Here is a 288358-nt window from a genome sequence, read left to right on the forward strand (position 1 = left end):
TATCCTTAATTATCCTCTTGCTCTTCATTTATTTATAAAACATCTTTGTGATTTCTTTGATTTAATGGTAATATTATTTTCCGGCCATTTCTTTGCTCTCCTAATTTGATTTTTAATTTCACCCTTGTACTTTCTCCACTCATCTCGGCCTCTGTGGTATTGAGCTCTCGGTATCCGACATAAGCTTCCCTCTTGTGCCTTATCGTACCCGGTTTGATCCTTGACATCCAAGGGGCTCTAGATTTCGGAGTACCACCCTGTTTGTCTTTGTGTGAACATATTTGACATATACCCACAAAACAGGACTGGGCAGATAATGGGGATTGTTACTGAGGTTGTGTTTGGGGATTTTTACTGACATCAGTGTGGATTTTAAAGTGTGTCTCCCCTTCCCTCACATCTAAAGTCTCTCAGTGTTGTTGTTGTGTGTTGACAGCTTTTCCAGTGTCCAGTCCCTTTCAACTTTTAATAAAATCTGTGGAACACAAAGAAATGTAAAGTTTCTCCCACAAGCTGTTTTGTCCTCCCTCTTTCACTGTCTTTCTCTGTCACTGCCCTATCTCTCTCTCTGTCTCTCTACAGGACTGGGCAGACACTGGGGATTGTTACTGAGGTTCTGTTGGTCATTTTTACTGACATCAGTGTGGATTGTAAAATCTGTGTGTGTGTGTGTGTGTGTGTGTCTGTGTGTGTGTGTGTGTGTGTGTGTGTGTGTGTGTGTGTCTCTGTCTGTCCCTTTATGTATGTGTCTGTGTGTGTCTGGATGTGTGTGTGTGTGAGAGAGAGAATATCAGGGTCACCTCGCTCCATCTCTATCTCTCCTTCTCTCTCTGTTTCTCCTTCTCTCTCCCTCTCTCAATCCGCCTCTCTCATAGAAACATAGAAAATAGGAGCAGGAACAGGCCATTCGGCCCTTTGGGCCTGCTCCGTCATTCAATAAAGATCATGACCGATGGTCTAATTCAGTACCCTGTTCCCACTTTCTCCCCATACCCCTTGATCCCTTTGACATTAAGAAATATATCTCTCTCCTCCATGAATATATTTAATGACTTGGCCTCCACTGCCTTCTGCGGTAGAGAATTCCACAGGTTCACCACCCTCTACCCCATCCATCTCTCCCCCTCTATCTCCGTCTCCACCCTCTATCTCCGTCTCCACCCTCTATCTCCGTCTCCACCCTCTATCTCCCTCTCCCCCTCTATCTCCCTCTCCCCTCTATCTCCCAATCCCCCTCTATCTCCCAATCCCGCTCTCTCTCCCTCAACCCCCTCTATCTCCCTCAACCCCCTCTATCTCCCTCTCCCCCTCCATCTCCCTCTCCCCCTCTATCCCCCTCTCCCCCTCTATCCCCCTCTCCCCCTCTATCTCCCTCTTCCCCTCTATCTCCCTCACCCCCCTCTATCTCCCTCACCCCCGTCTATCTCCCAATCCCCCTCTATCTCCCTCGCCACCCTCTATCTCCCTCACCCACTCTATCTCCCTCTCCACCCTCTATCTCCATCTCCCCCTCTATCTCCCTCTCCCACTCTATTTCACACATCCCCTCGATCTCACACTTCCCCTCTATCTCACTCTCCCCCTCTATCTCACTCTCTCCCTATATCTCGCTCTCTCCCTCTATCTCCCTCTCCCCCTCTATCTCCCTCTCCCCCTCTATCTCCCTCTCCCCCTCTATCTCCCTCTGCCCCTCTACCTCCCTCTCCCTCCCTCTCCCCCTCTATCACACACACCCCCTCTATCACACACACCCCCTCTATCACACACACCCCCTCTATCACACACACCCCCTCTATCTCACACACCCCCTCTATCTCACACACCCCCTCTATCTCACACACCCCCTCTATCACACACACCCCCTCTATCACACACACCCCCTCTATCTCACACACCCCCTCTATCTCCCTCTCTCCCTCTCCCGCTCTCTCTCCCTCTCCCCCTCTATCTCCCTCTCCCCACTCTAACTCCCTCTCCCCACTCTATCCCATCCTTCCCCCACTATCTCACTCTCCCCATTGATGTGTCTCTCGCCCTCTATCTCACTCTCTCCCACTCCCCCCCTCTCTCCCTCTCCCCCCTCTCTCTCCCTCTCCCCCCTCTCTCTCCCTCTCCACCCTCCATCTCCCTCTGCCCCTCTATCTCCCTCTGCCCCTCTATCTGCCTCTGCCCCTCTCTCTCCCTCTCCCCCTCCATCTCCCTCTGCCCCTCTATCTCCCTCTCCCCCTCTATCTCACTCTCCCCCTCTATCTCACTCTCCCCCTCTATCTGTCTGTCTCTCCCTCTATCTGTCTCTCCCCCTCTATCTCCCTCTCCCACTCCTCATGACACTCCCTCTCTCTCCTTCTATCTCTGTCTCTGCCATTCTCTCTGTCTCTCCCCCTCTCTCCTTCTATCTGTGTGTGTCTCTCTCTCTGTCTCTCCATCTGTCTTTCCCTTTCTGTCTCTCCCTCTCTCTCCGTCTCTCTCTGTCTCTGCCTCTCTCTCTGTCTCTCCCTCTCTCTCCTTCTCTCTCTGTCCCTCCATCTATCTTTCCCTTTTTGTCTCTCCCTCTCTCTCCTTCTCTCTCTGTCTCTGCCTCTCTCTCTGTCTCTCCCTCTCTCTCCTTCTATCTGTGTGTCTCTCTCTCTCTGTCTCTCCATCTGTCTTTCCCTTTCTGTCTCTCCCGCTCTCTCCTTCTCTCCCTGTCTCTGCCTCTCTCTCTGTCTCTCCCTCTCTCTCCTTCTCTCTCTGTCCCTCCATCTGTCTTTCCCTTTCTGTCTCTGCCTCTCTCTCTGTCTCTCTCTCTGTCCCTCCATCTGTCTTTCCCTCTCGGTCACTCCCTCTCTCTCCTTCTATCTCTGTCTCGATCTCTGTTCCTCCACCTGTCTTTCCCTCTCTGCCAATCCCTCTCTCCTTCTCTCTGTCTCTCCCTCTCTCTCCTCTCTCTCTCGTTCCCTCCATCTGTATCCGCCCCCCTACCACCTGTCACTCCTTCTCTCTCCTTCTATCTATGTCTCTCGTTCTCTATCCCTCCATCTATCCTTCCCTCTCTGTCACTCCATCTCTCTCCTTCTCTCCCTTTCTCTCTCTCTCTGTCTTTCCATCTGTCTTTCTCTCCCTGTCACTCCCTCTCTCTCCGTCCATCTCTGCCTCTCTCTATCTCTGTCTCTCCATCTGTCTTTCCCTCTCTCTGTCTGTCCTTCTATCGCTCACTCTCTCTGTCCCTCCATCTGTCCTTCCCTCCCTGTCACTCCATCTCTGTCCGATCTCTGTCTTTCTCTCTGTCTTTCCATCTGTGTTTCCCTCCCTATAACTCCCTCTCACTCGTTCCATCTCTGCCTCTCTCCCTGTCCCTCCATCTGTCTTCCCACACCCCACCCATCACTCCATCTCTCTCCTTCTATCTCTGTCTCTCTCTCTCTATCCCTCCATCTGTCCTTCCCTCCCTGTCACTCCATTTCTCTCTCTGTCACTCTCTCTCTCTGTCCCTCCATCTGTCTTTCCCTCCCTGACACTCCCTCTCTCTCCTTCTCTCTCTGTCTCTCTCTCTGTCCCTCCATCTGTCTTTCCCTCTCTGTCTCTCCCGCTCACTCCTTCCATCTCTGTCTCTCTCTCTCTCTCTCTGTCCATCCATCTGTCTTTACCTCTCTGTCTCTCCCTCTCTCTCCATCTATCTCTGTCTCTCTCTCTGTCTTTCCAGATGTCTTTCACTTCCTGTCACTCCCTCTCTCTCCTTCCATCTCTGCCTCTCTCTCTCTCTGTCTCTCCAACTGCCTTTCCCTCTCTGTCTCATCCACACTCTCCTTCTCTCTCTCTCTCTACCTCTCTCTCTACCTCTCTCTCTACCTCTCTCTCTGCCTCTCTCTCTCTGCCTCTCTCTCTCTGTCTCACTCTCTCTGTCTCTCTGTCTCTCTCTCTCTCTCTGTCCCTCCATCTGTCTTTCCCTCCCAGTCACTCCTTCTCTCTCCTTCTATCTCTGTCTCTCTCTCTGTTCCACCATTTGTCTTTCCCTCTCTGTCACTCCCACTCTCCTTCTCTCTGTCTCTCCCTCTCCCTCCCCTCGATCTCACTGTTCTCCTCAATCTCACTCTCTCCCTCTATCTCACTCTCTCCCTCTATCTCACTCTCTCCCTCTATCTCCCTCTCCCCTCTATCTCTCTCTCCCCCTCTATCTCCCTCTCCCCCTCTATCTCCCTCTCCCCCTCTATCTTCCTCTCCCCCTCTATCTTCCTCTCCCCCTCTATCTTCCTCTCCCCCTCTAACTCACACACCCCCTCTATCTCACACACCCCCTCTATCTCACACACCCCCTCTATCTCACACTCCCCCTCTATCTCACACTACCCCTCTATCTCACTCTCCCCATCTATCTCACTCTCCCTCTCTCTCTGTCTCTCTCACTGACTCTCTCTCTATCTCTTCCTGTCTCTCTCTCTCTGTTTCACTCTCTCTTTGTGTCTCTCTGTCTGTTGCTCTCTCTCTCTGTCTCTCCTCTCACTCTCTGTCCATGACTCTGTTTGTGTCTCTCTCACACCATTTCTCTCTCTCTGCCTCTCCCTGTCTCTATCTCTCTCTGTGTCTCACCAACAGCTTGTTCCACTGCCCTATTTATCGGTGTGTTTTCCCCTTCTGATGATGTTGAATTTGTTAGTGGCTTTTCTCCTACTGAAGTTGTTGTATTTGTTAGGTTTTTTTAGTCCTCGGGAAGCTGTTCTTTTCCTGTTGAAATTGTTGCATTTGTTGGTGTTTTTTTCTCCTGTTGAAGTTGTTGTTGCATTTGTTGGTGGGTTTTTTCTCATGTTGAAGTTGTTGTTGCATTTGTTGGTGGTTTTTCTCCTGTTGAGGTTGTTGCGGAATTGATTTGAAAAACACGTTTGCTAACACTTTTCGGGATGAGAAGCTACATTCAACTGAACCCCAGGACCCGTTTCTCTGTCACGTTTATAGCACTAACCTTGCATTAGTGAGGAGTCAGTCTCTGAAATAAATGTCCCAGTGCTGCTGTAACATAAAATGGCCACCGTGAACAAACCTAAAATGGCTGACTGATGTTCTGAGAGAGGAGGGAACGAGAGACAGACAGACAGAAAGAAAGACAATCTGTAACCTCATGGCCCGGCATATCCCCCACTCTACCATTACCATCAAGCCAGGAGACCAACCCCGGGTCAGTGAAGTGTGCAGGAGGGCATGCCAGGAGCAGCACCAGGCATACCTCAAAATGAGGTGTCAACCTGGTGAAGCTACAACCCAGGACTATCTGCGTGCCAAACTGCGTAAGCAGCATGCGATAGACAGAGCTAAGCGATCCCATAACCAACGGATCAGATCTAAGCTCTGCAATCCTGCCACATCCAGAGAAAAGGAGTGATCAGCATGAAGAGACTGCTGGAGATTTATGTTCCTGGTAATCTCTCCATCTCTATCTCTCCTTCCTCTGTCTTTTACTCTCTCAAGCCCTGTCTCACCTCTCTGTTCCTCTTTATCCATGTGTTACGAACACTGGACTTTGTCTTTCTCCCATCTTCACTCTTCATCTCAACTTCTCCATCCGTTACCCTCTGAATCCCAGTCTCTCCCTCTCCGTTACCCTCTGAATCCCAGTCTCGCCCTCTCTGTTACCCTCTGAATCCCAGTCTCTCCCTCTCTGTCTCTCTCTCCCTCCCTCTCTGTTTCTTTCTCTCTCTATCTCTCTCTCCTTCTTTTACTTTATCTCCCCCTATCTCTCTTTCTCACCCTCTGTCCATGACTCTGTTTTCATCTCTCTCTCTCTCTCTCTCTCTTTCCATGACTCCATTTGTGCCTCCCTTACACCATCTCTCCCACTCACTCTGTCTCACCCTCTCTTTCTCTGTATCTCCCTCTCCCTCTCTGTCTCTCCCTCTCCCTCTCTGGATCTGCTTTCTCTCTCTGTCTCTCCCTCTCTCTGCCTCTCTCTCTCTCTCTCTCTCTCTCTCCTTCTTCTACTTTGTCTCTCCCTGTCTCTCGTTCTCACCCTCTGTCCATGACTCTGTTTACATCTCTCTCATTCTCTGTCTCTGCCCATCTCTCTCTCTCTCTGTCTCTCTCTCTCTGTCCCTCCATCTGTCTTTCCCTCTCTGTCACTCACTCTCTCTCCAACTATCTCTCTCTCTCTCTCTTTCCATGACTCCATTTGTGCCTCCTTGCACCATCTCTCCCACTCTCTCTGTCTCTCTCTGTCTCTGTCTCTCTCTCTCAGTCTCTCTCTCTCTGTCTTTCCCTCTCTGTCACTCCTCCTCTCTCCTTCTATCTCTGTCTCTCTCTCTCTATCCCACCATCTTTCGTTCCCTCCCTGTCACTCCATCTCTCTCCTTCTCTCTCTGTCTCTCCCTTTGTCCCTCCATCTGGCTTTCCCTTCCTGACATTCCCTCTCACTCCTTCTCTCTCTGTCTCTGCCACTCTCTCTGTCTCCCTCTCTGTCCCTCCATCTGTCTTTCACTCTCTGTCACTCCCTCTCTCTCCTTCCAAATCTGTCTCTGTCTCTCTGTCTGTCCCTCCATCTGCCTTTCCCTCTCTGTCACTCCCTCACTCTCCTATCTCTGTCTCTCTCTCTCTATCCCTCCATCTGTCCTTCCCTCCCTGTCACTCCATCTCTCTCCTTCTCTCTGACTCTCACTCTGTCCTTCCATCTGTCTTCCCCACTCTGACACACCCTCTCTCTCCTTCTCTCTCTGTCTCTGCCACTCTCTCTTTCTCTCTCTCTGTCCCTCCATCGGTCTTTCCCTCTCTGTCACTCCCTCTCTCCTTCTCTCTGTCTCTCCCTCTCTCTCTCTCTGTCCCTCCATCTGTCTTCCCCCCGCCCCGTCACTCCTTCTCTCTCCGTCTCTCTCTCTATCCCTCCATCTGACATTCCCTCCCTGTCACTCCATCTCTCTCCTTCTCTTTCCGTCTCTCACTTTGTCCCTCCATCTGTCTTTCCCTCTCTGTCTCTCCCTCTCACTCCTTCTACCTCTGTCACTCACTGTGTCCCTCCATCTGTCTTTCCCTCTCTGTCTCTCCCTCTCTCTCCTTCTATCTCTGTCTGTCCATCTGTCTTTCCCTCTCTGTCTCTCCGTCTCTCTCCTTCTCTCTGTCTCTCTCACTGTCCCTCCATCTGTCTTTCCCTCTCTTGCACTCCCTCTCTCTCCTTCTCTCTCTCTCTGTCTCTCTCTCTGTCCCTTCATCTGTCTTTCCCTCTCTGTCACTCCTCCTCTCACCTTCTATCTCTGTCTCTCTCTCTCTATCCCTCCATCTTTCGTTCCCTCCCAGTCACTCCATCTCTCTCCTTCTCTCTCTGTCTCTCACTTTGTCCCTCCATCTGTCTTTCCCTTCCTGACACTCCCTCTCACTCCTTCTCTCTCTGTCTCTGCCACTCTCTCTGTCTCCCTCTCTGTCCCTCCATCTGTCTTTCCCTCTCTGTCTCTCCGTCTCACTCCTTCTATCTCTGTCACTCCCGCTCTCTGTCTCTCTCTGTCCCTCCATCTGTCTTTCCTTCTCTGTCTCTCCCTCTCTCTACTTCTATCTCTGTCCCTCCATCTGTCTTTCACTCTCTGTCACTCCCTCTCTCTCCATCTTTCTCTGTCTCTCTCTCTTTCCCTCCATCTGTCTTTCCGCCCCTGTCACTCCCTCACTCTCCTATCTCTGTCTCTCTCTCTCTATCCCTCCATCTGTCCTTCCCTCCCTCCCTGACACTCCCTCTCACTCCTTCTCTCTCTGTCTCTCTCTCTGCTATCACTGACACCAGGAGAGCGACAGAGGGAGGGAGGGTTAGATATGACGGCATAGAGAGGGCTGTAGTGAGGGACAAATGTGGAGAGAGAGAGATTGTTGAGGTGGATGAAGAGGATAATGTAAGATATATTAATGTGATGAAATCCTTCACTGCTGTGTACACAAACATATTTGAGATAGGTATGGAGAGAAAACAAACATCGGTCGAGGGAGGAATGCAGATGAAGTTGGGGCCCAGGCAGACACTTTTGATGATCCAGAAGGAATAGCCTCCATTTTAAATATTCAGTAAGCTATTCCACTGTGGTAGCCATCACAACCCCATGATATTGTTTGTGGAAATTTCATGCTGGCTTATTGGTCAATTTTTAAACCTGTGATTGATAGATTCTTGTTAACCAAAGGTATTAAGAGATAAGGGGCAAAAGTGGGATATATGGTGTAAGTTTGATCACAGATCAGCCATGATCTCATTGAATGCCAGGACGAAGGTGTGGGGTTAAATTGCATCCTCCTCTTCCAATATCCCCTGTTAAATATCCTTCTTTCTCTGTCAGTCACCCTGTCAGTCTATGTCTCTCTGTTTCTCTCTTTCTGTCTCTCTCTCTGTCTCTATCGGACAGTGTAGAGTGAGATTCACTCTGTATCCACCCCATGATGTTCCTGTCCTGGGAGTGTTGGACGGGACAGTGTAGAAGGAGCATTACTCTGTATCTAATCCATGCTGTACCTGTCTGGGGAATGTTGTTGGGAGAGTGGAAACAGAGAGATCTGGGACCAGGGTGCTCATGGGGAGGACTTAATGGTGCCTCCTAATTGACCAGTTAGCAATATTGGTGCTCCAGGGATGAAAGGGACATTGGCTGAGTGGATACGACATTGGCTGAGAGAGTGGACAATGGTTGTTTCAGACTGGAGGGAGGTATACAGTGGAGGTTTATATTAGGACCACTGATCTTTTTGATATATACTAATGACTTGGACTTGTGTTTACAGGGCATAACTTCAATGTTTGCCAATGTTTGTGACATCTGCAATGTAATAAAAGGGAAGGGACTAGTAGCAGACTTCAGGAGGATAGAGGCAGTCTGGTGAAATGGAACACACAAGAACAGATGAATTAGGAGCAGGAGTAGGCCATTCGGCCCTTCGAGCCTGCTCTGCCATTCAATGGCTGATCTGATAGTGAACTCAACTCCACTTTCCTGTCTGTGTCCCATAACCCTTGACTCCCTCATTGATCAAAAATCTATCGAACTCAGCCTTGAATATATTCAATGATCCAGCCTCCACTGGTCTCTGGGGAAGAGAATTCCACAGACTGACCCCCCTCTGAGAGAAACACATTTCTCCTCATCTCAGTTTTAAATGGGACGTCCCTAATTTTTAAACTGTGTCCCCTCGTTCTAGTCTCCCCAACAAGGGGAAACATCCTCTCAGCATCCACCCTGTCCAGTCCCCTCGGGACCTGAGATGTTTCACTCAGATCACCTCTCATTCTTCTAAACTCCAGTGGGTATAGACCCAACCTGTTCAACCTTTCCTCATAAGATAACCCCTTCATCCCAGGAATCAGCCCAGTGAACCTTCTCTGAACTACTTCGAATGCAATTATATAATTTCTTCAGTAAGGAGACCAAAAGTGTCCACAATCCTGCAGACGTCGTCTAACTTATGCCCTGTACAGCTGTAACAACACTTCCCTACTTTGATATTCTATTCACCTTGCAATAAACAACAATATTCCATTTGCCTTCCTAATCACTCGCTGTAGCTACACGGTAACATTTTGTGATTCATGTACCAGGACACCCAGATCCCTCTGTACCGTACAGTTCTGCAGTCTCTCTCCATTTCAATAATATACTGATTTTTATTCTTCCTGCTAAAGTGGACAAGCTCACATTTTTCCACATTGTGCTCCATCTGCCAATGTTTTGCTCACTCACTTAACCTATGGAAATCTCTTTGTAGACACTTTATGTCCTCTTGACAGCTTACTATCCAACCTATCATTGGACAGACACAGGGCAGGTTAACTTCAATGCTGAGAAATGTGAAGTGATGCATTTTGGAAGGAAGACTGAGTGATATAAACTAAATGGTACAATGTTAGAATGGGTGACAGGACAGAGAGATCTGGGATTTCATCAATGTTCCCTGTTCTACCCAAAAGCTCAATTTGGGGCTTGGAATCTGTGAGTTGAATTTAGCTTCATCCTGAAAAGTCTTAGCAAACGTGTTGGGAAATGTGTCAAAAGCTGTTCCCATTCAGACATTCCTGCATTGTGGAAGTGTGAGCTATCTTTGCAGAGACAGGAAATAGAGTTGTTTGAATGGACCTGCAGGTTTTAGTTGATGCAATAAGGTGAGAATTTGAATTGTGTCCCTTCCAGATACACAGAATTGAAGGTATTTACAGAACACCACATGAAGTAGTTTACCAATGTCTGACAAACTTCAAAGACTTCAAACACATGGAAGAAGAGGAGAAGGGAACAATATACAAAACCTCAGTCAGTCAGACAACAGCAGGAGGAAAATGAATCTCTTTTTATGGGTTTTAATTTGAAGGCCTGAGCTGATGATTGAAAAAGTAGGAGTTCAAATCCCACGCTGGGCTGTTGTGAATTTGAATTTTGTTTTTTCTAAAAAGAAACATAAATCTGGAATTAAAAAACCTCTAGGTTGGAATGATTCACTCCTGTCTACTAGTGCAAAGCCCGTGTGTGTCTCAGTTTTGCTGTATTTATTAGCGATTTAAGATGATGTGGTAGAATGCAACATACCCAAGTTTACCAATGACACAAAAATAGGCAGCATTGTAAGCAGTGTAGCTGGAAGCAGAACAATGCAAAGAGATATCTGAAGTGAATGGTTAAAACTGTGGTAGATAGATTTCCATGTCAGTAAAAAAGACTAGAACAGAGTACTTTATAAATGGTGTAAAGATAGAAACACTGGAGGTCCAAAGAGATTTGAGGGGTCCATGTCCATTTGAGTGCAGTGTAGATTTACCAGAATGATAACTGGACTCCAAGGGTTAAATTACGAGGTGATATTACACAAACTAGGGATTTATTCCCTGGAATTTAGGAGGTTCAAGGTGATTTGATCAAAGTTGTTGAGATATTAAGGGGAACTGATGGGGTAGTTTGAGAGAAACTATTTCTGCAGCTTGGGAACATAGGAACAGGAGTAGGCCATTCAGCCCATCTAGCCTGCTCCGCCATTCAATACGATCATGGCTGATCATCCACTTCAATGTGTTTTTCCCAGACTATCCTCATATCCCTTTATGTCATTGGTATTCAGCAATCTGTCAATCTCTGCTTTAAACATATTCAATGACTGAGCTTCCACAGCCCTCTGGGATAGAGAATTCCTAAGATTCACAACCCTCTGAGTAATGACATTTCTCCTCATCTCTGTCCCAAGTGGCTTCCCCCTTATTTTGAAATTGTGTCCCCTGGTTCTAGACTCCTCAACCAGGCGAAACATCTTACCTACATCTACCCTGTCTATCTGTAATGCTCCCCCAGGGTCTCCACACAGCCTGTCTCCCCGTCCCCCTGCTTCTAAAGTGTCTCAGGGTCTACTGGCACTTTCCATCTCTCTGCTTCTGTCTCTATCCCTCACTATCTCTCTGTTCTCTCTCCATTTCTATCTCTCCCTATCTCTCTGTTACTCTACCTCTGTTCCTCTCTCTCTCTGTCTATCACTCTCTTCCACCATGTTGGTTATCATTGGGGGTTGAGTTAAATCACAGACAAAATAAACACTTCACCTCTCTGCCCCGGAATAAATAGCAAAATTTGTGGATATTTTATGTCTGTATTCAGACAATATAGACAGGAGTGCATATTAAATGATGGGATGCTGCAAATCGATTTACACTAGTACAGTCGGAAAAACAACTTAAAAAGAATTATTCACAAATCTAGTCCAATTTAACGACAGATTTGACCCGATAAGGTAATAAATGCCAAAAGTCTGGAGTTTTTTGGAGTACGTTAAGCTTTACTCTTTCTGGCTTTCAGAAATTAAACATTACACATGCACTGCAAGATTAAAGATTATACATAGGTTAGGTTATATAGAATATTGGAAGGACTAACAAGGCTAGGGAATATCCAATGAATGGTAGGACCATAGGAAGTACCGAGTGTCAGAGGGATCTTGGTGTACTTGTCCATAGATCACTGCAGGATGCAGCGCAGGTAGACAAGTTGGTTAGGAAGGTATATGGGATACTTGCCTTTATTAGTTGAGGCATAGAATATAAGAACAGGGAGGTTATGATGGAGCTATATAAAACACTGGTTAGGCCACAGCTGGAGTACTGTGTACAGTTCTGGGCACCACACTATAGGAAGGATGTGATTGCACTGGAGAGGATGCAGAGGAGATTGACCAGGATGTTGCCTGGGCTGGAGCATTTCAGCTATGAAGAGAGACTGAAAAGGCTGGAGTTGTTTTCCTTGGAGCAGAGAAGGCTGAGGGGGGACCTGATTGAGGTCTACAAAATTATGAGGGGCATTGATAGGTTAGATAGGAAGAAACTTTTTCCCTCAGTGGAGGGGTCAATAACCAGGGGGCATAGATTGAAGGTAAGGGGCAGGAGGTTTAGAAGGGATTTGAGGAAAAGATTCTTCTCCTGGAATGTTATTGGGTGATTTGATGAAGGTTTACAAAATAATAAGGGAAACTGATAGGGTGGACTGAGAGTAAATATTCCCTTTGGCTGCAGAGTCAGGAACTTGGGGCATAGTCTAAAAATATAAACAGTGGCCACTTTGACTTCATCCCATCGTGTCGTATGTACATTCTCACATATAGCAGGTATAGCAGCACATATATAACAGGATAGCAGGTATAACTGTAGTTATAGTATTCAGCTGAAAATTGATCAGTTACATTGTTATTTCAGTCCATATTTACAGTACACACGGTACCTTAGTGTTGTAATAAAGTCATATAGTGTCTATTCATCCCACTGGGGCAAAATGTCACTGGCTCAACATTCTCACCAAATACTAAAGCATTCCACAATGCAAGACTCACAAATTCAACACAAGTTTCCTTTTCTGAGTCTCGCTGGTCTGTTCTGATTCTCTGAGGGATTACTGATGCTTATCCTCCACATGAGGAATCGTCCTGATCCCGTGTGCCTGTCCTGCTCCCAAACCCGGCATCCGCTTACATAAAGGCAAGTGATACAGGAGCGTCTCAGTGACTGAGGCAGGTGAGTCTTGAGGCTGAGCCGGGCACAGTGAGTGACCCGGGTTAATCCGACACTCGAGGGACAGTTTAAACGGAGCTTTACTCTGTATCTAACCTGTGCTGTACCTTCTCTGAGATTGTTTGATGGGGCAGTGCAGATGAGGAGAGTTATTCCTTACCCATTTTAAATATAGAGAAGTGAATATCCAAGAGATTGTTTTAAGTGAGATGAGGGTTTCTGCCTCTACCATCCTTTAGAGTCATAGAGAGATGCAGCACTTATACAGGCCCTTCGGCCCGCCCAGTCTGTGCCGGCCATCAACCACCCATTTTATACTAATCCTTTCAGGCAGTGAGTTCCAGACACCCACCAGCCACTGGGTGAAAAAACTATTGATGTGTTTCGTTCTGTTAAGTTTGATGTCAATGTTTCCCCAGGATGTTGACGCTGGGTGATTCAGTGATGGGATAATGCTTTGAATGCCAAGGGGAGGTGGTTGGATTCTCTCTTGTTGCAGATGGTCATTGCCTGGCACTTGTGTGACGTGAATGTTACTTGCCACTGGTCGGCCCAAGCCTGAATGTTGTCTGGGTCTTGGTGCATGTGGCTATGGATTGCTTCATTATCTGAGGCAAAATACTGTGGATGCTGGAAATCTGGAAAGCATCGAGCTGAATCACTAACTCTGTTTCTCTCTCCACAGATGCTGCTTGACCTGCTCAGTATTTAAAGCACTTTCTGCTGGGATCTCAGCTGAAGATGGTTGGGCTGAGGACACTACCCTGATAAACTCCTGCAATGAAGGCCTGGGACTGAGATGATTGACTTCCAACAACCAAAACCATCTTCCTTTGTGCTCGGTATGATTCCAACCAGTGGAGAGATTTCCCACGATTCCCACTGACTTCAGTTTTACTCGGGCTCCTCGATACCACACTCGGTCAAACACTGCCTTCATGTGAAGGTCAGTCTCTCTTCCCAGTAGCAGACAGGAGTGAATCATTCCCTTTGACCCGTTGTGTACTGAAAATGCTCTGCTTCTTCACAGCCTGATACAGGACTGTACACGGCCGATTAATGTAGCCCATCAAACACTCCCAGAGCAGCTTCAGCACAGCTTAGGAACAGAGTACAGTTCCTTCAACATTCTCTCTCTGTCTCTCCCTCCTGCTATGTCTGACACTAGGAGAGAGACAGAGGGAGAGAGGGTTAGTTATGAAGGCAGAGAGAGGGCTGTAGAGAGGGACAAAGTTGGAGAGAGAGAGGTTGTTGAGGTGGATGAAAAGGATAATGTAAGATATATTAATTTGATGTAATCCTTCACTGCTGTGTACACACACATATGAGAGATAGATATGGAGAGAAAAAAAACATCAAGAGAGGGGGAAATGCAGACAATGTTGGGGCCCAGGCGTATACGTTTGATGATCCAGAAGGAATAGCCTCCATTTTAAACATCCAGCAAGCTATTCCACTGTGGGAGCCATCACACCCAAACAGGCATAGACACAAACACAAACACACAGGAATACCCACACAATGATATTGTTTGTGCAAATTTCATGCTGGCTTATTGGTTAATTTTTAAATCTGTGATTGATAGATTCTTGTTAACCAAAGGTATTAAGAGATAAGGGGCAAAGGCAGGATATATGGTGTAAGTTACATCACAGATCAGCCAAGATCACATTGGATGCCGGAACAGGATTGTGGGGTTAAATTGCATCTTCCTCTTCCAATATCCCCTGTTAAATATCCTTCTTTCTCTTTTAGTCACCCTGTCAGTCTATGTCTCTCTGTTTCTCTCTCTCTGTCTCTATCGGACAGTGCAGAGTGAGATTCACTCTGTATCCACCCCATGATGTTCCTGCCCTGGGAGTGTGTGATGGGACAGTGTAGAGGGAAATTTACTCTGTGTCAAACCCAACCTTGTGCTTGGCTTGGGAATGTTTAATGGGACAGTGTAGCTGGAGATTTACTCTGTATCCCTGGAATTTTGAAGGCTCAGGTGTGATTTGATGATTGTTTTCAAGGTAATAAGGGAAACTGATGGGGTAGACAGAGAGTAACAATTCCCACTGGCTGCAGAGTCTAGAACATGGGGGCATAGTCTAAAAATATAAACCTAGTCTAAAAACCTTTCAGGAGTGAAATGAAGAAACACTGCAACACACCAGGTGTGGTATCAGTTTGGAACTCTCTTCCACAAACAGCAATTGATGCTGAGACACTTGTTAATTTTTAAATCTGAGTTTGATAGATTTTTGTTAACCAAAGGTATTAAGGGGCAAAGATAGGTACATGGAGTTAGATCACACATCAGCCATGAGCTCATTGAATGACAGAACAGGGTTGAGGGGCCAAATGGCCTCCTCCTCTTCCTCTGTCCTTCGCCCAATATCCTGCGATCACGCTCTGTGTCTTGGTCTCTGTCTCCCTCTTTGTCTCTCTTTCTGTCTGTCTGTCTCTCTCTCTCTCCTCTCATCTGTGGAAATCCACACACATCAGTCAGCCATTTTAGGTTCATTTTCAGTGGCCATTTTATGTTCCCACAACACTGGGACATTTATCGCTGTCTATCCCAAACCATCTCTCTTTGTAGTTTATTTGTGTCCTCCTCACAGCTTATTGTCCCACCTAACCTAGTATCTCTCTCCTTTGCTCCGTCTCACTCACGCACTCTCCCCCCTCTCTCTCCCCCCCCCATTTCTCTCTCCCCCCATTTCTCTCTTTCCCCCCCACCCCCCCGCAATCTCTCTTTAAGTGTCCTGTTATCACATCCTTTATTATAGATTCAACCATTTTCCCTATGACTGATGTTAGACGGACAGGTCTTCAGTTCCCTATTTTCTCCCTCCTTCCTTTTGTAGATAGTGGGGTTACATTTGCTACCTTCTAATCTGCCTCTCTCACACTGCCTCTCTCACACTGCCTCTGTCCCTCGCTATCTGTCTTACCCCCTCTCACTCTCGCTATCTATCCCTCTCTGTCTTTTTCTCTCTCTCGCTCTATCTCTCCCTCTCTCTCTCTTCCTCTGTCCATGTCTCAATTTGTGCCTCCCTCACACCATCTCTCCCTCTCTCTCTGTCTCTCTCTAGCTCCCTGTCTGCCTCTCTATGTCTGCCTCTCTGTGTCTCCTTCTCTCTCTGTGCCTCTCTCACTCTCTATCTGTCTCTCCCCCAGCTCTCTCTCTCTGTCTCTCCCTCTCTCTCTTTCTCAACCTCTGTCCATGTCTCAATTTGTGCCTCCCTCACACCATCGCTCCCTCTCTCTCTGTCTCTCTCTATCTCTCTCTTCAGCCTCTCCCTCTCTATCTCTCCCTCTCTCTCGCTGCCTCTGTCCACGTCTCAGTTTGTGTCTCCCCCACACGATCTCTCCCTCCCTCTCTCCCTCCCTCTCTCCCTCCCTCTCTCACTCCCTCTCTCCCTCCCTCTCTCCCTCCCTCTCTCCCTCCCTCTCTCCCTCCCTCTCTCCCTCCCTCTCTCCCTCCCTCTCTCTCTCTCTTTCTCCCTCTCTCCCTCCCTCTCTCTCTCTGTCTCTGTCTCAGAGTTACAGCTCAGATGATTAACCTCTTTATCCATGTGTTATGAACACGGGACTTTGTCTCTCTCCCATTTTCCAGGATGTTGCCAGGACTGGAGAATTGTAGCTGTGAGGATAGGCAGGGGTTGTTGTCCTTGGAAAAGAGAAGGCTGAGGGGAGATCTGATTGAAATGTACAAAATGTTGAGGGTCCTGGATAGAGTGGAGGTGAAGGGCAGAGAACCATAGCAGAAAGGTCAGTGACGAGGGGGCATAGATTTAAAGTGATTGGCAGAAAAATTAGAGGGGAGTTGAGGAAAATCTTTTTCACCCAGAGGGTCGCGATGGTCTGGAACTCACTGCCTGAAAGGGTAGTTGAGGCAGAGACCCTCAACTCATTCAGAAGGAGTCTGGATAGATACCTCAAGTGCGGTAAGCTGCAGAGCTCAGACCAAGTGCTGGAAGGTGGGATTAGAATAGGTTGATCGTTTTTCGGCTGGCACAGAGAGGATGGGCCAAGTGGCCGCTTTCTGTGCCTTAAACTTTCTATGTTGCCCTCGCCAACTCTATTTTTCCCTCTGTTACCCTCTGAATCCCAGTCTCTCCCTCTCTGTTACTCTCTGAATCCCAGTCTCTCCCTCTCTGTTACCCTCTGAATCCCAGACTCTCCCTCTCCGTTACCCTCTGAATCCCAGTCTCTCCCTCTCTGTTCCCCTCTGAATCCCAGTCTCTCCCTCTCTGTTCCCCTCTGAATCCCAGTCTCTCCCTCTCTGTTACCCTCTGAATTCCAGTCTCTCCCTCTCCGTTACCCTCTGAATCCCAGTCTCTCCCTCTCTGTTACTCTCTGAATCCCAGTCTCTCCCTCTCTGTTACCCTCTGAATCCCAGACTCTCCCTCTCTGTTACCCTCTGAATTCCAGTCTCTCCCTCTCTGTTACCCTCTGAATCCCAGTCTCTCCCTCTCTGTTACCCTCTGAATTCCAGTCTCTCCCTCTCTGTTACCCTCTGAATCCCAGTCTCTCGCTCTCTGTTACCCTCTGCATTCTAGTCTCTCCCTCTCTGTTGCCCTCTGAATCCCAGTCTCACCCTCTCTGTTACCCTCTGAATCCCAGTCTCTCCCTCTCTGTTACCCTCTGAATCCCAGTCTCTCCCTCTCCGTTACCCTCTGAATCCCATTCTCTCCCCCTCTGTTACTCTCTGAATCCTAGTCTCTCCCTCCATGTTTCCCTCAGAATCCCAGAATCTCCCTCTCTGTTACCCTGTGAATCCCAGTCTCTCCCTCTCTCTTACCCTCTGAGTCCCAGACTCTCCCTCTCTGTTACCCTGTGAATCCCAGACTCTCCCTCTCTGTTACCGTCTGAATCCCAGTCTCTCCCTCTCTGTTTCCCTCTGAATCCCAGACTCTCCCTCTCTGTTACCATCTGAATCCCAGACTCTCCCTCTCCGTTACCCTCTGAATCCCAGTCTCTCCCTCTCTCTTACCCTCTGAATCCCAGACTCTCCCTCTCCGTTACCCTCTGAATCCCAGTCTCTCCCTCTCTGTTACCTGACCAGAGCTTTATAAATGTTCAGCACACCCTCTCGGCTTTTGTACTCACTGTATACAGTGTAAATTGTGGTATTCCCCAGGGGTTTTGATTAGGACCACTGATCTTATTGATATATGAATGACTTAGACTGGGGTAAACAGGGCATAACTTCAACATTGTGCCATCTGCAATGTAATAAACAGTGAAGGGAATAGGAGTAGACTTCAGGAGGATAGAGGCAGTCTGGTGAAATGGTCAGACACATAGCAGGTTAACTTCAATGCTGAGAAATGTCAAATGATGCATTTAGGAAGGAAGACTGAGGAGAAGCGATATAAACTAAATGGTACAATGTTAAAATGGGTGCAGGGACAGAGAGATCTGGGATTTCATTTGTGTCACTTTTTACATCTAAAAGATTCAATTTGGGGCTTGCAATCTCTAAGTTGAATTTAGCTTCATCCTGAAAAGTGTCAGCAAACGTGTTGGGAAATGTGTCAAAAGCTGTTTCCATTCAGACATTCCTGCATTGTGGAAGTGTGAGCTCTCTTTGCAGAGACAGGAAATAGAGTTGTTTGAATGGACCTGCAGGTTTTAGTTGATGCAATAAGGTGAGAATTTGAATTGTGTCCCTTCCAGATACACAGAATTGAAGGTATTTACAGAACACCACATGAAGTAGTTTACCAATGTCTGACAAACTTCAAAGACTTCAAACACATGGAAGAAGAGGAGAAGGGAACAATATACAAAACCTCAGTCAGTCAGAAATCAGCAGGAGGAAAATGAATCTCTTTTTATGGGTTTTAATTTGAAGGCCTGAGCTGATGATTGAAAAAGTAGGAGTTCAAATCCCACACTGGGCTGTTGTGAATTTGAATTCTATTTTTTCTTTAAAAAAACATAAATCTGGAGTTAAAAAGCCTCTAGGTTGGAATGATTCACTCCTGTCTACTAGTGCAAAGCCCGTGTGTGTCTCAGTTTTGCTGTATTTATTAATGATTTAAGATGATGTGGTAGAATGCAACATACCCAAGTTTACCAATGACACAAAAATAGGCAGCATTGTAAGCAGTGTAGCTGGAAGCAGAACATTGCAAAGAGATATTAATATCTTAAAGAGATGGGCAAAACTGTGGCAGTTAGATTTCCATGTCAGCAAAAAAAGACTAGAACAGAGTACTTTATAAATGGTGTAAAGCTAGAAATACTGGAGGTTGAAAGAGACTTTGGGGGGTCCATGTCCATTTGAGTGCAGTGTAGATTTACCAGAATGATAACTGGACTCCAAGGGTTAAATTACGAGGTGACATTACACAAACTAGGGATTTATTGCCTGGAATTTAGGAGGATCAAGGTAATTTGTTCAAAGCTGTTGAGATATTAAGGGGAACTGATGGGGTAGTTTGGGAGAAACTATTTCAGCAGCTTGGGAACATAGGAACAGGAGTAGGCCATTCAGCCCATCGAGCCTGCTCCGCCATTCAATACGATCATGGTTGATCATCCACTTCAATGCCTTTTTCCCAGACTGAGTTTCCACAGTCCACTGGGGTAGAGAATTCCAAAGATTCACAACCCTCTGAGTAAAAATCCGCCACTCCAGGCTAAAGGTGGTAGTAGTTTGGAACGTGTCTTCTGCACGCAAACATTGATGCAAAATCAATTGTCATTTTTAAATCGAAGGTTGATCTCATCAAATTCCTTTTGAAAATTGAAATATTCTTCTTTCGCTCTCTGTCCCTGAGTCACTCTGTTTCTGTGTGTGTGTGTGTGTTTCTGTGTGTGTTTCTGTGTGTGTTTCTGTGTGTGTTTCTGTGTGTGTTTCTGTGTGTGTGTTTCTGTGTGTGTGTGTTTCTGTGTGTGTGTTTCTGTGTGTGTGTTTCTGTGTGTGTGTGTTTCTGTGTCTGTGTGTTTCTGTGTGTGTGTGTTTCTGTGTCTGTGTGTTTCTGTGTGTGTGTTTCTGTGTGTGTGTGTTTCTGTGTGTGTGTTTCTGTGTGTGTGTGTGTTTCTGTGTGTGTGTCTCTGTGTGTGTGTGTTTCTGTGTGTGTGTGTGTTTCTGTGTGTGTGTGTGTCTATGTCTGTTTCTCTCTCCTCTCTCAGACCCTTTGTAAAGCTCCACATACATCAGTTTGCCATTTGAATTCAGCTGCTTTTGGTTTCACCGCATCTGCAGAGGTTACACTTCCTTATGCAGGCTGGTAAGAAACCTGTATTCCGCAGTTGGCTCCAATGTTCCCGTGAAAATTTAGATGTTGTGCGTGCCCAGTTTTTTTAATGTGAGCTCTCCCTTGAAATCTTTGAAGACGTGTGCTATTTATTGTGGAACAGGATCTGCGTGGGACATTTGAGGCTGCTGCACGCAGATTTGCAGGAACATTGACCAACACTCTCCATCCCAATCTCTTCCTCTTTCTCTCTGGTACTCTCTCCCCATTGCAATCCTTCCCTCTCTCTCTTATTCTCCATATCTATCCCTGTTCTTTCTCACTGTTACTCTCTCCATCTGGATGGAGGAGGAGAAAGAGAGGCATATACAGAGGCAGCTTTACTCTGTATCAAACCCCACAGTGTACCTGCCCCCTAGATCTAGACTTCCCCACAAGGGGAACATCCTCCCAGCATCCGCCCTGTAAAGTCCCCTCAGAATCTTGTATGTTTCAATAAGATCACCTCTCATTCTTCTAAACTCCAATGAGTATAGGCCCAACCTGTTCAACCATTCCTCAAAGATAACCCCTTCATCCCAGGAATCAGCCGAGTGAACCTTCTCTGAACTGATTCCAATGCATCCAGGCCTGACCATTTATCCACTTTCAAAGCTGCCAAACACCTTCATATTTCCCCTCTCACTCTGTTTATCCCATCCAATATTTCACACTCCTCCTCTTTAACTACAATATCTGTATCGTTCCCACTCTTTTATAAAGACGGACACAGAGAATTCATTAAGAACCATGCCCACATCTCCCACCTCCACAGGTAGGAAGGAGGAGGAGAGGCAATCTAAACTAAAGGATATAGTTATAAAGGGGCTAACATTCTCTGCCTCTTCCTTTGCTCTAATATAATCCTTGATTTCTATCATTAACAATGGTTGGAACAATTAACTGAGGTTCTGTCAAGGCTTACTCACATTCTTTATCTGTGTCTCTCTGTCCCAGAGAGATGGTGAAGAAACTATTGATGTGTTTCGTTCAGTTAAGTTTGATGTCAATTTTTCCCCAGAATGTTGACGCTGGGGGATTCAGCGATGGGATAATGCTTTGAATGCCAAGGGGAGGTGGTTGGATTCTCTCTTGTTGCAGATGGTCATTGCCTGGCACTTGTGTGACGTGAATGTTACTTGCCACTGGTCGGCCCAAACCTGAATGTTGTCTGGGTCTTGGTGCATGTGGCTCTGGATTGCTTCATTATCTGAGGCAAAATACTGTGGATGCTGGAAATCTGGAAAGCATCGAGCTGAATCACTAACTCTTTTTCTCTCTCCACAGATGCTGCTTGACCTACTCAGTATTTCCAGCACTTCCTGCTGGGATTTCATTATCTGAGGAGGTGTGAATGGAACTGAACACTGTGCAATCAACAGTGAACATCCCTACTTCTGACCTTACGATGGAGGGCAGGTCATTGAGGAAGCAGCTGAAGATGGTTGAGCCTCGGACACTACCCTGAGGAACTCCTGCAGTGATGTCCTGGGACTGAGATGATTGACCTCCAACAACCACAACCATCTTCCTTTGTGCTCGGTATGAGTCCAACCAGCAGATTCCCACTGACTTCAGTTTTACTCGGGCTCCTCGATGTCACACTCGGTCAAACGCTGCCTTGATGTTAAGGTCAGTCTCTCTTCCCAGTAGCAGACAGGAGTGAATCGTTCCCTTTGACCCGTTGTACACTGAACAAGCTGTGCTTCTTCACAGCCTGATACAGGACTGTACACGGCCGATTAATGTAGCCCATCAAACACTCCCAGAGCAGGTTCAGCACAGCTTAGGAACAGAGTACAGTTCCTTCAACATTCTCACTCTGTCTCTCCCTCCTGCTATCTCTGACACTAGGAGAGAGACAGAGGGAGAGAGGGTTAGATATACAGACAGAGAGAGTGCTGTGGAGAGAGACAAGGTTGGAGAGACAGAGAATGCAGGGTCGATTGAAAGGGAGAATGTAAGAGAAATTAACTTGATGTAATCCTTCACAAACATTTAAGAGCTAGGTATGGAGACAGAAACATCGGGAGAGATCTCTGTCTCTCTCTCTGTCTCTCCATCTGTCTTTCCCTCCCTGTCACTCCCTCTCTCTGCTTCTATCTCTGTCTCTGCCACTCTCTCTGTCTCTCTCTCTGTCTCTGCATCTGTCTTTCCCTCCCTGTCACTCCCTCTCTCTCCTTCTATCTCTGTCTCTCTCCCTCTGTCCTCCATCTGTCTTTCCCTCCCTGTCACTCCCTTTCTCTCCTTCTATCTCTGTCTCTCACTCTCTGTCTCTCCATCTGTCTTTCCCTCCCTGTCACTCCCTCTCTCTCCTTCTATCTCTGTCTCTCTCCCTCTGTCCTCCATCTGTCTTTCCCTCTCTGTCACTCCCTCTCTCTCCTTCTATCTGTCTCTCTATCTCTCTGTCCCTCCATCTGTCTTTCCCTCTCTGACACGTCCTCTCTCTCCTTCTATCTGTATCTCTGCCTCTCTCTCTCGCTTTCCGCCATCTGTCTTTCCCTCTCTGTCACTCCCTCTCTCTCCTTCCAACTCTGTCTCTCTCTCTCTGTCTCTCCATCTGTCTTTCCCTCTCTGTCCTTCTCTCTCTCTCTGTCTCTCCATCTGTCTTCACCCACCCCTCACTCCCTCTCTGATCTTCTATCTCTGTCTCTGCCTCTCACTCTGTCTTTCTCTCTGTCCCTCCATCTGTATGTCCCTCTCTGTCACTCACTCTCTCATTCTGTCCCTGTCTCTCTCTCTCTCTATCCCTCCATCCATCCTTCCCTCCCTGTCAATCCATCTCTCTCCTAATATCTCTGTCTCTCTCTCTCAGTCTTTCCATCTGTCTTTCCCTCCCTGTCAGTCCCTCTCTCTCCTTCTATCTCTCTCTCTCCCACTGTCTCTCCATCTGTCTTTCCCTCCCTATCACTCCCTCTCTCTCCTTCTCTCTCTGTCTTACTCTCTGCCCCTCCATCTGTCTTTCTCTCACTCTCTCTCTCTCTCTCTCTTTCCATCTGTCATTCCCTCTCTGACACTCCCACTCTCTCCTTCTCTCTCTGTCTCTCTCTCTGTCTCTCCATCTGTCTTTCCCTCTCTGTCTCTCCCTCTCTCTCCTTCTCTCTCTGTCTCCCACTCTGTCCCTCCATCTGTCTTTCCCTCCCTGACACTCCCTCTCTCTCCTTCTCTCTCTGTCTCTGCCACTCTCTCTGTCTCCCTCTCTGTCCCTCCATCTGTCTTTCCCTCTCTGTCTCTCCGTCTCACTCCTTCTATCTCTGTCACTCCCGCTCTCTCTCTGTCTCTCTCTCTGTCCCTCCATCTGTCTTTCCTTCTCTGTCTCTCCCTCTCTCTACTTCTATCTCTGTCCCTCCATCTGTCTTTCACTCTCTGTCACTCCCTCTCTCTCCATCTTTCTCTGTCTCTCTCTCTTTCCCTCCATCTGTCTTTCCGCCCCTGTCACTCCCTCACTCTCCTATCTCTGTCTCTCTCTCTCTATCCCTCCATCTGTCCTTCCCTCCCTGTAACAGCATCTCTCTCCCTGTCTCTCTCTCTCTGTCCCTCCATCTGTCTTTCCCTCCCTCCCTGACACTCCCTCTCACTCCTTCTCTCTCTGTCTCTCTCTCTGCTATCACTGACACCAGGAGAGCGACAGAGGGAGGGAGGGTTAGATATGACGGCATAGAGAGGGCTGTAGTGAGGGACAAATGTGGAGAGAGAGAGATTGTTGAGGTGGATGAAGAGGATAATGTAAGATATATTAATTTGATGAAATCCTTCACTGCTGTGTACACAAACATATAAGAGATAGGTATGGAGAGAAAACAAACATCGGGAGAGGGAGGAATGCAGATGAAGATGGGTCCAGGCAGACACTTTTGATGATCCAGAAAGAATAGCCTCCATTTTAAATATTCTGTTAGCTATTCCACTGTGGTAGCCATCACACCCTCGTGACATTGTTTGTGGAAATTTCATGCTGGCTTATTGGTTAATTTTTAAACCTGTGATTGATAGATTCTTGTTAACCAAATGTATTAAGAGATAAGGGGCAAAGGTGGGATATATGGTGTAAGTTTGATCACAGATCAGCCATGATCTCATTGAATGCCGGGACGGAGGTGTGGGGTTAAATTGCATCCTCCTCTTCCAATATCCCCTGTGAAATATCCTTCTTTCTCTCTCAGTCACCCTGTCAGTCCATGTCTCTCTGTTTCTCTCTTTCTGTCTCTCTCTTTGTCTCTATCGGACAGTGTAGAGTGAGATTCACTCTGTATCCACCCCATGATGTTCCTGTCCTGGGAGTGTTGGACGGGACAGTGTAGAAGGAGCATTACTCTGTATCTAATCCATGCTGTACCTGTCTGGGGAATGTTGTTGGGAGAGTGCAAACAGAGAGGTCTGGGACCAGGGTCCTCATGGGGAGGACTTAATGGTGCCTCCTAATTGACCAGTTAGCAATATTGGTGCTCCAGGGATGAAAGGGACATTGGCTGAGTGGATACGACATTGGCTGAGAGAGTGGACAATGGTTGTTTCAGACTGGAGGGAGGTATACAGTGGAGGTTTATATTAGGACCACTGATCTTTTTGATATATACTAATGACTTGGACTTGTGTTTACAGGGCATAACTTCAATGTTTGCCAATGTTTGTGTCATCTGCAATGTAATAAACCGGGAAGGGACTAGTAGCAGACTTCAGGAGGATAGAGGCAGTCTGGTGAAATGGAACACACAAGAACAAATGAATTAGGAGCAGGAGTAGGCCATTCGGCCCCTCGAGCCTGCTCTGCCATTCAATGGCTGATCTGATTGTGAACTCAACTCCACTTTCCTGTCTGTGTCCCATAACCCTTGACTCCCTAATTGATCAAAAATCTATCTAACTCAGCCTTGAATATATTCAATGATCCAGCCTCCACTGCTCTCTGGGGAAGAGAATTCCACAGACTAACCACCCTCTGAGAGAAAAACATTTCTCCTCATTTCAGTCTTAAATGGGAGAGCCCTCATTTTAAACTGTGTCCCCTCGTTCTAGACTCCCCGACAAGGGGAAACATCCTCTCAGCATCCACCCTGTCCAGTCCCCTCGGGACCTGAGATGTTTCAATAAGATCACCTCTCATTCTTCTAAACTCCAGTGGGTATAGACCCAACCTGTTCAACCTTTCCTCAGAAGATAACCCCTTCATCCCAGGAATCAGCCCAGTGAACCTTCTCTGAACTACTTCGAATGCAATTATATAATTTCTTCAGTAAGGAGACCAAAAGTGTCCACAATCCTGCAGACGTCGTCTAACTTATGCCCTGTACAGCTGTAACAACACTTCCCTACTTTGATATTCTATTCACCTTGCAATAAACAACAACATTCCATTTGCCTTCCTAATCACTCGCTGTAGCTACACGGTAACATTTTGTGATTCATGTACCAGGACACCCAGATCCCTCTGTACCGTACAGTTCTGCAGTCTCTCTCCATTTCAATAATATACTGATTTTTATTCTTCCTGCTAAAGTGGACAAGCTCACATTTTCCCACATTGTACTCCATCTGCCAATTTTTTGCTCACTCACTTAAACTATGGAAATCTCTTTGTAGACCCTTTATGTCCTCTTGACAGCTTACTATCCAACCTATCATTGGACAGACACAGGGCAGGTTAACTTCAATGCTGAGAAATGTGAAGTGATGCATTTTGGAAGGAAGACTGAGTGATATAAACTAAATGGTACAATGTTAGAATGGGTGACAGGACAGAGAGATCTGGGATTTCATCAATGTTCCCTGTTCTACCCAAAAGATCAATTTGGGGCTTGGAATCTGTGAGTTGAATTTAGCTTCATCCTGAAAAGTGTTAGCAAACGTGTTGGGAAATGTGTCAAAAGCTGTTTCCATTCAGACATTCCTGCATTGTGGAAGTGTGAGCGATCTTTGCAGAGACAGGAAATAGAGTTGTTTGAATGGACCTGCAGGTTTTAGTTGATGCAATAAGGTGGGAATTTGAATTGTGTCCCTTCCAGATACACAGAATTGAAGGTATTTACAGAACACCACATGAAGTAGTTTACCAATGTCTGACAAACTTCAAAGACTTCAAACACATGGAAGAAGAGGAGAAGGGAACAATATACAAAACCTGAGACCGTCAGACAACAGCAGTAGGAAAATGAATCTCATTTTATGGGTTTTAATTTGAAGGCCTGAGCTGATGACTGAAAAAGCAGGAGTTCAAATCCCACACAGGGCTGTTGTGAATTTGAATTTTTTTTTAAACATTAATGTGGAGTTAAAAAGCCTCGAGGTTGGAATGATTCACTCCTGTCTTCTAGTGCAAAGCCCGTGTGTGTCTCAGTTTTGCTGTATTTATTAATGATTTAAGATGATGAAGATAGATGAAGTAGGGCGGCACAGTGGCGCAGTGGTTAGCACCGCAGCCTCACAGCTCCAGGGACCCGGCTTCGATTCCAGGTACTGCCTGTGTGGAGTTTGCAAGTTCTCCCTGTGTCTGCGTGGGTTTTCTCCGGGTGCTCCGGTTTCCTCCCACAAGCCAAAAGACTTGCAGGTTGATAGGTAAATTGGCCATTATAAATTGTCACTAGTGTAGGTAGCTGGTAGGGAAATATAGGGAAAGGTGGGGATGTTTGGTAGGAATATGGGATTAGCGTAGGATTAGTATAAATGGGTGGTTGATGTTCGGCAACGACTCGGTGGGCCGAAGGGCCTGTTTCAGTGCTGTATCTCTAATCTAAGAATGTAACATACCCAAGTTTACCAATGACACAAAAATAGGCAGCATTGTAAGCAGTGTAACCGGAAGCAGAACATTACAAAGAGATATTAATATCTTAAATAAATGGGCAAAACTGTGGTAGTTAGATTTCCATGTCAGTAAAAAAAGACTAGAACAGAGTACTTGATAAATGGTGAAAAGATAGAAACACTGGAGGTCCAAAGAGACTTTGGGGGGGTCCGTGTCCATTTGAGTGCAGTGTAGATTTACCAGAATGATAACTGGACTCCAAGGGTTAAATTACGAGGTGATATTACACAAACTGGGAATAATTCCCTGGAATTTAGGAGGATCAAGGTGATTTGTTCGAAGATGTTGAGATATTTAGGGGAACTGATGGGGTAGTTTGGGAGAAACTATTTCAGCAGCTTGGGAACATAGGAACAGGAGTAGGCCATTCAGCCCATCGAGCCTGCTCTGCCATTCAATACGATCCTGGCTGATCATCCACTTCAATGCTTTTTTCCCAGACTGAGTTTCCACAGCCCACTGGGATAGAGAATTCCAAAGATTCACAACCCTCTGAGCAAAGACATTTCTCCCCATCTCTGACCTAAGTGGCTTCCCCCTGATTTTGAAATTGTGTCCCCTGGTTCTCGACTCCCGAACCAAAGGAGACATCTTACCTGCATCTAACCTGTCTATCCCTTTAAGTATTTAGTATGTTTCAATCAGATCACCTCTCATTCTTCTAAACTCCAATGAGTATAGGCCCAACCTGTTCAACCATTCCTCATAAGACAACCCCTTCATCCCAGGAATCAGCCGAGTGAACCTTCTCTGAACTGGTTCCAATGCATCCAGGCCTGACCATTTATCCACTTTGAAAGTTGCCGAACACCTTAATATTTCCCTCTCACTCTGTTTATCCCATCCAATATTTCACACTCCTCCTCTTTAACTACAATATCTGCATTGTTCCCCCTCTTTTATAAAGATGGAGACAAAGTATTCATTAAGAACCATGCCCACATCTCCCACCTCCACACACACATTCCCTTTTTGGTCCCTAATACTCTATCCTTAATTATCCTCTTGCTCTTCATTTATTTATAAAACATCTTTGTGATTTCTTTGATTTAATGGTAATATAATTTTCCGGCCATTTCTTTGCTCTCCTAATTTGATTTTTAATTTCACCCTTGTACTTTCTCCACTCATCTCGGCCTCTGTGGTATTGAGCTCTCGGTATCCGACATAAGCTTCCCTCTTGTGCCTTATCGTACCCGGTTTGATCCTTGACATCCAAGGGGATCTAGATTTGGGAGTACCACCCTGTTTGTCTTTGTGTGAACATATTTGATATCAACCCTCAGTAACTCTCACTGCTCTGATACTGATTGACCTTCAAGTAGCTGTTTCCAGTCCACTTTGTTAAAATCCCCCATCCCTGGATCCACCATCCCCTCTGCTCCCTACAATGGACTCTCACATCCTTCTGAAAGTGTGGTCACCAGAATTGGATGCAGTATTCTGGTCGAGGCCTAACCAGAGGTTTATAAACATTCAGCATAACTTTCATGCTTTTGTATTCAAAATCTCTATTTATGAAGACCAAGATCCCATATGCTTTGCTGCCTACTTTCTCAATATGTCCTGCCACCTTCAAAGATGTATGTACATGTATCCCCAGGTCTCTCTGTCCCTGCACACTCCCTAGAACTGGGCCATTAAGTCTATATTCCCTCTCCCTATCCCTTCTGCCCATCTCACATTTCCCTGTATTAAATTCCTTCTGACATTTGTCTGCCCATCCCACTCCCCTATCTATGTCCTGTTGCAGTCGATTGGTGTCACCTTCACTGTTTGCATCTCCTCCAAGTTTGTTAACGGCAAATATTAAAATTTTACAAGAAGCACTGACTTTTGGGGAACACTGCTGTCTACCATCTTCCAGTCTGAAAAACAATCATTTACCACAACTCCCTGTTTTCTGTCCTTTCACCAATTTTTGATCCAAGCTGACACTGGCCCTCCTATCCCATGAGCCTCAGTTTTGTTAACCAGAATTTTATGTGCCACTTTGTCAAACGCTTTCTTCAAATCCATATAAAATCCATTGCATTCCCTTCATCAACCTTCTCTGTTACTTCATCAAATTCTTGCTGGCTTTCCCTAATGAACTCAAACCTCTCCAAGTGCCTGTTGATTTTTTTCTCTTTCAATGATTTCTCCAATTCTCCTTTTGAAAGTTACTATTGAATCTGTCTCCACCACTATCAGACATTGCATTTCAAATCTGAAGCACTTGTGTGGAAAAAAAATCCTTTCCCTCATGTCACCAATGTTTGTTTTTGCCGATCACCTTCAATCTGTGCTCTCTGGTTATCAATCCTTCAGCCATTGGAAACACTTTCTCTTTATTTCCTCCATCTAAAGCTTTCATGATTTTATACACCCCGATCAAATCTCCTTTTAATCTTCTCTGCTCTAAGGAGTACAAGCCCAGTTTCTCCAGTCTATCAGTGTAACTGTAATAATCTCATCCAGGAACCGTTCTAGTAAATCTCTTCTGTACATTCACCAAAGCCTCCATGTCTTTCCTAAAGTGTGGTTCCAGAATTGGACACAATACTGCAGCTGAGGACAAACTATTATTTTATAAATGTTTAGCATCACTTCCTGACTTTTACACTCTATACCTGTTTATAAAGCTCAGGATCCCATCGGCTTTATTAACCCATCAACAAAGGGGGAAATTCTACCAGAACAATTGATCAGTTCCCTTAGACATGAATCCGTGAGTCGTTCCGAGGCTGTTGGGAGGGTTTAGAGAGAACCCCAAACTGGTCATTTTTTGAAGCAGAAAACCATCAATGCATTGGCAGGGATATTAATAAAGCCCTTCGGAAGACAGGAGGAGGCCATTCGTTCCCTCGAGACTGTCCTGCCCATTCATTCAGGTCATGGCTGATTTGCTCCTTATCCACATTGAGCTGTCTTGGCTCCGAAAACATTAATACCCTTTCCGAACAAATCTCGACCGACAATCAGGAATTAATGTCACTGCCTGTTAATACTGGGGAATTCCTTCCCTAAACCTCTCCGTCTCTCTATCTCTCATTCCGGCTTAAAGACGTTCCTTAAAACTAACCTCTTTGACCAAACATTTGGTCATCACACTTAATCTCAACTTCTGTGGGTTTGGTGTCAGATTTTGTTTTAGAATGCACCCTGTGCAACGTCTTTGGGACTTTTTATTCCTCACCTTCTCCTTCACTCCGTCTCTCTCTCTCTCTCTCTCTCTCCCCCTTCCCCCCCCCCCCATCTCCCCCTCTCGCTCTCTCTTCATCCCCCCACCCCCCTCTCTCTTTTTCTCCCCCTCACCCCCTCTTTCCCTCTCTCTCTCTTTATACCCCCTGCCCCTCTCTCTCTCTCTCTCTTTCTCCCCCTCACCCCCTGTCTCTCTCTCTATCTCTTTGAAAAATTCAGCGATGGGATAATGCTTTGAATGCCAAGGGGAGGTGGTTGGATTCTCTCTTGTTGCAGATGGTCATTGCCTGGCACTTGTGTGACGTGAATGTTACTTGTCACTGGTCGGTCCAAACCTGAATGTTGTCCGGGTCTCGGTGCATGTGGCTCTGGATTGCTTCATTATCTGAGGCAATATACTGTGGATGCTGGAAATCTGGAAAGCATCGAGCTGAATCACTAACTCTGTTTCTCTCTCCACAGATGCTGCTTGACCTGCTCAGTATTTAAAGCACTTTCTGCTGGGATCTCAGTTGAAGATGGCTGGGCTGAGGACACTACCCTGAGGAACTCCTGCAGTGATGTCCTGGGACTGAGATGATTGACCTCCAACAACCAAAACCATCTTCCTTTGTGCTCGGTATGATTCCAACCAGTGGAGAGATTTCCCCCGATTCCCACTGACTTCAGTTTTACTCGGGCTCCTCGATGTCACACTCGGTCAAACACTGCCTTGATGTTAAGGTCAGTCTCTCTTCCCAGTAGCAGACAGGAGTGAATCATTCCCTTTGACCCGTTGTACACTGAACAAGCTGTGTTTCTTCACAGCCTGATACAGGACTGTACACGGCCGATTAATGTAGCCCATCAAACACTCCCAGAACAGCTTCAGCTCAGCTAAGGAACAGAGTACAGTTCCTTCAACATTCTCTCTCTGTCTCTCCCTCCTGCTATCTCTGACATTAGGAGAGAGACAGAGGGAGAGAGGGTTGGATATGAAGGCAGAGAGAGGGCTGCAGAGAGGGACAAAATTGGAGAGAGAGAGATTGTTGAGGTGGATGAAAAGGATAATGTAAGATATATTAATTTGATGTAATCCTTCACTGCTGTGTACACAAACATATAAGAGTTAGATATGGAGAGAAAAAAACATCGGGAGATGGGGAAATGTAGTTGAAGTTGGGGCCCAGGCAGATACGTTTGATGATCCAGAAGGAACAGTCTCCATTTTAAACATCCAGCAAGCTATTCCAGTGTGGCAGCCATCACACCCTCATGATAATGGTTGCGCAAATTTCTTGCTGGCATATTGGTTACTTTTTAAATCTGTGATTGATAGATTCTTGTTAACCAAAGGTATTAAGAGATAAGGGGCAAAGGCAGGATATATGGTGTAAGTTACATCACAGATCAGCCAAGATCTCATTGGATGCCGGAACAGGATTGTGGGGTTAAATTGCATCTTCCTCTTCCAATATCCCCTGTTAAATATCCTTCTTTCTCTTTTAGTCACCCTGTCAGTCTATGTCTCTCTGTTTCTCTCTTTCTGTCTCTCTGTCTGTCTCTATCGGACAGTGCAGAGTGAGATTCACTCTGTATCCACCCCATGATGTTCCTGCCCTGGGAGTGTGTGATGGGACAGTGCAGAGGGAAATTTACTCTGTGTCAAACCCAACCTTGTGCTTGGCTTGGGAATATTTAATGGGACAGTGTCGCTGGAGATTTACTCTGTATCCCTGGAATTTTGAAGGCTCAGGTGTGATTTGATGATTGTTTTCAAGATAATAAGGGAAACTGATGGGGTGGACAGAGAGTAACAATTCCCACTGGCTGCAGAGTCTAGAACATGGGGGCATAGTCTAAAAATATAAACCTAGTCTAAAAACCTTTCAGGAGTGAAATGAAGAAACACTTCAACACACCAGGTGTGGTATCAGTTTGAAACTCTCTTCCACAAACAGCAATTGATGCTGAGACACTTGTTAATTTTTAAATCTGTGTTTGATAGATTTTTGTTAACCAAAGGTATTAAGGGACAAAGATAGGTACATGGAGTGAGATCACACATCAGCCATGAGCTCATTGAATGACAGAACAGGGTTGAGGGGCCAAATGGCCTCCTCCTCTTCCTCTGTCCTACGCCCAATATCCTGCGATCACTCTCTGTGTCTTGGTCTCTGTCTCCCTCTTTGTCTCTCTTTCTGTCTGTCTGTCTGTCTCTCTCTCTCTCCTCTCATCTGTGGAAATCCACACACATCAGTCAGCCATTTTAGGTTCATTTTCAGTGGCCATTTTATGTTCCCACAACACTGGGACATTTATCGCTGTCTATCCCAAACCATCTCTCTTTGTAGTCTATTTGTGTTCTCCTCACTGCTTAATGTCCCACCTAACCTAGTATCTCTCTCCTTTGCTCCGTCTCACTCACGCACTCTCCCCCCTTTCTCTTTCCCCCCATTTCTCTCCCCCCCCCACCCCCCCCCGCAATCTCTCTTTAAGTGTCCTGTTATCACATCCTTTATTATAGATTCGACCATTTTCCCGATGACTGATGTTAGACGAACAGGTCTTTAGTTCCCTATTTTCTCCCTCCTTCCTTTTGTAAATAGTGGGGTTACATTTGCTACCTTCTAATCTGACTCTCTCACTCTGCCTCTCTCACAATGCCTCTGTCCCTCGCTATCTGTCTTTCCCCCCTCTCTCTCGCTCTATCTCTCCCTCTCTCTCTCTCTACCTCTGTCCATGTCTCAATTTGTGCCTCCCTCAGACCAGCACTCCCTCTCTCTCTGTCTCTCTCTATCTTTCTGTCTGCCTCTCTCTCTCTCTGCCTCTCTCTCTCTCTGCCTCTCTCTCTCTCTCTGCCTCTCTCTCTCTCTCTGTCACTCCCTCTCTCTCTTTCGCTGCCTCTGTCCACGTCTGAGTTTGTGTCGACTCCACACCATCTCTCCCTCCCTCTCTCCCTCCCTCTCTCTCTCTCTTTCTCCCTCTCTCCCTCCCTCTCTCCCTCCCTCTCTCCCTCCCTCTCTCTCTCTCTTTCTCCCTCTCTCCCTCCCTCTCTCTCTCTGTCTCTATCTCAGAGTTACAGCTCAGATGATTAACCTCTTTATCCATGTGTTATGAACACGGGACTTTGTCTCTCTCCCATTTTCCAGGATGTTGCCAGGACTGGAGAATTGTAGCTATGAGGATAGGCAGGGGTTGTTGTCCTTGGAACAGAGAAGGCTGAGGGGAGATCTGATTGAAATGTACAAAATGTTGAGGGTCCTGGATAGAGTGGAGGTGAAGGGCAGAGAACCATAGCAGAAAGGTCAGTGACGAGGGGGCAGAGATTTAAAGTGATTGGGAGAAAAATTAGAGGGGAGTTGAGGAAAATCTTTTTCACCCAGAGGGTCGCAATGGTCTGGAACTCACTGCCTGAAAGGGTAGTTGAGGCAGAGACCCTCAACTCATTCAGAAGGAGTCTGGATAGACACCTCAAGTGCGGTAAGCTGCAGGGCTCCGACCAAATGCTGGAAGGTGGGATGATCGTTTTTCGGCTGGCACAGAGAGGATGGGCCAAGTGGCCTCTTTCTGTGCCTTAAAATTTCTATGTTGCCCTCGCCAACTCTATTTTTCCCTCTGTTACCCTCTGAATCCCAGTCTCTCCCTCTCTGTTACTCTCTGAATCCCAGACTCTTCCTCTCTGTTACCCTCTGAATCCCAGTCTCTCCCTCTCTGTTACCCTCTGAATCCCAGACTCTTCCTCTCTGTTACCCTCTGAATCCCAGTCTCTCCCCCTCTGTTACCCTCTGAATCCCAGTCTCTCCCTCTCTGTTACACTCTGAATCCCAGTCTCTCCCTCTCTGTTACCCTCTGAATCCCAGACTCTCCCTCTCTGTTACCCTCTGAATCCCAGTCTCTCCCTCTCTGTTACCCTCTGAATCCCAGTCTTTCCTGCTCTGTTACCCTCTGAATCCCAGACTCTCCCTCTCTGTTACCCTCTGAATCCCAGTCTCTCCCTCTTCGTTACCCTCTGAATCCCAGTCTCTCCCTCTCCGTTACCCTCTGAATCCCAGTCTCTCCCTCTCTGTTACCCTCTGAATCCCAGTCTCTCCCTCTCTGTTACCCTCTGAATCCAAGTCTCTCCCGCTCTGTTACCCCCTGAATCCCAGTCTCTCCCTCTCTGTCTCTCTCTCCCTCCCTCTCTGTTTCTTTCTCTCTCGCTGTCTCTCTCTGTCTCTCAGTGTCTCTCCCTCTCTCTCTCTCTGCCTCTGTCCACACCTCTGTCTCTCTCACACCATCTCGCCCTCCCTCTCTCTGTCTCTCCCTCTCTCTGCCTCTCCATCTCTCTCTCTCTCTCCTTTTATTTTGTCTCTCCCTATCTCCCTTTCTCACCCTCTGTCCATGACTCTGTTTACATCTCTCTCATTCTCTGTCTCTGCCTATCTCTCTCTCTCTCTCTCTCTCTCTCTGTCCATGACTCCATTTGTGCCTCCCTTACACCATCTCTCCCACTCTCTCTGTCTCTCTCTCTGTCCCTCCATCTGTCTTTCCCTCTCTGTCACTCCTCCTCTCTCCTTCTATCTCTGTCTCTCTCTCTCTATTCCTCCATCTTTCCTTCCCTCTCTGTCACTCCATCTCTCTCCTTCTCTCTCTGTCTCTCACTTTGTCCCTGTATCTGGCTTTCCCTTCCTGACACTCCCTCTCTCTCCTCCGCTTTCTGTCTCTGCCACTCTCTCTGTCTCCCTCTCTGTCTCTCCGTCTCACTCCTTCTATCTCTGTCACTCCCGCTCTCTCTCTGTCTCTCTCTCTGTCCAACCATCTGCCTTTCCTTCTCTGTCTCTCCCTCTCTCTCCTTCCATCTGTCTCTCCATCTGTCTTTCCCTCTCTGTCTCTCCCTCTCTCTCCTTCTCTCTCTGCCTCTCTCTCTGTCTCTCTCTCTGTCCCTCCATCTGTCTTTCACTCTCTGTCACTCCCTCTCTCTCCTTCCATCTCTGTCTCTCTCTCTGTCCCTCCATCTGTCTTTCACTCTCTGTCACTCCCTCTCTCTCCTTCCGTCTCTGTCTCTCTCTCTGTCCCTCCATCTGTCTTTCCCCCCCCCCTGTCACTCCCTCTCTCTCCTTCTATCTCTGTCTCTGTCTCTCTGTCTGTCCCTCAGTCTGTCTTTCCCTCTCTGTCACTCCCTCACTCTCCTATCTCTGTCTCTCTCTCTCTATCCCTCCATCTGTCCTTCCCTCCCTGTGACTCCATTTCTCTCCCTGTCTCTCTCTCTGTCCCTCCATCTGTCTTTCCCTCCACACTCTCCTTCTATCTCTGTCTCTCTCACTCTCTGTCTTTCCCTCCCTGTCACTCCCTCTCTCTCCTTCCATCGCTGCCTCTCTCTCTCTCTGTCTCTCCAACTGCGTTTCCCTCTCTGTCTCTCCCACCCTCTCCTTCTCTCTCTCTCTCTGTCCCTCCATCTGTCTTCCACCCCCCATCACTCCCTCTCTCTCCGTCTCTCTCTCTCTATCCCTCCATCTGACCTTCCCTCCCTGTCACTCCATCTCTCTCCTTCTCTCTCCGTCTCTCACTTTGTCCCTCCATCTGTCTTTCCCTCTCTGTCTCTCCCTCTCTGTACTTCTCTCTGTCTCTGCCTCTCTCTCTGTCTCTCTCTCTGCCCCTCCAACGGTCTTTCCCTCTCTGTCTCTCCTTCTATCTCTGTCTGTCCATCTGTCTTTCCCTCTCTGTCTCTCCCTCTCTCTACTTCTCCTTGTCTCTGCCTCTCTCTCTGCCCATCCATCGGTCTTTCCCTCTCTGTCACTCCCTCTCTCCTTCTCTCTGTCTCTCCCTCTCTCTCCTTCTCTCTCTGTCCCTCCATCTGTCTTCCCCCCCGTCACTCCCTCTCTCTCCGTCTCTCTCTCTCTATCCCTCCATCTGACCTTCCCTCCCTGTCAATCCATCTCTCTCCTTCTCTCGATGTCTCTCACTTTGTCCCTCCATCTGTCTTTCCCTCTCTGTCTCTCCCTCTCTCTCCTTCTATCTCTGTCTGTCCATCTGTCTTTCCCTCTCTGTCTCTCGCTCTCTCTCCTACTCTCTGTCTCTGCCTCTCTCTCTGTCTCTCTCTGTCTCTGTCCCTCCATCTGTGTTTCCCTCACTTGCACTCCCTCTCTCTCGCTCCTTCTCTCTTTGTCTCTCTCTCTGTCCCTCCATCTGTCTTTCCCTCCCTGTCACTCCCTCTCTCTCTCCTTCTATCTCTGTCTCTCTCTTTGTCCCTCCATCTGTCTTTCCCTCTCTGTCACCCTCTCTCTCCTTCTCTCTCTCTCTGTCCCTCCATCTGTCTTTCGCTCCCTGTCAATCCCTCTCTCTCCTTACATCTCTGCCTCACTCTCTCTGTCCCTCCATCTGTCTTTCCCTCCCTGTCACTCTATCTCGCTCCTTCTCTCTTTGTCTCTCTCTCTGTCCCTCCATCTGTCTTTCCCTCCCTGTCACTCCCTCTCTCTCTGTCTCTCTCTTTGTCCCTCCATCTGTCTTGCCCTCCCTGGCACTCCCTCTCACTCCTTCTCTCTCTGTCTCTCTCTCTGCTATCACTGACACTAGGAGAGAGACAGAGGGACGGAGGTTTGGATATGAAGGCAAAGAGAGGGCCGTAGAGAGGGACAAACTTGGAGAGAGAGAGAGATTGTTGAGTTGGATGAAGAGGATAATGTAAGATATATTAACTTGATTTAATCCTTCACTGCTGTGTACACAAACATATTTGAGATAGGTATGGAGTGAAAAAAAACATCGGGAGAGGGAGGAATGCAGATGAAGTTGGGGCCCAGGCAGACACTTTTGATGATCCAGAAGGAATAGCCTCCATTTTAAATATTCAGCCAGCTATTCCACTGTGGGAACCATCACACCCTCATGATATTGTTTGTGGAAATTTCATGCTGGCTTATTGGTCAATTTTTAAACCTGTGATTGATAGATTCTTGTTAACCAAAGGTATTAAGAGATAAGGGGCAAAGGTGGGATATATGGTGTTAGTTAGATCACAGATCAGCCCTGATCTCACTGAATGCTGGAACAGGGTCGAGGGGTTAAATTGCCTCCTCATCTTCCTATGTCTGATGTTTTATATCCTTCTTTCACTCTCAGACACCCTGTCTGTCTGTGTCTCCCTCTATTTCTCTCATTCTCTCTCTCTCTCTGTCTCTATCGGACAGTGCAGAGTGAGATTCACTCTGTATCCACCCCATGATGTTCCTGTCCTGGGACTGTTGGATGGGACAGTGTAGAAGGAGCATTACTCTGTATCTAATCCATGCTGTACCTGTCTGGGGAATGTTGATGGGAGAGTGCAAACAGAGAGGTCTGGGACCAGGGTCCTCATGGGGAGGACTTAATGGTGCCTCCTAATTGACCAGTTAGCAATATTGGTGCTCCAGGGATGAAAGGGACATTGGCTGAGTGGATATGACATTGGCTGAGAGAGTGGACAATGGTTGTTTCAGACTGGAGGGAGGTATACAGTGGAGGTTTATATTAGGACCACTGATCTTTTTGATATATACTAATGACTTGGACTTGTGTTTACAGGGCATAACTTCAATGTTTGCCAATGTTTGTGTCATCTGCAATGGAATAAAAGGGAAGGGACTAGTAGCAGACTTCAGGAGGAGAGAGGCAGTCTGGTGAAATGGAACACACAAGAACAAATGAATTAGGAGCAGGAGTAGGCCATTCGGCCCCTCGAGCCTGCTCTGCCATTCAATGGCTGATCTGATTGTGAACTCAACTCCACTTTCCTGTCTGTGTCCCATAACCCTTGACTCCCTAATTGATCAAAAATCTATCGAACTCAGCCTTGAATATATTCAATGATCCAGCCTCCACTGCTCTCTGGGGAAGAGAATTCCACAGACTGACCCCCCTCTGAGAGAAACACATTTCTCCTCATCTCAGTTTTAAATGGAACGACCCTAATTTTTAAACTGTGTCCCCTAGTTCTCGTCTCCCCAACAAGGGGAAACATCCTCTCAGCATCCACCCTGTCCAGTCCCCTCGGGACCTGAGATGTTTCACTCAGATCACCTCTCATTCTTCTAAACTCCAGTGGGTATAGACCCAACCTGTTCAACCTTTCCTCATAAGATAACCCCTTCATCCCAGGAATCAGCCCAGTGAACCTTCTCTGAACTACTTCGAATGCAATTATATAATTTCTTCAGTAAGGAAACCAAAAGTGTCCACAATCCTGCAGACGTCGTCTAACTTATGCCCTGTACAGCTGTAACAACACTTCCCTACTTTGATATTCTATTCACCTTGCAATAAACAACAATATTCCATTTGCCTTCCAAATCACTCGCTGTAGCTACACGGTAACATTTTGTGATTCATGTACCAGGACACCCAGATCCCTCTGTACCGTCCAGTTCTGCAGTCTCTCTCCATTTCAATAATATACTGATTTTTATTCTTCCTGCTAAAGTGGACAAGCTCACATTTTCCCACATTGTACTCCATCTCCCAATGTTTTGCTCACTCACTTAACCTATGGAAATCTCTTTGTAGACACTTTATGTCCTCTTGACAGCTTACTATCCAACCTATCATTGGACAGACACAGGGCAGGTTAACTTCAATGCTGAGAAATGTGAAGTGATGCATTTTGGAAGGAAGACTGAGTGATATAAACTAAATGGTACAATGTTAGAATGGGTGACAGGACAGAGAGATCTGGGATTTCATCAATGTTACCTGTTCTACCCAAAAGCTCAATTTGGGGCTTGGAATCTGAGAGTTGAATTTAGCTTCATCCTGAAAAGTGTTAGCAAACGTGTTGGGAAATGTGTCAAAAGCTGTTTCCATTCAGACATTCCTGCATTGTGGAAGTGTGAGCTATCTTTGCAGAGACAGGAAATAGAGTTGTTTGAATGGACCTGCAGGTTTTAGTTGATGCAATAAGGTGAGAATTTGAATTGTGTCCCTTCCAGATACACAGAATTGAAGGTATTTACAGAACACCACATGAAGTAGTTTACCAATGTCTGACAAACTTCAAAGACTTCAAACACATGGAAGAAGAGGAGAAGGGAACAATATACAAAACCTCAGTCAGTCAGACAACAGCAGGAGGAAAATGAATCTCTTTTTATGGGTTTTAATTTGAAGGCCTGAGCTGATGATTGAAAAAGTAGGAGTTCAAATCCCACGCTGGGCTGTTGTGAATTTGAATTTTGTTTTTTCTAAATATAAACATAAATCTGGAATTAAAAAACCTCTGGGATGGAATGATTCACTCCTGTCTACTAGTGCAAAGCCCGTGTGTGTCTCAGTTTTGCTGTATTTATTAACGATTTAAGATGATGTGGTAGAATGCAACATACCCAAGTTTACCAATGACACAAAAATAGGCAGCATTGTAAGCAGTGTAGCTGGAAGCAGAACAATGCAAAGAGATATCTGAAGTGAATGGTTAAAACTGTGGTAGATAGATTTCCATGTCAGTAAAAAAGACCAGAACAGAGTACTTTATAAATGGTGAAAAGATAGAAACACTGGCGGTCCAAAGAGACTTGAGGGGTCCATGTCCATTTGAGTGCAGTGTAGATTTACCAGAATGATAACTGGACTCCAAGGGTTAAATTACAAGGTGATATTACACAAACTGGGAATAATTCCCTGGAATTTAGGAGGATCAAGGTGATTTGATCTAAGTTGTTGAGATATTAAGGGGAACTGATGAGGTAGTTTGAGAGAAACTATTTCGGCAGCTTTGGAATATAGGAACAGAAGTAGGCTATTCAGCCCATCTAGCCTGCCCCGCCATTCAAGACGATCATGGCTGATCATCCACTTCAATGTGTTTTTCCCAGACTATCCTCATTCCCTTTATGTCATTGGTATTCAGCAATCTGTCAATCTCTGCTTTAAACATACTCAATGACTGAGCTTCCACAGCCCTCTGGGGTAGAGAATTCCTAAGATTCACAACCCTCTGAGTAATGACATTTCTCCTCATCTCTGTCCCAAGTGGCTTCCCCCTTATTTTGAAATTGTGTCCCCTGGTTCTAGACTCCTCAACCAGGAGAAACATCTAACCTGCATCTACCCTGTCTATCTATAATGTTACCCCAGGGTCCCCACACAGCCTGTCTCCCCGTCCCCCTGCTTCTAAAGTGTCTCGGGGTCTCCTGGCACTTTCTATCTCTCTGCTTCTGTCTCTATCCCTCACTATCTCTCTGTTCTCTCTCCATTTCTATCTCTCCCTATCTGTCTGATATTCTACCTCTGTTCCTCTCTCTCTCTGTCTATCACTCTCTCCCACCATGTTGGTTATCATTGGGGGTTGAGTTAAATCACAGACAAAATAAACACTTCACCTGTCTGCCCCGGAATAAATAGCAAAATGTGTGGATATTTTATGTCTGTATTCAGACAATATAGACAGGAGTGTATATTATATGATGGGATGCTGCAAATCGATTTACACTAGTACGGTCGGAAAAACAACTTAAAAAGAATTATTCACAAGTCTAGTCCAACTTAACGACAGATTTGACCCGATAAGGTAATAAATGCCAAAAGTCTGGAGTTTTTTGGAGTACGTTAAGCTTTACTCTGTCTGGCTTTCAGAAATTAAACATTACACATGCACTGCAAGATTAAAGATTAAAGATTATACATAGGTTAGGTTACATAGAATTTTGGAAGGACTAACAAGGCTAGGGAATATCCAATGAATGGTAGGACCATAGGAAGTACCGAGTGTCAGAGGGATCTTGGTGTACTTGTCCATAGATCACTGAAGGCTGCAGCGCGGGTAGACAAGGTGGTTAGGAAGGTATATGGGATACTTGCCTTTATTAGTTGAGGCATAGAATATAAGAACAGGGAGGTTATGATGGATCTGTATAAAACACTGGTTAGGCCACAGCTGGAGTACTGTGTACAGTTCTGGGCACCACACTATAGGAAGGATGTGATTGCACTGGAGAGGATGCAGAGGAGATTGACCAGGATGTTGCCTGGGCTGGAGCATTTCAGCTATGAAGAGAGACTGAAAAGGCTGGAGTTGTTTTCCGAAGAGCAGAGAAGGCTGAGGGGGGACCTGATTGAGGTGTACAAAATTATGAGGGGCTTTGATAGGTTAGTTCGTAGGAAACTTATTCCCTCAGCAGAGGGGTCAATAACCAGGGGGCATAGATTGAAGGTAAGGGGCAGGAGGTTTAGAGGGGATTTGAGGAAAAGATTTTTCACCCAGAAGGTTATTGGATGATTTGATGAAGGTTTACAAAATAATAAGGGAAACTGATAGGGTGGACTGAGAGTAAATATTCCCTTTGGCTGCAGAGTCAGGAACTTGGGGCATAGTCAAAAAATATAAACAGTGGCCACTTTGACTTCATCCCATCGTGTCGTATGTACATTCTCACATATAGCAGGTATAGCAGCACATATATAACAGGATAACAGGTATAACTGTAGTTATAGTATTCAGCTGAAAATTGATCAGTTACATTGTTATTTCAGTCCATATTTACAGTACACACGGTACCTTACTGTTGTAATAAAGTCATATAGTGTCTATTCATCCCAGCACAGCAATGCTTTCAGACATCTCTTAGTTCATTTTAAACCTTTAATTCTTTCCCTGCAGTTTCAAAATATCAAACACTGATCCAAACCTCCCCCCTCAAACCCTCACACTAAACCCACAAAAAAGACAGAGGCGCAAGGGAAGAGCCAACTGTGTAACAGCCCCGACAATCACATTTCTCTGCAGCACCTGTGGAAGAAGAGCTTGTCACTCTCGAATTGGCCTTTATAGCCACTCCAGGCGCTGCTCCACACACCACTGATCCACCTCCAGGCACTTACCCAGGCCAAAGAAGAAACCCACAAAACAGGACTGGGCAGATAATGGGGATTGTTTCTGAGGTTGTGTTTGGGGATTTTTACTGACATCAGTGTGGATTTTAAAGTGTGTCTCCCCTTCCCTCACATCTAAAGTCTCTCAGTGTTGTTGTTGTGTGTTGACAGCTTTTCCAGTGTCTAGTCCCTTTCAACTTTTAATAAAATCTGTGGAACACAAAGAAATGTAAAGTTTCTCCTACAAGCTGTTTTGTCCTCCCTCTTTCACTGTCTCTCTCTGTCACTGCCCTATCTCTCTCTCTGTCTCTCTCAGGACTGGGCAGACACTGGGGATTGTTACTGAGGTTCTGTTGGTCATTTTTACTGACATCAGTGTGGATTGTAAAATCTGTCTGGGTGTGTGTGTGTGTGTGTGTGTGTGTGTGTGTGTGTGTGTGTGTGTGTGTGTGTGTGTGTGTGTGTGTGTGTGTGTGTGTGTGTGTGTGTGTGTGTGTGTGTCTCTCTGTCCCTTTATGTAGTTGTCTGTGTGTGTCTGGATGTGTGTGTGTGAGAGAGAGAGAATATTAGGGTCACCTCGCTCCATCTCTATCTCTCCTTCTCTCTCTGTTTCTCCTTCTCTCTCCCTCTCAATCCGCCTCTCTCATAGAAACAGAGAAAATAGGAGCAGGAGCAGGCCATTCGGCCCTTTGGGCCTGCTCTGTCTTTCAATAAAGATCATGACCGATGGTCTAATTCAGTACCCTGATCCCACTTTCTCCCCATACCCCTTGATCCCTTTGAAATTAAGATATATATCTCTCTCCTCCATGAATATATTTAATGACTTGGCCTCCACTGCCTTCTGCGGTAGAGAATTCCACAGGTTCACCACCCTCTACCCCATCCATCTCTCCCCCTCTATCTCCGTCTCCCCCCTCGATCTCCGTCTCCACCCTCTATCTCCGTCTCCACCCTCTATCTCCCTCTCCCCCTCTATCTCCCAATTCCCCTCTATCTCCCTCTCCCCCCTCTACTTCCCTCTCCCCCTCTATCTCCCAATCCCCCTCTATCTCCCTCTCCCGCTCACTCTCCCTCACCCCCTCTATCTCCCTCTCCCCCTCTATCTCCCTCTGCCCCTCTATCTCCCTCTCCCTCTCTATCTCACACATCCCCTCGATCTCACACATCCCCTCGATCTCACTCTTCCCCTCTATCTCACTCTTCCCCTCTATCTCACTCTTCCCCTCGATCTCACTCTCTCCCTCTATCTCACTCTCTCCCTCTATCTGTCTCTCCCCCCTCTATCTCCCTCTCCCCCTCTATCTCCCTCTCCCCCTCTATCTCCCTCTCCCCCTCTATCTCCCACACCCCCTCTATCTCCCACACCCCCTCTATCTCACACACAGCCTCTATCTCACACACCCCCTCTATCTCACACACCCCCTCCATCTCACTCTTCCCCTCTATCTCACTCTTCCCCTCTATCTCACTCTCCCCCTCTATCTCACTCTCGCCCTCTATCTCACTCACTCCCTCTATCTGTCTCTCCCCCTCTATCTCCCTCTCTCCCTCTCCCGCTCTCTCTCCCTCTCCCCCCCTATCTCCCTCTCCCCCTCTATCTCCCACTCCCCCTCGATCTGTCTCTCGCCCTCTATCTCACACACCCCCTATATCTCCCTCTCCCCCTATATCTCCCTCTCCCCCTCTCTCTCCCTCTGCCCCCCTATATCTCCCTCTCCCCGTCTCTCTCCCTCTGCCCCTCTCTCCCTCTGCCCGTCTCTCTCCCTCTCCCCATCTCTCTCCCTCTGCCCCTCTCTCTCCCTCTGCCCCTCTCTCTCCCTCTGCCCCTTTATCTCACTCTGCCCCTCTATCTCACTCTCCCCCTCTATCTCACTCTCCCCCTCTATCTCACTCTCCCCCTCTATCTGTCTGTCTCTCCCTCTATCTCACTCTCCCCCTCTCTCTGTCTGTCTCTCTCCCTCTATCTGTCTCTCTCCATCTATCTGTCTCTCCCCCCTCTATCTCCCTCTCCCCCTCCTCCTGACACTCACTCTCTCTTCATCTACCTCTGTCTCTGCCACTCTCTCTGTCTCTCTCTCTGTCCCTCCTTCTGTCTTTCCGTCTCTATCTCTATGTATTTCTCCTTCTATCTCTCTCTCTGTCGCTCTATCTTAATCTCTCTCTCTCTGCCCCTCCATCTGCCTTTTCCTCTCTGTCTCTCCCTCTCTCTCCTTCTATCTGTGTCTCTCTCTCTCTCTGTCTCTCCTTCTGTCTCTCCCTCTCTCTCCATCTCTCTGTCTCTGCCTCTCTCTCTGTCTCTCCATCTGTCTTTCCCTCCCTGTCACTCCCTCTCTCTCCTTCTATCTCTGTCTCTCTCTCTGTCCCTCCTTCTGTCTTTCTGTCTCTATCTCTATGTATTTCTCCTTCTATCTCTCTCTCTGTCGCTCTATCTTAATCTCTCTCTCTCTGCCCCTCCATCTGCCTTTTCCTCTCTGTCTCTCCCTCTCTCTCCTTCTATCTGTGTCTCTCTCTCTCTCTGTCTCTCCATCTGTCTTTCCCTTTCTGTCTCTCCCTCTCTCTCCATCTCTCTCTGTCACTGCCTCTCTCTCTGTTCCTCCATCTGTCTTTGCCTCTCGGTCACTCCCTCTCTCTCCTTCTATCTCTGTCTCACTCTCTGTTCCTCCAAATGTCTTTCCCTCTCTGTCAATCCCTCTCTCCTTCTCTCTGTCTATCCCTCTCTCTCCTTCTCTCTCTCTCGGTCCCTCCATCTGTATCCAACCCCCCCCACCACCTGTCACTCCCTCTCTCTCCTTCTATCTATGTCTCTCTCTCTGTCACTCCATCTCTCTCCTTCTCTCCCTTTCTCTCCCTTACTCTCTCTCTCTGTCTTTCCATCTGTCTTTCTCTCTCTGTCACTCCCTCTCTCTCCGTCCATCTCTGCCTCTCTCTATCTCTGTCTCTCCATCTGTCTTTCCCTCTCTATGTCTGTCCATCGATCTCCTCTCTCTCTCTGTCCCTCCATTTGTCGTTCCCTCTCTGTCACTTCCTCTCTCTCCTTCTATCTCTGCCTCTCACTCTCTGTCCCTCCATCTGTCTTTCCCTCTCTGTCTCTCCATCTCTCTCCTTCTATCTCTGTCTCTCTCTCTCTCCATCTGTCTTTCCCTTTCTATCACTCCCTCTCTCTCTCCTTCCACCTCTGCCTCTCTCTGTCTCTCCATCTGTCTTTCCCTTTCTGTCACTCCCTCTAAGTCCTTCTATCTCTCTCTCTCTCTCTCTCTCTCTATCCCTCCATCAGTCCTTCCCTCCCTGTCACTCCATCACTCTCTCTGTCTGTCAGTCTGTCCCTCTATCTGTCTTAGCCTCCCTGACACTCCCTCTCTCTCCTTCCATCTCTGTCTCTCCATCTGTTTTTTCCTCTGTCAACCCCTCTCTCCTTCTCTGTCACTCCCTCTCTCTCCTTCTCTCTCACTCTGTCCCTCCATCCGTCTTTCCCTCCCTGTCACTCCCACTCTCTCCTATCTCTGTCTTTCTCTCTGTCTTTCCATTTGAATTTCCCTCCCTATCACTCCCTCTCACTCGTTCTATCCCTGCCTCTCTCCCTGTCCCTCCATCTGTCTTTCCACACCCCACCCATCACTCCATCTCGCTCCTTCTATCTCTGTCTCTATCTCTCTATCCCTCCATCTGTCCTTCCCTCCCTGTGACTCCATTTCTCTCCCTTTCTCTCTCTCTCTGTCCCTCCATCTGTCTTTCCCTCTCTGTCTCTCCCGCTCTCTCCCCCTCTCTGTCTCTCCCTCTCTCTCCTTCCATCTCTGCCTCTCTGTCTCTCTGTCCATCCATCTGTCTTTACCTCTCTGTCTCTCCCTCTCTCTCCATCTATCTCTGTCTCTCTCTCTCTGTCTTTCCCTTCCTGTCACTCCCTCTCTCTCCTTCCATCTCTGCCTCTCTCTCTCTGTCTCTCCAACTGCCTTTCCCTCTCTGTCTCACCCACACTCTCCTTCTCTCTCTGTCTCTGCCTCTCTCTCTGTCTCTCTCCCTCTGTCCCTCCATCTGCCTTTCCCTCCCAGTCACTCCTTCTCTCTCCTTCTATCTCTGTCTCTATCTCTGTCCCTCCATCTGTCATTCCCTCTCTGTTGCTCCCTCTCTCTCCTTCTATCTCTGTCTCTCTCTCTGTTCCACCATTTGTCTTTCCCTCTCTGTCACTCCCACACTCTTTCTCTCTGTCCCTCCATCTGTCTTTCCCCCCATGTCACTCCGTCTCTCTCCTTCTATCTCAGTCTCTGCCTCTTCCTCTCTCTCTCTCTCTCTGTCCCTCCATCTGTCTTTCCCTTTCTGTCACTCCCTCTCTCTCCTTCTCTCTCTGTCCCTCACTTTGTCCCTCCATCTGTCCTTCCCTCCCTGTCACGCCATCTCTCTCCTTCGCTCTCTCGCCCTCACTTTGTCCCTCCATCAGTCTTTCCCTCTCTGTTGCTCCCTCGCTCTCCTTCTATCTCTGTCTCTCTCTCTGTTCCACCATTTGTCTTTCCCTCTCTGTCACTCCCACTCTCTTTCTCTCTGTCTCTCCCTCTCCCTCCTTCACTTTCTCGCTGTCCCTCCATCTGTCTTTCCCATCATGTCACTCCCTCTCGCTCCTTCTATCTCAGTCTCTCTCTCAATCACTCCATCTGTCTTTCCTTGCTGTCACTCCCTCTCTCTCCTTCTATCTCTGACCCTCTCTCTCTCTGTCCATCTGTCCTTCCCTCTCTGTCTCTCCCTCTTTCTCCTTCTCTCTCTGTCTCTCACTTTGTCCCTCCGTCTGTCTTTCCCTCCCTGTCACTCCCTCTCTCTCCTTCTATCTCTGTCTTTCTCTCTGTCTCTCCATCTGTCTTTCCCTCCCATCACTCCCTCTCTCTCTCCTTCCATCTCTGCCTCTCTCTCTGTCTTTCCCTCCCAGTCACTCCTTCTCTCTCCTTCCATCTCTGCCTCTGCCTCTGTCTTTCCCTCCCAGTTACTCCTTCTCTCACCTTCCATCTCTGTCTCTCTCTCTGTCCTTCCATCTGTCTTTCCCTCTCTGTTGCTCCATCTCTCTCCTTCTATCTCTGTCTCTCTCTGTCTGTCCCTCCATCTGCCTTTCCCTCTCTGTTGCTCCCTCTCTCTCCTTCTATCTCTGTCTCTCTGTCTGTTCCACCATTTGTCCTTCCCTCTCTGTCACTCCCACTCTCTTTCTCTCTGTCTCTCCCTCTCCCTCCTTCTCTCTCTGTCTCTCACTTTGTCCCTCCGTCTGTCTTTGCCTCCCTGTCACTCCCTCTCTCTCCTTCCATCTCTGCCTCTCTCTGTCTTTCCCTCCCAGTCACTCCCTGCCTCTCCTTCTATCTCTGTCTCTGACTCTTCCTCTGTCTCTCTCTCTCTTGCTGTCCCTCCATCTGTCTTTCCCTTTCTGTCACTCCCTCTCTCTCCTTCTATCTCTGTCTCTCTCTCTCTCTATCCCTCCATCTGTCCTTCCCTCCCTGTCACTCCATCTCTCTCCTTCGCTCTCTGTCCCTCACTTTGTCCCTCCATCAGTCTTTCCCTCTCTGACACTCCCTCTCTCTCCTTCTATCTCTGTATCTCTCTCTGTCCCTCCATCTGTTTTTCCCTCTGTCAGCCCCATTCTCCTTCTCTGTCTCTCCCTCTCTCTCACCCTGTCCCTCCATCCGTCTTTCCCTCCCTGTCACTCCCTCGCTCTCCTATCTCTTTCTTTCTCTCTGTCTTTCCATCTGTATTTCCCTCCCTATCACTCCCTCTCACTCGTTCCATCTCTGCCTCTCTCCCTGTCCCTCCATCAGTCTTCCCACACCCCACCCATCACCCCATCTCTCTCCTTCTATCTCTGTCTCTATCTCTCTATCCCTCCATCTGTCCTTCCCTCCCTGTCTCTCCCGCTCTCTCCCCCTCTCTGACGCTCCCGCTCTTCTCTTCCATCTCTGCCTCTCTCTCTCTCTCTGTCTTTCCATATGTCTTTCCCTCTCTGTCTCTCCCTTTCTCTCCTTCCATCTCTGCCTCTCTCTCTCTGTCCCTCCAACTGCCTTTCCCTCTCTGTCTCATCCTCACTCTCCTTGTCTCTCTGTCTCTGCCTCTCTCTCTGTCTCTCTCTCTCTGTCCCTCCATCTGCCTTTCCCTCCCAGTCACTCCCTCTCTCTCCTTCCATCTCTGCCTCTTTCTCTCTCTGTCCCTCCATTTGTCTTTCCCTCTCTGTTGCTCCCTCTCTCTCCTTCTATCTCTGTCTCTCTCTCTGTTCCACCATTTGTCTTTCCCTCTCTGTCACTCCCACTCTCCTTCTCTCTATCTCTCCCTCTCCCTCCTTCACTTTCTCGCCGTCCCTCCATCTGTCTTTCCCCCCATGTCACTCCCTCTCGCTCCTTCTATCTCAGTCTCTCTCTCTGTCCCTCCATTTGCCTTTCCCTCTCTGTTGCTCCCTCTCTCTCCTTCTATCTCTGTCTCTCTCTCTGTTCCACCATTTGTCTTACCCTCTCTGTCACTCCCACTCTCCTTCTCTCCATCTATCCCTCTCCTTCACTTTCTCACCGTCCCTCCATCCGTCTTTCCCCCATGTCACTCCCTCTCTCTCCTTCTATCTCTGACCCTCTCTCTCTCTCCGTCCGTCTGTCCTTCCCTCCCTGTCTCTCCATCTCTCTCCTTTTATCTCTATCTCTCCATCTGTCTGTCCCTCTCTGTCTCTCCCTCTCTCTCCTTCTCTCTCTGTCTCTCACTTTGTCCCTCCGTCTGTCTTTCCCTCCCTGTCACTCCCTCTCTCTCCTTCTATCTCTGTCTTTCTCTCTGTCTCTCCATCTGTCTTTCCCTCCCCATCACTCCCTCTCTCTCCTTCCATCTCTGTCTCTCCATCTGTCTTTCCCTCCCTGTCACTCCCTCTCTCTCCTTCTATCTCTGTCTCTCTCTCTGTCCCTCCTTCTGTCTTTCCGTCTCTATCTCTATGTATTTCTCCTTCTATCTCTCTCTCTGTCGCGCTATCTTAATCTCTCTCTCTCTGCCCCTCCATCTGCCTTTTCCTCTCTGTCTCTCCCTCTCTCTCCTTCTATCTGTGTCTCTCTCTCTCTCTGTCTCTCCATCTGTCTTTCCCTTTCTGTCTCTCCCTCTCTCTCCATCTCTCTCTGTCACTGCCTCTCTCTCTGTTCCTCCATCTGTCTTTGCCTCTCGGTCACTCCCTCTCTCTCCTTCTATCTCTGTCTCACTCTCTGTTCCTCCAAATGCCTTTCCCTCTCGGTCACTCCCTCTCTCCTTCTCTCTGTCTATCCCTCTCTCTCCTTCTCTCTCTCTCGGTCCCTCCATCTGTATCCAACCCCCCCCCACCACCTGTCACTCCCTCTCTCTCCTTCTATCTATGTCTCTCTCTCTGTCACTCCATCTCTCTCCTTCTCTCCCTTTCTCTCCCTTACTCTCTCTCTCTGTCTTTCCATCTGTCTTTCTCTCTCTGTCACTCCCTCTCTCTCCGTCCATCTCTGCCTCTCTCTATCTCTGTCTCTCCATCTGTCTTTCCCTCTCTATGTCTGTCCATCGATCTCCTCTCTCTCTCTGTCCCTCCATTTGTCGTTCCCTCTCTGTCACTTCCTCTCTCTCCTTCTATCACTGCCTCTCACTCTCTGTCCCTCCATCTGTCTTTCCCTCTCTGTCTCTCCATCTCTCTCCTTCTATCTCTGTCTCTCTCTCTCTCCATCTGTCTTTCCCTTTCTATCACTCCCTCTCTCTCTCCTTCCACCTCTGCCTCTCTCTGTCTCTCCATCTGTCTTTCCCTTTCTGTCACTCCCTCTAAGTCCTTCTATCTCTCTCTCTCTCTCTCTCTATCCCTCCATCAGTCCTTCCCTCTCTGTCACTCCATCACTCTCTCTGTCTGTCAGTCTGTCCCTCTATCTGTCTTAGCCTCCCTGACACTCCCTCTCTCTCCTTCCATCTCTGTCTCTCCATCTGTTTTTTCCTCTGTCAACCCCTCTCTCCTTCTCTGTCACTCCCTCTCTCTCCTTCTCTCTCACTCTGTCCCTCCATCCGTCTTTCCCTCCCTGTCACTCCCACTCTCTCCTATCTCTGTCTTTCTCTCTGTCTTTCCATTTGAATTTCCCTCCCTATCACTCCCTCTCACTCGTTCTATCCCTGCCTCTCTCCCTGTCCCTCCATCTGTCTTCCCACACCCCACCCATCACTCCATCTCTCTCCTTCTATCTCTGTCTCTATCTCTCTATCCCTCCATCTGTCCTTCCCTCCCTGTGACTCCATTTCTCTCCCTTTCTCTCTCTCTGTCCCTCCATCTGTCTTTCCCTCCCTGACACTCTCTCTCTCTCTCTCTCTCTCTCTCTCTCTCTGTCCCGACATCTGTCTTTCCCTCTCTGTCTCTCCCGCTCTCTCCCCTCTCTGTCTCTCCCTCTCTCTCCTTCCATCTCTGCCTCTCTATCTCTCTGTCCATCCATCTGTCTTTACCTCTCTGTCTCTCCCTCTCTCTCCATCTATCTCTGTCTCTCTCTCTCTGTCTTTCCATATGTCTTTCCCTTCCTGTCACTCCCTCTCTCTCCTTCCATCTCTGCCTCTCTCTCTCTCTGTCTCTCCAACTGCCTTTCCCTCTCTGTCTCTCTCTCTCTCCCTGCATCTGTCTTTCCCTCTCTGTCTCTCCCACATTCTCCATCTCTCTCTGTCTCTCCATCTGTCTTTCCCTTTCTGTCACTCCCTCTCTCTCCTTCTCTCTCTGTCCCTCACTTTGTCCCTCCATCTGTCCTTCCCTCCCTGTCACGCCATCTCTCTCCCTCACTTTGTCCCTCCATCAGTCTTTCCCTCTCTGTTGCTCCCTCGCTCTCCTTCTATCTCTGTCTCTCTCTCTGTTCCACCATTAGTCTTTCCCTCTCTGTCACTCCCACTCTCCTTCTCTCTGTCTCTCCCTCTCCCTCCTTCACTTTCTCGCCGTCCCTCCATCTGTCTTCCCCATCATGTCACTCCCTCTCGCTCCTTCTATCTCAGTCTCTCTCTCTGTCCCTCCATCTGTCTTTCCTTGCTGTGACTCCCTCTCTCTCCTTCTATCTCTGACCCGCTCTCTCTATGTCCATCTGTCCTTCCCTGTCTGTCTCTCCCTCTCTCTCCTTCTCTCTCTGTCTTTCTCTCTGTCTCTCCATCTGTCTTTCCCTCCCCATCACTCCCTCTCTCTCCTTCCATCTCTGCCTTTCTCTCTGTCTTTCCCTCCCAGTCACTCCTTCTCTCACCTTCCATCTCTGTCTCTCTCTCTGTCCCTCCATCTGTCTTTCCCTCTCTGTTGCGCCCTCTCTCTCCTTCTATCTCTGTCTCTCTCTGTCTGTCCCTCCATCTGTCTTTCCCTCTCTGTTGCTCCCTCTCTCTCCTTCTATCTCTGTCTCTCTGTCTGTTCCACCATTTGTCTTTCCCTCTCTGTCACTCCCACTCTCTTTCTCTCTGTCTCTCCCTCTCCCTCCTTCTCTCTCTGTCTCTCACTTTGTCCCTCCGTCTGTCTTTCCCTCCCTGTCACTCCCTCTCTCTCCTTCCATCTCTGCCTCTCTCTCTGTCTTTCCCTCCCAGTCACTCCTTCTCTCTCCTTCTATCTCTGTCTCTGTCTGTCCCTCCATCTGTCTTTCCCTCTCTGTTGCTCCCTCACTTTCCTTCTATCTCTGTCTCTCCGTCTGTCCCTCCATCTGTCTTTCCCCCAATGTCACTCCCTCTCTCTCCTTCTATCTCTGTCTCTGCCTCTTCCTCTGTCTCTCTCTCTCGCTGTCCCTCCATCTGTCTTTCCCTTTCTGTCACTCCCTCTCTCTCCTTCTATCTCTGTCTCTCTCTCTCTATCCCTCCATCTGTCCTTCCCTCCCTGTCACTCCATCTCTCTCCTTCGCTCTTTGTCCCTCACTTTGTCCCTCCATCAGTCTTTCCCTTTCTGACACTCCCTCTCTCTCCTTCTATCTCTGTATCTCTCTCTGTCCCTCCATCTGTTTTTCCCTCTGTCAGCCCCATTCTCCTTCTCTGTCTCTCCCTCTCTCTCACCCTGTCCCTCCATCCGTCTTTCCCTCCCTGTCACTCCCTCGCTCTCCTATCTCTTTCTTTCTCTCTGTCTTTCCATCTGTATTTCCCTCCCTATCACTCCCTCTCACTCGTTCCATCTCTGCCTCTCTCCCTGTCCCTCCATCTGTCTTCCCACACCCCACCCATCACCCCATCTCTCTCGTTCTATCTCTGTCTCTATCTCTCTATCCCTCCATCTGCCCTTCCCTCCCTGTCACTCCATTTCACTCCCTGTCTCTCTCTCTCTGTCCCTCCATCTGTCTTTCCCTCCCTGACACTCCCTCTCTCTCCGTCTATCTCTGTCTCTCTCTCTGTCCCTCCATCTATCTTTCCCTCTCTGTCTCTCCCGCTCTCTCCCCCTCTCTGACGCTCCCGCTCTTCTCTTCCATCTCTGCCTCTCTTTCTCTACATCTGTCTTTCCCTCTCTGTCTCTCCCTTTCTCTCCTTCCATCTCTGCCTCTCTCTCTCTCTCTGCCCATCCATCTGTCTTTACCTCTATGTCTCTCCCTCTCTCTCCATCTATCTCTGTCTCTCTCTGTCTTTCCATATGTCTTTCCCTTCCTGTCACTCCCTCTCTCTCCTTCCATCTCTGCCTCTCTCTCTCTGTCCCTCCAACTGCCTTTCCCTCTCTGTCTCATCCACACTCTCCTTCTCTGTCTGTCTCTGCCTCTCTCTCTGTCTCTCTCTCTCTCTCTCTCTGTCCCTCCATCTGCCTTTCCCTCCCAGTCACTCCCTCTCTCTCCTTCTATCTCTTTCTCTCTCTCTGTCCCTCCATTTGTCTTTCTCTCTCTGTTGCTCCCTCTCTCTCCTTCTATCTCTGTCTCTCTCTCTGTCCCTCCATTTGTCTTTCTCTCTCTGTTGCTCCCTCTCTCTCCTTCCATCTCTGTCTCTCCATCTGTTTTTTCCTCTGTCAACCCCTCTCTCCTTCTCTGTCACTCCCTCTCTCTCCTTCTCTCTCACTCTGTCCCTCCATCCGTCTTTCCCTCCCTGTCACTCCCACTCTCTCCTATCTCTGTCTTTCTCTCTGTCTTTCCATTTGAATTTCCCTCCCTATCACTCCCTCTCACTCGTTCTATCCCTGCCTCTCTCCCTGTCCCTCCATCTGTCTTCCCACACCCCACCCATCACTCCATCTCTCTCCTTCTATCTCTGTCTCTATCTCTCTATCCCTCCATCTGTCCTTCCCTCCCTGTGACTCCATTTCTCTCCCTTTCTCTCTCTCTGTCCCTCCATCTGTCTTTCCCTCCCTGACACTCTCTCTCTCTCTCTCTCTCTCTCTCTCTCTCTGTCCCGACATCTGTCTTTCCCTCTCTGTCTCTCCCGCTCTCTCCCCTCTCTGTCTCTCCCTCTCTCTCCTTCCATCTCTGCCTCTCTATCTCTCTGTCCATCCATCTGTCTTTACCTCTCTGTCTCTCCCTCTCTCTCCATCTATCTCTGTCTCTCTCTCTCTGTCTTTCCATATGTCTTTCCCTTCCTGTCACTCCCTCTCTCTCCTTCCATCTCTGCCTCTCTCTCTCTCTGTCTCTCCAACTGCCTTTCCCTCTCTGTCTCTCTCTCTCTCCCTGCATCTGTCTTTCCCTCTCTGTCTCTCCCACATTCTCCATCTCTCTCTGTCTCTCCATCTGTCTTTCCCTTTCTGTCACTCCCTCTCTCTCCTTCTCTCTCTGTCCCTCACTTTGTCCCTCCATCTGTCCTTCCCTCCCTGTCACGCCATCTCTCTCCCTCACTTTGTCCCTCCATCAGTCTTTCCCTCTCTGTTGCTCCCTCGCTCTCCTTCTATCTCTGTCTCTCTCTCTGTTCCACCATTAGTCTTTCCCTCTCTGTCACTCCCACTCTCCTTCTCTCTGTCTCTCCCTCTCCCTCCTTCACTTTCTCGCCGTCCCTCCATCTGTCTTCCCCATCATGTCACTCCCTCTCGCTCCTTCTATCTCAGTCTCTCTCTCTGTCCCTCCATCTGTCTTTCCTTGCTGTGACTCCCTCTCTCTCCTTCTATCTCTGACCCGCTCTCTCTATGTCCATCTGTCCTTCCCTGTCTGTCTCTCCCTCTCTCTCCTTCTCTCTCTGTCTTTCTCTCTGTCTCTCCATCTGTCTTTCCCTCCCCATCACTCCCTCTCTCTCCTTCCATCTCTGCCTTTCTCTCTGTCTTTCCCTCCCAGTCACTCCTTCTCTCACCTTCCATCTCTGTCTCTCTCTCTGTCCCTCCATCTGTCTTTCCCTCTCTGTTGCGCCCTCTCTCTCCTTCTATCTCTGTCTCTCTCTGTCTGTCCCTCCATCTGTCTTTCCCTCTCTGTTGCTCCCTCTCTCTCCTTCTATCTCTGTCTCTCTGTCTGTTCCACCATTTGTCTTTCCCTCTCTGTCACTCCCACTCTCTTTCTCTCTGTCTCTCCCTCTCCCTCCTTCTCTCTCTGTCTCTCACTTTGTCCCTCCGTCTGTCTTTCCCTCCCTGTCACTCCCTCTCTCTCCTTCCATCTCTGCCTCTCTCTCTGTCTTTCCCTCCCAGTCACTCCTTCTCTCTCCTTCTATCTCTGTCTCTGTCTGTCCCTCCATCTGTCTTTCCCTCTCTGTTGCTCCCTCACTTTCCTTCTATCTCTGTCTCTCCGTCTGTCCCTCCATCTGTCTTTCCCCCAATGTCACTCCCTCTCTCTCCTTCTATCTCTGTCTCTGCCTCTTCCTCTGTCTCTCTCTCTCGCTGTCCCTCCATCTGTCTTTCCCTTTCTGTCACTCCCTCTCTCTCCTTCTATCTCTGTCTCTCTCTCTCTATCCCTCCATCTGTCCTTCCCTCCCTGTCACTCCATCTCTCTCCTTCGCTCTTTGTCCCTCACTTTGTCCCTCCATCAGTCTTTCCCTTTCTGACACTCCCTCTCTCTCCTTCTATCTCTGTATCTCTCTCTGTCCCTCCATCTGTTTTTCCCTCTGTCAGCCCCATTCTCCTTCTCTGTCTCTCCCTCTCTCTCACCCTGTCCCTCCATCCGTCTTTCCCTCCCTGTCACTCCCTCGCTCTCCTATCTCTTTCTTTCTCTCTGTCTTTCCATCTGTATTTCCCTCCCTATCACTCCCTCTCACTCGTTCCATCTCTGCCTCTCTCCCTGTCCCTCCATCTGTCTTCCCACACCCCACCCATCACCCCATCTCTCTCGTTCTATCTCTGTCTCTATCTCTCTATCCCTCCATCTGCCCTTCCCTCCCTGTCACTCCATTTCACTCCCTGTCTCTCTCTCTCTGTCCCTCCATCTGTCTTTCCCTCCCTGACACTCCCTCTCTCTCCGTCTATCTCTGTCTCTCTCTCTGTCCCTCCATCTATCTTTCCCTCTCTGTCTCTCCCGCTCTCTCCCCCTCTCTGACACTCCCGCTCTTCTCTTCCATCTCTGCCTCTCTTTCTCTACATCTGTCTTTCCCTCTCTGTCTCTCCCTTTCTCTCCTTCCATCTCTGCCTCTCTCTCTCTCTCTGCCCATCCATCTGTCTTTACCTCTATGTCTCTCCCTCTCTCTCCATCTATCTCTGTCTCTCTCTGTCTTTCCATATGTCTTTCCCTTCCTGTCACTCCCTCTCTCTCCTTCCATCTCTGCCTCTCTCTCTCTGTCCCTCCAACTGCCTTTCCCTCTCTGTCTCATCCACACTCTCCTTCTCTGTCTGTCTCTGCCTCTCTCTCTGTCTCTCTCTCTCTCTCTCTCTGTCCCTCCATCTGCCTTTCCCTCCCAGTCACTCCCTCTCTCTCCTTCTATCTCTTTCTCTCTCTCTGTCCCTCCATTTGTCTTTCTCTCTCTGTTGCTCCCTCTCTCTCCTTCTATCTCTGTCTCTCTCTCTGTTCCACCATTTGTCTTTCCCTCTCTGTCACTCCCACTCTCCTTCTCTCTATCTCTCCCTCTCCCTCCTTCACTTTCTCACCGTCCCTCCATCTGTCTTTCCCCCCATGTCACTCCCTCTCTCTCCTTCTATCTCTGACCCTCTCTCCGTCCGTCTGTCCTTCCCTCCCTGTCTCTCCATCTCTCTCCTTTTATCTCTATCTCTCCATCTGTCTGTCCCTCTCTGTCTCTCCCTCTCTCTCCTTCTCTCTCTGTCTCTCACTTTGTCCCTCCGTCTGTCTTTCCCTCCCTGTCACTCCCTCTCTCTCCTTCTATCTCTGTCTTTCTCTCTGTCTCTCCATCTGTCTTTCCCTCCCCATCACTCCCTCTCTCTCCTTCCATCTCTGTCTCTCCATCTGTCTTTCCCTCCCCATCACTCCCTCTCTCTCCTTCCATCTCTGTCTCTCCATCTGCCTTTCCCTCTCTGTTTCTCCCAATCTCTCCTTCTCTCTCTGTCTCTGCCTCTCTCTCTGTCCCTCCATCTGTCTTTCCCTCTCTGTCTCACCCTCTCTCTCCTTCTATCTCTGTCTCTCTCTCTCAATCCCTCCATCTGTCCATCTGTCCTTCCCTCCCTGACACTCCCTCTCTCTCCTTCTCTCTCTGTCCCTCCATCTGTCTTTCCCTCCCAGTCTCTCCCTCTCTCTCCTTCTATCACTGTCTCTCTCTCTCTGTCTTTCCATCTGTCTTTCCCTTCCTGACATTCCCTCTCCCTCCTTCCATCTCTGCCACTCTCTCTCTCGTTCTGTCTCTCCAACTGCCTTTCCCTCTCTGTCTCTCCCAATCTCTCCTTCTCTCTTTGTCTCTGCCTCTCTCTCTGTCTCTCTCTCTGTCCCTCCATCTGTCTTTCCCTCTCTGTCTCTCCCTCTCTCTCCTTCCATGTCTGTCTCTCTCCCTCTTTCTCTCCATCTCTCTTTCCCTCCCAGTCACTCCCTCTCTCTCTTTCAATCTCTGTCTCCCCCTCTCATCTCCTTCTATCACTGTCTCTCTCACTGTCTTTCCATCTGTCCTTCCCTCCCTGTCACTGCCTCTCTCTCCTTCCATCTCTGCCTCTCTCTCTCTCTGTCTCTCCAACTGCCTTTCCCTCTCTGTCTCTCCCAATCTCTCCTTCTCTCTCTGTCTCTGTCACTGTCTGTCAATCCCTCCATCTGTCCATCCGTCCTTCCCTGCCTGACACTCCCTCTCTCTCCTTCTCTCTCTGTCTCTCTCTCACTGTCTTTCCATCTGTCCTTCCCTCCCCGTCACTCCCTCTCTCTCCTTCCATCTCTGCCCCTCTCTCTCTCTCTGTCTCCAACTGCCTTTCCCTCTCTGTCTCTCCCTCTCTCTCCTTCCATCTCTGTATCTCTCTCTCTATCTTTCCATCTCTCTTTCCCTCCCAGTCACTCCCTCTCACTCTTTCAATCTCTGTCTCCCCCTCTCTCTCCTTCTATCACTGTCTCTCTCACTGTCTTTCCATCTGTCCTTCCCTCCCTGTCACTGCCTCTCTCTCCTTCCATCTCTACCTCTCTCACTTTTTCTGTCTCTCCAACTGCCTTTCCCTCTCTGTCTCTCCCTCTCTCTCCTTCTCTCACTGTCTCTCTCACTGTCTTTCCATCTGTCCTTCCCTCTCTGTCTCTCCCTCTCTCTCCTTCTATCTCTTTCTCTCTCTGTCAATCCCTCCATCTGTCCATCCGTCCTTCCCTCCCTGTCTCTCCCTCTCTCTCCTTCTACCACTGTCTCCCACTCTCCGTCTTTCCATCTGTCATTCCCTCCCTGTCACTCCCTCTCTCTCCTTCCATCTCTGCCTCTCTCTCTCTGTCTCCAACTGCCTTTCCCTCTCTGTCTCTCCCAATCTCTCCTTCTCTCTCTGTCTCTGCCTCTCTCTGTCTCTCTCTCTATCCCTCCATCTGTCTTTCCCTCTCTGTCTCTCTCTCTCTATCTCTCCATCTCTCTTTCCCTCCCAGTCACTCCCTCTCTCTCCTTCAATCTCTGTCTCTCCCTCTCTCTCCTTCTATCACTGTCTCTCCATCTGTCTCTCCATCTGTCTTTCCCTCCCCATCACTCCCTCTCTCTCCTTCCATCTCTGCCTCTCTCTCTCTCTCTGTCCCTCCATCTGCCTTTCCCTCTCTGTCTCTCCCAATCTCTCCTTCTCTCTCGTTCTCTGCCTATCTGTCTCTCTCTCTGTCCCTCCATCTGCCTTTCCCTCTCTGTCTCTCCCTCTCTCTCCTTCTATCTCTGTCTCTCTCTCTCAATCCCTCCAGCTGTCCATCCGTCCTTCCCTCCCTGACACTCCCTCTCTCTCCTTCTCTCTCTGTCTCTCCAAATGCCTTTCCCTCTCTGTCTCTCCCAAACTCTCCTTCTCTCTCTCTCTGCCTCTCTCTCTGTCTCTCTCTGTCCCTCCATCTGTCTTTGCCTCTCTGTCTCTCCCTCTCTCTCCTTCTCTCTCTGTCTCTCTCTCTCTATCTCTCCATCTCTCTTTCCCTCCCAGTCACTCCCTCTCTCTCCTTCAATCTCTGTCTCTCCCTCTCTCTCCTTCTATCACTGTCTCTCCCTCTCTGTCTTTCCATCTGTCTTTCCCTCCTTGTCACTCCCCCTCTCTCCTTCCATCTCTGCCCCTCTCTCTTTCTCTCTGTCTCTCCAACTGCCTTTCCCTCTCTGTCTCTCCCAATCTCTCCTTCTCTCTCTCTCTCTCTCTCTGTCTCTCTCTCTGTCCCTCCATCTGTCTTTCCCTCTCTGTCTCTCCCTCTCTCTCCTTCTGTCTCTTTCTCTCTCTCTCTCCATCCCTCCATCTGTCCATCGGTCCTTCCCTTCCTGTCACTCCATCTCTCTCCTCTCTCTGTCTCTCTCTTGGTCTCTCCATCTGTCTTCCCACATACCCCCATCACTCCATCTCTCTCCTTCTCTCTCTGTCTCTCTCTCTCTCTATCCCTCCATCTGTCCTTCCTTCACTGTCACTCCATCTCTCTCCTCTCTCTGTCTCTCACTCTGTCCCTCCATCTGTCTTTCCCTCTCTGTCACTCCCTCCCTCTCCTTCTATCTCTGTCACTCTCTCTGCTATCACTGACACTGGGAGAGAGACAGAGGGACGGAGGGTTAGATATGAAGGCATAGAGAGGTCCCTAGAGAGGGACAAACTTGGAGAGAGAGCGAGATTGTTGAGTTGGATGAACAGGATAATGTAAGATTTATTAACTTGATTTAATCCTTCACTGCTGTGTACACAAATATATTTGAGATAGGTATGGAGAAAAAAAAAACATCGGGAGAGGGAGGAATGCAGATGAAGTTGGGGCCCAGGCAGACACTTTTGATGATCCAGAAGGAATAGCCTCCATTTTAAATATTAAGCCAGCTATTCCACTGTGGGAACCATCACACCCTCATGATATTGTTTGTGGAAATTTCATGCTGGCTTATTGGTCAATTTTTAAACCGGGGATTGATAGATTCTTGTTAACCAAAGGTATTAAGAGACAAGGGGCAAAGGTGGGATATATGGTGTTAGTTAGATCACAGATCAGCCCTGATCTCACTGAATGCTGGAACAGGGTCGAGGTGTTAAATTGCCTCCTCCTCTTCCTATGTCTGATGTTAAATATCCTTCTTTCACTCTCAGACACCCTGAATGTCTGTGTCTCCCTCTATTTCTCTCATTCTCTCTCTCTCTCTGTCTGTTTCAGACAGTGTCGAGTGAGATTCACTCTGTATCCACCCCATGATGTTCCTGTCCTGGGAGTGTTGGATGGGACAGTGTAGAAGGAGCATTACTCTGTATCTAATCCATGCTGTCCCTGTCTGAGGAATGTTGATGGGAGAGTGGAAACAGAGAGGTCTGGGACCAGGGTCCTCATGGGGAGGACTTAATGGTGCCTCCCAATTGACCAGTTAGCAATGTTGGTGCTCCAGGGATGAAAGGGACATTGGCTGAGTGGATACGACATTGGCTGAGAGAGTGGACAATGGTTGTTTCAGACTGGAGGGAGGTATACAGTGGAGGTTTATATTAGGACCACTGATCTTTTTGATATATACTAATGACTTGGACTTGTGTTTACAGGGCATAACTTCAATGTTTGCCAATGTTTGTGTCATCTGCAATGTAATAAACCGGGAAGGGACTAGTAGCAGACATCAGGAGGAGAGAGGCAATCTGGTGAAATGGAACACACAAGAACAAATGAATAAGGAGCAGGAGTAGGCCATTCGGCCCCTCGAGCCTGCTCTGCCATTCAATGGCTGATCTGATTGTGAACTCAACTCCACTTTACCGTCTGCGTCCCATAACCCTTGACTCACTAATTGATCAAAAATCTATCGAACTCAGCCTTGAATATATTCAATGATCCAGCCTCCACTGCTCTCTGGGGAAGAGAATTCCACAGACTGACCCCCCCTCTGAGAGAAACACATTTCTCCTCATCTCAGTTTTAAATGGGATGTCCCTAATTTTTAAACTGTGTCCCCTAGTTCTAGTCTCCCCAACAAGGGGAAACATCCTCTCAGCATCCACCCTGTCCAGTCCCCTCGGGACCTGAGATGTTTCACTCTGATCACCTCTCATTCTTCTAAACTCCAGTGGGTACAGACCCAACCTGTTCAACCTTTCCTCATAAGATAACCCCTTCATCCCAGGAATCAGCCCAGTGAACCTTCTCTGAACTACTTCGAATGCAATTATAGAATTTCTTCAGTAAGGAGACCAAAAGTGTCCACAATCCTGCAGACGTCGTCTAACTTATGCCCTGTACAGCTGTAACAACACTTCCCTACTTTGATATTCTATTCACCTTGCAATAAACAACAACATTCCATTTGCATTCCTAATCACTCGCTGTAGCTACACGGTAACATTTTGTGATTCATGTACCAGGACACCCAGATCCCTCTGTACCGTACAGTTCTGCAGTCTCTCTCCATTTCAATAATATACTGATTTTTATTCTTCCTGCTAAAGTGGACAAGCTCACATTTTCCCACATTGTACTCCATCTGCCAATTTTTTGCTCTCTCACTTAAACTATGGAAATCTCTTTGTACACTTTATGTCCTCTTGACAGCTGGTGAAATGGTCAGACACAGGGCAGGTTAACTTCAATGCTGAGAAATGTGAAGTGATGCATTTTGGAAGGAAGGCTGAGGAGAAGCGATATAAACTAAATGGTACAATGTTAAAATGGGTGCAGGGGCAGAGAGATCTGGGATTTCATTTGTGTCACTTTTTACACCTAAAAGATTCAATTTGGGGCTTGCCATCTTGTCAGTTGAATTTAGCTTCATCCTGAAAAGTGTTAGCAAACGTGTTGAGAAATGTGTCAAAAGCTGTTTCCATTCAGACATTCCTGCATTGTGGAAGTGTGAGCTGTCTTTGCAGAGACAGGAAATAGAGTTGTTTGAATGGACCTGCAGGTTTTAGTTGATGCAATAAGGTGAGAATTTGAATTGTGTCCCTTCCAGATACACAGAATTGAAGGTATTTACAGAACACCACATGAAGTAGTTTACCAATGTCTGACAAACTTCAAAGACTTCAAACACATGGAAGAAGAGGCGAAGGGAACAATATACAAAACCTCAGTCAGTCAGACAACAGCAGTAGGAAAATGAATCTCATTTTATGGGTTTTAATTTGAAGGCCTGAGCTGATGATTGAAAAAGCAGGAGTTCAAATCCCACACAGGGCTGTTGTGAATTTGAATTTTTTTTTAAACATTAATGTGGAGTTAAAAAGCCTCGAGGTTGGAATGATTCACTCCTGTCTTCTAGTGCAAAGCCCGTGTGTGTCTCAGTTTTGCTGTATTTATTAATGATTTAAGATGATGAAGATAGATGAAGTAGGGCGGCACAGTGGCGCAGTGGTTAGCACCGCAGCCTCACAGCTCCAGGGACCCGGCTTCGATTCCAGGTACTGCCTGTGTGGAGTTTGCAAGTTCTCCCTGTGTCTGCGTGGGTTTTCTCCGGGTGCTCCGGTTTCCTTCCACAAGCCAAAAGACTTGCAGGTTGATAGGTAAATTGGCCATTATAAATTGTCACTAGTGTAGGTAGGTGGTAGGGAAATATAGGGACAGGTGGGGATGTTTGGTAGGAATATGGGATTAGCGTAGGATTAGTATAAATGGGTGGTTGATGTTCGGCACAGACTCGGTGGGCCGAAGGGCCTGTTTCAGTGCTGTATCTCTAATCTAAGAATGTAACATACCCAAGTTTACCAATGACACAAAAATAGGCAGCATTGTAAGCAGTGTAACCGGAAGCAGAACATGACAAAGAGATATTAATATCTTAAATAAATGGGCAAAACTGTGGTAGTTAGATTTCCATGTCAGTAAAAAAAGACTAGAACAGAGTACTTTATAAATGGTGAAAAGATAGAAACACTGGAGGTTCAAAGAGACTTGAGGGGTCTGTGTCCATTTGAGTGCAGTGTAGATTTACCAGAATGATAACTGGACTCCAAGGGTTAAATTACGAGGTGATATTACACAAACTAGGGATTTATTGCCTGGAATTTAGGAGGATCAAGGTGATTTGTTCGAAGATGTTGAGATATTTAGGGGAACTGATGGGGTAGTTTGAGAGAAACTATTTCAGCAGCTTGGGAACAAAGGAACAGGAGTAGGCCATTCAGCCCATCGAGCCTGCTCCGCCATTCAATACGATCATGGCTGATCATCCACTTCAATGCTTTTTTCCCAGACTGAGTTTCCACAGCCCTCTGGGATAGAGAATTCCAAAGATTCACAACCCTCTGAGCAAAGACATTTCTCCCCATCTCTGACCTAAGTGGCTTCCCCCTTATTTTGAAATTGTGTCCCCTGGTTCTAGACTCCCGAACCAAAGGAGACATCTTACCTGCATCGAACCTGTCTATCCCTTTAAGTATTTAGTATGTTTCAATAAGATCACCTCTCATTCTTCTAAACTCCAATGAGTTTAGGCCCAACCTGTTCAACCATTCCTCATAAGACAACCCCTTCTTCCCAGGAATCAGCCGAGTGAACCTTCTCTGAACTGGTTCCAATGCATCCAGGCCTGACCATTTATCCACTTTGAAAGTTGCTAAACACCTTAATATTTCCCTCTCACTCTGTTTATCCCATCCAATATTTCACACTCCTCCTCTTGATGTGTTTCGTTCTGTTAAGTTTGATGTCAATGTTTCCCCAGGATGTTGATGCTGGGTGATTCAGTGATGGGATAATGCTTTGAATGCCAAGGGGAGGTGGTTGGATTCTCTCTTGTTGCAGATGGTCATTGCCTGGCACTTGTGTGACGTGAATGTTCCTTCCCACCGGTCGGCCCAAACCTGAATGTTGTCTGGGTCTTGGTGCATGTGGCTCTGGATTGCTTCATTATCTGAGGCAAAATACTGTGGATGCTGGAAATCTGGAAAGCATCGAGCTGAATCACTAACTCTGTTTGTCTCTCCACAGATGCTGCTTGACCTGCTCAGTATTTCCAGTATTTCCTCCTGGGATCTCAGATGAAGATGGTTGAGCCTCGGACACTACCCTGAGGAACTCCTGCACTGATTTCCTGGGACTGAGATGACTGACCTCCAACAACCACAACCATCTTCCTTTGTGCTCGGTATGAGTCCAACCAGTGGATTCCCACTGACTTCAGTTTTACTCGGGCTCCTCGATGTCACACTCGGTCAAACGCTGGCTTGATGTTAAGGTCAGTCTCTCTTCCCAGTAGCAGACAGGAGTGAATCATTCCCTTTGACCCGTTGCACACTGAACAAGCTGTGCTTCTTCACAGCCTGATACAGGACTGTACACGGCCGATCAATGTAGCCCATCAAACACTCCCAGAGCAGGTTGAGCACAGCTTTGGAACAGAGTATAGTTCCTTCAACATTCTCTCTCTGTCTCTCCCTCCTGCTATCTCTGACACTAGGAGAGAGACAGAGGGAGAGAGGGTTAGATATGAAGGCAGAGAGAGGGCTGTAGAGAGGGACAAAGTTGGAGAGAGAGAGATTGTTGAGGTGGATGAAAAGGATAATGTAAGATATATTAATTTGATGTAATCCTTCACTGCTGTGTACACAAACATATAAGAGATAGATATGGAGAGAAAAAAACATCGGCAGAGGGGGAAATGTGGATGAAGTTGGGGCACAGGCAGATACATTTGATGATCCAGAAGGAACAGCCTCCATTTTAAACATCCAGCAAGCTATTCCACTGTGGGAGCCATCACACCCTCATGTTATTTGTTGTGCAAATTTCTTGCTGGCATATTGGTTAATTTTTAAAGCTGTGATCGATAGATTCTTGTTTACCAAAGGTATTAAGAGATAAGGGGCAAAGGCAGGATATATGGTGTAAGTTACATCACAGATCAGCCCTGATTTCATTTGATGCAGGAACAGGATTGTGGGGTTAAATTGCAGCCTCCTCTTCCAGTATCCCCTGTGAAGTATCCTTCTTTCTCTGTCAGTCACCCTGTCAGTCTATGTCTCTCTGTTTCTCTCTTTCTGTCTCTCTCTCTGTCTCTATCAGACAGTGTAGAGTGAGATTCACTCTGTATCCACCCCATGATGTTCCTGCCCTGGGAGTGTGTGATGGGACAGTGTAGAGGGACAGTTACTCTGTGTCAAACCCAACATTGTGCTTGGCTTGGGAATGTTTAATGGGACAGTGTAGCTGGAGATTTACTCTGTATCCCTGGAATTTTGAAGGCTCAGGTGTGATTTGATGATTGTTTTCAAGATAATAAGGGAAACTGATGGGGTAGACAGAGAGTAACAATTCCCACTGGCTGCAGAGTCTAGAACATGGGGGCACAGTCTAAAAATATAAACCGAGTCTAAAAACCTTTCAGGAGTGAAATGAAGAAACACTTCAACACACCAGGTGTGGTATCAGTTTGGAACTCTCTTCCACAAACAGCAATTGATGCTGAGACACTTGTTAAATTTTAAATCTGAGTTTGACAGATTTTTGTTAACCAAAGGTATTAAGGGGCAAAGATAGGTACATGGAGTGAGATCACACATCAGCCATGAGCTCTTTGAATGACAGAACAGGGTTGAGGGGCCAAATGGCCTCCTCCTCTTCCTCTGTCCTCCGACAAATATCCTGCGATCACGCTCTGTGTCTTGGTCTCTGTCTCCCTCTTTGTCTCTCTTTCTGTCTGTCTGTCTGTCTCTCTCTCTCTCCTCTCATCTGTGGAAATCCACACACATCAGTCAGCCATTTTAGGTTCATTTTCAGTGGCCATTTTATGTTACCACAACACTGGGACATTTATCGCTGTCTATCCCAAACCATCTCTCTTTGTAGTCTATTTGTGTCCTCCTCACAGCTTATTGTCCCACCTAACCTAGTATCTCTCTCCTTTGCTCCGTCTCACTCACGCACTCTCCCCCCTCTCTCTCCCCCCCCATTTCTCTCTCCCCCCATTTCTCTCTTTCCCCCCCGCCCCCCCCGCAATCTCTCTTTAAGTGTCCTGTTATCACATCCTTTATTATAGATTCGAGCATTTTCCCTATGACTGATGTTAGACGAACAGGTCTTTAGTTCCCTATTTTCTCCCTCCTTCCTTTTGTAAATAGTGGAGTTACATTTGCTACCTTCTAATCTGCCTCTCTCACACTGCCTCTCTCACACTGCCTCTGTCCCTCGCTATCTGTCTTACCCCCTCTCTCTCTCGCTATCTATCCCTCTCTGTCTTTTTCTCTCTCTCGCTCTATCTCTCCCTCTCTCTCTCTACCTCTGTCCATGTCTCAATTTGTGCCTCCCTCACACCATCGCTCCCTCTCTCTCTGTCTCTCTCTATCTCTCTCTCTGCCTCTCTCTCTTCAGCCTCTCCCTCTCTATCTCTCCCTCTCTCTCGCTGCCTCTGTCCACGTCTCAGTTTGTGTCTCCCCCACACTATCTCTCCCTCCCTCTCTCCCTCCCTCTCTCCCTCCCTCTCTCACTCCCTCTCTCCCTCCCTCTCTTTCTCCATCTCTCCCTCCCTCACTCTCTCCCTCTCTCTCTCTCTTTCTCCCTCTCTCCCTCCCCCTCTCTCTCTCTTTCTCCATCTCTCCCTCTCTCTCTTTCGCTGCCTCTGTCCACGTCTCAGTTTGTGTCTCCCCCACACCATCTCTCCCTCCCTCTCTCCCTCCCTCTCTCTCTCTCTTTCTCCCTCTCTCCCTCCCTCTCCCTCTCTGTCTCTGTCTCAGAGTTACAGCTCAGATGATTAACCTCTTTATCCATGTGTTATGAACACGGGACTTTGTCTCTCTCCCATTTTCCAGGATGTTGCCAGGACTGGAGAATTGTAGCTATGAGGATAGGCAGGGGTTGTTGTCCTTGGAACAGAGAAGGCTGAGGGGAGATCTGATTGAAATGTACAAAATGTTGAGGGTCCTGGATGGAGTGGAGGTGAAGGGCAGAGAACCATAGCAGAAAGGTCAGTGACGAGGGGGCATAGATTTAAAGTGATTGGCAGAAAAATTAGAGGGGAGTTGAGGAAAATCTTTTTCACCCAGAGGGTCGCGATGGTCTGGAACTCACTGCCTGAAAGGGTAGTTGAGGCAGAGACCCTCAGCTCATTCAGAAGGAGTCTGGATAGATACCTCAAGTGCGGTAAGCTGCAGGGCTCCAACCAAATGCTGGAAGGTGGGATTAGAATAGGTTGATCGTTTTTCGGCTGGCACAGAGAGGATGGGCCAAGTGGCCGCTTTCTGTGCCTTAAAATTTCTATGTTGCCCTCGCCAACTCTATTTTTCCCTCTGTTACCCTCTGAATCCCAGTCTCTCCCTCTCTGTTACCCTCTGAATCCCAGTCTCTCCCTCTCTGTTACCCTCTGAATTCCAGTCTCTCCCTCTCTGTTACCCTCTGAATCCCAGTCTCTCCCTCTCCGTTACCCTCTGAATCCCAGTCTCTCCCTCTCTGTTACTCTCTGAATCCCAGTCTCTCCCTCTCTGTTACCCTCTGAATCCCAGTCTCTCCCTCTCTGTTACCCTCTAAATTCCAGTCTCTCCCTCTCTGTTACCCTCTGAATCCCAGTCTCTCGCTCTCTGTTACCCTCTGAGTCCCAGTCTCTCCCTCTCTGTTACCCTTTGAATCCCAGTCTCTCCCTCTCCGTTACCCTCTGAATCCCAGTCTCTCCCTCTCTCTTACCCTCTGAGTCCCAGTCTCTCCCTCTCCGTTACCCTCTGAATCCCAGTCTCTCCCTCTCTGTTTCCCTCTGAATCGCAGACTCTCCCTCTCTGTTACCCTCTGAATCCCAGTCTTTCCTGCTCTGTTACCCTCTGAATCCCAGTCTCTCCCTCTATGTTTCCCTCTGAATCCCAGTCTCTCCCTCTCCGTTACCCTCTGAATCCCAGCCTCTCCCTCTCTGTTACCCTCTGAATCCAAGACTCTCCCTCTCTGTTACCCTCTGAATTCCAGTCTCTCCCTCTCTGTCTCTCTCTCCCTCCCTCTCTGTTTCTTTCACTCTCGCTGTCTCTCTCTGTCTCTCAGTGTCTCTCCCTCTCTCTCTCTCTGCCTCTGTCCACACCTCTGTCTCTCTCACACCATCTCACCCTCCCTCTCTCTGTCTCTCCCTCTCTCTGCCTCTCCATCTCTCTCTCTCCTTTTACTTTGTCTCTCCCTATCTCCCTTTCTCACCCTCTGTCCATGACTCTGTTTACATCTCTCTCATTCTCTGTCTCTGCCTATCTCCCTCTCTCTCTCTCTCTGTCTCTGTCCATGACTCCATTTGTGCCTCCCTTACACCATCTCTCCCACTCTCTCTGTCTCTCTCTCTGTCCCTCCATCTGTCTTTCCCTCTCTGTCACTCCTCCTCTCTCCTTCTATCTCTGTCTCTCTCTCTCTATCCCTCCATCTTTCCTTCCCTCCCTGTCACTCCATCTCTCTCCTTCTCTCTCTGTCTCTCACTTTGTCCCTGTATCTGGCTTTCCCTTCCTGACACTCCCTCTCTCTCCTTCGCTTTCTGTCTCTGCCACTCTCTCTGTCTCCCTCTCTGTCTCTCCGTCTCACTCCTTCTATCTCTGTCACTCCCATTCTCTCTCTGTCTCTCTCTCTGTCCAACCATCTGTCTTTCCTTCTCTGTCTCTCCCTCTCTCTCCTTCTCTCTCTGTCTCTCTCTCTGTCCCTCCATCTGTCTTCCCCCCCCCTGTCACTCCCTCTCTCTCCTTCTCTCTCTCTCTGTCCCTCCATCTGTCTTCCCCCCCGTCACTCCCTCTCTCTCCGTCTCTCTCTCTCTATCCCTCCATCTGACCTTCCCTCCCTGTCACTCCATCTCTCTCCTTCTCTCTCTGTCTCTCACTTTGTCCCTCCATCTGTCTTTCCCTCTCTGCCTCTCCCTCTCACTCCTACTCTCTCTGTCTCTCACTGTGTCCCTCCATCTGTCTTTCACTCTCTGTCACTCCCTCTCTCTCCTTCCATCTCTCTCTCTCTCTCTCTGTCCCTCCATCTGTCTTCCCCCCCCTGTCACTCCCTCTCTCTCCGTCTCTCTCTCTCTATCCCTCCATCTGACCTTCCCTCCCTGTCACTCCCTCTCTCTCCTTCCATCTCTGTCTCTCTCTCTGTCCCTCCATCTGTCTTTCCCCCCCCTGTCACTCCCTCTCTCTCCTTCTATCTCTGTCTCTGTCTCTCTGTCTGTCCCTCAGTCTGTCTTTCCCTCTCTGTCACTCCCTCACTCTCCTATCTCTGTCTCTCTCTCTCTATCCCTCCATCTGTCCTTCCCTCCCTGTGACTCCATTTCTCTCCCTGTCTCTCTCTCTGTCCCTCCATCTGTCTTTCCCTCTCTGTCTCTCCGCACTCTCCTTCTATCTCTGTCTCTCTCACTCTCTGTCTTTCCATCTGTCTTTCCCTCCCTGTCACTCCCTCTCTCTCCTTCCATCGCTGCCTCTCTCTCTCTCTGTCTCTCCAACTGCCTTTCCCTCTCTGTCTCTCCCACCCTCTCCTTCTCTCTCAGTCTCTGCCTCTCTCTATCCCTCCATCTGTCCTTCCCTCCCTGTCACTCCATCTCTCTCCGTCTCTCTCTCTCTCTGTCCCTCCATCTGTCTTCCACCCCCCATCACTCCCTCTCTCTCCTTCTCTCTCTCTCTATCCCTCCATCTGACCTTCCCTCCCTGTCACTCCATCTCTCTCCTTCTCTCTCCGTCTCTCACTTTGTCCCTCCATCTATCTTTCCCTCTCTGTCTCTCCCTCTCACTCCTTCTATCTCTGTCTCTCAATGTGTTCCTCCATCTGTCTTTCCCTCTCTGTCTCTCCCTCTCTCTACTTCTCTCTGTCTCTGCCTCTCTCTCTGTCTCTCTCTCTGCCCCTCCATCGGTCTTTCCCTCTCTGTCTCTCCTTCTATCTCTGTCTGTCCATCTGTCTTTCCCTCTCTGTCTCTCCCTCTCTCGACTTCTCTCTGTCTCTGCCTCTCTCTCTGTCTCTCTCTCTGCCCCTCCATCGGTCTTTCCCTCTCTGTCACTCCCTCTCTCCTTCTCTCTGTCTCACCCTCTCTCTCCTTCTCTCTCTCTCTGTTCCTCCATCTGTCTTCCCCCCCGTCACTCCCTCTCTCTCCGTCTCTCTCTCTCTATCCCTCCATCTGACCTTCCCTCCCTGTCACTCCATCTCTCTCCTTCTCTCTCTGTCTCTCACTTTGTCCCTCCATCTGTCTTTCCCTCTCTCTCTCTCCCTCTCACTCCTACTCTCTCTGTCTCTCACTGTGTCCCTCCATCTGCCTTTCCCTCTCTGTCTCTCCCTCTCTCTCCTTCTGTCTCTGTCTGTCCATCTGTCTTTCCCTCTCTGTCTCTCCCTCTCTCTCCTACTCTCTGTCTCTGCCTCTCTCTCTGTCTCTCTCTCTGTCTCTGTCCCTCCATCTGTCTTTCCCTCACTTGCACTCCCTGTCTCTCTCCTTCTATCTCTGTCTCTCTCTCTGTCCCTCCATCTGTCTTTCCCTCTCTGTCTCTCCATCTCTCTCCTTCTATCTCTGTCTGTCTCTCTCTCTCTCTCCATCTGTCTTTCCCATTCTCTCACTCCCTCTCTCTCCTTCCATCTCTGCCTTTCTCTGTCTCTCCATCTGTCTTTGCCTCTCTGTCACTCCCTCTATGTCCTTCCATCTCTCTCTCTCTCTCTATCCCTCTATCTGTCCTTCCCTCCCTGTCAATCCATCTCTCTCCTTCTCTCTCTGTCTCTCTGTCTGTCCCTCTATCTGTCTTTGCCTCCCTGACACGCCCTCTCTCTCCTTCTATCTCTGTATCTCTCTCTGTCTCTCCATCTGTTTTTCCCTCTGTCACCCCCTCTCTCCTTCTCTGTCTCTCCCTCTCTCTCCTTCTCTCTCACTCTGTCCCTCCATCCGTCTTTCCCTCCCTGTCACTTCCTCTCTCTCCTATCTCTGTCTTTCTCTCTGTCTTTCCATCTGTATTTCCCTCCCTATCACTCCCTCTCACTCGTTCCATCTCTGCCTCTCTCCCTGTCCCTCCATCTTTCTTCCCACCCACCACCCATCACTCCATCTCTCTCCTTCTCTCTCTGTCTCTCTCTCTCTATCCCTCCATCTGTCCTTCCCTCCCTGTCACTCCATTTCTCTTCCTTTCTCTCTCTCTCTGTCCCTCCATCTGTCTTTCCCTCTCTGTCTCTCCCGCTCTCTCCCCCTCTCTGTCTCTGCCGCTCTCTCCTTCCATCTCTGCCTCTCTCTCTCTGTCTCTCCATCTGTCATTACCTCTCTGTCTCTCCCTCTCTCTCCATCTATCTCTGTCTCTCTCTCTCTGTCTTTCCATATGTCTTGCCCTCTCTGTCTCACCCACACTCTCCTTCTCTCTCTCTCTCTGCCTCTCCCTCTGCCTCTCTCTCTGTCTCTCTCTCTGTCTCTCTGTCTCTCTCTCTCTCTGTCCCTCCATCTGTCTTTCCCTCCCAGTCACTCCTTCTCTCTCCTTCTATCTCTGTCTCTCTCTCTGTCCCTCCATCTGTCTTTCCCTCTCTGTTGCTCCCTCTCTCTCCTTCTACCTGTCTCTCCCTCTCCCTCCCCTCGACCTCACTGTTCCCCTCGATCTCACTCTCGCCCTCTGTCTCCCTCTCGCCCTCTGTCTCCCTCTCGCCCTCTGTCTCCCTCTCCCCCTCTATCTCACTCTCTCCCTCTTTCTCCCTCTCCCCCTCTATCTCACACACCCCCTCTATCTGCCTCTCCCCCTCTATCTGCCTCTCCCCCTCTATCTCACACACCCCCTCGATCTCACTCTCCCCCTCCATCTCACACACCCCCTCTATCTGCCTCTCCCCCTCTATCTGCCTCTCCCCCTCTATCTCACACTCCCCCTCTATCTCACACTCCCCCTCTATCTCACACATCCCCTCGATCTCACTCTCCCTCTCTATCTCACACTCTCCCTCTATCTCACACTCCCCCTCTATCTCACTCTCCCCCTCTATCTCCCTCTCCCTCTCTCTCTGTCTCTCTCACTGCCTCTCTCTCTACCTCTTCCTGTCTCTCTCTCTCTGTTTCTCTCTCTCTATTTGTGTCTCTCTGTCTGTTGCTCTCTCTCTCTCTCTCCTCTCTCTCTCTCTCCATGACTCTGTTTGTGTCTCTCTCACACCATTTCTCTCTCTCTGCCTCTGTCTCTCTGCCTCTCACTGTCTCTATCTCTCTCTCTGTGTCTCAGTTTCCCCAATCTCTCACCATAAGACAGTCCCGTCATCCCGGGAACAAGTCTGGTGAACCTTCATTGCACTCCCTCTCTGGCAATAATATCCTTCCTAAGGTAAGGGGACCAAAACTGCACACAGTACTCCAGGTGTGGTCTAACCAAGGTTCTATGTGATTGAAGCAAGACTTCACTACTCCTGTACTCAAATCCTCTTGTGATAAAGACTAACATCCCATTAGCCTTCTGAATTGCATTCTGCACCTGCATGTTAGTTTTCAGTGACTTATTGACGGGGACACCCAGGTCGCTTTGTACATCTACGCTTTCTAATCTCTTACCATTTAATAAATACTCAATTCCACCATCCCGGGTGTGATCAGATACTCTGTCCCTTCGTAAACCATTTCCTGTCCCTCCAACAGCTTGTGCCACTGCCCTATTTATCGGTGTGTTTTCCCCTTCTGATGATGTTGAATTTGTTCGTGGCTTTTCTCCGACTGAAGTTGTTGTATTTGTTAGGTTTTTTTATCCTTGGGAAGCTGTTCTTTTCCTGTTGAAATTGTTGCATTTGTTGGTGTTTTTTTCTCCTGTTGAGGTTGTTGTTGCATTTGTTGGTGTTTTTTTCTCCTGTTGAGGTTGTTGTTGCATTTGTTGGTGGTTTTTTCTCGTGTTGAAGTTGTTGTTGCATTTGTTGGTGTTTTTTCTCATGTTGAGGTTGTTGTTGTATTTGTTGGTGTTTTTCCTCCTGTTGAGGTTGTTGTTGCATTTGTTGGGGTTTTTTCTCCTGTTGAGGTTGTTGTTGCATTTGTTGGTGGTTTTTTCTCATGTTGAGGTTGTTGTTGCATTTGTTGGTGTTTTTCCTTCTGTTGAGGTTGTTGCGGAATTGATTTGAAAAACACGTTTGCTAACACTTTTCGGGATGAGAAGCTACATTCAACTGAACCCCAGGACCCGTTTCTCTGTCACGTTTAAAGCACTAACCTTGCATTAGTGAGGAGTCAGTCTCTGAAATAAATGTCCCAGTGCTGCTGCAACATAAAATGGCCACCGTGAACAAAACTAAAATGGCTGACTGATGTTCTGAGAGAGGAGGGAACGAGAGACAGACAGACAGACAGAAAGAAAGACAATCTGTAACCTCATGGCCCGGCATATCCCCCACTCTACCATTACCATCAAGCCAGGAGACCAACCCCGGTGCAGTGAAGTGTGCAGGAGGGCATGCCAGGAGCAGCACCAGGCATAACTCAAAATGAGGTGTCAACCTGGTGAAGCCACAACCCAGGACTATCTGCGTGCCAAACTGCGTAAGCAGCATGCGATAGACAGAGCTAAGCGATCCCATAACCAACGGATCAGATCTAAGCTCTGCAATCCTGCCACATCCAGAGAAAAGGAGTGATCAGCATGAAGAGACTGCTGGAGATTTATGTTCCCGGTAATCTCTCCATCTCTATCTCTCCTTCCTCTGTCTTTTACTCTCTCAAGCCCTGTCTCACCTCTCGGTTCCTCTTTATCCATGTGTTACGAACACTGGACTTTGTCTTTCTCCCATCTTCACTCTTCATCTCAACTTCTCCCTCTGTTACCCTCTGAATCACAGTCTCTCCCTCTCTGTTACACTCTGAATCACAGTCTCTCCCTCTCTGTTACCCTCTGAATCACAGACTCTCCCTCTCTGTTACCCTCTGAATCTCAGTCTCTCCCTCTCTGTTACACTCTGAATCCCAGTCTCTCCCTCTCCGTTACCCTCTGAATCTCAGTCTCTCCCTCTCTGTTACTCTCTGAATCCCAGTCTCTCCCTCTCTGTTACCCTCTGAATTCCAGTCTCTCCCTCTCTGTTACACTCTGAATCCCAGTCTCTCCCTCTCCGTTACCCTCTGAATCTCAGTCTCTCCCTCTCTGTTACCCTCTGAATCCCAGTCTCTCCCTCTCTGTTACTCTCTGAATCCCAGTCTCTCCCTCTCTGTTACCCTCTGAATCCCAGTCTCTCCCTCTCCATTACCCTCTGAATCCCAGTCTCTCCCTCTCTGTTACCCTCTGAATCACAGTCTCTCCCTCTCCGTTACCCTCTGAATCCCAGTCTCTCCCTCTCTGTTACCCTCTGAATCCCAGTCTCTCCCTCTCTGTTACCCTCTGAATCCCAGTCTCTCCCGCTCTGTTACCCTCTGAATCCCAGTCTCTCCCTCTCTGTTCCCCTCTGAATCCCAGTCTCTCCCTCTCTGTTACTCTCTGAATCCCAGTCTCTCCCTCTCCATTACCCTCTGTATCCCAGTCTCTCCCTCTCTGTTACCCTCTGAATCCCAGTCTCTCCCTCTCTGTCTCTCTCTCCCTCCCTCTCTGTTTCTTTCTCTCTCTATCTCTCTCTCCTTCTTTTACTTTATCTCCCCCTATCTCTCTCTCTCTCTCTCTCTCTCTCTCTCTCTCTCTCTCTCTTTCCATGACTCCATTTGTGCCTCCCTTGCACCATCTCTCCCACTCACTCTGTCTCACCCTCTCTTTCTCTGTATCTCCCTCTCCCTCTCTGTCTCTCCCTCTCCCTCTCTGGATCTGCTTTCTCTCTCTGTCTCTCCCTCTCTCTGCCTCTCTCTCTCTCTCTCTCCTTCTTCTACTTTGTCTCTCCCTGTCTCTCGTTCTCACCCTCTGTCCATGACTCTGTTTACATCTCTCTCATTCTCTGTCTCTGCCCATCTCTCTCTCTCTCTGTCTCTCTCTCTCTGTCGCTCCATCTGTCTTTCCCTCTCTGTCACTCACTCTCTCTCCAACTATCTCTCTCTCTCTCTCTTTCCATGACTCCATTTGTGCCTCCTTGCACCATCTCTCCCACTCTCTCTGTCTCTCTCTCTCTCTGTCTCTCTCTCTCAGTCTCTCTCTCTCTGTCTTTCCCTCTCTGTCACTCCTCCTCTCTCCTTCTATCTCTGTCTCTCTCTCTCTATCCCACCATCTTTCGTTCCCTCCCTGTCACTCCATCTCTCTCCGTCTCTCTCTCTATCCCTCCATCTGACATTCCCTCCCTGTCACTCCATCTCTCTCCTTCTCTGTCCGTCTCTCACTTTGTCCCTCCATCTGTCTTTCCCTCTCTGTCTCTCCCTCTCACTCCTTCTACCTCTGTCACTCACTGTGTCCCTCCATCTGTCTTTCCCTCTCTGTCTCTCCCTCTCTCTCCTTCTATCTCTGTCTGTCCATCTGTCTTTCCCTCTCTGTCTCTCCGTCTCTCTCCTTCTCTCTGTCTCTCTCACTGTCCCTCCATCTGTCTTTCCCTCTCTTGCACTCCCTCTCTCTCCTTCTCTCTCTCTCTCTGTCTCTCTCTCTCTATCCCTCCATCTTTCGTTCCCTCCCAGTCACTCCATCTCTCTCCTTCTCTCTCTGTCTCTCACTTTGTCCCTCCATCTGTCTTTCCCTTCCTGACACTCCCTCTCACTCCTTCTCTCTCTGTCTCTGCCACTCTCTCTGTCTCCCTCTCTGTCCCTCCATCTGTCTTTCCTTCTCTGTCTCTCCGTCTCACTCCTTCTATCTCTGTCACTCCCGCTCTCTCTCTGTCTCTCTCTCTGTCCCTCCATCTGTCTTTCCTTCTCTGTCTCTCCCTCTCTCTACTTCTATCTCTGTCCCTCCATCTGTCTTTCACTCTCTGTCACTCCCTCTCTCTCCATCTTTCTCTGTCTCTCTCTCTTTCCCTCCATCTGTCTTTCCGCCCCTGTCACTCCCTCACTCTCCTATCTCTGTCTCTCTCTCTCTATCCCTCCATCTGTCCTTCCCTCCCTGTAACTGCATCTCTCTCCCTGTCTCTCTCTGTCTGTCCCTCCATCTGTCCTTCCCTCCCTGTAACTGCATCTCTCTCCCTGTCTCTCTCTCTCTGTCCCTCCATCTGTCTTTCCCTCTCTGTCTGTCCACAATCTCCTTCTCTCTCTCTCTCTCTCTCTGCTATCACTGACACCAGGAGAGCGACAGAGGGAGGGAGGGTTAGATATGACGGCATAGAGAGGGCTGTAGTGAGGGACAAATTTGGAGAGAGAGAGATTGTTGAGGTGGATGAAGAGGATAATGTAAGATATATTAATTTGATGAAATCCTTCACTGCTGTGTTCACAAACATATAAGAGATAGGTATGGAGAGAAAACGAAGATCGGTAGAGGGAGGAATGCAGATGAAGTTGGGGCCCAGACGGACACTTTTGATGATCCAGAAGGGATAGCCTCCATTTTAAATATTCAGTAAGCTATTCCACTGTGGTAGCCATCACAACTCCATGATATTGTTGGTGGAAATTTCATGCTGGCTGATTGGTCAATTTGTAAACCTGTGAGTGATAGATTCTTGTTAACCAAATGTATTAAGAGATAAGGAGCAAAGGCAGGATATATGGTGTAAGTGTATTCACAGATCAGCCCTGATCTCATTGAATGCCGGGACGGAGGTGTGGGGTTAAATTGCATCCTCATCTTCCTATGTCTGATGTTAAATATCCTTCTTTCACTCTCAGACACCCTGTCTGTCTGTGTCTCCCTCTATTTCTCTCATTCTCTCTCTCTCTCTGTCTGTTTCGGACAGTGTAGAGTGAGATTCACTCTGTATCCAACCCCATGATGTTCCTGTCCTGGGACTGTTGGATGGGACAGTGTAGAAGGAGCATTACTCTGTATCTAATCCATGCTGTACCTGTCTGGGGAATGTTGTTGGGAGAGTGGAAACAGAGAGGTCTGGGACCAGGGTCCTCATGGGGAGGACTTAATGGTGCCTCCTAATTGACCAGTTAGCAATATTGGTGCTCCAGGGATGAAAGGGACATTGGCTGAGTGGATACGACATTGGCTGAGAGAGTGGACAATGGTTGTTTCAGACTGGAGGGAGGTATACAGTGGAGGTTTATATTAGGACCAATGATCTTTTTGATATATACTAATGACTTGGGCTTGTGTTTACAGGGCATAACTTCAATGTTTGCCAATGTTTGTGACATCTGCAATGTAATAAACCGGGAAGGGACTAGTAGCAGACTTCAGGAGGATAGAGGCAGTCTGGTGAAATGGAACACACAAGAACAAATGAATTAGGAGCAGGAGTAGGCCATTCGGCCCCTCGAGCCTGCTCTGCCATTCAATGGCTGATCTGATTGTGAGCTCAACTCCACTTTCCTGTCTGTGTCCCATAACCCTTGACTCCCTAATTGATCAAAAATCTATCGAACTCAGCCTTGAATATATTCAATGATCCAGCCTCCACTGCTCTCTGGGGAAGAGAATTCCACAGACTGACCCCCCTCTGAGAGAAACACATTTCTCCTCAGCTCAGTATTAAATGGAACGACCCTAATTTTTAAACTGTGTCCCCTAGTTCTAGTCTCCCCAACAAGGGGAAACATCCTCTCAGCATCCACCCTGTCCAGTCCCCTCGGGACCTGAGATGTTTCACTCAGATCACCTCTCATTCTTCTAAACTCCAGTGGGTATAGACCCAACCTGTTCAACCTTTCCTCATAAGATAACCCCTTCATCCCAGGAATCAGCCCAGTGAACCTTCTCTGAACGACTTCGAATGCAATTATATAATTTCTTCAGTAAGGAGACCAAAAGTGTCCACAATCCTGCAGACGTCGTCTAACTTATGCCCTGTACAGCTGTAACAACACTTCCCTACTTTGATATTCTATTCACCTTGCAATAAACAACAATATTCCATTTGCCTTCCTAATCACTCGCTGTAGCTACACGGTAACATTTTGTGATTCATGTACCAGGACACCCAGATCCCTCTGTACCGTACAGTTCTGCAGTCTCTCTCCATTTCAATAATATACTGATTTTTATTCTTCCTGCTAAAGTGGACAAGCTCACATTTTCCCACATTGTACTCCATCTCCCAATTTTTTGCTCACTCACTTAACCTCTGGAAATCTCTTTGTCGACACTTTATGTCCTCTTGACAGCTTACTATCCAACCTATCATTGGACAGACACAGGGCAGGTTAACTTCAATGCTGAGAAATGTGAAGTGATGCATTTTGGAAGGAAGACTGAGTGATATAAACTAAATGGTACAATGTTAGAATGGGTGACAGGACAGAGAGATCTGGGATTTCATCAATGTTACCTGTTCTACCCAAAAGATCAATTTGGGGCTTGGAATCTGTGAGTTGAATTTAGCTTCATCCTGAAAAGTGTTAGCAAACGTGTTGGGAAATGTGTCAAAAGCTGTTTCCATTCAGACATTCCTGCATTGTGGAAGTGTGAGCTATCTTTGCAGAGACAGGAAATAGAGTTGTTTGAATGGACCTGCAGGTTTTGGTTGATGCAATAAGGTGAGAATTTGAATTGTGTCCCTTCCAGATACACAGAATTGAAGGTATTTACAGAACACCACATGAAGTAGTTTACCAATGTCTGACAAACTTCAAAGACTTCAAACACATGGAAGAAGAGGAGAAGGGAACAATATACAAAACCTCAGTCAGTCAGACAACAGCAGGAGGAAAATGAATCTCTTTTTATGGGTTTTAATTTGAAGGCCTGAGCTGATGATTGAAAAAGTAGGAGTTCAAATCCCACGCTGGGCTGTTGTGAATTTGAATTTTGTTTTTTCTAAAAATAAACATAAATCTGGAATTAAAAAACCTCTGGGATGGAATGATTCACTCCTGTCTACTAGTGCAAAGCCCGTGTGTGTCTCAGTTTTGCTGTATTTATTAACGATTTAAGATGATGGGGTAGAATGCAACATACCCAAGTTTACCAATGACACAAAAATAGGCAGCATTGTCAGCAGTGTAGCTGGAAGCAGAACAATGCAAAGAGATATCTGAAGTGAATGGGCAAAACTGTGGTGATAGATTTCAATGTCAGTTAAAAAGACGAGAACAGAGTACTTTATAAATGGTGAAACGATGGAAACACTGGAGGTCCAAAGAGAGTTGAGGGGTCCGTGTCCATTTGAGTGCAGTGTAGATTTACCAGAATGATAACTGGACTCCAAGGGTTAAATTACAAGGTGATATTACACAAACTGGGAATAATTCCCTGGAATTTAGGAGGATCAAGGTGATTTGATCAAAGATCTTGAGATAGTAAGGGGAAATGATGGGGTAGTTTGCGAGAAACTATTTCTGCAGCTTTGGAATATATGAACAGGAGTAGGCCATTCAGCCCATCGAGCCTGCTCCGCCATTCAATACTATCATGGCTGATCATCCACTTGAATGTGTTTTTCCCAGACTATCCTCATATCCCTTTATGTCATTGGTATTCAGCAATCTGTCAATCTCTGCTTTAAACATACTCAATGACTGAGATTCCACAGCCCTCTGGGATAGAGAATTCCTAAGATTCACAACCCTCTGAGTAATGACATTTCTCCTCATCTCTGTCCCAAGTGGCTTCCGCCTTGTTTTGAAATTGTGTCCCCTGGTTCTAGACTCCTCAACCAGGAGAAACATCTTACCTACATCTACCCTGTCTATCTATAACGTTACCCCAGGGTCTCCACACAGCCTGTCTCCCCGTCCCCCTGCTTCTAAAGTGTCTCAGGGTCTCCTGGCACTTTCTATCTCTCTGCTTCTTTCTCTATCCCTCACTATCTCTCTGTTCTCTCTCCATTTCTATCTCTCCCTATCTCTCTGTTACTCTACCTCTGTTCCTCTCTCTCTGTCTATCACTCTCTCCCACCATGTTGGTTATCATTGGGGGTTGAGTTAAATCACAGACAAAATAAACACTTCACCTGTCTGCCCCGGAATAAATAGCAAAATTTGTGGATATTTTATGTCTGTATTCAGACAATATAGACAGGAGTGTATATTATATGATGGGATGTTGCAAATTGATTTACACTAGTACTGTCGGAAAAACAACTTCAAAAGAATTATTCACAAGTCTAGTCCAATTTAACGACAGAAAAGATCCGATAAGGTAATAAATACCAAAAGTCTGGAGTTTTTTGGAGTACGTTAAGCTTTACTCTGTCTGGCTTTCAGAAATTAAACATTACACATGCACTGCAAGATTAAAGATTATACATAGGTTAGGTTACATAGAATTTTGGAAGGACTAACAAGGCTAGGGAATATCCAATGAATGGTAGGATCATAGGAAATACCGAGCGTCAGAGGGATCTTGGTGTACTTGTCCATAGATCACTGAAGGCTGCAGCGCTGGTAGACAAGGTGGTTCGGAAGGTATATGGGATTCTTGCCTTTATTGGTTGAGGCATAGAATATAAGAACAGGGAGGTTATGATGGAGCTGTATAAAACACTGGTTAGGCCACAGCTGGAGTACTGTGTACAGTTCTGGGCACCACACTATAGGAAGGATGTGATTGCACTGGAGAGGATGCAGAGGAGATTCACCAGGATGTTGCCTGGGCTGGAGCATTTCAGCTATGAAGAGAGACTGAAAAGGCTGGAGTTGTTTTCCTTAGAGCAGAGAAGGCTGAGGGGGGACCTGATTGAGGTGTACAAAATTATGAGGGGCATTGATAGGTTAGATAGGAAGAAACTTTTTCCCTCAGCGGAGGGGTCAATAACCAGGGGGCATAGATTGAAGGCAAGGGGCAGGAGGTTTAGAGGGGATTTGAGGAAAAGATTTTTCTCCCGGAAGGTTGTTGGATGATTTGATGAAGGTTTACAAAATAATAAGGGAAACTGATAGGGTGGACTGAGAGTAAATATTCCCTTTGGCTGCAGAGTCAGGAACTTGGGGCATAGTCTAAAAATATAAACAGTGGCCACTTTGATTTCATCCCATCGTGTCTTATGTACATTCTCACATATAGCAGGTATAGCAGCACATATATAACAGGATAACAGGTATAACTGTAGTTATAGTATTCAGCTGAAAATTGATCAGTTACATTGTTATTTCAGTCCATATTTACAGTACACACGGTACCTTACTGTTGTAATAAAGTCATATAGTGTCTATTCATCCCACTGGGGCAAAATGTCACTGGCTCAACATTCTCACCAAATACTAAAGCATTCCACAATGCAAGACTCACAAATTCAACACAAGTTTCCTTTTCTGAGTCTCGCTGGTCTGTTCTGATTCTCTGAGGGATTACTGATGCTTATCCTCCACATGAGCAGTCGTCCTAATCCCGTGTGCCTGTCCTGCTCCCAAACCCGGCATCCGCTTACATTAAGGCAAGTGATACAGGAGCGTCTCAGTGACTGAGGCAGGTGAGTCTTGAGGCTGAGCCGGGCACAGTGAGTGACCCGGGTTAATCCGACACTCCAGGGACAGTTTAAACTGAACTGTACTCTGTATCGAACCTGTGCTGAACCTTCTCTGAGATTGTTTGATGGGGCAGTGCAGACGAGGAGAGTTATTCCTTACCCATTTTAAATATAGAGAAGTGAATATCCAAGAGATTGTTTTAAGTGTGATGAGGGTTTCTGCCTCTACCATCCTTTAGAGTCATATAGAGATACAGCACTTATACAGGCCCTTCGGCCTGCCCAGTCTGTGCCGGCCATCAACCACCCATTTTATACTAATCCTTTCAGGCAGTGAGTTCCAGACACCCACCAGCCACTGGGTGAAGAAACTATTGACGTGTTTCGTTCAGTTAAGTTTGATGTCAATATTTCCCCAGGATGTTGACGCTGGGGGATTCAGCGATGGGATAATGCTTTGAATGCCAAGGGGAGGTGGTTGGATTCTCTCTTGTTGCAGATGGTCATTGCCTGGCACTTGTGTGACGTGAATGTTACTTGCCACTGGTCGGCCCAAGCCTGAATGTTGTCCGGGTCTTGGTGCATGTTGCTATGGATTGCTTCATTATCTGAGGCAAATTACTGTGTCACTAACTCTGTTTCTCTCTCCACAGATGCTGCTTGACCTGCTCAGTATTTCCAGTATTTCCTCCTGTGATCTCAGCTGAAGATGGTTGAGCCTCGGACACTACCCTGAGGAACTCCTGCAGTGATGTCCTGGGACTGAGATGATTGACCTCCAACAACCACAACCATCTTCCTTTGTGCTCGGTATGAGTCCAACCAGCGGATTCCCACTGACTTCAATTTTACTCGGGCTCCTCGATGTCACACTCGGTCAAACGCTGCCTTGATGTTAAGGTCAGTCTCTCTTCCCAGTAGCAGACAGGAGTGAATCGTTCCCTTTGACCCGTTGCACACTGAGCAAGCTGTGTTTCTTCACAGCCTGATACAGGACTGTACACGGCCGATTAATGTAGCCCATCAAACACTCCCAGAGCAGGTTCAGCACAGCTTAGGAACAGAGGATAGTTCCTTCAACATTCTCTATCTGTCTCTCCCTCCTGCTATCTCTGACACTAGGAGAGAGACAGAGGGAGAGAGGGTTAGATATGCAGACAGAGAGAGTGTTGTGAAGTTGGAGAGAGAGAGATTGTTGAGTGGATGAAAAGGATAATGTAAGATATATTAATTTGATGTAATCCTTCACTGCTGTGTACACAAACAGAAAGAGATGGATATGGAGAGAAAAAATCATCGGCAGAGGGGCAAATGCAGATGAAGTCGGGGCACAGGCAGATACGTTCGATGATCCAGAAGGAACAGCCTCCATTTTAAACATCCAGCCAGCTATTCCACTGTGGGAGCCATCACACCCTCATGATATTTGTTGTGCAAATTTCTTGTTGGCATATTGGTTAATTTTTAAAGCTGTAATTGATAGATTCTTGTTAACCAAAGGTATTAAGAGATAAGGGGCAAAGGCAGGATATATGGTGTAAGTTACATCACAGATCAGCCAAGATCACATTGGATGCCGGAACAGGATTGTGGGGTTAAATTGCATCCTCCTCTTCCAGTATCCCCTGTTAAATATCCTTCTTTCTCTTTTAGTCACCCTGTCAGTCTATGTCTCTCTGTTTCTCTCTTTCTGTCTCTATCGGACAGTGCAGAGTGAGATTCACTCTGTATCCACCCCATGATGTTCCTGCCCTGGGAGTGTGTGATGGGACAGTGCAGAGGGAAATTTACTCTGTGTCAAACACAACATTGTGCTTAGCTTGGGAATATTTAATGGGACAGTGTAGCTGGAGATTTACTCTGTATCCCTGGAATTTTGAAGGCTCAGGTGTGATTTGATGATTGTTTTCAAGATAATAAGGGAAACTGATGGGGTAGACAGAGAGTAACAATTCCCACTGGCTGCAGAGTCTAGAACATGGGGGCATAGTCTAAAAATATAAACCTAGTCTAAAAACCTTTCAGGAGTGAAATGAAGAAACACTTCAACACACCAGGTGTGGTATCAGTTTGGAACTCTCTTCCACAAACAGCAATTGATGCTGAGACACTTGTTAATTTTTAAATCTGAGTTTGATAGATTTTTGTTAACCAAAGGTATTAAGGGGCAAAGATAGGTACATGGAGTTAGATCACACATCAGCCATGAGCTCCTTGAATGACAGAACAGGGTTGAGGGGCCAAATGGCCTCCTCCTCTTCCTCTGTCCTACGACAAATATCCTGCGATCACTCTCTGTGTCTTGGTCTCTGTCTCCCTCTTTGTCTCTCTTTCTGTCTGTCTGTCTGTCTCTCTCTCTCTCCTCTCATCTGTGGAAATCCACACACATCAGTCAGCCATTTTAGGTTCATTTTCAGTGGCCATTTTATGTTACCACAACACTGGGACATTTATCGCTGTCTATCCCAAACCATCTCTCTTTGTAGTCTATTTGTGTCCTCCTCACAGCTTACTGTCCCACCTAACCTAGTATCTCTCTCCTTTGCTCCGTCTCACTCACGAACTCTCCCCCCTCTCTCTCCCCCCCCATTTCTCTCTCCCCCCATTTCTCTCTTCCCCCCCCCACCCCCCCCGCAATCTCTCTTTAAGTGTCCTGTTATCACATCCTTTATTATAGATTCGACCATTTTCCCTATGACTGATGTTAGACGAACAGGTCTTTAGTTCCCTATTTTCTCCCTCCTTCCTTTTGTAAATAGTGGGGTTACATTTGCTACCTTCTAATCTGCCTCTCTCACTCTGCCTCTCTCACACTGCCTCTGTCCCTCGCTATCTGACTTTCCCCCCTCTCTCTCTCTCTATCTCTCCCTCTCTGTCTTTTTCTCTCTCTCGCTCTATCTCTCCCTCTCTCTCTCTCTACCTCTGTCCACGTCTCAATTTGTGCCTCCCTCACACCATCACTCCCTCTCTCTCTGTCTCTCTCTATCTTTCTGTCTGCCTCTCTCTCTCTCTCTGCCTCTCTCTCTCTCTGCCTCTCTCTCTCTCTGCCTCTCTCTCTCTCTCTCTGTCACTCGCTCTCTCTCTTTCGCTGCCTCTGTCCACGTCTGAGTTTGTGTCGACTCCACACCATCTCTCCCTCCCTCTCTCCCTCTCTCTCTCTCTACCTCTGTCCACGTCTCAATTTGTGCCTCCCTCACATCATCTCTCCCTCTCTCTGTCTCTCTCTATCTTTCTGTCTGCCTCTCTCTCTCTGCCTCTCTCTCTCTCTGCCTCTCTCTCTCTCTCTCTGTCACTCCCTCTCTCTCTTTCGCTGCCTCTGTCCACGTCTGAGTTTGTGTCGACTCCACACCATCTTTCCCTCCCTCTCTCCCTCCCTCTCTCTCTCTCTTTCTCCCTCTCTCCCTCCCTCTCTCTCTCTGTCTCTATCTCAGAGTTACAGCTCAGATGATTAACCTCTTTATCCATGTGTTATGAACACGGGACTTTGTCTCTCTCCCATTTTCCAGGATGTTGCCAGGACTGGAGAATTGTAGCTATGAGGATAGGCAGGGGTTGTTGTCCTTGGAAAAGAGAAGGCTGAGGGGAGATCTGATTGAAATGTACAAAATGTTGAGGGTCCTGGATAGAGTGGAGGTGAAGGGCAGAGAACCATAGCAGAAAGGTCAGTGACGAGGGGGCATAGATTTAAAGTGATTGGGAGAAAAATTAGAGGGGAGTTGAGGAAAATCTTTTTCACCCAGAGGGTCGTGATGGTCTGGAACTCACTGCCTGAAAGGGTAGTTGAGGCAGAGACCCTCAACTCATTCAGAAGGAGTCTGGATAGGCACCTCAAGTGCGGTAAGCTGCAGGGCTCCGACCAAATGCTGGAAGGTGGGATTAGAATAGGTTGATCGTTTTTCGGCTGGCACAGAGAGAATGGGTGAAGTGGCCGCTTTCAGTGCCTTAAAATTTCTATGTTGCCCTCGCCAACTCGATTTTACCCTCTGTTACCCTCTGAATCTCAGTCTCTCCCTCTCTGTTACCCTCTGAATCCCAGTCTCTCCCTCTCTGTTACCCTCTGAATCCCAGTCTCTCCCTCTCTGTTACCCTCTGAATTCCAGTCTCTCCCTCTCTGTTACCCTCTGAATCCCAGTCTCTCCCTCTCTGTTACCCTCTGAATTCCAGTCTCTCCCTCTCTGTTAACCTCTGAATCCCAGTCTCTCCCCCTCTGTTACCCTCTGAATCCCAGTCTCTCCCTCTATGTTGCCCTGTGAATCCCAGTCTCTCCCTCTCCGTTACTCTCTGAATCCAAGTCTCTCCCCCTCTGTTACTCTCTGAATCCCAGTCTCTCCCTCTCTGTTAACCTCTGAATCCCAGTCTCTCCCCCTCTGTTACACTCTGAATCCCAGACTCTCCCTCTCTGTTACCCTCTGAATCCCAGTCTCTCCCTCTCCGTTACCCTCTGAATCCCAGACTCTCCCTCTCTGTTACCCTCTGAATCCCAGTCTCTCCCTCTCCGTTACCCTCTGAATCCCAGTCTCTCCCTCTCTCTTACCCTCTGAATCCCAGACTCTCCCTCTCCGTTACCCTCTGAATCCCAGTCTCTCCCTCTCTGTTACCTGACCAGAGCTTTATAAATGTTCAGCACACCCTCTCGGCTTTTGTACTCACTGTATACAGTGTAAATTGTGGTATTCCCCAGGGGTTTTGATTAGGACCACTGATCTTATTGATATATGAATGACTCAGACTGGGGTAAACAGGGCATAACTTCAACATTGTGCCATTTGCAATGTCATAAACAGTGAAGGGAATAGGAGTTGACTTCAGGAGGATAGAGGCAGTCTGGTGAAATGGTCAGACACATAGCAGGTTAACTTCAATGCTGAGATATGTAAAATGATGCATTTTGGAAGGAAAGCTGAGGAGAAGCGATATAAACTAAATGGTACAATGTTAGAATGGGTGACAGGACAGAGAGATCTGGGATTTCATCAATGTTCCCTGTTCTACCCAAAAGCTCAATTTGGGGCTTGCAATCTCTGAGTTGAATTTATCTTCATCCTGAAAAGTGTTGGGAAATGTGTCAAAAGCTGTTTCCATTCAGACATTCCTGCATTGTGGAAGTGTGAGCTGTCTTTGCAGAGACAGGAAATAGAGTTGTTTGAATGGACCTGCAGGTTTTAGTTGATGCAAGAAGGTGAGAATTTGAATTGTGTCCCTTCCAGATACACAGAATTGAAGGTATTTACAGAACACCACATGAAGTAGTTTACCAATGTCTGACAAACTTCAAAGACTTCAAACACATGGAAGAAGAGGAGAAGGGAACAATATACAAAACCTCAGTCAGTCACACAACAGCAGGAGGAAAATGAATCTCTTTTTATGGGTTTTAATTTGAAGGCCTGAGCTGATGATTGAAAAAGTAGGAGTTCAAATCCCACATTGGGCTCTTGTGAATTTGAATTTCTCTGAAAATAAAAATAACTCTGGAGTAATAAATCCTCCAGGATGAAATGATTCAATCTTACTGCTCTGACACTGATTTACCTTCAAGTAGCGTTTTCCAGTCCACCTTTTTTAAATCGCCTTCCACTGGCCCAGCTTCATTCCCTAAAACTAAGTGTCAAACTGACCCATCTCTTGTTCACCTTGCTACGTACTGGCCTAAAAAACTTCCCCTGAATGTATATTTAGAATTCTGTATCCTTGATACCTTTTACACTAGTCTCAGTTATCAATGCACTAGTTAGGTCTGCACTAGACCCTGTCTCTGTTTATATTACACATGGACCTGTCTCTGCTATAAAAATGGTTTAAAAAGTGGAGAGCAAACCCTCCAATTTATACACTAGATCTGAAGAAATAGGAGCAGGAGTAGGCCATTCAGCCTCTTGAGCCTGTTCTGTCAGTCAATATGATCATGATTGATCTGATAGTGACTTTAACTCCATTTTCCTGCCTGCCCCCCCATAACCCTTGACTCCCTTGTAAATTCATTGACCCAACCTCCACTGCTCTCTGGGGAAGAGAATTCCAAAGCCTAACCAACCTCTGGGAGAAAGAAGTCTTCCTTAGCTCAGTCTTAAATGGCAGACCCTTTATTTTTCAACGGTGCCCCCTCGTTCAAGACTCCTCCACAAGGGAAACATCCTCCCAACATCCGCCCTGTCAAGTCCCCTCAGAATCTTGTATGTTTCAAAAAGATCACCTCTCATTCTTCTAAACTCCAATGAGTATCGGCCCAACCTGTTCAACTATTCCTCATAAGATAACCCCTTCATCCCAGGAATCAGCCTAGTGAACCTTCTCTGAACTGATTCCAATGCATCCAGGCCTGACCATTTATTCACTTTCAAAGATGCTAAACACCTTAATATTTCCCTCTCACCCTGTTTATCCCATCCAATATTTCACACTCCTCCTCTTTAACTACAATGTCTGCATTGTTCCCCCTCTTTTATAAAGATGGAGACAAAGTATTCATTAAGAACCGTGCCCACATCTCCCACCTCCACACACACATTCCCTTTTTGGTCCCTAATACTCTATCCTTAGTTATCCTCTTGCTCTTCATGTATTTATAAAACATCTTTGTGCTTTCCTTGATTTTACTTGGTAATATTATTTTCCGACTATCTTTTTGCTTTCCTAATTTTCTTTTTAATTTCACCCCTGCACTTTCTTCACTCCTCTCGGCTTTCTGTGGTATTGAGCTCTCGGTATCTGACATAAGAATTAGAATTAGAATATTACAGCGCAGTACAGGCCCTTCGGCCCTCGATGTTGCGCCGAGCTGTGAAACCATCTGACCTACACTATTCCATTTTCATCCATGTGTCTATCCAATGTCCACTTAAATGCCCTTAAAGTTGGCGAATCTACTACTGCTGCAGGCAGGGCGTTCCACGCCCTTACTACTCTCTGAGTAAAGAAACTACCTCTCACATCTGTCCTATATCTATCACCCCTCAACTTAAAGCTATGTCCCCTCGTGTTTGCCATCACCATCCGAGGAAAAAGACTCTCACTATCCACCCTATCTAACCCTCTGATTATCTTATATGTCTCTATTAAGTCACCTCTCCTCCTCCTTCTCTCCAACGAAAACAACCTCAGGTCCCTCAGCCTTTCCTCGTAAGACCTTCCCTCCATACCAGGCAACATCCTAGTAAATCTCCTCTGCACCCTTTCCATAGCTTCCACATCCTTTCTATAATGCGGTGACCAGAACTGCACGCAATACTCCAGGTGCGGTCTCACCAGAGTCTTGTACAGCTGCAGCATGACCTCGTGGCTCCGAAACTCGACCCCCCTACTAATAAAAGCTAACACACCATATGCCTTCTTGACAGCCCTATTAACCTGGTTAGCAACCTTCAGGGATTTATGCACCTGGACACCAAGATCTCTCTGTTCATCTACACTAACAAGAATCTTCCCAGTAGCCCAGTACTCTGCATTCCTGTTACTCCTTCCAAAGTGAATCACCTCACACTTTTCCGCATTAAACTCCATTTGCCATCTCTCAGCCCAGCTCTGCAGCCTATCTATGTCTCTCTGTACCCTACAACATCCTTCGGCACTATCCACAACTCCACCGACCTTAGTGTCATCTGCAAATTTACTAACCCACCCTTCTACACCCTCTTCCAGGTCATTTATAAAAATGACAAACAGCAATGGCCCCAAAACAGATCCTTGCGGTAGACCACTAGTAACTAAACTCCAGGATGAACATTTGCCATCAACCACCACCCTCTGTCTTCTTTCAGCTAGCCAATTTCTGATCCAAAGCTCTAAATCACCTTCAACCCCATACTTCCGTATTTTCTGCAATAGCCTACCGTGGGGAACCTTATCAAACGCCTTACTGAAATAAGCTTGCCTTTTGTGCCTTATTCTACCTGGTTTGATTCTTGCTATCTCAGGGGCTCTAGATTTGGGAGTCTCACCCTGTTTGTCTTTGTGGGAAAATATTTGTTCTCAACCCTCTCAGGGAGTCGAGGGTTCTGCAGAGCAGGCCTGAAAGAGGAGTTGAGTGTTGATACAGATCAGTCATGATCTTATTGAATGGCAGGGCAGGCTCGAGGGGCAGAATGGCCTACTCCTGCTCCTACGTCTTGTGTTCTTGTGTCCAGTTCAATATCTCCTTTAGTGACTTGGTGCCAAATTGTTATTATGTTTTATTCATTTGTTGGATGTGTTCATTACTGGCGATGCCAGCATTTTATTGCCCATCACCAATTGCCGTTGAACCTTCTTGAACCGCTGCAGTCCATGTGGGGTAGGTACACCCACAGTGCTGTTAGGAAGGGAGATCCAGGATTTTGACCCAGTCACAGTGAAGGAGCAGCGATATAGTTCCAAGTCAGGATGGTGTGAGACTGGAAGGGAAACTTGCAGGTGGTGGTGTTCCCATATGTGTTTCCTGTTTGTTTGCTCTCTCTCCCCCTCATTATTTCTGGACCTCCCTGTCCTCCTGTCCCTCTCTGTCATGGGAACCTAAGAACAGAAGGAAGTGGGTGCAGGAACAGAGAGACCTGGGGATGTCTGTGCACAAATTGAAGGTGGCAGAGCTCGTCGAGAAAGTGGTTAAAAGGCATATGGGATCCTCGGCTTTGTAAATGGAGGCTGAGAGTATAAAAGCAAGGAGTTTATGATGAAGTTTTATCAAACACTGCTTCATCCTCAACTAGTATTGTGTCCAATTCTGGACACCGTACTTTCGGAAGGATGTGGGGGCTTTAGAGAGGATGCTGAAAAGATTCACGAGCAAGGTTCCAGGGATGAGGGACTTCAGTTACGTGGATAGATTGGAGAAACTGGTGTTGTTCTCCATAGAGAAGAGAAACTTGAGATTAGATTTGATAGAGGTGTTCAAAATCATGAGGGGTCCTGACAGAGTAGATGTAGGAGTAGGAATGCAGCACATAGGACATTCCAGACCCATTTCTGTTCAGTGTTTACTTAAACAAGTGAATTGACCATTTAATATTTTTAACTTACTTAACCCTTGTGTTCCCACAAAGATCAAGCGAGCAAATTCAACAGTGGTCACTTTGACTTCATCCCATCGTGTCTTATGTACATTCTGACAGGATTGCAGGTATAACTGTAGTCATAAAATTCAGCTGAAAATTGATCATTTACATTGTTATTTCAGTCCATATTTACAGTACACACGGTACCTTACTGTTGTAATCAAGTCATATAGTGTCTATTCATCCCACTGGGGCAAAATGTCACTGGCTCAACATTCTCACCAAATACTAAAGCATTCCACAATGCAAGACTCACAAATTCAACACAAGTTTCCTTTTCTGAGTCTCGCTGGTCTGTTCTGATTCTCTGAGGGATTACTGATGCTTATCCTCCACATGAGCAGTCGTCCTAATCCCGTGTGCCTGTCCTGCTCCCAAACCCGGCATCCGCTTACATTAAGGCAAGTGATACAGGAGCGTCTCAGTGACTGAGGCAGGTGAGTCTTGAGGATGAGCCGGGCACAGTGAGTGACCCGGGTTAATCCGACACTCCAGGGAATGTTAAAACTTAACTGTACTCTGTATCTAACCTGTGCTGTACCTTCTCTGAGAGTGTTTGATGGGGCAGTGCAGACGAGGAGAGTTATTCCTTACCCATTTTAAACATGGAGAAGTGAAGATCCAAGAGATTGTTTTAAGTGTGATGAGGGTTTCTGCCTCTACCATCCATTAGAGTCATCGAGAGATACAGCACTTATACAGGTCCTTCGGCCCGCCCAGTCTGTGCCGGCCATCAACCACCCATTTTATACTAATCCTTTCAGGCAGTGAGTTCCAGACACCCACCAGCCACTGGGTGAAGAAACTATTGATGTGTTTCGTTCTGTTAAGTTTGATGTCAATGTTTCCCCAGGATGTTGACGCTGGGTGATTCAGCGATGGGATAATGCTTTGAATGCCAAGGGGAGGTGGTTGGATTCTCTCTTGTTGCAGATGGTCATTGTCTGGCACTTGTGTGACGTGAATGTTAATTCCCACTGGTCGGCCCAAGCCTGAATGTTGTCCGGGTCTTGGTGCATGTGGCTATGGATTGCTTTATTATCTGAGGCAAAATACTGTGGATGCTGGAAATCTGGAAAGCATCGAGCTGAATCACTAACTCTGTTTCTCTCTCCACAGATGCTGCTTGACCTGCTCAGTATTTCCAGTATTTTCTCCTGGGATCTCAGCTGAAGATGGTTGAGCCTCGGACACTACCCTGAGGAACTCCTGCAGTGATGTCCTGGGACTGAGATGATTGACCTCCAACAACCACAACCATCTTCCTTTGTGCTCGGTATGACTCCAACCAGCGGATTCCCACTGACTTCAGTTTTACTCGGGCTCCTCGATGTCACACTCGGTCAAACGCTGCCTTGATGTTAAGGTCAGTCTCTCTTCCCAGTAGCAGACAGGAGTGAATCGTTACCTTTGACCCGTTGTACACTGAACAAGCTGTGTTTCTTCACAGCCTGATACAGGACTGTACACGGCCGATTAATGTAGCCCATCAAACACTCCCAGAGCAGGTTCAGCACAGCTTAGGAATAGAGGATAGTTCCTTCAACTTTCTTTCTCTGTCTTCCTCTCTCTGTCTCTCACTCCTGCGATCTCTGACACGAGGAGAGAGACAGAGGGAGAGAGGGTTAGATATGCAGAAAGAGGGAGTGCTGCGGAGAGGAACAAGGTTGGAGAGAGAGAGATTGCGGGGTCGATTGAAAGGGAGAATGTAAGAGAAATTAATTTGATGTAATCCTTCACTGCTGTGTGCACAAACATTTCAGAGATAGGTATGGAGACAGAAACATCGGGAGAGATCTCTGTCTTTCTCTCTGTCTCTCCATTTGTCTTTCCCTCTCTGTCTCTCCCACTCTCTCCATCTCTCTCTGACTCTCTCTCTCCCTCCATCTCTCTTTCCCTCTCTGTCTCTCCCACACTCTTCATCTCTCTCTGTGTCTCCATCTGTCTTTCCCTCTCTGTGTCTCCCACTCTCTGCTTCACTCTCTGTCTCTCTCTCTGTCCCTCCATCTGTCTTTCCCTCCCTGACACTCGCTTTCTCTCCTTCTATCTCTGTTTCTCTCTCTCTGTCCCTCCATCTGTCTTTCCCTCCCTGTCACTCCCTGTCTCATCTTCTATCTCTGTCTCTCGCTCTCTGTGCCTCCATCTGTCTATACCCCCCTGTCTCTACCTCTCTCTCCTTCCATCTCTGCCCTCTCTCTCTCTGTCTATCCATCTGTCTTTCCCTCTCTGTGTCTCCCACTCTCTGCTTCTCTCTCTGTCACTCTCTCTCTGTCCCTCCATCTGTCTTTCCCTCCCTGACACTCCCTCTCTCTCCTTCTATCTCTGTCTCTCTCTCTCTGTCCCTCCATCTGTCTTTCCCTCCCTGTCACTCCCTGTCTCTCCTTCTATCTCTGTCTCTCTCTCTCTGTCCCTCCATCTGTCTTTCCCTTCCTGACACTCCCTCTCACTACATCTATCTCTGTCTCTGCCACTCTCTCTGTCTTTCTCGGTTGTCCCTCCATCTGTCTTTCCCTCTCTGTCACTCCCTCTCTCTCCTTCTATCTCTGTCTCTCCATCTGTCTTTCCCTGTCTGTCTTTCCCTCTCTCTCCTTCTGTCTCTGTCGCTCTCTCTGTATCGCTCCATCTGTATTTCCCTCCCTGTCACTCCATGTCTCTCCCTGTCTCACTCTCTCTGTCCCTCCATCTGTCTTTCCCTTCCTGACACTCCCTCTCACTACTTCTATCTCTGTCTCTGCCACTCTCTCTGTCATTCTCTCTTGTCGCTCCATTTGTCTTTCCCTGTCTGTCTCGCATTTCTCTCTCCTTCTCTCTCTCCTTCTCTCTCTCTCGCTGCCTCTCTCTCTGTCTCTCTCTCTCTGTCCCTCCATCTGTCTTTCCCTCCCTATCACTACCTCTCTCTTCTACTATCTCTGTCTCTCTCTGTCCCTCCATCTGTCTCTCCTCCCCACCGTCACTCCATCTCTCTCCTTCTGTCTCTGTCTCTCTCTCTCTATCGCTCCATCTGTCTTTCCCTCCCTGTCACTCCATCTCTCTCCCTGTCTCACTCTCTCTGTCCCTCCATCTGTGTTTCCCTTCCTGACACTCCCTCTCACTACGTCTATCTCTGTCTCTGCCACTCTCTCCGTCTTTCTCTCTTGTCGCTCCATTTGTCTTTCCCACTCAGTCTCTGCATCTCTCTCCTTCCCTCTCTCCTTCTCTCTCTCGCTGCCTCTCTCTCTGTCCCTCCATCTGTCTTTCCCTCTCTGTCTCTCCCTCTGTCTCCTTCTATCTCTGTCTCTTTCTCTCTATCGCTCCATCTTTCCTACCCTCCCTGTCACTCCATCTTTCTCCTTCTCTCTCTGTCTCTCACTTTGTCCCTCCATCTGTCTTTCCCTCTCTGTCAATCCCTCTCTCTCTGCCTCTCTCTCTGTCTCTCTCTCTGTCTCTCTCTCTCTGTCCCTCTCACTCTGTCTCTCTCTCTCTCTCTCTCTGTCTCTCCCTCTCTCTCCTTCTATCTCTGTCTCGCCATCTGTCTTTCCCTCTCTGCCAATCCCTCTCTCTCCTTCTCTCTCTGTCTCTGTCTCTCTCTCTGTCCCTCCATCTGTCCATCAGGCTCCTCGATGTCACACTCGGTCAAACGCTGCCTTGATGTTAAGGTCAGTCTCTCTTCCCAGTAGCAGACAGGAGTGAATCGTTCCCTTTGACCCGTTGTACACTGAACAAGCTCTGTTTCTTCACAGCCTGATACAGGACTGTACACGGCCGATTAATGTAGCCCATCAAACACTCCCAGAGCAGGTTCAGCACAGCTTAGGAACAGAGTACAGTTCCTTCAACATTCTCTCTCTGTCTCTCCCTCCTGCTATCTCTGACATTAGGAGAGAGACAGAGGGAGAGAGGGTTAGTTATGAAGGCAGAGAGAGGGCTGTAGAGAGGGACAAAGTTGGAGAGAGAGAGATTGTTGAGGTGGATGAAAAGGATAATGTAAGATATATTAATTTGATTTAATCCTTCACTGCTGTGTGCACAAACATATTTGGGATAGGTATGGAGAAAAAAAGCATCGGTAGAGGGAGAAATGTGGATGAAGTTGGGGCCCAGGCGGACACTTCTGATGATCAAGAAGGAATATCCTCCATTTTAAACATCCAGAAAGCTGTTCCACTGTGGGAGCCATCACACCCTCATGATATTGGTTGTGGAAATTTCATGCTGGCTTATTGGTTAATTTTTAAACGTGTGATTGATAGATTCTTGTTCGCCAAAGGTATTAAGAGATAAGGGGCAAACGAGGGATATATGGTGTTAGTTAGATCACAGATCAGCCCTGGTCTCATTGAATGCTGGAACAGGTTAGAGGGGTTAAATTGCCTCCTCCTCTTCCTGTGTCTGATATTAAATATCCTTCTTTCACTCTCAGTCACACTGTCAGTCTGTGTCTCTCTGTTTCTCTCGTTCTGTCTCTCTCTCTGTCCGTTTTGGACAGTGGTGAGCGAGATTCACTCTGTATCCACCCCATGATCTTCCTGCCCTGGGACTGTTTGATGGATCAGTGCAGAAGGAGCTTTACTCTGTATATTAATGACTTGACTTGGGTTTAGGGGGAAGAATGTCAAAGTTTGTAGATGACACAAATCTTTGGAAATGTAGCAGAGAGAGAAGAGAATCGTAGCAGACTTCAGGAGGCTGTTTGCAGTCTGGTAATTTGGACAGACACATGGCAGGTTAACTTCAATGCTGAGAAATGTGAAGTGATGGATTTTGGAAGGAAGACTGTGGGAGAGGCAATCTAAACTAAATGGTACAATGTTAAAATGGGTGAAGGAACAGAGAACCCTTCCACATACAGGAGCTGACAGTCTCTCTCTCTCTCTCTCTCTCTCCCCATTTCACTCTCTCTCTTTCTCTTTCAATCCTGATCCTGACTTTTCTCGGAATCCTTCTTGGCTGAATAGTACCCTGAAATGTTTCAGTCTCACTGTTACCAGGAACAAGTCACATTTCTGTGGTATTTTCGATATCTTAATGATTCAATTTGGAGCTTGGGTTGTGTCAGGTAAATGTGGTTTCTCATTCAGACATTTCTGCATTGTGGAACTGTCAGTTATCTGTGCAGGGACAGGATATCGGGGTGTCTGAATGGAGTTGAAGATTTTGGTTGCTTGAATAGGGTGTGAATTAGATTGTGGATTGTGTCCCTGAAGGTATTTAAGCCGATGTCCTGAGAGAATGAAGTGGTTTACCAATGTCTGAATAACATCAAAGTCTTCAAACACATGAAAGAACAAGATTGGAGACAATACACAAAAGCTGAGACAGTCAGGTCACAACAGGAGGAAGGTGAATGTCTTTTACAGTTTGTAATCTGAAAGCCTGAGCTAATGACTGAAAAAGTCGGAGTTCAAATCCCACATTGGGCTCTTGTGAATTTGAATTTCCCTGAAAATAAAAAATAACTCTGGAATTATAAATCCTCCAAGATGAAATGATTCAATCTCACTGCTCTGACACTGATTTACCTTCAAGTAGCGTTTTCCAGTCCACCTTTTCTAAATCACCTTCCACCGGCCCAGCTTCATTCCCTAAAACGAAGTGTCAAACTGACCCATCTCTTGTTGACCTTGCTACGTACTGGCCTAAAAAACTTCCCCTGAATGTATATTTAGAATTCTGTATCCTTGATACCTTTTACACTAGTCTCAGTTATCAATGCACTAGTTAGGTCTGCACTAGACCCTGTCTGTGTTTATATTACACATGGCCCTGTCTCTGCTATAAAAATGGTTTAAAAAGTGGAGAGAAAACCCTCCAATTTATACAGTAGATCCGAAGAAATAGGAGCAGGAGTAGGCCATTCAGCCCCTTGAGCCTGTTCTGCCAGTCAATACGATCATGATTGATCTGATAGTGACTTTAACTCCACTTTCCTGCCTGCCCCCCATAACCCTTGACTCCCTTGTATATATTCATTGACCCAACCTCCACTGCTTTCTGGGGAAGAGAATTCCAAAGCCTAACCAACCACTAGCTCAGTCTTAAATGGCAGAACCTTTATTTTTAAACGGTGCCCCCTCGTTCAAGACTCCTCCACAAGGGGAACATCCTCCCAACATCCGCCCTGTCAAGTCCCCTCAGAATCTTGTATGTTTCAATAAGATCACCTCTCATTCTTCTAAACTCCAATGAGTATAGGCCCAACCTGTTCAACTATTCCTCATAAGATAACCCCTTCATCCCAGGAATCAGCCTAGTGAACCTTCTCTGAACTGATTCCAATGCATCCAGGCCTGACCATTTATCCACTTTCAAAGATGCTAAACACCTTAATATTTCCCTCTCACTCTGTTTATCCCATCCAATATTTCACACTCCTCCTCTTTAACTACAATATTTGCATCGCTCCCACTCTTTTATGAAGACAGACACAAAGTATTCATTAAGAACCGTGCCCACATCTCCCACCTCCACACACAAATTCCCTTTTTGGACCCTAATACTCTATCTTCAGTTATCCTCTTGCTCTTCGTGTATTTATGAAACATCTTTGCGCTTTCCTTGATTTTACTTGGTAATATTATTTTCCGACTATCTTTTTGCTTTCCTAATTTGCTTTTTAATTTCATCCCTGCACTTTCTTCACTCCTCTCGGCTTGCTGTGGTATTGAGCTCTCGGTATCTGACATAAACTTCCCTTTTGTGCCTTATCCCACCCGGTTTGATCCTTGCTATCTCAGGGACTCTAGGTTTGGGAGTCTCACCCTGTTTGTCTTTGTGGGAAAATATTTGTTCTCAACCCTCACTAACTCTCACTGCTCTGACACTCATTTACCTTCAGGTAGCTGTTTCCAGTCCACTTTGCTAAGCCCTCCCCTCCCTGAAACTACCATCTCCTCTGATCCCCCTGAAAGACCCTCACATCCTTCCTGATGTGTGGTGACCAGAACTGGATGCAATATTCTAGTTGTGGACCAACCAGAGCTTAGTAAAGGTTCAGCAAAACTTCCACGCATTTGTACCCACAACTATTTATGAAGCCTAAGATGCCACATGCTTTACTGACTGCTCTCTCAATATGTCCTGCCACCTTCAAAGATGTATGTACATGTACCCCCAGGTCCCTCTGTCCCTGCACACTCCCGAGAACTGGGCTACTAAGTCTATATTGCCTCTCCCTATCCCTTCTGCCAAAATACATCACCTCACATTTCCCTGTATTAAATTCCTTCTGACACTTGTCTGTCCATTCTGCTCAACTATCAATGTCCTGTTGTAGTCGATTGGTGTCATCCTCACTCTTTACATCTCCTCCAGGTTTGTTATCATCGGCAAATATTAAAAATTTACTCAAACACTAAAATATTACAGAAAGCGAAGCCCACAAATATTAGACAAGTTTCCTTTTCTGACTCTCTCTGGTCTGTTCTGATTTTCTGTTGGGTAGCATCTGTCTAGATTTTGTGTTCTGACCTGAACCCACAAACGTATAACTCAGAGGCAGGATTATTACCCACAGAGCCACAGCTGGCTCCAATGTTCCCAGAAATTTTAGTTGTTGTGCAGGGCCAGTTATTCTTTTTGTGCGCTGTCCCTTTAAATATTTGAAGAATCTTTGCAGATGTGTGTTTTTTATCACAGAACAGGACCTGCGTGGTACCTTCCAGGCTGCTGCACACAGCTTTGCAGGAACACTGACCGACACTCTCCATCCCAATCTCTTCCTCTCTGGTAATCTCTCCCCATTGCTATCCTTCCCTCTCTCTGTTATTCTCTCTCTATATCTATCCCTGTCTTTCTCACTGTTACTCTCTCCATCTGGATGGAGGAGGAGAAAGAGAAGCAAATATAGAGGTAGCTTTACTCTGTATCTAACCCCACACTGTACTTGCCCTGGGAGTGTTTGATAGAACAGAGAAGACAGAGATTTACTCTGTAGATAACTTGGCTTGGCAGCATTTGATGGGACAGTGTAGACAGAGCTTTACTCTGTATCCCTGGAATTAAGAAGGGGAAGGGGTGATTTGATCAAAGTTTATAAGATAATCCTGGAAGCTGATGGGGTAGATAGAGAGAAAATCTTCTCACAGGTTGGGGAATCTCGGACGAGGGACACAGTCTAAAAATAGAAAATTAATCTCAAATTCTTTCAAGCTGAAATCTATTCACACTTCTACACACAAAGGATGGTGGAATTTTGGAATTCCCTTCCACAAATGACCCCTCCCTATCTCTGCAATCTCCTCCAGCTCCACAATCCACCAATATCTCTGATCCTCTAATTCTGGCCTCTTGAACATCCCCAATTTGAATCGTTCCACCATTGGTGGCCGTACCTTCAAGCTGCCAAGGCCCGAACTCTGGAATTCCTTTCCTGAACCTCTCCGTCTCACTAACTCTCTTTCCTATTTGAAGACGCTCCCTAAATCCAACCTCTTTGACCAAGTATTTGGTCGTCTAGTCTAATATCTCTTTAAGTGTCTCGGTGCTGAATTTTTATTTTTTTAAATTGATTCGAGTGACGTGCGTGTCACTGTCAAGGCCAGTATTTATTGTCCATCCCTAATTTCCCTTGAGAAGGTGGTGGTGAACCATGTTCTTGAACCACTGCAGTCCGTGTGGGTTAGGTAGACCCACAGTGCTGTTAGGAAGGGAGTTCCAGGATTGTGACCCAGTGCAATATCGTTCCAAGTCAGGATGGTGTGTGACTTTAGTTGTTGTGTGTGGCCATCTTTTTCAGTGCACTGTCCCTTTAAATTTGTGATATTTTTTAACGCAGTTAGATGTAAAAGTTCTACAATCTGCCCGTCTCTGCCCATCTCTCCCTCCCTCTTTCTACCCGTCACTCCCTCCCTCTCTCTCTGTGTCTCTCTGAAGACCAAGATCGCATATGTTTTGCTAATTACTCTCTTACTATGTCCTACCGCCTTCAAAGATCACTGCTCGTGAACCTCCAGCTCCCTCTGTACCTGCACACTCTTGAGAAATATGTCATTGTGTCATCAAACAAAGTCAACATGGTTTCACGAAAGGGAAATCTCCTTTTAATCTTCTCTGTTGTAAGGGGAACAAGCCCAGCTTCTCCAGTCTATCAGTGTAACTGTAATAATCTCATCCAGGAACCGTCCCAGTAAATCTCTTCTATACATTCACCAAAGTCTCCATGTTCTTCCTAAAGTGTGGTCCCAGAATTGGACACAATACTGCAGCCGAGGACAAACTATTATTTTATAAAGGTTTAGCATCACTTCCTGACTTTTATACTCTAGACCTCTGCATCCTCTATACGTTTTACACTAGTCTCAGTTATCAATGCACCAGTTAAGACTGGACTTGACCAGGCTCCTGTTAATATTGTACTTGGCCCTCTCTCTGGTATAAAAATGGTTCAAAAGTGATTTTAAATGGGTGAGGGGTCTGTGGGCTCCCCCTGCATTTTCAATGTAGGGTGGAGCTCCCACCATTTTATGCACAGAGTTGGAGCTCCCTCAATATTATACATGGAGAGGATAACTGTGTGTCTCTGTCTCTGGTCCCATAACGTTACCCCAGGGTCTCCACACAGCCTGTCTCCCCTTCCCCCTGCTTCTAAAGTGTCTCAGGGTCTCCTGGCACTTTCTATCTCTCTGCTTCTGTCTCTATCCCTCACTATCTCTCTGTTCTCTCTCCGTTTCTATCTCTCCCTATCTCTCTGTTACTCTACCTCTGTTCCTCTCTCTCTGTCTATCACTCTCTCCCACCATGTTGGTTATCATTGGGGGTTGAGTTAAATCACAGACAAAATAAACACTTCACCTGTCTGCCCCGAAATAAATAGCAAAATTTGTGGCTATTTTATGTCTGTATTCAGACAATATAGACAGCAAAGTATATTATATGATGGGATGCTGCAAATCGATTTACACTCGTACTGTCGGAAAAAACAACTTCAAAACAATTATTCACAAATCTAGTCCAACTGAACTACAGATTCGACCCGATAAGGTAATAAATGCCAACACTCTTGAGTTTGTTGCAGTACCTCAAGCTTTACTCTGTATGGCTTTCAGAAATTAAACATTATACATGCACTACAAGATTAAAGATTACACGTTGGTTAGGTTACATAGAATTCCAGTAAAATCCCAGTGAATATTACTGGAAAAATCAATGCTGCAAATGAATTGACTATTTAATACTTTTAACTTACTTAACCCTTGTGTTCCTTCGGAATTTACTCCTGAGAAGTGTGAGGTGATGCGTTTTGGGAAGACTAACAAGGCAAGGGAATATTCAATGGATGGTCAGACCCCAGGAAGTACAGAGGGTCAGAGGGATCTTGGTCCATAGATCACTGAAGGCAGCAGCACAGGTAGACAAGGTGGTTAGGAAGGTATATGGGATACTTGCCTTTATTAGTTGAGGCATAGAATATAAGAACAGGGAGGTTATGATGGAGCTATATAAAACACTGGTTAGGCCACAGCTGGAGTACTGTGTACAGTTCTGGGCACCACACTATAGGAAGGATGTGATTGCACTGGAGAGGGTGCAGAGGAAATTCACCAGGATGTTGCCTGGGCTGGAGCATTTCAGCTATGAAGAGAGACAGGATAGGCGAGGGTTCACCCAGCCGGTGAGTGAAAAAAACTATTGATGTGATTTGTTCAGTTAAGTTTGATGTCAATGTTTCCCCAGGATGTTGACGCTGGGGGATTCAGCGATGGGATAATGCTTTGAATGCCAAGGGGAGGTGGTTGGATTCTCTCTTGTTGCAGATGGTCATTGCCTGGCACTTGTGTGACGTGAATGTTACTTGCCACTGGTCAGCCCAAGCCTAAATGTTGTCTGGGTCTTGGTGCATGTGGCTCTGGATTGCTTCATTATCTGAGGCAAAATGCTGTGGATGCTGGAAATCTGGAATCCATCGAGCTGAATCACTACCTCTGTTTCTCTCTCCACAGATGCTGCTTGACCTGCTCAGTATTTCCAGCACTTCCTGCTGGGATTTCATTATCTGAGGAGGTGTGAATGGAACTGAACACTGTGCAATCAACAGTGAACATCCCCACTTCTGACCTTAGGATGGAGGGCAGGTCATTGAGGAAGCAGCTGAAGATGGTTGGGCCTCGGACACTAACCTGAGGAACTCCTGCAGTGATGTCCTGGGACTGAGATGATTGTACTCCAACAACCACAACCATCTTCGTTTGTGTTCAGATTCCCACTGACTTCAGTTTTACTCGGGCTCCTCGATGCCACACTCAGTCAAACACTGCCTTGATGTTAAGGTCAGTCTCTCTTCCCAGGAGCAGACAGGAGTGAATCATTCCCTTTGACCCGTTGTACACTGAACAAGCTGTGTTTCTTCACAGTCTGATACAGGACTGAACACGGCCGATTAATGTAGCCCATCAAACACTCCCAGAGCAGGTTCAGCACAGCTTAGGAATAGAGTACAGTTCCTTCAACATTCTCTCTCTGTCTTCCTCTCTCTGTCTCTCCCTCCTTCTATCTCTGACACTAGGAGCCAGACAAAGGGAGAGAGGGTTGGATATGCAGACAGAGAGAGGGCTGTAGAGATGAACAAGGTTAGAGAGAGAGAGATTGTTGTGGTGGATTGAAAAGGAGAATGTAAGATATATTAATTTGATGTAATCCTTCACTGCTGTTTGTACATACATATAACAGATAGATACGGAGAGAGAAACATCAGGAGAGGGGGAGAAATATAGATGAAGATGGGGCCCAGGCAGACACTTGGGATGATCCTGAAGGATTAGCCTCCATTTTAAACATTCAGCAAGCTATTCCACTGTGGGTGCCTTCATGCCCTCATGATATTGGTTTTGGAAATTTCGTGCTGGCTTAATTGTTAATTTTTAAATCTGAGATTGATAGATTCTTGTTAACCAAAGGTAATAAAAGTTAAGGGACAAAGGTGGGATATATGGTGTTAGTTAGATCACAGATCAGCCCTGATCTCATTGAATGCTGGAACAGGGTTGAGGGGTTAAATTGCCTCCTCTTCCGATGTCTGATATTAAATATCCTTCTTTCACTCTCAGTCACCCTGTCTGTCTGTGTCTCTCTATTTGTCTCTTTCTGTCTCTCTCTCTCTCTCTGTCTGTTTCGGATAGTGTAGAGTGAGATTCACTCTGTTTCCACCCCATGATGTTCCTGCCCTGGGAGTGTTGGATGGGACAGTGTAGAAGGAGCATTACTCTGTATCTAATCCGTGCTGTACCTGTCTGGGGAATGTTGATGGGAGAGTGCAAACAGAGAGGTCTGGGACCAGTGTCCTCATGGGGAGGACTTAATGGTGCCTCCTAATTGACTAATTAGCAATATTGGTGCTCCAGGGATGAAAGGGACATTGGCTGAGTGGATACGACATTGGCTGAGAGAGTGGACAATGGTTGTTTCAGACTGGAGGGAGGTATACAGTGGAGGTTTATATTAGGACCACTGATCTTTTTGATATATACTAAAGACTTGGACTTGTGTTTACAGGGCATAACTTCAATGTTTGCCAATGTTTGTGACATCTGCAATGAAATAAACAGGGAAGGGACTGGTAGCAGACTTCAGGAGGAGAGAGGCAATCTGGTGAAATGGAACACACAAGGACACGAAACCCCCGATTGGACAGAACATGGGAATATTTTATGAAGGGTCTGTTAGTTGATTTTTACTGATGTGTAGATTGTGCAGTCTCTGTGTGTCGGTTTGTGTGTGTATCAGTGTCTGTATCTGTGTCTCTCTGCTTCTGCTGTGTTTCACCCTGTCTCAGTTTGTACTGCACAAGACAATTTCTCTGTTTATAATACAATAGGCTGTCTCTTTACAGTCCACGTTGCTTAACCCTCCCCTCCCTGGAACTACCATCTCCTCTAATCCACCGGAAGGACCCTCACATCCTTCCTAAAGTGTAGTGACCAGAACTGGATGCAATATTCTAGTTGTGGCCGAACCAGAGCTTTGTAAAGGTTCAGCATAGCTGCTGTGCTTTTGTACTCAACACCTCTATGAAGCCCAGGATCCCATTGGCTTTACTGACTACTCTCCCAATATGTCCTGCCACCTTCAAAGATGTATGTACATGTATCCCCAGGTCCCTCTGTCCCTGCACACTCTCTAGAACTGGGCCACTAAGTCTATATTGCCTCTCCCAATCACTTCTGCCAAAATACATCACCTCACATTTCCCTGTATTAAATTCCATCTGACACTTGTCTGCCCATTCTGCTCAACTATCTATGTCCTGTTGTAGTCAATTGGTGTCATCCTCACTCTTTACATCTCCTCCAAGTTTGTTATCATCGGCAAATATTAAAAATTTACTCAAACACTAAAACATTCCAAAATGCAAGGCTCACAAATTTAAGACAAGTTTCCTTTTCTGAGTCTCGCTGGTCTGTTCTGAATTTCTGTTGGGTGGCATCAGCCTAGATTGTGTTCTGACCTGAACCCACAAACGTATAACTCAGAGGCAGGATTATTACCCACAGAGCCACAGCTGGCTCCAATGTTCCCAGAAATTTTAGTTGATGTGCAGGGCCAGTTATTTGTTCATGTGGGGTCCCTTTTAATATTTGAAGAATCTTTGCAGATGTGTTATTTATCATGGAACAGGACCTGCGTGGTACCTTCCAGGCTGCTGCACACAGCTTTGCAGGAACACTGACCGACACTCTCCATCCCAATCTCTTCCTCTTTCGCTCTGGTACTCCCTCCCCATTGCTATCCTTCCCTCTCTCTGTTATTCTCTCTCTATATCTATCCCTGTCTTTCTCACTGTTACTCTCTCCATCTGGATGGAGGAGGAGAAAGACAGGCAAATATAGAGGCAGCTTTACTCTGTATCTAACCCCACACTGTACCTGTCCTGGGACTGTTTTATAGAACAGAGAGGACAGAGATTTACTCTGTCGATAACTTGGCTTGGCAGCATTTGATGGGACAGTGCAGGCAGAGCTTTACTCTATATCCTGGAATTAAGAAGCGTAAGGGGTGATTTGATCAAAGTTTACAAGATAATATTGGAAACTGATGGGGGAGATAGAGAGAAAACCTTCTCACTGGTTGGAGGAGTCTCGGACGGGGAGACAGTCTAAAAATCGAACATTTGTTAAAAAGCCTTTCAAGGGTGAAATTTAGTAACACTTCTACACGAAAAGGATGGTGGAATTTTGGAATTGTCTTCTGGTAATATCCCCTCCCTATCTCTGCAATCTCCTCCAGCTCCACAATCCACCAATATCTCTGATCCTCTAATTCTAGTCTCCTGAGCATCCCCGATTTGAATCATTCCACCATTGGTGGCCGTGCCTTCAAGCTGCAAAGGCCCTAACTCTGGAATTACTTTCCTAAACCCCTCTGTCTCACTAATGCTCTTTCCTATTTGATGACGCTCCCTAAATGCAAGCTCTTTGACCAAGTTTTTGGTGCTGAAATCTGGAATTCTCTACCTCAGGGTTGTGGAGGCTCGGTCACTAATTGTATTTAAGGAAGAGATAGATACATTTTTCAAATCTCGGGGAGTCGAGGGTTATGCAGAGCAGGCCTGAAAGAGGAGTTGAGTCCTGGGACAGATCAGCAATGATCTTATTGAATGGCAGGGCAGACTCGAGGGGCTGAATGGCCTACTCCTGCTCCTACTTCTTGAGCTCTTGTGTCTCGTCCAATATCTCCTCAACTGACTTGGTGCCAATTTGTTATTTTTTATTCATTTGTTGGATGTGTGCGTTACTGGCTAGGCCAGCATTTATTACCCATCCCTAATTGCCCTTGAACCTTCTTGAACCACTGCAGTCCATGTGGGGTAGGTACACCCACAGTGCTGTTAGGAAAGGAGTTCCAGGATCTTGACCCAGTGACAGTGAAGGAACGACGATATAGTTCCAAGTCAGGATGGTATGAGACTTGAAGGGAAACTTGAAGGTGGTGGTGTTCCCATTCGTGTTTCCTGTTTGTTTGCTCTCTCTCCCCCTCCTTCTTTCTAGACCTCCCTGTCCTCCTGTCCCTCTCTGTCATGACAACCGAAGAACAGAAGAAAGTGGGTGCAGGAACAGAGAGACCTGGGGATATCTGTGCACAAATTGAAGGTGGCAGGGCTAGTTGAGAAAGTGGTTAAAAGGCATATGGGATCCTCGGCTTTGTAAATAGAGGCTTAGAGTGTAAAAGCAAGGAGGTTATTTCTAGAGATACAGCACTGAAACAGGCTCTTCGGCCCACCGAGTCTGTGCCGACCAACAACCACCCATTTATACTAACCCTACAGTAATCCATATTCCCTACCACCGACCTACACTAGGGGCAATTTACAATGGCCAATTTACCTATCATCTGCAAGTCTTTGGCTGTGGGAGGAAACCGGAGCACCCGGCGAAAACCCACGCGGTCACAGGGAGAACTTGCAAACTCCGCACAGGCAGTACCCAGAATTGAACCCGGGTCCCTGGAGCTGTGAGGCTGCGGTGCGGTTATGATAAAGCTTTATAAAACACTGCTTCATCCTCAACTAGTATTGTGTCCAATTCTGGACACCGTACTTGAGGAAGGATGTGGGGGCATCAGAGAGGGTGCAGAAAAGATTCACGAACAAGGGTCCAGGGATGAGGGACTTTACGAAGGGACAGAGTATCTGATCACACCCGGGATGGTGTAATTATTGCCAACAAAGCCCAGTTCAGCCTGCAAAATGAAAAGGAGCGAGAGAGAGCTCAGAGGGAATGAGTTAATTTTGACTGAGTTAATGAGGGGGCAATGGCGTCCTGCGCCTCCCACAATGCCCCGCGAGTGGGAAAGGCCCCTTTCTGCGGTACAGGCCGCGCTGCACTCTGGGAGGATGCTCCGCACATGCGCATCTCCACAAGCGCGTTAACCGCCACTATTTTGTATTCTCCCCCCGGCTCAGACATTCAACTTTCCTCCATTGAGATCGACAGCTGAAGCCGCTTCTCCTTTTCCTTTCAGCTGCTGTTTGCGGAAATAAGCGGCCGGCGGGTGACGTCACGCAAACATGGCGGCTGATGACACGGCAGTCCCTCCATCGCGTCACTGAGCCCTGATTGGTTACCTCGACCCACGTGTTGGGCGGTCAAAGGGGTCAAAAGCCGCCTCCAGCCTCCGCGCAGCCGCGGTTTGGGCGACTTGTAACCCCGCCCCTGGGGTGGGGGAGGGGGGTCAGCACCAGACTCTTAAAGGGACCCTGCACCACCAGAACTCTCCCAAACTCTTAAAGGGACCCAATATGAACTGACAGAGCAAGAGACTTGGAGAGCAAGTAATAGAGAGGGAAATAGAAAAGAGAGAGTGATGGGGAGAGAGAGAGAGGAAGAACTGAGCTTGAAAGAATCATAGAGAGATGGAGAGACTGAGAGAAAATAGGTGAGAGGGAGAGAGTGAGAGAGCAAGAGATGGTGAGAAATGGAGGGAGAATCTCCTCAATTGGACAGAGATGGAGAGAGAGTGATAGAGAGATGTGAAGAGAGATCAAGGAGAAAGGAAGGTGGAGAGTGAGGGAGAGGTGGAGTTTGAGAGTGAGGAAACAGATAAATGGAGAGATAAAGGTGAGGAGAGAGTAACAGAGCAGAAGAGAGGGAGAGAGAGATGGAGAGAGAGAGTGGGAAGGAAAATGAGAAATTAGAGGAAAAGAGCAGACACAGGATGTACAGAAAGTGTGAAAAATGAATGAGAGATAGAGTGTCCGTCAGAGAGAGAGGGAAAGTCTGGGATATATGTGGGCAGAGAGAGAGGCAGATCGTGTGTGTGTGTGAGAGAGAGAGAGACATCAGCACACGTTCACAGGAAAGAAAGTCTCGCCATGTCAAACAGTCATTTAATTGGATGCACAATCAGACAAAAGTAACTTTATCCCCGGGAGAATGAGTGGAGTCAGACATATAAAAACAGATTGCAGGTTAATGCCCAGATAAGCTTGATTAAAGATTAAAAGTTGCAGAGAGAAATCACCCAGTAATCCTAGTTGCAACCCATTGGACTCAATACAATGGTCCAAAAATATTATCACTGCCAATCAAACAATTTCATCAGCTCAACAGCAAACAGTGAAATGATCCACAAACTGCAGTGTTCAATGATTCAAGGAAGATTACAGAGCATGAGAGAGAACATAAAGACAGACAGAGAGTATTTGTTTAGCTTCTCTGCCATTGTCCTATGATGAGAGGCTGAGTAAATAGGACCTGTATTCTCTGCAGTTTAGAAGAATGAGAGGTGATCTCATTGAAACATATCAGATTCTAAAGGGACTGGATAGGGTGGACACTGAGAGATTATTTCCGCTGGTCGGGAAATGAAAGTCTCCCTTATCCCTTCCTAACCAGCTTATCCACCTGTCCTGTCAGCCTCAGGAATCAGTGAGCATTCACTCCAAGGTCCCGCTGTTCACAGACACAGAGATAATGTTGGAGACAGTCATGTTGTTAGGTTAGATCAAAAGTGCAAATGACAAATGTTATCATAGTTTGATGTAATCCTGTGTGCACAGAGATACAAGAAATAGGTGTAGAGTGTGAAACACCAGGAGAGAGGGAGGAATATAGATGGAGAGAGGGTAACAGTGAGAAAGGGAGAGATATGCATGGAGAGAGAAGTGGAGAGCTACTCTTACTGGTAATCTCTCTCCATCTCCGTCTTCCCCTCTCTCTTACTCACTCAATCAATCACTAGTTCCCCTCTCTGCTACTCTCTCCTTGTTTATTTCTCTCTCTGTACCCTCTTAATCTCAATCTCGCACTGTGTCATACCTTCCAGGATGCTGCACACAGCTTTGCGGGAATGCTGACCGACACTCTCCATGCCAATCTCGTCCTCTTTCTCTCTGGTAATCTCTCCCCATTGCTATCCTTCCCTCTCCCTGTTCTTCCCTCTCTATATCTGTCCCTGTCTTTCTCACTGTTAACCTCTCCATCTGGATGGAGGAGGAGAAAGAGAGGCATATATAGAGGCAGCTTTACTCTGTATCTAACCCCACACTGTACCTTCCCTGGGAGTGTTTTATAGAACAGAGAAGACAGAGATTTACTCAATAGCTAACTAATAGCTTGGCAGCATTTGATGGGACAGTGTCGACGGAGCTTTACTCTGTATCCCTGGAATTTAGAAGGGTAAGGGGTGATCTGATCAAAGTTTAAAGTGGTGGATGGGGTACCAATCAGGTGGACTGCTTTGTCCTGGATGGTGTCGAGCCTCTGGAGTGTTGTCGATGTTACACACATCCAGGCAAGTGGAGAGATACCATCACACACCTGACTTGTGTCTTGCAGGTGGTTGAAAGGCTTTGGGGAGTCAGGGGGTGAGTCACTTGTAGCCACAGTACTGATGTGATTACTTCAGCTCAGTTCCTGGTCAATGTCTCCCTAGGATGTTGATGCTGGGTGATTCAGCGATGGGATAATGCTTTGAATGCCATGGGGAGGTGGTTGGATTCTCTCTTGTTACAGATGGTCATTGCCTGTCTGTGTGTGTTTTTCTGTGCTCTGGGAACAATTTCCTCAATGGGAGGTCATAATGCTGCCTCATAATTGACTAGTTCACGAAAGGAATGCTGATGGAATGAACGGGACAGGGACAGAGTGGATACAACATTGGCTAAGGGACAGGACACAGAGAGTAGTGGTGAATGGTTGCTTCAGACTGGAGGGCGGTATCTTTGACTGACATAATCTTATATACTTCTATTCAATCTCCCCTCTATCTCCTTTGTTCTAAGGAGATTAAACCCAGCTTTTCCAACCTAACCTTGTAGCTAAAATCCCCCATCTCTGAAACCATTCTGGTAAATCTCTGCACCCTCTCAAGGAACCTCACATCCTTCCTAAAGTGTGGTGACCAGAACTGGACACAATTCTCCAGTTGGGGCTGAAATAGAGCTTTATAAATGTTCAGCATAACCTGCCTGCTTTTGTACTGACTGTATACAGTGTACATTGTGGTACAGTGGTATTCCCCAGGGGTTTGGATTAGGATCACTGATCTTTTTGATATATATTAATGACTTGGACTTGGGTTTTACAGGGCATAACTTCAACATTGCACCATCTGAAATGTAATAAACAGAGAAGGGAATAGTAGTAGTAAATCTCTGTCTTCTCTGTTCTATAAAACACTGTCAGGGCAGGTACAGTGTGGGGTTCAGGAGGATAGAGGCAGTCTGGTGAAATGGTCAGACACATGGCAGGTTAACTTCAATGCTGAGAAATGTAAAATGATGCATTTAGGAAGGAAGGCTGAGGAGAAGCGATATAAACTAAATAGTACAATGTTAAAATGGGTGCTGGTTCAGAGAGATCGGGAATCTGGAGAGATCTGCGTCAGTTTTTATATCTGAAAGATTCAATTTGGGGCTTCGAGTCTAGTCAGTTGAATTTAGCTTCATCCTGAAAAGTGTTAGCAAACGTGTTGGGAAATGTGTCAAAAGCTGTTTCCATTCAGACATTCCTGCATTGTGGAAGTGTGAGTTATCTTTGCAGAGACAGGAAATAGAGTTGTTTGAATGGACCTGCAGGTTTTGGTTGATGCAATAAGGTGAGAATTTGAATTGTGTCCCTTCCAGATACACAGAATTGAAGGTATTTACAGAACACCACATGAAGTAGTTTACCAATGTCTGACAAACTTCAAAGACTTCAAACACATGGAAGAAGAGGAGAAGGGAACAATATACAAAACCTCAGTCAGTCAGACATCAGCAGGAGGAAAATTAATCTCTTTTTATGGGTTTTAATTTGAAGGCCTGAGCTGATGATTGAAAAAGCAGGAGTTCAAATCCCACGCTGGGCTGTTGTGAATTTGAATTCTATTTTTTCTTTAAAAAAACATAAATCTGGAATTAAAAAGCCTCTAGGTTGGAATGATTCACTCCTGTCTACTAGTGCAAAGCCCGTGTGTGTCTCAGTTTTGCTGCATTTATTAACAATTTAAGATGATGAGGTAGAATGCAACATACCCAAGTTTACCAATGACACAAAAATAGGCAGCATTGTAAGCAGTGTAGCTGGAAGCATCAAATTACAAAGAGATATTAATATCTTAAATAAATGGGCAAAACTGTGGTAGTTAGATTTCAATGTCAGCAAAAAAAGACGAGAACAGAGTACTTTATAAATGGTGAAAAGATAGAAACACTGGAGGTTCAAAGAGAGTTGAGGGGTCCGTGTACATTTGAGTGCAGTGTAGATTTACCAGAATGATAACTGGACTCCAAGGGTTAAATTACGAGGTGACATTACACAAACTAGGGATTTATTGCCTGGAATTTAGGAGGATCAAGGTGATTTGTTCAAAGGTGTTGAGATATTAAGGGGAACTGATGGGGTAGTTTGGGAGAAACTATTTCAGCAGCTTGGGAACATAGGAACAGGAGTAGGCCATTCAGCCCATCGAGCCTGTTCCGCCATTCAATACGATCCTAGCTGATCATCCACTTCAATGCCTTTTTCCCAGACTGAGTTTCCACAGCCCACTGGAGTAGAGAATTCCAAAGATTCACAACCCGCTGAGCAAAGACATTTCTCCCCATCTCTGACCTAAGTGGCTTCCCCCTTATTTTGAAATTGTGTCCCCTGGTTCTAGACTCCCGAACCAAAGGAGACATCTTACCTGCATCGAACCTGTCTATCCCTTTAAGTATTTAGTATGTTTCAATAAGATCACCTCTCATTCTTCTAAAGTCCAATGAGTTTAGGCCCAACCTGTTCAACCATTCCTCATAAGACAACCCCTTCATCCCAGGAATCAGCCGAGTGAACCTTCTCTGAACTGGTTCCAATGCATCCAGGCCTGACCATTTATCCACTTTGAAAGTTGCCAAACACCTTAATATTTCCCTCTCACTCTGTTTATCCCATCCAATATTTCACACTCCTCCTCTTTAACTACAATGTCTGCATTGTTCCCCCTCTTTTATAAAGATGGAGACAAAGTATTCATTAAGAACCGTGCCCACATCTCCCACCTCCACACACACATTCCCTTTTTGGTCCCTAATACTCTATCCTTAATTATCCTCTTGCTCTTCATTTATTTATAAAACATCTTTGTGATTTCTTTAATTTAATGGTAATATTATTTTCCGTCCATTTCTTTGCTCTCCTAATTTGATTTTTAATTTCACCCTTGTACTTTCTCCACTCATCTCGGCCTCTGTGGTATTGAGCTCTCGGTATCCGACATAAGCTTCCCTCTTGTGCCTTATCGTACCCGGTTTGATCCTTGACATCCAAGGGGCTCTAGATTTCGGAGTACCACCCTGTTTGTCTTTGTGTGAACATATTTGTCATATACCCACAATACAGGACTGGGCAGATAATGGGGATTGTTACTGAGGTTGTGTTTGGGGATTTTTACTGACATCAGTGTGGATTTTAAAGTGTGTCTCCCCTTCCCTCACATCTAAAGTCTCTCAGTGTTGTTGTTGTGTGTTGACAGCTTTTCCAGTGTCCAGTCCCTTTCAACTTTTAATAAAATCTGTGGAACACAAATAAATGTAAAGTTTCTCCTACAAGCTGTTTTGTCCTCCCTCTTTCACTGTCTTTCTCTGTCACTGCCCTATCTCTCTCTCTGTCTCTCTCAGGACTGGGCAGACACTGGGGATTGTTACTGAGGTTCTGTTGGTCATTTTTACTGACATCAGTGTGGATTGTAAAATCTGTCTGTGTGTGTGTGTGTGTGTCTGTGTGTGTGTGTGTCTGTGTGTGTGTGTCTGTGTGTGTCTGTGCGTGTGTGTCTGTGTGTGTGTGTGTGTGTGTGTGTGTGTGTGTGTGTCTGTGCGTGTGTGTGTGTGTGTGTGTCTGTGTGTGTGTGTGTCTCTGTCTGTCCCTTTATGTATGTGTTATGTGTCTGTGTGTGTCTGGATGTGTGTGTGTGAGAGAGAGAATATCAGGGTCACCTCGCTCCATCTCTATCTCTCCTTCTCTCTCTGTTTCTCCTTCTCTCTCCCTCTCTCAATCTGCCTCTCTCATAGAAACATAGAAAATAGGAGCAGGAGCAGGCCATTCGGCCCTTTGGGCCTGCTCCGTCATTCAATAAAGATCATGACCGATGGTCTAATTCAGTACCCTGTTCCCACTTTCTCCCCATACCCCTTGATCCCTTTGACATTAAGAAATATATCTCTCTCCACCATGAATATATTTAATGACTTGGCCTCCACTGCCTTCTGCGTTAGAGAATTCCACAGGTTCACCACCCTCTACCCCATCCATCTCTCCCCCTCTATCTCCGTCTCCACCCTCTATCTCCGTCTCCACCCTCTATCTCCCAATTCCCCTCTATCTCCCTCTCCCCCCTCTACTTCCCTCTCCCCCTCTATCTCCCAATCCCCCTCTATCTCCCTCTCCTTCCTCTATCTCCCTCTCCTCCCTCTATCTCCCTCTCCCCCTCTATCTGTCTCTCGCCCTCTATCTCACACACCCCCAATATCTCCCTCTCCCCCTATATCTCCCTCTCCCCCCTCTCTCCCTCTGGCCCTCTCTCTCCCTCTGCCCCTCTCTCTCCCTCTGCCCCTCTATCTCACTCCCCCCTCTATCTCACTCGTCCCCTCTATCTGTCTCTCCCCCCACTATCTCACATACCCCCAATATCTCCCTCTCCCCCTATATCTCCCTCTCCCCCCTCTCTCTCCCTCTGCCCCCCTATATCTGCTTCTCCCCGCCTCTCTCCCTCTGCCCGTCTCTCTCCCTCTGCCCATCTCTCTCCCTCTGCCCGCCTCTCTCCCTCTGCCCGTCTCTCTCCCTCTGCCCATCTCTCTCCCTCTGCCCGTCTCTCTCCCTCTGCCCGTCTCTCTCCCTCTGCCCATCTCTCTCCCTCTGCCCGTCTCTCTCCCTCTGCCCCTCTCTCTCCCTCTCCCCCCTCTCTCTCCCTCTGCCCCCCTATATCTGCTTCTCCCCGCCTCTCTCACTCTGCCTCTCTCACACTGCCTCTGTCCCTCCCTATCTGTCGTTCCCACCCCCTCTCTCTCTCTATCTCTCCCTCTCTCTCTTTTTCTCTCTCTCGCTCGATCTCTACCTCTCTCTCTCTACCTCTGTCCACGTCTCAATTTGTGCCTCCCTCACACCATCTCTCCCTCTCTCTGTCTCTCTCTAGCTCTCTGTCTGCCTCTCTATGTCTGCCTCTCTGTGTCGTCTTCTCTCTCTGTGCCTCTCTCACTCTCTATCTGTCTCTCCCCCAGCACTCTCTCTCTGTCTCTCCCTCTCTCTCTTTCTCAACCTCTGTCCATGTCTCAATTTGTGCCTCCCTCACACCATCGCTCCCTCTCTCTCTGTCTCTCTCTAGCTCTCTGTCTGCCTCTCTCTCCCTCTCTCTGCCTCCCTCTCTCTGCCTCCCTCTCTCTGCCTCTCTCTCTCTGCCTCTCTCTCTCCGTCTCTCCCTCTCTCTCTTTCGCTGCCTCTGTCCACGTCTCAGTTTGTGTCTCCCCCACACCATCTCTCCCTCCCTCTCTCTCTGTCTCTCTCTGCCTCTCTCTCTCTGCATCTCACTCTCTCTCTGCATCTCTCTCTCTCTCTGCCTCTCTCTCTCTCTGCCTCGCTTTCTCTGACTCTCCCTCTCTATCTCTCCCTCTCTCTCTTTCACTGCCTCTGTCCACGTCTCAGTTTGTGTCTCCCCCACACCATCTCTCCCTCCCTCCCTCCCTCTCTCCCTCCCTCTCTCCCTCCCTCTCTCCCTCCCTCTCTGTCTCTGTCTCAGAGTTACAGCTCAGATGATTAACCTCTTTATCCATGTGTTATGAACACGGGACTTTGTCTCTCTCCCATTTTCTAGGATGTTGCCAGGACTGGAGAATTGTAGCTATGAGGATAGGCAGGGGTTGCTGTCCTTGGAACAGAGAAGGCCCTCTCCAACTATCTCTGTCTCTGCCACTCTCTCTGTCTTTCTCTCTGTCCCTTCATCTGTCTTTCCCTCTCTGTCACTCCTCCTCTCTCCTTCGATCTCTGTCTCGCTCTCTCTGTCCCTCCATCTTTCCTTCCCTCCCTGTCACTACATCTCTCTCCTTCTCTCTCTGTCTCTCACTTTGTCCCTCCATCTGGCTTTCCCTTCCTAACACTCCCTCTCTCTCCTTCTCTCTCTGTCTCTGCCACTCTCTCTGTCTCTCTCTCTCTGTCCCTCCATCTGTCTTTCCCTCTCTGTCTCTCCGTCTCACTCCTTCTATCTCTGTCACTCCCGCTCTCTCTCTGTCTCTCTCTCTGTCCCTCCATCTGTCTTTCCTTCTCTGTCTCTCCCTCTCTCTCCTTCTCTCTCTGCCTCTCCATCTGCCTTTCCCTCTCTGTCTCTCCCTCTCTCTCCTTCTCTCTCTGTCTCTCTCTCTGTCTCTCTCTCTCTGTCCCTCCATCTGTCTTTCGCTCTCTGTCTCTCCCTCTCTCTCCTTCTCTCTCTGCCTCTCTCTCTGTCTCTCTCTCTGTCCCTCCATCTGTCCTTCCCTCCCTGTAACTCCATCTCTCTCCCTGTCTCTCTCTGTCTGTCCCTCCATCTGTCTTTCCCTTTCTTTCTCTCCACACTCTCCTTCTATCTCTGTCTCTCTCGCTCTCTGTCTTTCCATCAGTCTTTCCCTTCCTGTCACTCCCTCTCTCTCCTTCCATCGATGCCTCTCTCACTCTCTGTCTCTCCAACTGCCTTTCCCTCTCTGTCGCTCCCATTCTCTCCTTCTCTCTCTGTCTCTGCCTCTCTTTATCCCTCCATCTGTCCTTCCCTCCCTGTCACTCCATCTCTCTCCTTCTCTTTATCTCTCACTCTGTCCTTCCACCTGTCTTCCCCTCTCTGCCACACCCTCTCTCGCCTTCTCTCTCTGTCTCTGCCACTCTCTCTGTCTCTCTCTCTGTCCCTCCATCGGTCTTTCCCTCTCTGTCACTCCCTCTCTCCTTCTCTCTTTCTCTCCCTCTCTCTCCTTCTCTCTCTCTCTATCCCTCCATCTGACCTTCCCTCCCTGTCACTCCATCTCTCTCCTTCTCTCTCCATCTCTCATTTTGTCCCTCCATCTGGCTTTCCCTCTCTGTCGCTGCCTCTCCTTCCTTCTATCTCTGTCTGCAAATCTGTCTTTCCCTCTCTGACACTCCCTCTCTCTCCATCTCTCTCTGTCTCTGCCACTCTTTCTGTCTCACTCTCTGTACCTCCATCGGTCTTTCCCTCTCTGTCACTCCCTCTCTCCTTCTCTCTGTCTCTCCCTCTCTCTCCTTCTCTCTCTCTCTGTCCCTCCATCTGTCTTCCCACACCCGTCACTCCCTCTCTCTCTGTCTCTCTCTCTCTCTATCCCTCCATCTGACCTGCCCTCCCTGTCACTCCATCTCTCTCTGTCTCGCACTGTGTCCCTCCATCTGTCTTTCCCTCTCTGTCTCTCCCTCTCTCTCCTTCTATCTCTGTCTGTCCATCTGTCTTTCCCTCTCTGTCTCTCCATCTCTCCTTCTCTCTGTCTCTGCCTCTCTCTCTGTCTCTCTCTCTGTCCCTCCATCTGTCTTTCCCTCTCTTGCAGTCCCTCTCTCTCCTTCTATCTCTGTCTCTCACTTTGTCCCTTCTTCTGTCTTTCCCTCTCTGTCACCCTCTCTCTCCTTCTCTCTCTCTCTCTCTCCCTCCATCTGTCTTTCCCTCCCTGTCAATCCCTCTCTCTCCTTCCATCTCTATCTCGTCCTCTCTCTCTGTCTCTCTCTCTGTCCCTCCATCTGTCTTTCCCTCCCTGTCACTCTATCTCTCTCCTTCTCTCTCTGTCTCTCACTCTGTCCCTCCATTTGTCTTTTCCTCCCTGTCATTGCCTCTCTCTCCTTCTCTCTCTCTCTGTCCCTCGATCTGTCTTTCCCTCCCTCCCTGACACTCCCTCTCACTCCTTCTCTCTCTGTCTCTCTCTCTGCTATCACTGACACTGGGAGAGCGACAGAGGGAGGGAGGGTTAGATATGACGGCATAGAGAGGGCTGTAGTGAGGGACAAATGTGGAGAGAGAGAGATTGTTGAGGTGGATGAAGAGGATAATGTAAGATATATTAATTTGATGAAATCCTTCACTGCTGTGCGCACAAACATATAAGAGATAGGTATGGAGAGAAAACAAACATCGGGAGAGGGAGGAATGCAGATGAAGTTGGGTCCAGGCAGACACTTTTGATGATCCAGAAAGAATAGCCTCCATTTTAAATATTCTGTTAGCTATTCCACTGTGGTAGCCATCACACCCTCGTGACATTGTTTGTGGAAATTTCATGCTGGCTTATTGGTTAATTTTTAAACCTGTGATTGATAGATTCTTGTTAACCAAAGGTATTAAGAGATAAGGGGCAAAAGTGGGATATATGGTGTAAGTTTGATCACAGATCAGCCATGATCTCATTGAATGCCAGGACGAAGGTGTGGGGTTAAATTGCATCCTCCTCTTCCAATATCCCCTGTTAAATATCCTTCTTTCTCTGTCAGTCACCCTGTCAGTCTATGTCTCTCTGTTTCTCTCTTTCTGTCTCTCTCTCTGTCTCTATCGGACAGTGTAGAGTGAGATTCACTCTGTATCCACCCCATGATGTTCCTGTCCTGGGAGTGTTGGACGGGACAGTGTAGAAGGAGCATTACTCTGTATCTAATCCATGCTGTACCTGTCTGGGGAATGTTGTTGGGAGAGTGGAAACAGAGAGATCTGGGACCAGGGTGCTCATGGGGAGGACTTAATGGTGCCTCCTAATTGACCAGTTAGCAATATTGGTGCTCCAGGGATGAAAGGGACATTGGCTGAGTGGATACGACATTGGCTGAGAGAGTGGACAATGGTTGTTTCAGACTGGAGGGAGGTATACAGTGGAGGTTTATATTAGGACCACTGATCTTTTTGATATATACTAATGACTTGGACTTGTGTTTACAGGGCATAACTTCAATGTTTGCCAATGTTTGTGACATCTGCAATGTAATAAAAGGGAAGGGACTAGTAGCAGACTTCAGGAGGATAGAGGCAGTCTGGTGAAATGGAACACACAAGAACAGATGAATTAGGAGCAGGAGTAGGCCATTCGGCCCTTCGAGCCTGCTCTGCCATTCAATGGCTGATCTGATAGTGAACTCAACTCCACTTTCCTGTCTGTGTCCCATAACCCTTGACTCCCTCATTGATCAAAAATCTATCGAACTCAGCCTTGAATATATTCAATGATCCAGCCTCCACTGGTCTCTGGGGAAGAGAATTCCACAGACTGACCCCCCTCTGAGAGAAACACATTTCTCCTCATCTCAGTTTTAAATGGGACGTCCCTAATTTTTAAACTGTGTCCCCTCGTTCTAGTCTCCCCAACAAGGGGAAACATCCTCTCAGCATCCACCCTGTCCAGTCCCCTCGGGACCTGAGATGTTTCACTCAGATCACCTCTCATTCTTCTAAACTCCAGTGGGTATAGACCCAACCTGTTCAACCTTTCCTCATAAGATAACCCCTTCATCCCAGGAATCAGCCCAGTGAACCTTCTCTGAACTACTTCGAATGCAATTATATAATTTCTTCAGTAAGGAGACCAAAAGTGTCCACAATCCTGCAGACGTCGTCTAACTTATGCCCTGTACAGCTGTAACAACACTTCCCTACTTTGATATTCTATTCACCTTGCAATAAACAACAATATTCCATTTGCCTTCCTAATCACTCGCTGTAGCTACACGGTAACATTTTGTGATTCATGTACCAGGACACCCAGATCCCTCTGTACCGTACAGTTCTGCAGTCTCTCTCCATTTCAATAATATACTGATTTTTATTCTTCCTGCTAAAGTGGACAAGCTCACATTTTTCCACATTGTGCTCCATCTGCCAATGTTTTGCTCACTCACTTAACCTATGGAAATCTCTTTGTAGACACTTTATGTCCTCTTGACAGCTTACTATCCAACCTATCATTGGACAGACACAGGGCAGGTTAACTTCAATGCTGAGAAATGTGAAGTGATGCATTTTGGAAGGAAGACTGAGTGATATAAACTAAATGGTACAATGTTAGAATGGGTGACAGGACAGAGAGATCTGGGATTTCATCAATGTTCCCTGTTCTACCCAAAAGCTCAATTTGGGGCTTGGAATCTGTGAGTTGAATTTAGCTTCATCCTGAAAAGTCTTAGCAAACGTGTTGGGAAATGTGTCAAAAGCTGTTCCCATTCAGACATTCCTGCATTGTGGAAGTGTGAGCTATCTTTGCAGAGACAGGAAATAGAGTTGTTTGAATGGACCTGCAGGTTTTAGTTGATGCAATAAGGTGAGAATTTGAATTGTGTCCCTTCCAGATACACAGAATTGAAGGTATTTACAGAACACCACATGAAGTAGTTTACCAATGTCTGACAAACTTCAAAGACTTCAAACACATGGAAGAAGAGGAGAAGGGAACAATATACAAAACCTCAGTCAGTCAGACAACAGCAGGAGGAAAATGAATCTCTTTTTATGGGTTTTAATTTGAAGGCCTGAGCTGATGATTGAAAAAGTAGGAGTTCAAATCCCACGCTGGGCTGTTGTGAATTTGAATTTTGTTTTTTCTAAAAAGAAACATAAATCTGGAATTAAAAAACCTCTAGGTTGGAATGATTCACTCCTGTCTACTAGTGCAAAGCCCGTGTGTGTCTCAGTTTTGCTGTATTTATTAGCGATTTAAGATGATGTGGTAGAATGCAACATACCCAAGTTTACCAATGACACAAAAATAGGCAGCATTGTAAGCAGTGTAGCTGGAAGCAGAACAATGCAAAGAGATATCTGAAGTGAATGGTTAAAACTGTGGTAGATAGATTTCCATGTCAGTAAAAAAGACTAGAACAGAGTACTTTATAAATGGTGTAAAGATAGAAACACTGGAGGTCCAAAGAGATTTGAGGGGTCCATGTCCATTTGAGTGCAGAGTAGATTTACCAGAATGATAACTGGACTCCAAGGGTTAAATTATGAGGTGATATTACACAAACTAGGGATTTATTCCCTGGAATTTAGGAGGTTCAAGGTGATTTGATCAAAGTTGTTGAGATATTAAGGGGAACTGATGGGGTAGTTTGAGAGAAACTATTTCTGCAGCTTGGGAACATAGGAACAGGAGTAGGCCATTCAGCCCATCTAGCCTGCTCCGCCATTCAATACGATCATGGCTGATCATCCACTTCAATGTGTTTTTCCCAGACTATCCTCATATCCCTTTATGTCATTGGTATTCAGCAATCTGTCAATCTCTGCTTTAAACATATTCAATGACTGAGCTTCCACAGCCCTCTGGGATAGAGAATTCCTAAGATTCACAACCCTCTGAGTAATGACATTTCTCCTCATCTCTGTCCCAAGTGGCTTCCCCCTTATTTTGAAATTGTGTCCCCTGGTTCTAGACTCCTCAACCAGGCGAAACATCTTACCTACATCTACCCTGTCTATCTGTAATGCTCCCCCAGGGTCTCCACACAGCCTGTCTCCCCGTCCCCCTGCTTCTAAAGTGTCTCAGGGTCTACTGGCACTTTCCATCTCTCTGCTTCTGTCTCTATCCCTCACTATCTCTCTGTTCTCTCTCCATTTCTATCTCTCCCTATCTCTCTGTTACTCTACCTCTGTTCCTCTCTCTCTCTGTCTATCACTCTCTTCCACCATGTTGGTTATCATTGGGGGTTGAGTTAAATCACAGACAAAATAAACACTTCACCTGTCTGCCCCGGAATAAATAGCAAAATTTGTGGATATTTTATGTCTGTATTCAGACAATATAGACAGGAGTGCATATTAAATGATGGGATGCTGCAAATCGATTTACACTAGTACAGTCGGAAAAACAACTTAAAAAGAATTATTCACAAATCTAGTCCAATTTAACGACAGATTTGACCCGATAAGGTAATAAATGCCAAAAGTCTGGAGTTTTTTGGAGTACGTTAAGCTTTACTCTTTCTGGCTTTCAGAAATTAAACATTACACATGCACTGCAAGATTAAAGATTATACATAGGTTAGGTTACATAGAATTTTGGAAGGACTAACAAGGCTAGGGAATATCCAATGAATGGTAGGACCATAGGAAGTACCGAGTGTCAGAGGGATCTTGGTGTACTTGTCCATAGATCACTGCAGGATGCAGCGCAGGTAGACAAGTTGGTTAGGAAGGTATATGGGATACTTGCCTTTATTAGTTGAGGCATAGAATATAAGAACAGGGAGGTTATGATGGAGCTGTATAAAACACTGGTTAGGCCACAGCTGGAGTACTGTGTACAGTTCTGGGCACCACACTATAGGAAGGATGTGATTGCACTGGAGAGGATGCAGAGGAGATTGACCAGGATGTTGCCTGGGCTGGAGCATTTCAGCTATGAAGAGAGACTGAAAAGGCTGGAGTTGTTTTCCTTGGAGCAGAGAAGGCTGAGGGGGGACCTGATTGAGGTGTACAAAATTTTGAGGGGCATTGATAGGTTAGATAGGAAGAAACTTTTTTCCTTCGCGGAGGGGTCAATAACCAGGGGGCATAGATTGAAGGTAAGGGGCAGGAGGTTTAGAGGGGATTTGAGGAAAAGATTTTTCTCCTGGAAGGTTATTGGGTGATTTGATGAAGGTTTACAAAATAATAAGGGAAACTGATAGGGTGGACTGAGAGTAAATATTCCCTTTGGCTGCGGAGTCAGGAACTTGGGGCATAGTCAAAAATATAAACAGTGGCCACTTTGACTTCATCCCATCGTGTCGTATGTACATTCTCACATATAGCAGGTATAGCAGCACATATATAACAGGATAACAGGTATAACTGTAGTCATAGTATTCAGCTGAAAATTGATCAGTTACATTGTTATTTCAGTCCATATTTACAGTACACACGGTACCTTACTGTTGTAATAAAGTCATATAGTGTCTATTCATCCCACTGGGGCAAAATGTCACTGGCTCAACATTCTCACCAAATACTAAAGCATTCCACAATGCAAGACTCACAAATTCAACACAAGTTTCCTTTTCTGAGTCTCGCTGGTCTGTTCTGATTCTCTGAGGGATTACTGATGCTTATCCTCCACATGAGCAGTCGTCCTAATCCCGTGTGCCTGTCCTGCTCCCAAACCCGGCATCCACTTACATAAAGGCAAGTGAAACAGGAGCGTCTCAGTGACTGAGGCAGGTGAGTCTTGAGGCTGAGCCGGGCACAGTGAGTGACCCGGGTTAATCCGACACTCCGGGGAATGTTTAAACGGAGCTTTACTCTGTATTTAAGCCATGCTGTACCTTCTCTGAGAGTGTTTGATGGGGCAGTGTAGACGAGGAGAGTTATTCCTTACCCATTTTAAACATGGAGAAGTGGATATCCAAGGGATTGTTTTAAATGTGATGAGGGTTTCTGCCTCTACCATCCTTTCAGGCAGTGAGTTCCAGACACCCACACTATTGATGTGTTTCGTTCTGTTAAGTTTGATGTCAATGTTTCCCCAGGATGTTGACGTTGGGGGATTCAGTGATGGGATAATGCTTTGAATGCCAAGGGGAGGTGGTTGGATTCTCTCCTGTTGCAGATGGTCATTGCCTGGCACTTGTGTGACGTGAATGTTACTTGCCACTGGTCGGCCCAAACCTGAATGTTGTCTGGGTCTTGGTGCATGTGGCTATGGATTACTTCATTATCTGAGGCAAAATACTGCGGATGCTGGAAATCTGGAAAGCATCGAGCTGAATCACTAACTCTGTTTCTCTCTCCACAGATGCTGCCTGACCTGCTCAGTATTTAAAGCACTTTCTGCTGGGATCTCAGCTGAAGATGGTTGGGCTGAGGACACTACCCTGATAAACTCCTGCAGTGAAGGCCAGGGACTGAGATGATTGACTTCCAACAACAACAACCATCTTCCTTTGTGCTCGGTATGATTCCAACCAGTGGAGAGATTTCCCCCGATTCCCACTGACTTCAGTTTTACTCGGGTTCCTCGATGTCACACTCGGTCAAACGCTGCCTTGATGTTAAGGTCAGTCTCTCTTCCCAGTAGCAGACAGGAGTGAATCATTCCCTTTGACCCGTTGTGTACTGAACAAGCTGTGCTTCTTCACAGCCTGATACAGGACTGGACACGGCCGATTAATGTAGCCCATCAAACACTCCCAGAGCAGCTTCAGCACAGCTTAGGAACAGAGTATAGTTCCTTCAACATTCTCTCTCTGTCTCTCCCTCCTGCTATGTCTGACACGAGGAGAGAGACAGAGGGAGAGAGGGATAGATATGAAGGCAGAGAGAGGGCTGTCGAGAGGGACAAAGTTGGAGAGAGAGAGGTTATTGAGGTGGATGAAAAGGATAATGTAAGATATATTAATTTGATGTAATCCTTCACTGCTGTGTACACAAACAGAAAGAGATAGATATGGAGAGAAAAAATCATCGGCAGAGGGGCAAATGCAGACAATGTTGGGGCCCAGGCGTATATGTTTGATGATCCAGAAGGAATAGCCTCCATTTTAAACATCCAGCAAGCTATTCCACTGTGGGAGCCATCACACCCAAACAGGCATAGACACACACACAAACACACAGAAATACCCACACAATGATATTTTTTGTGCTAATTTCATGCTGGCTTATTGGTTAATTTTTAAATCTGTGATTGATAGATTCTTGTTAACCAAAGGTATTAAGAGATAAGGGGCAAAGGCAGGATATATGGTGTAAGTTACATCACAGATCAGCCAAGATCTCATTTGATGCCGGAACAGGATTGTGGGGTTAAATTGCATCCTCCTCTTCCAATATCCCCTGTTAAATATCCTTCTTTCTCTTTTAGTCACCCTGTCAGTCTATGTCTCTCTGTTTCTCTCTTTCTGTCTCTATCGGACAGTGTAGAGTGAGATTCACTCTGTATCCACCCCATGATGTTCCTGCCCTGGGAGTGTGTGATGGGACAGTGCAGAGGGAAATTTACTCTGTGTCAAACCCAACATTGTGCTTGGCTTGGGAATATTTAATGGGACAGTGTAGCTGGAGATTTACTCTGTATCCCTGGAATTTTGAAGGCTCAGGTGTGATTTGATGATTGTTTTCAAGATAATAAGGGAAACTGATGGGGTAGACAGAGAGTAACAATTCCCACTGGCTGCAGAGTCTAGAACATGGGGGCATAGTCTAAAAATATAAACCTAGTCTAAAAACCTTTCAGGAGTGAAATGAAGAAACACTTCAACACACCAGGTGTGGTATCAGTTTGAAACTCTCTTCCACAAACAGCAATTGATGCTGAGACACTTGTTAATTTTTAAATCTGAGTTTGATAGATTTTTGTTAACCAAAGGAATTAAGGGGCAAAGATAGGTACATGGAGTTAGATCACACATCAGCCATGAGCTCATTGAATGACAGAACAGGGTTGAGGGGCCAAATGGCCTCCTCCTCTTCCTCTGTCCTACGCCCAATATCCTGCGATCACGCTCTGTGTCTTGGTCTCTGTCTCCCTCTTTGTCTCTCTTTCTGTCTGTCTGTCTGTCTGTCTCTCTCTCTCTCCTCTCATCTGTGGAAATCCACACACATCAGTCAGCCATTTTAGGTTCATTTTCAGTGGCCATTTTATGTTCCCACAACACTGGGACATTTATCGCTGTCTATCCCAAACCATCTCTCTTTGTAGTCTATTTGTGTTCTGCTCACAGCTTATTGTCCCACCTAACCTAGTATCTCTCTCCTTTGCTCCGTCTCACTCACGCACTCTCCCCCCTCTCTCTCCCCCCTCTCTCTCCCCCCCCATTTCTCTCTCCCCCCACCCCCTGCAATCTCTCTTTAAGTGTCCTGTTATCACATCCTTTATTATAGATTCGACCATTTTCCTATTGACTGATGTTAGACGAACAGGTCTTTAGTTCCCCATTTTCTCTTTCTTTCCTTTTGTAAATAGTGGAGTTACATTTGCTACCTTCTAATCTGAATCTCTCACTCTGCCTCTCTCACTCTGCCTCTCTCACACTGCCTCTGTCCCTCCCTATCTGTCTTTCCCACCCCCTCTCTCTCTCTATCTCTCCCTCTCTCTCTTTTTCTCTCTCTCGCTCGATCTCTACCTCTCTCTCTCTACCTCTGTCCACGTCTCAATTTGTGCCTCCCTCACACCATCTCTCCCTCTCTCTGTCTCTCTCTAGCTCTCTGTCTGCCTCTCTATGTCTGCCTCTCTGTGTCGTCTTCTCTCTCTGTGCCTCTCTCACTCTCTATCTGTCTCTCCCCCAGCTCTCTCTCTCTGTCTCTCCCTCTCTCTCTTTCTCAACCTCTGTCCATGTCTCAATTTGTGCCTCCCTCACACCATCGCTCCCTCTCTCTCTGTCTCTCTCGAGCTCTCTGTCTGCCTCTCTCTCCCTCTCTCTGCCTCCCTCTCTCTGCCTCCCTCTCTCTGCCTCTCTCTCTCTGCCTCTCTCTCTCTGTCTCTCTCTCTCTGCCTCTCTCTCTCCGTCTCTCCCTCTCTCTCTTTCGCTGCCTCTGTCCACGTCTCAGTTTGTGTCTCCCCCACACCATCTCTCCCTCCCTCTCTCTCTGTCTCTCTCTGTCTCTCTCTGCCTCTCTCTCTCTGCATCTCTCTCTCTCTCTGCATCTCTCTCTCTCTCTGCCTCGCTCTCTCTGACTCTCCCTCTCTATCTCTCCCTCTCTCTCTTTCACTGCCTCTGTCCACGTCTCAGTTTGTGTCTCCCCCACACCATCTCTCCCTCCCTCTCTCCCTCCCCCTCTCTCTCTCTTTCTCCCTCTCTCCCTCTCTCTCTGTCTCTGTCTCAGAGTTACAGCTCAGATGATTAACCTCTTTATCCATGTGTTATGAACACGGGACTTTGTCTCTCTCCCATTTTCCAGGATGTTGCCAGGACTGGAGAATTGCAGCTATGAGGATAGGCAGGGGTTGCTGTCCTTGGAACAGAGAAGGCCCTCTCCAACTATCTCTGTCTCTGCCACTCTCTCTGTCTTTCTCTCTGTCCCTTCATCTGTCTTTCCCTCTCTGTCACTCCTCCTCTCTCCTTCGATCTCTGTCTTGCTCTCTCTGTCCCTCCATCTTTCCTTCCCTCCCTGTCACTACATCTCTCTCCTTCTCTCTCTGTCTCTCACTTTGTCCCTCCATCTGGCTTTCCCTTCCTAACACTCCCTCTCTCTCCTTCTCTCTCTGTCTCTGCCACTCTCTCTGTCTCTCTCTCTCTGTCCCTCCATCTGTCTTTCCCTCTCTGTCTCTCCGTCTCACTCCTTCTATCTCTGTCACTGCCGCTCTCTCTCTGTCTCTCTCTCTGTCCCTCCATCTGTCTTTCCTTCTCTGTCTCTCCCTCTCTCTCCTTCTATCTCTGCCTCTCCATCTGCCTTTCCCTCTCTGTCTCTCCCTCTCTCTCCTTCTCTCTCTGTCTCTCTCTCTGTCTCTCTCTCTCTGTCCCTCCATCTGTCTTTCCCTCTCTGTCTCTCCCTCTCTCTCCTTCTCTCTCTGCCTCTCTCTCTGTCTCTCTCTCTGTCCCTCCATCTTTCCTTCCCTCCCTGTAACTCCATCTCTCTCCCTGTCTCTCTCTGTCTGTCCCTCCATCTGTCTTTCCCTTTCTTTCTCTCCACACTCTCCTTCTATCTCTGTCTCTCTCGCTCTCTGTCTTTCCATCAGTCTTTCCCTTCCTGTCACTCCCTCTCTCTCCTTCCATCGATGCCTCTCTCACTCTCTGTCTCTCCAACTGCCTTTCCCTCTCTGTCGCTCCCATTCTCTCCTTCTCTCTCTGTCTCTGCCTCTCTTTATCCCTCCATCTGTCTTTCCCTCTCTGTCACTCCCTCTCTCCTTCTCTCTTTCTCTCCCTCTCTCTCCTTCTCTCTCTCTCTATCCCTCCATCTGACCTTCCCTCCCTGTCACTCCATCTCTCTCCTTCTCTCTCCATCTCTCATTTTGTCCCTCCATCTGGCTTTCCCTCTCTGTCGCTGCCTCTCCTTCCTTCTATCTCTGTCTGCAAATCTGTCTTTCCCTCTCTGACACTCCCTCTCTCTCCATCTCTCTCTGTCTCTGCCACTCTTTCTGTCTCACTCTCTGTACCTCCATCAGTCTTTCCCTCTCTGTCACTCCCTCTCTCCTTCTCTCTGTCTCTCCCTCTCTCTCCTTCTCTCTCTCTCTGTCCCTCCATCTGTCTTCCCACACCCGTCACTCCCTCTCTCTCTGTCTCTCTCTCTCTCTATCCCTCCATCTGACCTGCCCTCCCTGTCACTCCATCTCTCTCTGTCTCTCACTGTGTCCCTCCATCTGTCTTTCCCTCTCTGTCTCTCCCTCTCTCTCCTTCTATCTCTGTCTGTCCATCTGTCTTTCCCTCTCTGTCTCTCCATCTCTCCTTCTCTCTGTCTCTGCTTCTCTCTCTGTCTCTCTCTCTGTCCCTCCATCTGTCTTTCCCTCTCTTGCAGTCCCTCTCTCTCCTTCTATCTCTGTCTCTCACTTTGTCCCTTCTTCTGTCTTTCCCTCTCTGTCACCCTCTCTCTCCTTCTCTCTCTCTCTCTCTCCCTCCATCTGTCTTTCCCTCCCTGTCAATCCCTCTCTCTCCTTCCATCTCTATCTCGTCCTCTCTCTCTGTCTCTCTCTCTGTCCCTCCATCTGTCTTTCCCTCCCTGTCACTCTATCTCTCTCCTTCTCTCTCTGTCTCTCACTCTGTCCCTCCATTTGTCTTTTCCTCCCTGTCATTGCCTCTCTCTCCTTCTCTCTCTCTCTGTCCCTCGATCTGTCTTTCCCTCCCTCCCTGACACTCCCTCTCACTCCTTCTCTCTCTGTCTCTCTCTCTGCTATCACTGACACTGGGAGAGCGACAGAGGGAGGAAGGGTTAGATATGACGGCATAGAGAGGGCTGTAGTGAGGGACAAATGTGGAGAGAGAGAGATTGTTGAGGTGGATGAAGAGGATAATGTAAGATATATTAATTTGATGAAATCCTTCACTGCTGTGTACACAAACATATAAGAGATAGGTATGGAGAACAAACAAACATCGGGAGAGGGAGGAATGCAGATGAAATTGGGGTCCAGGCAGACACTTTTGATGATCCAGAAAGAATAGCCTCCATTTTAAATATTCTGTTAGCTATTCCACTGTGGTAGCCATCACACCCTCATGATATTGTTTGTGGAAAATTCATGCTAGCTTATTGGTTAATTTTTAAACCTGTGATTGATAGATTCTTGTTAACCAAATGTATTAAGAGATAAGGGGCAAAGGTGGGATATATGGTGTAAGTTTGATCACAGATCAGCCAAGATCTCATTGAATGCCGGGACGGAGGTGTGGGGTTAAATTGCATCCTCCTCTTCCAATATCCCCTGTTAAATATCCTTCTTTCTCTGTCAGTCACCCTGTCAGTCTATGTCTCTCTGTTTCTCTTTTTCTGTCTCTCTCTCTGTCTCTATCGGACAGTGTAGAGTGAGATTCACTCTGTATCCACCCCATGATGTTCCTGTCCTGGGACTGTTGGATCGGACAGTGTAGAAGGAGCATTACTCTGTATCTAATCCATACTGTCCCTGTCTGGGGAATGTTGTTGGGAGAGTGGAAACAGAGAGGTCTGGGACCAGGGTCCTCATGGGGAGGACTTAATGGTGCCTCCTAATTGACCAGTTAGCAATATTGGTGCTCCAGGGATGAAAGGGACATTGGCTGAGTGGATACGACATTGGCTGAGAGAGTGGACAATGGTTGTTTCAGACTGGAGGGAGGTATACAGTGGAGGTTTATATTAGGATCACTGATCTTTTTGATATATACTAATGACTTGGACTTGTGTTTACAGGGCATAACTTCAATGTTTGCCAATGTTTGTGTCATCTGCAATGTAATAAACCGGGAAGGGACTAGTAGCAGACTTCAGGAGGATAGAGGCAGTCTGGTGAAATGGAACACACAAGAACAAATGAATTAGGAGCAGGAGTAGGCCATTCGGCCCCTCGAGCCTGCTCTGCCTTTCAATGGCTGATCTGATTGTGAACTCAACTCCACTTTCCTGTCTGTGTCCCATAACCCTTGACTCCCTAATTGATCAAAAATCTATCGAACTCAGCCTTGAATATATTCAATGATCCAGCCTCCACTGGTCTCTGGGGAAGAGAATTCCACAGACCCCCCCCCCCCCCCCCCTCTGAGAGAAACACATTTCCCTTCAGCTCAGTTTTAAATGGGATGTCCCTAATTTTTAAACTGTGTCCCCTAGTTCTAGTCTCCCCAACAAGGGGAAACATCCTCTCAGCATCCACCCTGTCCAGTCCCCTCGGGACCTGAGATGTTTCACTCAGATCACCTCTCATTCTTCCAAACTCCAGTGGGTATAGACCCAACCTGTTCAACCTTTCCTCATAAGATAACCCCTTCATCCCAGGAATCAGCCCAGTGAACCTTCTCTGAACTACTTCGAATGCAATTATATAATTTCTTCAGTAAGGAGACCAAAAGTGTCCACAATCCTGCAGACGTCGTCTTAATTATGCCCTGTACAGCTGTAACAACACTTCCCTACTTTGATATTCTATTCACCTTGCAATAAACAACAACATTCCATTTGCCTTCCTAATCACTCGCTGTAGCTACACGGTAACATTTTGTGATTCATGTACCAGGACACCCAGATCCCTCTGTACCGTACAGTTCTGCAGTCTCTCTCCATTTCAATAATATACTGATTTTTATTCTTCCTGCTAAAGTGGACAAGCTCACATTTTCCCACATTGTACTCCATCTGACAATTTTTTGCTCACTCACTTAACCTATGGAAATCTCTTTGTAGACACTTTATGTCCTCTTGACAGCTTACTATCCAACCTATCATTGGACAGACACAGGGCAGGTTAACTTCAATGCTGAGAAATGTGAAGTGATGCATTTTGGAAGGAAGACTGAGTGATATAAACTAAATGGTACAATGTTAGAATGGGTGACAGGACAGAGAGATCTGGGATTTCATCAATGTTCCCTGTTCTACCCAAAAGCTCAATTTGGGGCTTGGAATCTGTGAGTTGAATTTAGCTTCATCCTGAAAAGTGTTCGCAAACGTGTTGGGAAATGTGTCAAAAGCTGTTTCCATTCAGACATTCCTGCATTGTGGAAGTGTGAGCTATCTTTGCAGAGACAGGAAATAGAGTTGTTTGAATGGACCTGCAGGTTTTAGTTGATGCAATAAGGTGAGAATTTGAATTGTGTCCCTTCCAGATACACAGAATTGAAGGTATTTACAGAACACCACATGAAGTAGTTTACCAATGTCTGACAAACTTCAAAGACTTCAAACACATGGAAGAAGAGGAGAAGGGAACAATATACAAAACCTCAGTCAGTCAGACAACAGCAGGAGGAAAATGAATCTCTTTTTATGGGTTTTAATTTGAAGGCCTGAGCTGATGATTGAAAAAGTAGGAGTTCAAATCCCACGCTGGGCTGTTGTGAATTTGAATTTTGTTTTTTCTAAAAATAAACATAAATCTGGAATTAAAAACCCTCTAGGTTGGAATGATTCACTCCTGTCTACTAGTGCAAAGCCTGTGTGTGTCTCAGTTTTGCTGTATTTATTAACGATTTAAGATGATGTGGTAGAATGCAACATACCCAAGTTTACCAATGACACAAAAATAGGCAGCATTGTAAGCAGTGTAGCTGGAAGCAGAACAATGCAAAGAGATATCTGAAGTGAATGGTTAAAACTGTGGTAGATAGATTTCAATGTCAGTAAAAAAGACCAGAACAGAGTACTTTATAAATGGTGAAAAGATAGAAACACTGGAGGTTCAAAGAGACTTGAGGGGTCCGTGTCCATTTGAGTGCAGTGTAGATTTACCAGAATGATAACTGGACTCCAAGGGTTAAATTATGAGGTGATATTACACAAACTAGGGAATAATTCCCTGGAATTTAGGAGGATCAAGGTGATTTGATCAAAGTTGTTGAGATATTAAGGGGAACTGATGGGGTAGTTTGAGAGAAACTATTTCGGCGGCTTTGGAATATAGGAACAGAAGTAGGCCATTCAGCCCATCGAGCCTGCTCTGCCATTCAAGACGATCATGGCTGATCATCCACTTCAATGTGTTTTTCCCAGACTATCCTCTTACCCTTTATGTCATTGGTATTCAGCAATCTGTCAATCTCTGCTTTAAACATACTCAATGACTGAGCTTCCACAGCCCTCTGGGATAGAGAATTCCTAAGATTCACAACCCTCTGAGTAATGACATTTCTCCTCATCTAGGTCCCAAGTGGCTTCCCCCTTATTTTGAAATTGTGTCCCCTGGTTCTAGACTCCTCAACCAGGAGAAACATCTTACCTACATCTACCCTGTCTATCTGTAACGTTACCCCAGGGTCTCCACACAGCCTGTCTCCCCGTCCCCCTGCTTCTAAAGTGTCTCAGGGTCTCCTGGCACTTTCTATCTCTCTGCTTCTGTCTCTATCCCTCACTATCTCTCTGTTCTCTCTCCATTTCTATCTCTCCCTATCTGTCTGATATTCTACCTCTGTTCCTCTCTCTCTGTCTCTCACTCTCTCCCACCATGTTGGTTATCATTGGGGGTTGAGTTAAATCACAGACAAAATAAACACATCACCTGTCTGCCCCGGAATAAATAGCAAAATTTGTGGATATTTTATGTCTGTATTCAGACAATATAGACAGGAGTGTATATTATATGATGGGATGCTGCAAATCGATTTACACTAGTACTGTCGCAAAAACAACTTCAAAAGAATTATTCACAAGTCTAGTCCAACTTAACGAAAGATTTGACCCGATAAGGTAATAAATGCCAAAAGTCTGGAGTTTTTTGGAGTACGTTAAGCTTTACTCTGTCTGGCTTTCAGAAATTAAACATTACACATGCACTGCAAGATTAAAGATTATACATCGGTTAGGTTACATAGAATTTTGGAAGGACTAACAAGGCGAGGGAATATCCAATGAATGGTAGGATCATAGGAAGTACCGAGTGTCAGAGGGATCTTGGTGTACTTGTCCATAGATCACTGAAGGCTGCAGCGCAGGTAGACAAGGTGGTTAGGAAGGTATATGGGATACTTGCCTTTATTAGTTGAGGCATAGAATATAAGAACAGGGAGGTTATGATGGAGCTGTATAAAACACTGGTTAGGCCACAGATGGAGTACTGTGTACAGTTCTGGGCACCACACCATAGGAAGGATGTGATTGCACTGGAGAGGATGCAGAGGAGATTGACCAGGATGTTGCCTGGGCTGGAGCATTTCAGCTATGAAGAGAGACTGAAAAGGCTGGAGTTGTTTTCCTTAGAGCAGAGAAGGCTGAGGGGGGACCTGATTGAGGTGTACAAAATTATGAGGGGCATTGATAGGTTAGATAGGAAGAAACTTTTTCCCTTAGCGGAGGGGTCAATAACCAGGGGGCATAGATTGAAGGCAAGGGGCAGGAGGTTGAGAGGGGATTTGAGGAAAAGATTTTTCTCCTGGAAGGTTATTGGGTGATTTGATGAAGGTTTACAAAATAATAAGGGAAACTGATAGGGTGGACTGAGAGTAAATATTCCCTTTGACTGCAGAGTCAGGAACTTGGGGCATAGTCAAAAAATATAAACAGTGGCCACTTTGACTTCATCCCATCGTGTCGTATGTACATTCTCACATATAGCAGGTATAGCAGCACATATATAACAGGATAGCAGGTATAACTGTAGTTATAGTATTCAGCTGAAAATTGATCAGTTACATTGTTATTTCAGTCCATATTTACAGTACACACGGTACCTTACTGTTGTAATAAAGTCATATAGTGTCTATTCATCCCACTGGGGCAAAATGTCACTGGCTCAACATTCTCACCAAATACTAAAGCATTCCACAATGCAAGACTCACAAATTCAACACAAGTTTCCTTTTCTGAGTCTCGCTGGTCTGTTCTGATTCTCTGAGGGATTACTGATGCTTATCCTCCACACGAGCAGTCGTCCTAATCCCGTGTGCCTGTCCTGCTCCCAAACCCGGCATCCGCTTACATTAAGGCAAGTGATACAGGAGCGTCTCAGTGACTGAGGCAGGTGAGTCTTGAGGCTGAGCCGGGGACAGTGAGTGACCCGGGTTAATCCGACACTCCAGGGACAGTTTAAACGGAGCTTTACTCTGTATCTAACCTGTGCTGTACCTTCTCTGAGATTGTTTGATGGGGCAGTGCAGACGAGGAGAGTTATTCCTTACCCATTTTAAATATAGAGAAGTGAATATCCAAGAGATTGTTTTAAATGTGATGAGGGTTTCTGCCTCTACCATCCTTTAGAGTCATCGAGAGACACAGCACTTATACAGGCCCTTCGGCCCACCCAGTCTGTGCCGGCCATCAACCACCCATTTTATACTACTCCTTTCAGGCAGAGAGTTCCAGACACCCACCAGCCACTGGGTGAAGAAACTATTGATGTGTTTCGTTCAGTTAAGTTTGATGTCAATGTTTCCCCAGGATGTTGACGCTGGGTGATTCAGTGATGGGATAATGCTTTGAATGCCAAGGGGAGGTGGTTGGATTCTCTCTTGTTGCAGATGGTCATTGCCTGGCACTTGTGTGACGTGAATGTTACTTGCCACTGGTCGGCCCAAACCTGAATGTTGTCCGGGTCTTGGTGCATGTGGCTATGGATTGCTTCATTATCTGAGGCAAAATACTGTGGATGCTGGAAATCTGGAAAGCATCGAGCTGAATCACTAACTCTGTTTCTCTCTCCACAGATGCTGCTTGACCTGCTCAGTATTTCCAGTATTTTCTCCTGGGATCTCAGCTGAAGATGGTTGAGCCTCGGACATTACCCTGAGGAACTCCTGCAGTGATGTCCTGGGACTGAGATGATTGACCTCCAACAACCACAACCATCTTCCTTTGTGCTCGGGAAGAGTCCAACCAGCGGATTCCCACTGACTTCAGTTTTACTCGCGCTCCTCGATGTCACACCCGGTCAAACGCTGCCTTGATGTTAAGGTCAGTCTCTCTTCCCAGTAGCAGACAGGAGTGAATCGTTCCCTTTGACCCGTTGTACACTGAACAAGCTGTGTTTCTTCACAGCCTGATACAGGACTGTACACGGCCGATTAATGTAGCCCATCAAACACTCCCAGAGCAGGTTCAGCACAGCTTAGGAACAGAGTACAGTTCCTTCAACATTCTCTATCTGTCTTCCTCTTACTGTCTCTCCCTCCTGCTATCCCTGACACGAGGAGAGAGACAGAGGGAGAGAGGATGAGATATGCAGACAGAGAGAGTGTTGTGGAGAGGGACAAGATTGGAGAGAGAGAGATTGCGGGGTCGATTGAAAGGGAGAATGTAAGAGAAATTAATTTGATGTAATCCTTCACTGCTGTGTGCACAAACATTTCAGAGATAGGTATGGAGACAGAAACATCGGGAGAGATCTCTGTCTCTCTCTCTGTCTCTCCATCTGTCTTTCCCTCTGTCTCTCCCACTCTCTCCATCTCTCTCTGTCTGTCTGTCTGTCTCTCCATTTGTCTTTCCCTCTCTGTCTCTCCCTCTCTCTCCATCTCTCTCTGTCTGTCTGTCTCTCCATCTGTCTTTCCCGTTCTGCCTCTCCCACTCTCTCCATCTCTCTCTGTCTCTCTCTGTCTCTCCATCTGTCTTTCCCTCTCTGTGTCTCCCACTCTCTGCTTCTCTCTCTGTCTCTCTCTCTGTCCCTCCATCTGTCTTTCCCTCTCTGTCTCTCCCTCTCTCTCCTATCTTTGTCTCTCTCTCTGTCCCTCCATCTGTCTTTCCCTCCCTGTCACTCCCTGTCTCTCCTTCTATCTCTGTCTCTCTCTCTCTGTCCCTCCATCTGTCTTTCCCTCCCTGTCACTCCCTTTCTCTCCTTCTTTCTCTGTCTCTCTCTCTCTGTCCCTCCATCTGCCTTTCCCCCTCTGTCTCTACCTCTCTCTCCTTCCATCTCTGCCTCTCTCTCTCACTGTCCCTCCATCTGTCTTTCCCTCTCTGTGTCTCCCACTCTCTGCTTCTCTCTCTGTCTCTCTCTCTGTCCCTCCATCTATCCTTCCCTCCCTGTCAATCCCTCTCTCTCCTTACATCTCTGCCTCTCTCTCTCTGTTTTCCCTCCATCTGTCTTTCCCTCCCTGAAACTGCCTCTCTCTCCTTCTATCTCTGTCTCTCTCTCTGTCCCTCCATCTGTCTTTTCCTCAATGTCACTCCCTGTCTCTCCTTCTCTCTCTGTTTCTCTCTCTCTGTGCCTCCATCTGTCTTTCCCCCTCTCTCTCGACCTCTCTCTCCATCCATCTCTGCCTCTCTCTCTCTCTGTCTCTCCATCTGTCTTTCCCTCTCTGTGTCTCCCACTCTCTGCTTCTCTCTCTGTCTCCCTCTCTGTCCCTCCATCTCCCTTTCCCTCCCTGTCAATCCCACTCTCTCCTTAGATCTCTGCCTCTGCCTCTCTCTGTCCCTTCTTCTGCCTTTCCCTCCCTGACACTCCCTCACTCTCCTTCTATCTCTCTCTCTCTCTCTGTCTCTCTCTCTCTGTCCCTCCATCTGTATTGCCCTCCCTGACACTCCCTCTCTCTCATTCTATCTCTCCTTTTCTCTCTGTCTCTCTCTCTCTGTCCCTCCATCTGTCTTTCCCTCCCTGTCACTCCCTCTCTCTCCTTCTCTCTCTGTCTCTCTCTCTCTGTCCCTCCATCTGTCTTTCCCTCTCTGTCTCTCCCTCTCTCTCCTTCTATCTCTGTCTCTCTCTCTCTATCCCTCAATCTGTCCTTCCCTCCCTGTCACTCCAGCTCTCTCCTTCTATCTCTGTCTCTCTCTCTCTGTCCCTCCATCTGTCTTTCCCTCCCTGTCACTCCCTGTCTCTCCTTCTATCTCTGTCTCTCTCTCTCTGTCCCTCCATCTGTCTTTCCCTCTCTGTCACTCCCTCTCTCTCCTTCTATCTCTGTCTCTCTGTCTCTATCTCTCCATCTCTCATTGCCTCCCAGTCACTCCCTCTCTCTCCTTCAATCTCTGTCTCTCTCTTGGTCTCTCCATCTGTCTTCCCACCCACCCCCATCATTCAACCTCTCTCCTTCTATCTCTGTCTCTCTCTCTCTCTATCCCTCCATCTGTCCTTCCTTCACTGTCACTCCATCTCTCTCCTCTCTCTGTCTCTCACTCTGTCCCTCCATCTGTCTTTCCCTCTCTGTCACTCCCTCCCTCTCCTTCTATCTCTGTCACTCCCTCTCTGTCTTTCTATTTCTATCTCTGTCTCTCTCTCTCTGTCTCTCCATCTGTCCTTCCCCCACTGTCACTCCATCTCTCTCCTCTCTCTGTCTCTCACCCTGTCCCTCCATCTGTCTTTCCCTCTCTGTCACTCCCTCCCTCCCCTTCTATCTCTGTCTCTATCTCTGCTATCACTGACACTAGGAGAGAGACAGAGGGACGGAGGTTTACATATGAAGGCATAGAGAGGGCTGTTGAGAGAGACAAACTTGGAGAGAGAGAGAGATTGTTGAGTTGGATGAAGAGGATAATGTAAGACATATTAACTTGATTTAATCCTTCACTGCTGTGTACACAAACATATTTGAGATAGGTATGGAGAGAAAAAAAACATCGGGAGAGGGAGGAATGCAGATGAAGTTGGGGCCCAGGCAGACACTTTTGATGATCCAGAAGGATCTCTCTCTCTCTTTCTATCCCTCCATCAGTCCTTCCCTCCCTGTCACTCCATCACTCTCTCTGTCTCTCAGTCTGTCCCTCTATCTGTCTTAGCCTCCCTGACACTCCCTCTCTCTCCTTCTATCTCTGTATCTCTCTCTGTCTCTCCTTCTGTTTTTTCCTCTGTCAACCCCTCTCTCCTTCTCTGTCACTCCCTCTCTCTCCTTCTCTCTCACTCTGTCCCTCCATCCGTCTTTCCCTCCCTGTCACTCCCACTCTCTCCTATCTCTGTCTTTCTCTCTGTCTTTCCATTTGAATTTCCCTCCCTATCACTCCCTCTCACTCGTTCTATCCCTGCCTCTCTCCCTGTCCCTCCATCTGTCTTCCCACACCCCACCCATCACACCATCTCTCTCCTGCTATCTCTGTCTCTATCGCTCTATCCCTCCATCTGTCCTTCCCTCCCTGTGACTCCATTTCTCTCCCTTTCTCTCTCTCTCTGTCCCTCCATCTGTCTTTCCCTCCCTGACACTCTCTCTCTCTCTCCTTCTCTCTGTCTCTCTCTCTCTGTCCCTCCATCTGTCTTTCCCTCTCTGTCTCTCCCGATCTCTCCCCCTCTCTGTCTCTCCCTCTCTCTCCTTCCATCTCTGCCTCTCTGTCTCTCTGTCCATCCATCTGTCTTTACCTCTCTGTCTCTCCCTCTCTCTCCATCTATCTCTGTCTCTCTCTCTCTGTCTTTCCATATGTCTTTCCCTTCCTGTCACTCCCTCTCTCTCCTTCCATCTCTGCCTCTGTCTCTCTCTGTCTCTCCAATTACCTTTCCCTCTCTGTCTCACCCACACTCTCCTTCTCTCTCTGTCTCTGCCTCTCTCTCTGTCTCTCTGTCTCTCTCCCTCTGACCATCCATCTGCCTTTCCCTCCCAGTCACTCCTTCTCTCTCCTTCTATCTCTGTCTCACTCTCTGTCCCTCCATCTGTCATTCCCTCTCTGTTGCTCCCTCTCTCTCCTTCTATCTCAGTCTCTCTCTCTGTTCCACCATTTGTCTTTCCCTTTCTGTTGCTCCCTCTCTCTCCTTCTATCTCTGTCTCTCTCTCTGTTCCACAATTTGTCTTTCCCTCTCTGTCACTCCCACTCTCTTTCTCTCTGTCCCTCCATCTGTCTTTCCCCCCATGTCACTCCCTCTCTCTCCTTCTATCTCAGTCTCTGCCTCTTCCTCTCTCTCTCTCTCTCTGTGCCTCCATCTGTCTTTCCCTTTCTGTCACTCCCTCTCTCTCCTTCTATCTCTGTCTCTCTCTCTCTATCCCTCCACCTGTCCCTCCCTCCCTGTCATTCCATCTCTCTCCTTCTCTCTCTGTCTCTCACTTTGTCCCTCCGTCTGTCTTTCCCTCCCTGTCTCTCCCTCTCTCTCCTTCTATCTCTGTCTTTCTCTTTGTCTCTCCATCTGTCTTTCAATCCCCATAACTCCCTCTCTCTCTTTCCATCTCTGCCTCTCTCTCTGTCTTTCCCTCCCAGTCACTCCTTCTCTCTCCTTCCATCTCTGTCTCTCTCTCTGTCCCTCCATCTGTTTTTCGCTCTCTGTTGCTCCCTCTCTCTCCTTCTATCTCTATCTCTCTGTCTGTTCCACCATTTGTCTTTCCCTCTCTGTCACTCCCACTCTCTTTCTCTCTGTCTCTCCCTCTCCCTCCTTCTCTCTCTCTCCATCCCTCCATCTCTTTCCCCCAATGTCACTCCCTCTCTCTCCTTCTATCTCTGTCTCTGCGTCTCTCTGTGTCTCTCTCTGTCCCAGCATCTGTCTTTCCCTGCCCTGTCACTCCCTCTCTCTCCTTCTATCTCTGTCTCTGCCACTGTTTCTGTCTCTCTCTCTTGTCCCTCCATCTGTCTTTCCCTCTCTGTCTCTCCATCTCTCTCCTTCTCTCTCTCCTTCTCTCTCTCTGCCTCTTTCTCTGTCCCTCCGTCTGTCTTTCCCTCTCTGTCTCTCCCTCTATCTGTCTCTCCATCTGTTTTTCCCTCTATGTGTCTCCTTCTCTCTCTGTCTCTCTCTCTGTCTCTCTCTGTCCCTCCATCTGTCTTTCCCTTCCTGACACTCCCTCTCTCTCCTTGTATCTCTGTCTGGCTCTCACTCTGTCCCTCCATCTGTCTTTCCCTTCCTGACACTCCCTCTCTCTCCTTCTATCTCTAACTGGCTCTCACTCTGTCCCTCCATCTGTCTTTCCCTCTCTGTCTCTCCGTCTCTCTCCTTCTCTCTCTCTCTCTGCCTCTCTCTCTGTCTCTCTCTCTCCGTCCCTCCATCTCTTTCCCTCTCTGTCTCTCCCTCTCTCTCCTTCTATCTCTGTCCCTCCATCTGTCTTTCCCTCTCTGTCAATCCCTCTCTCTCCTTCTCTCTCTGTCTCTGTCTCTCTCTCTGTCCCTCCATCTGTCCATCAGGCTCCTCGATGTCACACTCGGTCAAACACTGCCTTGATGTTAAGGTCAGTCTCTCTTCCCAGGAGCAGACAGGAGTGAATCGTTCCCTTTGACCCGTTGTACACTGAACCTGCTCTGCTTCTTCACAGCCTGATACAGGACTGTACACGGCCGATTAATGTAGCCCATCAAACACTCCCAGAGCAGGTTCAGCACAGCTTAGGAACAGAGTACAGTTCCTTCAACATTCTCTCTCTGTCTCTCCCTCCTGTTATCTCTGACACTAGGACCGAGACAGAGGGAGAGAGGGTTAGTTATGAAGGCAGAGAGAGGGCTGTAGAGAGGGACAAAGTTGGAGAGAGAGAGATTGTTGAGGTGGATGAAAAGGATAATGTAAGATATATTAATTTGATGTAATCCTTCACTGCTGTGGACACAAACATATAAGAGATAGATATGGAGAGAAAAAAAACATGGGGAGAGGGGGAAATGTCGATGATGTTGGGGCCCAGGCAGATACTTTTGATGATCCAGAAGAAATAGCCTCCATTTTAAACATCCAGTAAGCTATTCCACTGTGGGAGCCATCACACCCTCATGATATTGTTTGTGGAAATTTCATGCTGGATTATTGGTTAATTTTTAAACCTGTGATTGATAGATTCTTGTTAAACAAAGATAGTAAGAGATAAGGGGCAAAGGCAGGATATATGGTGTAAGATAGATCACAGATCAGCCCTGATCTCATTGAATGCCGGAACAGGGTTGTGGGGTTAAATTACATCCAATATCCGATGTTAAATATCCTTCTTTCTCTGTCAGTCACCCTGTCAGTCTATGTCTCTCTGTCTAAACTAAATGGTACAATGTTAAAATGGGTGAAGGAACAGAGAATCCTTCCCCATCCAGGAGCTGACAGTGTCTCTCTCTCTCTCTCTCTCTCTCTACCCCCTCTCTCACTCCCCGCTTTTTACTGTCTCTCTTCCTCTTTCAATCCTGATCCTGACTTTTCTCGGAATCCTTCTTGGTTGAATAGTACCCTGAAATGTTTCAGTCTCACTGTTACAAGGAACAAGTCACATTTCTGTGGTATTTTCGATATCTTAATGATTCAATTTGGAGCTTGGATTGTGTCAGGTAAATGTGGTTTCTCATTCAGACATTCCTGCATTGTGGAACTGTCAGTTATCTGTGCAGGGACAGGATATCGGGGTGTCTGAATGGAGTTGAAGATTTTGGTTGCTTGAATAGGGTGTGAATTAGATTGTGGATTGTGTCCCTGAAGGTATTTAAGCCGATGTCCTGAGAGAATGAAGTGGTTTACCAATGTCTGAATAACATCAAAGTCTTCAAACACATGAAAGAACAAGATTGGAGACAATACACAAAAGCTGAGACAGTCAGGTCACAACAGGAGGAAGGTGAATGTCTTTTACAGTTTGTAATCTGAAAGCCTGAGGTAATGACTGAAAAAGTCGGAGTTCAAATCCCACATTGGGCTCTTGTGAATTTGAATTTCTCTGAAAATAAAAAATAACTCTGGAGTAATAAATCCTCCAGGATGAAATGATTCAATCTCACTGCTCTGACACTCATTTACCTTCAAGTACCGTTTTCCAGTCCACCTTTTCTAAATCGCCTTCCACCGGCCCAGCTTCATTCCCTAAAACTAAGTGTCAAACTGACCCATCTCTTGTTGACCTTGCTACGTACTGGCCTAAAAAACTTCCCCTGAATGTATATTTAGAATTCTGTATCCTTGATACCTTTTACACTAGTCTCAGTTATCAATGCACTAGTTAGGTCTGCACTAGACCCTGTCTCTGTTTATATTACACATGGACCTGTCTCAGCTATAAAAATGGTTTAAAAAGTGGAGAGCAAACCCTCCAATTTATACACTAGATCCGAAGAAATAGGAGCAGGAGTAGGCCATTCAGCCTCTTGAGCCTGTTCTGTCAGTCAATATGATCATGATTGATCTGATAGTGACTTTAACTCCATTTTCCTGCCTGCCCCCCATAACCCTTGACTCCCTTGTAAATTCATTGACCCAACCTCCACTGCTCTCTGGGGAAGAGAATTCCAAAGCCTAACCAACCTCTGGGAGAAAGAAGTCTTCCTTAGCTCAGTCTTAAATGGCAGACCCTTTATTTTTCAACGGTGCCCCCTCGTTCAAGACTCCTCCACAAGGGAAACATCCTCCCAACATCCGCCCTGTCAAGTCCCCTCAGAATCTTGTATGTTTCAATAAGATCACCTCTCATTCTTCTAAACTCCAATGAGTATAGGCCCAACCTGTTCAACTATTCCTCATAAGATAACCCCCTCATCCCAGGAATCAGCCTAGTGAACCTTCTCTGAACTGATTCCAATGCATCCAGGCCTGACCATTTATTCACTTTCAAAGATGCTAAACACCTTAATATTTCCCTCTCACTCTGTTTATCCCATCCAATATTTCACACTCCTCCTCTTTAACTACAATGTCTGCATTGTTCCCCCTCTTTTATAAAGACGGAGACAAAGTATTCATTAAGAACCGTGCCCACATCTCCCACCTCCACACACACATTCCCTTTTTGGTCCCTAATACTCTATCCTTAGTTATCCTCTTGCTCTTCATGTATTTATAAAACATCTTTGTGCTTTCCTTGATTTTACTTGGCAATATTATTTTCCGACTATCTTTTTGCTTTCCTAATTTTCTTTTTAATTTCACCCCTGCACTTTCTTCACTCCTCTCGGCTTTCTGTGGTATTGAGCTCTCGGTATCTGACATAAGCTTGCCTTTTGTGCCTTATTCTACCTGGTTTGATTCTTGCTATCGAAGGGGCTCTAGATTTGGGAGTCTCACCCTGTTTGTCTTTCTGGGAAAATATTTGTTCTCAACCCTCTCAGGGAGTCGAGGGTTCTGCAGAGCAGGCCTGAATGAGGAGTTGAGTGTTGATACAGATCAGTCATGATCTTATTGAATGGCAGGGCAGGCTCGAGGGGCTGAATGGCCTACTCCTGCTCCTACGTCTTGTGTTCTTGTGTCCAGTTCAATATCTCCTTTAGTGACTTGGTGCCAAATTGTTATTATGTTTTATTCATTTGTTGGATGTGTTCATTACTGGCTATGCCAGCATTTTATTGCCCATCACCAATTGCCGTTGAACCTTCTTGAACCGCTGCAGTCCATGTGGGGTAGGTACACCCACAGTGCTGTTAGGAAGTGAGATCCAGGATTTTGACCTAGTGACAGTGAAGGAATGGTGATATAGTTCCAAGTCAGGATGGTGTGAGACTGGAATGGAAACTTGCAGGTGGTGGTGTTCCCATACGTGTTTCCTGTTTGTTTCCTCTCTCTCCCCCTCATTATTTCTAGACCTACCTGTCCTTCTGTCCCTCTCTGCCATGGGAGCCTAAGAACAGAAGGAAGTGGGTGCAGGAACAGAGAGACCTGGGGATGTCTGTGCACAAATTGAAGGTGGCAGAGCTAGTTGAGAAAGTGGTTAAAAGGCGTATGGGATCCAGGCTTTGTAAATAGAGGCTTAGAGTATAAAAGCAAGGAGGTTATGATGAAGCTTTATAAAACACTGCTTCATCCTCATCTAGCATTGTGTCCAATTCTGGACACCGTACTTTAGGTAGGATGTGGGGGCATTGGAGAGGATGCAGAAAAGACTCACGAGCAAGGTTCCAGGATGAGGGACTTCAGTTGCGTGGATAGATTGGAGAAGCTGGGGTTGTTCTCTGTGTCTTTCTCTGTCTTCCTCTCTCTATCTCTCCCTCCTGCTATCTCTGACCCGAGGAGAGAGACAGAGGGAGAGGGGGTTAGTTATGAAGCCAGGAGAAAAAGACCAACAAATTCAGCAACCATTTCGGTGGGAGAAAAGCCAATAACAATCACAAGCTGATGGAGGGACGGGAAATCATTTACGAAGGGACAGAGTATCTGATCACACTCGGGATGGTGTAATCGATGCCGACAAAGCCCATTTCAGCCTGCAATATGAAAAGGAGGGATGGAGAGCTGAGAGGGAATGAGTTAATTTTGACTGAGTTAATAAGGGGGCAATGGCGTCCTGCGCCTCCCACAATGCCCCGCGAGTGGGAAAGGCCCCGATCAGCGGTACAGGCCGCGCTGCACTCTGGGAGGATGCTCCGCACATGCGCATCTCCACAAGAGCGTTAACCGCCGCTTTTTTATATTCTCCCCCCGGCTCAGACATTCAACTTTCCTCCATTGAGATCGACAGCTGAAGCCGCTTCTCCTTTTCCTTTCAGCTGCTGTTTGCGGAAAGAAGAGGCCGGCGGGTGACGTCGCGCAAACATGGCGGCTGAGGACACCTCCCTCCCGCCAGGGCGTCGGTGAGGTCTCATTGGCTGCCTTGCCCCACGTGACAGGAGGTCAAGGGGTCAAAAGCTGCCTGCAGCCTCCGCGCAGCCGCGGTTTGGGTGACTTGTAACCCCGCCCCTGGGGTGGGGGAGGGGGGTCAGCACCAGACTCTTAAAGGGACCCTGCACCACCAGAACTCTCCCAAACTCTTAAAGGGACCCAACATGGACAGAAAGAGCAAGAGACTTGGAGAGCAAGTAATAGAGAGGGAAATAGAAAAGAGAGAGTGATGGGGAGAGAGAGAGAGGAAGAACTGAGCTTGAAAGAATCATAGAGAGATGGAGAGACTGAGAGAAAATAGGTGAGAGGGAGAGAGTGAGAGAGCAAGAGATGGAGAGAAATGGAGGGAGAATCTCCTCAATTGGACAGAGATGGAGAGAGAGTGATAGAGAGATGTGAAGAAAGATCAAAGAGAAAGGAAGGTGGAGAGTGAGGGAGAGGTGGAGTTTGAGAGTGAGGAAACAGATAAATGGAGAGATAAAGGTGAGGAGAGAGTAACAGAGCAGAAGAGAGAGAGAGAGAGAGAGATGGAGAGAGAGAGTGGGAAGGAAAATGAGAAATTAGAGGAAAAGAGCAGACACAGGATGTACAGAAAGTGCGAAAAATGAATGAGAGATAGAGTGTCCGTCAGAGAGAGAGGGAAAGTCTGGGATATATGTGGGCAGAGAGAGAGGCAGATCGTGTGTGTGTGTGAGAGAGAGAGAGACATCAGCATACGTTCACAGGAAAGAAAGTCTTGCCGTGTCAAACAGTCATTTAATTGGATACACAATCAGACAAAAGTAACTTTATCCCCGGGAGAATGAGTGGAGTCAGACATATAAAAACAGATTGCAGGTTAATGCCCAGATAAGCTTGATTAAAGATTAAAAGTTGCAGAGAGAAATCACCCAGTAATCCTAGTTGCAACCCATTGGACTCAATACAATGGTCCAAAAATATTATCACTGCCAATCAAACAATTTCATCAGCTCAACAGCAAACAGTGAAATGATCCACAAACTGCAGTGTTCAATGATTCAAGGAAGATTACAGAGCATGAGAGAGAACATAAAGACAGACAGAGAGTATTTGTTTAGCTTCTCTGCCATTGTCCTATGATGAGAGGCTGAGTAAATAGGACCTGTATTCTCTGCAGTTTAGAAGAATGAGAGGTGATCTCATTGAAACATATCAGATTCTAAAGGGACTGGATAGGGTGGACACTGAGAGATTATTTCCGCTGGTCGGGAAATGAAAGTCTCCCTTATCCCTTCCTAACCAGCTTATCCACCTGTCCTGTCAGCCTCAGGAATCAGTGAACATTCACTCCAAGGTCCCGCTGTTCACAGACACAGAGATAATGTTGGAGACAGTCATGTTGTTGGTTAGATCAAAATTGCAAATGACAAATGTGATCATAGTTTGATGTAATTCTGTGTACACAGAGGTACAAGAAATAGGTGTAGAGTGTGAAACACCAGGAGAGAGGGAGGAATATAGATGGAGAGAGGGCAACAGTGAGAAAGGGAGAGATATGCATGGAGAGAGAAGTGGAGAGCTACTCTTACTGGTAATCTCTCTCCATCTCCGTCTTCCCCTCTCTCTTACTCACTCAATCAATCACTAGTTCCCCTCTCTGCTACTCTCTCCTTGTTTATTTCTCTCTCTGTACCCTCTTAATCTCAATCTCTCACTGTGTCATACCTTCCAGGATGCTGCACACAGCTTTGCGGGAATGCTGACCGACACTCTCCATGCCAATCTCGTCCTCTTTCTCTCTGGTAATCTCTCCCCATTGCTATCCTTCCCTCTCCCTGTTCTTCCCTCTCTATATCTATCCCTGTCTTTCTCACTGTTACTCTCTCCATCTGGATGGAGGAGGAGAAAGAGAGGCATATATAGAGGCAGCTTTACTCTGTATCTAACCCCACACTGTACCTTCCCTGGGAGTGTTTTATAGAACAGAGAAGACAGAGATTTACTCAATAGCTAACTAATAGCTTGGCAGCATTTGATGGGACAGTGTAGACGGAGCTTTACTCTGTATCCCTGGAATTTAGAAGGGTAAGGGGTGATCTGATCAAAGTTTAAAGTGGTGGATTGGGTACCAATCAGGTGGACTGCTTTGTCCTGGATGGTGTCGAGCCTCTGGAGTGTTGTCGATGTTACACACATCCAGGCAAGTGGAGAGATACCATCACACACCTGACTTGTGTCTTGCAGGTGGTTGAAAGGCTTTGGGGAGTCAGGGGGTGAGTCACTTGTAGCCACAGTACTGATGTGATTACTTCAGCTCAGTTCCTGGTCAATGTCTCCCTGGGATGTTGATGCTGGGTGATTCAGCGATTGGATAATGCTTTGAATGCCATGGGGAGGTGGTTGGATTCTCTCTTGTTGCAGATGGTCATTGCCTGTCTGTGTGTGTTTTTCTGTGCTCTGGGAACAATTTCCTCAATGGGAGGTCAGAATGCTGCCTCATAATTGACTAGTTCACGAAAGGAATGCTGATGGAATGAACGGGACAGGGACAGAGTGGATACAACATTGGCTAAGGGACAGGACACAGAGAGTAGTGGTGAATGGTTGCTTCAGACTGGAGGGCGGTATCTTTGACTGACATAATCTTATACACTTCTATTCAATCTCCCCTCTATCTCCTTTGTTCTCAGGAGATCAAACCCAGCTTTTCCAAACTAACCTTGTAGCTAAAATCCCCCATCTCTGAAACCATTCTGGTAAATCTCTGCACCCTCTCAAGGAACCTCACATCCTTCCTAAAGTGTGGTGACCAGAACTGGACACAGTTCTCCAGTTGGGGCTGAAATAGAGCTTTATAAATGTTCAGCATAACCTGCCTGCTTTTGTACTGACTGTATACAGTGTACATTGTGGTACAGGGGTATTCCCCAGGGGTTTGGATTAGGATCACTGATCTTTTTGATATATATTAATGAATTGGACTTGGGTTTTACAGGGCATAACTTCAACATTGTACCATCTGAAATGTAATAAACAGGGAAGGGAATAGTAGTAGTAAATCTCTGTCTTCTCTGTTCTATAAAACACTGTCAGGGCAGGTACAGTGTGGGGTTCAGGAGGATAGAGGCAGTCTGGTGAAATGGTCAGACACATGGCATGTTAACTTCAATGCTGAGAAATGTAAACTGATGCATTTAGGAAGGAAGGCTGAGGAGAAGCGATATAAACTAAATAGTACAATGTTAAAATGGGTGCTGGTTCAGAGAGATCGGGAATCTGGAGAGATCTGCGTCAGTTTTTATATCTGAAAGATTCAATTTGGGGCTTCGAGTCTTGTCAGTTGAATTTAGCTTCATCCTGAAAAGTGTTAGCAAACGTGTTGGGAAATGTGTCAAAAGCTGTTTCCATTCAGACATTCCTGCATTGTGGAAGTGTGAGCTCTCTTTGCAGAGACAGGAAATAGAGTTGTTTGAATGGACCTGCAGGTTTTGGTTGATGCAATAAGGTGAGAATTTGAATTGTGTCCCTTCCAGATACACAGAATTGAAGGTATTTACAGAACACCACATGAAGTAGTTTACCAATGTCTGACAAACTTCAAAGACTTCAAACACATGGAAGAAGAGGAGAAGGGAACAATATACAAAACCTCAGTCAGTCAGACAACAGCAGGAGGAAAATGAATCTCTTTTTATGGGTTTTAATTTGAAGACCTGAGCTGATGATTGAAAAAGTAGGAGTTCAAATCCCACGCTGGGCTGTTGTGAATTTGAATTCTATTTTTTCTTTAAAAAAACATAAATCTGGAGTTAAAAAGCCTCTAGGTTGGAATGATTCACTCCTGTCTACTAGTGCAAAGCCTGTGTTTGTCTCAGTTTGCTGTATTTATTAATGATTTAAGATGATGTGGTAGAATGCAACATACCCAAGTTTACCAATGACACAAAAATAGGCAGCATTGTAAGCAGTGTAGCTGGAAGCAGAACAATGCAAAGAGATATTAATATCTTAAATAAATGGGCAAAACTGTGGTAGTTAGATTTCAATGGCAGCAAAAAAAGACTAGAACAGAGTACTTTATAAATGGTGAAAAGATAGAAATACTGGAGGTTGAAAGAGACTTTGGGGGGTCCATGTCCATTTGAGTGCAGTGTAGATTTACCAGAATGATAACTGGACTCCAAGGGTTAAATTACAAGGTGATATTACACAAACTAGGGATATATTGCCTGGAATTTAGGAGGATCAAGGTAATTTGTTCAAAGCTGTTGAGATATTAAGGGGAACTGATGGGGTAGTTTGGGAGAAACTATTTCAGCAGCTTGGGAACATAGGAACAGGAGTAGGCCATTCAGCCCATCGAGCCTGCTCCGTCATTCAATACGATCCTGGCTGATCATCCACTTCAATGCCTTTTTCCCAGACTGAGTTTCCACAGCCCACTGGGGTAGAGAATTCCAAAGATTCACAACCCTCTGAGTAAAAATCCGCCACTCCAGGCTAAAGGTGGTAGTAGTTTGGAACGTGTCTTCTGCAGGCAAACATTGATGCAAAATCAATTGTCATTTTTAAATCGAAGGTTGATCTCATCAAATTCCTTTTGAAAATTGAAATATTCTTCTTTCGCGCTCTGTCCCTGAGTCACTCTGTTTCTGTGTGTGTGTGTGTGTGTTTCTGTGTGTGTGTTTCTGTGTGTGTGTTTCTGTGTGTGTGTGTGTGTTTCTGTGTGTGTGTTTCTCTGTGTGTGTGTGTTTCTGTGTGTGTGTGTTTCTGTGTGTGTGTGTGTGTGTTTCTGTGTGTGTGTGTTTCTGTGTGTGTGTCTCTGTGTGTGTGTGTCTCTGTGTGTGTGTGTTTCTGTGTGTGTGTGTGTGTTTCTGTGTGTGTGTGTTTCTGTGTGTGTGTGTCTCTGTTTGTGTGTGTTTCTCTGTGTGTGTGTGTGTTTCTGTGTGTGTGTGTTTCTGTGTGTGTGTGTTTCTGTGTGTGTGTTTCTGTGTGTGTGTGTTTCTGTGTCTGTGTGTTTCTGTGTGTGTGTGTTTCTGTGTTTGTGTTTCTCTGTGTGTGTGTGTGTTTCTGTGTGTGTGTGTTTCTGTGTGTGTGTTTCTGTGTGTGTGTGTCTGTGTGTGTGTGTTTCTGTGTCTGTGTGTTTCTGTGTCTGTGTGTTTCTCTGTGTGTGTGTGTGTTTCTGTGTGTGTGTTTCTGTGTGTGTGTGTCTGTGTGTGTGTGTTTCTGTGTCTGTGTGTTTCTGTGTCTGTGTGCTTCTGTGTGTGTGTTTCTCTGTGTGTGTGTGTGTTTCTGTGTGTGTGTTTCTGTGTGTCTGTGTGTGTCTATGTCTGTTTCTCTCTCCTCTCTCAGACCCTTTGTAAGCTCCACATGCATCAGTTTGCCATTTGAAGTCAGCTGTGTGTGTCTGTGTGTGTGTGTGTGTGTTTCTGTGTGTGTGTGTCTGTGTGTGTTTGTGTGTGTGTGTGTCTGTGTGTTTCTGTCTGTGTGTTTCTGTGTGTGTGTTTCTGTGTGTGTGTGTGTGTTTCTGTTTGTGTGTGTGTGTTTCTGTGTGTGTGTTTCTGTGTGTGTGTGTGTGTTTCTGTGTGTGTGTTTCTGTGTGTGTGTGTGTGTGTGTGTTTCTGTTTGTGTGTGTGTTTCTGTGTGTGTGTTTCTCTGTGTGTGTGTGTGTTTCTGTTTGTGTGTGTGTTTCTGTGTGTGTGTGTGTGTTTCTGTGTGTGTGTGTTTCTGTGTGTGTGTTTCTGTCTGTGTGTGTGTTTCTGTTTGTGTGTGTGTTTCTGTGTGTGTGTTTCTGTGTGTGTGTTTCTGTGTGTGTGTTTCTGTGTGTGTGTGTCTATGTCTGTTTCTCTCTCCTCTCTCAGACCCTTTGTAAAGCTCCACATACATCAGTTTGCCATTTGAATTCAGCTGCTTTTGGTTTCACCGCATCTGCAGAGGTTACACTTCCTTATGCAGGCTGGTAAGAAACATGTATTCCGCAGTTGGCTCCAATGTTCCCGTGAAAATTTAGATGTTGTGCGTGCCCAGTTTTTTTAACGTGAGCTGTCCCTTGAAATCTTTGAAGAATCTTTGAAGACGTGTGCTATTTATTGTGGAACAGGATCTGCGCGGGACCTTTGAGGCTGCTGCACGCAGATTTGCAGGAACATTGACCAACACTCTCCATCCCAATCTCTTCCTCTTTCTCTCTGGTACTCTCTCCCCAGTGAAATCCTTCCCTCTCTCTCTTATTCTCCATATCTATCCCTGTTCTTTCTCACTGTTACTCTCTCCATCTGGATGGAGGAGGAGAAAGAGAGGCATATACAGAGGCAGCTTTACTCTATCAAACCCCACAGTGTACCTGCCCCCTAGATCTAGACTTCCCCACAAGGGGAACATCCTCCCAGCATCCGCCCTGTAAAGTCCCCTCAGAATCTTGTATGTTTCAATAAGATCACCTCTCATTCTTCTGAACTCCAATGAGTTTAGGCCCAACCTGTTCCACCATTCCTCAAAGATAACCCCTTCATCCCAGGAATCAGCCGAGTGAACCTTCTCTGAACTGATTCCAATGCATCCAGGCCTGACCATTTATCCACTTTCAAAGCTGCCAAACACCTTCATATTTCCCCTCTCACTCTGTTTATCCCATCCAATATTTCACACTCCTCCTCTTTAACTACAATCTCTGTATCGTTCCCACTCTTTTATAAAGATGGACACAGAGAATTCATTAAGAACCATGCCCACATCTCCCACCTCCACAGGTAGGAAGAAGGAGGAGAGGCAATCTAAACTAAAGGATATAGTTATAAAGGGGCTAACATTCTCTGCCTCTTCCTTTGCTCTAATATAATCCTTGATTTCTATCATTAACAATGGTTGGAACAATTAACTGAGGTTCTGTCAAAGCTTACTCACATTCTTTATCTGTGTCTCTCTGTCCCAGAGAGATGGTGAAGAAACTATTGATGTGTTTCGTTCAGTTAAGTTTGATGTCAATGTTTTCCCAGGATGTTGACGCTGGGTGATTCAGCGATGGGATAATGCTTTGAATGCCAAGGGGAGGTGGTTGGATTCTCTCATGTTGCAGATGGTCATTGCCTGGCACTTGTGTGACGTGAATGTTACTTGTCACTGGTCGGCCCAAACCTGAATGTTGTCCGGGTCTCGGTGCATGTGGCTCTGGATTGCTTCATTATCTGAGGCAAAATACTGTGGATGCTGGAAATCTGGAAAGCATCGAGCTGAATCACTAACTCTGTTTCTCTCTCCACAGATGCTGCTTGACCTGCTCAGTATTTCCAGCACTTCCTGCTGGGATTTCATTATCTGAGGAGGTGTGAATGGAACTGAACACTGTGCAATCAACAGTGAACATCCCTACTTCTGACCTTGCGATGGAGGGCAGGTCATTGAGGAAGCAGCTGAAGATGGTTGAGCCTCGGACACTACCCTGAGGAACTCCTGCAGTGATGTCCTGAGACTACGATGATTGACTTCCAACAACCACAACCATCTTCCTTTGTGCTCGGTATGAGTCCAACCAGCGGATTCCCACTGACTTCAGTTTTACTCGGGCTCCTCGATGTCACACTCGGTCAAACACTGCCTTGATGTTAAGGTCAGTCTCTCTTCCCAGTAGCAGACAGGAGTGAATCGTTCCCTTTGACCCGTTGTACACTGAACAAGCTGTGTTTCTTCACAGCCTGATACAGGACTGTACACGGCCGATTAATGTAGCCCATCAAACACTCCCAGAGCAGGTTCAGCACAGCTTAGGAACAGAGTACAGTTCCTTCAGCATTCTCTCTCTGTCTTCCTCTCTCTGTCTCTCCCTCCTGCTATCTCTGACACTAGGAGAGAGACAGAGGGAGAGAGGGTTAGATATGGAGACAGAGAGAGGGCTGTAGAGAGGGACAAGGTTGGAGAGAGAGAGATTGCGGGGTCGATTGAAAGGGAGAATGTAAGAGAAATTAATTTGATGTAATCCTTCACTGCTGTGTGCACAAACATTTAAGAAAGAGGTATGGAGACAGAAACATCGGGAGAGATCTCTGTCTCTCTTCCTGTCTCTCCATCTGTCTTTCCCTCCCTGTCACTCCCTCTCTCCCCTTCTATCTCTGTCTCTCTCCCTCTGTCCTCCATCTGTCTTTCCCTCTCTGTCACTCCCTCTCTTTCCTTCTATCTCTGTCTCTCTATCTCTCTGTCGCTCCTTCTGTCCTTACCTCCCTGTCACTTCCTCTCTCTCCTTCTATCTCTGTCTCTCTCTCTCTCTCTATCCCCCCATCTGTCCTTCCCTCCCTGTCACTCCATCTCTCTCCTGCTCTCTCTGTCTCTCACTTTGTCCCTCCATCTGTCTTTCCCTCCTTGACACTCCCTCTCACTACTTCCATCTCTGCCTCTCTCTCTCTGTCCCTCCACCTGTCTACCGCAACCCCCACCCACCCCCCGTCACTCCATCTCCCTCCTTCGATCTCTGTCTCTGCCTCTCTCTGTCTCTCTCTCTATCCCTCCATCTTTCCTTCCCTCCCTGTCACTCCCTCTCTCTCCTTCTATCTCTGTCTCTCACTCTGTCCCTCCATCTGTCTTTCCCTCCCTGTCACTCCCTCTCTCTCCTTCTATCTCTGTCTCTCGCTCTCTGTCTCTCCATCTCTCCATCTGTCCTTCCCTCCCTGTCACTCCATCTCTCTCCTCTCTCTGTCTCTCACTCTGTCCCTCCATCTGTCCTTCCCTCCCTGTCACTCCATCTCTCTCCTTCCATCTCTGCGTCTCTCTCTCTCTCTGTCTCTCCAACTGCCTTTCCCTCTCTGGTTGACTAACGGGAAGCAGAGAGTGGGGATAAATGAGTGCTATTCTGGCTGGCAATCAGTCACGAGTGGTGTGCCTCAGGGATCGGTGTTGGGACCACAATTATTTACAATTTATATCGATGATTTGGAGTTGGGGACCACGTGTAGGGTGTTAAAGTTTGCAGATGACACTAAGATGAGTGGCAGAGCAAAGTGTGCAGATGACTGTGAAACTTTGCAGAGGAACATAGATACATTGAGTGAGTGGGCAAAGGTCTGGCAGATGGAATACAATGTTAATAAATGTGAAGTTATTCATTTCGGTAGGAGTAACAGTAAAAAGGATTATTACTTGAATGGTAAAAAGTTGCAGCATGCTGCTATGCAGAGGGACCTGGGTGTCCTTGTGCATGAATCGCAAAAGGTTGGTCTGCAGGTACAGCAAGTAATTAGGAAGGCAAATGGAATTTTGTCCTTCATTGCTAAAGGGATTGAGTTTAAAAGCAGAGAGGTTATGTTGCAGCTGTATAAGGTACTGGTGAGGCCGCACCTGGAGTACTGTGTGCAGTTTGGGTCTCCTTACTTGAGAAAGGATGTACTGGCACTGGAGAGGGTGCAGAGGAGGTTCACCAGGTTGATTCCAGAGTTGAGGGGGTTGGTTTATGAGGAGAGACTGAGTAGATTGGGATTATATTCATTGGAGTTCAGAAGAATGAGGGGGGATCTTATAGAAACTGAAATTGAAATATTATAGAAATTGAAATATTCTTCTGTCACTCTCTGTCCCTTGGGCAGTCTGTTTGTGTGTGTGTCTGTGCATGTCGGTCTCTGTGTCTGTGTGTCTGTGCATGTCGGTCTGTGTGTGTGTATGTCTGTGTGTGTGGTTCTGTGTGTGGTTCTCTGTGTGTGGGTGTGTGTCTGGCTGTCTGTGTCTATGCCTGTTTCTCTCTCCTCTCTCAGAACCTCAGTAAAACTCCACACACATCAATTTGCTATTTTAATTTGGCTGCTTTTGGTGATACCACAACTGCAGAGGGTGCACTTCCTTCTGCAGGCTGGTAGGAAACCCATATCCCGCTCTTTAACAGCATATTCTGTCTGCTTTGTATACTAAATTGATTAATCCCTAATAATTGATCAAATCTGACATTGATTACTGTTTGAAAGTCTCCAGGTTTACTTTCCTCCCAGGGCTGATTAAAAGTTAGAGTTTCCCTCAGTGTTTTGGAAATATCAAACCCTGATCCCACACCCAGTAAAGTATTTTACATGATGGGACGCTGCAAATGTTGTTATACTCAGTGCGCACGGTCCCTTCATGTTGTAATAAGATGTTATAATCTCTATTCAGATAACTCTCATGCCACAGGGGCAAAATTTCACTGGGTCAACATTCTGACCAAACACTAAAACATTACAGAAAGCGAGGCTCACAAATTCAACACAAGTTTCCTTTTCTGTGTCTCGCTGGTCTGTTCTGATTTTCTGTTGGGTGACATCAGCCTAGATTTTGTGTTCAGACCTGAACCCACAAACGTATAACTCAGAGGCAGGATTATTACCCACTGAGCTACAGCTGGCTCCAATGTTCCCAGAAAATTTAGTTGTTGTGCACGGCAAGTTTTTTTTGACCCATGTGCAGTCCCTTTAAATTTTTAAGAATCTTCGAAGACGTGTGTTATTTATCACGGAACAGGACCTGCGTGGTACCTTCCAGGCTGCTGCACACAGCTTTGCAGGAACACTGACCGACACTCTCCATCCCAATCTCTTCTTCTCTGGTAATCTCTCCCCATTGCTATCCTTCCCTCTCTCTGTTCTTCCCTCTCTATATCTATCCCTGTCTTTCTCACTGCTACTCTCTCCATCTGGATGGAGGAGGAGAAAGAGAGGCATATATAGAGGCAGCTTTACTCGGTATCTAACCCCACACTGTACCTGTCCTGCGAGTGTTTTATAGAACAGAGAGGACAGAGATTTGCTCTGTAGATAACTCCATTCTGTACTTGGCTTGGCAGCATTTGAAGGGACAGTTTAGACGGAGCTTTACTCTGTGTCCCTGGAATTTTGAAGTGTAAGGGGTGTTTAGTTTAGTTTAATTTAGAGATTCAGCACTGAAACAGGCCCTTCGGCCCACCGAGTCTGTGCCGACCATCAACCACCCATTAATACTAATCCTACACTAATTCCATATTCCTACCACATCCCCACCTGTCCCCATATTTCCCTACCACCTACCTATACTAGGGGCAATTGCTAATGGCCAATTTACCGATCAACCTGCAAGTCTTTGGCATGTGGGAGGAAACCAGAGCACCTGGTGGAAAGAGAGAGAGAGAGGGAGGGAGAGAGGGAGGGAGAGATGGTGTGGGGGAGACACAAACTGAGACGTGGACAGAGGCAATGAAAGAGAGAGAGGGAGAGATAGAGAGGGAGAGTCAGAGAGAGAGAGGCAGAGAGAGAGAGAGAGGCAGAGAGAGAGAGAGAGACGCAGAGAGAGAGGGAGCGATGGTGTGAGGGAGGCACACATTGAGACATGGACAGAGGTTGTTCTCCATAGAGAAGAGAAACTTGAGATTAGATTTGATAGAGGTGTTCAAAATCATGAGGGGTCCTGACAGAGTAGATGTCGGAGTAGGAATGCAGTACATAGGACATTCCAGACCCATTTCTGTTCAGTGTTTACTTAAACAAGTGAATTGACCATTTAATATTTTTAACTTACTTAACCCTTGTGTTCCCACAAAGATCAAGCTCGTAAATTCAACAGTGGTCACTTTGACTTCATCCCATCGTGTCTTATGTACATTCTGACAGGATAGCAGGTATAACTGTAGTCATAAAATTCAGCTGAAAATTGATCAGTTACATTGTTATTTCAGTCCATATTTACAGTACACACGGTACCTTACTGTTGTAATCAAGTCATATAGTGTCTATTCATCCCACTGGGGCAAAATGTCACTGACTCAACATTCTCACCAAATACTAAAGCATTCCACAATGCAAGACTCACAAATTCAACACAAGTTTCCTTTTCTGAGTCTCGCTGGTCTGTTCTGATTCTCTGAGGGATTACTGATGCTTATCCTCCACATGAGCAGTCGTCCTAATCCCGTGTGCCTGTCCTGCTCCCAAACCCGGCATCCGCTTACATTAAGGCAAGTGATGCAGGAGCGTCTCAGTGACTGAGGCAGGTGAGTCTTGAGGCTGAGCCGGGCACAGTGAGTGACCCGGGTTAATCCGACACTCCAGGGAATGTTTAAACGGAGCTTTACTCTGTATCTAACCCGTGCTGTACCTTCTCTGAGAGTGTTCGATGGGGCAGTGCAGACGAGGAGAGTTATTCCTTACCCATTTTAAATATAGAGAAGTGAATATCCAAGAGATTGTTTTAAATGTGATGAGGGTTTCTGCCTCTACCATCCTTTAGAGTCATAGAGAGATACAGCACTTATACAGGCCCTTCGGCCCACCCAGTCTGTGCCGGCCATCAACCACCCATTTTATACTAATCCTTTCAGGCAGTGAGTTCCAGACACCCACCAGCCACTGGGTGAAGAAACTATTGATGTGTTTTGTTCTGTTAAGTTTGATGTCAATGTTTCCCCAGGATGTTGATGCTGGGTGATTCAGCGATGGGATAATGCTTTGAATGCCAAGGGGAGGTGGTTGGATTCTCTCTTGTTGCAGATGGTCATTGCCTGGCACTTGTGTGACGTGAATGTTACTTGCCACTGGTCGGCCCAAACCTGAATATTGTCTGGGTCTTGGTGCATGTGGCTCTGGATTGCTTCATTATCTGAGGCAAAATACTGTGGATGCTGGAAATCTGGAAAGCATCGAGCTGAATCACTAACTCTGTTTTTCTCTCCACAGATGCTGCTTGACCTGCTCAGTATTTCCAGTATTCTCTCCTGGGATCTCAGCTGAAGATGGTTGAGCCTCGGACATTACCCTGAGGAACTCCTGCAGTGATGTCCTGGGACTGAGATGATTGACCTCCAACAACCACAACCAACATCCTTTGTGCTCGGTATGACTCCAACCAGCGGATTCCCACTGACTTCAGTTTTACTCGGGCTCCTCGATGTCACACTCGGTCAAACGCTGCCTTGATGTTAAGGTCAGTCTCTCTTCCCAGTAGCAGACAGGAGTGAATCGTTCCCTTTGACCCGTTGTATACTGAACAAGCTGTGCTTCTTCACAGCCTGATACAGGACTGTACACGGCCGATTAATGTAGCCCATCAAACACTCCCAGAGCAGGTTCAGCACAGCTTCGGAACAGAGTACAGTTCCTTCAACATTCTCTCTCTGTCTCTCCCTCCTGCTATCTCTGACATTAGGAGAGAGACAGAGGGAGAGAGGGTTAGATATGAAGGCAGAGAGAGGGCTGTAGAGAGGGACAAAGTTGGAGAGAGAGAGGTCGTTGCGGTGGATGAAAAGGATAATGTAAGATATATTAATTTGATGTAATCCTTCACTGCTGTGGACACAAACATAGAAGAGATAGATATGGAGATAAAAAAACATCGGGAGAGGAGGAAATGTAGATGAAGTTGGGGCACAGGCAGGTACGTTTGATGATCCAGAAGGAACAGTCTCCATTTTAAACATCCAGCAAGCTATTCCACTGTGGGAGCCATCACACCCAAACAGACATAGACACACACACAAACACACAGAAATACCCACACAATGATATTGTTTGTGCAAATTTCATGCTGGCTTATTGGTTAATTTTTAAATCTGTGATTGATAGATTCTTGTTAACCAAAGGTATTAAGAGATAAGGGGCAAAGGCAGGATATATGGTGTAAGTTACATCACAGATCAGCCAAGATCACATTGGATGCCGGAACAGGGCTGTGGGGTTAAATTGCATCCTCCTCTTCCAATATCCCCTGTTAAATATCCTTCTTTCTCTTTTAGTCACCCTGTCAGTCTATGTCTCTCTGTTTCTCTCTTTCTGTCTCTATCGGACAGTGCAGAGTGAGATTCACTCTGTATCCACCCCATGATGTTCCTGCCCTGGGAGTGTGTGATGGGACAGTGTAGAGGGAAATTTACTCTGTGTCAAACCCAACATTGTGCTTAGCTTGGGAATGTTTAATGGGACAGTGTAGCTGGAGATTTACTCTATCCCTGGAATTTTGAAGGCTCAGGTGTGATTTGATGATGGTTTTCAAGATAATAAGGGAAACTGATGGGGTAGACAGAGAGTAACAATTCCCACTGGCTGCAGAGTCTAGAACATGGGGGCATAGTCTAAAAATATAAACCTAGTCTAAAAACCTTTCAGGAGTGAAATGAAGAAACACTTCAACACACCAGGTGTGGTATCAGTTTGGAACTCTCTTCCACAAACAGCAATTGATGCTGAGACACTTGTTAATTTTTAAATCTGAGTTTGATAGATTTTTGTTAACCAAAGGTATTAAGGGGCAAAGATAGGTACATGGAGTTAGATCACACATCAGCCATGAGCTCCTTGAATGACAGAACAGGGTTGAGGGGCCAAATGGCCTCCTCCTCTTCCTCTGTCCTACGCCCAATATCCTGCGATCACGCTCTGTGTCTTGGTCTCTGTCTCCCTCTTTGTCTCTCTTTCTGTCTGTCTGTCTGTCTCTCTCTCTCTCCTCTCATCTGTGGAAATCCACACACATCAGTCAGCCATTTTAGGTTCATTTTCAGTGGCCATTTTATGTTACCACAACACTGGGACATTTATCGCTGTCTATCCCAAACCATCTCTCTTTGTAGTCTATTTGTGTCCTCCTCACAGCTTATTGTCCCACCTAACCTAGTATCTCTCTCCTTTGCTCCGTCTCACTCACGCACTCTCCCCCCTCTCTCTCCCCCCCCATTTCTCTCTCCCCCCATTTCTCTCTTCCCCCCCCCCACCCCCCCCCGCAATCTCTCTTTAAGTGTCCTGTTATCACATCCTTTATTATAGATTCGACCATTTTCCCTATGACTGATGTTAGACGAACAGGTCTTTAGTTCCCTATTTTCTCCCTCCTTCCTTTTGTAAATAGTGGGGTTACATTTGCTACCTTCTAATCTGCCTCTCTCACTCTGCCTCTCTCACACTGCCTCTGTCCCTCGCTATCTGTCTTACCCCCTCTCTCTCTCGCTATCTATCCCTCTCTGTCTTTTTCTCTCTCTCGCTCTATCTCTCCCTCTCTCTCTCTACCTCTGTCCATGTCTCAATTTGTGCCTCCCTCACACCATCTCTCCCTCTCTCTCTGTCTCTCTCTAGCTCTCTGTCTGCCTCTCTATGTCTGCCTCACTGTGTCTCCTTCTCTCTCTGTGCCTCTCTCACTCTCTATCTGTCTCTCCCCCAGCTCTCTCTCTCTGTCTCTCCCTCTCTCTCTTTCTCAACCTCTGTCCATGTCTCAATTTGTGCCTCCCTCACACCATCGCTCCCTCTCTCTCTGTCTCTCTATATCTCTCTCTCTGCCTCTCTCTCTCTCTCTGCCTCTCTCTCTTCTGCCTCTCCCTCTCTATCTCTCCCTCTCTCTCTCTCGCTGCCTCTGTCCACGTCTCAGTTTGTGTCTCCCCCACACCATCTCTCCCTCCCTCTCTCCCTCCCTCTCTCCCTCCCTCTCTCCCTCCCTCTCTCTCTCCCTTTCTCCCTCTCTCCCTCCCTCTCTCTCTCTGTTTCTGTCTCAGAGTTACAGCTCAGATGATTAACCTCTTTATCCATGTGTTATGAACACGGGACTTTGTCTCTCTCCCATTTTCCAGGATGTTGCCAGGACTGGAGAATTGTAGCTATGAGGATAGGCAGGGGTTGTTGTCCTTGGAACAGAGAAGGCTGAGGGGAGATCTGATTGAAATGTACAAAATGTTGAGGGTCCTGGATAGAGTGGAGGTGAAGGGCAGAGAACCATAGCAGAAAGGTCAGTGACGAGGGGGCATAGATTTAAAGTGATTGGGAGAAAGATTAGAGGGGAGTTGAGGAAAATCTTTTTCACCCAGAGGGTCGTGACACCAGCAGATGGAGATGGTGAGAGGGGGACAGTAGCTGCAGTAAGACAGGGACACCAGCAGATGGAGGTGGTGAGAGGGGGACAGTAACTGCAGTGAGACAACGACACCAGCAGATGGAGATGGTGAGAGGGGGACAGTAGCTGCAGTAAGACAGGGACACCAGCAGATGGAGATGGTGAGAGGGGGACAGTAACTGCAGTGAGACAGGGACACCAGCAGATGGAGATGGTGAGTGTGGGACAGTAACTGCAGTGAGACAGGGACACCAGCAGATGGAGATGGTGAGTGTGGGACAGTAACTGCAGTGAGACAGGGACACCAGCAGATGGAGATGGTGAGAGGGGGACAGTAGCTGCAGTGAGATAGGGACACCAGCAGATGGAGGTGGTGAGAGGGGGACAGTAGCTGCAGTAAGACAGGGACACCAGCAGATGGAGGTGGTGAGAGGGGGACAGTAACTGCAGTGAGACAACGACACCAGCAGATGGAGATGGTGAGAGGGGGACAGTAGCTGCAGTAAGACAGGGACACCAGCAGATGGAGATGGTGAGAGGGGGACAGTAACTGCAGTGAGACAGGGACACCAGCAGATGGAGATGGTGAGTGTGGGACAGTAACTGCAGTGAGACAGGGACACCAGCAGATGGAGATGGTGAGTGTGGGACAGTAACTGCAGTGAGACAGGGACACCAGCAGATGGAGATGGTGAGAGGGGGACAGTAGCTGCAGTAAGACAGGGACACCAGCAGATGGAGATGGTGAGAGGGGGACAGTAACTGCAGTGAGACAGGGACACCAGCAGATGGAGATGGTGAGTGTGGGACAGTAACTGCAGTGAGAGAGGGACACCAGCAGATGGAGATGGTGAGAGGGGTGACCGTTACTGCAGTGAGACAGGGACACCAGCAGATGGAGATGGTGAGAGGGGGACAGTTACTGCAGTGAGAGAGGGACACCAGCAGATGGAGATGGTGAGAGAGGGACATTAACTGCAGTGAGACAGGGACACCAGCAGATGGAGATGGTGAGAGGGGAGACAGTTACTGCAGTGAGACAGGGACACCAGCAGATGGAGATGGTGAGAGGGGAGACAGTTACTGCAGTGAGACAGGGACACCAGCAGATGGAGATGGTGAGAGGGTGACCGTTACTGCAGTGAGACAGGGACACCAGCAGATGGAGATGGTGAGAGGGGTGACCGTGACTGCAGTGAGACAGGGACACCAGCAGATGGAGATGGTGAGAGGGGGGCCGTTACTACAGTGAGAGAGGGACACCAGCAGATGGAGATGGTGAGAGAGGGACATTAACTGCAGTGAGAGAGGGACACCAGCAGATGGAGATGGTGAGAGGGGGACAGTAACTGCAGTGAGACAGGGACACCAGCAGATGGAGATGGTGAGAGGGGGGCCGTTACTGCAGTGAGAGAGGGACACCAGCAGATGGAGATGGTGAGAGAGGGACATTAACTGCAGTGAGACAGGGACACCAGCAGATGGAGATGGTGAGAGGGGTGACCGTGACTGCAGTGAGAGAGGGACACCAGCAGATGGAGATGGTGAGAGGGGAGACAGTAACTGCAGTGAGACAGGGACACCAGCAGATGGAGATGGTGAGAGAGGGACATTAACTGCAGTGAGACAGGGACACCAGCAGATGGAGATGGTGAGAGGGGAGACAGTTACTGCAGTGAGAGAGGGACACCAGCAGATGGAGATGGTGAGAGAGGGACATTAACTGCAGTGAGACAGGGACACCAGCAGATGGAGATGGTGAGAGGGGGGCCGTTACTGCAGTGAGACAGGGACACCAGCAGATGGAGATGCTGAGCCATTGCTGATGGGAGATTATGTGTTGCTGAGAGTTTGAAAGTTTCCCAAAGTTTGAGGAGTTTACTTTGTGTAAACTTGAGATGCTGAATGAAATAATTTCAATTCAATTTGTGTTAAATGGCTATCTTCCTACTATGTGAACACTTGTAACATTAAACTGGTTCCTGTTTGGAAAAGTATTTTTAGTGATAAAAGATAATTTATAAATAAAACAACAGCATCAAATTAAACTCAAACAATCATTTACAAATAAAAACTCTCTAAATAAGTTGTGTTGAGTTCTTCATCACTAACGTTATGACATCTCTCTCTCTCACTTCTCTTTCTATGCTGGTATCTTCTGTAATATAACTCAGAGTAATTGAAGTTTTGATCCGATTGTCTTTTGAAAGTTAATTTCGAATCAGCTTTCAGAAACCTGTCAGTGAATTTCAGACCAGAATAACTCCCTGCCTAATTGTTTCTCCCCTCTGCTAGTGTAAACAGTCTCTTCTCACGTCTCCAAACTGAGGGAAAGATTTTGAATACAATTAATTTATCCAGGACAGCAACTGCAGAGGAGCTGGAACTTCCTGAATGTGGACAAGCAATGAACAAAAATCATCTCTGAATCCCCCAGGAGAGCAGAGGAAAGAAACAGTCAGGAAGCAAATGGAAACAAGTGACACTTTATTACAGCAGCAAAAAACTCTTTGTCAGAATGTGGAGGTCGTTCTCGCTGAGCTTTATATAAACTGGAGGTGACAAGTGGAAGATCTTTAATACAATTTGTGTTAAATGTCCATTTTCCAGCTTTGTAAACCCTTGTAACATTAAACTGGTAAATATTAAGAAGGTATTTTTAATTGATTACAGCCTAATGCATAAATACAGCAGCAGCAAAGAATGTGCAAAGTATCATTGAGAAATATAACTGTAAATATGGGTGAGAATTGTGTGAAATGTCACCAGTTGTTAAAGTTCTCTTGGCTGCATCATTAACCGGGCTCGAGTTTAGTTTGAAAGACAGTGGAATTGAAAATCTGAATAAAATCTTCCTGTTTATACTACAGTCAAACAGGCCTCTCCAGCAAAAACTCATTGTCAGAATTACAAGGTAACTGCAGTGAGACATTTTCAGTCATTTTCTGAACTTTCTGTTAACTGGAGGTGAATAGTGGAAGACATTTAATACAATTAGTGTTAAAAGGCCATTATCCAAACCAGCCCCTCCAGGTTTTAAATGACAGCAGTTTTTCTGCTCTGTTGATGATGTTGTTGGGGGAGAGAGAGAGAGAGAGAGAGAGAGAGACAGACAGGCAGGTTTCTGTCTGGAATGGTCCATTTGGGATATGGCTGGAATATCCCTCTCTCCCCATTCCCTGTTTACACAGAGACTCACCTTGGACTGTCCCATACCTGGGAGGCAGTGTCCAGATGAAGGAAGCTGATAGCTGGTTGGGTGAGCTGTATTTGGGGTGGACTGTCTGTTTTGAGTGACAGGTTCTGGGATATATTAGGACAACATCAGCCTCCATTCTTTCTTTCCATGCGGCTTGTTTGTTCAGGTGAGTTTCTGTATCTCAGTCTCTGTGTCTCTGTGCCCAGGTGAATTGCAAGCTGCTTACAGTGTGTGTGTGTGTGTGTGTGTGAGAGAGAGTCCAGTCTGAATCCCCTGCTCTCTCTGTCCCAGTCCTGACACTTGTCTCCAATTCCCACCCCAATCTCCCTCTCCAGGATCTTTTCCCCATGGAGGAGCTGATGGAGGGAAGGTGTTAGAGTCCAATGATGGAGCGCAGACCGTGTGGGATGGTGAGTATCACATCTTTATTGTCCCTCTCTGCCTTTCTCCTTTTGCCTCAATCTCTCTGTGTCTATTTCTCTCTCTGATTCTCTCTTTATGTTCCTCAATCTCTCTCTCAATCTCTCTCTGTTACTCTCTCTGTCTGTTTCTCTCTCTCTGTGTTTCTCTCTCTCTGTGTTTCTGTCTCTCTCGATTCTCGCTCTGTGTTTCTCTCCCTCTTTTTTTTCTCTCTCTCGCAGTTTTTTTTTCTCTCTCTGGCTCTCTCTCTCCCTCTGTGTTCCTCCATCTCTCCCTCTCACTTTGTGTTTCTCTCTCTCTCTGAATGATTGTGTGTCTTTCTGTTTCAATGGATTTCTTTGTCTTTCTCTCTCTCAATCTCTCTGTGATTCTCTGTCCTTCTCTCTCTCAATCTCTCTGTGATTCTCTGTCCTTCTCTCTCTCAATCTCTTTGTGATTCTCTGTGTGCCTTTCTCACTGGCTTTCTGTCTGTCTCTTTGCTGCCTGCAATTTCTTTGTGTCACAGTTCTTTCCCTCCAATTTTTTCCCTCCTCTTTTTCAGTGTCTCTTTCGGCCTATTCTCTATTCCTCTGACTTTCTTTCTACTGTATTTCTGACTTTGTCTTTTCTCTATATCTGACTTTCTGTCTTTTCTCTATTTCTGTCTTTTTCCGACTCTCTGTCTTTTCTGTATTTCTGACTATCTGTCTTTTCTCTATTTCTCTGAGTTTGTCTTTTCTCTATTTCTGACTTTGTCTTTTCTGTATTTCTGACTCTCTGTCTTTTCTGTATTTCTGACTCTGTCTTTTCTCTATTTCTGACTTTCTGTCTTTTCTCTATTTCTGACTCTCTGTCTTTTCTCTATTTCTGACTCTCTGTCTTTTCTCTATTTCTGACTTTCTGTCTTTTCTCCATTTCTGACTCTTTTCTCTATTTCTGACTCTCTGTCTTTTCTCAATTTCTGACTCTGTCTTTTCTCTATTTCTGACTCTCCGTCTTTTCTTTATTTCTGACTCTGTCTTTTTCTGACTCTGTCTTTTCTCTCTTTCTGACTCTGTCTTTTCTCAATTTCTGACTCTGTCTTTTTCTCTATTTCTGACTTTCTGTCTTTTTCTCTATTTCTGACTTTGTCTTTTCTCTATTTCTGACTCTGTCTTTTCTCTATTTCTGACCTTCTGTCTTTTTCTGACTTTGTCTTTTCTGTATTTCTGACCTTCTGTCTTTTCTCTATTTCTGACTCTGTCTTTTCTCTATTTCTGACCTTCTGTCTTTTTCTGACTCTGTCTTTTCTCTCTTTCTGACTCTGTCTTTTCTGTATTTCTGACTCTCTGTCTTTTCTCTCTTTCTGACTCTGTCTTTTCTCTATTTCTGACTCTCTGTCTTTTCTCTCTTTCTGACTCTCTGTCTTTTCTCAATTTCTGACTCTGTCTTTTTCTCTATTTCTGACTCTGTCTTTTTCTCTATTTCTGACTTTCTGACTTTGTCTTTTCTGTATTTCTGACCTTCTGTCTTTTCTGTATTTCTGACCTTCTGTCTTTTCTCTATTTCTGACTCTGTCTTTTTCTCTATTTCTGACTCTGTCTTTTTCTCTATTTCTGACTTTCTGACTTTGTCTTTTCTGTATTTCTGACCTTCTGTCTTTTCTCTATTTCTGACTCTGTCTTTTCTCTCTTTCTGACTCTGTCTTTTTCTCTATTTCTGACCTTCTGTCTTTTTCTGACTCTGTCTTTTCTCTCTTTCTGACTCTGTCTTTTCTCTATTTCTGACTTTCTGTCTTTTTCTGACTCTGTCTTTTCTCTATTTCTGACTCTCTGTCTTTTCTCTATTTCTGACTTTCTGTCTTTTTCTGACTTTGTCTTTTCTCTATTTCTGACTCTCTGTCTTTTCTCTATTTCTGACTTTCTGTCTTTTTCTGACTTTGTCTTTTCTCTATTTCTGACTCTCTGTCTTTTCTCTATTTCTATCTTCTGACTCTATCTTTTCTCTCATTCTTTTTCTATCCCTTCTTTGTCTCTTTCTTTCTCTATCTGTTCGCTCCTTCTTTCTCGCCCATTCTATCTTTTCTCTCGTGCTTTTTCCAAATATCCCCCCCCCGCATTAATCCCCCCCCGCAATTTATCCCCCCCCCCGCAATTTATCCCCCCCCCCGCAATTTATCCCCCCCCGCAATTATTTCGCCCCCCGCAATTATATCCCCCCCCGCAATTTATCCCCCCCCCGCAATTTATCCCCCCCCCCCCGCAATCTCCCCCCCCCGCAATCTCCCCCCCCCGCAATTTATCCCCCCCCGCAATCTACCCCCCGCAATATATCCCCCCCCGCAATATATCCCCCCCCGCAATCTACTCCCCCCCGCAATTTATCCCCCCCCCCGCAATTTATCCCCCCCCCCCGCAATTTATCCCCCCCCCCGCAATTTATCCCCCCCCCCGCAATTTATCCCCCCCCGCAATTTATCCCCCCCCCGCAATTATTTCGCCCCCCGCAATTATTTCCCCCCCCCACAATTTATCCCCCCCCGCAATTTATCCCCCCCCCCGCAATTTATCCCCCACCCGCAATTATTTCGCCCCCCGCAATTTATCCCCCCCCGCAATTAATACCCCCCCCCCGCAATTATTTCCCCCTCCTCTGCAATTATACCCCCCCAAAAAAAATTTCCTCCAACCGCAATTTATATCCACGATGTAAATTTTATCCCCTGCAATATTTCTCCCCCCCCCACAACATTTCCCTTTTGTACAGACCCCCACCCAATCTAAATAATCCTCATCTACAGACCCCTATCTGATATCTCAAGTTAACTGACCCCCATCAAATACCCTCACTATCACCAGACCCAGGAACAGACCCCCATCTAATTATCCCCATCCAGGACCGAGTCCCATCTAGATACCCCCCCAGGAACAGACTCCCATCTAGATACCACCCCCAGGAACAGACTCCCATCTAGATACCCCCCCCAGGAACAGACTCCCATCTAGATACCCCCCCCTAGGACCGAGTCCCATCTAGAAAGCCCCCCCCCAGGAACAGACTCCCATCTAGAAAGCCCCCCCCCCCCCCAGGAACAGGCTCCCAACTAGATACCCCCCCAGGAACAGACTCCCATCTAGATACCCCCCCCCCCCCAGGACCGAGTCCCATCTACATACCCCCCCAGGACCGAGTCCCATCTAGATACCCCCCCCAGGAACAGGCACCCATCTAGATACCCCCCCAGGAACAGACTCCCATCTAGATACCCCCCCAGGACCGAGTCCCATCTCGATAACCCCCCACAGGAACAGACTCCCATCTAGATACCCCCCCAGGAACAGACTCCCATCTAAATACCCCGCCAATATCAGACTCCCATCTGGATACCCCCCCGGGGACAGACTTCCCTCTAGATACCCCCCCGGGGACAGACTCCCAACTAACTACCCCCCGGGGACAGACCCCCATCTAATTATACCCTTATAATACCCCTATTACAAATACATCCCCGGGGACAGACCCCCATCTAAATACATCCCCGGGGACAGACCGCCATCTAAATACATCCCCGGGGACAGACCGCCATCTAAATACATACCAGGATACAGACCCCCATCTAAATACATACCAGGATACAGACCGCCATCTAAATACATACCAGGATACAGACCCCCATCTAAATACATCCCCGGGGACAGACCGCCATCTAAATACATACCAGGATACAGACCCCCATCTAAATATACCCTTATAATACCCCTATTACAAATACCTGACTGGAACAGACCCCCATCTAAATACCGCATCTAGATGCCCCCCCGCCCCCCCCCAGGACCGAGTCTCATCTAGATACCTCCCCAGGACCGAGTCCCATCTCGATAACCCCCCACAGGAACAGACTCCCATCTAAATATCCCCCTCAGGAACAGACTCCACCCCCCCGACAGGAACAGAACCCCATCTAATTATCCCATTCCCCCTGTTACAAGACAACCCATCGAGATACCCCCCCCAGGACCGAGTCCCATATAGATACACCCCCAGGAGCAGACTCCCATCTAGATAGCCCCCCAGGACCGAGTCCCATCTAAATACCCCCCCAGGAACAGACTCCCATCTAAATACCCCGCCAATAACAGACTCCCATCTGGATACCCCCCCGGGGACAGACTCCCAACTAACTACCCCCCGGGGACAGACCCCCATCTAATTATACCCTTATAATACCCCTATTACAAATACATCCCCGGGGACAGACCCCCATCTAAATACATACCAGGATACAGACCCCCATCTAAATACATACCAGGATACAGACCGCCATCTAAATACATACCAGGATACAGACCCCCATCTAAATACATCCCCGGGGACAGACCCCCATCTAAATACATCCCCGGGGACAGACCCCCATCTAAATACCCCACCCGGGGACAGACCGCCATCTAAATACCCCACCCGGGGACAGACCGCCATCTAAATACATCCCCGGGGACAGACCCCCATCTAAATACTAATCACGGGAACAGACCCCGATCTAAATACATGCCCGGGAACAGACCCCCATCCAGATACCCCACCCGGGGACACACCCCCATCTAATTATACCCTTATAATACCCCTGTTACAAATACCTGACGGGAACAGACCCCCATCTAAATAAATCCCCGGGGACAGACCCTCATCTAAATACATCCCCGGGGACAGACCCCTATTTAGATAGCCCACCCGGGGACAGACCCCCAACTAAATAAAACCCCGGGGACAGACCCCCATCTAAATACAGACCCCCATCTAAATACAGACCCCCATCTAAATACATCCCCGGGGACAGACCCCTATTTAGATAGCCCACCCGGGGGCAGACCCCCATCTAATTATACCCCTGTTACAAATACCTGATGGGAACAGACCCCCATCTAAATACTAACCCCGGGGACAGACCCCCATGTAAATAAATCCCCGGGGGACAGACCCCCATCTAAATACCCCCCGCCCCGGGACAGATCCCCATCTAAATACTAACCCCGGGGACAGACCCCCATCTAAATACAGACCCCCATCTAAATACCCCCCCGGGGACAGACCCCGATCTAAATACCCCCCCGGGGACAGACCCCCATCTAAATACCCCCCCGGGGACAGACCCCGATCTAAATAGATCCCCGGGGACAGACCACCATCAAAATAAATCCCCGGGGACAGACCCCCATGTAAATAAATCCCCGGGGGACAGACCCCCATCGAAATAAATCCCCGGGGGACAGAACACCATCTAAATAAATCCCCGGGGACAGACCCCCATGTAAATAAATCCCCGGGGGACAGACCCCCATCGAAATAAATCCCCGGGGACAGAACACCATCTAAATACATCCCCGGGGACAGACCCCCATGTAAATACATCCCCGGGGACAGACCCCCATCTAAATACATCCCCGGGGACAGTCCCCCATCTAAATACATCCCCGGGCACAGACCCCCAAGTAAATAAATCCCCGGGGGACAGACCCCCATCTAAATAAATCCCCGGGGACAGACCCCCATTTAGATAGCCCACCCGGGGACAGACCCCAATCTAATTATACACTTATAATACCCCTGTTACAAATACCTCCCGGGACAGACCCCCATCTATCTTCCCCCCTGCCCGCCTCCGGGGACAGACCCCCATCTAAATACCATCGAAATATGCAGAGACAGAAAGAGGTGGAGGGGCAGAGATACAAAGTAAGATGTGTTCACAGAATGGAGAGGGGTGTCCCGGGACAGGTCGGAGGGAAATGCAGAGATAATCTTGCAGGAAAGGAGGAGCAGAGATGGAAAGATTCAGGGATTTGGAAGTGAGTGAGAGAAGAAATGGACTGAGAGAGAGACAGATAAAGATACAGAGAGTTGCAGAAAGAGAGTGACAATGGAAACCTGTGAGACTTTAAGAGAGAGGCAAAGATAGAAAGGATGTTGTGAGATACAGAGATAGGGATTTAAAGATGTGAAGAAACAGAGTTAGGAACAAAGAGGAAGGTGCAGGGAACAAGTTGCAGCAAGAGATGGAGAGAGGGAAATCTATGGGATTACATTGACTGTTCTGGAGTAGCGATTCCCAAACTATTCCCTTCGGAGCACCATCCAGCCCCCTCCCTTGTGGTTAAAATAAAATCCACAGACCCCCGAAAACACAAAATCAAAATACTGAGGATGCTGGAAATCTGAAATAAAAACTGTTCTGGAATTACTGAGCATTTCCAGCACTTTGTTTTTCTATCAGCCCCGAAATCACAAACAGTCTTCTTTTCTGGATCTAGAAATTAATTTGACAATGACAAATATATTTTTATTATTACTTTCCCTCTCCGGTTAAAGCTCTTGTCGGAGAATTCCACGTGGCCAAAAGATTCTCCCTCTGCATCATCACAGCTGCAGCTTCCGAAAAGATTCTCCTTGGGAATAAGAGAAATAAAATTGATTCAAACAAAGCAAAGCATTTTTGCACAGAAATAAAACACAGCGAGAGCCCAGGACTCTCTCTCCAACTCACTGACATAAAACAATCTCTCAGTGGCTTACAAACACATCCCCTGACACAGAGCCAGAGACTGGGAAGTGTAGATGTGTTTACCCTGTCATTTCCTGCTGTCTCTCTCTCTCTCTCTCTCTCTCTATTTCTCTCTGTGTGTCTCTCTACATCTGTTTCTGCCTCATTGTAAAAGCACACAAACACTGGTGACCCCCATCCCCTCTCCTGTAGAAGGATAGAGAGAGAAATCCACATTCCCATCCCTGAAAATCTGTATTCAAATGGTCCCCCGGTGTTTCATTTCACTGTCAAATTCAACCCACAGCCTAAAACACCAGCAATATTCGGGAATGAGAACAAGCCTTTACAAACCTTCACATTTCACCCATTTCATTGCTGATTCACAGAAGTATTTGACACTCAATGAATCAATTTTTAAAGTGCTCGTCACTGTTGCAACGTTGGAAATGCTGTCGGCCATTGATGCACAGCAAGATCCCACAAGCAGCAGTCTGATAACAGTGGGCTACCCCTTCTCCCCCCCCCCCTCTTGATTCCCTCCATGTTTCCCTCACTCTCCTGCATCTCTCTCCCTCCTGTTACTCTCATTCAGAGAGACAGATGGAGAGAGAGAGAGAAATTCACGTCACTGCCCAAAACACCAGCATTATTTGGGAATTATACCGGCTTCAAGCTCCGGACTTAAATTCCAGGCCTTCAGGAGAGCTTTACACACAATGAATTCACTTCTAAAATGCACTCACTGTCACAATGCAGGGAATTCTGCAGGCAAGCTGGGCACAGCAAGATCCCAGCAATGGTGACACTTCAAAATTCAGTTTACCAAGATTTTGAGTGTGGATTTCTCTCTCTGTCTTTCTCCATCTTTCTCTGCCTTCCCTCCCTCATCCACACTCCGCCTGTCTATCTCTCTCTCTCTCTGATTTACCTGCCACATCCAGCTGTTTCTCTCTCTCCCTCTTTTTCTCTCCATCTGTTCCTGCCTCAGTGTTGTAATGGAAGAATTGATGCAGGGAATGTATGCACAGCAGGATCCCACAATGTGATCATAGCCAGATATCCTATCACAGTCCTCTGAAAATGCTGAACTCCATCTTTAAACTTTTCACAAGACTTTAGACAGCTTCACGTTCAGCTCTTGTAATTATTGGCCCTCAGGAGCAGTTGAGAATCAATGAACTAATTTTTAAAGTGGTCCTCACTGTTACAATGCAGGAAACCTGTAGGCAATCTGTGCACAGCAAGATCCCAAAGGCAACAATATGCTAATATGCAGATAAATCTGTTTTTAGTGACGTAAGTTTCGAGATCGCAGAGGGAGGGACATTCCTGCAGTTTGAAAATCTCAAACACCCCTCCCCCTGTCTTTCTCCTGCTCCCTCCCCCCTGCACCCCATCCACATCTGTTTCTTTTTCTCTCGATCTGGGATTTAATCTAGATTGAAACGTCCGCTGAAATGTTTCTGTCACCGTTTAAAATAACCACACATCACATTCGATTCATAGAGAGATACAGCACTAAAACAGGCCCTTCGGCCCAACGCTGACCATCAGCCACCCATTTATGCTAATCCTACATTAATGCCATTTTCCCCCCTCTCACATCCCCACCTTCCCTCAATTCTCCCACCACCTACCTACACGAGGGGCAATTTTTATAATGGCCAATTTACCTATCAACCCGTAAGTCTTTGGCATGTGGCAGGAAACCAGAGCACCCGGAGGAAACCCACACGGAGAACTTGCAAACTCCGCACAGGCGGTACCCAGAACCCAACCTGGGTTACTGGAGCTGTGAGGCTGCGGTACTAACCACTTAGCCGCTGCAGGAAAGTCCCTCCCTCTGCGATCCCGAAACTTACATCACTGAAAACACATTATCTGTATATCATCATATTGCTGCCTGTGGGATCTTGCTGTGCACACATTGTGGCACCTATTGATTAATGGTTAAAATAGAGAAAGTGCGGGGGAGAGAAAAGCAGAGGAAGATGGAGACAAAACAGAGAAATCCACACTACACCCTCAGGAAGCTGAATTTTAAAGTGTCCTCATTACTGTGCAGGAAATGTTGCTGGGCACGAGATGCACAGCAAGATCCCACGAGCAACAATGTGATAATAGCTAGATTTCAGTCCCCAGAAAGGGCAAAACTCCCTCTTTAAACTGGGAACAAGCTGCTGATTTTGTCTCACCATTTCAAATAACGACAATTCACATTGCTGTGTGTGGCATGTTTTTTATTTATTAAAGGTTTAATTGGAGAAGGTGAGTGTGAAACCGAGACAGAGAAGAGAAAGCATGGGGGGAGATAGAGACACAGGGAAAGAAGGTGGAGACAGAGAGAAAGCTCAGACCTACAGTAAAATGAATTAAAATGGGCACTGTGCATCTTATTTAACTGTTAGCTTCATAGCATTGACCAAAACACCAGCAAACCTCACAGACAGGGCTGGAAGGAGCAAGGGGCAAATGGGACTCCCTCCTGGGGCTGCTCCTTTAACCCCAGGCTTTCAATCTGTATAAAACACCAGGAGCCCCAATCCAACATGAAATGGTTAACCCAGGGCCCCAGAGAGGAAATTAAACCTCAGGGTCATAAACAGACACAACTCACGTGGGCCCTTTGGGTGCAGCCTGTGGACAAGGCCTCAGTCCGTCCCCTCTGGAGGAAGCTCCTGTCCAAGGATTCCTCGTCCCAAACTTTCCCTCTTTTCACCTTCACCGTGCAGTTTTCAGAAAGAAATTTCCTAAGGCAAGAGGGGAGGGGGGGAGAGAAAATTGATGAAAAGGCATTGTTAAACAAAATAGCACAGCAAGAGCCCAGGAATTGCCCTCGGTTACACAGACACTCTCTCAGCAACACCCAAATACAAACAAATCAGTTAATAAACCAGAGGATAAAAGGATTGTGACAGCAACCTCCACCTCTGTGTGTGTGTGTGTGTCTGTCTGTCTCTGTATCTCTCTCTCCCCTGTCTCTGTATCTCTCTCTGTTCCTGTCACATTCGTCCCCTGTCTCTCTTTCTCTTTGTCCATATCTGTTCTTGTCCCTCTATCATATGTAATGTTGACTGAAAATAGCTGTGAAATATTTCTGTCTCACCATTGAAAACAACAACAAATCACACAGCTGTGTGTGTTTTTAACTATTAAAAGTTTAAAGAGAGAGACAGAGAGAGAAATCGAAACTCAGAACTTCAGTCAAATGAACTGAAATGAATCGGGAACATTTGACACTCAGTGAATTGTTTGTTAAAGTGTTCGTCACTGTTGCAATGTTGGAAACACTGCATGCCATTTGTGCACAGCAAGAGCCCACAATTTCATTTCACCCTCAAATTCACGGCACTGCCCAAAACACCATCATTACTCGTGAATTATACCAGCTTCAAGCTCAGGACTTTAATTCCAAACCTTCACATAATGCAATTATGCAGATAATCTGTTTTTAGTGCACAGAAAGATCCCAGCAATGGTGACACTTCAATATTCAGTGTACCAAGCTTTTGAGTGTGGATTTCTCTCTCTCTCTCTCTCTCTCTCTCTGTCTTTCTCCATCTTTCACTGCATTCGCTCCCTCACACACACTCTGCCTGTTTTAACCTGCCACCTCCAGCTGTTACTCACTCTCCCTCTCTTTCTCTCCATCTGTTTCTGCCTCAGTGTTGGATGAAGGAATTGATGCAGAGAATGTATGCACAGCAGGATCCCACAATGTGATCATAGCCAGATATCCCATCACAGTCCTCAGAAAATGCTAAACTCCATCTTTAAACTTAGAACAAGTCTTTATCCAGCTTCACGTTCAGCTCTTGTAATTATTATAAAATTCTTGTAAAAACACAGAGAAATTCACATTCAGACCCTCAGGAAGCTGAATTTTAAACTGTTGTCATGGACAAAATGCTGGAGGGCGCTATAAGCACAGCAAGATCCCACAAGCAGCAATGTGATAATAGCCAGATTTCAGTCCCCAGAAAGAGCAAATCCCTCTTTAAACTGGGAACAAGCTGCTGATTTTGTCTCACCATTTCAAATAACGACAAATCACATTGCTGTGTGTGGCATGTTTTTAGTTAAATTTATTAAAGGTTTAATTGGAGAAGGTGAGTGTGAAACCGAGACAGAGAAGAGAAAGCATGGGGGGAGATAGAGACACAGGGAAAGAAGGTGGAGACAGAGAGAAAGCTCAGACCTACAGTAAAATGAATTAAAATGGGCACTGTGCATCTTATTTAACTGTTAGCTTCATAGCATTGACCAAAACACCAGCAAACCTCACAGACAGGGCTGGAAGGAGCAAGGGGCAAATGGGACTCCCTCCTGGGGCTGCTCCTTTAACCCCAGCCTTTCAATCTGTATAAAACACCAGGAGCCCCAATCCAACATGAAATGGTTAACCCAGGGCCCCAGAGAGGAAATTAAACCTCAGGCTAATAAACAGACACAACTCACGTGGGCCCTTTCGGTGCAGCCTGTGGACAAGGCCTCAGTCCGTCCCCTCTGGAGGAAGCTCCTGTCCAAGGATTCCTCGTCCCAAACTTTCCCTCTTTTCACCTTCACCATGCAGTTTTCAGAATGAAAATTCCTCAGGGGAAAAAAGAAGAAAATTGGATTAAAATACAAAGCGAAGACATTTTTAAACAAAATTGCACAGCAAGAGCCCAGAGTTTCCTCTCTCAGTTACACAGACAATCAGCAATATTCAAATACAATCAAATCACAGTTATAAAGCAGATTGAGACAGAGAGAGCACAAACACAGATACACAGACACACACATTGAATCAGACTGGGGAATGTGTCCACTCTCTGCAGACAGAGAGTGAAAGGTGGGTTTTGTGATTGGAACTGAGATCTTCAAACCCAGTTTATATCCTGAGTGAGCTGTTTGCAAACTCCACCCCTTGAGCGTTTGACATGTTGGGCTGTCTCTCAATCTCCTGCCTCGGGGGCGGGGGAGGGGGCCTGTCCATTGATATGTTAATCCCAGGACAGGACCTTCCTGACTTTTACAGTCCATTGATATGTTAATCCCAGCACAGCAATGCTTTCAGACATCTCTTAGTTCATTTTAAACCTTTAATTCTTTCCCTGCAGTTTCAAAATATCAAACACTGATCCAAACCTCCCCCCTCAAACCCTCACACTAAACCCACAAAAAAGACAGAGGCGCAAGGGAAGAGCCAACTGTGTAACAGCCCCGACAATCACATTTCTCTGCAGCACCTGTGGAAGAAGAGCTTGTCACTCTAGAATTGGCCTTTATCGCCACTCCAGGCGCTGCTCCAAACACCACTGATCCACCTCCAGGCACTTACCCATTGTCTCTCGAGATAAGGAGGCCAAAGAAGAAAACCCACAAAACAGGACTGGGCAGATAATGGGGATTGTTACTGAGGTTGTGTTTGGGGATTTTTACTGACATCAGTGTGGATTTTAAAGTGTGTCTCCCCTTCCCTCACATCTAAAGTCTCTCAGTGTTGTTGTTGTGTGTTGACAGCTTTTCCAGTGTCCAGTCCCTTTCAACTTTTAATAAAATCTGTGGAACACAAAGAAATGTAAAGTTTCTCCCACAAGCTGTTTTGTCCTCCCTCTTTCACTGTCTTTCTCTGTCACTGCCCTATCTCTCTCTCTGTCTCTCTCAGGACTGGGCAGACACTGGGGATTGTTACTGAGGTTCTGTTGGTCATTTTTACTGACATCCGTGTGGATTGTAAAATCTGTCTGTGTGTGTGTGTGTCTGTGTGTGTGTGTGTCTCTGTCTGTCCCTTTATGTATGTGTCTGTGTGTTTCTGGATGTGTGTGTGTGAGAGAGAGAGAATATTAGGGTCACCTCGCTCCATCTCTATCTCTCCTTCTCTCTCTGTTTCTCCTTCTCTCTCCCTCTGTCAATCCGCCTCTCTCATAGAAACATAGAAAATAGGAGCAGGAGCAGGCCATTCGGCCCTTTGGGCCTGCTCCGTCATTCAATAAAGATCATGACCGATGGTCTAATTCAGTACCCTGTTCCCACTTTCTCCCCATACCCCTTGATCCCTTTGACATTTAGAAATATACCTCTCTCCTCCATGAATATATTTAATGACTTGGCCTCCACTGCCTTCTGCGGTAGGGAATTCCACAGGTTCACCACCCTCTACCCCATCCATCTCTCCCCCTCTATCTCACTCTCCCCCCTCTATCTCCGTCTCCACCCTCTATCTCACTCTTCCTCTCTATCTCACTCTCCCCCTCTATCTCACTCGTCCCCTCTATCTGTCTCTCCCTCCACTATCTCACACACCCCCAATATCTCCCTCTCCCCCTCTATCTCACTCTCCCCCTCGATCTCACTCTTCCCCTCTATCTCACTCTCGCCCTCTATCTCACTCTCTCACTCTATCTGTCTCTCCCCCTCGATCTCCCTCTCTCCCGCTCTCTCTCCCTCTCCCCCCCTATCTCCCCCTCCCCCTCTATCTCCCACTCCCCCTCGATTTGTCTCTCGCCCTCTATCTCACACACCCCCAATATCTCCCTCTCCCCCTATATCTCCCTCTCCCCCCTCTCTCTCCCTCTGCCCCCCTATATCTCCCTCTCCCCGTCTCTCTCCCTCTGCCCCTCTCTCTCCCTCTGCCCCTCACTCTCCCTCTGCCCCTCTATCTCACTCCCCCCTCTATCTCACTCGTCCCCTCTATCTGTCTCTCCCCCCACTATCTCACATACCCCCAATATCTCCCTCTCCCCCTATATCTCCCTCTCCCCCCTCTCTCTCCCTCTGCCCCCCTATATCTCCCTCTCCCCGTCTCTCTCCCTCTGCCCGTCTCTCTCCCTCTGCCCCCTCTCTCCCTCTGCACCTCTATCTCACTCTGCCCCTCTATCTCACTCTCCCCCTGTATCTCACTCTCCCCCTCTATCTGTCTGTCTCTCGCTCTATCTGTCTGTCTCTCCATCTATCTGTCTGTCTCTCTCCCTCTATCTCCCTCTCTCCCTCTATCTGCCTCTCCCCCTCTATCTCACACACCCCCTCTATCTCAATCTTCCCCTCTATCTCAATCTTCCCCTCTATCTCACTCTTCCCCTCTATCTCACTCTCCCTCTCTCTCTCACTCTCCCCCTCTATCTCACTCTCCCCCTCTATCTCACTCTCCCCCTCGATCTCCCTCTCCCTCTCTCTCTGTCTCTCTCACTGCCTCTCTCTCTACCTCTTCCTCTCCCTCTCTCTCTGTTTCTCTCTCTCTTTGTGTCTCTCTGTCTGTTGCTCTCTCTCTCTCTCTCTCCTCTCTCTCTCTGTCCATGACTCTGTTTGTGTCTCTCTCACACCATTTCTCTCTCTCTGCCTCTGTCTCTCTGCCTCTCACTGTCTCTATCTCTCTCTCTGTGTCTCAGTTTCCCCAATCTCTCACCATAGGACAGTCCAGTCATCCCGGGAACAAGTCTGGTGAACCTTCATTGCACTCCCTCTCTGGCAATAATATCTTTCCTAAGGTAAGGGGACCAAAACTGCACACAGTACTCCAGGTGCGGTCTAACCAAGGTTCTATGTGATTGAAGCAAGACTTCACTACTCCTGTACTCAAATCCTCTTGTGATAAAGACTAACATCCCATTAGCCTTCTGAATTGCATTCTGTACCTGCATGTTAGTTTTCAGTGACTTATTGACGGGGACACCCAGGTCGCTTTGTACATCTACACTTTCTAATCTCTTACCATTTAATAAATACTCAATTCCACCATCCCGGGTGTGATCAGATACTCTGTCCCTTCGTAAACCATTTCCTGTCCCTCCAACAGCTTGTGCCACTGCCCTATTTATCGGTGTGTTTTCCCCTTCTGATGATGTTGAATTTGTTAGTGGCTTTTCTCCTGCTGAAGTTGTTGTATTTGTTAGGCTTTTTTAGTCCTCGGGAAGCTGTTCTTTTCCTGTTGAAATTGTTGCATTTGTTGGTGTTTTTTCTCCTGTTGAGGTTGTTGTTGCATTTGTTGGTGTTTTTTCCCCCTGCTGAGATTGTTGTTGCATTTGTCGGTGTTTTTTCTCATGTTGAAGTTGTTGTTGCATTTGTTGGTGTTTTTCCTCCTGTTGAGGTTGTTGTTGCATTTGTCGGTGGTTTTTTTCTCATGTTGAAGTTGTTGTTGCATTTGTTGGTGTTTTTTTCTCCTGTTGAGGTTGTTGTTGCATTTGTCGGTGGTTTTTTTCTCATGTTGAGGTTGTTGTTGCATTTGTTGGTGTTTTTTTCTCCTGTTGAAGTTGTTGTTGCATTTGTTAGTGTTTTTTTCTCCTGTTGAGGTTGTTGTTGCATTTGTTGGTGTTTTTCCTTCTGTTGAGGTTGTTGTTGCATTTGTCGGTGGTTTTTTCTCCTGTTGAAGTTGTTGTTGCATTTGTCGGTGGTTTTTTTCTCATGTTGAGGTTGTTGTTGCATTTGTTGGTGTTTTTTTCTCCTGTTGAAGTTGTTGTTGCATTTGTTAGTGTTTTTTTCTCCTGTTGAGGTTGTTGTTGCATTTGTTGGTGTTTTTCCTTCTGTTGAGGTTGTTGTTGCATTTGTCGGTGTTTTTTCTCATGTTGAAGTTGTTGTTGCATTTGTTGGTGTTTTTCCTCCTGTTGAGGTTGTTGTTGCATTTGTCGGTGGTTTTTTTCTCATGTTGAAGTTGTTGTTGCATTTGTTGGTGTTTTTTTCTCCTGTTGAGGTTGTTGTTGCATTTGTCGGTGGTTTTTTTCTCATGTTGAGGTTGTTGTTGCATTTGTTGGTGTTTTTTTCTCCTGTTGAAGTTGTTGTTGCATTTGTTAGTGTTTTTTTCTCCTGTTGAGGTTGTTGTTGCATTTGTTAGTGTTTTTTTCTCCTGTTGAGGTTGTTGTTGCATTTGTCGGTGGTTTTTTTCTCATGTTGAAGTTGTTGTTGCATTTGTTGGTGTTTTTTTCTCCTGTTGAGGTTGTTGTTGCATTTGTCGGTGGTTTTTTTCTCATGTTGAGGTTGTTGTTGCATTTGTTGGTGTTTTTTTCTCCTGTTGAAGTTGTTGTTGCATTTGTTAGTGTTTTTTTCTCCTGTTGAGGTTGTTGTTGCATTTGTTGGTGTTTTTCCTTCTGTTGAGGTTGTTGTTGCATTTGTCGGTGTTTTTTCTCATGTTGAAGTTGTTGTTGCATTTGTTGGTGTTTTTCCTCCTGTTGAGGTTGTTGTTGCATTTGTCGGTGGTTTTTTTCTCATGTTGAAGTTGTTGTTGCATTTGTTGGTGTTTTTTTCTCCTGTTGAGGTTGTTGTTGCATTTGTCGGTGGTTTTTCTCATGTTGAGGTTGTTGTTGCATTTGTTGGTGTTTTTTTCTCCTGTTGAAGTTGTTGTTGCATTTGTTAGTGTTTTTTTCTCCTGTTGAGGTTGTTGTTGCATTTGTTAGTGTTTTTTTCTCCTGTTGAGGTTGTTGTTGCATTTGTCGGTGGTTTTTTTCTCATGTTGAAGTTGTTGTTGCATTTGTTGGTGTTTTTTTCTCCTGTTGAGGTTGTTGTTGCATTTGTCGGTGGTTTTTTTCTCATGTTGAGGTTGTTGTTGCATTTGTTGGTGTTTTTTTCTCCTGTTGAAGTTGTTGTTGCATTTGTTAGTGTTTTTTTCTCCTGTTGAGGTTGTTGTTGCATTTGTCGGTGGTATTTTTCTCCTGTTGAGGTTGTTGTTGCATTTGTTGGTGTTTTTTCTCCTGTTGAGGTTGTTGCGGAATTGATTTGAAAAACACGTTTGCTAACACTTTCCGGGATGAGAAGCTACATTCAACTGAACCCCAGGACCCGTTTCTCTGTCACGTTTAAAGCACTAACCTTGCATTAGTGAGAAGTCAGTCTCTGAAATAAATGTCCCAGTGCTGCTGTAACATAAAATGGCCACCGTGAACAAACCTAAAATGGCTGACTGATGTTCTGAGAGAGGAGGGAACGAGAGACAGACAGACAGAAAGAAAGACAATCTGTAACCTCATGGCCCGGCATATCCCCCACTCTACCATTACCATCAAGCCAGGAGACCAACCCCGGTTCAGTGAAGTGTGCAGGAGGGCATGCCAGGAGCAGCACCAGGCATACCTCAAAATGAGGTGTCAACCTGGTGAAGCTACAACCCAGGACTATCTGCGTGCCAAACTGCGTCAGCAGCATGCGATAGACAGAGCTAAGCGATCCCATAACCAACGGATCAGATCTAAGCTCTGCAATCCTCCCACATCCAGAGAAAAGGAGTGATCAGCATGAAGAGACTGCTGGAGATTTATGTTCCTGGTAATCTCTCCATCTCTATCTCTCCTTCCTCTGTCTTTTACTCTCTCAAGCCCTGTCTCACCTCTCTGTTCCTCTTTATCCATGTGTTACGAACACTGGACTTTGTCTTTCTCCATCTTCACTCTTCATCTCAACTTCTCCATCTGTTACCCTCTGAATTCCAGTCTCTCCCTCTCCGTTACCCTCTGAATCCCAGTCTCTCCCTCTCCATTACCCTCTGAATCACAGTCTCTCCCTCTCCGTTACCCTCTGAATCACAGTCTCTCCCTCTCTGTTACCCTCTGAATACCAGTCTCTCCCTCTCTGTTACCTTCTGAATCCCAGTCTCTCCCTCTCTGTTAGCCTCTGAATCCCAGTCTCTCCCTCTCCATTATCCTCTGAATCACAGTCTCTCCCTCTCCGTTATCCTCTGAATCCCAGTCTCTTCATCTCTGATACCCTCTGAATCCCAGTCTCTCCCTCTCTGATACCCTCTGAATCCCAGTCTCTCCCTCTCTGTTACCTTCTGAATCCCAGTCTCTCCCTCTCTGTTAGCCTCTGAATCCCAGTCTCTCCCTCTCCATTACCCTCTGAATCACAGTCTCTCCCTCTCCGTTATCCTCTGAATCCCAGTCTCTTCATCTCTGATACCCTCTGAATCCCAGTCTCTCCCTCTCTGATACCCTCTGAATCCCAGTCTCTCCCTCTCCGTTACCCTCTGAATCACAGACTCTCCCTGTCCGTTACCCTCTGAATCCCAGTCTCTCCCTCTCTGTTACCCTCTGAATCCAAGTCTCTCCCTCTCTGTTACCCTCTGAATCCCGGTCTCTCCCTCTCTGTTACCCTCTGAATCCCGGTCTCTCCCTCTCTGTTACCCTCTGAATCCCAGTCTCTCCCTCTCTGTCTCTCTCTCCCTCCCTCTCTGTTTCTTTCTCTCTCGCTGTCTCTCTCTGTCTCTCAGTGTCTCTCCCTCTCTCTCTCTGCCTCTGTCCATGCCTCTGTCTCTCTCACACCATCTCGCCCTCCCTCTCTCTGCCTCTCCATCTCTCTCTCTCTCTCTACTTCTTTTACTTTGTCTCTCCCTATCTTTCTTTCTCACCCTCTGTCCATGACTCTGTTTACATCTCTCTCTCTCTCTCTCTCTCTGTCTCTTTCCATGACTCCATTTGTGCCTCCCTTAGACCATCTCTCCCACTCACTCTGTCTCTCCCTCTCTCTCTCTGTATCTCCCTCTCCCTCTCTGTCTCTCCCTCTCCCTCTCTGTATCTCCCTCTCCCTCTCTGTCTCTCCCTCTCCCTCTCTGTATCTGCTTTCTCTCTCTGTCTCTCCCTCTCTCTGCCTCCATCTCTCTCTCTCTCTCCTTCTTTTACTTTGTCTCTCCCTATCTCTCTTTCTCACCCTCTGTCCATGACTCTGTTTACATCTCTCTCATTCTCTGTCTCTGCCTATCTCTCTCTCTCTCTCTTTCCATGACTCCATTTGTGCCTCCCTTACACCATCTCTCCCACTCTCTCTGTCTCTCTCTCTCTGTATCTCGCTCTCTCTGTCTCTCTCTCTTTCCCTTCACCTGTCTTTCCCTCTCTGTCTCTCCTCCTCTCTCCTTCTAACTCTCACTCTCTCTCTCTCTGTCTCTCTCTCTCTGTCTCTCTCTCTGTCCCTTCATCTGTCTTTCCCTCTCTGTCACTCCTCCTCTCTCCTTCTCTCTCTGTCTCTCACTTTGTCTCTCCATCTGTCTTTCCCTCTCTGTCTCTCCTCCTCTCTCCTATCTCTGTCTCTCTCTCTCTATCCCTCCATCTTTCCTTCCCTCCCTGTCACTCCATCTCTCTACTCTCTCTCTGTCTCTCACTTTGTCCCTCCATCGGGCATTCCCTTCCTGACACTCCCTCTCTCTCCCTCTCTCTCTCTGTCTCTGCCACTCTCTCTGTCTCCAGCTCTGTCCCTCCATCTGTCTTTCCCTCTCTGTCTCTCCGTCTCACTCCTTCTATCTCTCTCACTCTCGCTCTCTGTCTGTCTCTCTCTCTGTCCCTCCATCTGTCTTTCCTTCTCTGTCTCTCCCTCTCTCTCCTTCTATCTCTGTCTCTCCATCTGTCTTTCCTTCATTGTCTGTCCCTCTCTCTCCTTCTCTCTCTGCCTCTCTCTCTGTCTCTCTCTCTGTCCCTCCATCTGTCTTTCACTGTCTGTCACTCCCTCTCTCTCCTTCTATCTCTGTCTCTGTCTCTCTGTCTGTCCCTCTGTCTGTCTTTCCCTCTCTGTCACTACCTCACTCTCCTATCTCTGTCTCTCTCTCTCCATCGCTCCATCTGTCTTTCCCTCTCTGTCTCTCCACACTCTCCTTCTATCTCTGTCTCTCTCGCTCTCTGTCTTTCCATCTGTCTTTCCCTCCCTGTCACTCCCTCTCTCTCCTTCCATCGCTGCCTCTCTCTCTGTCTCTCCAACTGCCTTACCCTCTCTGTCTCTCCCACTCATCCTTCTCTCTCTGTCTCTGCCTCTCTCTATCCCTCCATCTGTCCTTCCCTCCCTGTCATTCCATCTCTCTCCTTCTCTCTGTTTCTCACTCTGTCCCTCCATCGGTCTTTCCCTCTCTGTCACTCCCTCTCTCCTTCCCTCTGTCTCTCCCTCTCTCTCCTTCTCTCTCACTCTGTCCCTCCATCTGTCTTCCCCCCCCCCCTCACTCCCTCTCGCTCCTTCTATCTCTGTCTCTGCCACTCTCTCTGTCCCGCCATCTGTCTTTCCCTCTCTGTCACTCCCTCTCTCTCCAACTATCTCTGTCTCTGCCACTCTGTCTGTCTCTCTCTCTGTCCCTCCATCTGTCTTTCCTTCTCTGTCTCTCCCACTCTCTCCTTCTATCTCTGTCACTCCCGCTCTCTGTCTGTCTCTCTCTCTGTCCCTCCATCTGTCTTTCCTTCTCTGTCTCTCCCTTTCTCTCCTTCTATCTCTGTCTCTCCATCTGTCTTTCCCTCTCTGTCTCTCCATCTCTCTCCTTTCATCTCTGTCTCTCTCTGTGTCCCTCCATCTGTCTTTCCCCCCCTGTCACTCCCTCTCTCTCCTTCTATCACTGTCTCTGTCTCTCTGTCTGTCCCTCTGACTGTCTTTCCCTCTCCGACACTCCCTCACTCTCCTATCTCTGTCTCTCTCTCACTATCCCTCCATCTGTCCTTCCCCCCATGTCACTCCCTCTCTCTCCGTCTATCTCAGTTTCTGCCTCTTCCTCTCTCTCTCTCTCTCTCTCTCTGTCCCTCCATCTGTCTTTCCCTTTCTGTCACTCCCTCTCTCTCCTTCTATCTCTCTCTCTCTATCCCTCCATCTGTCCCTCCCTCCCTGTCATTCCATCTCTCTCCTTCTCTCTCTGTCCCTCACTTTTTCCCTCCATCTGTCCTTCCCTCCCTGTCACGCCATCTCTCTCCTTCGCTCACTCTCCCTCACTTTGTCCCTCCATCAGTCTTTCCCTCTCTGTTGCTCCCTCGCTCTCCTTCTATCTCTGTCTCTCTCTCTGTTCCACCATTTGTCTTTCCCTCTCTGTCACTCCCACTCTCCTTCTCTCTGTCTCTCCCTCTCCCTCCTTCACTTTCTCGCCGTCCCTCCATCTGTCTTTCCCATCATGTCACTCCCTCTCGCTCCTTCTATCTCAGTCTCTCTCTCAATCCCTCCATCTGTCTTTCCTTGCTGTCACTCCCTCTCTCTCCTTCTATCTCTGACCCTCTCTCTCTCTGTCCATCTGTCCTTCCCTCTCTGTCTCTCCCTCTCTCTCCTTCTCTCTCTGTCTCTCACTTTGTCCCTCCGTCTGTCTTTCCCTCCCTGTCACTCCCTCTCTCTCCTTCTATCTCTGTCTTTCTCTCTGTCTCTCCATCTGTCTTTCCCTCCCCATCACTCCCTCTCTCTCCTTCCATCTCTGCCTCTCTCTCTGTCTTTCCCTCCCAGTCACTCCTTCTCTCTCCTTCCATCTCTGCCTCTCTCTCTGTCTTTCCCTCCCAGTCACTCCTTCTCTCTCCTTCCATCTCTGTCTCTCTCTCTGTCCCTCCATCTGTCTTTCCCTCTCTGTTGCTCCCGCTCTCTCCTTCTATCTCTGTCTCTCTGTCTCTGTCCCTCCATCTGTCTTTCCCTCTCTGTTGCTCCATCTCTCTCCTTCTATCTCTGTCTCTCTGTCTGTTCCACCATTTGTCTTTCCCTCTCTGTCACTCCCACTCTCTTTCTCTCTGTCTCTTCCTCTCCCTCCTTCTCTCTCTCTCTATCCCTCCATCTGTCTTTCCCCCAATGTCACTCCCTCTCTCTCCTTCTATCTCTGTCTCTGCCTCTTCCTCTGTCTCTCTCTCTCTCGCTGTCCCTCCATCTGTCCTTCCCTCCCTGTCACTCCATCTCTCTCCTTCGCTCTCTCTCCCTCACTTTGTCCCTCCATCAGTCTTTCCCTCTCTGACACTCCCTCTCTCTCCTTCTATCTCTGTATCTCTCTCTGTCCCTCCATCTGTTTTTCCCTCTGTCAGCCCCATTCTCCTTCTCTGTCTCTCCCTCTCTCACTCTGTCCCTCCATCCGTCTTTCCCTCCATGTCACTCCCTCGCTCTCCTGTCTCTATCTTTCTCCCTGTCTTTCCATCTGTATTTCCCTCCCTATCACTCTCTCTCACTCGTTCCATCTCTGCCTCTCTCCCTGTCCCTCCATCTATCTTCCCACACCCTCCCATCACCCCATCTCTCTCCTTCTATCTCTGTCTCTATCTCTCTATCCCTCCATATGTCTTTCCCTCCCTGACACTCCCTCTCACTCCTTCTCTCTCTGTCTCTCTCTCTGTCCCTCCATCTGTCTTTCCCTCCCTGTCTCTCCCGCTCTCTCCCCCTCTCTGACGCTCCCACTCTTCTCTTCCATCTCTGCCTCTCTCTCTCTCTGTCTCTCCATCTGTCTTTCCCTCTCTGTCTGTCCCTTTCTCTCCTTTCATCTCTGCCTCTCTCTCACTCTCTGCCCATCCATCTGTCTTTACCTCTCTGTCTCTCCCTCTCTCTCCATCTATCTCTGTCTCTCTCTCTCTGTCTTTCCATATGTCTTTCCCTTCCTGTCACTCCCTCTCTCTCCTTCCATCTCTGCCTCTCTCTCTCTCTGTCCCTCCAACTGCCTTTCCTTCTCTGTCTCATCCACACTCTCCTTCTCTCTCTTTCTCTGCCTCTCCCTCTGTCTCTCTGTCTCTCTCTCTCTGTCCCACTATCTGCCTTTCCCTCCCAGTCACTCCCTTTCTCTCCTTCTATCTCTTTCTCTCTCTCTGTCCCTCCATTTGTCTTTCCCTCTCTGTTGCTCCCTCTCTCTCCTTCTATCTCTGTCTCTCTCTCTCTGTTCCACCATTTGTCTTTCCCTCTCTGTCACTCCCACTCTCCTTCTCTCTATCTCTCCCTCTCCCTCCTTCACTTTCTCGCCGTCCCTCCATCTGTCTTTCCCCCCATGTCACTCCCTCTCGCTCCTTCTATCTCAGTCTCTCTCTCTGTCCCTCCATTTGTCTTTCCCTCTCTGTTGCTCCCTCGCTCTCCTTCTATCTCTGTCTCTCTCTCTGTTCCACCATTTGTCTTACCCTCTCTGTCAATCCCACTCTCCTTCTCTCTATCTCTCCCTCTCCCTCCTTCACTTTCTCACCGTCCCTCCATCTGTCTTTCCCCCCATGTCACTCCCTCTCTCTCCTTCTATCTCTGACCCTCTCTCTCTCCGTCCGTCTGTCCTTCCCTCCCTGTCTCTCCATCTCTCTCCTTTTATCTCTGTCTCTCCATCTGTCAGTCCCTCTCTGTCTCTCCCTCTCTCTCCTTCTCTCTCTGTCTCACACTTTGTCCCTCCGTCTGTCTTTCCCTCCCTGTCACTCCCTCTCTCTCCTTCTATCTCTGTCTTTCTCTCTGTCTCTCCATCTGTCTTTCCCTCCCCATCACTCCCTCTCTCCCCTTCCATCTCTGTCTCTCCATCTGTCTTTCCCTCCCTGTCACTCCCTCTCTCTCCTTCCATCTCTGCCTCTCTCTGTTTCTCCAACTGCCTTTCCCTCTCTGTTTCTCCCAATCTCTCCTTCTCTCTCTGTCTCTGCCTCTCTCTCTGTCTCTCTCTCTGTCCCTCCATCTGTCTTTCCCTCTCTGTCTCACCCTCTCTCTCCTGCTATCTCTGTCTCTCTCTCTCAATCCCTCCATCTGTCCATCTGTCCTTCCCTCCCTGACACTCCCTCTCTCTCCTTCTCTCTCTGTCCCTCCATCTGTCTTTCCCTCCCAGTCTCTCCCTCTCTCTCCTTCCATCACTGTCTCTCTCTCTCTGTCTTTCCATCTGTCTTTCCCTTCCTGACATTCCCTCTCCCTCCTTCCATCTCTGTCTCTCTCTCTCTATCTCTCCATCTCTCTTTCCCTCCCAGTCACTCCCTCTCACTCTTTCAATCTCTGTCTCTTCCTCTCTCTCCTTCTATCACTGTCTCTCTCTGTCTTTCCATCTGTCCTTCCCTCCCTGTCACTCCCTCTCTCTCCTTCCATCTCTGCCTCTCTCTCTTTTTCTGTCTCTCCAACTGCCTTTCCCTCTCTGTCTTTCCCAATCTCTCCTTCTCTCTCTGCCTCTGCATCTCTCTCTGTCCCTCCATCTGTCTTTCCCTCTCTGTCTCTCCCTCTCTCTCCTTCTATCTCTGTCTCTCTCTGTCAATCCCTCCATCTGTCCATCCGTCCTTCCCTGCCTGACACTCCCTCTCTCTCCTTCCATCTCTGCCTCTCTCTCTGTCTCTCCATCTGTCTTTCCCTCTCTGTCTCTCCCTCTCTCTCCTTCTATCACTGTCTCTCTCTCTCTGTCTTTCCATCTGTCATTCCCTCCCTGTCACTCCCTCTCTCTCCTTCCATCTCTGCCCCTCTCTCTCTCTGTCTCCAACTGCCTTTCCCTCTCTGTCTCTCCCTCTCTCTCCTTCTATCTCTGTCTCTCTCTCTATCTCTCCATCTCTCTTTCCCTCCCTGTCACTCCCTCTCTCTCCTTCCATCTCTGCCTCTCTCTCTTTCTCTGTCTCTCCATCTGTCTTTCCCTCTCTGTCTCTCCCTCTCTCTCCTTCTATCACTGTCTCTCTCACTGTCTTTCCATCTGTCCTTCCCTCCCTGACACTCCCTCTCTCTCCTTCTCTCTCTGTCTCTCTCTCTGTCCATCCATTTGTCTTTCCCTCCCTGTCTCTCCCTCTGTCTCCTTCCATCTCTGCACCTCTCTCTGTCTCTCCATCTGTCTTTCCCTCTCTGTCTCTCCCTCTCTCTCCTTCTACCACTGTCTCCCTCTCTCTGTCTTTCCATTTGTCATTCCCTCCCTGTCACTCCCTATCTCTCCTTCCATCTCTGCCTCTCTCTCTCTCTCCAACTGCCTTTCCCTCTCTGTCTCTCCCAATCTCTCCTTCTCTCTCTGTCTCTGCCTCTCTCTCTGTCTCTCTCTCTGTCCCTCCATCTGTCTTTCCCTCTCTGTCTCTCTCTCTCTATCTCTCCATCTCTCTTTCCCTCCCAGTCACTCCCTCTCTCTCCTTCTATCACTGTCTCTCCATCTGTCTTTCCCTCCCCGTCACTCCCTCTCTCTACTTCCATCTCTGCCTCTCCCGCTGTCTCTCCATCTGTCTTTCCCTCTCTGTCTCTCCCTCTCTCTCCTTCTTTCACTGTCTCTCTCCCTCTGTCTTTCCATCTGTCTTTCCCTCCCTGTCTCTCCCTCTCTCTCCTTCCATCTCTGCCTCTATCTCTCTCTCTGTCCCTCCATCTGCCTTTCCCTCTCTGTCTCTCCCAATCTCTCCTTCTCTCTCGTTCTCTGTCTCTCTCTCTGTCTCTCTCTCTGTCCCCCCATCTGTCTTTGCCTCTCTGTCTCTCCCTCTCTCTCCTTCAATCTCTGTCTGTCTCTCTCTATCTCTCCATCTCTCTTTCCCTCCCAGTCACTCCCTCTCTCTCCTTCAATCTCGGTCTCTCCCTCTCTCTCCTTCGATCACTGTCTCTCCCTCTCTGTCTTTCCATCTGTCTTTCCGTCCCTGTCACTCCCCCTCTCTCCTTCCATCTCTGCCCCTCTCTCTTTCTCTCTGTCTCTCCAACTGCCTTTCCCTCTCTGTCTCTCCCAATCTCTCCTTCTCTCTCTCTGTCTCTCTCTCTGTCCCTCCATCTGTCTTTCCCTCTCTGTCTCTCCCTCTCTCTCCTTCTGTCTCTGTCTCTCTCTCTCTCCATCCCTCCATCTGTCCAATGGTCCTTCCCTTCCTGTCACTCCATCTCTCTCCTTCTCTCTCTGTCTCTCTCTTGGTCTCTCCATCTGTCTTCCCACCCAGCCCCATCACTCCATCTCTCTCCTTCTATCTCTGTCTCTCTCTCTCTCTGTCCCTCCATCTGTCCTTCCCTCACTGTCACTCCATCTCTCTCCTCTCTCTGTCTCTCACTCTGTCCCTCCATCTGTCTTTCCCCCTCTGTCACTCCCTCCCTCTCCTTCTATCTGTCTCTATCTCTGCTATCACTGACACTAGGAGAGAGACAGAGGGACGGAGGGTTAGATATGAAGGCATAGAGAGGGCTGTTGAGAGAGACAAACTTGGAGAGAGAGAGAGATTGTTGAGTTGGATGAAGAGGATAATGTAAGATATATTAACTTGATTTAATCCTTCACTGCTGTGTACACAAACATATTTGAGATAGGTATGGAGAGAAAAAAAACATCGGGAGAGGGAGGAATGCAGATGAAGTTGGGGCCCAGGCGGACACTTTTGATGATCCAGAAGGAATAGCCTCCATTTTAAATATTCAGCCAGCTATTCCACTGTGGGAACCATCACACCCTCATGATATTGTTTGTGGAAATTTCATGCTGGCTTATTGGTTAATTTTTAAACCTGTGATTGATAGATTCTTGTTAAACAAATGTACTAAGAGAAAAGGGGCAAAGGTAGGATATATGGTGTAAGTTTGATCACAGATCAGCCCTGATCGCATTGAATGCAGGAACAGAGTTGTGAATTGCATCCTCCTCTTCCAATATCCCCTGTGAAATATCCTTCTTTCTCTGTCAGTCACCCTGTCAGTCTATGTCTCTCTGTTTCTCTCTTTCTGTCTCTCTCCCTGTCTCTATCGGACAGTGTAGAGTGAGATTCACTCTGTATCCACCCCATGATGTTCCTGACCTGGGACTGTTGGATCGGACAGTGTAGAAGGAGCATTACTCTATATCTAATCCATGCTGTACCTGTCTGGGGAATGTTGATGGGAGAGTGGAAACAGAGAGGTCTGGGACCAGGGTCCTCATGGGGAGGACTTAATGGTGCCTCCTAATTGACCAGTTAGCAATATTGGTGCTCCAGGGATGAAAGGGACATTGGCTGAGTGGATACGACATTGGCTGAGAGAGTGGACAATGGTTGTTTCAGACTGGAGGGAGGTATACAGTGGAGGTTTATATTAGGATCACTGATCTTTTTGATATATACTAATGACTTGGACTTATGTTTACAGGGCATAACTTCAATGTTTGCCAATGTTTGTGACATCTGCAACGTAATAAAAGGGAAGGGACTAGTAGCAGACTTCAGGAGGATAGAGGCAGTCTGGTGAAATGGAACACACAAGAACAAATGAATTAGGAGCAGGAGTAGGCCATTCGGCCCCTCGAGCCTGCTCTGCCATTCAATGGCTGATCTGATTGTGAACTCAACTCCACTTTCCTGTCTGTGTCCCATAACCCTTGACTCCCTAATTGATCAAAAATCTATCGAACTCAGCCTTGAATATATTCAATGATCCAGCCTCCACTGCTCTCTGGGGAAGAGAATTCTACTGTCTGACCCCCGTCTGAGAGAAACACATTTCTCCTCATCTCAGTTTTAAATGGGACGTCCCTAATTTTTAAACTGTGTCCCCTAGTTCTAGTCTCCCCAACAAGTGAAAACATCCTCTCAGCATCCACCCTGTCCAGTCCCCTCGGGACCTGAGATGTTTCACTCAGATCACCTCTCATTCTTCTAAACTCCAGTGGGTATAGACCCAACCTGTTCAACCTTTCCTCATAAGATAACCCCTTCATCCCAGGAATCAGCCCAGTGAACCTTCTCTGAACTACTTCGAATGCAATTATATAATTTCTTTAGTAAGGAGACCAAAAGTGTCCACAATCCTGCAGACGTCGTCTAACTTATGCCCTGTACAGCTGTAACAACACTTCCCTACTTTGATATTCTATTCACCTTGCAATAAACAACAACATTCCATTTGCCTTCCTAATCACTCGCTGTAGCTACACGGTAACATTTTGTGATTCATGTACCAGGACACCCAGATCCCTCTGTACCGTACAGTTCTGCAGTCTCTCTCCATTTCAATAATATACTGATTTTTATTCTTCCTGCTAAAGTGGACAAGCTCACATTTTCCCACATTGTACTCCATCTCCCAATTTTTTCCTCACTCACTTAACCTATGGAAATCTCTTTGTAGACACTTTATGACCTCTTGACAGCTTACTATCCAACCTATCATTGGACAAACACAGGGCAGGTTAACTTCAATGCTGAGAAATGTGAAGTGATGCATTTTGGAAGGAAGACTGAGTGATATAAAGTAAATGGTACAATGTTAGAATGGGTGACAGGACAGAGAGATCTGGGATTTCATCAATGTTCCCTGTTCTACCCAAAAGCTCAATTTGGCGCTTGGAATCTGTGAGTTGAATTTAGCTTCATCCTGAAAAGTGTTAGCAAACGTGTTGGGAAATGTGTCAAAAGCTGTTTCCATTCAGACATTCCTGCATTGTGGAAGTGTGAGCTGTCTTTGCAGAGACAGGAAATAGAGTTGTTTGAATGGACCTGCAGGTTTTAGTTGATGCAATAAGGTGAGGATTTGAATTGTGTCCCTTCCAGATACACAGAATTGAAGGTATTTACAGAACACCACATGAAGTAGTTTACCAATGTCTGACAAACTTCAAAGACTTCAAACACATGGAAGAAGAGGAGAAGGGAACAATATACAAAACCTCAGTCAGTCAGACAACAGCAGGAGGAAAATGAATCTCTTTTTATGGGTTTTAATTTGAAGGCCTGAGCTGATGATTGAAAAAGCAGGAGTTCACATCCCACACAGGGCTGTTGTGAATTTGAATTTTTTTTTAAACATTAATGTGGAGTTAAAAAGCCTCGAGGTTGGAATGATTCACTCCTGTCTTCTAGTGCAAAGCCCGTGTGTGTCTCAGTTTTGCTGTATTTATTAATGATTTAAGATGATGAAGATAGATGAAGTAGGGCGGCACAGTGGCGCAGTGGTTAGCACCGCAGCCTCACAGCTCCAGGGACCCGGGTTCGATTCCAGGTACTGCCTGTGTGGAGTTTGCAAGTTCTCCCTGTGTCTGCGTGGGTTTTCTCCGGGTGCTCCGGTTTCCTACCACAAGCCAAAAGACTTGCAGGTTGATAGGTAAATTGGCCATTATAAATTGTCATTAGTGTAGGTAGGTGGTAGGGAAATATAGGGACAGGTGGGGATGTTTGGTAGGAATATGGGATTAGCGTAGGATTAGTATAAATGGGTGGTTGATGTTCGGCAACGACTCGGTGGGCCGAAGGGCCTGTTTCAGTGCTGTATCTCTAATCTTAGAATGTAACATACCCAAGTTTACCAATGACACAAAAATAGGCAGCATTGTAAGCAGTGTAACCGGAAGCAGAACATTACAAAGAGATATTAATATCTTAAATAAATGGGCAAAACTGTGGTAGTTAGATTTCCATGTCAGTAAAAAAAGACTAGAACAGAGTACTTTATAAATGGTGAAAAGATAGAAACACTGGAGGTCCAAAGAGACTTTGGGGGGGTCCGTGTCCATTTGAGTGCAGTGTAGATTTACCAGAATGATAACTGGACTCCAAGGGTTAAATTACGAGGTGATATTACACAAACTAGGGATTTATTGCCTGGAATTTAGGAGGATCAAGGTGATTTGTTCGAAGATGTTGAGATATTTAGGGGAACTGATGGGGTAGTTTGGGAGAAACTATTTCAGCAGCTTGGGAACATAGGAACAGGAGTAGGCCATTCAGCCCATCGAGCCTGCTCTGCCATTCAATACGATCCTGGCTGATCATCCACTTCAATGCTTTTTTCCCAGACTGAGTTTCCACAGCCCTCTGGGATAGAGAATTCCAAAGATTCACAACCCTCTGAGCAAAGACATTTCTCCCCATCTCTGACCTAAGTGGCTTCCCCCTTATTTTGAAATTGTGTCCCCTGGTTCTAGACTCCCGAACCAAAGGAGACATCTTACCTGCATCTAACCTGTCTATCCCTTTTAGTATTTAGTATGTTTCAATAAGATCACCTCTCATTCTTCTAAACTCCAATGAGTATCGGCCCAACCTGTTCAACCATTCCTCAAAAGACAACCCCTTCATCCCAGGAATCAGCCGAGTGAACCTTCTCTGAAGTGGTTCCAATGCATCCAGGCCTGACCATTTATCCACTTTGAAAGTTGCCGAACACCTTAATATTTCCCTCTCACTCTGTTTATCCCATCCAATATTTCACACTCCTCCTCTTTAACTACAATATCTGCATCGCTCCCCCTCTTTTATAAAGATGGAGACAAAGTATTCATTAAGAACCGTGCCCACATCTCCCACCTCCACACACACATTCCCTTTTTGGTCCCTAATACTCTATCCTTATTTATCCTCTTGCTCTTCATGTATTTATAAAACATCTTTGTGATTTCTTTGTTTTAATGGTAATATTATTTTCCGGCCATTTCTTTGCTCTCCTAATTTGATTTTTCATTTCACCCTTGAACTTTCTACACTCCTCTCAGCTTTCTGTGGTATTGAGCTCTCGGTATCCGACATAAGCTTCCCTCTTGTGCCTTATCGTACCCGGTTTGATCCTTGACATCCAAGGGGATCTAGATTTGGGAGTACCACCCTGTTTGTCTTTGTGTGAACATATTTGATATCAACCCTCAGTAACTCTCACTGCTCTGATACTGATTGACCTTCAAGTAGCTGTTTCCAGTCCACTTTGCTAAAATCCCCCATCTCTGGATCCACCATCCCCTCTGCTCCCTACAATGGACTCTCACATCCTTCTGAAAGTGTGGTCACCAGAATTGGATGCAGTATTCTGGTCGAGGCCTAACCAGAGGTTTATAAACATTCAGCATAACTTTCATGCTTTTGTACTCAAAGTCTCTATTTATGAAGCCCAAGATCCCATATGCTTTGCTGCCTACTTTCTCAATATGTCCTGCCACCTTCAAAGATGTATGTACATGTATCCCCAGGTCTCTCTGTCCCTGCACACTCCCTAGAACTGGGCCATTAAGTCTATATTCCCTCTCCCTATCCCTTCTGCCCATCTCACATTTCCCTGTATTAAATTCCTTCTGCCACTTGTCTGCCCATCCCACTCACCTATCTATGTCCTGTTGGAGTCGATTGGTGTCACCTTCACTGTTTGCATCTCCTCCAAGTTCGTTAACGGCAAATATTAACATTTTACAAGAAGCACTGACTTTTGGGGAACACTGCTGTCTACCATCTTCCAGTCTGAAAAACAACCATTTACCACAACTCCCTGTTTTCTGTCCTTTCACCAATTTTTGATCCAAGCTGACACTGGCCCTCCTATCCCATGAGCCTCAGTTTTGTTAACCAGAATTTTATGTGCCACTTTGTCAAACGCTTTCTTCAAATCCATATAAAATCCATTGCATTCCCTTCATCAACCTTCTCTGTTACTTCATCAAATCCATGCTGGCTTTCCCTAATGAACTCAAACCTCTCCAAGTGCCTGTTGATTTTTTTCTCTTTCAATGATTTCTCCAATTGTCCTTTTGAAAGCTACTATTGAATCTGTCTCCACCACTATCAATCATTGCATTTCAAATCTGAAGCACTTGTGTGGAAAAAAAATCCTTTTCCTCATGTCGCCAATGTTTGTTTTTGCCGATCACCTTCAATCTGTGCTCTCTGGTTATCAATCCTTCAGCCATTGGAAACACTTTCTCTTTATTTCCTCCATCTAAAGCTTCCATGATTTTATACACCTCGATCAAATCTCCTTTTAATCTTCTCTGCTCTAAGGAGAACAAGCCCAGTTTCTCCAGTCTATCAGTGTAACTGTAATAATCTCATCCAGGAACCGTTCTAGTAAATCTCTTCTGTACATTCACCAAAGCCTCCATGTCTTTCCTAAAGTGTGGTTCCAGAATTGGACACAATACTGCAGCTGAGGACAAACTATTATTTTATAAATGTTTAACATCACTTCCTGACTTTTACACTCTATACCTGTTTATAAAGCTCAGGATCCCATCGGCTTTATTAACCCATCAACAAAGGGGGAAATTCTACCAGAACAATTGATCAGTTCCCTTAGACATGAATCCGTGAGTCGTTCCAAGGCTGGCGGGAGAGTTTAGAGAGAACCCCAAACTGGTCATTTTTTGAAGCAGAAAACCATCAATGCATTGGCAGGGATATTAATAAAGCCCTTCGGAAGACAGGAGGAGGCCATTCGTCCCCTCGAGACTGTCCTGCCCATTCATTCAGGTCATGGCTGATTTGCTCCTTATCCACATTGAGCTGTCTTGGCTCCGAAAACATTAATACCCTTTCCGAACAAATCTCTACCGACAATCAGGAATTAATGTCACTGCCTGTTAATACTGGGGAATTCCTTCCCTAAACCTCTCCGTCTCTCTATCTCTCATTCCGGCTTAAAGACGTTCCTTAAAACTAACCTCTTTGACCAAACATTTGGTCATCACACTTAATCTCAACTTCTGTGGGTTTGGTGTCAGATTTTGTTTTAGAATGCACCCTGTGCAACGTCTTTGGGACTTTTTATTCCTCACCTTCTCCTTCACTCCGTCTCTCTCTCTCCCTCTCTCTCTCCCCCTTCCCCCGCCCCCCCATCTCCCCCTCTCGCTCTCTCTTCATCCCCCCACCCCCCTCTCTCTTTTTCTCCCCCTCACCCCCTCTTTCCCTCTCTCTCTCTTTATACCCCCTGCCCCTCTCTCTCTCTCTCTCTTTCTCCCCCTCACCCCCTGTCTCTCTCTCTATCTCTTTGAAAAATTCAGCGATGGGATAATGCTTTGAATGCCAAGGGGAGGTGGTTGGATTCTCTCTTGTTGCAGATGGTCATTGCCTGGCACTTGTGTGACATGAATGTTACTTGTCACTGGTCGGTCCAAACCTGAATGTTGTCCGGGTCTCGGTGCATGTGGCTCTGGATTGCTTCATTATCTGAGGCAAAATACTGTGGATGCTGGAAATCTGGAAAGCATCGAGCTGAATCACTAACTCTGTTTCTCTCTCCACAGATGCTGCTTGACCTGCTCAGTATTTAAATCACTTTCTGCTGGGATCTCAGTTGAAGATGGCTGGGCTGAGGACACTACCCTGATAAACACCTGCAGTGATGTCCTGGGACTGAGATGATTGACCTCCAACAACCAAAACCATCTTCCTTTGTGCTCGGTATGACTCCAACCAGCGGATTCCCACTGACTTCAGTTTTACTCGGGCTCCTCGATGTCACACTCGGTCAAACGCTGCCTTGATGTTAAGGTCAGTCTCTCTTCCCAGTAGCAGACAGGAGTGAATCGTTCCCTTTGACCCGTTGTACACTGAACAAGCTGTGTTTCTTCACAGCCTGATACAGGACTGTACACGGCCCATTAATGCAGCCCATCAAACACTCCCAGAGCAGGTTCAGCTCAGCTAAGGAACAGAGTACAGTTCCTTCAACATTCTCTCTCTGTCTCTCCCTCCTGCTATCTCTGACATTAGGAGAGAGACAGAGGGAGAGAGGGTTAGATATGAAGGCAGAGAGAGGGCTGTAGAGAGGGACAAAATTGGAGAGAGAGAGGTTGTTGAGGTGGATGAAAAGGATAATGTAAGATATATTAATTTGATGTAATCCTTCACTGCTGTGTACACAAACATATAAGAGATAGATATGGAGAGAAAAAAAACATCAGGAGAGGGGGAAATGCAGACAATGTTGGGGCCCAGGCAGATACGTTTGATGATCCAGAAGGAATAGCCTCCATTTTAAACATCCAGCAATCTATTCCACTGTGGGAGCCATCACACCCAAACAGGCATAGAAACACACACAAACACACAGAAATACCCACACAATTCTACTGTTTGTGGAAATTTGATGCTGGCTTATTGGTTAATTTTTAAATCTGTGATTGATAGATTCTTGTTAACCAAAGGTATTAAGAGATAAGGGGCAAAGGCAGGATATATGGTGTAAGTTACATCACAGATCAGCCAAGATGACATTGGATGCCGGAACAGGATTGTGGGGTTAAATTGCATCCTCCTCTTCCAATATCCCCTGTTAAATATCCTTCTTTCTCTTTTAGTCACCCTGTCAGTCTATGTCTCTCTGTTTCTCTCTTTCTGTCTCTCTCTCTCTGTCTCTATCGGACAGTGTAGAGTGAGATTCACTCTGTATCCACCCCATGATGTTCCTGCCCTGGGAGTGTGTGATGGGACAGTGTAGAGGGAAATTTACTCTGTGTCAAACCCAACATTGTGCTTAGCTTGGGAATGTTTAATGGGACAGTGTAGCTGGAGATTTACTCTGTATCCCTGGAATTTTGAAGGCTCAGGTGTGATTTGATGATTGTTTTCAAGATAATAAGGGAAACTGATGGGGTAGACAGAGAGTAACAATTCCCACTGGCTGCAGAGTCTAGAACATGGGGGCATAGTCTAAAAATATAAACCTAGTCTAAAAACCTTTCAGGAGTGAAATGAAGAAACACTTCAACACACCAGGTGTGGTATCAGTTTGGAACTCTCTTCCACAAACAGCAATTGATGCTGAGACACTTGTTAATTTTTAAATCTGAGTTTGATAGATTTTTGTTAACCAAAGGTATTAAGGGGCAAAGATAGGTACATGGAGTGAGATCACACATCAGCCATGAGCTCATTGAATGACAGAACAGTGTTGAGGGGCCAAATGGCCTCCTCCTCTTTCTCTGTCCTACGCCCAATATCCTGCGATCACGCTCTGTGTCTTGGTCTCTGTCTCCCTCTTTGTCTCTCTTTCTGTCTGTCTGTCTCTCTCTCTCTCTCTCCTCTCATCTGTGGAAATCCACACACATCAGTCAGCCATTTTAGGTTCATTTTCAGTGGCCATTTTATGTTCCCACAACACTGGGACATTTATCGCTGTCTATCCCAAACCGTCTCTCTTTGTAGTCTATTTGTGTCCTCCTCACAGCTTATTGTCCCACCGAACCTAGTATCTCTCTCCTTTGCTCCGTCTCACTCACGCACTCTCCCCCCTCTCTCTCCCCCCCATTTCTCTCTCCCCCCATTTCTCTCTTTCCCCCCCACACCCCGCCCCCCCCGCAATCTCTCTTTAAGTGTCCTGTTATCACATCCTTTATTATAGATTCAACCATTTTCCCTATGACTGATGTTAGACGAACAGGTCTTTAGTTCCCTATTTTCTCCCTCCTTCCTTTTGTAAATAGTGGGGTTACATTTGCTACCTTCTAATCTGACTCTCTCACTCTGCCTCTCTCACACTGCCTCTGTCCCTCGCTATCTGACTTTCCCCCCTCTCTCTCTCTCTATCTCTCCCTCTCTCTCTCTCTACCTCTGTCCACGACTCAATTTGTGCCTCCCTCACACCATCGCTCCCTCTCTCTCTGTCTCTCTCTCTATCTTTCTGTCTGCCTCTCTCTCTCTCTCTGCCTCTCTCTCTCTCTGTCTCTCTCTCTCTCTCTCTGCCTCTCTCTCTCTCTCTCTGTCACTCCCTTGCTCTCTTTCGCTGCCTCTGTCCACGTCTGAGTTTGTGTCGACTCCACACCATCTCTCCCTCCCTCTCTCCCTCCCTCTCTCCCTCCCTCTCTCCCTCCCTCTCTCCCTCCCTCTCTCCCTCCCTCTCTCCCTCCCTCTCTCTCTCTCTTTCTCCCTCTCTCCCTCCCTCTCTCTCTCTGTCTCTATCTCAGAGTTACAGCTCAGATGATTAACCTCTTTATCCATGTGTTATGAACACGGGACTTTGTCTCTCTCCCATTTTCCAGGATGTTGCCAGGACTGGAGAATTGTAGCTATGAGGATAGGCAGGGGTTGTTGTCCTTGGAAAAGAGAAGGCTGAGGGGAGATCTGATTGAAATGTACAAAATGTTGAGGGTCCTGGATAGAGTGGAGGTGAAGGGCAGAGAACCATAGCAGAAAGGTCAGTGACGAGGGGGCATAGATTTAAAGTGATTGGCAGAAAAATTAGAGGGGAGTTGAGGAAAATCTTTTTCACCCAGGGGGTCGCGATGGTCTGGAACTCACTGCCTGAAAGGGTAGTTGAGGCAGAGACCCTCAACTCATTCAGAAGGAGTCTGGATAGATACCTCAAGTGCGGTAAGCTGCAGGGCTCCAACCAAATGCTGGAAGGTGGGATTAGAATCGGTTGATCGTTTTTCGGCTGGCACAGAGAGGATGGGCCAAGTGGCCTCTTTCTGTGCCTTAAAATTTCTATGTTGCCCTCACCAACTCTATTTTTCCCTCTGTTACCCTCTGAATCCCAGTCTCTCCCTCTCTGTTACCCTCTGAATAGCAGTATCTCCCTCTCTGTTACCCTCTGAATCCCAGACTCTCCCTCTCTGTTACCCTCTGAATCCCAGTCTCTCCCTTTCTGTTCCCCTCTGAATCCCAGTCTCTCCCTCTCTGTTACCCTCTGAATCCCAGTCTCTCCCTCTCTGTTACCCTCTGAATCCCAGACTCTCCCTCTCTGTTACCCTCTGAATCCCAGTCTTTCCCGCTCTGTTACCCTCTGAATCCCAGTCTCTCCCTCTATGTTTCCCTCTGAATCCCAGTCTCTCCCTCTCCGTTACCCTCTGAATCCCAGCCTCTCCCTCTCTGTTACCCTCTGAATCCAAGACTCTCCCTCTCTGTTACCCTCTGAATCCAAGACTCTCCCTCTCTGTTACCCTCTGAATCCCAGCCTCTCCCTCTCTGTTACCCTCTGAATCCAAGACTCTCCCTCTCTGTTACCCTCTGAATCCAAGACTCTCCCTCTCTGTTACCCTCTGAATCCCAGTCTCTCCCTCTATGTTTCCCTCTGAATCCCAGTCTCTCCCTCTATGTTTCCCTCTGAATCCCAGTCTCTCCCTCTCCATTACCCTCTGAATCCCAGCCTCTCCCTCTCTGTTACCCTCTGAATCCAAGACTCTCCCTCTCTGTTACCCTCTGAATCCAAGACTCTCCCTCTCTGTTACCCTCTGAATTCCAGTCTCTCCCTCTCTGTCTCTCTCTCCCTCCCTCTCTGTTTCTTTCTCTCTCGCTGTCTCTCTCTGTCTCTCAGTGTCTCTCCCTCTCTCTCTCTCTGCCTCTGTCCACACCTCTGTCTCTCTCACACCATCTCACCCTCCCTCTCTCTGTCTCTCCCTCTCTCTGCCTCTCCATCTCTCTCTCTCTCTCTCCTTTTACTTTGTCTCTCCCTATCTCCCTTTCTCACCCTCTGTCCATGACTCTGTTTACATCTCTCTCATTCTCTGTCTCTGCCTATCTCCCTCTCTCTCTCTCTCTGTCTCTGTCCATGACTCCATTTGTGCCTCCCTTACACCATCTCTCCCACTCTCTCTGTCTCTCTCTCTGTCCCTCCACCTGTCTTTCCCTCTCTGTCACTCCTCCTCTCTCCTTCGATCTCTGTCTCGCTCTCTCTGTCCCTCCATCTTTCCTTCCCTCCCTGTCACTCCATCTCTCTCCTTCTCTCTCTGTCTCTCACTTTGTCCCTGTATCTGGCTTTCCCTTCCTGACACTCCCTCTCTCTCCTTCGCTTTCTGTCTCTGCCACTCTCTCTGTCTCCCTCTCTGTCTCTCCGTCTCACTCCTTCTATCTCTGTCACTCCCGTTCTCTCTCTGTCTCTCTCTCTGTCCAACCATCTGTCTTTCCTTCTCTGTCTCTCCCTCTCTCTCCTTCTCTCTCTGTCTCTCTCTCTGTCCCTCCATCTGTCTTCCCCCCCCCTGTCACTCCCTCTCTCTCCTTCTCTCTCTCTCTGTCCCTCCATCTGTCTTCCCCCCCCGTCACTCCCTCTCTCTCCGTCTCTCTCTCTCTATCCCTCCATCTGACCTTCCCTCCCTGTCACTCCATCTCTCTCCTTCTCTCTCTGTCTCTCACTTTGTCCCTCCATCTGTCTTTCCCTCTCTGTCTCTCCCTCTCACTCCTACTCTCTCTGTCTCTCACTGTGTCCCTCCATCTGTCTTTCACTCTCTGTCACTCCCTCTCTCTCCTTCCATCTCTCTCTCTCTCTCTCTGTCCCTCCATCTGTCTTCCCCCCCCCCGTCACTCCCTCTCTCTCCGTCTCTCTCTCTCTATCCCTCCATCTGACCTTCCCTCCCTGTCACTCCCTCTCTCTCCTTCCATCTCTGTCTCTCTCTCTGTCCCTCCATCTGTCTTCCCTCCCCCCTGTCACTCCCTCTCTCTCCTTCTATCTCTGTCTCTGTCTCTCTGTCTGTCCCTCAGTCTGTCTTTCCCTCTCTGTCACTCCCTCACTCTCCTATCTCTGTCTCTCTCTCTCTATCCCTCCATCTGTCCTTCCCTCCCTGTGACTCCATTTCTCTCCCTGTCTCTCTCTCTGTCCCTCCATCTGTCTTTCCCTCTCTGTCTCTCCGCACTCTCCTTCTATCTCTGTCTCTCTCTCTCTCTGTCTCTCCAACTGCCTTTCCTTCTCTGTCTCTCCCACCCTCTCCTTCTCTCTCAGTCTCTGCCTCTCTCTATCCCTCCATCTGTCCTTCCCTCCCTGTCACTCCATCTCTCTCCGTCTCTCTCTCTCTCTGTCCCTCCATCTGTCTTCCACCCCCCATCACTCCCTCTCTCTCCTTCTCTCTCTCTCTATCCCTCCATCTGACCTTCCCTCCCTGTCACTCCATCTCTCTCCTTCTCTCTCCGTCTCTCACTTTGTCCCTCCATCTATCTTTCCCTCTCTGTCTCTCCCTCTCACTCCTACTCTCTCTGTCTCTCACTGTGTCCCTCCATCTGTCTTTCCCTCTCTGTCTCTCCCTCTCTCTCCTTCTATCTCTGTCTGTCCATCTGTCTTTCCCTCTCTGTCTCTCCCTCTCTCTCCTACTCTCAGTCTCTGCCTCTCTCTCTGTCTCTCTCTCTGCCTCTGTCCCTCCATCTGTTTTTCCCTCACTTGCACTCCCTGTCTCTCTCCTTCTATCTCTGTCTCTCTCTTTGTCCCTCCATCTGTCTTTCCCTCTCTGTCACCCTCTCTCTCCTTCTCTCTCTCTCTGTCCCTCCATCTGTCTTTCCCTCCCTGTCAATCCCTCTCTCTCCTTACATCTCTGCCTCACTCTCTCTGTCCCTCCATCTGTCTTTCCCTCCCTGACACTCCCTCTCACTCCTTCTCTCTCTGTCTCTCTCTCTGCTATCACTGACACTAGGAGAACGACAGAGGGAGGGAGGGTTCGATATGACGGCATAGGGAGGGCTGCAGTGAGGGACTAATGTGGAGAGAGCGAGATTGTTGAGGTGGATGAAGAGGATAATGTAAGATATATTAATTTGATGAAATCCTTCACTGCTGTGTACACAAACATAGAAGAGATAGGGATGGAGAGAAAACGAACATCGGGAGAGGGAGGAATGCAGATGAAGTTGGGGCCCAGGCGGACACGTTTGATGATCCAGAAGGAATAGCCTCCATTTTAAATATTCAGCCAGCTATTCCACTGTGGGAACCATCACACCCTCATGATATTGTTTGTGGAAATTTCATGCTGGCTTATTGGTTAATTTTTAAACCTGTGATTGATAGATTCTTGTTAACCAAATGTATTAAGAGATAAGGAGCAAAGGCAGGATATATGGTGTAAGTTTGATCACAGATCAGCCATGATCTCATTGAATGCCGGGACGGAGGTGTGGGGTTAAATTGCATCCTCCTCTTCCAATATCCCCTGTTAAATATCCTTCTTTCTCTCTCAGTCACCCTGTCAGTCTATGTCTCTCTGTTTCTCTTTTTCTGTCTCTCTCTCTGTCTCTATCGGACAGTGTCGAGTGAGATTCACTCTGTATCCACCCCATGATGTTCCTGTCCTGGGACTGTTGGATGGGACAGTGTAGAAGGAACATTACTCTGTATCTAATCCATGCTGTCCCTGTCTGAGGAATGTTGATGGGAGAGTGGAAACAGAGAGGTCTGGGACCAGGGTCCTCATGGGGAGGACTTAATGGTGCCTCCTAATTGACCAGTTAGCAATATTGGTGCTCCAGGGATGAAAGGGACATTGGCTGAGTGGATACGACATTGGCTGAGAGAGTGGACAATGGTTGTTTCAGACTGGAGGGTGGTATACAGTGGAGGTTTATATTAGGATCACTGATCTTTTTGATATATACTAATGACTTGGACTTGTGTTTACAGGGCATAACGTCAATGTTTGCCAATGTTTGTGTCATCTGCAATGTAATAAACCGGGAAGGGACTAGTAGCAGACTTCAGGAGGAGAGAGGCAGTCTGGTGAAATGGAACACACAAGAACAAATGAATTAGGAGCAGGAGTAGGCCATTCGGCCCCTCGAGCCTGCTCTGCCATTCAATGGCTGATCTGATTGTGAACTCAACTCCACTTTCCTGTCTGTTTCCCACAACCCTTGACTCACTAATTGATCTAAAATCTATCTAACTCAGAATTGAATATATTCAATGATCCAGCCTCCCCTGGTCTCTGGGGAAGAGAATTCCACAGACTGACCCCCCTCTGAGAGAAACACATTTCTCCTCATCTCAGTTTTAAATGGGACGTCCCTAATTTTTAAACTGTGTCCCCTAGTTCTAGTCTCCCCAACAAGGGGAAACATCCTCTCAGCATCCACCCTGTCCAGTCCCCTCGGGACCTGAGATGTTTCACTCAGATCACCTCTCATTCTTCTAAACTCCAGTGGGTATAGACCCAACCTGTTCAACCTTTCCTCATAAGATAACCCCTTCATCCCAGGAATCAGCCCCGTGAACCTTCTCTGAACTACTTCGAATGCAATTATATAATTTCTTCAGTAAGGAGACCAAAAGTGTCCACAATCCTGCAGACGTCGTCTAACTTATGCCCTGTACAGCTGTAACAACACTTCCCTACTTTGATATTCTATTCACCTTGCAATAAACAACAACATTCCATTTGCCTTCCTAATCACTCGCTGTAGCTACACGGTAACATTTTGTGATTCATGTACCAGGACACCCAGATCCCTCTGTACCGTACAGTTCTGCAGTCTCTCTCCATTTCAATAATATACTGATTTTTATTCTTCCTGCTAAAGTGGACAAGCTCACATTTTCCCACATTGTGCTCCATCTCCCAATTTTGTTGCTCACTCACTTAACCTCTGGAAATCTCTTTGTAGACACTTTATGACCTCTTGACAGCTTACTATCCAACCTATCATTGGACAAACACAGGGCAGGTTAACTTCAATGCTGAGAAATGTGAAGTGATGCATTTTGGAAGGAAGACTGAGTGATATAAACTAAATGGTACAATGTTAGAATGGGTGACAGGACAGAGAGATCTGGGATTTCATCAATGTTCCCTGTTCTCCCCAAAAGCTCAATTTGGGGCTTGGAATCTGTGAGTTGAATTTAGTTTCATCCTGAAAAGTGTTAGCAAACGTGTTGGGAAATGTGTCAAAAGCTGTTTCCATTCAGACATTCCAGCATTGTGGAAGTGTGAGCTGTCTTTGCAGAGACAGGAAATAGAGTTGTTTGAATGGACCTGCAGGTTTTAGTTGATGCAATAAGGTGAGAATTTGAATTGTGTCCCTTCCAGATACACAGAATTGAAGGTATTTACAGAACACCACATGAAGTAGTTTACCAATGTCTGACAAACTTCAAAGACTTCAAACACATGGAAGAAGAGGAGAAGGGAACAATATACAAAACCTCAGCCAGTCAGACAACAGCAGGAGGAAAATGAATCTCTTTTTATGGGTTTTAATTTGAAGGCCTGAGCTGATGATTGAAAAAGTAGGAGTTCAAATCCCACGCTGGGCTGTTGTGAATTTGAATTTTGTTTTTTCTAAAAATAAACATAAATCTGGAATTAAAAAACCTCTGGGATGGAATGATTCACTCCTGTCTACTAGTGCAAAGCCCGTGTGTGTCTCAGTTTTGCTGTATTTATTAACGATTTAAGATGATGTGGTAGAATGCAACATACCCAAGTTTACCAATGACACAAAAATAGGCAGCATTGTAAGCAGTGTAGCTGGAAGCAGAACAATGCAAAGAGATATCTGAAGTGAATGGTTAAAACTGTGGTAGATAGATTTCAATGTCAGTAAAAAAGACTAGAACAGAGTACTTTATAAATGGTGAAAAGATAGAAACACTGGAGGTTCAAAGAGACTTGAGGGGTCTGTGTCCATTTGAGTGCAGTGTAGATTTACCAGAATGATAACTGGACTCCAAGGGTTAAATTACGAGGTGATATTACACAAACTGGGAATAATTCCCTGGAATTTAGGAGGATCAAGGTGATTTGATCAAAGTTGTTGAGATATTAAGGGGAACTGATGGGGTCGTTTGAGAAAAACTATTTCGGCAGCTTTGGAATATATGAACAGGAGTCGGCCATTCAGCCCATCTAGCCTGCTCCGCCATTCAAGACGATCATGGCTGATCATCCACTTCAATGTGTTTTTCCCAGACTATCCTCATATCCCTTTATGTCATTGGTATTCAGCAATCTGTCAATCTCTGCTTTAAACATACTCAATGACTGAGCTTCCACAGCCCTCTGAGATAGAGAATTCCTAAGATTCACAACCCTCTGAGTAATGACATTTCTCCTCATCTCTGTCCCAAGTGGCTTCCCCCTTATTTTGAAATTGTGTCCCCTGGTTCTAGACTCCTCAACCAGGAGAAACATCTTACCTACATCTACCCTGTCTATCTGTAACGTTACCCCAGGGTCTCCACACAGCCTGTCTCCCCGTCCCCCTGCTTCGAAAGTGTCTCAGGGTCTCCTGGCACTTTCTATCTCTCTGCTTCTGTCTCTATCCCTCACTATCTCTCTGTTCTCTCTCCATTTCTATCTCTCCCTATCTCTCTGTTACTCTACCTCTGTTCCTCTCTCTCTCTCTATCACTCTCTCCCACCATGTTGGTTATCATTGGGGGTTGAGTTAAATCACAGACAAAATAAACACTTCACCTGTCTGCCCCGGAATAAATAGCAAAATTTGTGGATATTTTATGTCTGTATTCAGACAATATAGACAGGAGTGTATATTATATGATGGGATGCTGCAAATCGATTTACACTAGTATTGCCGGAAAAACAACTTAAAAAGAATTATTCACAAGTCTAGTCCAACTTAACGAAAGATTTGACCCGATAAGGTAATAAATGCCAAAAGTCTGGAGTTTTTTGGAGTACGTTAAACTTTACTCTGTCTGGCTTTCAGAAATTAAACATTACACATGCACTGCAAGATTAAAGATTATACATAGGTTAGGTTACACAGAATTTTGGAAGGACTAACAAGGCTAGGGAATATCCAATGAATGGTAGGATCATAGGAAGTACCGAGTGTCAGAGGGATCTTGGTGTACTTGTCCATAGATCACTGAAGGCTGCAGCGCAGGTAGACAAGGTGGTTAGGAAGGTATATGGGATACTTGCCTTTATTAGTTGAGGCATAGAATATAAGAACAGGGAGGTTATGATGGATCTGTATAAAACACTGGTTAGGCCACAGCTGGAGTACTGTGTACAGTTCTGGGCACCACACTATAGGAAGGATGTGATTGCACTGGAGAGGATGCAGAGGAGATTGACCAGGATGTTGCCTGGGCTGGAGCATTTCAGCTATGAAGAGAGACTGAAAAGGCTGGAGTTGTTTTCCTTAGAGCAGAGAAGGCTGAGGGGGGACCTGATTGAGGGGTGTACAAAATTATGAGGGGCATTGATAGGTTAGATAGGAAGAAACATTTTCCCTTAGCGGAGGGGTCAATAACCAGGGGGCATAGATTGAAGGCAAGGGGCAGGAGGTTTAGAGGGGATTTGAGGAAAAGATTTTTCTCCCGGAAGGTTATTGTGTGATTTGATGAAGGTTTACAAAATAATAAGGGAAACTGATAGGGTGGACTGAGAGTAAATATTCCCTTTGGCTGCAGAGTCAGGAACTTGGGGCATAGTCAAAAATATAAACAGTGGCCACTTTGACTTCATCCCATCGTGTCGTATGTACATTCTCACATATAGCAGGTATAGCAGCACATATATAACAGGATAGCAGGTATAACTGTAGTTATAGTATTCAGCTGAAAATTGATCAGTTACATTGTTATTTCAGTCCATATTTACAGTACACACGGTCCCTTACTGTTGTAATAAAGTCATATAGTGTCTATTCATCCCACTGGGGCAAAATGTCACTGGCTCAACATTCTCACCAAATACTAAAGCATTCCACAATACAAGACTCACAAATTCAACACAAGTTTCCTTTTCTGAGTCTCGCTGGTCTGTTCTGATTCTCTGAGGGATTACTGATGCTTATCCTCCACATGAGCAGTCGTCCTAATCCCGTGTGCCTGTCCTGCTCCCAAACCCGGCATCCGCTTACATTAAGGCAAGTGATACAGGAGCGTCTCAGTGACTGAGGCAGGTGAGTCTTGAGGCTGAGCCGGGGACAGAGAGTGACCCGGGTTAATCCGACACTCCAGGGAATGTTTAAACTGAACTGTACTCTGTATCTAATCCGTGCTGTACCTTCTCTGAGAGAGTTCGATGGGGCAGTGCAGATGAGGAGAGTTATTCCTTACCCATTTTAAATATAGAGAAGTGAATATCCAAGAGATTGTTTTAAATGTGATGAGGGTTTCTGCCTCTACCATCCTTTAGAGTCATAGAGAGATACAGCACTTATACAGGCCCTTCGGCCCGCCCAGTCTGTGCCGGCCATCAATCACCCATTTTATACTAATCCTTTCAGGCAGTGAGTTCCAGACACCCACCAGCCACTGGGTGAAGAAACTATTGATGTGTTTCGTTCTGTTAAGTTTGATGTCAATGTTTCCCCAGGATGTTGATGCTGGGTGATTCAGTGATGGGATAATGCTTTGAATGCCAAGGGGAGGTGGTTGGATTCTCTCTTGTTGCAGATGGTCATTGCCTGGCACTTGTGTGACGTGAATGTTACTTGTCACTGGTCGGCCCAAGCCTGAATGTTGTCCGGGTCTTGGTGCATGTGGCTCTGGATTGCTTCATTATCTGAGGCAAAATACTGTGGATGCTGGAAATCTGGAAAGCATCGAGCTGAATCACTAACTCTGTTTTTCTCTCCGCAGATGCTGCCTGACCTGCTCAGTATTTCCAGTATTTTCTCCTGGGATCTCAGCTGAAGATGGTTGAGCCTCGGACACTACCCTGAGGAACTCCTGCAGTGATGTCCTGGGACTGAGATGATTGACCTCCAACAACCACAACCATCTTCCTTTGTGCTCGGTATGACTCCAACCAGCGGATTCCCACTGACTTCAGTTTTACTCGGGCTCCTCGATGTCACACTCGGTCAAACGCTGCCTTGATGTTAAGGTCAGTCTCTCTTCCCAGTAGCAGACAGGAGTGAATCGTTCCCTTTGACCCGTTGTACACTGAACAAGCTGTGTTTCTTCACAGCCTGATACAGGACTGTACACGGCCGATTAATGTAGCCCATCAAACACTCCCAGAGCAGGTTCAGCACAGCTTAGGAACAGAGTACAGTTCCTTCAACATTCTCTCTCTGTCTCTCCCTCCTGCTATCTCTGACACGAGGAGAGAGACAGAGGGAGAGAGGGTTAGTTATGAAGGCAGAGAGAGGGCTGTAGAGAGGGACAAAGTTGGAGAGAGAGAGATTGTTGAGGTGGATGAAAAGGATAATGTAAGATATATTAATTTGATGTAATCCTTCACTGCTGTGTACACAAACATATAAGAGATAGATATGGAGAGAAAAAAAACATCAGGAGAGGGGGAAATGCAGACAATGTTGGGGCCCAGGCGTATACGTTTGATGATCCAGAAGGAATAGCCTCCATTTTAAACATCCAGCAATCTATTCCACTGTGGGAGCCATCACACCCAAACAGGCATAGACACACACACAAACACACAGAAATACCCACACAATTCTATTGTTTGTGGAAATTTGATGCTGGCTTATTGGTTAATTTTTAAATCTGTGATTGATAGATTCTTGTTAACCAAAGGTATTAAGAGATGAGGGGCAAAGGCAGGATATATGGTGTAAGTTACATCACAGATCAGCCAAGATGACATTGGATGCCGGAACAGGATTGTGGGGTTAAATTGCATCCTCCTCTTCCAATATCCCCTGTTAAATATCCTTCTTTCTCTTTTAGTCACCCTGTCAGTCTATGTCTCTCTGTTTCTCTCTTTCTGTCTCTCTCTCTCTGTCTCTATCGGACAGTGTAGAGTGAGATTCACTCTGTATCCACCCCATGATGTTCCTGCCCTGGGAGTGTGTGATGGGACAGTGTAGAGGGAAATTTACTCTGTGTCAAACCCAACATTGTGCTTAGCTTGGGAATGTTTAATGGGACAGTGTAGCTGGAGATTTACTCTGTATCCCTGGAATTTTGAAGGCTCAGGTGTGATTTGATGATTGTTTTCAAGATAATAAGGGAAACTGATGGGGTAGACAGAGAGTAACAATTCCCACTGGCTGCAGAGTCTAGAACATGGGGGCATAGTCTAAAAATATAAACCTAGTCTAAAAACCTTTCAGGAGTGAAATGAAGAAACACTTCAACACACCAGGTGTGGTATCAGTTTGGAACTCTCTTCCACAAACAGCAATTGATGCTGAGATACTTGTTAATTTTTAAATCTGAGTTTGATAGATTTTTGTTAACCAAAGGTATTAAGGGGCAAAGATAGGTACATGGAGTGAGATCACACATCAGCCATGAGCTCATTGAATGACAGAACAGGGTTGAGGGGCCAAATGGCCTCCTCCTCTTTCTCTGTCCTACGCCCAATATCCTGCGATCACGCTCTGTGTCTTGGTCTCTGTCTCCCTCTTTGTCTCTCTTTCTGTCTGTCTGTCTCTCTCTCTCTCTCTCCTCTCATCTGTGGAAATCCACACACATCAGTCAGCCATTTTAGGTTCATTTTCAGTGGCCATTTTATGTTCCCACAACACTGGGACATTTATCGCTGTCTATCCCAAACCATCTCTCTTTGTAGTCTATTTGTGTCCTCCTCACAGCTTATTGTCCCACCGAACCTAGTATCTCTCTCCTTTGCTCCGTCTCACTCACGCACTCTCCCCCCTCTCTCTCCCCCCCATTTCTCTCTCCCCCCATTTCTCTCTTTCCCCCCCACACCCCGCCCCCCCCGCAATCTCTCTTTAAGTGTCCTGTTATCACATCCTTAATTATAGATTCAACCATTTTCCCTATGACTGATGTTAGACGAACAGGTCTTTAGTTCCCTATTTTCTCCCTCCTTCCTTTTGTAAATAGTGGGGTTACATTTGCTACCTTCTAATCTGACTCTCTCACTCTGCCTCTCTCACACTGCCTCTGTCCCTCGCTATCTGACTTTCCCCCCTCTCTCTCTCTCTATCTCTCCCTCTCTCTCTCTCTACCTCTGTCCACGACTCAATTTGTGCCTCCCTCACACCATCGCTCCCTCTCTCTCTGTCTCTCTCTCTATCTTTCTGTCTGCCTCTCTCTCTCTCTCTGCCTCTCTCTCTCTCTGTCTCTCTCTCTCTCTCTCTGCCTCTCTCTCTCTCTCTCTGTCACTCCCTTGCTCTCTTTCGCTGCCTCTGTCCACGTCTGAGTTTGTGTCGACTCCACACCATCTCTCCCTCCCTCTCTCCCTCCCTCTCTCCCTCCCTCTCTCCCTCCCTCTCTCCCTCCCTCTCTCCCTCCCTCTCTCTCTCTCTTTCTCCCTCTCTCCCTCCCTCTCTCTCTCTGTCTCTATCTCAGAGTTACAGCTCAGATGATTAACCTCTTTATCCATGTGTTATGAACACGGGACTTTGTCTCTCTCCCATTTTCCAGGATGTTGCCAGGACTGGAGAATTGTAGCTATGAGGATAGGCAGGGGTTGTTGTCCTTGGAACAGAGAAGGCTGAGGGGAGATCTGATTGAAATGTACAAAATGTTGAGGGTCCTGGATAGAGTGGAGGTGAAGGGCAGAGAACCATAGCAGAAAGGTCAGTGACGAGGGGGCATAGATTTAAAGTGATTGGCAGAAAAATTAGAGGGGAGTTGAGGAAAATCTTTTTAACCCGGGGGTCGCGATGGTCTGGAACTCACTGCCTGAAAGGGTAGTTGAGGCAGAGACCCTCAACTCATTCAGAAGGAGTCTGGATAGATACCTCAAGTGCGGTAAGCTGCAGGGCTCCAACCAAATGCTGGAAGGTGGGATTAGAATCGGTTGATCGTTTTTCGGCTGGCACAGAGAGGATGGGCCAAGTGGCCTCTTTCTGTGCCTTAAAATTTCTATGTTGCCCTCACCAACTCTATTTTTCCCTCTGTTACCCTCTGAATCCCAGTCTCTCCCTCTCTGTTACCCTCTGAATAGCAGTATCTCCCTCTCTGTTACCCTCTGAATCCCAGACTCTCCCTCTCTGTTACCCTCTGAATCCCAGTCTCTCCCTTTCTGTTCCCCTCTGAATCCCAGTCTCTCCCTCTCTGTTACCCTCTGAATCCCAGTCTCTCCCTCTCTGTTACCCTCTGAATCCCAGACTCTCCCTCTCTGTTACCCTCTGAATCCCAGACTCTCCCTCTCTGTTACCCTCTGAATCCCAGTCTTTCCCGCTCTGTTACCCTCTGAATCCCAGTCTCTCCCTCTATGTTTCCCTCTGAATCCCAGTCTCTCCCTCTCCGTTACCCTCTGAATCCCAGCCTCTCCCTCTCTGTTACCCTCTGAATCCAAGACTCTCCCTCTCTGTTACCCTCTGAATCTCAGTCTCTCCCTCTCTGTTACCCTCTGAATCCCAGCCTCTCCCTCTCTGTTACCCTCTGAATCCAAGACTCTCCCTCTCTGTTACCCTCTGAATCCAAGACTCTCCCTCTCTGTTACCCTCTGAATCCCAGTCTCTCCCTCTATGTTTCCCTCTGAATCCCAGTCTCTCCCTCTATGTTTCCCTCTGAATCCCAGTCTCTCCCTCTCCATTACCCTCTGAATCCCAGCCTCTCCCTCTCTGTTACCCTCTGAATCCAAGACTCTCCCTCTCTGTTACCCTCTGAATCCAAGACTCTCCCTCTCTGTTACCCTCTGAATTCCAGTCTCTCCCTCTCTGTCTCTCTCTCCCTCCCTCTCTGTTTCTTTCTCTCTCGCTGTCTCTCTCTGTCTCTCAGTGTCTCTCCCTCTCTCTCTCTCTGCCTCTGTCCACACCTCTGTCTCTCTCACACCATCTCACCCTCCCTCTCTCTGTCTCTCCCTCTCTCTGCCTCTCCATCTCTCTCTCTCTCTCTCCTTTTACTTTGTCTCTCCCTATCTCCCTTTCTCACCCTCTGTCCATGACTCTGTTTACATCTCTCTCATTCTCTGTCTCTGCCTATCTCCCTCTCTCTCTCTCTCTGTCTCTGTCCATGACTCCATTTGTGCCTCCCTTACACCATCTCTCCCACTCTCTCTGTCTCTCTCTCTGTCCCTCCACCTGTCTTTCCCTCTCTGTCACTCCTCCTCTCTCCTTCGATCTCTGTCTCGCTCTCTCTGTCCCTCCATCTTTCCTTCCCTCCCTGTCACTCCATCTCTCTCCTTCTCTCTCTGTCTCTCACTTTGTCCCTGTATCTGGCTTTCCCTTCCTGACACTCCCTCTCTCTCCTTCGCTTTCTGTCTCTGCCACTCTCTCTGTCTCCCTCTCTGTCTCTCCGTCTCACTCCTTCTATCTCTGTCACTCCCGTTCTCTCTCTGTCTCTCTCTCTGTCCAACCATCTGTCTTTCCTTCTCTGTCTCTCCCTCTCTCTCCTTCTCTCTCTGTCTCTCTCTCTGTCCCTCCATCTGTCTTCCCCCCCCCCTGTCACTCCCTCTCTCTCCTTCTCTCTCTCTCTGTCCCTCCATCTGTCTTCCCCCCCCCGTCACTCCCTCTCTCTCCGTCTCTCTCTCTCTATCCCTCCATCTGACCTTCCCTCCCTGTCACTCCATATCTCTCCTTCTCTCTCTGTCTCTCACTTTGTCCCTCCATCTGTCTTTCCCTCTCTGTCTCTCCCTCTCACTCCTACTCTCTCTGTCTCTCACTGTGTCCCTCCATCTGTCTTTCACTCTCTGTCACTCCCTCTCTCTCCTTCCATCTCTCTCTCTCTCTCTCTGTCCCTCCATCTGTCTTCCCCCCCCCGTCACTCCCTCTCTCTCCGTCTCTCTCTCTCTATCCCTCCATCTGACCTTCCCTCCCTGTCACTCCCTCTCTCTCCTTCCATCTCTGTCTCTCTCTCTGTCCCTCCATCTGTCTTCCCTCCCCCCTGTCACTCCCTCTCTCTCCTTCTATCTCTGTCTCTGTCTCTCTGTCTGTCCCTCAGTCTGTCTTTCCCTCTCTGTCACTCCCTCACTCTCCTATCTCTGTCTCTCTCTCTCTATCCCTCCATCTGTCCTTCCCTCCCTGTGACTCCATTTCTCTCCCTGTCTCTCTCTCTGTCCCTCCATCTGTCTTTCCCTCTCTGTCTCTCCGCACTCTCCTTCTATCTCTGTCTCTCTCTCTCTCTGTCTCTCCAACTGCCTTTCCTTCTCTGTCTCTCCCACCCTCTCCTTCTCTCTCAGTCTCTGCCTCTCTCTATCCCTCCATCTGTCCTTCCCTCCCTGTCACTCCATCTCTCTCCGTCTCTCTCTCTCTCTGTCCCTCCATCTGTCTTCCACCCCCCATCACTCCCTCTCTCTCCTTCTCTCTCTCTCTATCCCTCCATCTGACCTTCCCTCCCTGTCACTCCATCTCTCTCCTTCTCTCTCCGTCTCTCACTTTGTCCCTCCATCTATCTTTCCCTCTCTGTCTCTCCCTCTCACTCCTACTCTCTCTGTCTCTCACTGTGTCCCTCCATCTGTCTTTCCCTCTCTGTCTCTCCCTCTCTCTCCTTCTATCTCTGTCTGTCCATCTGTCTTTCCCTCTCTGTCTCTCCCTCTCTCTCCTACTCTCAGTCTCTGCCTCTCTCTCTGTCTCTCTCTCTGCCTCTGTCCCTCCATCTGTTTTTCCCTCACTTGCACTCCCTCTCTCTGTCCTTCTATCTCTGTCTCTCTCTTTGTCCCTCCATCTGTCTTTCCCTCTCTGTCACCCTCTCTCTCCTTCTCTCTCTCTCTGTCCCTCCATCTGTCTTTCCCTCCCTGTCAATCCCTCTCTCTCCTTACATCTCTGCCTCACTCTCTCTGTCCCTCCATCTGTCTTTCCCTCCCTGACACTCCCTCTCACTCCTTCTCTCTCTGTCTCTCTCTCTGCTATCACTGACACTAGGAGAACGACAGAGGGAGGGAGGGTTCGATATGACGGCATAGGGAGGGCTGCAGTGAGGGACTAATGTGGAGAGAGCGAGATTGTTGAGGTGGATGAAGAGGATAATGTAAGATATATTAATTTGATGAAATCCTTCACTGCTGTGTACACAAACATAGAAGAGATAGGGATGGAGAGAAAACGAACATCGGGAGAGGGAGGAATGCAGATGAAGTTGGGGCCCAGGCGGACACGTTTGATGATCCAGAAGGAATAGCCTCCATTTTAAATATTCAGCCAGCTATTCCACTGTGGGAACCATCACACCCTCATGATATTGTTTGTGGAAATTTCATGCTGGCTTATTGGTTAATTTTTAAACCTGTGATTGATAGATTCTTGTTAACCAAATGTATTAAGAGATAAGGAGCAAAGGCAGGATATATGGTGTAAGTTTGATCACAGATCAGCCATGATCTCATTGAATGCCGGGACGGAGGTGTGGGGTTAAATTGCATCCTCCTCTTCCAATATCCCCTGTGAAATATCCTTCTTTCTCTGTCAGTCACCCTGTCAGTCTATGTCTCTCTGTTTCTCTTTTTCTGTCTCTCTCTCTGTCTCTATCGGACAGTGTCGAGTGAGATTCACTCTGTATCCACCCCATGATGTTCCTGTCCTGGGACTGTTGGATGGGACAGTGTAGAAGGAACATTACTCTGTATCTAATCCATGCTGTCCCTGTCTGAGGAATGTTGATGGGAGAGTGGAAACAGAGAGGTCTGGGACCAGGGTCCTCATGGGGAGGACTTAATGGTGCCTCCTAATTGACCAGTTAGCAATATTGGTGCTCCAGGGATGAAAGGGACATTGGCTGAGTGGATACGACATTGGCTGAGAGAGTGGACAATGGTTGTTTCAGACTGGAGGGTGGTATACAGTGGAGGTTTATATTCGGATCACTGATCTTTTTGATATCTACTAATGACTTGGGCTTGTGTTTACAGGGCATAACGTCAATGTTTGCCAATGTTTGTGTCATCTGCAATGTAATAAAAGGGAAGGGACTAGTAGCAGACTTCAGGAGGAGAGAGGCAGTCTGGTGAAATGGAACACACAAGAACAAATGAATTAGGAGCAGGAGTAGGCCATTCGGCCCCTCGAGCCTGCTCTGCCATTCAATGGCTGATCTGATAGTGAACTCAACTCCACTTTCCTGTCTGTGTCCCAGAACCCTTGACTCACTAATTGATCAAAAATCTATCGAACTCAGCCTTGAATATATTCAATGATCCAGCCTCCACTGGTCTCTGGGGAAGAGAATTCCACAGACTGACCCCCCTCTGAGAGAAACACATTTCTCCTCATCTCAGTTTTAAATGGGACGTCCCTAATTTTTAAACTGTGTCCCCTAGTTCTAGTCTCCCCAACAAGGGGAAACATCCTCTCAGCATCCACCCTGTCCAGTCCCCTCGGGACCTGAGATGTTTCACTCAGATCACCTCTCATTCTTCTAAACTCCAGTGGGTATAGACCCAACCTGTTTAACCTTTCCTCATAAGATAACCCCTTCATCCCAGGAATCAGCCCAGTGAACCTTCTCTGAACTACTTCGAATGCAATTATATAATTTCTTCAGTCAGGAGACCAAAAGTGTCCACAATCCTGCAGACGTCGTCTAACTTATGCCCTGTACAGCTGTAACAACACTTCCCTACTTTGATATTCTATTCACCTTGCAATAAACAACAACATTCCATTTGCCTTCCTAATCACTCGCTGTAGCTACACGGTAACATTTTGTGATTCATGTACCAGGACACCCAGATCCCTCTGTACCGTACAGTTCTGCAGTCTCTCTCCATTTCAATAATATACTGATTTTTATTCTTCCTGCTAAAGTGGACAAGCTCACATTTTCCCACATTGTACTCCATCTGCAAATTTTTTGCTCACTCACTTAACCTCTGGAAATCTCTTTGTAGACACTTTATGTCCTCTTGACAGCTTACTATCCAACCTATCATTGGACAGACACAGGGCAGGTTAACTTCAATGCTGAGAAATGTGAAGTGATGCATTTTGGAAGGAAGACTGAGTGATATAAACTAAATGGTACAATGTTAGAATGGGTGACAGGACAGAGAGATCTGGGATTTCATCAATGTTCCCTGTTCTACCCAAAAGCTCAATTTGGGGCTTGGAATCTGTGAGTTGAATTTAGCTTCATCCTGAAAAGTGTTAGCAAACGTGTTGGGAAATGTGTCAAAAGCTGTTTCCATTCAGACATTCCTGCATTGTGGAAGTGTGAGCTGTCTTTGCAGAGACAGGAAATAGAGTGGTTTGAATGGACCTGCAGGTTTTAGTTGATGCAATAAGGTGAGAATTTGAATTGTGTCCCTTCCAGATGCACAGAATTGAAGGTATTTACAGAACACCACATGAAGTAGTTTACCAATGTCTGACAAACTTCAAAGACTTCAAACACATGGAAGAAGAGGAGAAGGGAACAATATACAAAACCTCAGTCAGTCAGAAAACAGCAGTAGGAAAATGAATCTCTTTTTATGGGTTTTAATTTGAAGGCCTGAGCTGATGATTGAAAAAGTAGGAGTTCAAATCCCACGCTGGGCTGTTGTGAATTTGAATTTTGTTTTTTCTAAAAATAAACATAAATCTGGAATTAAAAAACCTCCAGGATGGAATGATTCACTCCTGTCTACTAGTGCAAAGCCCGTGTGTGTCTCAGTTTTGCTGTATTTATTAACGATTTAAGATGATGTGGTAGAATGCAACATACCCAAGTTTACCAATGACACAAAAATAGGCAGCATTGTAAGCAGTGTAGCTGGAAGCAGAACAATGCAAAGAGATATCTGAAGTGAATGGTTAAAACTGTAGTAGATAGATTTCAATGTCAGTAAAAAAGACCAGAACAGAGTACTTTATAAATGGTGAAAAGATAGAAATACTGGAGGTTCAAAGAGACTTGAGGGGTCCATGTCCATTTGAGTGCAGTGTAGATTTACCAGAATGATAACTGGACTCCAAGGGTTAAATTACAAGGTGATGTTACACAAACTGGGGATTTATTCCCTGGAATTTAGGAGGATCATGGTGATTTGATCAAAGTTGTTGAGATATTAAGGGGAACTGATGGGGTAGTTTGCGAGAAACTATTTCTGCAGCTTTGGAATATCTGAACAGGAGTAGGCCATTCAGCCCATCGAGCCTGCTCCGCCATTCAATACTATCATGGCTGATCATCCACTTCAATGTGTTTTTCCCAGACTATCCTCATATCCCTTTATGTCATTGGTATTCAGCAATCTGTCAATCTCTGCTTTAAACATACTCAATGACTGAGCTTCCACAGCCCTCTGGGATAGAGAATTCCTAAGATTCACAACCCTCTGAGTAATGACATTTCTCCTCATCTCTGTCCCAAGTGGCTTCCCCCTTATTTTGAAATTGTATCCCCTGGTTCTAGACTCCTCAACCAGGAGAAACATCTTACCTACATTTCTTCAAATCCATCTAAAATCCATTGCATTCCCTTCATCAACCTTCTCTGTTACTTCATCAAATTCTTGCTGGCTTTCCCTAATGAACTCAAACCTCTCCAAGTGCCTGTTGATTTTTTTCTCTTTCAATGATTTCTCCAATTCTCCTTTTGAAAGCTACTATTGAATCTGTCTCCACCACTATCAGACATTGCATTTCAAATCTGAAGCACTTGTGTGGGAAAAAAATCCTTTTCCTCATGTCGCCAATGTTTGTTTTTGCCGATCAGCTTCAATCTGTGCTCTCTGGTTATCAATCCTTCAGCCATTGGAAACACTTTCTCTTTATTTCCTCCATCTAAAGCTTCCATGATTTTATACACCTCGATCAAATCTCCTTTTAATCTTCTCTGCTCTAAGGAGAACAAGCACAGTTTCTCCAGTCTATCAGTGTAACTGTAATAATCTCATCCAGGAACCGTTCCAGTAAATCTCTTCTGTACATTCACCAAAGCCTCCATGTCTTTCCTAAAGTGTGGTTCCAGAATTGGACACAATACTGCAGCTGAGGACAAACTATTATTTTATAAATGTTTAGCATCACTTCCTGACTTTTACACTCTATACCTGTTTATAAAGCTCAGGATCCCATCGGCTTTATTAACCCATCAACAAAGGGGGAAATTCTACCAGAACAATTGATCAGTTCCCTTAGACATGAATCCGTGAGTCGTTCCAAGGCTGGCGGGAGTGTTTAGAGAGAACCTCAAACTGGTCATTTTTTGAAGCAGAAAACCATCAATGCATTGGCAGGGATATTAATAAAGCCCTTCGGAAGACAGGAGGAGGCCATTCGTCCCCTCGAGACTGTCCTGCCCATTCATTCAGGTCATGGCTGATTTGCTCCTTATCCACATCGAGCTGTCTCTGCTCCGAAAACATTAATACCCTTTCCGAACAAATCTCTACCGGCAATCAGGAATTAATGTCACTGCCTGTTAATACTGGGGAATTCCTTCCCTAAACCTCTCCGTCTCTCTATCTCTCATTCCTGCTTAAAGACGTTCCTTAAAACTAACCTCTTTGACCAAGCTTTTTGTCATCAGCCTTAATCTCAACTTCTGTGGGTTTGGTGTCAGATTTTGTTTTGTAATGCACCCTGTGCAGCGTCTTTGGGATTTTTTATTCCTCACCTTCTCCCTCACCCCCCTCCCTCTCTCTTTCTCCCCCTCACCTCTAAGACAAGTATATCCTTCCTTCAGGACTGAGACCAGGACTGTACACAATATTCCAGGTGTGGGCTCACAGAAATACCATCACACACCTAACTTGTGTCTTGCAAGTGATGGAAAAGCTTTGGGGAGTCAGGGGGTGAGTCACTTGTAGCCCAGTATTGATGTGATTTCGTCAGCTCAGTTCCTGGTCAATGTTTCCCCAGGATGTTGACGCTGGGGGATTCAGTGATGGGATAATGCTTTGAATGCCAAGGGGAGGTGGTTGGATTCTCTCTTGTTGCAGATGCTCATTGCCTGGCACTTGTGTGACGTGAATGTTACTTGCCACTGTTCGGCCCAAACCTGAATGTTGTCCGGGTCTTGGTGCATGTGGCTCTGGATTGCTTCATTATCTGAGGCAAAATACTGTGGACGCTGGAAATCTGGAAAGCATCGAGCTGAATCACTAACTCTGTTTCTCTCTCCACAGATGCTGCTTGCCCTGCTCAGTATATCCAGCATTTTCTGCTGGGATCTCAGCTGAAGATGGTTGGACTGAGGACACGACCCTGATAAACTCCTGCGTTGAAGGCCTGGGACTGAGATGATTGACCACAACCACAGTCATCTTCCTTTGTGCTCGGTATGATTCCAATCAGTGGAGAGTTTTCCCCCAATTCCCACTGACTTCAGTTTTACTCGGGCTCCTCGATGTCACACTCGGTCAAACGCTGCCTTGATGTTAAGGTCAGTCTCTCTTCCCAGTAGCAGACAGGAGTGAATCGTTTCCTTTGACCCGTTGTACACTGAACAAGCTGTGCTTCTTCACAGCCTGATACAGGACTGTACACGGCCGATTAATGTAGCCCATCAAACACTCCCAGAGCAGCTTCAGCACAGCTTAGGAACAGAGTACAGTTCCTTCAACATTCTCTCTCTGTCTCTCCCTCCTGCTATCTCTGACATTAGGAGAGAGACAGAGGGAGAGAGGGTTAGTTATGAAGGCAGAGAGAGGGCTGTAGAGAGGGACAAAGTTGGAGAGAGAGAGGTTGTTGAGGTGGATGAAAAGGATAATGTAAGATATATTAACTTGATTTAATCCTCCCTCTCTCTCCTTAAATCTGTGTGACTTTCTCTCTCTGTCTCTCCATCTGTCTTTCCCTTTCTGTCTCTCCCTCTCTCTCCTTGTCTCTCTGTCTCTGACTCTCTCTCTGTCTCTCCCTCTCTCTCCTTCTCTCTCTGTCTCTGCCTCTCTCTCTGTCTCTATCTCTGTCCCTCCATCAGTCTTTCCCTCTCAGTCACTCCCTCTCTCTCCTTCTATCTCTGTCTCGATCTCTGTTCCTCCATCTGTCTTTCCCTTTCTGTCTCTCCCTCTCTCTCCTTCTCTCTCTGTCTCTGCCTCTCTCTCTGTCTCTATCTCTGCCCCTCCATCTGTCTTTCCCTCTCGGTCACTCCCTCTCTCTCCTTCTATCTCTGTCTCGATCTCTGTTCCTCCAACTCTCTTTCCCTCTCTGCCAATCCCTCTCTCCTTCTCTCTGTCTCTCCCTCTCTCTCCTTCTCTCACTCTCAGTCCCTCCATCTGTATCCCCCCACCCCCCACCACCTGTCACTCCCTTTCTCTCCTTCTCTCCCTTTCTCTCTCTCTCTGTCTTTCCATCTGTCTCTCTCTCTCTGTCCCTCCATTTGTCTTTCCCTCTCTGTCACTCCCTCTCTCTCCTTCTATCTGTGCCTCTCACTCTCTATCCCTCCATCTGTCCTTCCCTCCCTGTCACTCCATCTCTCTCCTTCTATCTCTGTCTCTCTCTCTGTCCCTCCATCTGTCTTTCCCTCTCTGTCTCTCCATCTCTCTCCTTCTATCTCTCTCTCTCTCTCTATCCCTCCATCTGTCCTTCCCTCCCTGTCACACCATCTCTCTCCTATCTCTGTTTTTCTCTCTGTCTTTCCATCTGTGTTTCCCTCTCTATCACTCCCTCTCACTCGTTCCATCTCTGCCTCTCTCCCTGTCCCTCCATCTGTCTTCCCACACCACACCCATCACTCCATCTCTCTCCTTCTATCTCTGTCTCTATCTCTCTATCCCTCCATCTGTCCTTCCCTCCCTCTCTCTCCTTCTCTCTCTGTCTCTCTCTCTGTCCCTCCATCTGTCTTTCCCTCTCAGTCTCTCCCGCTCACTCCATCTATCTCTGTCTCTCTCTCTCTGTCTTTCCATATGTCTTTCCCTTCCTGTCACTCCCTCTCTCTCCTTCCATCTCTGCCTCTCTCTCTCTGTCCAACTGCCTTTCCCTCTCTGTCTCACCCACACTCTCCTTCTCTTTCTCTCTCTGCCTCTCTCTCTGTCTCTCTCTCTGTCTCTCTGTCTCTCTCTCTCTGTTTCACTCCATCTGCCTTTCCCTCCCAGTCACTAACATGGCTCGGGAATGTCCAATGAATGGGAGGATCATAGGAAGTACCGAGTGTCAGAGGGATCTTGGTGTACTTGTCCATAGATCACTGAAGGCTGCAGCGCAGGTAGACAAGGTGGTTAGGAAGGTATATGGGATACTTGCCTTTATTAGTTGAGGCATAGAATATAAGAATAGGGAGGTTATAATGGAGCTATATAAAACACTGGTTAGGCCACAGCTGGAGTACTGTGAACAGTTCTGGGCACCACACTATAGGAAGGATGTAATTGCACTGGAGAGGATGCAGAGGAGATTGACCAGGATGTTGCCTGGGCTGGAGCATTTCAGCTATGAAGAGAGACTGAAAAGGCTGGAGTTGTTTTCCTTAGAGCAGAGAAGGCTGAGGGGGGACCTGATTGAGGTGTACAAAATTATGAGGGGCATTGATAGGTTAGATAGGAAGAAACTTTTTCACTTAGCGGAGGGGTCAATAACCAGGGGGCATAGATTGAAGGCAAGGGACAGGAGGTTTAGAGGGGATTTGAGGAAAAGATTCTTCTCCTGGAAGGTTATTGGATGATTTGATGAAGGTTTACAAAAAAATAAGGGAAACTGATAGGGTGGACTGAGAGTAAATATTCCCTTTGGCTGCAGAGTCAGGAACTTGGGGCATAGTCTAAAAATATAAACAGTGGCCACTTTGACTTCATCCCATCGTGTCGTATGTACATTCTCACATATAGCAGGTATAGCAGCACATATATAACAGGATAACAGGTATAACTGTAGTTATAGTATTCAGCTGAAAATTGATCAGTTACATTGTTATTTCAGTCCATATTTACAGTACACACGGTACCTTACTGTTGTAATCAAGTCATATAGTGTCTATTCATCCCACTGGGGCAAAATGTCACTGGCTCAACATTCTCACCAAATACTAAAGCATTCCACAATGCAAGACTCACAAATTCAACACAAGTTTCCTTTTCTGAGTCTCGCTGGTCTGTTCTGATTCTCTGAGGGATTACTGATGCTTATCCTCCACATGAGCAGTCGTCCTAATCCCGTGTGCCTGTCCTGCTCCCAAACCCGGCATCCACTTACATTAAGGCAAGTGATACAGGAGCGTCTCAGTGACTGAGGCAGGTGAGTCTTGAGGCTGAGCCGGGCACAGTGAGTGACACGGGTAAATCCGACACTCGAGGGACAGTTTAAACGGAGCTTTACTCTGTATCTACCCCGTGCTGTACCTTCTCTGAGAGTGTTTGATGGGGCAGTGCAGACGAGGAGAGTTATTCCTTACCCATTTTAAATATAGAGAAGTGAATATCCGAGAGACTGTTTTAAATGTGATGAGGGTTTCTGCCTCGACCATCCTTTAGAGTCATAGAGAGATACAGCACTTATCCAGGCACTTCGGCCCACCCAGTCTGTGCCGGCCATCAACCACCCATTTTATACTAATCCTTTCAGGCAGTGAGTTCCAGACACCCACCAGCCACTGGGTGAAGAAACTATTGATGTGTTTCGTTCAGTTAAGTTTGATGTCAATGTTTCCCCAGGATGTTGACGCTGGGTGATTCAGCGATGGGATAATGCTTTGAATGCCAAGGGGAGGTGGTTGGATTCTCTCTTGTTGCAGATGGTCATTGCCTGGCACTTGTGTGACGTGAATGTTACTTCCCACTGGTCGGCCCAAGCCTGAATGTTGTCTGGGTCTTGGTGCATGTGGCTATGGATTGCTTCATTATCTGAGGCAAAATACTGTGGATGCTGGAAATCTGGAAAGCATCGAGCTGAATCACTAACTCTGTTTTTCTCTCCATAGATGCTGCTTGACCTGCTCAGTATTTAAAGCACTTTCTGCTGGGATCTCAGCTGAAGATGGTTGAGCCTCGGACACTACCCTGAGGAACTCCTGCAGTGATGTCCTGGGACTGAGATGACTGACCTCCAACAACCACAACCATCTTCCTTTGTGCTCGGTATGACTCGAACCAGCGGATTCCCACTGACTTCAGTTTTACTCGGGCTCCTCGATGTCACACTCGGTCAAACACTGCCTTGATGTTAAGGTCAGTCTCTCTTCCCAGTAGCAGACAGGAGTGAATCGTTCCCTTTGACCCGTTGTACACTGAACAAGCTGTGTTTCTTCACAGCCTGATACAGGACTGTACACGGCCGATTAATGTAGCCCATCAAACACTCCCAGAGCAGGTTCAGCACAGCTTAGGAATAGAGTACAGTTCCTCCAACATTCTCTCTCTTTCTTCCTCTCTCTGTCTCTCCCTCCTGCGATCTCTGACACGAGGAGAGAGACAGAGGGAGAGAGGGTTAGATATGCAGAAAGAGGGAGTGCTGTGGAGAGGGACAAGGTTGGAGAGAGAGAGATTGCGGGGTCGATTGAAAGGGAGAATGTAAGAGAAATTAATTTGATGTAATCCTTCACTGCTGTGTGCACAAACATTTAAGAGATAGGTATGGAGACGGAAACATCGGGAGATATCTCTGTCTCTCTCTCTGTCTCTCCATCTGTCTTTCGCTCTGTCTCTCCCAATCTCTCCTTCTCTCTCTGTCTCTCTCTCTGTCCCTCCATCTGACTTTCCCTCTCTGTCTCTCCAACTCTCTCCTATCTTTGTCTCTCTCTGTCCTTCCGTCTGTATTTCTCTCCCTGTCAATCCCATTCTCTCCTTACATCTCTGCCTCTCTCTCTCTCTCGCTCTCTGTCCCTCCATCTGTTTATCCCTCCCTGTCAATCGCTCTCTCCCATTCTATCTCTGCCTCTCTCTCTGTCTCTCTCTCTCGGTCTCTCTCTCTCTCTGTCCCTCCATCTGCCTTTCCCTGTCTGTTTCTCCCTTTCTCTCCTTCCATCTCTGCCTCTCTCTCTCTCTGTCCCTCCATCTGTCTTTCCCTCTCTGTCTCTCACTCTCTCGCCTTCTCTCTCTGTCTCTCTCTCTCTGTCTTTCCATCTGTCGTTCCCTCTCTGTCTCTCCCTCTCTTTCCTTATCTCTCTGTCTCTCTGTCTCTCTCTCCATCTATCTTCCCCACCCCATGTCACTCCCTCTCTCTCCTTCTATCTCTATCTCTGCCTTTCTCTCTGTCTCTCTCTCTGTCCCATCATCTGTCTTTCCCTGCGCTGTCACTCCCTCTCTCTCCTTCTACCTCTGTCTATCTCTCTCTCTATCCCTCCATCTGTCCTTCCCTCCCTGTCACTCCATCTCTCTCCTTCTCTCTCTGTCTCTCACTTTGTCCCTCCATCTGTATTTCCCTTCCTGAAACTCCCTCTCTCTCCTTCTCTCTCTGTCTCTCTCTCTCAATCCCTCCATCTGTCCTTCCCTCCCTGTCAATCCGTCTCTCTCCTTCCCTCTCTGTCTCTCACTTTGTCCCTCCATCTGTCTTTCCCTTCCTGACACTCCCTCTCACTACTTCTATCTCTGTCTCTGCCACTCTCTCTGTCTCTCTCTCTTGTCCCTCCATCAGTCTTTCCCTCTCTGTCTCTCCATCTCTCTCCTTCTCTCTCTGTCCCTCCATCTGTCTTTCCCTTCCTGACACTCACTCTCACTACTTCTATCTCTGTCTCTGCCACTCTCTCTGTCTCTCTCTCTTGTCCCTCCATCTGTCTTTCCTTCCCTATCACTCCCTCTCTCTCCTTCCATCTCTACTTCTCTCTCTCTGTCCCTCCATCAGTCTTCCCACCCCCCCCCCCCCCGTCACACCATCTCTCTCCTTCTCTCCCTGTCTCTCTCTCTCTGTCACTCCATCTGTCTTTCCCTCCCTGTCACTCACTCTCTCTCCTTCTATCTCTGTCTTTCTCTCTGTCTCTCCATCTGTCTTTCCCTCCCTATCACTCTCTCTCTCTCCTTCCATCTCTGCCTCTCTCTCTCTGTCCCTCCATCTGTCTTCCCACCCCCACCCCCATCATTCCATCTCTCTCCTAACTCTGTTCCTCTCTCTGTATCCCACCATCTGTCCTTCCCTTCATGTCACTCCATCTCTCTCCCTGTCTATCTCTCTCTGTCCCTCCATCTGTCTATCCCTCTCTGTCTCTCCCTCTCCCTCCTTCTATCTCTGTCTCTCTCTGTCTTTCCATCTGTATTTCCCTCCCTGTCACTCCCTCCCTCTCCTTCCATCTCTGCCTCTCTCTCTCTCTCTCTCTCTCTCTCTGTCTCTCTCTCCAACTGCCTTTCCCTCTCTGTCTCTCCCACTCTCTCCTTCTTTCTCTCTCTGCCTCTCTCTCTGTCCCACCATCAGTCTTTCCCTCTCTGTCACTCCCTCTCTCTCCTTCTATCTCTGTCTTTCTCTGTCCCTCCATCTGTCTTTCCTTCTCTGTCTCTCCCTCTCTCTATCTCTGTCTCTCTCTCTCTGTCTCTCGATCTGTCTTTCCCTCCCTGTCACTACCTCTCTCTCCTTTCCTCTCTGTCTCTCTCTCTATCCCTCCATCTGTCATTCCCTCCGTCACTCCATCTCTCTCCTTCTCTCTCTGTCTCTCACTCTGTCCCTCCATCTGTCTTTCCCTCTCTGTCGCTCCCTCTCTCTCATTCTCTTTCTGTCTCTCTCTCTGTCCCTCTGTCTGTCTTTCCCTCTCTGACACTCCCTCTCACTCCTTCTATCTCTGTCTCTCTCTCTGTCCCTCTATCTGTCTTTCCCTGTCTGTTTCTCCCTTTCTCTCCTTCCATCTCTGCCTCTCTCTCTCTCTGTCCCTCCATCTGTCTTTCCCTCTCTGTCTCTCACTCTCTCGCCTTCTCTCTCTGTCTCTCTCTCTCTGTCTTTCCATCTGTCGTTCCCTCTCTGTCTCTCCCTCTCTTTCCATCTCTCTCTGTCTCTCTCTCTCTCTCTGTCTCTCCATCTATCTTCCCCACCCCCTGTCACTCCCTCTCTCTCCTTCTATCTCTATCTCTGCCTTTCTCTCTGTCTCTCTCTCTGTCCCACCATCTGTCTTTCCCTGCGCTGTCACTCCCTCTCTCTCCTTCTATCTCTGTCTCTCTCTCTCTCTATCCCTCCATCTGTCCTTCCCTCCCTGTCACTCCATCTCTCTCCTGTTCTCTCTGTCTCTCACTTTGTCCCTCCATCTGTCTTTCCCTTCCTGACACTCCCTCTCTCTCCTTCTCTCTCTGTCTCTCTCTCTCTCTATCCCTCCATCTGTCTTTCCCTCCATGTCACTCCATCTGTCTCCCTGTCTCTCTCTCTGTGTCCCTCCATCTGTCTTTCCCTCTCTGTCTCTCCCTCTCCCTCCTTCTATCTCTGTCTCTCTCTGTCTTTCCATCTGTATTTCCCTCCCTGTCACTCCCTCCCTCTCCTTCCATCTCTGCCTCTCTCTCTCTCTGTCTCTCTCTCCAACTACCTTTCCCTCTCTGTCTCTCCCACTCTCTCCTTTTTTCTCTCTCTGCCTCTCTCTCTGCCTCTCTCTCTGTCCCTCCATCTGTCTTTCCCTCTCTGTCAATCCCTCTCTCTCCTTCTGTCTCTGTCTCTCTCTGTCCCTCCATCTGTCTTTCCCTCTCTGTCAATCCCTCTCTCTCCTTCTGTCTCTGTCTTTCTCTGTCGCTCCATCTGTCTTTACTTCTCTGTCTCTCCCTCTTTCTATCTCTGCCTCTCTCCCTCTGTCTCTCGATCTGTCTTTCCCTCCCTGTCACTACCTCTCTCTCCTTTCCTCTCTGTCTCTCTCTCTATCCCTCCATCTGTCCTTCCCTCCGTCACTCCATCTCTCTCCTTCTCTCTCAGTCTCTAACTCTATCCCTCCATCTGTCTTTCCCTCTCTGACACTCCCTCTCTCTCCTTCTATCTCTGTATCTCTCTCCGTCCCTCCATCTGTCTTTCCCTCTCTGTCTCTCCCTCTCTCTCCTTCTATCTCTGTCTCTCTCTCTGTCTCTCCATCTGTCTTTTCTTCCCTGTCTCTCCCTCTCTCACCTTCTCTCTCTGTCTCTCCCTCTCTCTCCTTCTCTCTCTGTCTCTCTCTCCGTCCCTCCATCTGTCTTTTCCTCTCTGTCTTTCCCTCTCTCTCATTCTCTCTCTGTCTCTGTCCCTCTCTCTGTCCCTCCATCTCTCCATCAGGCTCCTCGATGTCACACTCGGTCAAACACTGCCTTGATGTTAAGGTCAGTCTCTCTTCCCAGTAGCAGACAGGAGTGAATCGTTCCCTTTGACCCGTTGTATACTGAAGAAGCTGTGCTTCTTCACAGCCTGATACAGGACTGTACACGGCCCATTAATGTAGCCCATCAAACACTCCCAGAACAGGTTCAGCACAGCTTAGGAACAGAGTACAGTTCCTTCAACATTCTCACTCTGTCTCTCCCTCCTGCTATCTCTGACACGAGGAGAGAGACAGAGGGAGAGAGGGTTAGTTATGAAGGCAGAGAGAGGGCTGTAGAGAGGGACAAAGTTGGAGAGAGAGAGATTGTTGAGGTGGATGAAAAGGATAATGTAAGATATATTAATTTGATGTAATCTTTCACTGCTGTGGACACAAACAGAAATAGATAGATATGGAGAGAAAAAAAACATCGGCAGAGGGGGAAATGTCGATGATGTTGGGGCCCAGGCAGATACTTTTGATGATCCAGAAGAAATAGCCTCCATTTTAAACATCCAGTAAGCTATTCCACTGTGGGAGCCATCACACCCTCATGATATTGTTTGTGGAAATTTCATGCTGGATTATTGGTTAATTTTTAAACCTGTGATTGATAGATTCTTGTTAAACAAAGATAGTAAGAGATAAGGGGCAAAGGCAGGATATATGGTGTAAGATAGATCACAGATCAGCCCTGATCTCATTGAATGCCGGAACAGGGTTGTGGGGTTAAATTACATCCAATATCCCCTGTTAAATATCCTTCTTTCTCTGTCAGTCACCCTGTCAGTCTATGTCTCTCTGTCTAAACTAAATGGTACAATGTTAAAATGGGTGAAGGAACAGAGAATCCTTCCCCATCCAGGAGCTGACAGTGTCTCTCCCTCTCTCTCTCTCTCTCTACCCCCTCTCTCACTCCCCGCTTTTTGCTGTCTCTCTTCCTCTTTCAATCCTGATCCTGACTTTTCTCGGAATCCTTCTTGGTTGAATAGTCCCCTGAAATGTTTCAGTCTCACTGTTACAAGGAACAAGTCACATTTCTGTGGTATTTTCGATATCTTAATGATTCAATTTGGAGCTTGGATTGTGTCAGGTAAATGTGGTTTCTCATTCAGACATTTCTGCATTGTGGAACTGTCAGTTATCTGTGCAGGGACAGGATATCGGGGTGTCTGAATGGAGTTGAAGATTTTGGTTGCTTGAATAGGGTGTGAATTAGATTGTGGATTGTGTCCCTGAAGGTATTTAAGCCGATGACCTGAGAGAATGAAGTGGTTTACCAATGTCTGAATAACATCAAAGTCTTCAGACACATGAAAGAACAAGATTGGAGACAATACACAAAAGCTGAGACAGTCAGGTCACAACAGGAGGAAGGTGAATGTCTTTTACAGTTTGTAATCTGAAAGCCTGAGCTAATGACTGAAAAAGTCGGAGTTCAAATCCCACATTGGGCTCTTGTGAATTTGAATTTCTCTGAAAATAAAAAATAACTCTGGAGTAATAAATCCTCCAGGATGAAATGATTCAATCTCACTGCTCTGACACTGATTTACCTTCAAGTACCGTTTTCCAGTCCACCTTTTCTAAATCACCTTCCACCGGCCCAGCTTCATTCCCTAAAACTAAGTGTCAAACTGACCCATCTCTTGTTGACCTTGCTACGTACTGGCCTAAAAAACTTCCCCTGAATGTATATTTAGTATTCTGTATCCTTGATACCTTTTACACTAGTCTCAGTTGTCAATGCACTAGTTAGGTCTGCACTAGACCCTGTCTCTGTTTATATTACACATGGACCTGTCTCTGCTATAAAAATGGTTTAAAAAGTGGAGAGCAAACCCTCCAATTTATACACTCGATCAGAAGAAATAGGAGCAGGAGTAGGCCATTCAGCCTCTTGAGCCTGTTCTGTCAGTCAATATGATCATGATTGATCTGATAGTGACTTTAACTCCATTTTCCTGCCTGCCCCCCATAACCCTTGACTCCCTTGTAAATTCATTGACCCAACCTCCACTGCTCTCTGGGGAAGAGAATTCCAAAGCCGAACCAACCTCTGGGAGAAAGAAGTCTTCCTTAGCTCAGTCTTAAATGGCAGACCCTTTATTTTTAAACGGTGCCCCCTAGTTCAAGACTCCTCCACAAGGGAAACATCCTCCCAACATCCGCCCTGTCAAGTCCCCTCAGAATCTTGTATGTTTCAATAAGATCACCTCTCATTCTTCTAAACTCCAATGAGTATAGGCCCAACCTGTTCAACTATTCCTCATAAGATAACCCCTTCATCCCAGGAATCAGCCGAGTGAACCTTCTCTGAACTGATTCCAATGCATCCAGGCCTGACCATTTATCCACTTTCAAAGATGCTAAACACCTTAATATTTCCCTCTCACCCTGTTTATCCCATCCAATATTTCACACTCCTCCTCTTTAACTACAATGTCTGCATAGTTCCCCCTCTTTTATAAAGACGGATACAAAGTATTCATTAAGAACCGTGCCCACATCTCCTACCTCCATACACACATTCCCTTTTTGGTCCCTAATACTCTATCCTTAGTGATCCTCTTGCTCTTCATGTATTTATAAAACATCTTTGTGCTTTCCTTGATTTTACTTGGTAATATTATTTTCCGGCCATTTCTTTGCTCTCCTAATTTGATTTTTAATTTCACCCTTGTAGTTTCTACACTCATCTCGGCTTTCTGTGTTATTGAGCTCTCGGTATCTGACGTAAGCTTCCCTTTTGTGCTTTATTCTACCTGGTTTGATTCTTGCTATCTAGATTTGGGAGTCTCACCCTGTTTGTCTTTGTGGGAAAATATTTGTTCTCAACCCTCTCAGGGAGTCGAGGGTTCTGCAGAGCAGGCCTGAAAGAGGAGTTGAGTGTTGGGACAGATCAGTCATGATCTTATTGAATGGCAGGGCAGGCCCGAGGGGCTGAATGGCCGACTCCTGCTCCTACGTCTTGTGTTCTTGTGTCCAGTTCAATATCTCCTTTAGTGACTTGGTGCCAAATTGTTATTATTTTTTATTCATTTGTTGGATGTGTGCATTAATGGCTATGCCAGCATTTTATTGCCCATCACCAATTGCCGTTGAACCTTCTTGAACCTCTGCAGTCCATGTGGGGTAGGTACACCCACAGTGCTGTTAGGAAGTGAGATCCAGGATTTTGACCTCGTGACAGTGAAGGAATGGTGATATAGTTCCAAGTCAGGATGGTGTGAGACTGGAAGGGAAACTTGCAGGTGGTGGTGTTCCCATATGTGTTTCCTGTTTGTTTGCTCTCTCTCCCCTTCATTATTTCTCGACCTCCCTGTCCTCCTGTCCCTCTCTGTCATGGGAACTTGAGAACAGAAGGAAGTGGGTGCAGGAACAGAGAGACCTGGGGATGTCTGTGCACAAATTGATGGTGGCAGAGCTAGTTGAGAAAGTGGTTAAAAGGCGTATGGGATCCTAGGCTTTGTAAATAGAGGCTTAGAGTATAAAAGCAAGGAGGTTATGATGAAGCTTTATAAAACACTGCTTCATCCTCATCTAGTATTGTGTCCAATTCTGGACACCGTGCTTTAGGTAGGATGTGGAGGCATAAGAGAGGATGCAGAAAAGATTCACGAGCAAGGTTCCAGGATGAGGGACTTCAGTTGCGTGGATAGATTGGAGAAGCTGGGGTTGTTCTCTGTGTCTTTCTCTGTCTTCCTCTCTCTATCTCTCCCTCCTGCTATCTCTGACACGAGGAGAGAGACAGAGGGAGAGAGGGTTGGTTATGAAGCCAGGAGAAAAAGACCAACAAATTGAGCAACCATTTCAATAGGAGAAAAGCCAATAACAATCACAAGCTGATGGAGGGACGGGAAATCGTTTACGAAGGGACAGAGTATCTGATCACACCCGGGATGTTGTAATGGATGCCAACAAAGCCCCATTTCAGCCTGCAATATGAAAAGGAGGGAGAGAGAGCTGAGAGGGAATGAGTTAATTTTGACTGAGTTAATGAGGGGGCAATGGCGTCCTGCGGCTCCCACAATGCCCCGCGGGTGGGAACGGCCCCTATCTGCGGTACAGGCCGCGCTGCACTCTGGGAGGATGCTCCGCACATGCGCATCTCCGCAAGAGCGTTAACCGCCGCTTTTTTATATTGTCCCCCGGCTCAGACATTCAACTTTCCTCCATTGAGATCGACAGCTGAAGCCGCTTCTCCTTTTCCTTTCAGCTGCTGTTTGCGGAAAGAAGAGGCCGGCGGGTGACGTCACGCAAACATGGCGGCTGAGGACACCTCCCTCCCGCCAGGGCGTCGGTGAGGTCTCATTGGCTGCTTCGCCCCACGTGTCTGGAGGTCAAGGGGTTAAAAGCTGCCTCTGTCTTCCGCGCAGCCGCACTTTGGGCGACTTGTAACCCCGCCCCTTGGGGTGGGGGAGGGGGGTCAGCACCAGACTCTTAAAGGGACCCTGCACCACCAGAACTCTCCCAAACTCTTAAAGGGACCCAACATGGACAGAAAGAGCAAGAGAGTTGGAGAGCAAGTAATAGAGAGGGAAATAGAAAAGAGAGAGTGATGGGGAGAGAGAGAGAGAGAAAGAACTGAGCTTGAAAGAATCATAGAGAGATGGAGAGACCGAGAGAAAATAGGTGAGAGGGAGAGAGTGAGAGAGCAAGAGATGGTGAGAAATGGAGGGAGAATCTCCTCAATTGGACAGAGATGGAGAGAGAGTGATGGAGAGACTGAGAGAAAATAGGTGAGAGGGAGAGAGTGAGAGAGCAAGAGATGGTGAGAAATGGAGGGAGAATCTCCTCAATTGGACAGAGATGGAGAGAGAGTGATGGAGAGATGTGAAGAGAGATCCAAGAGAAAGGAAGGTGGAGAGTGAGGGAGAGGTAGAGTTTGAGAGTGAGGAAACAGATAAATGGAAAGATAAAGGTGAGGAGAGAGTAACAGAGCAGAAGGTGGAGAGAGAGAGAGATGGCGAGAGAGTGTGGGAAGGAAAATGAAAAATTAGAGGAAAAGAGCAGACACAGGGTGTACAGAAAGTGTGAAAAATGAATGAGAGATAGAGTGTCCGTCAGAGAGAGAGGGAAAGTCCGGGATATATGTGGGTAGAGAGAGAGGCAGATAGTGTGTGTGTGTGAGAGAGAGAGAGAGAGACACCAGCACACGTTCACAGGAAAGAAAGTCTCGCCATGTCAAACAGTCATTTAATTGGATGCACAATCAGACAAAAGTAACTTTATCCCCGGGAGAATGAGTGGAGTCAGACATATAAAAACAGATTGCAGGTTAATGCCCAGATAAGCTTGATTAAAGATTAAAAGTTGCAGAGAGAAATCACCCAGTAATCCTAGTTGCAACCCATTGGACTCAATACAATGGTCCAAAAATATTATCACTGCCAATCAAATAATTTCATCAGCTCAACAGCAAACAGTGAAATGATCCACAAACTGCAGTGTTCAATGATTCAAGGAAGATTACAGAGCATGAGAGAGAACATAAAGACAGACAGAGAGTATTTGTTTAGCTTCTCTGCCATTGTCCTGTGATGAGAGGCTGAGTAAATAGGACCTGTATTCTCTGCAGTTTAGAAGAATGAGAGGTGATCTCATTGAAACATATCAGATTCTAAAGGGACTGGATAGGGTGGACACTGAGAGATTATTTCCGCTGGTCGGGAAATGAAAGTCTCCCTTATCCCTTCCTAACCAGCTTATCCACCTGTCCTGTCAGCCTCAGGAATCAGTGAACATTCACTCCAAGGTCCCGCTGTTCACAGACACAGAGATAATGTTGGAGACAGTCATGTTGTTGGTTAGATCAAAATTGCAAATGACAAATGTTATCATAGTTTGATGTAATCCTGTGTGCACAGAGGTACAAGAAATAGGTGTAGAGTGTGAAACACCAGGAGAGAGGGAGGAATATAGATGGAGAGAGGGTAACAGTGAGAAAGGGAGAGATATGCATGGAGAGAGAAGTGGAGAGCTACTCTTACTGGTAATCTCTCTCCATCTCCGTCTTCCCCTCTATCTTACTCACTCAATCAATCACTAGTTCCCCTCTCTGCTACTCTCTCCTTGTTTATTTCTCTCTCTGTACCCTCTTAATCTCAATCTCTCACTGTGTCATACCTTCCAGGATGCTGCACACAGCTTTGCGGGAATGCTGACCGACACTCTCCATCCCGGTCTCGTCCTCTTTCTCTCTGGTAATCTCTCCCCATTGCTATCCTTCCCTCTCCCTGTTCTTCCCTCTCTATATCTATCCCTGTCTTTCTCACTGTTACTCTCTCCATCTGGATGGAGGAGGAGAAAGCGAGGCATATATAGAGGCAGCTTTACTCGGTATCTAACCCCACACTGTACCTTCCCTGGGAGTGTTTTATAGAACAGTGAAGACAGAGATTTACTCAATAGCTAACTAATAGCTTGGCAGCATTTGATGGGACAGTGTAGACGGAGCTTTACTCTGTATCCCTGGAATTTAGAAGGGTAAGGGGTGATCTGATCAAAGTTTAAAGTGGTGGATGGTTGTTTCAGACTGGAGGGCGGTATCTTTGACTGACATAATCTTATACACTTCTATTCAATCTCCCCTCTATCTACTTTCTTCTCAGGAGATCAAACCCAGCTTTTCCAACCTAACCTTGTAGCTAAAATCCCCCATCTCTGAAACCATTCTGGTAAATCTCTGCACCCTCTCAAGGAACCTCACATCCTTCCTAAAGTCTGGTGACCAGAACTGGACACAGTTCTCCAGTTGGGGCCGAAATAGAGCTTTATAAATGTTCAGCATAACCTCCCTGCTTTTGTACTGACTGTATACAGTGTACATTGTGGTACAGTGGTATTCCCCAGGGGTTTGGATTAGGACCACTGATCTTTTTGATATATATTAATGACTTGGACTTGGGTTTACAGGGCATAACTTCAACATTGTACCATCTGCAATGTAATAAACAGAGAAGGGAATAGTAGTAGTAAATCTCTGTCTTCTCTGTTCTATAAAACACTGTCAGGGCAGGTACAGTGTGGGGTTCAGGAGGATAGAGGCAGTCTGGTGAAATGGTCAGACACATGGCAGGTTAACTTCAATGCTGAGAAATGTCAAATGATGCATTTAGGAAGGAAGGCTGAGGAGAAGCGATATAAACTAAATAGTACAATGTTAAAATGGGTGCTGGTTCAGAGAGATCGGGAATCTGGAGAGATCTGCGTCAGTTTTTATATCTGAAAGATTCAATTTGGGGCTTCGAGTCTTGTCAGTTGAATTGAGCTTCATCCTGAAAAGTGTTAGCAAACGTGTTGGGAAATGTGTCAAAAGCTGTTTCCATTCAGACATTCCTGCATTGTGGAAGTGTGAGCTATCTTTGCAGAGACAGGAAATAGAGTTGTTTGAATGGACCTGCAGGTTTTAGTTGATGCAATAAGGTGAGAATTTGAATTGTGTCCCTTCCAGATATACAGAATTGAAGGTATTTACACAACACCACATGAAGTAGTTTACCAATGTCTGACAAACTTCAAAGACTTCAAACACATGGAAGAAGAGGAGAAGGGAACAATATACAAAACCTGAGACAGTCAGACAACAGCAGGAGGAAAATGAATCTCTTTTTATGGGTTTTAATTTGAAGGCCTGAGCTGATGATTGAAAAAGCAGGAGTTCAAATCCCACACAGGGCTGTTGTGAATTTGAATTCTATTTTTTCTTTAAAAAAACATAAATCTGTAGTTAAAAATCCTCTAGGATGGAATGATTCACTCCTGTCTACTCGTGCAAAGCCCGTGTGTGTCTCAGTTTTGCTGTATTTATTAACGATTTAAGATGATGTGGGAGAATGCAACATACCCAAGTTTACCAATGACACAAAAATAGGCAGCATTGTAAGCAGTGTAGCTGGAAGCATCAAATTACAAAGAGGTATTAATATCTTAAATAAATGGGCAAAACTGTGGTAGTTAGATTTCCATGTCATTAAAAAAGACTAGAACAGAGTACTTTATAAATGGTGAAAAGATAGAAATACTGGAGGTCCAAAGAGACTTGAGGGGTCCGTGTCCATTTGAGTGCAGTGTAGATTTACCAGAATGATAACTGGACTCCAAGGGTTAAATTACGAGGTGATATTACACAAACTGGGGATTTATTGCCTGGAATTTAGGAGGATCAAGGTGATTTGATCAAAGTTGTTGAGATATTAAGGGGAACTGATGGGGTAGTTTGAGAGAAACTATTTCGGCAGCTTTGGAATATAGGAACAGGAGTAGGCCATTCAGCCCATCGAGCCTGCTCCGCCATTCAATACTATCATGGCTGATCATCCACTTCAATGTGTTTTTCCCAGACTATCCTCATATCCCTTTATGTCATTGGTATTCAGCAATCTGTCAATCTCTGCTTTAAACATACTCAATGACTGAGCTTCCACAGCCCTCTGGGATAGAGAATTCCTAAGATTCACAACCCTCTGAGTAATGACATTTCTCCTCATCTCTGTCCCAAGTGGCTTCCCCCTTATTTTGAAATTGTGTCCCCTGGTTCTCGACTCCCCAACCAGGAGAAACATCTTACCTACATCTACCCTGTCTATAACGTTACCCCAGGGTCTCCACACAGCCTGTCTCCCCGTCCCACTGCTTCTAAAGTGTCTCAGGGTCTCCTGGCACTTTCTATCTCTCTGCTTCTGTCTCTATTCCTCACTATCTCTCTGTTCTCTCTTCATTTCTATCTCTCCCTATCTCTCTGTTACTCTACCTCTGTTCCTCTCTCTCTGTCTATCACTCTCTCCCACCATGTTGGTTATCATTGGGGGCTGAGTTAAATCACAGACAAAATAAACACTTCACCTGTCTGCCCCGGAATAAATAGCAAAATTTGTGGATATTTTATGTCTGTATTCAGACAATATAGACAGGAGTGTACATTATATGATGGGATGCTGTAAATCGATTTACACTCGTACTGTCGGAAAAACAACTTAAAAAGAATTATTCACAAGTCTAGTCCAACTTAACGACAGATTTGACCCGATAAGGTAATAAATGCCAAAAGTCTGGAGTTTTTTGGAGTACGTTAAGCTTTACTCTGTCTGGCTTTCAGAAATTAAACATTACACATGCACTGCAAGATTAAAGATTATACATAGGTTAGGTTACATAGAATTTTGGAAGGACTAACAAGGCTAGGGAATATCCAATGAATGGTAGGACCATAGGAAGAACAGAGTGTCAGAGGGATCTTGGTGTACTTGTCCATAGATCACTGAAGGCTGCAGCGCAGGTAGACAAGGTGGTTAGGAAGGTATATGGGATACTTGCCTTTATTAGTTGAGGCTAGAATATAAGAACAGGGAGGTTATGATGGAGCTGTATAAAACACTGGTTAGGCCACAGCTGGAGTACTGTGTACAGTTCTGGCCACCACACTATAGGAAGGATGTGATTGCACTGGAGAGAATGCAGAGGAGATTGACCAGGATGTTGCCTGGGCTGGAGCATTTCAGCTATGAAGAGAGACTGAAAAGGCTGGAGTTGTTTTCCTTAGAGCAGAGAAGGCTGAGGGGGGACCTGATTGAGGTGTACAAAATTATGAGGGGCATTGATTGGTTAGATAGGAAGAAACATTTTCCCTTAGCGGAGGGGTCAATAACCAGGGGGCATAGATTGAAGGCAAGGGGCAGGTGGTTTAGAGGGGATTTGAGGAAAAGATTTTTCACCCGGAAGGTTATGGGGTGAATTGATAAAGGTTTACAAAATAATAAGGGAAACTGATAGGGTGGACTGAGAGTAAATATTCCCACTGGCTGCGGAGTCAGGAACTTGGGGCATAGTCCAAAAATATAAAGAGTGGCCACTTTGACTTCATCCCATCGTGTCGTATGTACATTCTCACATATAGCAGCACATATATAACAGGATAGCAGGTAGAACTGTAGTCATAGTATTCAGCTGAAAATTGATCATTTACATTGTTATTTCAGTCCATATTTACAGTACACACGGTACCTTACTGTTGTAATAAAGTCATATAGTGTCTATTCATCCCACTGGGGCAAAATGTCACTGGCTCAACATTCTCACCAAATACTAAAGCATTCCACAATGCAAGACTCACAAATTCAACACAAGTTTCCTTTTCTGAGTCTCGCTGGTCTGTTCTGATTCTCTGAGGGATTACTGATGCTTATCCTCCACATGAGCAGTCGTCCTAATCCCGTGTGCCTGTCCTGCTCCCAAACCCGGCATCCACTTACATTAAGGCAAGTGATACAGGAGCGTCTCAGTGACTGAGGCAGGTGAGTCTTGAGGCTGAGCCGGGCACAGTGAGTGACCCGGGTTAATCCGACACTCCAGGGAATGTTTAAACGGAGCTTTACTCTGTATCTAACCCGTGCTGTACCTTCTCTGAGATTGTTCGATGGGGCAGTGTAGACGAGGAGAGTTATTCCTTACCCATTTTAAACATGGAGAAGTGAATATCCAAGAGATTGTTTTAAATGTGATGAGGGTTTCTGCCTCTACCATCCTTTAGAGTCATAGAGAGATACAGCACTTATACAGGCCCTTCGGCCCGCCCAGTCGGTGCCGGCCATCAACCACCCATTTTATACTAATCCTTTCAGGCAGTGAGTTCCAGACACCCACCAGCCACTGGGTGAAGAAACTATTGATGTGTTTCGTTCTGTTAAGTTTGATGTCAATGTTTCCCCAGGATGTTGACGCTGGGGGATTCAGCGATGGGATAATGCTTTGAATGCCAAGGGGAGGTGGTTGGATTCTCTCTTGTTGCAGATGGTCATTGCCTGGCACTTGTGTGACGTGAATGTTACTTGCCACTGGTCGGCCCAAACCTGAATGTTGTCTGGGTCTTGGTGCATGTGGCTATGGATTGCTTCATTATCTGAGGCAAAATACTGTGGATGCTGGAAATCTGGAAAGCATCGAGCTGAATCACTAACTCTGTTTTTCTCTCCACAGATGCTGCTTGACCTGCTCAGTATTTCCAGCATTCTCTCCTGGGATCTCAGCTGAAGATGGTTGAGCCTCGGACACTACCCTGAGGAACTCCTGCAGTGATGTCCTGGGACTGAGATGATTGACCTCCAACAGCCACAACCATCTTCCTTTGTGCTCGGTATGAGTCCAACCAGCGGATTCCCACTGACTTCAGTTTTACTCGGGCTCCTCGATGTCACACTCGGTCAAACACTGCCTTGATGTTAAGGTCAGTCTCTCTTCCCAGTAGCAGACAGGAGTGAATCGTTCCCTTTGACCCGTTGTACACTGAACAAGCTGTGTTTCTTCACAGCCTGATACAGGACTGTACACGGCCGATTAATGTAGCCCATCAAACACTCCCAGAGCAGGTTCAGCACAGCTTAGGAACAGAGTACAGTTCCTTCAACATTCTCTCTCTGTCTCTCCCTCCTACTATGTCTGACATTAGGAGAGAGACAGAGGGAGAGAGGGTTAGATATGAAGGCAGAGAGAGTGCTGTAGAGAGGGACTAAGTTGGAGAGAGAGAGATTGTTGAGGTGGATGAAAAGGATAATGTAAGATATATTAATTTGATGTAATCCTTCACTGCAGTGTACACAAACATATAAGAGATAGATATGGAGATAAAAAAACATCGGGAGAGGGGGAAATGTAGATGAAGTTGGGGCCCAGGCAGGTACGTTTGATGATCCAGAAGGAACAGCCTCCATTTTAAACATCCAGCATGCTATTCCACTGTGGGAGCCATCATACCCTCATGACATTGGTTCTGCAAATTTCTTGCTGGCTTATTGGTTAATTTTTAAATCTGTCTGTGATTGATAGATTCTTGTTAACCAAAGGTATTAAGAGATAAGGGGCAAAGGCAGGATATATGGTGTAAGTTACATCACAGATCAGCCAAGATCACATTGGATGCCGGAACAGGATTGTGTGGTTGAATTGCATCTTCCTCTTCCAATATCCCCTGTGAAGTATCCTTCTATCTCTTTTAGTCACCCTGTCAGTCCATGTCTCTCTGTTTCTCTCTTTCTGTCTTTCTCTCTGTCTCTATCAGACAGTGTAGAGTGAGATTCACTCTGTATCCACCCCATGATGTTCCTGCCCTGGGAGTGTGTGATGGGACAGTGTAGAGGGAAATTTACTCTGTGTCAAACCCAACATTGTGTTTGGCTTGGGAATATTTAATGGGACAGTGTAGCTGGAGATTTACTCTGTATCCCTGGAATTTTGAAGGCTCAGGTGTGATTTGATGATTGTTTTCAAGATAATAAGGGAAACTGATGGGGTAGACAGAGAGTAACAATTCCCACTGGCTGCAGAGTCTAGAACATGGGGGCACAGTCTAAAAATATAAACCTCGTCTAAAAACCTTTCAGGAGTGAAATGAAGAAACACTTCAACACACCAGGTGTCTTGGTCTCTGTCTCCCTCTTTGTCTCTCTTTCTGTCTGTCTGTCTGTCTCTCTCTCTCTCCTCTCATCTGTGGAAATCCACACACATCAGTCAGCCATTTTAGGTTCATTTTCAGTGGCCATTTTATGTTACCACAACACTGGGACATTTATCGCTGTCTTTCCCAAACCATCTCTCTTTGTAGTCTATTTGTGTTCTCCTCACAGCTTATTGTCCCACCTAACCGAATATCTCTCTCCTTTGCTCCGTCTCACTCACGCACTCTCCCCCATCTCTCTCCCCCCCCATTTCTCTCTCCCCCCATTTCTCTCTCCCCCCACCCCCTGCAATCTCTCTTTAAGTGTCCTGTTATCACATCCTTTATTATAGATTCGAGCATTTTCCAAATGACTGATGTTAGACGAACAGGTCTTTAGTTCCCCATTTTCTCTCTCCTTCCTTTTGTAAATAGTGGGGTGACATTTGCTACCTTCTAATCTGCCTCTCTCACACTGCCTCTGTACCTCGCTATCTGTCTTACCCCCCTCTCTATCTCGCTATCTCTCCCTCTCTGTCTTTTTCTCTCTCTCGCTCTATCGCTCCCTCTCTCTCTATCTCTGTCCATGTCTCAATTTGTGCCTCCCTCACACCATCACTCCCTCTCTCTCTGTCTCTCTCTCACTCTCTGTCTGCCTCTCTATGTCTGTCTCTCTGTGTCTCCTTCTCTCTCTGTGCCTCTCTCACTCTCTATCTGTCTCTCCCCCAGCTCTCCCTCTCTGTCTCTCCCTCTCTCTCTTTCTCAACCTCTGTCCATGTCTCAATTTGTGCCTCCCTCACACCATCGCTCCCTCTCTCTCTGTCTTTCTCTATCTCTCTCTCTGCCTCTCTCTCTCTGCCTCTCTCTCTCTCTGCCTCTCTCTCTTCTGCCTCTCCCTCTCTATCTCTCCCTCTCTCTCTCTCGCTGCCTCTGTCCACGTCTCAGTTTGTGTCACCCCCACAGCATCTCTCCCTCCCTCTCTCCCTCCCTCTCTCCCTCCCTCTCTCCCTCCCTCTCTCCCTCCCTCTCTCTCTCCCTCTCTCTCGCTCTTTCTCCCTCTCTGTCTCTGTCTCAGAGTTACAGCTCAGATGATTAACCTCTTTATCCATGTGTTATGAACACGGGACTTTGTCTCTCTCCCATTTTCTAGGATCTTGCCAGGACTGGAGAAATGTAGCTATGAGGATAGGCAGGGGTTGTTGTCCTTGGAACAGAGAAGGCTGAGGGGAGATCTGATTGAAATGTACAAAATTTTGAGGAATATTTAATGGGACAGTGTAGCTGGAGATTTACTCTGTATCCCTGGAATTTTGAAGGCTCAGGTGTGATTTGATGATTGTTTTCAAGATAATAAGGGAAACTGATGGGGTGGACAGAGAGTAACAATTCCCACTGGCTGCAGAGTCTAGAACATGGGGGCATAGTCTAAAAATATAAACCTAGTCTAAAAACCTTTCAGGAGTGAAATGAAGAAACACTTCAACACACCAGGTGTGGTATCAGTTTGAAACTCTCTTCCACAAACAGCAATTGATGCTGAGACACTTGTTAATTTTTAAATCTGAGTTTGATAGATTTTTATGAAACCTCTCTGTCACTCCCTCTCTCTTCTCCCATCTCTGCCTCTCTCTCTCTCTGTCTCTCCATTAGTCTCCCCACCCATCAGTCCCTCTCTATCCTTCTATCTCTGCCTCTCTCTCCATCCCTCCATCTGTCCGTCCCTCCCTGTCACTCCATCTCTCTCCATCTCTATATGTCTCTCACTCTGTCCCACCATCTGCTTTTCCCTCCCTTTGTCACTCCCTCACTCGCCTTCTATCTCTCTCTCTCTCTGTCGCTCTATCCCTCCATCTATCCTTCCCTCCCTGTCACTCCATCTCTCTCCTTCTCTCTTTGTCTCTATCTCTGTCTCTCCATCTGTCTTTCCCTCCCTGTCGCTCCCTCTCTCTCCTTCTATCTCTGCCTCTCTGTCTCTCTCTCTCTCTGTCTCTTCATCTGCCTTCCCCACCCCCTGACACTCCTCTCTCCTTCCATCTCTGTCTCTGCCTCTCTCTCTGTCTCTCTCTCTTTCCCTCCATCTCTCTCCTTCTCTCTCTGTCTCTCACTCTCTCCCTCCATCTGTCTTTCCCTCTCTGTCTCTCCGTCTCTCTTCTTCTATCTCTGTCTCTCCCTCTCTCTCTGTCTCTCTCTCTCTATCCCTAGATCTGTCTTTCCTTCTCTGTCTCTCCCTCTCTCTCCTTCTCTCTCTGTCTCTCTCTCTGTCCCTCCATCTGTCTTTCCCTCTCTGTCTCTCCCTCTCTCTCCTTCTCTCTCTCTGTCCCTCCATCTGTCAAAGAACAAAGAACAGTACAGCACAGGAACAGGCCATTCGGCCCTCCAAGACTGCGCCGATCTTGATGCCTGCCTAAACTAAAACCTTCTGCACTTCCGGGGTCCGTATTCCTCTATTCCCATCCTATTCATGTATTTGTCAAGATGTCTCTTAAACATCTCTATGGTACCTGCTTCCACCACCTCCCCCGGCAACACGTTCCAGGCACTCACCACCCTCTGTGTAAGGAACTTGCCTCGCACATCCCCTCTAAACTTTGCCCCTCTCACCTTAAACCTCTGTCCCCTAGTAACTGACTCTTCCACCCTGGGAAAAAGCTTCTGACTATCCACTCTGTCCATGCCACTTATAACTTTGTAAACCTCTATCATGTCGCCCCTCCACCTCCGTCGTTCCAGTGAAAACAATCCGAGTTTATCCAACCTCTCCTCATCGCTAATGCCCTCCAGACCAGGCAACATCCTGGTAAACCTCTTTGGTATCCTCTCCAAAGCCTCCACGTCCTTCTGGTAGTGTGACGACCAGAATTCTAAGTGTGGCCTAACTAAAGTTCTGTCCAGCTGCAACATGACTTGCCTATTTATATACGCTGTGCCCCGACCGATGAAGGCAAGCATGCTGTATGCCTTCTTGACTACCTTATCCACCTGTGTTGCACTTTCAGTGACCTGTGGACCTGTACGCCCAGATCTCTCTGCCTGTCAATACTCCGAAGGGTTCTGCCATTTACTGTATACTTCCCACCTGCATTAGACCTTCAGAAATGTAATACCTCACATTTGTCCGAATTAAACTCCATCTGCCATTTCTCCGCCCAAGTCTCCAACCGATCTATATCCTGCTGTATCCTCTGACCGTCCTCATCACTATCCGCAACTCCACCAACCTTTGTGTCGTCCGCAAACTGACTAATCAGACCAGCTACATTTTCCTCCAAATCATTTATATATCCTACAAACAGCAAAGGTCCCAGCACTGATCCCTGCGGAACACCACTAGTCACATCCCTCCATTCAGAAAAACACCCTTCCACTGCTACCCTCTGTCTTCTATGAACGAGCCAGTTCTGTATCCATTTTACCTTTCCCTCTCTGTCACTCCCTCTCTCTCCTTCTATCTCTGTCTCTCTCTCTGTTCCTCCATCTGTCCTTCCCTCTCTGTCACTCCATCTCTCCTGCTCTACTTCTCTCTGCCTCTCCCTCTCGCTCCTTCCCTCTCTCTGTCCCTCCATCTCTCTTTCTCCCCCTGTCACTCCCTCTCTCTCTGTCTATCTCAGTCTCTGCCTCTCTCTCTGTCCCTCCATTTGTCTTACCCTCTCTGTCACTCACTCTCTCTCCTTCTATCTCTGTCTCTCTCCATCTGTCCCTCCATCTGTCCTTCCCTCCCTGTCATTCCATCTCTCCCATTCTCTCTCTGTCTCTCACTTTGTCCCTCCATCTGTTTTTCCCTCCCTGACACTCCCTCTCTCTCCTTCCATCTCTGTCTTTCTCGCTGTCTCTCCATCTGTCTTTCCCTCCCTGTCACTCCCTCTCTTGCCTTCCATCTCTGCCTCTCACTCTGTTTCTCCATCTGTCTTTCCTTCTCTGTCTCTCCCTCTCTCTCTCTCTGTCTCTCTCTCACTCTGTCTCTCTCTCTGTCCCTCCATCTGTCTTTCCCTCCCTGACACTCCCTCTCTTTCCTTCCATCTCTGTCTCTCTCTCTGTCCCTCCATCTGTTTTGCCCTTCTTGTCACTCCCTCGCGCGCCTTCTATTGCTGTCTCTCCCTCTCTGTCTCCCATCTGTCTTTCCCTCCCTGACACTCCCTGTCTCTCCTTCTATCTCTGTCCCTCTCTCTGTCCCTAAATTTGTCTTTCCCCCACTGTCACTACCACTCTCTCCTTCTCTCTCTGTCTCTCTCTCTCTATCCCACATCTGTCCTTCCCTCCCTGTCACTCCATCTCTCTCCTTCAATCTCTGTCTCTCACTCTGTCCCTCCATCTGTATTTCTCTCCCTGTCACGCCCTCTCTCTCGTTCCATCTGACTCTCTCTCTCTCTGTCTCACCATCTGTCCTTCCCTCTCTGTCTCTCCCTCTCTCTCCTGATATCTCTGTCTCTGCCTCTCTCTCTGTCTCGCTCTCTTTCTCTCCAACTGCCTTTCCCTCTCTGTCTCTCCCTCTCTCTCCCTCTCTCTCCTTCTCTCTCTGACTCTGCCTCCCTCTCTGTCTCTCTCTCTGTCTCTCTCTCTGTATCTCCATCTGTCCCTCCATCTGTCTTTCCCTCTCTGTCACTCCCTCTCTCTCCTTCTCTCTCTGTTCCTCCATCTGTCTTTCCATCTCTGTCATTCCCTCGCTCACATTCTCTCTCTGTCTCTCACTCTGTCCCTCTATCCGTCTTTCCCTTCCTTACACTCCCTCTCTCTTCTTTCCCTCTCTGCCACTCTCTCTGTCTCTCTCTCTGTACCTCCATTTGGCTTTCCCTCTCTGTCTCTCTGTCTCTCTGCTTCTATCTCTGTCTCTCTCTCTATCTCTCCATCTATCCTTCCCTCCCTGTCACTCCCTCTCTCTACTTCTCTCTCTGCCTCTCTCCATCTGTCATTCCCTTCCTGTCTCTCCCTCTCTCTCCTTCCATCTCTGCCTCTCTCTCTCTCTGTCTCTCCATCTGTCTTTCCCTCTCTTTCTCTCCTTCTCTTTCCTTCTATCTCCGTCTATCACTCTCTGTCTTTCCATCTGTCTTTCTCTCCATGACACTCCCTCACTCTCCTTCTCTCTCTGTCTCTCATTCTGTTCCTCCATCTGTCCTTCCCTCTCTGTCACTCGTTTTCTCCTTCTCTTTCTCTTTCCTTCCATCTGTCTTCCCCTCCCTGTCTCTCCATCTCTCTCCTTCTCACTCTGTCTCTCTCTCTCTGTCTCCAAATGTGTCCTTCCCTCCCTGTCACAACGTCTCTCTCCTTCTATCTCTGCCTCTCTCTCCGTCTGTCTCTCTCTGTCCCTCCATCTGTCTTTCCCTCCCTGACACTCCCTCTCTCTCCTTCTATCTCTGCCTCTCTCTCTGTCTGTCTCTCTCTGTCCCTCCATCTGTCTTTCCTTCCCTGACACTCCCTCTCTGTCCTTCTATCGCTGCCACTCTCTCTGTCTCTCTCTCTGTCCCTCCATCTGTCTTTCACTCTCTGTCTCTCACTCTCTCTCCTTCTCTCTCTGTCTCTCTCTCTCTGATCTCTCCATCTATCTTCCCCACCGCCTGTCATTCCCTCTCTCTCCTTCTATCTCTATCTCTGCCTCTCTCTCTGTCCCACCATCTGTCTTTCCCTGCCCTGTCACTCCCTCTCTCTCCTTCTATCTCTGTCTCTTTCTCTCTATCGCTCCATCTTTCCTACCCTCCCTGTCTCTCCATCTTTCTCCTTCTCTCTCTGTCTCTCACTTTGTCCCTCCATCTGTCTTTCCCTTCCTGACAATCCCTCTCTCTCCTTCTATCTTTGTCTCTGCCACTCTCTCTGTCTGTCTCTCTTGTCCCTCCATCTGTCTTTCCCTCTCTAACTCTCCCTCTCTCTCCTTCTATCTCTGCCTCTCTCTCTGTCTGTATCTCTCTGTCCCTCCATCTGTCTTTCCCTCCCTGACACTCCCTCTCTCTCCTTCTATCTCTGCCTCTCTCTCTGTCTGTCTCTCTCTGTCCCTCCATCTGTCTTTCCCTCCCTGACACTCCCTCTCTCTCCTTCTATCTCTGCCTCTCTCTCTGCCTCTCTCTCTCTGTCCCTCCATTTGTCTTTCCCTCTCTGTCTCACTGTCTCTCTGCTTCTATCTCTGTCTCTCTCTCTATCTCTCCATCTGTCCTTCCCTCCCTGTCACTCCCTCTCTCTACTTCTCTCTCTGCCTCTCTCTCTCTGTCTCTCCATCTGTCATTCCCTTCCTGTCTCTCCCTCTCTCTCCTTCCATCTCTGCCTCTCTCTCTCTCTGTCTCTCCATCTGTCTTTCCCTCTCTTTCTCTCCTTCTCTTTCCTTCTATCTCCGTCTATCACTCTCTGTCTTTCCATCTGTCTTTCTCTCCATGACACTCCCTCACTCTCCTTCTATCTCTGTCTCTCTTTCTGTTCCTCCATCTGTCCTTCCCTCTCTGTCACTCGTTTTCTCCTTCTCTTTTTCCTTCCATCTGTCTTCCCCTCCCTGTCTCTCCATCTCTCTCCTTCTATCTCTGCCTCTCTCTCCGTCTGTCTCTCTCTGTCCCTCCATCTGTCTTTCCCTCCCTGACACTCCCTCTCTCTCCTTCTATCTCTGCCTCTCTCTCTGTCTGTCTCTCTCTGTCCCTCCATCTGTCTTTCCTTCCCTGACACTCCCTCTCTGTCCTTCTATTGCTGCCACTCTCTCTGTCTCTCTCTCTGTCCCTCCATCTGTCTTTCCCTCTCTGTCTCTCCACACTCTCCCTCTATCTCTGTCTCTCTCACTCTCTGTCTTTCCATCTGTCTTTCCCTCCCTGTCACTCCCTCTCTCTCCTTCCATCGCTGCCTCTCTCTCTCTCTGTCTCTCCAACTGCCTTTCCCTCTCTGTCTCTCCCACCCTCTCCTTCTCTCTCAGTCTCTGCCTCTCTCTATCCTTCCATCTGTCCTTCCCTCCCTGTCACTCCATCTCTCTCCTTCTCTCTCTCTCTGTCCCTCCATCTGTCTTCCACCCCCCATCACTCCCTCTCTCTCCGTCTCTCTCTCTCTATCCCTCCATCTGACCTTTCCTCCCTGTCACTCCATCTCTCTCCTTCTCTCTCCGTCTCTCACTTTGTCCCTCCATCTATCTTTCCCTCTCTGTCTCTCCCTCTCACTCCTTCTATCTCTGTCTCTCACTGTGTTCCTCCATCTGTCTTTCCCTCTCTGTCTCTCCCTCTCTCTCCTTCTCTCTGTCTCTCCCTCTCTCTACTTCTCTCTGTCTCTGCCTCTCTCTCTGTCTCTCTCTCTGCCCCTCCATCGGTCTTTCCCTCTCTGTCTCTCCTTCTATCTCTGTCTGTCCATCTGTCTTTCCCTCTCTGTCTCTCCCTCTCTCTCCTTCTCTCTGTCTCTCCCTCTCTCTCCTTCTCTCTCTCTCTGTCCCTCCATCTGTCTTCTCCCCCCCCCCCCCCGTCACACCCTCTCTCTCCGTCTCTCTCTCTCTATCCCTCCATCTGACCTTCCCTCCCTGTCACTCCATCTCTCTCCTTCTCTCTCTGTCTCTCACTTTGTCCCTCCATCTGTCTTTCCCTCTCTGTCTCTCCCTCTCACTCCTACTCTCTCTGTCTCTCACTGTGTCCCTCCATCTGTCTTTCCCTCTCTGTCTCTCCCTCTCTCTCCTTCTATCTCTGTCTGTCCATCTGTCTTTCCCTCTCTGTCTCTCCCTCTCTCTGCTTCTATCTCTGTCTGTCCATCTGTCTTTCCCTCTCTGTCTCTGCCTCTCTCTCTGTCTCTCTCTCTGTCTCTGTCCCTCCATCTGTCTTTCCCTCTCTGTCACTCCCTCTCACTCCTTCTCTCTCTCTATCTCTGTCCCTCCATCTGTCTTTCCCTCCCTGACACTCCCTCTCACTCCTTCTCTCTCTGTCTCTCTCTCTGCTATCACTGACACTAGGAGAGCGACAGAGGGAGGGAGGGTTAGATATGACGGCATAGAGAGGGCCGTAGTGAGGGACAAACCTGGAGAGAGAGAGATTGTTGAGGTGGATGAAGAGGATAATGTAAGATATATTAATTTGATGAAATCCTTCACTGCTGTGTCCACAAACATATTTGAGATAGGTATGGAGAGAAAACGAACATCGGGAGAGGGAGGAATGCTGATGAAGTTGGGGCCCAGACGGACACTTTTGATGATCTTGAAGGAATAGCCTCCATTTTAAATATTCAGTAAGCTATTCCACTGTGGTAACCATCACACCCTCATGATATTGTTTGTGGAAATTTTATGCTGGCTTATTGGTTAATTTTTAAACCTGTGATTGATAGATTCTTGTTAACCAAATGTATTAAGAGAAAAGGGGCAAAGGTAGGATATATGGTGTAAGTTTGATCACAGATCAGCCATGATCTCATTGAATGCCGGAACAGAGTTGTGGGGTTAAATTACATCCTCCTCTTCCAATATCCCCTGTTAAATATCCTTCTTTCTCTGTCAGTCACCCTGTCAGTCTATGTCTCTCTGTTTCTCTCTTTCTGTCTCTCTCCCTGTCTCTATCGGACAGTGTAGAGTGAGATTCACTCTGTATCCACCCCATGATGTTCCTATCCTGGGACTGTTGGATGGGACAGTGTGGAAGGAGCATTACTCTGTATCTAATCCATGCTGTACCTGTCTGGGGAATGTTGATGGGAGAGTGGAAACAGAGAGGTCTGGGACCAGGGTCCTCATGGGGAGGACTTAATGGTGCCTCCTAATTGACCAGTTAGCAATATTGGTGCTCCAGGGATGAAAGGGACATTGGCTGAGTGGATACGACATTGGCTGAGAGAGTGGACAATGGTTGTTTCAGACTGGAGGGAGGTATACAGTGGAGGTTTATATTAGGATCACTGATCTTTTTGATATATACTAATGACTTGGACTTATGTTTACAGGGCATAACTTCAATGTTTGCCAATGTTTGTGACATCTGCAACGTAATAAAAGGGAAGGGACTAGTAGCAGACTTCAGGAGGATAGAGGCAGTCTGGTGAAATGGAACACACAAGAACAAATGAATTAGGAGCAGGAGTAGGCCATTCGGCCCCTCGAGCCTGCTCTGCCATTCAATGGCTGATCTGATTGTGAACTCAACTCCATTTTCCTGTCTGTGTCCCATAACCCTTGACTCCCTAATTGATCAAAAATCTATCGAACTCAGCCTTGAATATATTCAATGATCCAGCCTCCACTGCTCTCTGGGGAAGAGAATTCTACTGTCTGACCCCCGTCTGAGAGAAACACATTTCTCCTCATCTCAGTTTTAAATGGGACGTCCCTAATTTTTAAACTGTGTCCCCTAGTTCTAGTCTCCCCAACAAGTGAAAACATCCTCTCAGCATCCACCCTGTCCAGTCCCCTCGGGACCTGAGATGTTTCACTCAGATCACCTCTCATTCTTCTAAACTCCAGTGGGTATAGACCCAACCTGTTCAACCTTTCCTCATAAGATAACCCCTTCATCCCAGGAATCAGCCCAGTGAACCTTCTCTGAACTACTTCGAATGCAATTATATAATTTCTTCAGTAAGGAGACCAAAAGTGTCCACAATCCTGCAGACGTCGTCTAACTTATGCCCTGTACAGCTGTAACAACACTTCCCTACTTTGATATTCTATTCACCTTGCAATAAACAACAACATTCCATTTGCCTTCCTAATCACTCGCTGTAGCTACACGGTAACATTTTGTGATTCATGTACCAGGACACCCAGATCCCTCTGTACCGTACAGTTCTGCAGTCTCTCTCCATTTCAATAATATACTGATTTTTATTCTTCCTGCTAAAGTGGACAAGCTCACATTTTCCCACATTGTACTCCATCTCCCAATTTTGTTGCTCACTCACTTAACCTCTGGAAATCTCTTTGTAGACACTTTATGACCTCTTGACAGCTTACTATCCAACCTATCATTGGACAAACACAGGGCAGGTTAACTTCAATGCTGAGAAATGTGAAGTGATGCATTTTGGAAGGAAGACTGAGTGATATAAAGTAAATGGTACAATGTTAGAATGGGTGACAGGACAGAGAGATCTGGGATTTCATCAATGTTCCCTGTTCTACCCAAAAGCTCAATTTGGCGCTTGGAATCTGTGAGTTGAATTTAGCTTCATCCTGAAAAGTGTTAGCAAACGTGTTGGGAAATGTGTCAAAAGCTGTTTCCATTCAGACATTCCTGCATTGTGGAAGTGTGAGCTGTCTTTGCAGAGACAGGAAATAGAGTTGTTTGAATGGACCTGCAGGTTTTAGTTGATGCAATAAGGTGAGGATTTGAATTGTGTCCCTTCCAGATACACAGAATTGAAGGTATTTACAGAACACCACATGAAGTAGTTTACCAATGTCTGACAAACTTCAAAGACTTCAAACACATGGAAGAAGAGGAGAAGGGAACAATATACAAAACCTCAGTCAGTCAGACAACAGCAGGAGGAAAATGAATCTCTTTTTATGGGTTTTAATTTGAAGGCCTGAGCTGATGATTGAAAAAGCAGGAGTTCACATCCCACACAGGGCTGTTGTGAATTTGAATTTTTTTTTAAACATTAATGTGGAGTTAAAAAGCCTCGAGGTTGGAATGATTCACTCCTGTCTTCTAGTGCAAAGCCCGTGTGTGTCTCAGTTTTGCTGTATTTATTAATGATTTAAGATGATGAAGATAGATGAAGTAGGGCGGCACAGTGGCGCAGTGGTTAGCACCGCAGCCTCACAGCTCCAGGGACCCGGGTTCGATTCCAGGTACTGCCTGTGTGGAGTTTGCAAGTTCTCCCTGTGTCTGCGTGGGTTTTCTCCGGGTGCTCCGGTTTCCTACCACAAGCCAAAAGACTTGCAGGTTGATAGGTAAATTGGCCATTATAAATTGTCATTAGTGTAGGTAGGTGGTAGGGAAATATAGGGACAGTTGGGGATGTTTGGTAGGAATATGGGATTAGCGTAGGATTAGTATAAATGGGTGGTTGATGTTCGGCAACGACTCGGTGGGCCGAAGGGCCTGTTTCAGTGCTGTATCTCTAATCTTAGAATGTAACATACCCAAGTTTACCAATGACACAAAAATAGGCAGCATTGTAAGCAGTGTAACCGGAAGCAGAACATTACAAAGAGATATTAATATCTTAAATAAATGGGCAAAACTGTGGTAGTTAGATTTCCATGTCAGTAAAAAAAGACTAGAACAGAGTACTTTATAAATGGTGAAAAGATAGAAACACTGGAGGTCCAAAGAGACTTTGGGGGGGTCCGTGTCCATTTGAGTGCAGTGTAGATTTACCAGAATGATAACTGGACTCCAAGGGTTAAATTACGAGGTGATATTACACAAACTAGGGATTTATTGCCTGAAATTTAGGAGGATCAAGGTGATTTGTTCGAAGATGTTGAGATATTTAGGGGAACTGATGGGGTAGTTTGGGAGAAACTATTTCAGCAGCTTGGGAACATAGGAACAGGAGTAGGCCATTCAGCCCATCGAGCCTGCTCTGCCATTCAATACAATCCTGGCTGATCATCCACTTCAATGCTTTTTTCCCAGACTGAGTTTCCACAGCCCTCTGGGATAGAGAATTCCAAAGATTCACAACCCTCTGAGCAAAGACATTTCTCCCCATCTCTGACCTAAGTGGCTTCCCCCTTATTTTGAAATTGTGTCCCCTGGTTCTAGACTCCCGAACCAAAGGAGACATCTTACCTGCATCTAACCTGTCTATCCCTTTTAGTATTTAGTATGTTTCAATAAGATCACCTCTCATTCTTCTAAACTCCAATGAGTATAGGCCCAACCTGTTCAACCATTCCTCATAAGACAACCCCTTCATCCCAGGAATCAGCCGAGTGAACCTTCTCTGAAGTGGTTCCAATGCATCCAGGCCTGACCATTTATCCACTTTGAAAGTTGCCGAACACCTTAATATTTCCCTCTCACTCTGTTTATCCCATCCAATATTTCACACTCCTCCTCTTTAACTACAATATCTGCATCGTTCCCCCTCTTTTATAAAGACGGACCCAGAGAATTCATTCAGAACCATGCCCACATCTCCCAACTCCACAGGTAAACATTCAGCATAATTTTCATGCTTTTGTACTCAAAGTCTCTATTTATGAAGCCTAAGATCCCATATGCTTTGCTGACTACTTTCTCAATCTGTCCTGCCACCTTCAAAGATGTATGTACATGTATCCCCAGGTCCCTCTGTCCCTGCACACTCCCTCGAACTGGGCCATTAAGTCTATATTCCCTCTCCCTATCCCTTCTGCCCATCTCACATTTCCCTGTATTAAATTCCTTCTGCCACTTGTCTGCCCATCCCACTCACCTATCGATGTCCTGTTGTAGTCGATTGGTGTCACCCTCACTGTTTGCATCTCCTCCAAGTTTGTTAACGGCAAATATTAAAATTTTACAAGAAGCACTGACTTTTGGGGAACACTGCTGTCTACCATCTTCCAGTCTGAAAAACAACCATTTACCACAACTGGCTGTTTTCTGTCCTTTCACCAATTTTTGATCCAAGCTGACACTGGCCCTCCTATCCCATGAGCCTCAGTTTTGTTAACCAGAATTTTATGTGCCACTTTGTCAAACGCTTTCTTCAAATCCATCTAAAATCCATTGCATTCCCTTCATCAACCTTCTCTGTTACTTCATCAAATTCTTGCTGGCTTTCCCTAATGAACTCAAACCTCTCCAAGTGCCTGTTGATTTTTTTCTCTTTCAATGATTTCTCCAATTGTCCTTTTGAAAGCTACTATTGAATCTGTCTCCACCACTATCAGACATTGCATTTCAAATCTGAAGCACTTGTGTGGAAAAAAAATCCTTTTCCTCATGTCACCAATGTTTGTTTTTGCCGATCACCTTCAATCTGTGCTCTCTGGTTATCAATCCTTCAGCCATTGGAAACACTTTCTCTTTATTTCCTCCATCTAAAGCTTCCATGATTTTATACACCTCGATCAAATCTCCTTTTAATCTTCTCTGCTCTAAGGAGAACAAGCCCAGTTTCTCCAGTCTATCAGTGTAACTGTAATAATCTCATCCAGGAACCGTTCTAGTAAATCTCTTCTGTACATTCACCAAAGCCTCCATGTCTTTCCTAAAGTGTGGTTCCAGAATTGGACACAATACTGCAGCTGAGGACAAACTATTATTTTATAAATGTTTAGCATCACTTCCTGACTTTTACACTCTATACCTGTTTATAAAGCTCAGGATCCCATCGGCTTTATTAACCCATCAACAAAGGGGGAAATTCTACCAGAACAATTGATCAGTTCCCTTAGACATGAATCCGTGAGTCGTTCCGAGGCTGGTGGGAGGGTTTAGAGAGAACCCCAAACTGGTCATTTTTTGAAGCAGAAAACCATCAATGCATTGGCAGGGATATTAATAAAGCCCTTCGGAAGACAGGAGGAGGCCATTCGTCCCCTCGAGACTGTCCTGCCCATTCATTCAGGTCATGGCTGATTTGCTCCTTCTCCACATTGAGCTGTCTTGGCTCCGAAAACATTAATACCCTTTCCGAACAAATCTCTACCGACAATCAGGAATTAATGTCACTGCCTGTTAATACTGGGGAATTCCTTCCCTAAACCTCTCCGTCTCTCTATCTCTCATTCCTGATTAAAGACGTTCCTAAAAAATAACCTCTTTGACCAAGCGTTTTGTCATCAGCCTTAATCTCAACTTCTGTGGGTTTGGTGTCAGATTTTGTTTTATAATGGACCCTGTGCAGTGTCTTTGGGATTTTTTATTCCTCACCTTCTCTTTCACTCCATCACTCTTTCTCTCTCTTTCTCTCCCTCACCCCCCTCCCTCTCTCTTTCTCCCCCTCACCTCGAAGACAAGTATATCCTTCCTTCAGTACTGAGACCAGGACTGTACACAATACTCCAGGTGTGGGCTCACAGAGATACCATCACACACCTAACTTGTGTCTTGCAGGTGATAGAAAGGCTTTGGGGAGTCAGGGGGTGAATCACTTGTAGCCACAGTATTGATGTGATTTCGTCAGCTAAGTTCCTGGTCAATGTTTCCCCAGGATGTTGACGCTGGGGGATTCAGTGATGGGATAATGCTTTGAATGCCAAGGGGAGGTGGTTGGATTCTCTCTTGTTGCAGATGGTCATTGCCTGGCACTTGTGTGACGTGAATGTTACTTGCCACTGGTCGGCCCAAACCTGAATGTTGTCTGGGTCTCGGTGCATGTGGCTCTGGATTGCTTCATTATCTGAGGCAAAATACTGTGGATGCTGGAAATCTGGAAAGCATCGAGCTGAATCACTAACTCTGTTTTTCTCTCCACAGATGCTGCTTGACCTGCTCAGTATTTCCAGTATTTCCTCCTGTGATCACAGCTGAAGATGGTTGAGCCTCGGACACTACCCTGAGGAACTCCTGCAGTGATGTCCTGGGACTGAGATGATTGACCTCCAACAACCACAACCATCTTCCTTTGTGCTCGGTATGACTCCAACCAGCGGATTCCCACTGACTTCAGTTTTACTCGGGCTCCTCGATGTCACACTCTGTCAAACGCTGCCTTGATGTTAAGGTCAGTCTCTCTTCCCAGTAGCAGACAGGAGTGAATCTTTCCCTTTGACCCATTGTACACTGAACAAGCTGTGCTTCTTCACAGCCTGATACAGGACTGTACACGGCCGATTAATGTAGCCCATCGAACACTCCCAGAGCAGGTTCAGCACAGTTTAGGAACAGAGTACAGTTCCTTCAACATTCTCTCTCTGTCTTCCTCTCTCTGTCTCTCCCTCCTGCTATCTCTGACACGAGGAGAGAGACAGAGGGAGAGAGGGTTAGTTATGAAGGCAGAGAGAGGGCTGTAGAGAGGGACAAAGTTGGAGAGAGATTGTTGAGGTGGATGAAAAGGATAATGTAAGATATATTAATTTGATGTAATCCTTCACTGCTGTGCACACAAACATATTAGAGATAGATATGGAGAGAAAAACACATCGGCAGAGAGGGAAATGTAGATGAAGTTGGGGCACAGGCAGGTACATTTGATGATCTAGAAGGAACAGCCTCCATTTTAAACATCCAGCAAGCTATTCCACTGTGGGAGCCATCACACCCTCATGATATTTGTTGTGCAAATTTCTTGCTGGCATATTGGTTAATTTTTAAATCTGTGACTGATAGATTCTTGTTAACCAAAGGTATTAAGAGATAAGGGGCAAAGGCAGGATATATGGTGTAAGTTACATCACAGATCAGCCAAGATCTCATTTGATGCCGGAACAGGATTGTGGGGTTGAATTGCATCTTCCTCTTCCAAGATCCCCTGTGAAGTATCCTTCTTTCTCTTTCAGTCTCTCTCTCTGTCCCTCCATCTGTCTTTCTCTACATGACATTCCCTCACTCTCCTTCTATCTCTGTCTTTCTCTCTGTCTCTCCATCTGTCTTTCCCTTCCTTTCGCTCCCTCTCTCTCCTTCCATCTCTGCCTCTTTACCTCTGTCTCTCCATCTGTCTTTCCCTCTCTGTCCCTCCATCTCTCTCCTTCGATCTCTGTCTCTGCCTCTCTCTCTGTCCCTCCATCTATCCTTCCTTCCCTGTCACTCCATCTCTCTCCTTCTCTCTCTGTCTCTCACTCTCTCCCTCCATCTGTCTTTCCCTCTCTGTCTCTCCGTCTCTCTTCTTCTATCTCTCTCTCTGCCTCTCTCTCTGTCTCTCTCTCTGTCCCTCCATCTGTCTTTCCCTCTCTGTCTCTCCCTCTCTCTCCTTCTCTCTCTGTCTCTCTCTCTGTCCCTCCATCTGTCAAAGAACAAAGAACAGTACAGCACAGGAACAGGCCATTCGGCCCTCCAAGCCTGCGCCGATCTTGATGCCTGCCTAAACTAAAACCTTCTGCACTTCCGGGGTCCGTATCCCTCTATTCCCATCCTATTCATGTATTTGTCAAGATGCCTCTTAAACGTCTCTATGGTACCTGCTTCCACCACCTCCCCAGCAACACGTTCCAGGCACTCACCACCCTCTGTGTAAAGAACTTGCCTCGCACATCCCCTCTAAACTTTGCCCCTCTCACCTTAAACCTCTGTCCCGTAGTAACTGACTCTTCCACCCTGGGAAAAAGCTTCTGACTATCCACTCTGTCCATGCCACTTATAACTTTGTAAACCTCTATCATGTCGCCCCTCCACCTCCGTCGTTCCAGTGAAAACAATCCGAGTTTATCCAACCTCTCCTCATCGCTAATGCCCTCCAGACCAGGCAACATCCTGGTAAACCTCTTTGGTATCCTCTCCAAAGTCTCCACGTCCTTCTGGTAGTGTGACGACCAGAATTCTAAGTGTGGCCTAACTAAAGTTCTGTGCAGCTGCAACATGACTTGCCTATTTATATACGCTGTGCCCCGACCGATGAAGGCAAGCATGCTGTATGCCTTCTTGACTACCTTATCCACCTGTGTTGCACTTTCAGTGACCTGTGGACCTGTACGCCCAGATCTCTCTGCCTGTCAATACTCCGAAGGGTTCTGCCATTTACTGTATACTTCCCACCTGCATTAGACCTTCAGAAATGTATTACCTCACATTTGTCCGAATTAAACTCCATCTGCCATTTCTCCGCCCAAGTCTCCAACCGATCTATATCCTGCTGTATCCTCTGACCGTCCTCATCACTATCCGCAACTCCACCAACCTTTGTGTCGTCCGCAAACTTACTAATCAGACCAGCGACATTTTCCTCCAAATCATTTATATATCCGACAAACAGCAAAGGTCCCAGCAGTGATCCCTGCGGAACACCACTAGTCACATCCCTCCATTCAGAAAAACACCCTTCCACTGCTACCCTCTGTCTTCTATGAACGAGCCAGTTCTGTATCCATTTTACCTTTCCCTCTCTGTCACTCCCTCTCTCTCCTTCTATCTCTGTCCCTCTCTCTGTTCCTCCATCTGTCCTTCCCTCTCTGTCACTCCATCTCTCCCTCTCTACTTCTCTCTGCCTCACCCTCTCGCTCCTTCCCTCTCTCTGTCCCTCCATCTCTCTTTCTCCCCCTGTCACTCCCTCTCTCTCGGTCTATCTCAGTCTCTGCCTCTCTCTCTGTCCCTCCATTTGTCTTACCCTCTCTGTCACTCACTCTCTCTCCTTCTATCTCTGTCTCTCTCCATCTGTCCCTCCATCTGTCCTTCCCTCCCTGTCATTCCATCTCTCCTATTCTCTCTCTTACTCTCACTTTGTCCCTCCATCTGTCTTTCCCTCCCTGACACTCCCTCTCTCTCCTTCCATCTCTGTCTTTCTCGCTGTCTCTCCATCTGTCTTTCCCTCCCTGTCACTCCCTCTCTTTCCTTCCATCTCTGCCTCTCTCTCTGTCTCTCCATCTGTATTGCCCTCTATGTCTCTCCCTCGCTCTCCTTCTATCTCTGTCTTTCTCTCTCTCTGTCCCTCCATCTGTCTTTCCCTCCCTGACACTCCCTCTCTTTCCTTCCATCTCTGCCTCTCTCTCTGTCTCTCCATCTGTATTGCCCTCTATGTCTCTCCCTCGCTCTCCTTCTATCTCTGTCTTTCTCTCTCTCTGTCCCTCCATCTGTCTTTCCCTCCCTGTCACTCCCTCTCTTTCCTTCCATCTCTGCCTCTCTCTCTGTCTCTCCATCTGTATTGCCCTCTATGTCTCTCCCTCTCTCTCCTTCTATCTCTGTCTCTCTTCTATCCCTCGATCTGTCCTTCCCTCCCTGTTACTCCATCTCTCTCCTTTCCTCTCTCTCCTTTTCTCTCTGTCCCTCCATTTGTCTTTCCCTCACTGTCACTACCACTCTCTCCTTCTATCTGATTCTCTCTCTCTCTGTCTGACCATCTGTCGTTCCCTCTCTGTCTCTCCATCTCTCTTCTTCTCTCTCTGTCTCTCCATCTGTCTCTCCCCCACTCCCCCGTCACTCCCTCTCTCTCCTTCTATCTCTGTCTCCTCCTCTCTCTCTGTCCCTCCATTTGTCTTACCCTCTCTGTCACTCACTCTCTCTCCTTCTATCTCTGTCTCTCTCCATCTGTCCCTCCATCTGTCCTTCCCTCCCTGTCATTCCATCTCTCCCATTCTCTCTCTTACTTTCACTTTGTCCCTCCATCTGTCTTTCCCTCCCTGACACTCCCTCTCTCTCCTTCCATCTCTGTCTTTCTCGCTGTCTCTCCATCTGTCTTCCCCTCCCTGTCACTCCCTCTCTTTCCTTCCATCTCTGCCTCTCTCTCTGTCTCTCCATCTGTATTGCCCTCTATGTCTCTCCCTCTCTCTCCTTCTATCTCTGTCTCTCTTCTATCCCTCGATCTGTCCTTCCCTCCCTGTTACTCCATCTCTCTCCTTTTCTCTCTCTCCTTTTCTCTCTGTCCCTCCATCTGTATTTCTCTCCCTGTCACGCCCTCTCTCTCATTCCATCTGATTCTCTCTCTCTCTGTCTCTCCATCTGTCTCTCCCCCACTCCCCCGTCACCCCTCTCTCTCCTTCTATCTCTGTCTCCTCCTCTCTCTGTGTCCCTCCATCTGTCCTTCCCTTTCTGTCTCTCCCTCTCTCTCCTTATATCTCTGTCTCTGCCTCTCTCTCTGTCTCGCTCTCTTTCTCTCCAACTGCTTTTCCCTCTCTGGCTCTCCCTCTCTCTCCTTCTCTCTCTGACTCGACCGCTCTCGGTCTCTCTCTCTGTCCCTACATCTGCCTTTCCCTCTCTGTCACTCCCTCTCTCTCCTTCTCTCTCTGTCCCTCCATCTGTCTTTCCATCTCTGTCATTCCCTCTCTCCCATTCTCTCCCTGTCTCTCTCTTTGTCTCTCCATCTGTCTTTCCCTCTATCACTCCCTCTCTCTCCTTCTCTCTCTGTCCCTCCATCTGTCTTTCCGTCTCTGTCACTTCTTCTCTCTCTGTCTCTCACACTCTATCCCTCCATCTGTCATTCCCTCCGTGTCACTCCTCTCTGTCATTCCCTCCCTGTCACTCCTTCTCTCTTTGTCTCTCCATCTGTCTTTCCCTCTATCACTCCATCTCTCTCCTTCTGTCTCTGTCCCTCCATCTGTCTTTCCGTCTCTGTCACTCCTTCTCTCTCTGTCTCTCACACTCTATCCCTCCATCTGTCATTCCCTCCCTGTCACTCCTTCTCTCTCTGTATCTCCATCCGTCTTTCCCTCTCTGTCTCTCCATCTGTATTTCTCTCCCTGTCACGCCCTCTCTCTCATTCCATCTGATTCTCTCTCTCTCTGTCTCTCCATCTGTCTCTCCCCCACTCCCCCGTCACCCCTCTCTCTCCTTCTATCTCTGTCTCCTCCTCTCTCTGTGTCCCTCCATCTGTCCTTCCCTTTCTGTCTCTCCCTCTCTCTCCTTATATCTCTGTCTCTGCCTCTCTCTCTGTCTCGCTCTCTTTCTCTCCAACTGCTTTTCCCTCTCTGGCTCTCCCTCTCTCTCCTTCTCTCTCTGACTCGACCGCTCTCGGTCTCTCTCTCTGTCCCTACATCTGCCTTTCCCTCTCTGTCACTCCCTCTCTCTCCTTCTCTCTCTGTCCCTCCATCTGTCTTTCCATCTCTGTCATTCCCTCTCTCCCATTCTCTCCCTGTCTCTCTCTTTGTCTCTCCATCTGTCTTTCCCTCTATCACTCCCTCTCTCTCCTTCTCTCTCTGTCCCTCCATCTGTCTTTCCGTCTCTGTCACTTCTTCTCTCTCTGTCTCTCACACTCTATCCCTCCATCTGTCATTCCCTCCGTGTCACTCCTCTCTGTCATTCCCTCCCTGTCACTCCTTCTCTCTTTGTCTCTCCATCTGTCTTTCCCTCTATCACTCCATCTCTCTCCTTCTGTCTCTGTCCCTCCATCTGTCTTTCCGTCTCTGTCACTCCTTCTCTCTCTGTCTCTCACACTCTATCCCTCCATCTGTCATTCCCTCCCTGTCACTCCTTCTCTCTCTGTATCTCCATCCGTCTTTCCCTCTCTGTCTCTCCATCTCTCTCCTTCCCACTCTGTCTATCCCTCTCTGTCTCTCCATCTGTCCTTCCCTCCCTGTCACACCGTCTCTCTCCTTCTCTCTCTGTCTCTCTCTCTCTGTCCCTTCTTCTGCCTTTCCCTCACTGACACTCCCTCACTCCTTCTATCTCTGTCTCTGCCTCTCTGTCTCTCTCTCTGTCCCTCCATCTGTCTTTCCCTCTCTGTCTCTCCCTCTCTCTCCTTCAAACTCTATCTCTGCCTCTCTCTCTGTCTCTCTCTCTGTCCCAGCATCTGTCTTTCCCTGCCCTGTCACTCCCTCTCTCTCCTTCTATCTCTGTCTCTTTCTCTCTATCGCTCCATCTTTCCTACCCTCCCTGAAACTCCATCTTTCTCCTTCTCTCTCTGTCTCTCACTTTGTCCCTCGATCTGTCTTTCCCTTCCTGACACTCCCTCTCTCTCCTTCTATCTCTGTCTGTCTCTCTCTGTCCCTCCATCTGTCTTTCCCTCCCTGACACTCCCTCTCTCTCCTTCTGTCTCTGCCTCTCTCTCTCTGTCTCTCTCTCTCTCTCTGTCCCCCCATCTGTCTTTCCCTCTCTGTCTCACCGTCTCTCTCCTTCTCTCTCGCCTTCTCTCTCTCTGCCTCTCTCTCTGTCCCTCCATCTGTCTTTCCCTCTCTGTCTCTCCCTCTATCTCTGTCCCTCCATCTGTCTTTCCCTTCCTGACACTCGCTCTCTCTCCTTCTATCTCTGTCTGGCTCTCACTCTGTCCCTCCATCTGTCTTTCCCTCTCTGTCTCTCTGTCTCTCTCCTTCTCTCTCTCTCTCTGCCTCTCTCTCTGTCCCTCCATCTCTCCATCAGGCTCCTCGATGTCACACTCGGTCAAACGCTGCCTTGATGTTAAGGTCAGTCTCTCTTCCCAGTAGCAGACAGGAGTGAATCGTTCCCTTTGACCCGTTGTACACTGAACAAGCTGTGTTTCTTCACAGCCTGATACAGGACTGTACACGGCCGATTAATGTAGCCCATCAAACACTCCGAGAGCAGCTTCAGCACAGCTTAGGAACAGAGTACAGTTCCTTCAACATTCTCTCTCTGTCTCTCCCTCCTGCTATCTCTGACACTAGGAGAGAGACTGAGGGAGAGAGGGTTAGATATGAAGGCAGAGAGAGGGCTGTAGAGAGGGACAAATTTGGAGAGAGAGAGATTGTTGAGGTGGATGAAAAGGATAATGTAAGATATATTAATTTGATGTAATCCTTCACTGCTGTGGACACAAACAGAAAGAGATAGATATGGAGAGAAAAAAAACATCAGGAGAGGGGGAAATGCAGACAATGTTGGGGCCCAGGCGTATACGTTTGATGATCCAGAAGGAATAGCCTCCATTTTAAACATCCAGCAAGCTATTCCACTGTGGGAGCCATCACACCCAAACAGGCATAGACACAAACACAAACACACAGAAATACCCACACAATGATATTTGTTGTGCAAATTTCATGCTGGCTTATTGGTTAATTTTTAAATCTGTGATTGATAGATTCTTGTTAACCAAAGGTATTAAGAGATAAGGGGCAAAGGCAGGATATATGGTGTAAGTTACATCACAGATCAGCCAAGATCACATTGGATGCCGGAACAGAGTTGTGGGGTTAAATTGCATCCTCCTCTTCCAATATCCCCTGTTAAATATCCTTCTTTCTCTTTTAGTCACCCTGTCAGTCTATGTCTCTCTGTTTCTCTCTCTCTGTCTCTATCGGACAGTGCAGAGTGAGATTCACTCTGTATCCACCCCATGATGTTCCTGCCCTGGGAGTGTGTGATGGGACAGTGTAGAGGGAAATTTACTCTGTGTCAAACCCAACATTGTGCTTGACTTGGGAATATTTAATGGGACAGTGTAGCTGGAGATTTACTCTGTATCCCTGGAATTTTGAAGGTTCAGGTGTGATTTGATGATTGTTTTCAAGATAATAAGGGAAACTGATGGGGTAGACAGAGAGTAACAATTCACACTGGCTGCAGAGTCTAGAACATGGGGGCATAGTCTAAAAATATAAACCTAGTCTAAAAACCTTTCAGGAGTGAAATGAAGAAACACTTCAACACACCAGGTGTGGTATCAGTTTGGAACTCTCTTCCACAAACAGCAATTGATGCTGAGACACTTGTTAATTTTTAAATCTGTGTTTGATAGATTTTTGTTAACCAAAGGTATTCAGGGGCAAAGATTGGTACATGGAGTTAGATCACACATCAGCCATGAGCTCATTGAATGACAGAACAGGGTTGAGGGGCCAAATGGCCTCCTCCTCTTCCTCTGTCCTACGCCCAATATCCTGCGATCACTCTCTGTGTCTTGGTCTCTGTCTCCCTCTTTGTCTCTCTTTCTGTCTGTCTGTCTGTCTCTCTCTCTCTCCTCTCATCTGTGGAAATCCACACACATCAGTCAGCCATTTTAGGTTCATTTTCAGTGGCCATTTTATGTTACCACAACACTGGGACATTTATCGCTGTCTATCCCAAACCATCTCTCTTTGTAGTCTATTTGTGTCCTCCTCACAGCTTATTGTCCCACCTAACCTAGTATCTCTCTCCTTTGCTCCGTCTCACTCACGCACTCTCCCCCCTCTCTCTCCCCCCCCATTTCTCTCTCCCCCCATTTCTCTCTTCCCCCCCACCCCCCCCCGCAATCTCTCTTTAAGTGTCCTGTTATCACATCCTTTATTATAGCTTCGACCATTTTCCCTATGACTGATGTTAGACGAACAGGTCTTTAGTTCCCTATTTTCTCCCTCCTTCCTTTTGTAAATAGTGGGGTTACATTTGCTCCCTTCTAATCTGACTCTCTCACTCTGCCTCTCTCACACTGCCTCTGTCCCTCGCTATCTGACTTTCCCCCCTCTCTCTCTCTCTATCTCTCCCTCTCTGTCTTTTTCTCTCTCTCTCTCTGTCTCTCCCTCTCTCTCTCTCTACCTCTGTCCACGTCTCAATTTGTGCCTACCTCACACCATCACTCCCTCTCTCTCTGTCTCTCTCTATCTTTCTGTCTGCCTCTCTCTCTCTCTCTGCCTCTCTCTCTCTCTGCCTCTCTCTCTCTCTCTCTCTCTCTGTCACTCGCTCTCTCTCTTTCGCTGCCTCTGTCCACGTCTGAGTTTGTGTCAACTCCACACCATCTCTCCCTCCCTCTCTCCCTCCCTCTCTCTCTCTCTTTCTCCCTCTCTCCCTCCCTCTCTCTCTCTGTCTCTCTCTCTCTCTCTCTCTCTCTCTATCTCTCCCTCTCTCTCTTTCGCTGCCTCTGTCCACGTCTCAGTTTGTGTCGCCCCCACACCATCTCTCCCTCCCTCTCTCTCTCTCTTTCTCCCTCTCTCCCTCCCTCTCTCTCTCTGTCTCTGTCTCAGAGTTACAGCTCAGATGATTAACCTCTTTATCCATGTGTTATGAACACGGGACTTTGTCTCTCTCCCATTTTCCAGGATGTTGCCAGGACTGGAGAATTGTAGCTATGAGGATAGGCAGGGGTTGTTGTCCTTGGAACAGAGAAGGCTGAGGGGAGATCTGATTGAAATGTACAAAATGTTGAGGGTCCTGGATAGAGTGGAGGTGAAGGGCAGAGAACCATAGCAGAAAGGTCAGTGACGAGGGGGCATAGATTTAAAGTGATTGGCAGAAAAATTAGAGGGGAGTTGAGGAAAATCTTTTTCACCCAGAGGGTCGTGATGGTCTGGAACTCACTGCCTGAAAGGGTAGTTGAGGCAGAGACCCTCAACTCATTCAGAAGGAGTCTGGATCGGCACCTCAAGTGCGGTAAGCTGCAGTGCTCGGACCAAATGCTGGAAGGTGGGATGAGAATAGGTTGATCGTTTTTCGGCTGGCACAGAGAGAATGGGTGAAGTGGCCGCTTTCAGTGCCTCAAAAATTTCTATGTTGCCCTCGCCAACTCGATTTTACCCTCTGTTACCCTCTGAATCTCAGTCTCTCCCTCTCTGTTACCCTCTGAATCCCAGTCTCTCCCTCTCTGTTACCATCTGAATCCCAGACTCTCCCTCTCTGTTACCCTCTGAATTCCAGTCTCTCCCTCTCTGTTACCCTCTGAATCCCAGTCTCTCCCTCTCTGTTACCCTCTGAATTCCAGTCTCTCCCTCTCTGTTACCCTCTGAATCCCAGTCTCTCGCTCTCTGTTACCCTCTGAATCCCAGTCTCTCCCTCTCTGTTACCCTCTGAATCCCAGTCTCTCCCTCTCCGTTACCCTCTGAATCCCATTCTCTCCCCCTCTCTTACTCTCTGAATCCCAGTCTCTCCCTCCATGTTTCCCTCTGAATCCCAGACTCTCCCTCTCTGTTACCCTCTGAATCCCAGACTCTCCCTCTCTGTTACCCTCTGAATCCCAGTCTCTCCATCTCTGTTTCCGTCTGAATCCCAGCCTCTCCCTCTCAGTTACCATCTGAATCCCAGTCTCTCCCTCTCTCTTACCCTCTGAGTCCCAGTCTCTCCCTCTCATTTACCCTCTGAGTCCCAGTCTCTCCCTCTCCGTTACCCTCTGAATCCCAGTCTCTCCCTCTCTCTTACCCTCTGAGTCCCAGTCTCTCCCTCTCTGTTACCCTCTGAATCCCATTCTCTCCCTCTCTCTTACCCTCTGAGTCCCAGTCTCTCCCTCTCATTTACCCTCTGAGTCCCAGTCTCTCCCTCTCCGTTACCCTCTGAATCCCAGTCTCTCCCTCTCCGTTACCCTCTGAATCCCAGTCTCTCCCTCTCTCTTACCCTCTGAGTCCCAGTCTCTCCCTCTCTGTTACCCTCTGAATCCCATTCTCTCCCTCTCTCTTACCCTCTGAGTCCCAGTCTCTCCCTCTCATTTACCCTCTGAGTCCCAGTCTCTCCCTCTCCGTTACCCTCTGAATCCCAGTCTCTCCCTCTCTCTTACCCTCTGAGTCCCAGTCTCTCCCTCTCCGTTACCCTCTGAATCCCAGTCTCTCCCTCTCTGTTACCTGACCAGAGCTTTATAAATGTTCAGCACACCCTCTCGGCTTTTGTACTCACTGTATACAGTGTAAATTGTGGTATTCCCCAGGGGTTTTGATTAGGACCACTGATCTTATTGATATATGAATGACTTAGACTGGGGTCTACAGGGCATAACTTCAACATTGTGCCATTTGCAATGTAATAAACAGTGAAGGGAATAGGAGTAGACTTCAGGAGGATAGAGGCAGTCTGGTGAAATGGTCAGACACATAGCAGGTTAACTTCAATGCTGAGAAATGTAAAATGATGCATTTTGGAAGGAAAGCTGAGGAGAAGCGATATAAACTAAATGGTACAATGTTAAAATGGGTGCAGGGACAGAGAGATCTGGGATTTCATTTGTGTCACTTTTTACATCTAAAAGATTCAATTTGGGGCTTGGAATCTGTGAGTTGAATTTAGCTTCATCCTGAAAAGTGTTAGCAAACGTGTTGGGAAATGTGTCAAAAGCTGTTTCCATTCAGACATTCCTGCATTGTGGAAGTGTGAGCTATCTTTGCAGAGACAGGAAATAGAGTTGTTTGAATGGACCTGCAGGTTTTAGTTGATGCAATAAGGTGAGAATTTGAATTGTGTCCCTTCCAGATACACAGAATTGAAGGTATTTACAGAACACCACATGAAGTAGTTTACCAATGTCTGACAAACTTCAAAGACTTCAAACACATGGAAGAAGAGGAGAAGGGAACAATATACAAAACCTCAGTCAGTCAGAAAACAGCAGGAGGAAAATGAATCTCTTTTTATGGGTTTTAATTTGAAGGCCTGAGCTGATGATTGAAAAAGTAGGAGTTCAAATCCCACACTGGGCTGTTGTGAATTTGAATTCTATTTTTTCTTTAAAAAAACATAAATCTGGAGTTAAAAAGCCTCTAGGTTGGAATGATTCACTCCTGTCTACTAGTGCAAAGCCCGTGTGTGTCTCAGTTTTGCTGTATTAATGATTTAAGATGATGTGGTAGAATGCAACATACCCAAGTTTACCAATGACACAAAAATAGGCAGCATTGTAAGCAGTGTAGCTGGAAGCAGAACATTGCAAAGAGATATTAATATCTTAAAGAGATGGGCAAAACTGTGGCAGTTAGATTTCCATGTCAGCAAAAAAAGACTAGAACAGAGTACTTTATAAATGGTGAAAAGATAGAAATACTGGAGGTTGAAAGAGACTTTGGGGGGTCCATGTCCATTTGAGTGCAGTGTAGATTTACCAGAATGATAACTGGACTCCAAGGGTTAAATTACGAGGTGACATTACACAAACTAGGGATTTATTGCCTGGAATTTAGGAGGATCAAGGTAATTTGTTCAAAGCTGTTGAGATATTAAGGGGAACTGATGGGGTAGTTTGGGAGAAACTATTTCAGCAGCTTGGGAACATAGGAACAGGAGTAGGCCATTCAGCCCATCGAGCCTGCTCCGCCATTCAATACGATCCTGGCTGATCATCCACTTCAATGCCTTTTTCCCAGACTGAGTTTCCACAGTCCACTGGGGTAGAGAATTCCAAAGATTCACAACCCTCTGAGTAAAAATCCGCCACTCCAGGCTAAAGGTGGTAGTAGTTTGGAACGTGTCTTCTGCACGCACACATTGATGCAAAATCAATTGTCATTTTTAAATCGAAGGTTGATCTCATCAAATTCCTTTTGAAAATTGAAATATTCTTCTTTCGCGCTCTGTCCCTGAGTCACTCTGTTTCTGTGTGTGTGTGTGTGTTTCTGTGTGTGTTTCTGTGTGTGTGTTTCTGTGTGTGTGTTTCTGTGTGTGTGTGTTTCTGTGTGTGTGTTTCTGTGTGTGTGTTTCTGTGTGTGTGTGTGTTTCTGTGTGTGTGTTTCTGTGTGTGTGTGTTTCTGTGTGTGTGTGTGTTTCTGTGTCTGTGTCTGTCTATGTCTGTTTCTCTCTCCTCTCTCAGACCCTTTGTAAAGCTCCACATACATCAGTTTGCCATTTGAATTCAGCTGCTTTTGGTTTCACCGCATCTGCAGAGGTTACACTTCCTTATGCAGGCTGGTAAGAAACCTGTATTCCGCAGTTGGCTCCAATGTTCCCGTGAAAATTTAGATGTTGTGCGTGCCCAGTTTTTTTAATGTGAGCTCTCCCTTGAAATCTTTGAAGACGTGTGCTATTTATTGTGGAACAGGATCTGCGTGGGACATTTGAGGCTGCTGCACGCAGATTTGCAGGAACATTGACCAACACTCTCCATCCCAATCTCTTCCTCTTTCTCTCTGGTACTCTCTCCCCATTGCAATCCTTCCCTCTCTCTCTTATTCTCCATATCTATCCCTGTTCTTTCTCACTGTTACTCTCTCCATCTGGATGGAGGAGGAGAAAGAGAGGCATATACAGAGGCAGCTTTACTCTGTATCAAACCCCACAGTGTACCTGCCCCCTAGATCTAGCCTTCCCCACAAGGGGAACATCCTCCCAGCATCCGCCCTGTAAAGTCCCCTCAGAATCTTGTATGTTTCAATAAGATCACCTCTCATTCTTCTAAACTCCAATGAGTATAGGCCCAACCTGTTCCACCATTCCTCAAAGATAACCCCTTCATCCCAGGAATCAGCCGAGTGAACCTTCTCTGAACTGGTTCCAATGCATCCAGGCCTGACCATTTATCCACTTTGAAAGTTGCCGAACACCTTAATATTTCCCTCTCACTCTGTTTATCCCATCCAATATTTCACACTCCTCCTCTTTCACTACAATATCTGTATCGTTCCCCCTCTTTTATAAAGAGGGAGACAAAGTATTCATTAAGAACCGTGCCCACATCTCCCACCTCCACACACACATTCCCTTTTTGGTCCCTAATACTCTATCCTTATTTATCCTCTTGCTCTTCATTTATTTATAAAACATCTTTGTGATTTCTTTGTTTTAATGGTAATATTATTTTCCGGCCATTACTTTGCTCTCCTAATTTGCTTTTTCATTTCACCCTTGAACTTTCTACACTCCTCTCAGCTTTCTGTGGTATTGAGCTCTCGGTATTCGACATAAGCTTCCCTCTTGTGCCTTATCGTACCCGGTTTGATCCTTGACATCCAAGGGGATCTAGATTTGGGAGTACCACCCTGTTTGTCTTTGTGTGAACATATTTGTTCTCAACCCTCAGTAACTCTCACTGCTCTGATACTGATTGACCTTCAAGTAGCTGTTTCCAGTCCACTTTGCTAAAATCCCCCATCTCTGGATCCACCATCCCCTCTGCTCCCTACAATGGACTCTCACATCCTTCTGAAAGTGTGGTCACCAGAATTGGATGCAGTATTCTGGTCGAGGCCTAACCAGAGGTTTATAAACATTCAGCATAACTTTCATGCTTTTGTATTCAGAATCTCTATTTATGAAGCCCAAGATCCCATATGCTTTGCTGCCTACTTTCTCAATATGTCCTGCCACCTTCAAAGATGTATGTACATGTAGCCCCAGGTCTCTCTGTCCCTGCACACTCCCTAGAACTGGGCCATTAAGTCTATATTCCCTCTCCCTATCCCTTCTGCCCATCTCACATTTCCCTGTATTAAATTCCTTCTGCCACTTGTCTGCCCATCCCACTCACCTATCTATGTCCTGTTGGAGTCGATTGGTGTCACCTTCACTGTTTGCATCTCCTCCAAGTTTGTCATCTCCCCCTCTATCTCTCTCTCCCCCTCTATCACCCTCTCCCCCCTCTATCTCTCTCTCCCCCCTCTATCTCTCTCTCCCCCCTCTATCTCTCTCTCCCCCCTCTATCTCTCTCTCCCCCCTCCATCTCTCTCTCCCCCTCTATCTCTCTCTCCCCCCTCTATCTCTCTCTCCCCCCTCTATCTCTCTCTCCCCCCTCTATCTCTCTCTCCCCCTCTATCTCTCTCTCCCCCTCTATCACCCTCTCCCCGCTCTATCTCTCTCTCCCCGCTCTATCTCTCTCTCCCCGCTCTATCTCTCTCTCCCCGCTCTATCTCTCTCTCCCCCCTCTATCTCTCTCTAACCCCTCTATCTCTCTCTCCCCCTCCATCTCTCTCTCCCCCCTCCATCTCTCTTTCCCCCCTCCATCTCTCTATCGACCCTCCATCTGTCTCTCCCCCCTCCATCTCTCTCTCCCCCCTCCATCTCTCTCTCCCCCCTCTATCTCTCTCTCCCCCCACAATCTCTCTCTCCCCCCACTATCTCTCTCTCCCCCCTCTATCTCTCTCTCCCCTCTCTATGTCTCCCTGCCCACTCTATCTCTCTCTGCCCCCTCTATATCTCTCCCCCCCTCTATATCTCTCCCCCCTCTATCTCTCTCCCCCCCTCTATCTCTCTCCCCCCCTCTATCTCTCTCTCCCCCCCTCTATCTCTCTCTCCCCCCTCTATCTCTCTCTCCCCCCTCTATCTCTCTCTCCCCCCTCTATCTCTCTCTCCCCCCTCTATCTCTCTCTCTCCCCCCTCTATCTCTCTCCCCCCCTCTATCTCTCTCTCCCCCCTCTATCTCTCTCTCCCCCCCTCTATCTCTCTCTCCCCCCTCTATCTCTCTCTCTCCCCCCCATCTCTCTCTCTCCCCCCTCTATCTCTCTTCCCCCTCTCTCTCTTCCCCCTCTCTGTCCCTCCATCTGTATTAACCTCTCTGTCAATCCCTCTCTCTCCTGCTCTCTCTGTCTCTCACTTTGTCCCTCCATCTCTATTTCCCTCCCTGACACTCCCTCTCTCTCCTTCTATCTCTCTCTCTCTGTCCCTCCACCTGTCGACCCCACCCCCCCCCCCCCCCCACACCGTCACTCCATCTCTCTCCTTCTATCTCTGCCTCTCTCTCTGTCTCTCTCTCTATCCCGCCATCTGCCTTTCTCTCTCTGTCACTCCCTCTCTTTCCCTCCATCTCTATCTCTCTCTCTCTGTCCCTCCACCTGTCTACCACACCCCCCCCCCCCCCACACCGTCACTCCATCTCTCTCCTTCTATCTCTGTCTCCCTCTCTGTCTCTCTCTCTATCCCGCCATCTGCCTTTCTCTCTCTGTCACTCCCTCTCTTTCCTTCCATCTCTGCCTCTCTCTCTCTGTACCTCCATCAGTCTACCGCCCCACCCCCCCGTCACTCGATCTCTCTCCTTCGATCTCTGTCTCTGCCTCTCTCTGTCTCTCTCTCTATCCCTCCATCTTTCCTTCACTCCCTGTAACGCCATCTCTCTCCTTCTCTCTCTGTCTCTCCATCTCTGTCCCTCCATCTGTCTTTCCCTCCCTGACACTCCCTCTCTCTCCTTCTCTCTCTGTCTCTCTCTCCGTCCCTCCATCTGTCTTTCCCTTGCTGTCTCTCCCTCTCTCTCCTACTATCTCAGTCTATCTCTCTCTCTCTTTCCATCTGTCTTTCCCTCCTTGTCACTCCCTCTCTCTTCTCTCTCTGTCTCGCTCTCTCTCTCCGTCTCTCTCTCTCTGTCTCTCCATCTGTCTTTCCCTCTCTGTCACTCCCTCTCTGACCTTGTATCTCTGTTTCCCTCTCTCTATCACTCCATCTGTCCTTCCATCTATGTCACTCCATCTCTGTCCTTCTCTCTCTGTCTCTCACTCTGTTCCTCCATCTGTCTTTCCCTCCCTGTCACTCCCCCTCTCTCTCCTTCTCTCTCTGTCTCTCACTCTGTCCCTCCATCAGTCATTCCCTCCCAGACACTCCCTCTCTCTCCTTCTCTCTCTGTCTCTCTCTCTGTCCCTCCATCAGTCATTCCCTCCCAGACACTCCCTCTCTCTCCTTCCATCTCTGCCTCTCTCTCTGTCTTTCCATCTGTCTTTCCCTCCCTGTCACTCCCTCTCTCTCCTTCTATCTCTGTCTCTCGCTCTCTGTCTCTCCATCTGTCCTTCCCTCCCTGTCACTCCATCTCTCTCCTCTCTCTGTCTCTCACTCTGTCCCTCCATCTGTCTTTCCCTCCCTGTCACTCCCTCTCTGACCTTGTATCTCCGTCTCTCTCTCTCTGTCTCTCCATCTGTCCTTCCATCTATGTCACTCCATCTCTGTCCTTCTCTCTCTGTCTCTCACTCTGTTCCTCCATCTGTCTTTCCCTCCCTGTCACTCCCCCTCTCTCTCCTTCTCTCTCTGTCTCTCACTCTGTCCCTCCATCAGTCATTCCCTCCCAGACACTCCCTCTCTCTCCTTCTCTCTCTGTCTCTCTCTCTGTCTCTCCATCTGTCTTTCCCTCCCTGTCACGCCATCTATCTCCTCTCTCTGTCTCTCACTCTGTCCCTCCATCTGTCTTTCCCTCCCTGTCACTCCATCTCTCTCCTTCCATCTCAGCGTCTCTCTCTGTCTTTCCATCTGTCTTTCCCTCCCTGTCACTCCCTCTCTCTCCTTCTATCTCTGTCTCTCACTCTGTCCCTCCATCTGTCTTTCCCTCCCTGTCACTCCATCTCTCTCCTCTCTCTGTCTCTCACTCTGTCCCTCCATCTGTCATTCCCTCCCTGTCACTCCATCTCTCTCCTTCCATCTCTGCGTCTCTCTCTCTCTCTGTCTCTCCAACTGCCTTTCCCTCTCTGGTTGACTAACAGGAAGCAGAGAGTGGGGATAAATGAGTGCTATTCTGGCTGGCAATCAGTCACTAGTGGTGTGCCTCAGGGATCGGTGTTGGGACCACAATTATTTACAATTTATATCGATGATTTGGAGTTGGGGACCACGTGTAGGGTGTTAAAGTTTGCAGATGACACTAAGTTGAGTGGCAGAGCAAAGTGTGCAGATGACTGTGAAACTTTGCAGAGGAACATAGATACATTGAGTGAGTGGGCAAAGGTCTGGCAGATGGAATACAATGTTAATAAATGTGAAGTTATTCATTTCGGTAGGAGTAACAGTAAAAAGGATTATTACTTGAATGGTAAAAAGTTGCAGCATGCTGCTATGCAGAGGGACCTGGGTGTCCTTGTGCATGAATTGCAAAAGGTTGGTCTGCAGGTACAGCAAGTAATTAGGAAGGCAAATGGAATTTTGTCCTTCATTGCTAAAGGGATTGAGTTTAAAAGCAGAGAGGTTATGTTGCAGCTGTATAAAGGTACTGGTGAGGCCGCACCTGGAGTACTGTGTGCAGTTTTGGTCTCCTTACTTGAGAAAGGATGTACTGGCACTGGAGAGGGTGCAGAGGAGATTCACTAGGTTGATTCCAGAGTTGAGGGGGTTGGCTTCTGAGGAGAGACTGAGTAGATTGGGATTATATTCATTGGAATTCAGAAGAATGAGGGGGGATCTTATAGAAACTGAAATTGAAATATTATAGAAATTGAAATATTCTTCTGTCACTCTCTGTCCCTTGGGCAGTCTGTTTGTGTGTGTGTCTGTGCATGTCGGTCTCTGTGTGTGGTTCTCTGTGTGTGGGTGTGTGTCTGGCTGTCTGTGTCTATGCCTGTTTCTCTCTCCTCTCTCAGAACCTCAGTAAAACTCCACATACATCAATTTGCTATTTTAATTTGGCTGCTTTTGGTGATACCACAACTGCAGAGGGTGCACTTCCTTCTGCAGGCTGGGAGGAAACCCATATCCCGCTCTTTAACAGCATATTCTGTCTGCTTTGTATACTAAATTGATTAATCCCTAATAATTGATCAAATCTGACATTGATTACTGTTTGAAAGTCTCCAGGTTTACTTTCCTCCCAGGGCTGATTAAAAGTTAGAGTTTCCCTCAGTGTTTTGGAAATATCAAACCCTGATCCCACACCCTGTAAAGTATTTTACATGATGGGACGCTGCAAATGTTGTTATACTCAGTGCGCACGGTACCTTCATGTTGTAATAAGATGTTATAATCTCTATTGAGATAACTCTCATGACACAGGGGTAAAATTTCACTGGGTCAACATTCTGACCAAACACTAAAACATTACAGAAAGCGAGGCTCACAAATTCAACACAAGTTTCCTTTTCTGTGTCTCGCTGGTCTGTTCTGATTTTCTGTTGGGTGACATCAGTCTAGATTTTGTGTTCAGACCTGAACCCACAAACATATAACTCAGAGGCAGGATTATTACCCACTGAGCTACAGCTGGCTCCAATGTTCCCAGAAAATTTAGTTGTTGTGCACGGCAATTTTTTTTTGACCCACGTGCAGTCCCTTTAAATTTTTAAGAATCTTCGAAGACGTGTGTTATTTATCAGGGAACAGGACCTGCGTGGTACCTTCCAGGCTGCTGCACACAGCTTTGCAGGAACACTGACCGACACTCTCCATCCCAATCTCTTCCTCTCTGGTAATCTCTCCCCATTGCTATCCTTCCCTCTCTCTGTTATTCTCTCTCTATATCTATCCCTGTCTTTCTCACTGTTACTCTCTCCATCTGGATGGAGGAGGAGAAAGAGAGGCATATATAGAGGCAGCTTTACTCGGTATCTAACCCCACACTGTACCTGTCCTGCGAGTGTTTTATAGAACAGAGAGGACAGAGATTTGCTCTGTAGATAACTCCATTCTGTACTTGGCTTGGCAGCATTTGAAGGGACAGTTTAGACGGAGCTTTACTCTGTATCCCTGGAATTTTGAAGTGTAAGGGGTGTTTCGTTTAGTTTAATGTAGAGATTCAGCACTGAAACAGGCCCTTCAGCCCACCGAGTCTGTGCCGACCATCAACCACCCATTAATACTAATCCTACACTAATTCCATATTCCTACCACATCCCCACCTGTCCCCATATTTCCCTACCACCTACCTATACTAGGGGCAATTGCTAATGGCCAATTTACCGATCAACCTGCAAGTCTTTGGCATGTGGGAGGAAACCGGAGCACCCGGTGGAAACCCACGCAGACACAGGGAGAACTTGCAAACTCCACACAGGTAGTACCTAGAATTGAACCCGGGTCTCTGGAGCTGTGAGGCTGCGGTGCTAACCACTGTGCCACTGTGCTGGGTGAATTGATCAAAGTTTACAAGACAATACTGGAAACTGATGGGGTAGATAGAGAGAAACTCTTCTCACTGGTTGGAGGAGTCTCGGACGAGGGGCACAGTCGAAAAATCGAACATTAGTCGAAGACCCTTTCAAGGGTGAAATTTATTAACACTTCTACACACAAAGGATGGTGGAATTTTGGAATTGTCTTCCACAAATGACCCCTCCCTATCTCTGCAATCTCCTCCAGCTCCACAATCCACCAATATCTGCCATCCTCTAATTCTGGCCTCTTGAACATCCCCAATTTGAATCGTTCCACCATTGGTGGCCGTGCCTTCAAGCTGCCAAGGCCCTAACTCTGGAATTCCTTTCCCAAACCTCACCATCTCACTAACTCCCTTTCCTCTTTGAGGATTCTCCCTCAAACCAACCTCTGACCAAGTTTTTGGTCATCTGGTCTAATATCTCCTGAAGTGACTCAGTGTCAAATTTTTATTTTCTTGATTCATTTGTTGGATGTGTGCGTTAGTGGCCAGGACAGCATTTATTGCCCATTCATAATTGCCCTTGAGAAGGTGGTGTTGAGCCTCCTTCTTGAACCGCTGCAGTCCATGTGGGGTAGGTACACCCACAGTGCTGTTAGGAAGGGAGATCCAGGATTTTGACCCAGTCACAGTGAAGGAGCAGCGATATAGTTCCAAGTCAGGATGGTCTGTGACTTAAGGGAAACTTGCAGGTGGTGGTGTTCCCATATGTGTTTCCTGTTTGTTTGCTCTCTCTTCCCCTCCTTCTTTCTAGACCTCCCTGTCCTTCTGTCCCTCTGTTATGAGAACCTAAGAACAGAAGGAAGTGGGTGCAGGAACAGAGAGACCTGGGGATGTCTGTGCACAAATTGAAGGTGGCAGAGCTAGTTGAGAAAGTGGTTAAAAGGCATATGGGATCCTCGGCTTTGTAAATGGAGGGTGAGAGTATAAAAGCAAGGAGGTTATGATGAAGCTTTATAAAACACTGCTTCATCCTCAACTAGTATTGTGTCCAATTCTGGACACCGTACTTTCGGAAGGATGTGGGGGCTTTCGAGAGGATGCAGAAAAGATTCACGAGCAAGGTTCCAGGGATGAGGGACTTCAGTTATGTGGATAGATTGGAGAAACTGGTGTTGTTCTCCACAGAGAAGAGAAACTTGAGATGAGATTTGACAGAGGTGTTCAAAATCATGAGGGGTCCTGACAGAGTAGATGTCGGAGTCGGAATGCAGTACATAGGACATTCCAGACCCATTTCTGTTCAGTGTTTACTTAAACAAGTGAATTGACCATTTAATAATTTTAACTTACTTAACCCTTGTGTTCCCACAAAGATCAAGCTAGTAAATTCAACAGTGGTCACTTTGACTTCATCCCATCGTGTCTTATGTACATTCTCACAGGATAACAGGTATAACTGTAGTTATAAAATTCAGCTGAAAATTGATCAGTTACATTGTTATTTCAGTCCATATTTACAGTACACACGGTACCTTACTGTTGTAATAAAGTCATATAGTGTCTATTCATCCCACTGGGGCAAAATGTCACTGGCTCAACATTCTCACCAAATACTAAAGCATTCCACAATGCAAGACTCACAAATTCAACACAAGTTTCCTTTTCTGAGTCTCGCTGGTCTGTTCTGATTCTCTGAGGGATTACTGATGCTTATCCTCCACATGAGCAATCGTCCTAATCCCGTGTGCCTGTCCTGCTCCCAAACCCGGCATCCGCTTACATTAAGGCAAGTGATACAGGAGCGTCTCAGTGACTGAGGCAGGTGAGTCTTGAGGCTGAGCTGGGCACAGTGAGTGACCCGGGTTAATCCGACACTCCAGGGAATGTTTAAACGGAGCTTTACTCTCTATTTAAGCCATGCTGCACCTTCTCTGAGAGTGTTCGATGGGGCAGTGTAGACGAGGAGAGTTATTCCTTACCCATTTTAAACATGGAGAAGTGAATATCCAAGAGATTGTTTTAAATGTGATGAGGGTTTCTGCCTCTACCACCCTTTCAGGCAGTGAGTTCCAGACACCCACCAGCCACTGGGTGAAGAAACTATTGATGTGTTTCGTTCTGTTAAGTTTGATGTCAATGTTTCCCCAGGATGTTGATGCTGGGGGATTCAGTGATGGGATAATGCTTTGAATGCCAAGGGGAGGTGGTTGGATTCTCTCTTGTTGCAGATGGTCATTGCCTGGCACTTGTGTGACGTGAATGTTACTTCCCACTGGTCGGCCCAAACCTGAATGTTGTCCGGGTCATGGTGCATGTGGCTATGGATTGCTTCATTATCTGAGGCAAAATACTGTGGATGCTGGAAATCTGGAAAGCACCGAGCTGAATCACTAACTCTGTTTCTCTCTCCACAGATGCTGCCTGACTTGCTCAGTATTTAAAGCACTTTCTGCTGGGATCTCAGCTGAAGATGGTTGGGCTGAGGACACTACCCTGAGGAACTCCTGCAATGAAGGCCTGGGACTGAGATGATTGACTTCCAACAACCAAAACCATCTTCCTTTGTGCTCGGTATGATTCCAACCAGTGGAGAGATTTCCCCCGATTCCCACTGACTTCAGTTTTACTCGGGCTCCTCGATGCCACACTCGGTCAAACGCTGCCTTGTTGTTAAGGTCAGTCTCTCTTCCCAGTAGCAGACAGGAGTGAATCGTTCCCTTTGACCCGTTGTACACTGAACAAGCTGTGTTTCTTCACAGCCTGATACAGGACTGTACACGGCCGATTAATGTAGCCCATCAAACACTCCCAGAGCAGCTTCAGCACAGCTTAGGAACAGAGTACAGTTCCTTCAACATTCTCTCTCTGTCTCTCCCTCCTGCTATCTCTGACATTAGGAGAGAGACAGAGGGAGAGAGGGTTAGATATGAAGGCAGAGAGAGGGCTGTAGAGAGGGACAAATTTGGAGAGAGAGAGGTTGTTGAGGTGGATGAAAAGGATAATGTAAGATATATTAATTTGATGTAATCCTTCACTGCTGTGTACACAAACATATTAGAGATAGATATGGAGAGAAAAAAACATCGGGAGAGTGGGAAATGCAGACAATGTTGGGGCCCAGGCGGATAATTTTGATGATCCAGAAGGAACAGTCTCCATTTTAAACATCCAGCAAGCTATTCCACTGTGGGAGCCATCACACCCAAACAGGCATAGACACACACACACACACACAGGAATACCCACACAATGATATTGGTTGTGGAAATTTCATGCTGGCTTATTGGTTAATTTTTAAATCTGTGATTGATAGATTCTTGTTAACCAAAGGTATTAAGAGATAAGGGGCAAAGGCAGGATATATGGTGTAAGTTACATCACAGATCAGCCAAGATCTCATTTGATGCCGGAACAGAGGTGTGGGGTTGAATTGCATCTTCCTCTTCCAATATCCCCTGTGAAGTATCCTTCCATCTCTTTTAGTCACCCTGTCAGTCCATGTCTCTCTGTTTCTCTCTTTCTGTCTCTCTCTCTGTCTCTATCAGACAGTGTAGAGTGAGATTCACTCTGTATCCACCCCATGATGTTCCTGCCCTGGGAGTGTGTGATGGGACAGTGCAGAGGGAAATTTACTCTGTGTCAAACCCAACATTGTGCTTGGCTTGGGAATATTTAATGGGACAGTGTAGCTGGAGATTTACTCTGTATCCCTGGAATTTTGAAGGCTCAGGTGTGATTTGATGATTGTTTTCAAGATAATAAGGGAAACTGATGGGGTAGACAGAGAGTAACAATTCCCACTGGCTGCAGAGTCTAGAACATGGGGGCATAGTCTAAAAATATAAACCTAGTCTAAAAACCTTTCAGGAGTGAAATGAAGAAACACTTCAACACACCAGGTGTGGTATCAGTTTGGAACTCTCTTCCACAATCAGCAATTGATGCTGAGACACTTGTTAATTTTTAAATCTGCGTTTGATAGATTTTTGTTAACCAAAGGTATTAAGGGGCAAAGATAGGTACATGGAGTTAGATCACACATCAGCCATGAGCTCATTGAATGACAGAACAGGGTTGAGGGGCCAAATGGCCTCCTCCTCTTCCTCTGTCCTACGCCCAATATCCTGCGATCACTCTCTGTGTCTTGGTCTCTGTCTCCCTCTTTGTCTCTCTTTCTGTCTGTCTGTCTGTCTCTCTCTCTCTCCTCTCATCTGTGGAAATCCACACACATCAGTCAGCCATTTTAGGTTCATTTTCAGTGGCCATTTTATGTTACCACAACACTGGGACATTTATCGCTGTCTATCCCAAACCATCTCTCTTTGTAGTCTATTTGTGTCCTCCTCACAGCTTATTGTCCCACCTAACCTAGTATCCCTCTCCTTTGCTCCGTCTCACTCACGCACTCTCCCCCCTCTCTCTCCCCCCCCATTTCTCTCTCCCCCCATTTCTCTCTCCCCCCACCCCCTGCAATCTCTCTTTAAGTGTCCTGTTATCACATCCTTTATTATAGATTCGACCATTTTCCTATTGACTGATGTTAGACGAACAGGTCTTTAGTTCCCCATTTTCTCTTTCTTTCCTTTTGTAAATAGTGGAGTTACATTTGCTACCTTCTAATCTGCCTCTCTCACTCTGCCTCTCTCACACTGCCTCTGTCCCTCGCTATCTGTCTTTCCCACCCCCTCTCTCTCTCTATCTCTCCCTCTCTCTCTTTTTCTCTCTCTCGCTCGATCTCTACCTCTCTCTCTCTACCTCTGTCCACGTCTCAATTTGTGCCTCCCTCACACCATCTCTCCCTCTCTCTGTCTCTCTCTAGCTCTCTGTCTGCCTCTCTATGTCTGCCTCTCTGTGTCGTCTTCTCTCTCTGTGCCTCTCTCACTCTCTCTGTCTCTCCCCCAGCACTCTCTCTCTGTCTCTCCCTCTCTCTCTTTCTCAACCTCTGTCCATGTCTCAATTTGTGCCTCCCTCACACCATCGCTCCCTCTCTCTCTGTCTCTCTCTAGCTCTCTGTCTGCCTCTCTCTCCCTCTCTCTGCCTCCCTCTCTCTGCCTCCCTCTCTCTGCCTCTCTCTCTCTGCCTCTCTCTCTCTGTCTCTCTCTCTCTGCCTCTCTCTCTCCATCTCTCCCTCTCTCTCTTTCGCTGCCTCTGTCCACGTCTCAGTTTGTGTCTCCCCCACACCATCTCTCCCTCCCTCTCTCTCTGTCTCTCTCTGTCTCTCTGCCTCTCTCTCTCTGCATCTCTCTCTCTCTCTGCCTCTCTCTCTCTCTGCCTCTCTCTCTTCAGCCTCTCCCTCTCTATCTCTCCCTCTCTCTCTCTGCCTCTGTCCACGTCTCAGTTTGTGTCTCCCCCACACGATCTCTCCCTCCCTCTCTCCCTCCCTCTCTCACTCCCTCTCTCCCTCCCTCTCTCCCTCCCTCTCTCCCTCCCTCTCTCTCTCTCTTTCTCCCTCTCTGTCTCTGTCTCAGAGTTACAGCTCAGATGATTAACCTCTTTATCCATGTGTTATGAACACGGGACTTTGTCTCTCTCCCATTTTCCAGGATGTTGCCAGGACTGGAGAATTGTAGCTATGAGGATAGGCAGGGGTTGCTGTCCTTGGAACAGAGAAGGCCCTCTCCAACTATCTCTGTCTCTGCCACTCTCTCTGTCTTTCTCTCTGGCCCTTCATCTGTCTTTCCCTCTCTGTCACTCCTCCTCTCTCCTTCGATCTCTGTCTCGCTCTCTCTGTCCCTCCATCTTTACTTCCCTCCCTGTCACTGCATCTCTCTCCTTCTCTCTCTGTCTCTCACTTTGTCCCTCCATCTGGCTTTCCCTTCCTAACACTCCCTCTCTCTCCTTCTCTCTCTGTCTCTGCCACTCTCTCTGTCTCTCTCTCTCTGTCCCTCCATCTGTCTTTCCCTCTCTGTCTCTCCGTCTCACTCCTTCTATCTCTGTCACTCCCGCTCTCTCTCTGTCTCTCTCTCTGTCCCTCCATCTGTCTTTCCTTCTCTGTCTCTCCCTCTCTCTCCTTCTATCTCTGCCTCTCCATCTGCCTTTCCCTCTCTGTCTCTCCCTCTCTCTCCTTCTCTCTCTGTCTCTCTCTCTGTCTCTCTCTCTCTGTCCCTCCATCTGTCTTTCCCTCTCTGTCTCTCCCTCTCTCTCCTTCTCTCTCTGCCTCTCTCTCTGTCTCTCTCTCTGTCCCTCCATCTGTCCTTCCCTGCCTGTAACTCCATCTCTCTCCCTGTCTCTCTCTGTCTGTCCCTCCATCTGTCTTTCCCTTTCTTTTGCTCCACACTCTCCTTCTATCTCTGTCTCTCTCGCTCTCTGTCTTTCCATCAGTCTTTCCCTTCCTGTCACTCCCTCTCTCTCCTTCCATCGATGCCTCTCTCACTCTCTGTCTCTCCAACTGCCTTTCCCTCTCTGTCGCTCCCATTCTCTCCTTCTCTCTCTGTCTCTGCCTCTCTTTATCCCTCCATCTGTCCTTCCCTCCCTGTCACTCCATCTCTCTCCTTCTCTTTATCTCTCACTCTGTCCTTCCATCTGTCTTCCCCTCTCTGCCACACCCTCTCTCGCCTTCTCTCTCTGTCTCTGCCACTCTCTCTGTCTCTCTCTCTGTCCCTCCATCGGTCTTTCCCTCTCTGTCACTCCCTCTCTCCTTCTCTCTTTCTCTCCCTCTCTCTCCTTCTCTTTCTCTCTATCCCTCCATCTGACCTTCCCTCCCTGTCACTCCATCTCTCTCCATCTCTCACTTTGTCCCTCCATCTGGCTTTCCCTCTCTGTCGCTGCCTCTCCTTCCTTCTATCTCTGTCTGCAAATCTGTCTTTCCCTCTCTGACACTCCCTCTCTCCATCTCTCTCTGTCTCTGCCACTCTTTCTGTCTCACTCTCTGTACCTCCATCTGTCTTTCCCTCCCTGTCACTCTATCTCTCTCCTTCTCTCTCTGTCTCTCACTCTGTCCCTCCATTTGTCTTTTCCTCCCTGTCATTGCCTCTCTCTCCTTCTCTCTCTCTCTGTCCCTCGATCTGTCTTTCCCTCCCTCCCTGACACTCCCTCTCACTCCTTCTCTCTCTGTCTCTCTCTCTGCTATCACTGACACTAGGAGAGCGACAGAGGGAGGGAGGGTTAGATATGACGGCATAGAGAGGGCTGTAGTGAGGGACAAATGTGGAGAGAGAGAGATTGTTGAGGTGGATGAAGAGGATAATGTAAGATATATTAATTTGATGAAATCCTTCACTGCTGTGTACACAAACATATAAGAGATAGGTATGGAGAGAAAACAAACATCGGGAGAGGGAGGAATGCAGATAAAGTTGGGTCCAGGCAGACACTTTTGATGATCCAGAAAGAATAGCCTCCATTTTAAATATTCTGTTAGCTATTCCACTGTGGTAGCCATCACACCCTCGTGACATTGTTTGTGGAAATTTCATGCTGGCTTATTGGTTAATTTTTAAACCTGTGATTGATAGATTCTTGTTAACCAAAGGTATTAAGAGGTAAGGGGCAAAGGTGGGATATATGGTGTAAGTTTGATCACAGATCAGCCATGATCTCATTGAATGCCGGGACGGAGGTGTGGGGTTAAATTGCATCCTCCTCTTCCAATATCCCCTGTTAAATATCCTTCTTTCTCTGTCAGTCACCCTGTCAGTCTATGTCTCTCTGTTTCTCTCTTTCTCTCTCTCTCCCTGTCTCTATCGGACAGTGTAGAGTGAGATTCACTCTGTATCCACCCCATGATGTTCCTGTCCTGGGACTGTTGGATGGGACAGTGTAGAAGGAGCATTACTCTGTATCTAATCCATGCTGTACCTGTCTGGGGAATGTTGTTGGGAGAGTGGAAACAGAGAGATCTGGGACCAGGGTCCTCATGGGGAGGACTTAATGGTGCCTCCTAATTGACCAGTTAGCAATATTGGTGCTCCAGGGATGAAAGGGACATTGGCTGAGTGGATACGACATTGGCTGAGAGAGTGGACAATGGTTGTTTCAGACTGGAGGGAGGTATACAGTGGAGGTTTATATTAGGACCACTGATCTTTTTGATATATACTAATGACTTGGACTTGTGTTTACAGGGCATAACTTCAATGTTTGCCAATGTTTGTGTCATCTGCAATGTAATAAACCGGGAAGGGACTAGTAGCAGACTTCAGGAGGAGAGAGGCAGTCTGGTGAAATGGAACACACAAGAGCAAATGAATTAGGAGCAGGAGTAGGCCATTCGGCCCCTCGAGCCTGCTCTGCCATTCAATGGCTGATCTGATTTTGAACTCAACTCCACTTTCCTGTCTGTGTCCCATAACCCTTGACTCCCTAACTGATAAAAAATCTATCGAACTCAGCCTTGAATATATTCAATGATTCAGCCTCCACTGGTCTCTGGGGAAGAGAATTCCACAGACTGACCCCCCCTCTGAGAGAAACACATTTCTCCTCATCTCAGTCTTAAATGGGAGAGCCCTCATTTTAAACTGTGTCCCCTCGTTCTGGACTCCCCGACAAGGGGAAACATCCTCTCAGCATCCACCCTGTCCAGTCCCCCTCAGGACCTGAGATGTTTCAATAAGATCACCTCTCATTCTTCTAAACTCCAGTGGGTATAGACCCAACCTGTTCAACCTTTCCTCATAAGATAACCCCTTCATCCCAGGAATCAGCCCAGTGAACCTTCTCTGAACTACTTCGAATGCAATTATATAATTTCTTCAGTAAGGAGACCAAAAGTGTCCACAATCCTGCAGACGTCGTCTAACTTATGCCCTGTACAGCTGTAACAACACTTCCCTACTTTGATATTCTATTCACCTTGCAATAAACAACAACATTCCATTTGCCTTCCTAATCACTCGCTGTAGCTACACGGTAACATTTTGTGATTCATGTACCAGGACACCCAGATCCCTCTGTACCGTACAGTTCTGCAGTCTCTCTCCGTTTCAATAATATACTGATTTTTATTCTTCCTGCTAAAGTGGACAAGCTCACATTTTCCCACATTGTACTCCATCTGACAATGTTTTGCTCACTCACTTAACCTATGGAAATCTCTTTGTAGACACTTTATGTCCTCTTGACAGCTTACTATCCAACCTATCATTGGACAGACACAGGGCAGGTTAACTTCAATGCTGAGAAATGTGAAGTGATGCATTTTGGAAGGAAGACTGAGTGATATAAACTAAATGGTACAATGTTAGAATGGGTGACAGGACAGAGAGATCAGGGATTTCATCAATGTTCCCTGTTCTACCCAAAAGCTCAATTTGGGGCTTGGAATCTTTGAGTTGAATTTAGCTTCATCCTGAAAAGTGTTAGCAAACGTGTTGGGAAATGTGTCAAAAGCTGTTTCCATTCAGACATTCCTGCATTGTGGAAGTGTGAGCTATCTTTGCAGAGACAGGAAATAGAGTTGTTTGAATGGACCTGCAGGTTTTAGTTGATGCAATAAGGTGAGAATTTGAATTGTGTCCCTTCCAGACACACAGAATTGAAGGTATTTACAGAACACCACATGAAGTAGTTTACCAATGTCTGACAAACTTCAAAGACTTCAAACACATGGAAGAAGAGGAGAAGGGAACAATATACAAAACCTCAGTCAGTCAGAAAACAGCAGGAGGAAAATGAATCTCTTTTTATGGGTTTTAATTTGAAGGCCTGAGCTGATGATTGAAAAAGTAGGAGTTCAAATCCCACGCTGGGCTGTTGTGAATTTGAATTTTGTTTTTTCTAAAAATAAACATAAATCTGGAATTAAAAATCCTCTAGGATGGAATGATTCACTCCTGTCTACTAGTGCAAAGCCCGTGTGTGTCTCAGTTTTGCTGTATTTATTAACGATTTAAGATGATGTGGTAGAATGCAACATACCCAAGTTTACCAATGACACAAAAATAGGCAGCATTGTAAGCAGTGTAGCTGGAAGCAGAACAATGCAAAGAGATATCTGAAGTGAATGGTTAAAACTGTGGTAGATAGATTTCAATGTCAGTAAAAAAGACTAGAACAGAGTACTTTATAAATGGTGAAAAGATAGAAACACTGGAGGTTCAAAGAGACTTGAGGGGTCCATGTCCATTTGAGTGCAGTGGAGATTTACCAGAATGATAACTGGACTCCAAGGGTTAAATTACAAGGTGATATTACACAAACTGGGAATAATTCCCTGGAATTTAGGAGGATCAAGGTGATTTGATCAAAGTTGTTGAGATATTAAGGGGAACTGATGGGGTAGTTTGTGAGAAACTATTCCGGCAGCTTTGCAATATCGGAACAGGAGTCGGCCATTCAGCCCATCGAGCCTGTTCCGCCATTCAAGACGATCATGGCTGATCATCCACTTCAATGTGTTTTTCCCAGACTATCCTCATATCCCTTCATGTCATTGGTATTCAGCAATCTGTCAATCTCTGCTTTAAACATACTCAATGACTGAGCTTCCACAGCCCTCTGGGATAGAGAATTCCTAAGATTCACAACCCTCTGAGTAATGACATTTCTCCTCATCTCTGTCCCAAGTGGCTTCCCCCTTATTTTGAAATTGTATCCCCTGGTTCTAGACTCCTCAACCAGGAGAAACATCTTACCTACATCTACCCTGTCTATCTATAATGTTACCCCAGGATCCCCACACAGCCTGTCTCCCCGTCCCCCTGCTTCTAAAGTGTCTCAGGGTCTCCTGGCACTTTCTATCTCTCTGCTTCTGTCTCTATCCCTCACTATCTCTCTGTTCTCTCTCCATTTCTATCTCTCCCTATCTCTCTGTTACTCTACCTCTGTTCCTCTCTCTCTGTCTGTCACTCTCTCCCACCATGTTGGTTATCATTGGGGGTTGAGTTAAATCACAGACAAAATAAACGCTTCACCTGTCTGCCCCGAAATAAATAGCAAAATTTGTGGATATTTTCTGTCTGTATTCAGACAATATAGACAGGAGTGTATATTATATGATGGGATGTTGCAAATCGATTTACACTAGTACTGTCGGAAAAACAAGTTAAAAAGAATTATTCACAAGTCTAGTCCAACTTAACGACAGATTTGACCCGATAAGGTAATAAATGCCAAAAGTCTGGAGATTTTTGGAGTACGTTAAGCTTTACTCTGTCTGGCTTTCAGAAATTAAACATTACACATGCACTGCAAGATTAAAGATTATACATAGGTTAGGTTACATAGAATTTTGGAAGGACTAACAAGGCGAGGGAATATCCAATGAATGGCAGGATCATAGGAAGTACCGAGTGTCAGAGGGATCTTGGTGTACTTGTCCATAGATCACTGAAGGCTGCAGCGCAGGTAGACAAGGTGGTTAGGAAGGTATATGGGATACTTGCCTTTATTAGTTGAGGCATAGAATATAAGAACAGGGAGGTTATGATGGAGCTATATAAAACACTGGTTAGGCCACAGCTGGAGCACTGTGTACAGTTCTGGGCACCACACTATAGGAAGGATGTGATTGCACTGGAGAGGATGCAGAGGAGATTGACCAGGATGTTGCCTGGGCTGGAGCATTTCAGCTATGAAGAGAGACTGAAAAGGCTGGAGTTGTTTTCCTTAGAGCAGAGAAGGCTGAGGGGGGACCTGATTGAGGTGTACAAAATTATGAGGGGCATTGATAGGTTAGATAGGAAGAAACTTTTTCCCTTAGCAGAGGGGTCAATAACCAGGGGGCATAGATTGAAGGCAAGGGGCAGGAGGTTTCGAGGGGATTTGAGGAAAGGATTTTTCACCTGGAAGGTTATTGGATGATTTGATGAAGGTTTACAAAATAATAAGGGAAACTGATAGGGTGGACTGAGAGTAAATATTCCCTTTGGCTGCAGAGTCAGGAACTTGGGGCATAGTCTAAAAATATAAACAGTGGCCACTTTGACTTCATCCCATCGTGTCGTATGTACATTCTCACATATAGCAGGTATAGCAGCACATATATAACAGGATAACAGGTATAACTGTAGTTATAGTATTCAGCTGAAAATTGATCAGTTACATTGTTATTTCAGTCCATATTTACAGTACACACGGTACCTTACTGTTGTAATCAAGTCATATAGTGTCTATTCATCCCACTGGGGCAAAATGTCACTGGCTCAACATTCTCACCAAATACTAAAGCATTCCACAATGCAAGACTCACAAATTCAACACAAGTTTCCTTTTCTGAGTCTCGCTGGTCTGTTCTGATTCTCTGAGGGATTACTGATGCTTATCCTCCACATGAGCAGTCGTCCTAATCCCGTGTGCCTGTCCTGCTCCCAAACCCGGCATCTGCTTACATTAAGGCAAGTGATACAGGAGCGTCTCAGTGACTGAGGCAGGTGAGTCTTGAGGCTGAGCCGGGCACAGTGAGTGACCCGGGTTAATCCGACACTCCAGGGACAGTTTAAACTGAACTGTACTCTGTATCTGACCCGTGCTGTACCTTCTCTGAGATTGTTCGATGGGGCAGTGCAGACAAGGAGACTCTGATAGGGTGGACTCTCTTCCACAAACAGCAATTGATGCTGAGACACTTGTAAATTTTTAAATCTGAGACTGATAGATTTTTTTAACCAGCGGTATTAAGAGATAAGGGGCAAAGGTGGGATATATGGTGTTAGTTAGATCACAGATCAGCCCTGATCTCACTGAATGCTGGAACAGGGTCGAGGGGTTAAATTGCCTCCTCACCTTCCTATGTCTGATGTTAAATATCCTTCTTTCACTCTCAGACACCCTGTCTGTCTGTGTCTCCCTCTATTTCTCTCATTCTCTCTCTCTCTCTGTCAGTTTCGGACAGTGCAGAGTGAGATTCACTCTGTATCCACCCCATGATGTTCCTGTCCTGGGACTGTTGGATGGGACAGTGTAGAAGGAGCATTACTCTGTATCTAATCCATGCTGTACCTGTCTGGGGAAGGTTGATGGGAGAGTGCAAATGGAGAGTTCTGGGACCAGGGTCCTCATGGGGAGGACTTAATGGTGCCTCCTAATTGACCAGTTAGCAATATTGGTGCTCCAGGGATGAAAGGGACATTGGCTGAGTGGATACGACATTGGCTGAGAGAGTGGACAATGGTTGTTTCAGACTGGAGGGAGGTATACAGTGGAGGTTTATATTAGGACCACTGATCTTTTTGATATATACTAATGACTTGGACTTGTGTTTACAGGGCATAACTTCAATGTTTGCCAATGTTTGTGACATCTGCAATGTAATAAACCGGGAAGGGACTAGTAGCAGACTTCAGGAGGAGAGAGGCAGTCTGGTGAAATGGAACACACAAGAACAAATGAATAAGGAGCAGGAGTAGGCCATTCGGCCCCTCGTGCCTGCTCTGTCAGTCAATATGATCATGATTGATCTGATAGTGACTTTAACTCCATTTTCCTGCCTGCCCCCCATAACCCTTGACTCCCTTGTAAATTCATTGACCCAACCTCCACTGCTCTCTGGGGAAGAGAATTCCAAAGCCTAACCAACCTCTGGGAGAAAGAAGTCTTCCTTAGCTCAGTCTTAAATGGCAGACCCTTTATTTTTAAAAGGTGCCCCCTCGTTCAAGACTCCTCCACAAGGGAAACATCCTCCCAACATCCGCCCTGTCAAGTCCCCTCAGAATCTTGTATGTTTCAATAAGATCACCTCTCATTCTTCTAAACTCCAATGAGTATAGGCCCAACCTGTTCAACTATTCCTCATAAGACAACCCCTTCATCCCAGGAATCAGCCTAGTGAACCTTCTCTGAACTGATTCCAATGCATCCAGGCCTGACCATTTATTCACTTTCAAAGATGCTAAACACCTTAATATTTCCCTCTCACCCTGTTTATCCCATCCAATATTTCACACTCCTCCTCTTTAACTACAATGTCTGCATTGTTCCCACTCTTTTATAAAGACGGAGACAAAGTATTCATTAAGAACCGTGCCCACATCTCCCACCTCCATACACACATTCCCTTTTTGGTCCCTAATACTCTATCCTTAGTTATCCTCTTGCTCTTCATGTATTTATAAAACATCTTTGTGCTTTCCTTGATTTTACTTGGTAATATTATTTTCCGACTATCTTTTTGCTTTCCTAATTTTCTTTTTAATTTCACCCCTGCACTTTTCTTCACTCCTCTCGGCTTTCTGTGGTATTGAGCTCTCGGTATCTGACATAAGCTTGCCTTTTGTGCCTTATTCTACCTGGTTCGATTCTTGCTATCTAAGGGGCTCTAGATTTGGGAGTCTCACCCTGTTTGTCTTTGTGGGAAAATATTTGTTCTCAACCCTCTCAGGGAGTCGAGGGTTCTGCAGAGCAGGCCTGAAAGAGGAGATGAGTGTTGGGACAGATCAGTCATGATCTTATTGAATGGCAGGGCAGGCTCGAGGGGCTGAATGGACTACTCCTGCTCCTACTTCTTGTGCTCTTGTGTCCAGTTCAATATCTCCTTTAGTGACTTGGTGCCAAATTGTTATTATGTTTTATTCATTTGTTGGATGTGTTCATTACTGGCTATGCCAGCATTTTATTGCCCATCACCAATTGCCGTTGAACCTTCTTGAACCGCTGCAGTCCATGTGGGGTAGGTACACCCACAGTGCTGTTAGGAAGTGAGATCCAGGATTTTGACCCAGTCACAGTGAAGGAATGGTGATATAGTTCCAAGTCAGGATGGTGTGAGACTGGAAGGGAAACTTGCAGGTGGTGGTGTTCCCATATGTGTTTCCTGTTTGTTTGCTCTCTCTCCCCCTCCTTCTTTCCAGACCTCCCTGTCCTTCTGTCCCTCTCTGTCATGGGAACCTAAGAACAGAAGGAAGTGGGTGCAGGAACAGAGAGACCTGGGGATGTCTGTGCACAAATTGAAGGTGGCAGAGCTAGTTGAGAAAGTGGTTAAAAGGCATATGGGATCCTAGGCTTTGTAAATAGAGGCTTAGAGTATAAAAGCAAGGAGGTTATGATGAAGCTTTATAAAACACTGCTTCATCCTCAACTAGTATTGTGTCCAATTCTGGACACCGTACTTTCGGAAGGATGTGGGGGCTTTAGAGAGGATGCAGAAAAGATTCACGATCAAGGTTCCAGGGATGAGGGACTTCAGTTACGTGGATAGATTGGAGAAACTGGTGTTGTTCTCCACAGAGAAGAGAAACTTGAGATGAGATTTGATAGAGGTGTTCAAAATCATGAGGGGTCCTGACAGAGTAGATGTCGGAGTAGGAATGCAGCACATAGGACATTCCAGACCCATTTCTGTTCAGTGTTTACTTAAACAAGTGAATTGACCATTTAATATTTTTAACTTACTTAACCCTTGTGTTCCCACAAAGATCAAGCTAGTAAATTCAACAGTGGTCACTTTGACTTCATCCCATCGTGTCTTATGTACATTCTGACAGGATTGCAGGTATAACTGTAGTCATAAAATTCAGCTGAAAATTGATCAGTTACATTGTTATTTCAGTCCATATTTACAGTACACACGGTACCTTACTGTTGTAATCAAGTCATATAGTGTCTATTCATCCCACTGGGGCAAAATGTCACTGGCTCAACATTCTCACCAAATACTAAAGCATTCCACAATGCAAGACTCACAAATTCAACACAAGTTTCCTTTTCTGAGTCTCGCTGGTCTGTTCTGATTCTCTGAGGGATTACTGATGCTTATCCTCCACATAAGCAGTCGTCCTAATCCCGTGTGCCTGTCCTGCTCCCAAACCCGGCATCCGCTTACATTAAGGCAAGTGATACAGGAGCGTCTCAGTGACTGAGGCAGGTGAGTCTTGAGGCTGAGCCGGGCACAGTGAGTGACCCGGGTTAATCCGACACTCCAGGGAATGTTTAAACGGAGCTTTACTCTGTATCTAACCTGTGCTGTACCTTCTCTGAGAGTGTTCGATGAGGCAGTGTAGACGAGGAGAGTTATTCCTTACCCATTTTAAACATGGAGAAGTGAATATCCAAGAGATTGTTTTAAATGTGATGAGGGTTTCTGCCTCTACCACCCTTTGAGGCAGAGAGTTCCAGACACCCACCAGCCACTGGGTGAAGAAACTATTGATGTGTTTCGTTCTGTTAAGTTTGATGTCAATATTTCCCCAGGATGTTGATGCTGGGTGATTCAGCGATGGGATAATGCTTTGAATGTGAAGGGGAGGTGGTTGGATTCTCTCTTGCTGCAGATGGTCATTGCCTGGCACTTGTGTGACGTGAATGTTACTTCCCACTGGTCGGCCCAAGCCTGAATGTTGTCTGGGTCTTGGTGCATGTGGCTCTGGATTGCTTCATTATCTGAGGCAAAATACTGTGGATGCTGGAAATCTGGAAAGCATCGAGCTGAATCACTAACTCTGTTTCTCTCTCCACAGATGCTGCCTGACCTGCTCAGTATTTAAAGCACCTTCTGCTGGGATCTCAGTTGAAGATGGCTGGGCTGAGGACACTACCCTGATAAACTCCTGCAATGAAGGCCTGGGACTGAGATGATTGACCTCCAACAACCAAAACCATCTTCCTTTGTGCTCGGTATGATTCCAACCAGTGGAGAGATTTCTCCCGATTCCCACTGACTTCAGTTTTACTCGGGCTCCTCGATGTCACACTCGGTCAAACACTGCCTTAATGTGAAGGTCAGTCTCTCTTCCCAGTAGCAGACAGGAGTGAATCATCCCCTTTGACCCATTGTGTACTGAAAATGCTCTGCTTCTTCACAGCCTGATACAGGACTGTACACGGCCGATTAATGTAGCCCATCAAACACTCCCAGAGCAGCTTCAGCACAGCTTAGGAACAGAGTACAGTTCCTTCAACATTCTCTCTCTGTCTCTCCCTCCTGCTATCTCTGACACTAGGAGAGAGACTGAGGGAGAGAGGGTTAGACATGAAGGCAGAGAGAGGGCTGTAGAGAGGGACAAAGTTGGAGAGAGAGAGGTTGTTGAGCTGGATGAAAAGGATAATGTAAGATATATTAATTTGATGTAATCCTTCACTGCTGTGTACACACACATATAAGAGATAGATATGGAGAGAAAAAAAACATCAGGAGAGGGTGAAATGGAGACAATGTTGGGGCCCAGGCGTATACGTTTGATGATCCAGAAGGAATAGCCTCCATTTTAAATATCTAGCAAGCTATTCCACTGTGGGAGCCATCACACCCAAACAGGCATAGACACAAACACACAAACACACAGAAATACCCACACAATGATATTTGTTGTGCAAATTTCATGCTGGCTTATTGGTTAATTTTTAAATCTGTGATTGATAGATTCTTGTTAACCAAAGGTATTAAGAGATAAGGGGCAAAGGCAGGATATATGGTGTAAGTTACATCACAGATCAGCCAAGATCACATTGGATGCCGGAACAGGATTGTGGGGTTAAATTGCATCCTCCTCTTCCGATATCCCCTGTTAAATATCCTTCTTTCTCTTTTAGTCACCCTGTCAGTCTATGTCTCTCTGTTTCTCTCTTTCTGTCTCTATCGGACAGTGCAGAGTGAGATTCACTCTGTATCCACCCCATGATGTTCCTGCCCTGGGAGTGTGTGATGGGACAGTGTAGAGGGAAATTTACTCTGCGTCAAACCAAACATTGTGCTTGGCTTGGGAATATTTAATGGGACAGTGTAGCTGGAGATTTACTCTGTATCCCTGGAATTTTGAAGGTTCAGGTGTGATTTGATGATTGTTTTCAAGGTAATAAGGGAAACTGATGGGGTAGACAGAGAGTAACAATTCCCACTGGCTGCAGAGTCTAGAACATGGGGGCATAGTCTAAAAATATAAACC

Source organism: Heterodontus francisci, unplaced genomic scaffold, assembly GCF_036365525.1.
Source record: "Heterodontus francisci isolate sHetFra1 unplaced genomic scaffold, sHetFra1.hap1 HAP1_SCAFFOLD_228, whole genome shotgun sequence".
Classification (NCBI taxonomy): Eukaryota; Metazoa; Chordata; class Chondrichthyes; order Heterodontiformes; family Heterodontidae; genus Heterodontus; species Heterodontus francisci.